The sequence below is a fragment of the Leptosomus discolor genome, chromosome 1 (genome assembly GCF_034619465.1).
Source record: "Leptosomus discolor isolate bLepDis1 chromosome 1, bLepDis1.hap2, whole genome shotgun sequence".
NCBI classification, from domain to species: domain Eukaryota; kingdom Metazoa; phylum Chordata; class Aves; order Leptosomiformes; family Leptosomidae; genus Leptosomus; species Leptosomus discolor.
Genome location: NC_141391.1, coordinates 101,062,052 through 101,350,409, shown reverse-complemented (window position 1 = coordinate 101,350,409; position 288,358 = coordinate 101,062,052). Strand labels below are relative to the sequence as shown.

Sequence of the window (288,358 nt, the reverse complement as noted above, 5' to 3'; positions counted from 1 at the left end):
CTGACATCTGTGTGACCTTGCTGTGACTAACATCTGAATCTGTCCCCTGTTTCTGACTTACCGACTAGGGTCTCTTTCACTACACAAATGGGACAAATAACTGAAAGTAGAAACTGTCAGTCCTGAATTCAGCACCCACTGATGTTACCATTCACTGGAGTGAGTCCCGGGCCAAGATTTTAATTCTAGGTGGTGTCAAATTATTCTCCCCTCACTGTTGACAACAATAAGATTTCAGTGGATGTGATAGCTAGGGTGAATGCCAGCTGACCTCAGCTGATGAGAAATTCAGAGAGGAGCAAATGAAAAGCATAATTTAGGCTAGCAGATGATTTTACTATAAGGTAGTATTAAGCAACATCAATCTTCAGCTCTTCTTGTTTGGTGATGTCTACCTGAGCTGAGGAAGGTATGCCAGCAACCAATAGTGCATGTTAACTCATGCCTCTGAACCCCTGTCACGCAGTCAGGACTCTTTCATTGCAACATCTTAGTTTTGACCCTTAATAGCACCCTATATTCAGCCAGGAGGATGGTCTGTCTACTGATATTTATCATATTGCTGGAAAAAGTCCAAATGCTTTTATGTGGGCAAAAGTCCTACTTGTTTCAGTGGAAGTTGAGCCAGGATAGGGAAAGCTGAGGAGGGCTTCAGGCTTTGCCCCGTTCTCATGAAGATCAAAAGGGATTATCTGTGGAATGGACAAAGTTTTACCACATACTGCAAACACCCTATCTAATTTTAATCAGACTGAATTTTGAAGTCAGGATATCCCTACACCTAGTAATTCTGTGTGCCATCAATATGTCTGATGGTGGGATCACACCAAATCCTATGTCTGAAGACGTCTAATTTGGGAGATTTGGGTTATGGTTTAGAGACAGTTTATAGTTTAAGTGTGTATCTCAATATACAGCAGTCTCTTTGTGCAAGTTTTTCCCATTCTTTGGCTCAAAAAATGTGTTTTATGTCGGAATGTAAAAGAGTTAGTGTCCTGGTTTGAGCTAGAACAGAACTAATTCTGTTCTCCGTGATTTTACTTTTTAGCTAAGTCTCTTCTAAGTAAAGATCAAAGATCCATCAGCTCCCAACAGTGCCAACAGCTGAGGTTTAGGAAAGAGAGTAAAAATAGGAAAAGCATATAGCATTGCTTTTCCAGAATACTGTCCCTGCAAGCTGATGATCACGGATTTCTTGACCCCGAAATGTTATTTGCTTCACCTTAACGACTTTTTCTTTCATTATTTTGTCCAATTACTTTTTGAACCCATGCAAGTGTTTAATATCAAGAGTCCTGTGGCAGAGAGGAAAGAACTCTTTTGTTTCTTGATGATTTGAACCTGTTATATCCTAGTTTCATTATATGCCACTTTCTTCCTATATTAGGATAGTCATTCCTTACTTAACATCTCTGTGATGCTCATGACCTTGTAATATGGATGCAACTGTGAGGACAATCCAAAACCATGGAGTTCAGATCTACATGATATCAGGAGATATAAAATTGTTTGACTTTTCATAGTGAAGCTGTGTTTCCACCAATTTCCATTTCCCCCCTTTTTCTACCTATGCAACCTGCAGTCCTCAGCATAATAAAACATAACAAGCAAGAGTTCTTGGCAAATGGAGGTAAGTTATTTAATGCCTGTTGAGAATCTGTCCCCATATGTTTAATAAATGCTTTCATTCAATAAATGTATACTCAGCTTTAAGAAACATGGAAAACTACAGGTTTTTTGCATCGAGTGCCAAGATAATAATAATCTGGCAAGTAAGCGTTTACTCAAAGTAGTAAAAGGCCAGTGAAGCCAAGACTCACTGTTACTACAATAATAATAATTATTTGCTGGTGACCATCAGTCTTCAGTGAAAATTTCAGGTGCCTGTGGTATTTTTCAATTTTTGCTAAGTGCCAGGTGACTCAGGGTCCAGCCCTGCTGCTCTTTCTCACACTGAGTTTTATCTGATTGCAAATTAGCCTCAAAAGACTTGAGTCAAAGCAGAAAACGACTCATGCTGAGGAACAGCAGCAGAATCTGATCCTGTGTTGCTGGTCTCTGAATGATTTTTGAGTAGCTGGCACCAAGGCTTTACATATATCTTTAAAATACTGGAGGTCTGGGTTTATTACCAAATGTTGTTTTAAAAAAGACGTATGTTATTTCTATTAGATTCTGTTTGTAAAAACTACTTATTCTTAGGCTGAATAGTGCAACTCCTGAAGAAAAAAAAAAAAAAAAAAAAAAAAAAAGACAAATTCAGACTTCTGGAATTGTGTAACTTCCACTGAGAAAATAACCCTGAAACCTCACCAGCCACATCTGTGTATATCACTATTCAATTATTACTGTTTTACTAGACTGCAAATTATTTTGCCTTACACATAGTGGTCCAGGGGAAAAAAAAAAAAGAAGAAGTCCTTATTGACAATCAGTGATACGGGGAAAAAGTTAAATCAGTAAAATGAAAAATTATTTGACAATAATTACAGTTGCAAGGCTTGCTTCTGGGCACACCATGAAAGCAATCTGAACTTAACAAACCTCTGTTATTATACCGCTCTATTTCAGCTGTAGAGCAATCCACTTTGATCCTGGGAGTACCAGATGCTGAAATCACTTTCTGGCAAAAAAATAGACTAAAAATATGCTAAAAGCAAAAACTCAAGAAGGATGTTGCTTGAGTAGATTTTCATGACCATGGAGCTCATTTGCAGAGAGGAATTGTAGAGAGAGGCACACCTGTGAGAGAGTAAACCAAACTTCTTCTTACTCCTGGCTGCCTTCAGGATGCAAACCCAAAGAGACACATACACAGAAAAAGTGTTATACTTGCTGTCGGTGTAAATCAGAGTAGATCAGCAAAATGGCACCATTTTTTAACTAGCTAAGCAAAATGAATCTGTGCTTGAGGATCAACAGATCAAAATTTAAGCAACGCTTGCATCATAGCAGGCTCCTTCACTCGTAAGTCATTGAGTGCCCGCTGAAATCAATGGGCTTCAGGGGCATCGGGCACTTTCTGGGTCCTAACGGAGAGGCCACTACACTAGGACCCCTCTTTCTTTCTCTCTCTAAGCAGATAAGAAAAATTACCACCAACTCAGCAGGAGCAAACAGCTTGGCAAAACCTGGGGACGGCTGAGACTTGGTTTTGCTTCCTAGCTGGGACCCCCTAGTCCCATATGCCGGGGAGCCAGTTGCAAATCCCTCCATTGCTGTCAGCAGCATAGGGGAGTTCTCACCCGCAGGAGTGGGCGCGGAGAATCTAGAGTGGGCTCACTGAGTGACATGCAATTTATAGCTCACTTCCAGGTCTTTGGGCAAGTGGCAATAGGTCAGTAAAAGCTTTTACCGTTGTTTGTTTGGGAATATAAAATCTTCAATCTTATTCATTTTAAAAATGATATTGTCAGGTGAGTAGAAATAGGTTTCGATAGCCGCTGTATGGAAAATGGCATACTGAATGGATGCTAGCTACTGTGTTGGTGGGGCCTCCCACCCTGCAGTGAAAAGGAAAGGCTGTGTAAGTCAGGCTGGGCACACTGGTGTATGAACACAAGGGTATGTACCTGCTCCCCCAGCCCAAGGAGCATTGAGACACATTTGCTATAAGGGACACTTTCGGTGCTCACCCAAGTGGTTGCAATAATATTTACTCGCTACCGGCCTACAGCCGATCCTTGACCTCGAAGAGATTTACAGAAGAAAGTAGATAGTAGGACCCATTTCATACAAAAGGAGAAATGGGGGTACAGGGATATTTGGTCACAGCGCAGATTGGGAGGAGTGCTTGGAACAGATTCCCACATTTCCCATTTCCTGCAAAGGAAACTTCTCCAGACAGAGCTGAGATCCCTTCTGAGGGCATGGATTTAAGACCAAATCTTCTTGGTCACACCCTAGCAGCAAGTCTTCAGGACAGGCTCCATGATGAGGTCTCAAATATAAGCAAAGTGAGCAAATATGAGGAAAGAAAGGCTTTGTGCTGTGACAGTGGCTGCCCGTTGCATTTTGAGACTGTGCGGCTGCGTCTTTTGCTATCTGGGAAGCCTACCAAAAGAGAATTACAGTAATTGAAAAATGTGGCCAGGAGAGCGAGCACTGGTCTTACAGGATAATTAAAAAGTAAATAAGGGTGCATACAGCATTTGCAAATTTTATGGACATTAAAAAAAGGCAAGAAACCCCCGCTCTTATGACCCATTCAATACAAGTCTTTCCAGCAAGAGCTCAGAATCGAGAATAACCAAGTTAATAATACTAGAACAAACACTTTCAAACTGCATTTTCTTCTAATACACACAACACAGATATGTACTAATCAACTACTCATTTCCATTTACTCTACATTACCTGTCTTTTCAGCATGGCAGGTCTTCTGAACCCAGAAAGGGATGTCATTTGAATCTCCAGCACGAGAGCTCAGCTGTAGGATATCAGTGTGTTGATGATGAGATTTTCCATATTTAGTATGGTCTGAGTGAAAGGCCTTACAAAGTACTCTGAAATGCCAGAAATAGGCTGGATTTCAAATCCGTCAGTACTGCCTTGCAGTGACCCTCAACTGTCTGAGTGATGATTGTTTCTGCAAGAGTTAATAACCATGTAAGGTTCATTTCAGAGAAAAACTGCCAACAACAACCTGCAATCCACAATTCGAAAAGCTGCTGAAACGTGCTGCATTATCAAGAATCCATAATATGCAACCTATAGGAGCTGGCAGGGCCTCAGCAGCAAGTAAGAGATCTATGCTGGCACTAGAAGAAAGCCAGCCGGTGGGAGAGACTCGGCCCAGAGAAACAGGTGCCTTTTCCAGAATGGGGCAATCTGACACCAGGGGCTCAGAGGTCTCACAATGAATAAGACTCAGGCAAAGTAGCTCCTGTGCCTCTTGATTTTCTCTTAGACTTTTAGTTGTGAAATTCTTCAGAGTTTCATCACCCTCCCCTTTGTTGTCTGTGTCAAACCATGAGCCAGGAGAACAAGACCCATGAGTCATGTGCCACCACTATCCCAGCAACCTTAGTCCCCCCTCTTTCCCATGCCCTGGCAACACTTTTCATAGCTGTCTGCAGTCTGAAGAAAGTTGAAAACCAGATACAAGGAACTATATTTGGGAGAATAACTGGGACAAAGCAATTGGTTGTAGCAAAAAGGGAGAAACCAACAGGCCTGCAGAAGCTGTGGTTTCATCTCTGTTGGAAGGACTGGCCCTCCTGCAGCTAAGACGGGCACCGACCTAAGGTTCCCATTGCTCATTCTGCTTCAGGAAACCAAAATAACAACAGGAACACCTAATTTAATCTGAAACTAGCCAGGAAATTTTGCCCCTCACATTTCGATGTGGAACTTGGCTGAGCAAACTAAGCTTTCATCACCTTCAAGTTAGACTATTGCAAGCAATACGTTCTCAAGCTGGAGTTAACCACAAAAAGGTACTCAGAACCCATAACGGGTTCATGAGACTTGTCTCCTGAGTCAGATATGCCAAAGAAAGCACTTCACACCAGTGCTCTGCACTCCCTCTGGACTCCTGGTCCAGTTAAACGACTGGCTTCAACGATCTTGTCTTTCAGCTGTAAAATCTTGAAATGGCCCAGGCATGGCTCACAGTCCATCTTTCTTCCTTCTTCCTCTTGCTATGACGAGTAGGGACAGCAGTTAACATGTTCCAAGGCATGTTAACTCTCTCCAAAAGAGATTTAGGAGCCTTCACCTTTTTACATTGCAGTGGCTTGAGCTCCTACATCTTTTGAACATTTTTGAAAATTTACATATGCAAGAAGTCTGGGAGTCTAAAGTGTACGGATCTTATATGCAGGGAAGAGGCGTTCTCAATTGCTGAGCCCAACTTCAAAAAGGAATGTGGTTTAATTAAAAGCAAGAACTTAGTATCCCGTCTCCCCGTGGTGTACTTGGCCTCAGAAACCAGGTGATAGGCACTTTCCCTGAGAAGAGATAAAGTAATTGAAACCTCCCCCATCCTTGTATAGCTCAGGCAAGATGACAGGTTGTTCATTAGATTCTCCCTGGAGCTGACTCACAGCCCCACTGTGGAGGGTTCAGTAGTTTACTTGGCTTCTCTGCATCATGCTGAGGAAAAAAACCCAAAAAGTACTTTGTATGTGGAAGTTTCCCAGAAAACAGGGGATAACTTTTTCCAAAACAGTTAATACTGTAGGAGATACATCCTTTCCATAATAGTTCATACCACAGGATTCAGCAGAAATATTCACAGCGTGCCTCTCACTCTATATTTAAACAGCAAATACTCCATAAAAGCTCCAGCACACACAGCAAATTCTATTCTGTTTTTCCTCAAATTCAAGCTTTTTTTTTTCCTGTTCAATTATCTGGAGATTCAACTGAACTCCACTGACTGTGGACAAACACATACAGACACACAACTCCTTGTACTGAGAAGTGTTGTAAAGAAAATAAAGTTTCTTGTAGGTGAGGATTGTAGAACTCAGATATGAAGTTGTCTTCTGATTTTACACTGTACCTTTCAAGAATTTTCTAAGAAGTTGTTTGGATCTAAGCAATTAATTTGTTCTGAGAGTCAAGTCTTCTCATCTTACTCGTGTGAATAGTCAAAGGGACCCACCCTGCAGTCCAAGAAAGCAGAGTTCTACTCTTTAATGCAAGCCCTGTGACTGATTGAACTGACCTGCCTTTCATACACTGCATGTTGTCATGTTCCACATTTGTCCTAAACCAAATTTGAAAAGTCCATTTGATAAACTCATTTTGATTCAACGAGGAGCAGACATAATTTCTTCTACCATATTTATTATTACTGATGAATACTTCCCTATACAAATAGCAAAGCGAGACTAGTACGGTAACATAGCAAAAGCTGGGACCTTCTGGGTTGGTTTCCCATCAGGGAGTGCTCACTGATGTTACAGAGGTGAGTAGGGTTGCCTTACAAGCAGTTGGCCCACATTCTGTTCCCAGCTGGTGGAAACTCATGGTATCTTTCTTGCAGTTTCTCTGTGACCGGTTTAGCTTTTGGGGAGGGGATGAGATAGTGATGGCAGAGGAACAAGGAGGTCAGCTGGTGACGCAGAACCTGAGTATTTTCTTTCTACAGCTTGTTTCATATAAGCTGCAAACTTCATTTTGGGACTAGAAATGGTTACAAAGAGATTATTGGCAATTCTGTTTTAGGAAATCCAGCCCAAACATCAAGTTAGGTCTCTGCAGTTCTGCCCAATATTCAACTCAAGAGACTGAGGCAAAAGGCATGACCCCTTGCTTTTTGAAAGAGCTCCCTCAAAGGACAACTACATCACAAAACTAACTGCAGCACTTTTCTTTAACGACAATGCATAGCTGGCACACTAAGACAAAGAACTTACAAAACTAAGAGAAACAGCAGCGTGTGATGAATTCTCCCGCAAAAATGTCCCTCCTGCGAGGATGGGCAGAATGTCCCTGATGAAAATGGGTGAAAATCCTGTTGCTTCATAATGACCGTCACTTTGAACGTAATGACCAGAAAGGATTATTACTGTTATAAGAAATGCCTCACTGCCAACAAAACAAAAATGTCAGGCTTAAGGCTGCAATAGGCACAGCACACCACTGCACGTGTCTAAGGACCATAGCACAAACTGGAGTTTGCTGGACACACATCAGTAGTGGGTAATAGAAGTTGTGTGTGTCAAGTGAGGTTCCAGCAGCAGCTTTTTATGTAGTCCATTCTTGATGAAGCCAATGGGAAAGGTACTGTTGCCTTCAGAGTCTAATTTTCTTGTTCAGAATAATTTTGGTAAGCTCCACTTCTCAACGACTGGTATTTGCATGGTGTCCAAAAACAATCCATTGGAAAGAGCACCAGGCGATTTTCTATGAGGCCTGCCTCTCTATCTGGCTTAATGGATAGTGAAAGGATAATGTTCCAGCTGAAGAACATTTAACATCATTCTGGGTTTTGTGTGACTAATAGCAATATTTTTTTGGTTGGTGAGTATTGCAAATGGAGGCTTTAAGCCAGTTCTCTATAATCAGCTTATTCTAGCAGCATGGTGCTGATAAGTAGTACTAATAAGGGAATCACTACAAGAATGATAAAACTCATAGCCTGGAACTGAATTCATGTCCCCAAACACTGTAAGTGGATCCTCCTATATAACAAGGGCTTTCACAAATCACCTTCTTCCTCCTGAGAAAAGGAGGAATATGAGAAACAACCTTAACTACCACCACTACTAAGCACACACTTCAATTTGCTTTCCAACAGCAAAGGATTTAAGGATCTTCCTTTTCTTTAGCACAAATTAATTATTGTCTCTTTTATCTTTAAGCAAACTTAGAATAGACCCAAGGAGAACTACAAAAATATTATACTGCAAAGGCAATATTGACATAATTTTTAAAGCTGTAAAAGTCAAGCAATATGGAATGAAGGTTGAAAAGCTGTCTTTACCTCATCAATCAGACACAGGGATTTATGGCAGCACCTACTGCCTGCAAAAGGATAGGTGGGGGATAATAGCTCTCACTCGGGCTCATGATGTGTTATATTTTGTGGGATGGGCACAAGCAGTGGTTTTGGGTTTGTTTCACCTTACTTTCTGCTGAGATTAACAATGAAAAGAATTAAAGTCTTCTGTGAAGGATGTAACTGGTTCAAGTCTTTTTTCTCTTGCACCCTTTATCCAGGTATATAGTCATAGCCAGTTAAACATTTTTGTTAGCATTATCTTTGTGAATAACATTAACTACACACATTTCATATCACATACATTGATTTTATGAGTGTGCATGAGTAAGTACACTGAAGAACAAATGTTCTGCTTCTTCAAAATTTAGTACAATCTTGAAAATTCGATACCAAACAGAAAACATCAAGTATAGCAGCAAGTGTTTTTAGCCCACGGCAAGAATTTCAATAGTTATACACTGCAGGAAGATTAGGTGCAGTATGGGAGACACCAGAAATGAAGTTCAAATGCTAACTTTGTTACAAACCTCATACCCTTCAAAGGTTTAGGGTCAAGGCTACAAGCAGGGAAAGAGAGGTGCCTGACCTGTTTGGGTTGCTGTGCTGGAGAGAAGAATCCCTGCTTCTGCCTCACTGGGAACTTAAATGCAGAAGCGAGTGGGAAGGAGCAGGTTGACACTTAGTCATTCTGTATTGGCGGGAGGGGGGGTTAGCAGAGGAAGAATGTAGCACATGTAAAAAAGTAATACCATTTACTTACTTCTCCTTGTAAGGGCTCTGATTAAAGCAGGAGTTGGGAAGTTCCCCAGTCTTTCAGCTGTGGCTGCCTTAACTGAGCGTAGCCAAGCTGCCTTGTAGCTGAGGTGAAAGTTCATGTGAATATAGTTTTGGTTCTCAGGTCCTTTTATGCTTGATGATATTTGCTTTCTGTTCTTCCCAGAAGAATCTGAAACAGAAAAGATTTTTCTCTGCTCTGCCGGGGGCAATTAAGCAAACTAAGTCCAAGGGTATTTTGGGGCAGGGGATTGTTAGTAACAACCTGTGGTACTTTTGAGTCTTAGGAAGCTGAGGGTGTTTTGAGTAACTGCCATATGAGTTGGCACCTATATTCAACATTCCTCTCTCTTTGAATGTCCTGTATGGCTCAAGGTGGGCTTATGTGAAGATGGATTTCTGCACCTCTCCTGACCCCCTGTCTCCCAGGATGGTCCCAAACTTTACATTATGGAGGACACCTGGCCCGTAATAGGGTGAGCTGCAAGTACTTGTATCTTAGTAGAAGTGGGCTGAAAAAACTTGCTTCCTGTGGAGCAGTGAGCATCCCTGTGGCGTCTCTGTTCTGTTTAGTAAATGCAGTTCTCCTGCTTCCTTTCTTACATTGGAAGCATTCAGAGGGACAGTTTTCTCTACCTAGATGCTTATTTTCAAAAAATGCTTAGGAATCCTGTATCTCAGAAGCTTCTGCTCTCTCAAGTCTGGTTGAAGTTGGCTGATAAATTCAAAATGATCATGGAGGAAGTGGTGCACAAGCAAAGAGATGTCATAACCCTCAGGGGAATAAACCTTCAGTGTGTATTTCAAATGTGGTCCCAGTTGCTCTGCTTTACTATATGGGAGAAATATCCGCCAGGCCATAGGCTTATACTGAACAATGATCTAACAGACAATGACTGTAATAGACAAATGCAGCCTTACTGATGACATCTGCTATTTCGGTAATATAATTATGTATGCGACATAGGAACTGAGATGCTGTTGTGTACTGACTTTCTTTAAGTATTGAGAACTTCTCTTGTGAACATAGTTCGGTTTTTACTTAAAAAAGAAATACAGCCTGAGTAGAGAGGAGAGGCATGGTGATCTCTCAGAGGCTTACCTTTGTATTGTGTTTACCTCTGGTATAAAATCGTTAACCTATTCTCTCCATCCCATGGCAGCATAATAGCAATATTAAAGCCAGTTTTACAGTTTTCATCCTGTATCTAAATCCTCCCTCATCCTGCTTGCTTCTTATATTAAACTGTTTGCCTGACCTTTTATACAGTATGCATTACTAGTCTCTAGCCCTGTCTCACAAGTAAACATCCCACACCTGCAAGTGGAATTTCATCTGGGCAGGAAAAATGGAAACTTCTCATGGAGAAGGGTTTGTGTGCATCTCGCTGTGCCACCACCACTCTGAGGTGCATTGCTACATGAATGCAAGCAGTGAGCTGTGCAATCTGCAGCAGCAAGATGTTATATTGAATAGATTGCACTGGCAGAGAGCTAGGAAGATAACAGGATGGAGTTCAGGTTACTGCATCAGCACCTCCCTCATGCAAAAATGTAGGCCACTGGATCTTAATAAGGTAGATGTCCCCGTTCCACTTTGCTGGCTTCTGTAATAACTGTAGAAAGGTAGGCAGCTTCTTTGTGGCTCGAGAGTGTGAATTTAATATCCTCAGTTCTTGAGTTCCCTTGCTAATTGCAGCTCACTTCATCACTGTGTATTGGAAAGGTAATTTTTACCCTAACAGTTAAATGAGAGTAGGAAAAACTATCACAAGAGGAGCACAAACCAAAACTGCAGAAGTAGCAGACTCCAAGCACCTGCTTATGTGCTCTGTGAATTAACAAGTTCTTGGGCTTTATTACAGGCTGGCTCTGTTTAGGTTAGTGCTTGGCAAAGATATGTTCAATATGTATTCAGGAGGAGTGTGTGAACCAGTTTTCTGGCTCCTTTCAAACAGTTTCTGCTAGTCAGAACTGTCTGCACATGTCCAAAAAAAGCTAAGAAGGCTCCATGGACCTTTGGCAACATATGATGTGAAGTGAACAAGAAAATGCTCTCCAAAACCTGAAGTTTATGCAGAAATAATGTAAATACTATGTGACAATTACTGCAAAATGAAACTTTGCACATCTGTGCATCTTTGGCCTGATTTTCATTTTGATGTAGAGGACAGTGTGCTTTCATCTTTTTTCTTCTTTAAAAAGTCTGAGCCTTTCACAGCTGGACCTAAAATTCAGTGTAAACTTCTGATGTTGACTTCTGCAGTCATGGAAGGGAAGCTGTTTAGAAGCAATCAGTAAGGTATCAAAAAATTTCATCTGCTAGTGCTATTTAGTTACAAACAACAGGAACAACGCCAAGCAGTTAAAACAGCCCTCTGTGTTCACAGCAGATTAGACTCTGTTTTTCCTTCGGTGAAAATAAAACATCCTAAAATATCTCTCTCCCCTTCCCTCCCTGAAGTCTCATACCTTCTAAAAACCTGATGTTGCCCCAACTTTTTTCCCACTCGTTAATAACTTGGGGGCAGAGGAATCTTCATTTGGAACAGTACTAAATAAACATATTGCTCTTATAAACTCAATTGGCACAGAAGCTGGAATTTTTTTAAAACCCTGACTGATCAAAGAAGTCCTGACAGATACATAGATTAAGCTGACACTTTTCATTCTACAAATAATCAGCTTTATATGCTCTGCTTAGGAAAACACGATAAGCAGGCTTTGTTATTCGTTCTCTCTTATCCGCGCGTTTAATAGGAAAGGCAAGAAGTGCCTGTTTTCCACCGCAGTGACTTACGCTCTCTGTACAGCTCTCTGACATCCCGGCAACTTGCCTCTACACGTTTCAGAAACATCAGCACAGAAGCTCGTGGTGATAAGCCCTGGAGGGCTACAAGCACTAAAGGGTAATACCATCACACACTTGATTAGAGCTGAGATGTACTGCGTCGTGAAGGGAAACTTTACACCCGCTGCTGGGAAGCCACAGGCAGTGAATGGCACGCTCACCCAGTAGGGATGTCCTGCTGTATGCTAAGTGAAGAGCTGACCCGCTGTCTGCATCAGCTGGTTTTCTACAGGACTCTCTGTTATCGTCTGACATGGATCACTAGGAGATACTGTGGAAGACAAGCCCAATAACTACCAGAGGGCTGTGCTCAAGGAGACCTTGAAAGCAGGAATTAGAAACACATCTTCCCCCATATAAACGCTGTAAGCAGATCCTTTGCTTAGGAGGAGTCTTGTGTCAGTAACCAGCTGGTAGTACATGACCCAAGCTGTCTAAATTTGTCATGGGAGGAGAGGTGTGAGAAAACAGAGAGCGCCTAACAGTTTGGTGGAGGATACAACACTGGAACAGGAGCATCGAGTTCAGCTGACTATTTACAGTCTCCTAGAGACAAGGAGCCCCTAAGTTTTGGAGTGGTGGCCACTGAGATGGAGACAACAGTGCAGCTGGGCATGACTTGTTATTATGGAGTCCCTTTTGTCTAATATATGTCATTAACTCCCTTTTTTAAGCTACAGCAGTACACTTTACAGCATGAGAGTTCAGCCTTCAGTGTCAGACCAGGATGGGTAATTGGTTTTCCTATGCTACTCCCCCTCAAATCCAACACCAGAGCCCCTGTTTTTCTGCAACATGAACTTGGAGGGGTGTAGCTAAACTAAGGAAGACAATCATATTAGGGGAGTATAACTGAAACTATTTTACCTCTATTTTTCCATGTCCCTTTCCCTTGCTACATTCCTCTACAGGGAGCCGTTTCCCTTTGCAGGAAGGTATGCTGGGTTAGCTATAGCCTTTGGAGTTGTCTTTTCCCTCTCAGACCCCAAAAGGGGACTTACTGAGTGCAGCTGGAAAGTAGATGGGAAGTGTGGCCAAAATAGAGCTGGGGCAAGGAAGAGAATCATCTCTGCTAATGCCAGAGCTGTTTCAGAAAGAGTACACCTTGGGCAAGTACAAATCTTCTCCAGACCCTCCATTTGTCTTGGTGTTCTGAGACCTGCATGTGATGGGGATGAACTGGGAGGAGGAGAAAGGCTGCATAAATAATTTGGTGGCATAGTGTAATCTTTCTCCTTTTGGGAGCTGCTTCTGCAGAAAACTGTGGTGAAGGTCAATCCCCCATCAGCACTTACAAAACACTGTGGGTATAGTAATGAATGTCCTTAAGGAATAAAGGCTTTCTTTTCTTCTAAGCTCTAGTTCTTAAGAATGGACTTTCAATGGGAGAAGACAAAATGGCCTGTGCTCTAGGATTGGACTTTGGTGAATGTAATAGCTCCCAACCCAAAAAGCGTTGGAAGGCTCCCAGGAGCTATGGTTCCTTGTAGACATGGTTACCACTTCCCATCTTGCAAAACACTTGATCTCCTCACAAAAAAGTGAAAATTACACTTTCCCTTTCCTTATAGAATACCTTGCAACTTCTGCTTTTCGGGGCTTGAAAGGCAAACCGGTGAGGACAGAAACACGATAAGAACCTAATCTGGCCTCAAAACCACGTGGCGTTGGGGATGGCTGCTCTCTTGTCAGACGGCAACACATTGCTGAGTGGGAGCAGCAAAGCCAAGTGTCTCAGCGCAGGCTTCCAGAGCGCTTTTCGGACATTTGCGGGATGGTTGAAAATGAGCGCCCTGGAAAATGCTCCTTTGTACTTTTTTGTTTTGTTTTAGTTTGGTTTTGGTTTTGATTGTTGCAGGCACAGAAGACACCCAAGCACTTTCTCAAATACCCACTAGATGTCAGTGTGCTCTGCCGGTTCAAATGCCCCCCCCCCACGCTCCCGCCGCAGAGCCCGCCCTCCGCCCCCGGCCCTGCCCGCACCCGGGGCGCCTGGGGCGCCGCTCCCCGCCGCCGGGGCCGGGGCCGGGGCCGGGCTGCGGGGCGCACCCCCCCAGGCAATGCCCCAGAGCTGAGCTCTCCCTCCGCGGAGCTCCACCGGTTTTCAAGGAAAGAGGCCTGGGCAGACGTTGTGTTATGGGTGCGTAAAGGCTCGGCGATGCCTTTGGCTGGTTGAGTCTCGTAGATGCGCGCTCCTTCCTGAAGAAAATGGGGTTGAAACGTTAAATTGCCTTGGGGACGTTGCAGACATCAGTATCTGAATTGGAAACTTGTTTACCGCCAGGCCGCATCGTCATGAAGCATTTATTAAATGACTTACCCAATATCCTTCTTGAATACGAGGCTGTAAATTGTCACTCTGTTCTGTGAATGCTGTCACCAGTAAAGCTCCCTGAGGAAGTGCCAAGTCTGCAAAAGGCAGGCCTTTGCATTAGCCAGTAAGCTCCCTATTCTTGCCTCCCTGGAAAGGTCATGGATGTTTCGGCCTGATGCCTTTGGTGCAAATCATTCCAAAGAGAGGAACCGGCCCAACATTGAATCCAGATGTGGATTCAGAGTCACCCGGCCTCTCCATCCGTGCTCACAGCTGTTGGAGCTTTCCTGATCCCATATTCTGGGCCTATCTCAATCGCAGACATGTCACTCTTGATTTATTTTTAAAAAAATAAAAAAATCCCACTGCCACTATATCATCAAGTCTTGGCAGATCTATGAAAATCTACTTGTTACACAGTTTCAAGGGACTGTCTCTTGCAAAGACTATTAATATTCCTGAGGTTTAATATTTAACAAAAAAATATGGAACAAACCATTGTAGCTGATGAGGCAAGAGAGAATGCCTCCTTTGGACGTATGATATACGTCCGAACTGTAAGTTTGGCAGAGCCTTCACAAAGCCTGAACAAGTAGGTCAGGTATTTCGACATTTATCTATTTTGTTTATTCTGTGATGGCTGTACAGGCCTAGCATATGAGTTTTTCTAAGGGAAGCACAGTGCTGTTCAATGTAAAGCGGATTAGGGGGTGTAAATTAAAACTGAAATGCAGCAGGGAACCCAGCAACAGCTCTTACTAGAGCAAGTCAGATATCTGCCCTATTGATATCATCATTACATAAAGCAATATTAGGAAAAATTTCTTAGCTGACTAGACTTAGTGAACTGTGCAAGAGTCTCCCCAAGGTGATGCACTAGGGCCCACTGCCTAACTCACTGAGTAGTGCAGCAGACAAATCACTAGCAAACTTGGGGAACAGTTCTGGGTTGGCAGAGGATGGATTGGATGATGCAACAGCCTTTTTTTGTATGTCTCTAGATTTGGAGGGAAAATCTTTCAGTTTCAGCAAACAGCAGAGGTATATGACCAACTGTTTCTAGAAACATACAATTTACTGTGCTCTGAAACACACAGAACATTAGGAAAGAATAATTTCTTAACATATCTTATTAAAACTTGTTCCTTCCATGAGGCATAGAAACCTTCTTCTGCCCATCATGACTGATATGTTAATTTTTTTGAACTCTGAAACCCTTTGTACCTGTGTGTTACTAGCCACAGCAATGCACAGTCATATTGCTCTACAATTAATACAATACAATACAGTAGTATTTCTTGTTCCTAGTGTTACTGTGGCATGATTTCCCTTTGGGGGTATTTTAATGCAGGGAAATCCTATGAACTATATAGGCTACAGATGTTGACTTACAGTGTCTGTGAAACAGCAGATATTGCAATAGTTATGATTAATTATAACAATAAATCATAATTGTTAGTAAGGTCAAGAATGGATGAAGTCAAGCAGGAGAAAACAGTAGTATTTTTCACTGTGTGAAAGTACTAATGCTTTTGTGACCCAAGGCAAATTGTCTGCTTGACTCACTAAACCCTGGTAAGTGGTGATAGCATTAAGACCCAAGCTCAGCTGATTTCTCATGAATTGCCCTTGGGTTGCTGCCAAAATGAAATTTTCTGCTTCTGAAAACCAATTCCAGCTATTGCCAAGAATGGATGTTAAAATGGAGAATGGAGGAATTTCACAGCCCTGTGGAAAGGCAAGTCAGCCAGGGGTGGGGCTGCTCAGGAGAGCTACTGGAGGAGAGAGGCTCTTCTAATGGCTGAAGCACAAATATGTGGATTCTGGGTTTGAAGAAATTTTATTTGAAACTCTTTGTCCTGCGTCTTTGGCTGGAAGACTTGCTAGAGGAAGTGTTCTCCTGGAGGAACACAGACATTGCATGGGAGCAGAACTCTCCGATCATACATTCAGTTCATTTGTTTTGAATCTTAATGATAGCCCAGGAAAGTGGAAATCAGCTGAAACCAAGTGGTTTGCAGTGGGATGTGTTGCCTGAGGACAGTAGCTGGGAGATGGCTATTCCTCCTCACCTGGGAGGCTTGTACCTTAGCTGAGGAGCTCCAGCGGAGTGCTGCCTGTACTGCTGTGCTGTCTGTGACGCTGTGCTGTCTGTGCCTGTGGAATTTGGGAAGGGAGAGGGTACATGCATACAGAAACAGCTGCTCTTAAAAATCTCTGAAGTAACCATTTATGGAAGAGATATACAATGTGTTGAATGCCATCAGCAGGGACGAAGTGAGAAATGGGGAGGATGTTACCCATAAGCCCTACTCATGTTCTCAGATGTCCATCCAGGATCTAACTCCCTGTAAGGAGCTAAAAGGTTTTTATTTCCCCCTGTCTTTTCCACCCTCTAATTTGGAGTAACTTACTTTAAAATGGACAGCTGATGCATCATGACTAACCTCCCCTTATGCTCTCCCTAAAATGCTTCATGGAACTACCATATTGTACTATCTCAGAAAGCACATTTGACAAGCCTTGTGCAGCACCCTACTTTAATCTGCTCTTGTCAACCACCATTTAAGTTAGTTTAAGAAGATTTGAAAAATCTTTGTTTAAGTGAATCCTAAGTGAAGAACCCTGACCTCTCACACATGTACACAAAAACGGGAGGGGTGTGCGTGTTTTGCTTGGGTTCTTTTAATGCAGTTATAAAGCAGGCAAGCTCAGTGAGATTTGTAGCACATACGTTTGAATCGCCAGTTAATGAGGAGCGGAAATAGCTGCATTCACTCTGAGACATTTCTCTTGCTTTAAAACAGCCAAATAATCTTCACAGATGTCTGTTGATTGACTCATACAATCCTTTTGGTTTTTCAACTAGCTTCAAGCATTATTTGCAAATAAGTTCTTAAATCACCTCTGACCTGCATTTGAGCAAGTTATTAATATATAGCTACTTTTACTTAGGTAAAAGGAAAGGGTCTTGTGAAATGGAAAACAAAAGGGAAAAATGTCATTCTGCTACCTGGGTGAATGAAATGATTTTTCTACAGTGCCAGCTAACGTGTGATTTTTGTATGTCCTTCTACATCACTGGTTTGTTGCAGACTTGCTCATCTTCCCAACCAAACGATACTTAATCTTTCATAGAACTCCTTTGGGGCATTGCTTATAGCTAAGCCCTTACTTTCCACATACATGTAATAAGCTCTGAACATTTTGTTACTAGACACATTTTGTTGCAAAAATGGATTTTTATAACATGCCATTTAGTGGCCTGTTACCACACCTGTCCTTGGCCATGCTGCATTGTCACAGTCATATGTGTGACAGCAGTCAAGCAGCTAGGCTGGTCAGATGCTTTGAATAAACTTTTAAAGCGGGAAATGTTGGGCTCTTCTAGGTTTCAAAGAAAGAAGAAGAAAACCTTACCTGTGTCTCCCCATGACATTTATTTATTTATTGGTGACAGAGATGGAGAACACAAATCTTGTGAAAGCAGAACTCTTCAATTAACATTTTCACAAAGGAAGTGAATGGCAGAGATACTTTTCCACCTGAGAAGTGCCAAAGTTGCTCTGATTCTGCAACCTCTTATTCTACCCTTACCTTTGCAGGACAAGGAACGCTGTCTTTGCAGTACATTCTTCTCCTTGCATGCGTTTTGTGTAAAGTGATTCCTTGTGTTTTGGGGGCTGGAAACATCATCAGAAGCAAGTGGGACAAGGCAGCTACTGGGTTCAGCAGCACTCAGTCCTGCAGAGGGTCCTGTGAGGCAGCTGCTGGGGAACACAGATGGTAGCTGCACGGCATCTGGGAGAGCGTGCAGTTGTCAGAAGGATGATCAGAAACTAGGAAAGCAGCACAAGGAGGTGGCTTTTCATTCAGAAGACTACTGGCATGGAGCATCTCGCTGACTTAATCTGCCTAGGGTGAGCCCATGTGCCCAGCCTTGTACACTTTGAGCATTTACTGCTTTGTGAGGTAAATATTGTTTGATATTACTTCTAGTTTTACCCTCCTGCACATGTTCTCCGTAGCCTCTTTTTCCTCAGAGAAAGGTTAGAGCTGCACATGGACATCTCCCCATCCAGTTTTCACATTGCCATTAGGTAAAACTCCTAAAATGGTTTCTTCACGTTTAGACTGTGTGCCATCATAGAGTGCCTGGCACTCTACTTAATCTAGTGGCCTGGCTGCACTGCACCATGGGTCTCCTTTGGCCAGGTTTTCTTCTTTTAGAAGTGGGATATGGGGCAGGCCGATGTATACCTTGCTTTCACCTAATTCTGGGTGGTGTAAAAGCTGGCCAAGGAGCTCCCTGGACTCAGAAGTTATGAGCAATCCCAAGTCCTGCAGCTGAGAAACAGCTTACGTGGCTCAGTTCAAAATCTGTTCTCAGCTCCATGACCTGCTTCCCTGTGCTTGTACAGTGCACCAACAATTTTCTCTAAGAGATCTTGTGTGAAAGAGATCCATTTCTTTGTCATAGCAACAGCCTGAAGTAAAGGACTTCAGCAAAAATGTTTCATTTTAAAGAAAAATCCATCTTCTTTTCCTAATAGGAGCAGAGCATCGATCTTAAAAGTTGACTTGGATGACAATATCTGAATGCTGGCTTTGCTATAGAACATAGTTTTTTTTCAAAATGGCACTTTGAAGACTATGGAGCAATATAATTTTCAGCTAAACGGAACAGTATGCTAATAACAACAATTATGAGTTCTGGGATGCAACATGGGTTTGTAGACTGTGGTTCCTATTTAGTCATGTGGTAACTGAGCCTCTGATTTCCTCCCCTCCACAGGAAGTGGCAAACTGACTCTTAGCTAACTATTAGCAAAATAGCTTTTCTATCAATGGGAGTTGCCTCAGGGTATCAAAACTATGAAGAAATCTGTAGGTGATCTTACATATTTATTTTAATAATTTAATCTCCTTGCGGGTTGTTTCAAAAGTAAAACTAAGAGTTTCTGGTTTACTTTCTGAATAGTACCCAGTCAATAAAGTATGTTATATTACCAGTACCAGAAGTCCATATGCCTTTTAAGGGTGTCAGTCCCTGTTAAGTACACAACCAGTCAAGTTCTATCACCCAGAAACACGAGAGAGTAAAGTTGGCACCAATCCTGATTTCAATTCTAAGAATTGCAGCACTATGCTCTTCTATATTACCCTAACTGATACCAATCTGGTTGCAGTTTATGATCAGGATTACACAGAAGTCTTCTCTGTGAGTAGTTTCTGAGGCAAAAATTAAGTTGTTGTTTGGGCTATTCTTAAGGGTTATTGAATAATTTTGAAATGTAGGGCCAGCTTTATCATCAGAGCAATCTTCCACAAAGGGATGTATGTGAAGGTGTAATTCTGTAATTATTGCATCGCTGTGTCTAAAATTGATAGTTACTTGTCCATTTGTATAGAAACTTGCCAGACCTATCAGTTTGTTATTGAGGACAAGCCTACATATCATGGCTAAAGATTGCTGAGGTTGAAGGAAGCAAGGGAACAAAAGTAGCTGCAGGATCAGTCCTGCTGACTAGCAGGGCCTAATGCCTGCTTTTGAGCAATCCATATGCCTATGGAGGAGGAGTCACAAAAAGAAAACACATCTTTGAGGTATAGCCAATAATCCTCACATTACATGCTGAAATCAAGCCTGTTTTATTGTGATCCTAATCTCAGTCCACCACTTCCACATCTAAACATTGTGTGCACATCTATATAGAGGACAGTTTCCTGCGCTGACCAAGGGCCAGCACTGCAGCAGATAAAGAGCATGAGCGTGCTTGAGCTGTATTAATCTATTACCTTCACTTTTTCTTTCTTCTTTTTTAGGCGCTTGAGTCTCAACCTAAGCAGCTATTCAGACTGCTGGCGTAGTTTGAAGGTTCCTCAGAGAGTTCCTCCTTTTACAAAGACCATATTACAAACATTAAATCTGTAATTATATACAAAATTAGATGCTGGGCACAAAGCCTATCTCTAAATCAAACTGGCGTGAGGCAGGGTGGTGTTACTGGAACAGGCTCAAAATCAAGTTATGAACCATGACTTGGCTCAAATTCTCTCCCTAGTCCTCAGTCATTAGGTTTGATATATACAGGAATTTTTCAAGGACACACTGGAATTTGCAATTTATTTTTGATCAAAATATCCATAAAATGGGATGGGAAAGTTTTGGCAATTCAGAGACAAGTCCTGTTATCATTGAGATTTCTTTAGGACCATAAATATAACTATTCCAATTGAATTAGCTAATAGTTGTTTTAGGAAATGTGAATTTGAACCTTCCTGGTAGATCAGACTGATACTAAATTAGGGTGCATCTACATTAGTGATGTCCTGTTCGTTGCCAATTACTATGCTTTGCTCACAGCACAGAGCAGTCTCTGAGTACACAAGCTGGTTTCCTTTATATTAAATGAAACCAGACAATATATTCCAGTGTTGCTCTTAATGCTTTCCAATTATTTCTACATATTCAATCCACAGGCTCAGACTAAAACTAACCTGAAGTAAAATCCCTTGAAGCATGTATCATCTGCTCATCTGATACTCAACACCATTTTTCACTCTATAAATCCACTCTTATCAGACCACATGCTCACTAATGCAGATGCAGCCTTAGATTTGAAGTTTGAGAGTTTAACAAAAATCTCTTGGAGAATATTTCTGAGAGATCCCAGATTCAGCAGTACAAAGCTCATGGCAATGGAACCGTATTCCTTTGTGAGCATTTTGCAATTTAAAAGCTGTCTTTAAAACACTTACACTTGGGCTGTGGCATTTGTTCTTAAAATTTGCTCAAGATTGAAGGAGGCAGATCAGGAGTTTGAGTGTGTGAATTTGCAAATTGTCTCTTTTGACTATTGTTAATGTATTACCACCTAATGATTTCTGCTTTGCCACTAGTGCCTGAGGAGCACAGCAGGATTTGGGTATGTAAACAAAGCTTAAAGACTTGGATAGATAGGATAAACGTCCAAAAATAAAGGCTGTGTTGTGCAAGTGGCCATATCTGAATATATAGACTTTTTATTACTGGAACTTCTGGTGTTCTTGGATCATCAGAATTTTAAAAGAGATAATTTGTAAAAACATAAAAAACCTGTTGTATTTTAGTGGATGAGGAAAGACAATGGGAGAGAGAAGCAGGGGAAGAAAGTGGACAAAAATGGTGCAAGTAAGCACTTGTGTCTTATGGTAAACTTGCTAAAGTGGGGCAAAATAAGAAGACCAGAAGCAAAAGCAACAACTGATTTTTTGTGTGTGTGTCTGAATACAAACAGAAATAGCACTCCTTGCTCTGTCCCCAGTTTTTGCTAGGAAATATTTGAGCTAGTTAGAGTCAAATCTAAGCATGGCACTGGGTACAGCAGCTTTCGGACAAATCAGTCAGTCAAGTCTTTCTGCACATGTGAATAGAGGTCATCTTGAGCTCTTACACATGTGACATTCCCTGGCTTATGAACTAAGCAAACTCAGTAAAAGAGTTCAGACATTCAGACCTTCACTTGATATCACCCAAAACTTTTGTGACCTCCCCATCCCATACTTAGCTATAGTCAAGCCATTTGCCAAGAATGTGCAAAGGGTGTTTCCTAAACACATTATTAGACCCTGATTAATACTTGTTCTATGGAGATACCACCTGCCTGCTGGCAACTGGCTTGTCTTGTGGGATGCTTCTGCATGTGTATGATGCTGCACGTGCTCAGGGTCCACGTTCAAAGCCTCATTTCTGCAGTTCCTCACTCCATTGTGCATGAGTCCTTAAACAGCAAACTGTGCTGCAGCACAAGCCTGGACGAAGTTTTCTCCTCCACTGAACTATACAAAACACAAGCCATTCCCAAACCATCTGTATATGCAGCTGGTATTGCTCTGAGTTTAAAAAAAAAAAAAAAAGTAAATTTAAAAAAAGTGATAAATTGCATGTCTACCAGAAGACCCACGTGCCTGAATACCATTGCTCTGCTAAACCAGGCTTTTAGGCTCTCTACTTGTGCCTTGCCTGCTCTCTCTCAAATTTTCCTCATGCATGTGTAACCAATCACCCACAGACTGTACAGAGTTGGGCTGTGTGTTTAAAGGACTTTCAGAATTTGCCTGCTCGTACCTTAAGTTACAGCAGCAGTTAAGAGTGCCTTAAGAGACAAGATGAGCACCCAACATGACTCACCAGAAGCTCTGCCGACCCTGGTTTTACCTGTTTCAGTAGGCAGTTAGGTGACATTGATAAAGTCTTGAACAACATCCTCAGCAGACAGGGATATAAAGCGATGGACAACTTTATTTTTATGTGCTATCACCACCATCAGGTGATCAATCAGTGTGTGCCACTTGCAATCAGGATAGCCTCAAATTTACTACCTGATTTGCCATTCACTGGAGTATTTTTAACCTTTTCATGTCAACATGTTCTGAAATAAATAGAGGCTGAATGCATGCTTCTGTCCAGGAGATGAGTCTTTTGTGAAAGTCTGTGGCTAATCACCATAAGGGGCTGCAAACCCAAATGTTTTCTCTGTGTAGGAGTAACAAGATGCCTTTAATTTGGCCAAGACTTGACTTCAATAACCTATCTGCTAAGGAAATTTGGTTCAAATTAAAAAAAAAAAAAAAGATACCTTTGTTTTTCCATGAGTTCTGTGATAACTTGTTAGGGTAACTCTGACAATTACTACTGTAATTTTGTAAAGCCGTGTTGTTCATCGCAGATGTGATAATGTCACAGAGTGGACCACCCCCTCGGCTTGTCAGCTTTAAAATACTGCTCCTGGAATAATGAAAAATTGCCAGCTTCTCAGTATGGCTTTTTGATTTATGGGCAGTTCCTCAGAGATTGATTAGTTGTTTTGTTTTGTTACCTGGAATGAATGATGAATATTTTAAAAAATACTTAATGTTGGATCCAGTGCAAATGAGATAATTTTACAGTGACTTGTTTAGTTGTTTCCAGAATAATTGGACATTATTACCTGCCCACCATGCGTGAACTATAGGTCTCTGGAGGGGCTAAATAGCTTCAGTTGATGTTTCCTTAATATTTCAATGTAGTTCATCTACAGTGTTCATACAGGAGCTTTTACCAGATGGTTAACCGGCCCTGTAATGACATTTCACATTTCCCGTCTATTACTCACCAATGGAAAATTATACAATTTGATTCGCTATTCAGTGTAACTTATGACTGACTCACTTGTGTACCTGTACTAAAGAATCATGGTCAAGTGTCCCAGTGAGATTAAATTGAAAGGGAGTTTGCTATTACCTTAAGTGGGATCGGTACTGACATCTACAATATTGAAGCAAATAACTTGCTCTCTTTTTCATGATTTAAGAACACAATGGGCTTTATAAGGCTTTTCCTGAGATGTTTGAGCGACTAAGACAGTTGGATATCTACCCCGAGAGTGATTTGTAAAAAATTAAGGAAGAATCCATTATGATATGAACCTACTTTTAAACCTCTGGCTCTGCAAGTGGAGGTGGGAGAAGGCACAGTAGTAGGTAACTGTGAGGCCATGAATAGCTGACCTTTGTTTCTGAAAAATGTACTGTTGGTTCAATTCCTAAACATCAAGGCACCTCTCTCCCCACTCCTTCGGCTTCCCTGACCAGGTCCGTGTTGTTTCAGCCACTGCAAGGCAGCCTCCTAGAAACTAAGATCTGCCTCAGGAGGGAGCACCACTGCTCCCTCCCGCAGAGGGGAGACACCACTGCTCTCTTGTCTCATGAACTGCTGGGAGACAGCCGGGAACAGAGGTCACCTCACCTTTCACAGAATCACAGAATCAGAGAATGTTAAGGGTTGGAAGGGACCTCGAAAGATCATCTAGTCCAGCAGCAGGGAGGTGAGCGCAACACATAATCCGAACATCTTTGTCTCCGCTGGGCAGCATTTAGGCAGGGTTTTTTTAATAGTTTATTTTTACTGGAGGGTATCGTTATGCTGCTCTTACAAATGGACCTTTTAGATACATGGTGTCCTTGTGTCTGACAGCCTACTGGTATTTCATTTGTCACCAGAGATCTTCAGCATGTATTGGGTAGCCGCTTTTGAGAAGACATTCAGAAAACTCTTGTTTCAAAACACAATCTTGCCTGTGTGATGTCAGATGTTGCACACCAGTATCGGAATCAGTAGGCAAACAAAAAGACTGTTTTCTATTTTTGCTAGCCTTGTGATTTTCCTTTGAATTTGCACTTGTCTATCTTCTTCCTTTTCTGTCTCTATACCATTTCCAGTTTCACCTTGTGTTCTCATCTCCAGCCTGTTCACGATAGTTGAAGGTGCCTACACCCTCGTTTTTTCTATACCAGTCTAGTTTTACAAAATCTTGTCTTTCCTATTTGACCTTCATTCCCTGTAAAAATGAAGAAAGATGCTGTTGCAGCAATCAGTAGCCTTTGATCTGTTGGTAACAGCTCTAATGACTGGCTAGTGGAAAGGAACCTGGGCTAGATCCCTGGGATCCCAGAGCCAAATCTCCCACAGCTACGAACAAGCATGAAATAGACTCTTGGTCTTGAGAGCCCAAAAAACTTATTGTAAGCCTCAAAATGCTCCTTAAGACCCTTTAGCAAGCTTTATATGTAAACGCAAGAGACCCGTAACAACTTCAGGTATTACTGAGTGTCCCAAGAAGCCAAGGGGGACATCACCAACTGCTTAAGACACTGCTTTAAGTGAAAATCTTCCATAATCTGAAGAAGTGGACCATGTATTGAGCTAGCGAGGGAGGGAACCCTACAGGAGGAAGCCTTCCTCATTTTCTGGAGCTTTCCCAAATTGCTGGGTTGTCTCAAGAGCTCTCAACCTTTTAGTAACCTGATCCTACAAAAACCTTTTGTTCTAGCATTTCTTCCCTGGCTAATGTCTTCTTTGCAATGCCTCTAATCGAAGTGCGGGTTCTTCTATCTTCTATCCAGTTTTCTTTCTTTGCTCGTTAACTGTTTGGCCTCTTAGAGTTTTCTTGACTTGAATCTTTGGATCTTGCTGAACAGCTATCTGTAGGAGTCTTTATCATAAATGTATATGCTGGGAAATCATTCTGTTATGGTGGCAAGGAAATGGGTGTGGGATGATTGCTGCCTACTATTTGAATTGTGCTGTTTTATTGTTTCCGTCTGTGTTATCTCCATCCCTGTCTTCTCCTTATAGGCTCTTTGAGCCATGACTACTTATTGTGTATTTTACCAAATGCCTTATTGGAGTCTCTAAGTGTTGCTGAACTCTGTTACAAAAATTTGAGATGGCAGAAAGAAAAGAAAGGAGAAGATCATATTTGGAGTTGCACCATGTTATTTTGATGTCAGAAAATTAAACTGAAAGACCCTTTTTCCACTTTTCTGTAAAAAAAAAAAAAAAAAAAGCAAGCTCATTTTTATTCTTAAAAGAGACTGCTTCTTTAGCTGGAAAGAATTTTTCCCCTCTCACTAGGAATATAAATAATTTGAGCAGAAGAGAACAGAGAAGCCACATTAATCAACTATGTATGGATATATTTTATTTCAAAATTATTTTCTTAAATCTAAAAAACATTCATGACTGTCTTATTCAAGTATAGTATTTTCATAATATAGTGGACATATATAAGTATTTATTTCTTTCCTTAGAGACTTGGGGTTTAAAACATTTTTCTTTTTAATATCCAAAATTCATGTAAGGTTTAGGATTTACTTAGGTTGAAGCCATAATTCTTAAAACGCTTATGCATATGCTTGACTTCAGGAATGTAAGTCTCTTTCAGTTCAATAGAACAACTTTGTCTAAGTTATATGCTTAAAGAAGATCAAAGCCTGAACCTAACTTTCCAAATAGAAGTTACAAACATCAGTTATAATGATCTAAACCATGAAAAAAAAAAAAAAATTTAAAAGCAACTGTAGTTTCAAACAAGTAAGACAGGATAAACTGTAGGTGAGAGGTGGAGCCCAGATCCGTGCTGGTCCTGTGAGTTATCCCTGCATGAAAACCAGCTTTTGCAGAAGTGAGAGGCAAAGTGGGGCAATGGAAACCAAGAAAGATGTCAGAGAATGGAAAAAAGCTGAGCTCGGTGAGGGTCAGAGTGTTTCCAACCCTTTCAAGTGAGTTTTAGGCTGTAAAAAGAGGTGGAGAACCACCGCTACACATGACACTCCTGACTACTAGCTCCTTTGCAAACCCAACTTGGCCATGCTCATAAAAGCTTCAGCAAAGATCTCGTTGTACCCACTGAGAAGTGTTGGTAAAAATATATTTTAACTTGAGAAGATTGCAAGGGCTTGATAGCCATCGTTCGGAGACTCACAGTGTCTTGGCTGTCTTTACCTGCTGTATGCTGTAGCTCCAAACAAAGCAGGACGGCTGTAAAGCCTCCTGTGTAGCTCTGCAGTGAGTGGGGGGGGAGGTTTCCAGAGGCACAGAAGGGGATGAAGCAGACAATTACTGTTGGACGCCCCTGGTAGAGAAGCATCCTTTCCTCTTTGTGTCGGTCAGAATTTTTTCCATCTGCCTTTTCCACAGTGACGGCACAGTGAGGTTATCAGAGAGTTCATGTGGCTGCTAAAGAAGTTTAGGCCTGATTTAAGGGAGGGGGGTGCTGGAAACTTTGAAAAAAATTAATTTCCTGTGGAAATATGTTTTGTGTCTTGGTGAAATACCAGGACCTGAACATGCTTCTGGTTTCAATAAAAATGTTTAGGGCTTGGTTTTTGTTTTTGTCAGTTGAAGAAAATTCAACCATCTCCACTACAAAGCATCTTCCCCATGTGAGAGAGCAGATGGAAAGTTTGGTTTCCCAGATGGTGTTCAGGGATTTTTCAGTAATGGATGGTCATTTTAACTGGTCTCCCGTGGAGATCTGAGCTGTACACAAAAGAGGGAAGGCAAGGCTCCAGAAGCAGCTACTGAGCACTGTGCGCAGTGGTGGAAATGAGGAGGCTCCAGAGAAACAGTCTGAAAGAAGAGTCACTGGATGCAGCTGAGGGACATAGGCAAAGGCTGGAGGAAGAGGAGTAGGGAGTACTTCCAAAATCATGCAGAAGCAGGAAGAATATCTGAAGGAGCAAAGATGAGACCACACAGACCCTCTGGGGTGCCAGTGACATCCTGGAGTAGTGGCACTCACCCAAAAAAGTGTTCTTATATTTGTCTTATTACTGTAGCATTTATCACTAACTCTGCTCACATATATTTTGGTCTGTGGGGAGAGAAGCCATTATTATAACATATCGTCAAAGCACAGCAGTAAATATTTTCTCTACAGCCTTTATAGTACACACAGAGCCTTGATATAGACTACGATAATGTGCAAATTTGCCATTTTCTTGCAGAGGGCTCCCTGGGATGGGCTTTTTGTCAACTTTTCCCCCACTGCTGCTGCCTCTAAATTGCATTTATTTAGGCACCCAAACTACTGAAACCATTTTTTTCCCTAAACATTTGCAATGCAGTATGGGTGGTAAAAGACTTTTAATGCTAGGGGACATGCAGTGTTGGACTCAATAGGAGTACTGATTTCTTAGTTCTTTATTAGCAACAACCAAATAAAACTTGATGAAAAATGTATTCAGTTTATTAGCTTTCCTCGTTCCCAAATGCCTATTAGCAATTTGCAATTACTTAACGCTTACTTGTTCTAATTTACTTAACAAATATTTTAGTGTTTCTTGCAGTCATGGGATTTCTTGAAGAATTTGCTGTAGACTTGCAGTACTTCATATTCAAAATTTGAAGTCTATAGAACAGTTGAGACTTAGCACATATTAATGTATATTCTGTGTTACATCACTAAGCAAGTGCAGCTTTTTCCGTTCGGGGTGGGGAATGAAGTCCTTGAAGATTCTGAAGGGTTTTTTTCCCTAATAAAGATTTTTTTTTCCTTTTTTTTTTTTTTTTAAGAATAAGTAGCAAAAAAACCTGAGTTAGGCATGTACTAACCTAGATTTAAAAATTAAAAGCACAAACTATTTCCTTTTACAACTTTCAGAGATTTAGTTACAAAAGTCACTGTAAGATCTATTGGCTAAAATCATGGAGTTTCAGCACATATGCAGGGAAAGAGAGAATGATAAGAGTAATCTCATTGTTTCTGGCTTGTCCCTGCCCTGGTTGAGATGCATAATTTTGAAATCGTATCTCAGCTATGCAAGTTATGGAACATCACCTACAGGGTGGAAGCTTGAACGTGCAAAGTAGATTTTCATCTGGTGTGATCTGTCATGGTGCCAGTAAAATAAATGAAGTTTTGACAGCCCGTATTAGCTGAGTTCAAGCTCCTATTTTGAGGTGTAAAATTTGGGAATGCCAAAGAACAGAATTCAGGAAGATGATGGAATCTATTTACAGCAACTTGTGGCAAATTCATCTGGGCTTAGGAATAGATGCTTTCTATTTTTAAATTGTGGTAGTACACGAAAAGCCGAACAAGCCAAAGTCCCTATTTCTACCCTGTATCTGTAGTTTCTCAACGAGGCAGCCTTTGCCTCAAAGAGTCTGCAGTCTAAATGTAAGACAAAAGGTGGGAAAGATACAGAGATGTAGTGAAGCACAGCAATTTCCCTCTTTTTTTTTTTTTGCAGCAGGTCAGCATCAACACCAAAACCGGAACCTGGCCTTTAGACTGCTGATGCACTCATGTGTCATGCTGTAGTCTAAGGTTGTGTACTGCCAAAGCCAGTTTCAAAGCCCATTGGGATACAAATGAAAAAATGCTTAGATAGTTGTATTTTAGATCCCTCGCCTCATTAAAATGGCATTATCTGGGTACATGAGGGAACAGAGAATCAAAATTATTTGCCTGAAAGATGATTTTGTTTTGCTTTATTACTACAGTGTTTAATAATTTTGAAAATACAGGTTAATGCATCGTGAACATGTTCAGGTCCTGAAGTGGTAGAATTGTGTTTTAAATGCTGCAAAATGTGAAAGATATATTTGGTGTTGAAATATGAATGGAGAAGAAAAATTTCTGACTTCCAGTCCTCAAAGTAGGGTGAGATAATTTTACTAATTTTGAGTTTCTTTCACTGAAAGTCTCACAACATCTTTGCCAGAGTCATTGATGTGACAATGTGTATTTGCTCTTCAGAGCCGTTTTGGTTTTCTCTCCTCATTGGCAAGATGAGAAAGAAATTCTTGAACACACACCCCCCCTTCTAAATAAATTGTAATTGTCTGAATAATCTCTTGTGGAATTTCTGTGTCAAAGCAGATCAGTAGTCCTCCTTGTCCATACTCATTCTAAGAGTGATCAGGGGCCAACAGCGTGAAGGAGTTGCAAAATATTCTAGGTCAAGCAGTTGATGTAATAACGGCTCCTTATTATTTAGACCTTGGCTTGTGTCCTGACATAGAAGGCTTTATGTACCTTTGAAAGTATGCAAGTCCTCACCAATGCACCTCTGACTATTTTTATTATTCGTGTAAATCACAGGTGGCATGCTGAATGGAAAAAAAAAATAAAAATGAGCGACTCTAAATGATAAATAAGTTTGAAACCGAAAAGCGGGTCAATGAATGAAAAGACTGCTGGCCCACGGCAGTGTAGGGACTGTTCCACAAGTCGCTGATTTTTTGGTGAAACGATGAAGTGTATCATTATGAGGGGAAGAAGCTGAAACAAGAATACAGGAAAGAAAGTGTTTTTTATAAAGTAAAAAGAATGTCAGGTAACTGTATTTTGACACTGTGTTTTATTATAGTAGAAATTATCCTATTATGTCAGTTCTTACAAAAGTACATCACTGTAATACCACTACTGTATTTATTATTAAAAGGAGCAGACCAATCAATGTGTTAAACAGCTGTTTTGATCATTTTCAAAAGTTCTTGAGTTTTTTTAATCCTAAAAAAGGGAAAGTGCTGCTGTCCTGAAAATATCTAAGATTCGCTAATGGTAAAAAATGGGATAAATGGTAAAGTTACTGCATTCATCAGTCAACCACCCCAAAACATTTGCAACTGATTATATATTTCAAAACTTGGCTGGGAGTCGTGAGGTTCCTTGTAAGCAACTTGCTGTATTGTGCCAAATGTAGGAAAACTAGAAGGTACTTCTGAAACATGTGCTGAGAAAAATACTTTATTGTTGTTGTTGTAATAATAGTAATAGTAATAATAATTAATAATAACAATAATAGGACAGAGTTATAGGAACAGGTTTCAGCTAGTAATAAGCCATCCAAGGAAGATTGCAAAGTAACAGAAACTAAGACCATAATAAAAATATCTCATATATGCATCATTTTCTATTTTATTGTCTATAAGTTGCTGTTAAACCATACTCAGGTTGTGTTGCTTCCTGCTCTTGCTGCAATATTTATCATGAGAATGAGGTGCCAGAACATGAAGGCTTGTTCTAGGAGAGACAATAGTCAGTCACGGTTTATTGCAAGAGACCACAAATGGTGGTCTTCAAGTTAAACACATTTTTCTTCCTCCTCTTTCCTTTTTGTGACTCATGTCTGGTATGTCTTGGCTTCTCAAAAAGGTTTGCTGCCCCACACATTGGACATCACTCATCCCTTTTCCCACTCTAATACACCTTCTTTCTCCTTCCTTCCCCTTGCTATTGCTCCTTGAAGAATGTCAGCCTCCCATCCAGACTTTGTACCATAAGCACCTTTTTCTTCCTGACAGTTGGTTATGCCCTGTTGCATTGCCACCAGCGATGGAAGGAGAAAGCTGGCCTTCTTGGACAGCAGCCCTGTGTGTATCTCACTGCAGCATTTCTTGGTCATTGGGATCTGGGATGTTGCTGTTTTCTGTCTGTTATTCTTCAATGGAGGAAACTATTAAATTACTGGTACATTTTAGGTTGCACCCTTCCTGTCCTAAGCTGTTAGCAAATTACGCTGCCATGTCTAGTCCAAGAGGGTGGGAATGAGCTTGGGACATACTCACAGTCACAGTCGTAAAGAATATTTCAAGTAATATGCACCAGATCATCTGTGCATTGGAAATATGTGGGATTTGCGTGTGCAGCTGTCTCCAGGTAGTTACGACTCAAATTTGTTACCCATGATGCAGACTTTTTTCATGTAATACTCCACATCAGATGCATTTTGTAAAACCCAAGGCAAGACTTTTTCTATTGCTGCCTTCTTTAAACAGATGTCGATAGATTGGTATTCTGACCCTGTGGTAATTTATTATCACTTTTTTGTTGTTTCGTTCCCCTCTGCTCAGGTACTCTTACTACATTCAAGGGCTGTCCAAACCCCTACTTGTTATCTCTTACTTCTGGTTCCAATCAAACCCCCATTACAGCCCATATAAGTATTTTCAGTAATATCAGAGTGCTTGGAATTGAGCCTCAATTGAAAGAGAGGCAGACATTAGTGAGCTAAAAACTATGTCAAATATTGGCTCATGGAAGTCACAGCGTTACTGCAAGAACAACACAGAAAGAACAGGTTTGTAGCTTTCAGCTCCTTAGCTTTTTGTGCTGCTGCAGTCGTGTCACCTGTTTTGTCTGGGTTTTTTTTAAATGTGTGTTTTACATTCCTCTCCATATTGGGCAGATAGTTTTACTTGAAACTTCACCGAATTGCCGTCATACCGTCATACCACTCTCATCTTATTTGGAGGAGCTAGTGTAAACAGCAGGCTGGAGACCTGGTGCGTAGTCCTTTTACACTACATAGTTTCTCCCACTGTACAGCTACAATCTGATGCCTATTTTTAGGCTAAGCCACTGGCCTGGCCTGGCCTTGAGGGAGGGAAGCTGCAGAGAAAAGAAATGCTTGGCACTTCAGACATACCCAGGCAGCTCAAGTCCAGGCAGACCTAGCTTGCTCATAACACGTGAACTGAACTTGTGTGCCACCTTTTGCATGGACCATGCAGGCTTGTTGCCTCACCATTAGCCATTAATAAGCAAAAACTTAACAGGTTCAAATGCAGCACAAGGCCGTCATCTACATTAAAATTAAAAACCGTAAACAAAAATAGTCTGGAAGGTAATGAAGATGACTCTGTTTCTGAGGAAAACTTTGCTCCTGCTTAGGCCCTACTGATATATCACAGATTTCTCCAGGTCCCTCCGTGCTAACTTCTGCAGTGTTCATTGAAATTAGTTTAAATCAATAGTTAAAATTGTGAGGACACCACAAGTCACATTGAAATGTGGAGAACATATTGGGCAATGTTACTTTTTAAAAAAAAATGACAAAGCAAAAACATGTCCAATTTCTAAAACCCATCCAAACTGAACTTAATTCCTGGATCAAGACATCTAGAAACTAATAACAAGTATCCTGTCTCTAAAAGAGCTCGGCTTAGACAATACGTAATACATGCTGTTGCATATGTTGAATAGCTTCCTAGTCTTGGTTGTTATGTCTTTAAGGCAGTTCAGCAGCAAAAATGCAGATAAATGCAATTTAATAGATGTCCCTATTGGCTAGAGCAAAGAGTAACAGAAACAGATGCTTCCAGATTTCTCATATGTATCCTGTGGAATTTTTTTCTTGTACTGCATCTTATAGGTACTGAACTTGAGGAACAGGATATGGAACATAAGGCTATCATTCTTACTAACATGATTACAAAAATCTTATTGTATTAGTAGCACTCCAGTTTTGCTTACAGAATGCTTAACTGAATTAGTAAGTTTTATTTTCATGTGAGATACTATAATTATTTAACTCTGTCATTTACTATGAAATTCTTATTGCTTTGTCACAGGAGTTTTATGATCATTTTTCTTAATGATAGGAGTTGCCTTTGCACCAAGGGAGGGGTTTTTTTTATTTAATCATGGTCTTAAGAGATTTGAAACTTCAGGGATTAATAAAGTATCCCCAAAATCATAAAGCAAATCACAGCATACCTAATCATTTCTCCTTTGAGACTGGTGCCAAACATTTTCTGTGGTGTTCCAGTGAAACTGGACACTTCCAGCCCAATGGCTAGTAAACTCAGCAAAGAAAAGAAAAGAGAGTGACTATGTGACCAAACTTTTATTTTCAGCGCATAGCTGGAATTTCAGCCTCTCTGCACAAGTACTTGCCATTACAATTTATTAGATGTTTTATGTAGCAGATTTTATTGAATGATTTAGGTAGTCTTGACTTGATCCTTTCCAAATGTGTTCAACAGTATTCTGCTACATGCGAAAGCATTTTTATATTCTCACTTTCATGTAACTAAATCTCTGAAATCTAGATAAAGTTACCCGCCTGCTGCATATACTGTTTTACTTTTAGAATTAATTTGGAAAGCCCTGTATGGCCTGGCCCCTGCAGCCCTTTCCAGAAGATTTAGGATTATAAATTAGATTGTCCGACGTGCATCGGCATTTCGAGCCGGAAGGTGTGTGTCTGCCAGCAGAAAGAAAAGGGGCACTGGAACCACCAAGCTGACTAAGAGCTATTAAGCTCCTGGGAGTGGGAAGTTTAGGATAAAAGGAAATGGAGAATATTAAAGATGCACGAACTACATTTTCCAGAGCATATCTTGATTCCATGGTGTATTGATCTGCAGTCTGCTGGATTTCATCAAATGTAATACCTCATCTTCAACACACTCACGGAAAAGGATGGGGGAGCAGGGGAGACAGACTGAAGTAGTTGCTTCCCACTAAACCCAGAGGGTGGCTCTGCTTCTGTAGTAAGTATGTATTACAAATATTTTGATTTGCATTCAGACATATCCATATTGCAACAGAATTTATAATTTTCGTTCTGAAGGAAAGGGAGAAGCTTTCTTCTCCTAAATCATCTTTTAACAATAATTTCCCTAGAAGAACAGTTTTCATGAGGCATAGAATCCCTTACGGCAAGCTGTACCTCTTTTGAGAGCCACCAGTGTCAGATCAATGGAGATGTAAAAAAAAAAAATGCTGCTTCAAAATACAGGAAAGGCAATTCATGTATTTTCAGGTGTTATGTATCCCTTACCTAATGGTAAGTCCCAAATCATAATGAAGTTAGGGTCAAGTTTTAACCCATACTTAGTTGGTTTGCTTTAAATTATTTTCTTCCCATTCACACATGTAAATTTGTTAACTTCATGCATGCATGTTGTAAATACACATATCTGCACATATTCTGCATGCCAATTTGAAATAATGTGACATTACTTAGTTACGTTTCCACAAATATTTAATACCTTTTTTTTTCTTCCTACCAAGTCTGACTTAAGCCTTAATTTTTAACTTTAACCAGGGCATCATTCTAATTTTCAGTATAATGGATGAAATTCCTCTTACTTGAAGTTGAATAATGTAAACAGTACCCATCAAAGAACTTCCTTGGGCATTAATAGTGCTGTCCATTTAGTTAGTAAATTTATAAGCAATGAGAAAATCATTCCTATAGATGAAGCCTGAGCTGAAGAGAAAAACAATTCCCATTCTGGTCTGGAAATCAGAATCTTCTCTCACAGATTTGACCAAGTGTCTTTGCAACCTGAAGGACACGTTTATTTATCGAACGTACATACCTTCTTACAAGGAAACCTGTTTATGTGTACGTAAGAGCCAAGGCAGACTGGAGACCTGTCTAGCCCTGTTTCCCACCTCTGTCAATGGCCACTAGCAGACACTCAGAAAGTGTGGTGCAGTGAGGTAAACCCAGAGGGACGCATAGCTGGGCTGTTCTCACAGCCTAAGGAAGTCTTCAGCTCAGAGACTTTTTGAGTCAAAGGTTTGTGCTTGATGAACTTCCCTTCCACTAACTCATCTAATAGATCTCTGAAACCATGTTAGTTTGCAAGCTCGCACAAGCATGTTTCACATGTAAAGAAATACCTCCTTTGTTGTGATTACAACCCTAGCTGGTTTTAACCTTTTTTATTGTATTAAAGTGCCAATCAATGTTCCGTATTCACTAGCTCCACATCACCTAGAATTTTATATATGGTTTATGTAGAGTTAACTTTTTTATTTTCTCCCCTTCTCTCCACTCCTCACTCATCAAAACTAAATTATGGTCATTCCTCATGTGGAGACTCTCCCATGTCATCTTGACCTTCTCCAAGCCACCTCTACTTCTGAAATATCTGCCTAGAAGTAGAGGCTAGAAATCAACACTCCTACCCCTGTAATCAAGATGCAGGTGCATTGTGGGTTTATCTAGAGATGTGGTATTCTGTCATTTTGTTCCTTTCCTGTACTACTGGCCTTTTGACCACTACTGAGCACTGAGCTGACTATCCATCAGAGCTCAGAAATCTTTTTCTTGAAAAGTCGTAGATAGTCTGAAAACTACCACTTTATATGCAAAACTTGCATGTGTTTTTTCCCAAGAGTATTACTTTACATTTCTTTGCATCAAATTTAATCAGCCATTTTATTGCCCAGTTACTCAATATAGTGAGGTCCTTCTGGAGCTTTGCAATTGACTTTGCTTGTTAATATCCTCAATAGTTTATCTTTGATGCTAATTTTGTCACCCGACTCTTCATCCCCTCTTTCAGATGTTTTCTGAAGAGCACAGGCCATATCACAGACATCAGACGAAATCCACACTTGACCTTCCTCCTCTGAAGAAAAAAGATAATTTCTTTTTTCTCTGTGTTCCTTACCTTTTCATCAGTAATGTAAACATGTCACGACCTCTCCTCCTGTCCCATAGCAATTTGATTTTCCCTAAAAATACTTGGGGAAAAATCTTGTTGAAAACCTTTTCAAAATCCAGGCAGTCTATAGCAACTGTATCTCCCTTGTCCACATTTATTGCCTCAGGTAATTCTAAGAGATCTGCAAGGGCACAACTTCTCACTACGAAAGCCAAAAGTCAGAAATCAGTTATCCATTTTATGATTTATACACGTCTCCACTATATTTTTTCTTTTGGTTTAATGTTTTGACACAAAGTTGATAGCACCTCCTATTTCTAACCAAAACTCTGCAGGACAATTTGTCATCTTCTATTTCTCACTGAAACTCCTAGTGTCTGTAAACTGAAGAAGAAATTTGAACTCCCTTCCACACAGACTCTGTTTCATATACCTCCGATATGAATTTACATGACCGATTGAAAACATTAGTCTTCCTTCTCTGTTAATGCTACACTGAGGTAGGTATGCGTTAAAATCAAAGGGGTGTTGGGCATATTTCTTTTTCCACTGGCTATATCTAGACCAGTAATCAAATATGTGTTGCTGAACCAGCCTTAAGAAGTTAAATTAGAATTTTATTTGTATTTGCTTCCATGAAGTTCCCTTCTCAGTTTAACATCTAAGCAGTAATGTGTCCAATATCCATACTTTTATGCTTCAGTTATTTTATCGTTTTTTATTGCGACATTGAATTCCTCCAGTTAGAACTGACCAAGTTCACTGTGCTGAAAGGGAACTTGGTAGGAGGTGAAGAAAGAAAGGAAAATGGGGAATTACTTTCCACAGCCAAAATTTGGTGGCCTGATTGATCAGTGCAACATTATGACTATGTGTAGTCTATTCTCCTTTAACTCCAGCAATGTTAGTGGCAATTAATTTCCCTTCAAAGATGGAAATTTTACAATGAGGGTTGTGAAACACTGGAACAGTTTGTCCAGAGAGGTGGTAGAAGCCCCATCCCTGGAAACTTTCAAGGCCCGGTTGAATGGGGCTCTGAGCAACCTGACCTAGATGAAGATGTCCCTGCTCATTGCAGGGGGGTTGGACTACATGACCTTTACAGGTCCCTTCCAACCCCAACTCTTCTACGATTGTAGTGCAAAACACAGGAGAAGAAAGTGTCCCTAGCTTAAGTTCAATTAGCAAAAAGAGAAAGCCAGAAAAGGGGCATGAGGAAGATAACATTTAACATGCAAGCAGTAGTCACGGGGTGATCAAAAAAATGCGTTTTGCAACCCAAATAAATTTTGTCTTTGTCAGGCATGCCTGTTTTGAGTTGAGTGCTCCTTGCTTCTTCTAATACATAGCTTATTGGCAATTAATCAGATTTCATGTAGGTCTGTTTATCATGGTGACTGGAAGATGGTGACCTTGCAAAACTGTTCGCGACTGATTAGCATTAACTTCTATGTAGACCTCTTGTGAGATGCACATTGCAGGTAGTCAACAGCAGAGCCCTGGGTAGAGGGGAGAAACAGCAAAGGGGTCACACCTGGAGTATCAAGGATCAGTAGAATGAAGCTCCTCAAAAATGGATTGAAGAATTGTAACTAGATTCAGTGGAAAGAGTGCAGGGGAGGAGTCTTTAAGCTGTAATGTGGTGTAACTTGTGTAACCTCAAGAAAATAGTGATTCATAAATGGCAGGATCATGGACCAAATCCAAGGGATGTTATTTAGCACCCAACCTTGCTTCCTTTGAAGTTGTGTTAAAACTTCTATTGAACAAAATCTCTGTACTTCTGCATTTTCTTACATTGCGCTCTCTCTGGTAGTAGACTATACCGTTTGATTCCAGTTGCTGCTTCAAAATATCCATGATAATATGCATTACTGCACTTTTTAAATGCCAACATTTTAAGAATCACAATTTATTAGTAAATATAGTTTTTATGGAAATAAATTTTGTGTGTCATTAAATTCTACCATGCTAAGCTGTTTTCTGTTTAAGCTCTTAGTGTATCACTGTGTACAATAATAACAACAAAAAGCAGGTTTGTATATCTCTGTTTTAGAGTTGTTCTTTCCAGTGAGTCTAGTTGACATGCTTAAGGAATAGTAATGCTACAGAAGGTGTTTTCATGATTCTAGTCTTAAAGTATATTGTTTGACTAGTGCTTCCTCTTCTGGAGCAATGAAATTTTCAATCTAAATGAAACAATCTTCTACCCAATTACATTATGCTCCTCTAGCAATTCCAGAGGGCATACAGAATAACATTAAAGGCCAAAGGATTTAATTCATAGAGCCAATTCTGGTAGGAATCAGCAGTAATCTGAAAATAGCTTTAGTTTCAATTTTTGATTGCTCTTCAGCCACAACACTTGACAAAACCACATTAAGCAAATGAAATATAAAAAAAAAACTTGTAAAGGCCTTGGATTTTGAATTTGTAGATAGTCATCACTAAGTTATTAAGGGGGACTTGAAACACAAGCATGCAAGCAAGATCTTAAAATTATATAATCTGCAATTCACAGGCCTTTCCAGGCATTTTGAGGATGGCAATAATTGTTAAAGCATCCTCAATGTTTTCTTGATTGATTTTTTAAAAAATCTTACACAAATATTTACAAGAAAAAAGTAGGATTTTTGTTATGTTTCATGTTTTGGCCCTATAAATACAGGTAATCACCTGAGTTAGAAGGAAGGATATTTCAACTTAAGCTGCGAGATCACACTTTCAAAACAAACTAGAGAATGTCCAGGACCCATTCTAGTGTGCTGTGGTACTCACTTCAAGTAACCAAGATAGGACTCTCAGTCTGTGCTGGTGGATGCTAAAGAAGTGAGCAAGCCTTTGGTGGGATAAAAATGGCCACTGTCTCCACAGACTTCTATCAGTGGGATGTTGTTTGCAAATATTTTCTCCACCTACGTCTATGCTGTTCTCTTCTTGCTCAACTCCTCCTTCATTTCACTAACAACATTTCTTATCAGCGTATTTCCAAAGCACTTTTTAATTGTTTGTGAGTGCTAGTACCTTCAATTTTCATTCATTTCAAGTTACTTGACTTCTAGAAGAAAATCTATGCTTTCATCTGTTTTGGAGCTCTGCCTTAAGGGATGCAATGTGAAAGGGGTAAATGTCAGGTTTATCAAAAACACCTCCCGTTTCAATTGAATTGAAAAGCATGCCAAATGTTTTCAGTATTTGTCTTGCAATAAATCTACGCATCATTCACTTTTACAATTTGGTTACATTTCAGTAAATTACACCTTTTTTGTGTGTTTTTGAACCTTTCCAGATCAGGTGTGGAAAGCTGAGGGCTTAAAGTGGATATGGCAGGGAGACATTTCTGAGAAAAGCTGTAACATTGTTTTCTTCAGGGCCATTGCTGCAACCTCATGTACTGTGTATTTTCTGCTAGAACTTGTATGCCAGGTCAGCATATTTATCTTCCTAGTTGTCCCATTCTATTTTATTTTGTTGTGGAAGGGATGAAAGAGAGAAAGCGAGAGTGAGAGAGCAGTTTAGAGGCTTCATTTTTCCTGTTATTGTAATGAAGTATTTAAACGAAGTGCTGGCCCTTTTGAGATACCATTTTCAGCAATATAAATACAAATGATCCTTGTGCCGAGTATAACCATTACAAAGAGCACTTTCAAATTATTATTTAAAATAAATGTGTAATCTTTTAATCATTCTGAAATTTATACATAAGAGTAGTTACTCTGGCATGAATGCAAGTTGGCCCTATCAAGGCATGCTATTAAAGCATTAATTAGCATAGCTGGAACACTGTTATGGATAGGTAGGGCTCCATAGCTTAACCCTACAAGAAATTTAAGCTATCTGCCATGAAACACTTTCCCAGTCTAGAATAAGACATTGCAATATGGTCTAATACACAGAGGAAAAGTTAGACTTTCCAGAAGCGAAAGCGGTAGTCTGAATGCTTCTCTTTAAACCAGTGGTAAATTTAACTTAACAGAAGCAGAGAAGAACCAACTCTGAGACAGCCTGATGGTTCTTCCTGTACTCTGTTGCCGGATTTGCACATAAGTCTGCTCTTCTGTTGCAATTAATGATTTCTCTGGCATGTGGAAAGTACTAAGAGCAAAGACTGTTTCAGGCTTTCTAAAAATAGCATTTACAGAGGGTATTGTTAACTCCCCAAGGAATCCACACCAGACTGTATCGCTGAAGTATAAGCAAAACATCATCTGCGTGACTGAAAAACAGAGATCACTTAGATGAGAACTTTCTTCTCTCCCAGATCATGGAAAAGGAGAGGACCTTCTATAACCCCAGCCATGCCTGGATCAAACTATCTGTGTTTATTTCTGTAGATTTCATCAGGTTCCTCCTCATGAGGATGAGATGGCCCCAGTTCTAACCTGATCCAGAAGGATCCTAAATCTGCTAAACTACTTGAATCACTAAACTGTGTCTTCATCTACTGAAACATTACAGAATTGCAAGCACAGATTTATTGGAGGCAGAGGCCTTCTTGAGTACTGGGTCTCTCTTCAATCCACCACTGCAGCAGCTCCTTCTCATATGATATGGGAAACCTGCTGAGCTTTGCTGTTCAGATGGCAGAGCATCTGCTCAAGCAGTTGCATACTGCCTTTCCAAACCATACACTTGAAGAAAGAATGAAGAAAAAAGTCTCTTTTCCTCTAGACCAGTCCTGTCCCAGTTCCCCATTGGAGTGATAGTGATGGACAATTATATGACTGTTAACAGCTCCCAAATCTGAAGCACTGATCTAGTCTACATCACACAAGCAGCATGTACAGGCCTTGGGTTTTTGCAGTGGTAGAACCTGAACTTGCTGAACTCTGCTCAGATCCTGCTGTGGAAGTTGGGAATATTTTCCATAGCTCTCAGCAGTGCTGTGAAACTAAGTATGTCAAAACTTTCCAAGCATCTTGCCTATTTCTTTAGACATCCAACATATGATGAGTGTAATTTTGTTATAAAACTCTGTCATTTGGCTAATATTAAAATATTTTCTCTCTCTATTGCTCAGCAACAATATCTTCTTTTTATCTGTTAGTATTCAGTGAAAAGAACCTTTAGCACTTACTGCTCCCAAAATACAGGATGTTTTGCTTTGTGCTACTAATGCAGTTTTATTGCTCCATTTCTTCTTGAATATTCTGCCCCTCATATGTATTGCAATGCGTACTGTCTTTCTGGTCAAGTTCATACTTTCTGTGAGATAGTTATTTGCATGAATATTAGATCTATCTTTGAAGAATTAATCTTAGTAGTTTCCCTCTGGCTTGATACTTGCTTTCATCACAATCTGGTTTTGCCTTCCAGGCAGGTAGTTCTTTACTTCCTTTCAATAGTTGAATTCATCCCCGTCTTTTCTCCTTTCTGAAGATTACCCATGTGTCAGCATGTTTGATACCTTATAAAGGCCGGATAGAGTAGATACAATAGGTTTCCTTTGTCTAGAAAATCAGTTATCAAAGAGTTTATAATGTCTGACATGATCTCCTGAATAAATCTCTGTCACATATTTTTATATCCTGTTGCGCTTTCCTTTTAAATATTCTTTTTTTTTCAGCATTTGTTCTCTTATGTGTTATTGAGATTAGACCAATAGACTCAAAGATGCCCTGGTCTGCCACCTCTTCTAAAATATATATGCCACTATTACAACCCCCTGTTTTTGTGCTCCTACTTCTTCCTTTGACAAAGTTGATAAGATTTCTTCTGCTGGAATGCAATTTCATTTTCAATGCCATGATCATTTCCATTTCTATAGTCACCTTCCCATGTAGCCTCTCATTATCAACAACAGCATATTTCACAGAAGATGAGGCAAGATATTCAAGTCTATCTGAATCTCAAATGAGTGATCTTTAATGCCTGACTTAGTCTCACCAAATGTGATTTTTTAAATAGATATTCTGGATTAATGTTTTTCTATTTGCTTGTTTTCCCCAAAAAAATTTACCTCAGCTTGACTCTTGGAAAATTTTCAGTATAATTACACTTTCCTGTTTAGAGCACAGTTCTCTTTTTTTTTCCCTGCTCTTTACTCCCCATTCTTGCAGCCATTTGCTTCTACTCTAATTTTCTAAAGCAATTTTTTTGTTTATCCATTTGGTCTGAGGATCTTCCTTAAGGACATTTTCACTTTTGCCAGTGTAGGCTTGGGCCACTTTTGTTGTATCTTTGATTTAAACAAATTTAAATACTCCTCCATACTGAAGTTCCAGAGGTCTTCAATCGAAGTGGCTTCATTAAATAGTCTCAGGCTAGTCGCTTTGAATCATTGATCTTTTAAGTAGCCAAGATCTCCATTATTTTCTTGAAGGTTTCTATCCTACATTTCAGTTTGCCTCCTTTTGTGGAACAAGAAGAATACAGAGTTTTGCCTCCATCTTGATGTCTCTCACCATGCACTCCCAGAACTGGATGTGCTTATCTTCTTCCAGGATGTGAAATCTTTTTTTCTGAAAGGCAACTACAGGCAACTTGACTTTGTTCCCAGCTAGTGGTTGAGACACTACTTCTGCAGGAGCCACAGGAATTTAATTTTTTCAGTTTACTTTCTTAGAGTGCTCGTCTCATCAGTTTGCACAGGGTTAGATTAAAAAAGAGGACTTTTCAAAGTTCTGCTTTTAACTTTATTTATAACAGAGTTAAGGTTTTAACCTGACAAACACTGGAGTAAAAAACCAAAAAGATGCAGACATTGGTGTAATGGAAATAATGATGCTTTGCAGCTCCCAGGAATCACTCCCTTAGTGCTGACAGGAAATATGTGCAAATTAAGAAATCTATGCATTGTACAATGTGTGATTTTTAACAACTGTTTCATAGCCAGCTTATGTACATGGGGAGAAAGGAAGTTTTGAATTGCATTTCATTTCACTTATTTATAGACAGATATATTTACATGTGCACACATATATAAGCAATGAGTGCTTGTGTGCATATCGTGATGCAAAACCCCCAAAGAGGTAGGTTTAGAGTGTCATCGGCATGCCTTTTCATACAAAGGGGAAAATCTGCAATTTAGAAACAAACCCCTGTCATAACAAAGTGTTTAATTTTAGTTACAGATCAAGCTTAAAATGTACGCAATCTAGGGCAAAGCCCATCTCTGAAGTGCACAGCCTGAGGTAAATTGATACATTCATTCCCAGTGCAGACTTCTTCTACACTGATTACTGGTCTCTACTAACAGTGTTTGCAAGACGGCTTATCTATTCTCCTCTTCTATAAGAGACACTGTTCAAAGAGCTTGAAACACAGCTGCCTCTTTACAGGCTTTACCTAGTTTTCAAAAGGCAGGGAATCACGTGGATGGGGGGTGGATGCCTCCGCAATAGAAAATCTAAATTAATCTTCATAGAAAATGGGGAGCCTTGTTTGGATCTATCAGAAAAGGAAAGCACTTGTAGGTGAAATCTTCTTAAGACCAAAGTGAAAACTTGGAGGGAACCCTGTGAAAATGCTGGGCTGCAAGGCTTCCTGGGCATTTCAAACAAAAGAAATTAGCTCTCTGGATAAAGGGTTCCTCGTTTAAATGTGAAAGTTTTCACCATGAAGAGGCAGTGCTATGCCGAAAGTCTGAACGGGCTGAGAGTTTAACACTGAGCCTCTCCGTCTGGCTCTGGCACAGACTCTCTTCTTCCTCACCTTTTCCTTCAGAGCAGGAGCTGTGACAGCAAATACACATTTGCTTCATCCTTCCAGGAAACCAAGCAGTGGACTTAGCTGTGCTCTACCCTCTGTAGGCAATATTTCAGTAGCTTCCCACTTCTGAATTATTATTTTGGCTAGCTGGCCGAAGACAAGACTGAAGAAGGTGTCAGAAAGACACTTTTTTCAGTGTTGCTCTGTCTCAGTCTTATTTCACTTGCCAGTGTGGGAAGGCTCTGCTGTGGCAGGAGAGAGGATCTGCCGGTGTCTGACACATTAGGATGTCTTGCAGGCCACCACTGGTCTAGGAAGCACAGAGCTGGTCCATCTGGCCCTGGCTAGTGCCTCCCTGTGCCCCAAGACAGGGAGCAGCAAGACACTGGAGTCGTAGCCAACAGGGATGACCAAAGGGGAGGTGTGAAAATTCAAGGTAACAAAAGTAGAAGGTGAGAAAGAGGATACTGCGAGAAGGGACAGCCTATTCATACAAACACATAACTCAAAGATGTAGTTTAGCGGAGACCAACAGCTTTTGGCTTCCATTTTAATGAACTTCCATGGGAAGAAATACTACTTTTCTTTTTGCAAGACTTGTGAGAGCACAGAGTTGTTCCCACACACATTGCTGTTGGTTTGCAGTCTGACCTCAGTTGCTCAAATGTATGTAAGAGAGGAGATCTTTCCCTTTTTCGTCTTTTTAGAGCTCTGCAAACCAAGGAGTTTTGGTATCTGAAGTGCTTGCAAGATAGAAAAAACTACTTGAACCAAAGTCACCACACGCTTTTTGTGCAAAACATACCAGAAACTTTCTGGTAATGTAAATCGGATGCTTTTGATTTGCCATCACTATGAATTTTTTCGTCAGCATGCTGGAGAAAGAAATATATAGTATGACGAAAGAGCACTGACTTCTGTCCCAGGCAGCACTGGATGTAAAATTCATTGGCTTTTCCAATCTGACCAATTCTTGCCCTTCCTGTTCTTGGGAAATCAGGCTTATGAAAGGTAACATCACACCGGACAATCTCATATAGCTGTTTCTCAGTTTAAAATGTTAACTCGCTTGTACTTGGAGATCTGGAGTGTAGGTGGAAAAAAGGGAGGTGATGTACCCACAAGCCTGTGATAAATCTATTACAACAGGGCTGTGGCTCGTCCTGCCACCTGCTATTTTGAAAGTGACTGATTTGCATATCTGGAATTACGTGTACTGGAGACATAGCTGTCTACATTTCTACTAAGTGAATAGTATATTAAGTATTCTTTTCTTCTGTCAAAACACTTTGTGCGTGTGTTTGTAGAAAAGCTAATCCCAAAATACGGGGTTTCCGTATGCAAAGCTCTACACTTGAGATAGTGACGCTTGCTTTCCAGAGTGCTGTTTTTCATTTCATAAAGTCTCTGGCAAGAAGGAAAACAGCAGCACTTACGATATGAGTGGGGACCACAGATTAGTGTGCAAGTTCCCCTGGGGATTTCCATGTTCCAGTTTTGCGCTTCGATAGGCCTTAGGCAGCAGAAATTGTATGCCTACATCAGTTAGATTCTGTTTCTTCTTGAATTATGTGCAATATATGCAACCCAACCCTCCTGTAAAAGACTTGCAACATGCAAGCCCACATAGCTGCCCATGCAAGGGAATTTGCTTTTACGAAGACTGACCCAATGTGTGAAATCATTAACTCCCCGGCATTAGTGGTGGGCCTTTGCCCTCACAGTTTAAGACTGAAAATTCCCAAGTGTTGATCCCAAGCACTCCTAAGCCCAGTGGATCCGGCTGCAAGAAAAGTAACTTCCCACCTCCAGATATATTTCATTTCCCCAAGCTTAATACAGTAAAATGCATCAGACGGAGATCTTGCTGTGTCTTTGGAAGCAAGACCACCCAGAGGCACCTCTGTGAAGTCACTCTGAGTGAATGTGATTTAGGCAGTTCAGTGCAAGGTAAATGATTCTGGCCTTTTTTTCCTTTTTTTTTTTTTTCCACTTTTTCTTAATCTCATCTTCCTTCCTCCCATTTCACAATTGTGAAAAAGTCCAGTTTGATTTAAAACTGCATTCCCACCCAATATTCTTCTTTGCACAAGGCAAAAGAGGAAAATATTTTAATTGCTCTCCATAGTTAGATTCACTTAGGTAGTGAATTAAAAAGCTTACAAGTATCAGTTTTGCGCACAGCTGCAGCCTTCGGTTTAAGTATCTGTTATTTAAAAATTATTCCATTAAAAAACCCCAAACTGTGCATTTATATCATCTACTTGTGAAGACCACTGGGAGGACTTGTGAGTCATTCGCCATGGAGATAGAAACAGCAGGGGAAGTGGACTGTTAACACTACGATCTCACCTCCTGTCAGATGAGGCTTAGCACAGAATAGGATGGGAGATTTGGATGAGGGTCTCTGAGTCTTGATCCTACGCCAAGGCAGGGCTCAGCTCAATTGCTTAAAGGCATGTTCCTGCAGACAGAGCCAGTACGTGTATTGCCATTGACTTCTACAGAAACACCGTTGGAAACTTCCCTCCATCCCTGCTTCCCTCACTTACCTGCTTTCTCTCTCTTTCTTTATGTCCCATCTTCTTCACTTTGTTTCTGGCCTTTGCAGAGTGTTCAGCAATCTGGCCAGGGTCTCTGCCAGTAGATTAGGGGCCAAACGCCTTTCCTCACTGAACTCAATAGAAATCTTTCTTATGATTGTAAAAACAACTTGCCTGAACATGAATTATTAGGCATGGGGGATTAGCAGTTGCATTAAATGTAAGTAATGATTACAGGTAAGAAGCAAAATAAATATTTTTATAAGCAAGATCTCTTCTGGAAAGATTTAAGAAAAACTAATTAAGATAAATGAATGATTAATTCAAGTACTTTTTCAGAAGACGAAAGAGATTATTACTTTCTCCTGCACAGAAATTCATTGAATGGAAAATTATCAAATACAGCGTTTACTGCGCAGAGTCCAGACAAATCACTGAATTCAGTGGCGCCCCTCCTGACTCTCATTTCCTACACAAGAGGAGAACTGGCCTGTGAGACTGGGGAAAGAAAAGATTCATAAATGGTGGAATGAAAGAAGAAAGGGAATAATTGTATTATTTTAACTCTGACACATCCCTCAACTACTTGGTCTCACAGCTCTTTCTCACAAGTAACTTTCTAAGTAACTTTTGCCCCATTCAATGCTCAGTTTCTCAGTTAACAGCTCCCTCTACGTGGACTAGAAGTGGACTGTGCAGGGCTTGGATCTGCCCCTACAGCCACATGGAGCATAAGGATTCATGGGGAAACCCATCATAAACCCCACAGCCCTCCAATCAGTCCTTTAGAGGGTGTCCTCTGTAAGGCTGCTCCCTTGGTCCCCTTCCATAACCCGACTTTCCTCATCATTGGAATCTTCCTTTAAAACTCACAGTACCCTTGGCTCCCCCGAAGGCTGTGGAAGTTGGCAAATCTGGTGCTGACCCTATTGGTATTGTTCTGCTGGAAAAATCCTACAGTATGCTTCTCCTGGGCCACAGCACCGTGTGGAGAGGCCAGGTTCTTCTTTGGCTTCATTTGATCCCAGGACACATCCTGTCCAGAAAGATAAAGGAGAGGTATCTGCGCTCTCAGGGAATGAGAGATATACTTCTGCATAGGATTTGCTGCCCTCTAACAGTTTGATCTTTGCCCTCACAAAGTTTCTGCTCTCCCACGAGGAGACGAAAGAGTAGAGGGCAGGATTTGCTGAAGCCCACATGGATTTTTTTTTTTTTCCCAAAAAGTCTGTCTTTAAATTAAAAGCTTCAAATGTTATTTTAAAATAGCTTAAAGCTTAAAAGTAGCTTTAAATATTATTTTCTTTTGTAAGTATGTATCTTTGGCTTCTTGTATTGCAATTACAGTATTTTGCTTTTGTTTTTGCAGAGTTCACATGCTTTTTCTTTTGGCTGAATAGCCCTAGCGAAGCACTTGGCAGCTATTAAGCACAAAGACATCGTGCTACTTTTGTATTCCCATCCATCACCTTCCTCCTCCCCCTCTCCCATCCGCATGTTTGTCTCCATCACCTGTCCCAACACTTTTGGGCCAGGAGCCCTTTGTCACAGACTGTCTATCAGCTCACATGTTTGCACAGGGCTGGAGGCAGCGGTACCCAGACCTGGGCGAGGCCTCTCGCACAATATAAATTGTGATCCACAGAGGAGACGTCTGTTTTTACAGCGAGCTAATCCTCACACATCCTCGTGTGGGGTAGTTACGGCTCTTGCCTTTCAGCAGGAAGGACCCTCTGAGCCCAGTGGTGCTGGCCCTGAAACCAGGGTACCTCCTGCTGGTAGGGTGCCGGCTGCAATGCCACCCCAGGGACAGTGTCCATCATGTTTGGTACTGTCATGTGCAATCCCCCCCCCCAATTTCCTCGAGTATAGGAAAATCATGTACGTAAACATATCCTCAGTGCTAGCGTGCTTCGGCTGGCTTCTGTGGTCAACGACAGCTCCATCACCAAGCTTTGAAGAGGGCAGCATGAGGATTTTGTAAAGCAGCAAGCAGTAACCTACCCCAAAACACCTCTAACCATAAACTCCAAGTTTTCTGCAGATGCTAAGTGTGTTCACACAGAACCCAAGTGTGTTCACAGGCCTAGGCTCAGCCCTACAGTGATTCTGATGGAGAGCTCGTACATGAGTTTCATTGTCCCAGACTGAGCGCAGTGTGGCCACGAGGCTCTGCTCACACTGAACACCGGTGGCCACTGATGCTCCCGGCAGATGTCAGGGCAGTTGCTGTAATAAAATCTGTAAGGGCAGGTACGTTCTGTGCTGTGACATTGAAGGTGAGTGCTGGAGAGGAGGGTTAAATACTTTCCGTAAGTAGCATCTCTTCGGTACCAGGAATGTGGCAGTTGGTGCTGTTATCTTGCACTTTCAAATGCTATAAAACGCTCATCTGTGGGTATATGTCAGATGTTGACAGTGTGCTGCCTGCATATGAGGAGATTCCATGCTGTAATTTTATTTTTCTTTTTCATGGATGAAAATGACATGGATGTTTCCCCAGCATACACATGGGAACTCTTCGCTCTGAGTCTTCTTTTAGACATGCAGAAAGCTGCACCTCCTCGTATCTCTCTTGTAGACTGGCAATCAAATTATACTTCACACCTACTTCAGCATTTGCAGCTCAAGGCAGTAAAGAAGCTGGTTACCTGGAAGAGTGCAATACATTTTTGAGGTATATGTAGGTTTTGAGCTACAATTGTTGTGACAGTTTGCTTTGTTGGGCTCCAGTTCAAGCAGGAGAGCGGCAGCCAGGAAATAGCAGGGCAGGGTGGGGGAGGCAGGGGCTGCAAGACGTTGAAACAGAGTCGGCAGTTCAAGCTCTGCACCTCACAGAAATCAACTGAGTTTCTTCCAAGCTGCTCACTGTGCTGTATCTATTTTGAAACTCTAATTTCGAAGGACAGTTTATATCAAAAACGCTCTGGCTGAATCTGTTCAGAAATTTCAGTGTGAAGCCACGGAACGACTATTCTTCCCAGGAATTTTCTTTGAGCAATTGTTGATTAAAACATGTGGATAACTTCTTATCATATTTGTTATACATGCCTGATGGTTTCCCTTACCTCTGTCATATTTCTGTCATGACACTTTCCAGATGATTGCCCACCTTTTCCCCCTCCTTCTCTCCTCTGTACCTGAAATTCTGTACCACATTTAAATTCACACTGGAAAAATCTTGCACATCATCTGTAGATGAAAAATTATGGTTTCAAATTTTAACTAAGAAATCATTTCCAGTAAATGTTTTTCCAGTGAAGTCAAGTTTCACCAAGTTATTTGCATGGGTATTTAAAGAAATTTCATAAAAAATAGAATTAAAATTAAAATATGCTGGTTTAGGCCCCAATTCAGCTGTGTGCTTAGGCACGTACTTAAACTCATCCATTAACACTTATTTGAGTGTTGAATAAATCCCCTGTGATATTTAAAGCTTGAAGTGTGTTTAAGTATTTTTATGATTTCAAATCCTAGTCCTCCTCGGTAGGAGGGAAAAAAAAGTATCCTATACATTAGATAAAAACATTTTTATTTTCTTTTTAAAAAGTACTAAAGAGGATTGATGCTTACAATATAGACAGCATTTTGGGGCAAACCAGACTGAAACACGTGGCAAGCTGTGCTCCCTGTAGCCTGTCCTGAAGGGACAAACCAGCAGCGCAGGGTGATGAATGCCTGTCGCTGAGTGGTGGGAACACTGTTGCTCTCTTTTTACATGGGCAGGCATGTGGTGTTGGAGGGAGAGATCAGCCGCTCTCTCCTTCCTCACTTCATGATGGAGGGCAAGTGGTGCTCTGCAGTCAACTCTGTGAGAGGACCTAAACATGGGGCAAAGCTCCCAGAAAGTAACAGAAATCACTGGAGGAGGTTCCTGCTGCTGAGGTCAGTCCTGCCAACATGCTGCACTGCAGACGCTGCACAGTCCCCCTCGCCTCTGCCTCAGACTCAGCCATTTGCTTCCAACTCGAGATAGACATACACTATGTAGATAGGCACCAGCCTAGCTACACTATTTCAAAGTCACAGTCCGCTTAACCTGATTTTCTCAGTGCTGACAAAGAAAAGGGAGGCTGAATTCAGCTGAACAGGTCATGCCAGCAAGAAACTTGCTTCACTGTTATTAAGCAGGACTTAAGCTGCACCCTCCTGCAGGAGCAGTCGAGCATTTGGGGCATCCTATAGCTGCCAACGTATTTTCACATCCTATTTTTTCTTCAGTTCTGATGGTAAAAAAGGGGACAATATGTACAATTCCACATGGTAATTGAAAATGAAGCAAAGTCTCTGGCTTTAATGCAAACTGCAGACAACATTGGACTCTTGGTAGCATCTCTTTGAAGAAGTGCTCTTTCAGCTCAGCTTTCAAACAAATATACAATGAGTGTTTGATGAGAGATGTAAAGACAAAAATTTAACATTTCAGTGCTTACTGAGAAGGGTGGAGAATTGTTTTTCTTAGACAAAAAACACATTAAACAAGAGCGCAGCATAACTCTGTTCCTCTTTTGGCCGCTACCTGAGTCCTGAAAGAACTCAGGCATAAACCAGATAAGACACTAAATATGACTCAGCTCATTCACACAAGCTGCAAAATAATCTTTGTTTATTTAAGGAAACTTTTCTAACAATAGCCCTACCTGCTTCAGCAGGCAAGTCTGACTGTTTGGTATTGCCAGGCTATAGAAAGTATTGTTTTAAATGCAGGATTTCCCCTCTTGATGATGTTTGAACAGGGGGTTTTGTGGCAACACCTCTACGCTTCTTTTATTGTTGTTGTTGTTGTTGTTATTTTAATATTAAATTTCTTTGGACTGTATGAGGCAAGCTAGTAAAAGCAGCAGAGCTCTAGGCTTGAAAATATTATCTCAGTATTACACTCAAAAAGTTCTAATAAAATATCTGAGGGAATGATCATTAGCCATCCCAGTATTCTTTCTGACAGTGCCCAGTACTGGGAATGTCAGGAACAGAACTAAACTCTGGGATATTTCACCTGGGAAAAAATGTACAACTGTGTACACAGGTGGAGCTGGACTCCCTTGTATTAAGGGGAGGAGGTGGAGAGGGAAGGAAAGGGTAGGTAGTGAAGAAGTTATTCGAGTCTGTTGGTGATGACTGGGCTGTTTAAATATGCAGGGGGATAAAGTGAAGACAGTTATTTTCCACATAAACATGCACGTGTGGTTGTCAGAGTCCCCAAAACATCAAACTGAAGAATGCTATAACCTTTACTATAGGGACTGTAGCAGTCAGTGTTCCCTTACTGGGGGACACTGTCTGTTTTGGTAGGTCCCCTGGTCCTCCCATAGTAAATGCTATCGGTAACAGCAACGCAATTGTGGAGGTTCATATTTTGAAGTCTATTGGTCATGTCCAGCTGTACTTCCCCTCCTCCCCACACATGTTGGTCTCATTGCTTCAGCTCAGCTCAGCTCAGCTCAGCTCCTCAGGTACACTGCTCCAAGGCTGAGCTCTGCTGGGCCCCATCCCTGGGACGCCCGGGCTTTGTTACTGCACCTCCAGGTGGATGCCACCCAGCTCAGGTCCAGCTGTCATCCCTGCATTATGTGAGGCATGTATTCACTGTGCAGCCACCATGAAGAACTGGATCAGCAAGAAAGGGGTTTCAGGCACTAGGAACCTAAGTTTGCCTTCTTGCTCATTTAGTCACCCTCTGCAGTTTTTGGAAAGCCACCAAGACATTTGGAGCCGTGTTGCTCTGTGTGAAGGTTGGAAGGAGGGTAGGAAAGCAGCTCTGATCTACGAATTACCTATTCTGTGGTAGCAAAGGTTGTGCATGTGCTCTATAAGAGGAAAAAGAGGTGGGCTAACTGGCCCAGATTCAATACAGATATGACTGAAATAAATCTAGTAGGCTGGAGGGAAGATGTTGAAGCAGGAGCAGATAGAGCATGCAAAATCCTGCTCCACTTGATAGCCAAATTACCATTGGGTTTAGCAGTTCTGAGGTTTCTTTCATGTTGTCTGCTGCTACTCTCTGGATTTCAGTCATTGTGAATTTTGAGAAAAAAACATGCTTAAATCCCCAAGCCACTTGTTTTGCATCAAATTTAACTCTTTCAGAGTTTTTCGTAATCTGTTTAGCCTGAACAGAACTCTACTAAATAAGAAAAACTGTATTTCTGCTTATGATGATAAACAAAGACGATAAACCCAATTAACTTTAAGACTGTTTTCAGGGCTAGCAATTGTGCAAACAGTGGTGGGTATAACATAGAAAACAGAAATGAATTCCCAGTAGCACTTCTTTTTACAACATCATTGTGGGCTTTGTTGACTTTAGACTGGCTTTTTTTCTGTGGATGCCATGGAATTTGAGATGACTTGAAACACTCAAATGAACACATTTAAATGTGTGTATTTATGGGTAAGGGAGGGGGATTCACACTTAAATCCTAAGTGCTGGAATTAGCTTCAACAAAGCCTGAGTGTGTTGACTTTCAAATGTATTCGGCTGACAGAGCAGAAATTTGTTGGCTAGCTTCGAGAGTTATCTATTTTTTTAATTATTTTTTTCCCCCTGGAGAACATCTTTGCCAGCTATCTCAGTTTAACAGAATAAGTGCAATATGTTTAAACACAGAATTTCAGCTACAGTGTGGTGGGGCAGTGGGGTTCCTCTGCCAGGCTTCATGTTCCATTTTCGGTGTAATTTGGTGAACCCTGGACTGTCTGTGCTCTTCTTGCTCTGCAAATGCAGAGTTCTCCATCTGCCCTCAGTCCTAAATCCTGCACTCAAGGGGGCTCTCACAGAGAGATTTTGTCAAATCCTGCCACAGAAATTTAAGATATTAGCCAGGGCCCCTTGGATGTTAGTGTTTACAAGACCCAGGAGGGACAGTCTTGCCATAACAGAGGTGCCAGAAGAGAGCAGAGTGCCCACACGCTGTGTTAGATCAGTGTGCCAGGCAGCCAACAGTGCAAGCACAACAGCAAACCCATTTCCTCTTCCACTTTTACTGAAGATGATAACCTGGGATGGAAAGGGGATTGACGGCTGGGGATGTCACCTGCAGCTGAAGTCTGAAAGTTCATCTGTTGGAACCAAAACTAAACTGCACGTTACAGGGGGCAACTCATGTGTTGTTAGAAGTCTCTTTAGGCTAGCTCCATTGGTCAGATTAATTGTATAGATTGCCACAGATTGAATCTGAAACTAACTTGGCAAATTGCCTCTTCTTTGCATGGTGTAAGGGAATAAACCTTTTTAATCACCTGGCCAAGCCTCTGCATCACCCGTTACAACTATTTGTACAGAACATATCGGCCCTGGCTCTTCTCTTTCCTATGGGTGGTGTAAACACCAGTGTTGCAACTGGATGCTGTGGCAGGGGAAGAACTGTGCTTGTAGGAAGAGTCCAGCTGGTGCTTGCAAGTCGGACAGCACAGCACTGCCTTGAGAGGATCAGGCTAGGGCTTCTCAGGAGGCTGCTCCATCATGCTGACATTTTTGTCTTCAGGGTATGAAAGAAAGACGGTTCTGCAAAGATCAATATGCCTAGCATCCTGCCTGGCAGATTTCCTACAGCCTCTTGCACTTGCTGGGGGAAAATAAAAATCTCAGCTGCACTTACCCCATCTTTCATGTGAATAAAAGCTACAACCTACGTCAAGTTTTGCTTTGCAGATACAGTATGTACTCTATCTATCTATTTATCTAGCTATATATGATTAAGATACTTGTACCTTAATTTAACCCCTTGTCTATCTCACTGTGAAATCTCTACCGAAACATGATGATTCACAGTGGTTTGATACACAGTGGGTGCAAATGACTGTTCGCAGGGGTTTGGTGCAGAATTCTTTTTCTATAACAGAAAAGGAACATATAATGCAAACATTGTGTGCCTGACATATTTTTATAACAGAGTACTAAGAAAATACTTGCTACCTGAAATATTTCTGTAAGTCACTGAAGCAAGCAATCCAACATGTGGGTTACATTACATTCAGAGCTGATCTTAGTTTTGTAACACGCACTAAACAGCAGCATGTAGGAGGCTCAGGTTTAATAAAACTAAAACTTTTGGTGGTGCATACAGCCAATAAAGATTTAAGCATGCTGGGCATGATCAGCATACTAATTGCTGCATTAATAAATCCTGAAGCCTGGGTTGTTTTGAAAGGCAAATAAAATTATTGTAGAAACCTTGAAGAGCATTTGCTTAGAAAAGTTAGCATATGCCTGTACTGAGATGTGAGTGAATGTAAAATATCAGTGATAATACTGATCAGATGTTTTTTCATGGTTTTCCTACCTCTAGTTCTGTGCAATCAGGACTATGCAATGTCTGATGTTAAATTGTTCTGCCTTAGTGTTTATTGAAAAAACATCACCAAAACAGATTATGTTTCTGTAACTACTAGCAATAATGAAGTTTCTTTCATTTTCACTACTGCATTGAATGAATCATGCTGTACAGATGAAGGTGTCCCAGAGAACAAAGCTGGACAGAGTTATCTATTCCATTACAACACTTCAGGCTGCAACCACAGGCAAAACGGAACATGAAAGCAATTGCACCAGCATAAAAATTGTCCCAGGTATCCGTTTCACAAAGCCAGAGTGCAGTATTTCCTGGGAGGCCAGGGAAACCGGAGGCTCCCGAGGTCTCTCCTTGTGCCGAAACATGACCACAACTGGGTCTGAACTGATGTGAAGTGGCACTTCGAGTGCCGTGGGCCAACATACAGCATCTTTTCCAGCTGTCAGCAGGAAGCTCTCTCCTCTCATCCCTGCTTCCCAGCAGCCCCTCAGCTCCTCACAGGACAGAAGTGCTGCCCACCTCGTGCAGAAACGGTCTGGGTATCAGCAGCAAGAGGTTTTCAGATTAGGAAGGACAAGCTTGTGAAGGTGAAAAGAAAGATTAAAAAATGAGCCCTGAGAGTTTACAGAAGTGGAAAGTACTTTGTGCATTTCCAGACCTAGTGACGGAAGAAAGATGCCTTTACTTGCAAAAGAATGTAAAGAAATTCTTTATTTTCACAGGGAGCTCACTTGCCTAGCGAAAAACGCACTCTACTGTTGCTTACTTCTTAAATAAAAATTGTTTATTAAAAAGTTTGGAATTTTTTTAATGAACTATAAGATTAATGAGCCGTGCTCAAACAGCAATGATTCCTGCCAGCTTGTGCATTAGTCAGCTATTAACATACTTCTTGGGTAATTTGAAGGCATTTTTTCATAGTGCATTGGAAATCACAAAAGACTCGTTGAACTCAACAGTATCCTTACTCCCAGGTAGCTTGCCTTACAGTCTGATGACTGTGGCTGTTCTAATACATGTTGACATTTTTCTCAGTGGCATCAGCACGGTTACTGGAGAAAATCAGCAGATACTGTAAGGGAAAAGGGCTTCCTTTTAGAGACACCTCGTTTTTAGCACAGCAGCCATCCTAAGTCTCTCCCTCTCTCTCTCTTGCTACTGTTACATGGACTGTAAGAACAGAGAGGTGAGTTCTGGAGGCAGAGAAGATGGTGGGGAAAAAAGAAAAGAAAATTATTCCAGCTCTTTCCTCATAAGCTCTTGCCTACCCAGTCTGATGCAGATAAGAAGCGTGTGTTAGAGCTGCGAGTTCTGAATCTCAAGCAGAGTGTTTCCAGCACGCAGAAGATACAAGCGCAGTACACGATACTCCCATTGGGAGAAAGTGATGAGCGAAATGTGTTTTGTTATTTCAGTGTCAAAAGGAATTCCCAGGCTGGAGAGCTGTGTTTTCCAGAAAAAATCAGGGGTGAAACATGAATGAACAAAAACTACATAGCAAGGCAGCTGTTTTGGCAAAGGTAGTTGAGACTTCTACCAAACAACCTTAATGAAGCAGGAAGCAGGGAAGTGAGATTATATCAAAAGACCTGGAACCAAGACTGTAGATACCAGACATGGTTCTCAAGTCTGCAGCAGGTTCTGTAGGCTACACAGGTCAAACTAACTTTTCTCTGCCTCAGATTTGCAGTTGTAGAGCAGGGGCAGTAAGAACACTGGCATTTGTTTTTTTCTAGTGTCTTTCATCTGCTTTGTTGGTTTCCCTCAAGAGAGTAACCATCTTCTACTAACCATTTCTACTGTGGCCAACAGCGTTGTGACCAGAAGTGCTGTGTCCTCAGCTACATCTGGTGGCCATTAATCTCTTTTACACTACATAACCTTTAATTTCAGATTGCATATGTATCAAGCTATATGCTTGAAGCATCTTGGGTCCTCAGTCAATGGCAGTAGTTCTTAGGGTGCTATTGTCTGTCAGTCTACGTACTAAAGTTCCTTTTTCTGTCGATGACCACATGATCTTTTTTTCCTTTTGAAGCAGCTGATGTAGGAGGCAGAGCTTTGCCTCCAACTCAGACCTCAAAGGCAAACCTTTCACACTCCCAAGTATAGATCCTATGGGAAATCTGTAGCTAAGGTACCGTTCACTCCTTTCTTCTGCCTGAGAGTCCAATGAAGAGATCCTCAGGCCACCACAGCAAAGGTTAAATGGGATTCACTCAAAGGACTGAAGAAATAGCCTTCTAAGGATGATGGTACCTCCCCACAAACCCCCACATGGGGACATTTTCCGTGGTGATTAACCAGACCTTGCTGCACTACAGAAAAATACCTCTTTCTCTGTAGAGATGCTCAAAGACTTAGAGCAAGAAGCACTATTCCCACCATAAGGATGGGAATACATGGTGTGTTACTGTACTGCCTGCACAGCAACTGCTGTGGATCCTTCAACGCATCAAATCTACAACCAGTTTCCAGTGCAGTCATGCCCTTATTGTTACTGATCCGTCTTCCCTTTTTGATACTTTCACAGGATCTATTAAATGAATCTCACTCCTTTTAAAATCTGGCTACCAGAGCCAGAGGAAAGTGTTCTACATGTGCAGCTATGTTCCCAAAACATGCTCTCACTCTCTTAGAAAATATTTCAGGTCTCCTGTGCTTCCCGAGCAGAATTCAGTCCTCCTCCTGTTGTAGCTTTGTGCCAAGAAGCTTAGCTGTTCTTTTAAAATTCCTCAAATAGGGATTGTTTAGTTTATAGTGCTTAATACCATGGCACTGCTTCCTGACTCTGGTTGCCACCATGCTGCTGCTGCTGCACACCGTTTGAGCTAGATTTGGCAAGTTTTTGGTAAACATAGGTTAAGGTTCAAGCAAGGATGAGTTAAATCATTACCTGGGGTGGAAACTCGAACAAAACAAGATAATAGCTGAGTTTCTGTTTTTCAAGTTTTGGGTTCATTTGAACCATCAACTCAAAACTGGATTACAAGATCATTTAGAAGCCATGTCTGCATTTGCAACACAAGCACTGGGTCGCACTCAGCCCAAGTGATGAGTGAATCCTAATAAATTCTGTTTATTCAGACCTCTAGACATTAGAGGTATGCTGGAAATCTATTTGCCTAGTGGGATTTACTGTCTGGCCATTCTGGAAATATCATGAGAACAGACTCTTTTATTGTATCTGGTTTATCACTCGTGATCTTACTCAAACCCAGAAATCCAAATTGCCCATCTGGAATGGCAGATAGCATTTTTAAGGCCTGCTAATCTCAAGTTTTTATTGTTTGGCATAAGTGTCTAGGTTCAGTCTTATTTTATTTGAGCTGGTAAAAAAAAAAAAAAAAAAAAAAAGAAGGGGAGCACAGAAATTACTCATGAGCACACCTATATACTGCACAGACCAAAAATCCCATCACGGCTTGCATGGCTCGGGGGAAGGTTCCAAAACATAAACCCACCTGGTCATACAGTGACTCTGACAGAAGTGGAAACATGCTCAGCAGGGTTTTTTAACTGCTTGTCGGCTTCATTAAGTATTGCACTACATGAGTGAGCAGCAAAAAATAGTAAGTGCTGATCGGTTAAAAAAATACACTGATTTAAAATAAAAAGATGTCTAGGCCACTCAATCTGCACTCTACAAAAACAACGTATTGCCAGTAACTGCCTTTAAATAAACTCTTTAAAAATATTAGTGGTAAAGTGATATACCAGATATAATACAGAATAGAAACATTTCACTTTTTGTATTTTTACTATTCTGTAGATGAGGCATCTAAAATTAACCATTCACCATAAATTCATACTTACTGACTGGTGACAACCAGCTTCCATTGGGATATTCAAAGTTGCTCCCATACTTAAGTGGGTGTTCTGTATCCCACAAGAATACATTCTCAAGGTATGAAAAGTAGAGATTTAAACAAACATATATTTTGGAGTGATTATAGAAAAACTAAGGAAGCATGCTGTATACAGGACTGCTTATAGCCCAGCAGTAATGACTAAATAAGAAATGATGATGACTCTTGAAACAAAACATGCACTTAAAATATCTCAAAACAGTACATTATACATCTTCAAGGGTTGATTTGCTGCTATTTGTAGTGACAAGCTAGCACAGTTGCTCTGTAGCGATGCCAATCCCAGCTGCAAGAGGTAAGAAATTCTAAATAATTAACAGGGAGAATATCAGCCTTAATAATCTGTCATGCTGGATTCAATATATAACTACGTTCCAATTGTGCAGTGTAGTCATCCCTGTGTAAATAGGGAGTCTCTGTACCCGATGTGTTCCTTTCTCAGTGAGAAAGATGAATTATGTGGCTCAGCCCTATTGGCAAGAAAACATACAGCCCCCACATGTCAGTAGAAGTATCCTCATCACCACTCATGTAAAATCTAATCCCCGCCTGTCATGACAGTCTCCAAAACGTGGAGTATTCTCTGAACCACAGCCAATTTTTTGATCATTCACTGTGTCAGGAACAGCAGTCGCTGTTCTCTGTGTGTGTGTGCATTATGCCTCAATATATAAATACACATACTTTTAATGCAGTTACTTTAAAACTGAGAGAGAGTGGAAATCAGTGGAAATCCTAAGCGATTTCTTTTGAGGGTTGATACTTGAAACTTTGAGTTTCATTCATGACAATATGGAAAGACTAGTGGTCTTGACATGCCTCTCTTTGGGGAATTTTTCACAGATGAACATTTTCCTTAGTCTTATTTCATAACGTGTGAGTGAAATACAGTACACAATAGATTGATAGGGCTGTTTTAAAGAAGTCTTTGTCAAAAATTCCTGCGTGCTTGACCTGTTTCTTCAGTAGTAAGTCCTACCAGAAAAGCAATCTGAATATACAGTGAGTAGGACAAATGTGGCTTGGCATAAGCAGCTGCAGGTCTGCAGACGTGTGCCATGACGGGAGGTGAGTGCTAGCTGAATTGCTGCTCCCCTGAAAAGGCACCTGTTGAAATAAAATACAGTTAGAGAGCAAAAGAGACTATGTTGCAGTGGCGATCCTTAGTAGCAATCTGGAGGCAAGACCACATACATGTCTGAGTGTGCACATGTGTTTAGCACATGAAAACAGGAATCATTTTCTTTCCACACACGCTGAGGGGGCAGTTGGGTTGCCCCATCAAGAGCCCAGGGCTGGGGCAGGAAAGGGTCCAAGGCAATACGTAGATTTGACAGAATCTGAATTACCCAAAAGCTACTGAATAAATGGGTGGGCTAGTGTATATAAAAGCAGTGTTTCAACACATTGATCTAGTTTCAAATTATTTGAACAGGCAAGCAAGCTTTTTCAAGAGATATTTGGTACCTCATGGAAACCTCAATGTGGTCATTTTGGCATCTCCTTTTCTGTTCATAGCTGGAAAACTTAGAGAGCCTGTGAAAAACCCACGCATGTGTGATGCACTTAGACAGTAGAGGGGTATATGATTTTATTCTTCTTTGCCTAATAAGTAGAGGATAGGTTTCTGAGGGTATGTGGTTGGTTGACCCTGGCTGCACGCCATGTGCCCACCAAGGCCACTCTACCACTCCCCCACCTCAGCTGGACAGGGGAGACAAAATATAATGAAAGGCTCATGGGTCGAGATAAGGACAGGGAGAGATCACTCACCAGTTACTGTCACAGGCAAAACAGACTTGATTCTGGAAAATTAGTTTAATTATTGCCAATCAAATCAGAGTAGGGCAATAAGAAATAAACCCAAATCTTAAACCACCTTCCCCCCATCCCTCCCTTCTTCCCAGGCTCAACTTCACTCTCAATTTCTCTACCTCCTCCCTCCCAAGTGGCACAGGGGGCAGGGAATGGGGGTTGCAGTCGCTTTGTCACACATTGTGTCTGCTGCTCCTTCCCCCTCAGAGGGAGGACTCCTCACACTCTTCCCTTGCTGCAGTGTGGGGTCCCTCCCATGGGAGACAGTCCTCCGTGACCTTCTCCAATGTGAGTCCTTCCTATGGGCTGCAGTTTTTCACAAACTGCTCCAGCGTGGGTCACCCACAAAGTCCTGCCAGGAAACCTGCTCCAGCACGGGCTTCTCACAAGGTCACAGACTCCTTTGGGCAGCCACATGCTCCAATGTGGGATCCTCCAGAGTCTGCAGTCAAACATCTACTCCACCATGGACCTCCATGGGCTGCAGGGGGACAGCGTGTCTCACCATGGTCACAGATTGCAGGGGAATCTCTGCTCTGGCACCTGGAGCACCTCCTCCCCCTTCTTCTTCCCTGACCTTGGTGTCTGCAGAGTCATTTCTCTCAAGTATTGTCACTTCTCTCTCTGCCTGCAATTGCTCTTACGCAGTACTATTTTTCCCTTTCTTAAGCCGTCTTGGAGCTGGTTGGCATTGGCTTTGTCAGACTTACAGGAAGCTTCTAGCAGCTTCTCACAGAAGCCACACCTGTAGGCACCCCCTGCAGGCCCCCACTGCTACCAAAACCTTGTCATGCAAACCCCGCTTAGGGTGATTCAGCACTGCTTAAAAGGAAGATTCTCCCGTCAGTTGCTTGCACTGAACATGAGTTTCATGGCTCTGTAATTATTGTGGATTCTGGTTTCACACCAGAACCACCTTTTCTTCATCCCCCACTGGCTGTGCATTAACACTGGATATTTCAAACTCACCAAAAGTTTCAGGAAAATAGATTACCTGGAATTAAGCAAGTACCACCTAGTAAAAAGGTGAAGCAGAATAAAAATAAGTGAGCACCAAACTGTGAATGCAAGTTTTTCACTTCTTTGTGTTAATCTTACTATTGATGAAAGACTGAGGCTGAAAAACCACACAGAGCCCATGGACCTTGCTTATCAGGGCAGACAGCAGAGGCAACAAATTGGGCACTGAAATGTGATTTGTGGGCAATACTTTTTGTGCAGATGGTCAGAAAATCAATGTTACCATGCCATTGCTGTTTGATAATCTCAATTGCTAAAACCACCCAGAAAAGCTGAATCTTGACAGCAGTTTGTTGTCCGTGGACTTTCACAATTTCTTTATGGAAAAGACTTTTAAGAACTTATTGTCAGGGACACCATTTATAACTCAAAACAACTTACTGTCATACCTGTTTATAGCCTTGTGTTTAGACCCACATTTACAATACACGAATTTACAATATATTTAGAGTACTTTATTCCATAAATTAAATATTTATTCACTTAGACAAGTAAAACTTTTTTAGAATCACAATGAATTGTTAGTATCAAAACAAGCTAGTCCCACAAACGGTGTGTCAAAACCTCTCCCTTGCCTAGTCTTAACCCACTCCAGGCCAACAATTTAATATATCACAAGGGAAGGGAAGGGAAGGGAAGGGAAGGGAAGGGAAGGGAAGGGAAGGGAAGGGAAGGGAAGGGAAGGGAAGGGAAGGGAAGGGAAGGGAAGGGAAGGGAAGGGAAGGGAAGGGAAGGGAAGGGAAGGGAAGGGAAGGGAAGGGAAGGGAAGGGAAGGGAAGGGAAGGGAAGGGAAGGGAAGGGAAGGGAAGGGAAGGGAAGGGAAGGGAAGGGAAGGGAAGGGAAGGGAAGGGAAGGGAAGGGAAGGGAAGGGAAGGGAAGGGAAGGGAAGGGAAGGGAAGGGAAGGGAAGGGAAGGGAAGGGAAGGGAAGGGAAGGGAAGGGAAGGGAAGGGAAGGGAAGGGAAGGGAAGGGAAGGGAAGGGAAGGGAAGGGAAGGGAAGGGAAGGGAAGGGAAGGGAAGGGAAGGGAAGGGAAGGGAAGGGAAGGGAAGGGAAGGGAAGGGAAGGGAAGGGAAGGGAAGGGAAGGGAAGGGAAGGGAAGGGAAGGGAAGCCCTCTTATGTAGGGCACATAATTTCTAATCCTTTTTCTGTCATACATGCTAACAATACACTTCATTGGTATGACCCATGGCTCAAGGCCTTCCTACTTGCATAAATGCAAGTACCAGCCACATACACATGGGAAACAGTGTAAAGAAGTATGTTTGAGTGAAGAAAGACAGGGAAAACTGTAGACATGTGTACATATGAGATTTCTCTTCCGTCTTTTATGAATGTATTATTTGGTGCTGCCAATAAAAGCTGCAGAGATGGCCTTCTTGGGCACCCTATGTGATAGATTTTCAGATATTGCTCTATTTTCCCTTATTGATCCAACTGGCAGAATTGCCTGAAAAACACCCGCTGGGAAGTCCATCTTTTCATGAAGGCAAAGGGGATGTGGGAGAAGGATTTGTAGTGATATTAATTGGACTTCTGCTCAAAATTTCTTGATCCTGGCTATCTGAGTTTAAGTGCCGAAGAGAGTAGTCTGGTTTCTGAAACAGATGAATGTGGAATTTTTATATGTACACATGAACTTGTGAACCAAACTTCACCTACCTCAGAGGGGAAAATTTTCTGAATACTGCTGCATTGTTTTTTAAGGGAAAGAAGCAGAAGATAGCCTCAAAACTGTATTTTAACTGCTGAAGTAGACAAGAAGTCAGATCTTGCAAATAGGAAATAATTACTTACACAAGTAATTGTTGTTTTAGTTTGAATGTCTGAGAGCTAATGTTTACTTTTCAAACAGGAGATTCTGATGATTGCAAGAGCACAAGAGAAATCTTCTGTAGGCTTCTGCATTTTCGAATCTACTGTATTTTTATAACTTCTTAACATAGTCATGAAGCGAAATTTATTTTGTACATTAATACTGGTTTTGCGTCTCAGTTTATCTTACAGTGAGTTTTTTCCAAATGAAAAACAGAGCATTAAAAAATTTGCCAATCAGTTGGTAAAGGTGACTAAAAGATCTTTTTTCTTTAAGTCAGGTTCTTACTGCTTCAATAAGCAGTTTTACTTCTATTATCCTCCTACTTTTAATCCTAAACAACATCTGAAAATGTGTTTATTCCCCTGGTGCGGTGAATATGCACACTTGGTGAATATGTATTGTCTAATAACTCTACACTGTCACCACCTGCTGACCCACAGATTGATCATGTGTTTTTTCCTTTCTTCTTCCTTCACTATGGGGACCTCATGAGTGTGATTTTAGTCACTTGGAGGAAAGTTCTCATTTTGCTTTGAATGTAGAGTTCTTCACTTTTCAAAAGTTGGTTTAAAATTCAGTAAAAGAACTACAGGCCCAGCCTAAAGCTGTGAGATATGCAGAACCAGTGCACTGATGCTAGGTAAATTGATCCTTTCCTGGGCAGCCCAAACGTCCCTGGCAGCGACCCTTGTATGTGTGGCTGGACAATCTCCAGGCAGCATAAAACATTGTGCTCAGGAACCTCCTGAGGAACTTGAGAGAGGCCAATGAGATGTTACAGCTTGAGAGGGACTTTGAGGAGATTTATCAATCGAGTTTGACGCTCTGCATCAGAGGAAAATGTTACAGTTTCGCAGATTGAGAATGACAAAGAAATACATTTATCCTTGGAAAAAAAAATCATTCTGCAATAAGGAGGTTCATAAGTGAGTGAAACAATGTAGTGGGTCAGGCTTTTGCAAGACCAGGCAACTTGTAAGATGAATAGGAAAGTAGGAAAGTTTTTAAGCGCAAAGAGTTGACACAGTGTCTGATTCATACAAGTGAAAACAGAAGAGGCAAACAAACTCCTGTGAAGACTAGAAATATGTAACATTATTATGAATTGACAGAGGTCTAGTGGCACTTATTAGTCAGTAAGGAGGAACAGTTCCAAAGCAGGACACAAATCAGCAATGCTTACAGAGTACTAATGCACATACTGCCATGAATCATACTTTTTCCAATAGTAAAAAAAGAAAAGTATATAAGCACTAATTGTGTTTTATATACTTTCAGTTCCTGATTTTTTTATTATTATTTCTTAAAATATCATTAAACAAACATGGTCTTTAATCCATCATAGCAAACCCCTGCATCTAACCTTAGTATAGCTGTTGCCATATGGGCTGTGCAAACATTAAAAAAAGAAAACATTAATTCTACGATAAGCAAAACAGGAAATTGGAGGTTGCTGATGATGAAACTGATATCCACCTGGTAATCTGAGCAATGAAGTCACTAAGCCTTTCCTGCACTATAAATTTGATTTCCTGGGATATATTTAATGTTTTTGTTAGATTTCTTGGATAGTATGCACTAGGTATTTTTCAGCTAAGAATCATCATCGTAATTTTGTTCAGTTCCCTCAAAATAAATGGTGTGTTAAAAGCTTAATGTGGGAGCAGAAAGCTAAAGCTTGCTCATATTATAGTGTCAGCATTTACTTACAACTGGGCCTGTTGTGCAGATAACATCTAAGTGATAAAAGGGGGATGGGGTTTAAGCAGTGCACGCTCTTTACAAAGGCTGCTTAGTAACCAACATCACATTGCCTCACTGGAAGCTTTATGTTTGTTCAGGCTATTTCATTAAAAAACAGCAAAGAGCCCTTCTGGAGGGTCGCAAGGAGGGAGACTGAGAGAGCGGTGGCCGGTGTGGTTGAAATGTAATTACAGCCCACCAAAGCCTTTCCTCAAAATGGAGAGAGCAAAAACGATTTAGGTATTTTTTGAGCTGCTGTTAATCCTTGAAACTGTAATAGCCATGTCTCTGATGCCCAAGCATAGGCCATTTGTTAATTATTTATTACGTACTAAAATGCAGTGGTCGCTGAGAGATGGATCATATCATCAGTCAATGCAACTACAAAGTGCTGTTGGTTTTAGTGAGCTTATAAACACAGTATCTGACTCAAATCTTCATAAACACTATTGGGCAATGTCCTGACACCTCTGCAGGCATTGTTTTAATGATCACATATTGATTGGCTAGCTTACAAATGGTATTTTTAGGAGACGGTTCACAATGGCTTCAGTCTAAATAGAAAATTGTAATTTGGAAGTCTTGTTCTTCTGCACATCTGAGAGCCTGAGATGGGACCCAGACTGTGGCCTGGGATTGTCCAAATTTACTACAGTGAAATGAGGCTGGGAATGATACCTGACATAGGGGATGCTTGCTGGGGAAATGTATCTGGAGGCAAATAAGAGCAGTAGGAGAAAGAAGCAGGCTGAGAGTTAATTACAATCATGAGTGTATTAGCAGTACAATGGACAAAGTTATTTCATAACAGAATTCATGTATTATATAAAAGTGAGTGTGTGAGTGTGTATAATTAATATTAATTAGTCAATCTCAAAGGATTGAGATTGACCTGGAGGTGAGTGTCCCCTGGATGTGTAGGTTATTCTCTTGTTCCAATAGGAAATGGACCTGCTAGAGGACAGGGCAGTGGAAAAGCAAAAGTCATGTGCCATAAAGACCATGGGACTCATCCCTATGACTCTCAAAGAGAAGCACAAGGTGATGCCAGTTGTTGCTCTAAGGAAGCAGGCAACAAAGATAGACACTAGTGGATCAAGCTTCGTATTCAAGGAGGTATGCTACGTGCAAAGAGCTCAAATCTGAAACAGTCGTACAGAAGTTGTGAAGTCTTCAGGCATCTCTATGGCAGCTCTGCCTCCCATTTTTCTGACCAGGAATGAGACACTACCAGGAGTGACCCTGAGCATGTCAGAATACTCCCAGGGCCCTGGGACTAAGGGATTAGGGGTTCAGGTGTTGCTCTCAGTATATCCCTCCAACTTCCCTGCCAGGAGCTGATATTTGTGTGTAGCTGCAGACATGACATTGTCAGGGGCCACCCCATCCTGTGTGATGATGTTGAGCATGGATGGAGTTAACATCATGAGAAAGGAGAAGAGCATCTTTGTATACCAATTTGTTACTTGAATGAAGAGATGTCTAAACTGGGACAAAAGAATGAAAGGAAACCTCTTAAGAAGTATGAATTCATTTGAGCAACAGAGCAGAAGGTGAGAGAGGTAATTATAAAATAAGAAAAGAACTGCTCTTACTAATGGATCTGCAGATCCATCCTAGCCTGCCAAATTAGGAAGGTCAAGCACCAACAATATCTGATGCAGAAAAACATAGGAAGGGAAGGATCGCGTGGGTCCCTGTCCTGCAGATGTCCAGTCTGAAAGAATACATGGAGCATTGATTCAATGCACCAACCTTAAGACATTAAACTCTACCCAAAACACTAAAAAATCTAGATCCTCTTGCCAAAACCTCACAGTTATTTCTGTGCCACAGGAAGAGGGCAGAAGAGGATCAAGCGTACTGCCTCTGACCCAGGACCCTGCAATAGCACAAAATGTCTCATAACTCCCAGGACATTATTCAAAAATGCTGCATGCTGTTGAGAGCAGAGGTGGTCCTGGATGATCTGATCTCTGAGAAGGAAATTCCTCTTCCATTCCTCTCAGTGAGGGTGCAAGTAGGGGGTGGTAGACATCAAGGGTGCTGCTTGCTACACGAGTAGCAACAAGAAGACCGCAGAACAGAATGGGAAAGCTGTTGACAGAGGTCATTAGGGAAGACCATTGATGTACTGGAAGACTGGAAAGGAGAAAATATAGTAGGGGCTCTTATGAGGCGCATGCAAAGTGTGTGTGTTGTACCTGGCCAGTAGTTGTCTGTGGTCACTAATGGCACAGGAGGCTGTACCGAGCCTGATTTTGCAGCAGTCTGCCCTGGGATCTGTTACTAGTCAGTGGTTTTGTTATTGACTTGAATAAGCAATGTGCTAATCACATTTGCAGATGACTCCAGTTTGGGAAGACCCGTAAATAGGGAAAGAATGAAACTGAATTCTACATGATGTCTACGAAACTGAGAAATAGCATTTAAAAATATTTAATTCAGTAAGAATGAGGGTGAAGTGCTGTGTAGGGGATGGTATAGACACAGGACAGGGAGCAAGGTTATAGATGGTAGCTTTGTAAGAACAGACCTAGTTGTTACAGTAGATCGTTAGATGAACCATGGTCCACTCTGCTAGGGGTGAAATACCATCCAGTGGCTAGACAGAGCAGAGCCTGCAGGGTAGGGGAGGTGATCTATCCTCTCTCCACCACAGGAATCAATTAGAAGGAATTCAGAAAACAGAAATGTCAATAACCAGAGTTAAAGAAAGCTGGGTCTGTGAAGAAAAATTTGAATGAACAGGAGAAAAAAACTGGAAATAATATCTAGGAAAAAACCTAGAAATAAACATAATAATGTTAAATATTTCAGAGCTTTAAAGTCCTTTATACAAGGCCTGCTAACATTAATAGGGATTGTTTTTTTCATTTCCAATTACTTTTTTTTTTTTAACTTAGATAAATTAGACCTATCTGATTGAGAGAGTTTCAAAAACTTTGAGATGAAGATTTTGATTCATCTCCTTTGAAAGTTCCTCAGAAGAGAATGAGATGTTTTCCAAACACATGCCCTTCACAAGAACCTGTAAAGCTGTGAGGGGAAATGAGATCTTACTCATATCTGTGCAGCTACAGTGAAGTCATCAGAATCCATTTGCATCAAAACTGAATCAAACCCACATGTCTCAAATGATATCTGAGTTGGGCCTTTAGGTTAGGTCTACGGAGGCACGTAGATGCACTTGTCTCCCCTGCCTCATGGCTCAGGTCCAGCCCTGGTTACATGCTTGACTCCCCTGTGTGCTGTCTGGGACTCGCTGCAGGCAGCATGCTGAGCAGGGAGACACACAAATCAGCGAGTGAAGAATTCTTTAAAGAGCAGCATGTCATGCATTTTGCATCTTTTGGAGGTTAGGCTCTTAACCCAGGCTCTTGTTCCTTTCAACAACGTAGCAAGAGGTCACTCTCCTCTTTTATCATACAGGCTAAAAAAGAGCAAGAGGTTGCGGTCGTCACAATAACCTTTTGTCCTCTAATTCAGCAGCTAAAGCACTTCTCAGGACACAGGTTGTTCAAGGCTCTCACAAGATGGTACCCTGGTGACAGAGCTAGTGGTGAGGCTGGGCACTCCTCTGTTTGCTGGGTCACACATGCACAAAAAGCCTTCAAGAGCCATTGTCTTAAGAAGGACCGTGATGTTCTAATCAGGTGCATGGGCTCTCACGTGGGAAGACAGAGATGGGGACTTAGCCCAGCTTTTAGGCTTGCTTATACATTATACATGACGTCTGTACTGGATAAAATTATTCAGTAGCTCCTAGGAAGGGCCTGAACCAAGCCTGCACAGCTCTGTGGGGATTGCAGTCATTTGCAGAAGAAGGGATTTAGGGGTCTCAAAGACTTTATGCACCTAAAAAACGATGTGTGGAGGAACTTTATGTTATCCAGTCTCTACGTGAACATGGACTGGGTCCTCACCTTTGGATGACACGGGTGATCCCGTTCAGTGCAAGAACTTCAATAGGAAAAAAAGAGTAAGAAATTTTCACAACACGTTCTGCTTTACCAAGCAAATTTTCAGCACTGTCCATGCATAAACTGCAAGACAATCTTTTCAGTCAAAACGGTAATTGAAAAAATACAGCTGTGTATAAAGTTATTCCTGATTGCTGATATTTATGAGGAACGAATTCCTGGCCAAAGTTTTGAAAAATAAAGAAAAAATAAGAGCCTATCAATGGGTTTGGGTGGCATCCATCCCTTTGCCACCTGCCCAATATACTGAAATGGCATTCATGACTTTCCTAGGAGTTTTGTTTTCAAGGCTTAGTCCTGTAAATGCTGTTTTATGTCATGAGGCACTGAGGCCGTCAGAGAGGCAAATAAATGTCATGTCTATTAGTGAGTGCCAACAGCAACTTGATTGCAACAAAGCCTCAGTTGTTGAATGTTTTTATTAATGTCAACATTATTAATTTTGCTCCTGGAATCCCAGAATCTCTTCTGTTTTGTTTATGCACATGCACATACACTATATATATAATGTATATAGAAAGCATGAAGAGAAGAAATCTGGAGTATTTCCCTCTGCAGTGTGATGGAGTTCAATTTACTCAACTGTCACATGACCAGCTTGCTTGTGAAGTTCTAGTACCCCTCATTTCTGAGCAGGATGCCTGTGAGAAGTTATCAAGAGATGAATGAATAGAGCATTTTCATAGAGTATTTAAACCAATAAATACGGGCAACTATAAAAGAGCTAATCTTGTTCAGAACAGGTAGAATATTCAAATTTTTTGTTCATTTTTAAATTTTTCTTCGTTTTCATTTTTCTCTTTTACAGGAAGTTTTCTTCATTATAAAGCATCGCAGAGTTCCACACTGGATGAGACAATTCTGAGTCTTCATCTAAATTTATTTTTTAGGAACTGTAAGTATTCTGGTCATCAAACTCCAGAGCTTCAATTCCATGTTTTGGGCATCCTCTGATGGTGCAGAAAGAGTGTACTGGATTTTTTTGCAGTTCCTGATCATAGATGTATATTTCTTATATTATAAACTGCAAACTGAAGTGTTAGAACATCATGAGCCACCTTCAAGGAGTTTATCATTAATGACACAAAACATTTGAGAGCATTTAGCTGCCATTGTGTGCTTGCAGCCTTTTTCTTTTGTAGTTTGATTAGAGTTTCCTCTCATGTTCAGAGCAATACCTCCTACTGAAATCAATGAATGCTTTCATTGTGAGTAAGGCAGGTCCACAGAGGAGCTTATCTAATAGCACAAGTTTCTTTTTGGCTGGTTTCATGATTTATGTGTCCGTATGTTCATACTTACACGGAAGACTTGCTGATGCGATTTTATGTGACCTACCCAGCTTTCTTCTATGTCTTGATGGAGAGACCCTACAGCCCTTTGCTGTGCCCAGCTTTATTGCAGTACTCTGGATTCTGTTGGACTGCTTCCATTAAAAAAGTCACGTCTGACTTTGTGTTCAAAGACTCATATTTGTTCATTAAAATGTTGCACTCTAGTCAATATTCTGTAAGCATGGCAGCCCAGCCAGGATTTTCCTGTAACCTATTGGCATTATGTTCAATAGCACAGTCTTGACAACAGATTTATTGCAATGTTTAACACTATGTCAGGAAACATCTCTCCTTTAGGTCAAAACCTGATCCATTTTAGTGCAATTAAATAGTACAGTCTAAAGGGCAAAATTCACCCTTAGACACCTTGTGCCTTTTTCTTGAGGCTCGGTAGAGTTTGTGCAGACACTTTCTTTCCTGTTCACATGGCTTACTGCCCATGTTTACTGTTGCACTCAATCATGTATAGACATGTCTGACTGCTCCTGACATCATGGGGTTTCTATACATTGTAGGAGGAAGTCATGGACACTTCTGCAATTGTATGACAACCAAACACACAACCCCATGATTAATATTTGGCTCTGTTTGGTTAAGATGAATGGCATCTTAAAAAGTTCCATCATGTACAGTAATCATTATAATCATGTGGACAGCCCCTTCCTTATCTTCTTTAGTCATGACTTTTGCCCTTTTTTCTTGATTGATAAGTGACAGCTTTGCATTCTGGACCTTGAAATATATATTTACAGTAGTCTAAGAAATTTGTCCTTAATCAAAGGAGGCTTGACTTGCCAGCACATCTTTAGAATATTATTGAGTAACTCATTAAAATGTTAATAGCTTCTGTCAGGATTTATTGATCCTGATGTCAGCTTTTCTCAGAATAAGAAATAAAGCTGATTTTTATCTTATCTTCAGACCATGCTGAGTGATCAGTACTTAAATAGAATAATGAGAAGTGCTTGAGTAGAATAATCAGCATCTAGCACATGCATCGGTTCTGAATACAGAGTCCTTCAGATATAGGTGTGTATTTTATGTGGTGTGTGACATAATATGTAATATAAGGAAAATTAAGAAGACACTTTATCTGGATGATTTTGACAAATAATTCTTTCTGCTAAAGCAAATAGAGGCAATATAATAGCATCAAATATTTTCTCTTCGATGAAAATAGATTTTTTTAAACAGCTTTGTAAAATGAAAGTATGAGTGCCCTTGTTGTTCATTGCCATCTTAAGTTAAATAAGGACCAAATTCTGTTCCACTGAATTTCTGCAAGACAGACATTTGATAGAGAATATTTTTTGCTATTTTCACATTGTTTTGGTTATATGTGGAACTGAACAAAAGACTGATTGACCTAGTGAAGGAGAGGGAGGGAAGGATATTTGTTTTTCAAAGGCAGCTGCTAATCTCAGAATCTTTCCCACCATGAGAAATGTTGTCCAACAAGAGTAAAACAGCAAATCCCATGCTGACCCTAGCAGAGGCGGGATTGTCAAGTGTCAAGACAAATGAAAGAAATAAGAGAGAAGAATCTGACTTTTATATTTTTCTTTAAAATTATTAAGTCAACCTTCATCAAGTCACTTCTTTTGAGTATGTCAACAAATATTTTACAGCATGTTCAGGACTTTTAACAGATGGGTACAATGTTGTGATACTTGGTGAATTCAAAAGGACCCTGAAGACAGTATATAGAAATCCGCCACTTCAAGGTTTCTTTAAGTAGCAGCCTACAAGGCAATCCCCTCTGAGCCTGGCATGTAAGAACCACTGTTTCCCTTGTAAATATGCTGTCACTTTGTACTTGGAAGGTGATAGGCATTTACTGGCAAAAGGATTGGGGCATTGCAAATGGGCTAAAAAGTTACCTGGCTGCATTTAAGCTGCAGTGTGGTCAGCCCGTCAAAAGGCTATATAGTATAAGTGTCTGCAACAAAAAAAGCTCAGCCTTCTGATACAAGAGATTCTTTTAAATCCCGTGCTCTTGTAACTCGGAATACAAAAAAGAAAAAAGGAGAAATAAGAAAACAAAAACAAAAACAAAAACAAAAACAAACAAACAAACAAACAAACAAACCACAAAACTCAAACCAGTAGGTTATTTAGTACTTTATTTATAAGATAAGGACAAAAGCAACAGCCAAGAGGGTGATGAACGCTGTAAAACTTAAAAAACCCCAATAATTCTAGATATCCTGAGAGAAGCTTCTTTCTAAATCAGAATGCCTTGCCTGGATATTAAGTAGAGTCTGCAGTCAAGGAGAATTTATAGGAGTTATAGTTATGAGTGATACTGTTATGGAATTCATCAACTTACCTTTTCATCAGATTAGTCAACATAATAGGACTATGAAATCTGGCAAAAGAGCCAGATGTCATCACATGCTTAGTGAATTTTAATCTGGCATTTACAGTATTTCAGAGTATAACATAAAACACCCTAAATGTTTCCTAGTTTATGTGACTTGCAGTTCTGATTTTCATTAACACTTTCTTGTGACAGTTGCCAATAAATCCTGGAGTTACTTGCATTCCATTGAAAGGACAAAGGCAACAGCTGTGAGGATGCAGACAACAAACATTACTTGGTATATGGTAAACAGCATGCACTTCTGAAAGCTGGCTGAATCCTTAATGTACTGTATTAATTGTTCGTGCATAAAGTACGATCTTAATAACATTTGTCCAGAGTGACACTTATGTATTAAGGTCTTCAATATGAAAACACTTAAGCTTATAAGTAATTTTACATTTATGTTTAATCCCGTTTGATATGCAATATAAAGTTGCTCATGTATGTAAGTGACTTTAGGATCAAGGTCAGGGTTTATAGAGGGATTTGAGATTCCTCAGGATAAAAATGCCATCTAAATGTAAAGATACTGTTTGTTAGGCATTAGTGTTTTACAGACAGTAAATTTAATGGGCCTGATTTTCATTTACCTTTACAGTCAGATGAGGGATCTATTTTGGAAAAGTCACCACTGTGGGGGAAGAAAAACAATAGCCAGGAAATTGCTAATGTTAATGTGATGTAAAGTCAAGCAACCATTTCAAATCTCGTTTAAACTTTGATTCAGGAAGGGACTGAAACATGCGCTTAATTTTAATCATGTCAGCAGTCCCAGCAGTCAGTGAGACCACTTAAAATTAGGCGTATTCTGCCTGCACAGAGGCCTCAGTCAACAGAGTACAAAATACATTACCATTTCTTGTCCGAATTGCCTGTGCCCACTTCTTAATGGATGGATGGTCTTCTCCCAAAACGCAATGACAGAATAGATATTTAATGGAGCAGAAAAACTTCTCTACTGAAGTGAGTGAAATGAGATGGTGAGATTTCACTGAGGGGAGAGAGAGTCTCATCCTTCAAGAGGTATGTATTTCAGTGAGACTAAGACAGAAGGTCAGGCAAAATCCCTAACATAGGTGCTCTGAGGACTCAAGCTTAGCACTCTTGAAGGCTCATACCAGGTACCTACACTCCTAACTTAACTGTCTAGGCTAAACACTGAAAGTAAGAGGGCATGAACGTTTTCCAGTTTTATCTGTATTCTGCTATCCCCCAGAGCAACATGTTGTGTCCTATCATACATCTGTGCCAGCAATGAATAATTGTATCAAACAATTCACCACAACTGTGCGAAGCCAAAGGCAGTTTCAGAACTGTCTTCCTTTCAATGGCACTATTCAAATTATCATTACCGTTCTTCATTTTAAGAATTAATCGTTCAAGGGACCCTCTTTGAATGTCTACTTAAAACAATATCCCCTTGTGTATTGAATTTAAAAATAGAGTGTACATACTCACTTTTTATAGCATGTATTTATAAATAAGACACGGTCACAGTCCATATTTTGCACTTTCATTCTTAAATGCTGTGTGATCTAGAATTTGAGGGGGTTTGTGGTTTTTTCACAAACACAGAGATCAGAAAGAGCCATTTATGCTGTTTCTAAAGTAATGATGTGCAACAATGTTCTGCATAATCATTCATATATGTATTTACATACATGTGTATGTGTAGAGATTTTTTTTATATTGTGAATATGTGCTTATCCTTCTCTCTTTAAAAAGGTTGCTCACAACAGAAAGGGCTTATGCAATTCTTCAAGCATATGCATTCTTTTGAAGAACACATTAAAATAAATTTGCTTCTGACTCTCAGGGACTTACAGAACTGTTAGTGTGTTTCAGGGTCTTTTTAAATTTTTTTTTGGCTCAAAATTGGCAAGATGTATTGATTTAGCTTTTATATATATATACATATAGTCCCGATAGGCAAATAGGTGTTTTATGTGATTATAGCTAAAAGAATGGACTGGGAAACAAGAGTGCTTTTTGAACTTTGTAAGCATCTTCCAGCATGATACAGGAAAATTTTATGGATTTTAAGATCGGAACAAATTATTACTATTTACTCTTCTGTTTCTCCCTGGATCGCCAGCAGAATCCATGCCACAGGATTCCATCCACATGACCTGTGTGTGTTTAGCCTTATGGGAGTGGTATGAAATTTGAAGAGCTAGAAATAAGTCTTGGGGCTTTTGAGTCTACACACCCAAGTCAATTTTAAAGCCCTCAAGTCACAGGAAATTTATCATATCCCTTAGTAAAAATTGTTTTATTCCTAGGTTGAACTGTACATCATGCAGCTGGATACCACGTGCCTTTGGTATGACAGAGAAGGAGCCTCCCTGGGATGACACTTTCTCACAGTCAATTTCCAGCAGAGACATAGGGAAACTAAGGGACTCTGGCAATTCAGTTATTATTCCTAGCCTTGTGTCTGCTGCATGTTTGTGATCCCTGCCTGATGCTTTTTTTCTCAATAAGGACTTTCAAAATCACAGGTAAAATCTCCTGTAGTTGTAGGAAACACATTCAATTGAAATTTAATGGGGCACAAAACATATCATGCACAAATGCAGGACTACGTTAGACCATATTATTTTCCGCTGTTCCCGGGCTTTCATGTAAAAGGTTCACTCTCTTAGTTCACAGTTCACAATAGCTTTTGAAAGATCTGCTTAGAAGCAGTTACAATTCTCTTCAGGACGTTACTGATGTAGGAGGTTGGTCCGGTGTCCTTACCAGCATTGCCAAGGTTTCTACCCCTGCCAGCTTCCAAGGTCAGGAAGGTCCATGGAAACAGATTGAAAAGCTCCACAGTTGAAATTCTAAAATAAATCTCTACCTTCAGATAGTAATTTACTTATGTTGATCTTTATGAGGATCTATATACAAATCTTACTCATATAAGGCGTAAGCAACAACTTGTGGCTTAAGCAACAACACAAAAAAATGTTGCTGATAAATATTCAGCTGACCATGGCATGGCCCATGCAGCTTGGTAATCATTCACTCCTTAAACTCAACTTCAGAGCCAACAAATAATTTTAAGAGAGATCTTAGAAATAGTTTACCAGTAAAGACCGTGAGCATTGAAATTTCATGGGACATAATTAGAGAGGTGAAAATATTCCACAATCAATATATTGCAAGGATATAATTTATTCCATCTCCTTTAGCTAAAATTTGATTCCCAAGATTCCACTTTCCATCTAATCCAGAAGGTTAGATTTTAAGTGTTTTCCCAGGAACACCACCACATCTAAAGGGGCAGCAAGAAAGAGACCTGCCTGGGGAGAACAAACTCCTTGATAAAAGAAGGGAGTTCTGTTTAGAGGGGGACATTTCCTAGGGTATTTGTGGGGTGAACATTTACACTGTAAAAATTGCTGGAAAAGCCTATGAAGCACAAATGGATCTGCTCTAGCAAAGATACTATAGCTGACTCAGAGTGCAGAGTGTCAGATGTTTCGTGTCCCTGAAAACACTTGAGTGTCTCAGACCAAATCACTGAGGCAGACCATTACTGATTCATTCATAATGGGATGCCCCATCCCTGGAAACATTCAAGGTCAGGTTGGACAGGGCTCTGAGCACCCTGATCTGGTTGAAGATGTCCCCGCTCACTGCACGGGGGGGTCAGACTAGATGGCCTTTAAAGGTCCCTTCCAACCCAAACTATTCTATGATTCTATGATGTATCACTAATAACAACACCACATGATCCATCCAAGCCACTCGTTCATATATGAGTAGTCTAATCATTTCTAACAGTGAGCAGTAATTTCTAAATGCATTTTTCTTCTCTTCTTGTTTCATAGATGAGGTGGGGATAAAGGCATGCTTCCTTGGATACTTACAGCAACCAAGCAGACAAGACTGACATTAGGAAAAGCCGATAGGTTTATTTTACCCGTATCCCATAAAAAGTGGTAATTGACATTTTAATGCATGACATGTTGCATTCCTTCATAACGCTACAGTAATTGAATACACATGAAACTGTAGTGCACTGGGTGACCCCGGAGTGTGCCACACACCTGGAAGCAGTGAAGTTCAATTAATGTGTCATTGCTACTAATAACAGCTACTAGTGAGAACCTCCAGTCAGTTGCTACACCAGAGAAAACAGTAATCCTTGTATTTAGACAGATAGTATACAGTAAACACCAAGGATCCATTGTTTACATGCAGAGCTGTTTTGGATCAACAGTTAAAATCTTATTCTCTTAGTAACTTGTTTTTTCACTGAATTGCAGAATTTAATTTAACTCTGCACTGCGTTGTCTAGCTTTGTGTGCAAAAATTTGCAGATACTAAAATAAAATCAGCTGAGAGCCATTAGTACACTAAATCAAATAGTACTGAGACAAAGGTTCCTGCAATAAAAACAGGACATAAATCACACACACAGAAAAAAAAAAAATAGTAAAATGGCCTTAAGAATTTTATTTAATCTGTCAAAACCCCAGAAATTTAGAGTTAAGAGTTGAAACTCCTTCCTTAACTTGCCTTATTGTAAAATCAGGTTATCAAAAGTCCTACATTAAGCATATGCATATATAGAAGTGCATACACAAACAGTCTGAATATTTTCTTCATTTAGATTACAAAAATAGAGGACATCAAAGCTGAAGGTGTACATCTGTGGTTGACCAGAACAGAGGCAAGCAGAGCTGAAATTCTCCTTTTTAATATTACAGCATCAGGTCTGATTTTGCTAAATAATAAACAAGGCTCTTGAGACAAGTTAAGTGTCCTAGGTGCTGAACCTGAAAAATTATTAAACCATTTAACCAAAAGCTCATAGGGAAGAAAAGATAGTTCCAGTATGGCCTGGTTCCACAACATCTCTGTCCTCGCTAGGATTACGGAGTAGGATATCGAGTTACAAACATGACATCATTTGAAAAACCCTCCACTGACTGAAAGCCATGTTAATACTGAAGACTATGATGTTGATTCATGAGGAGTTTAGCCTCTTCACAGGAACTCTGTTTGCAGTATCAGATCTGTACATTTTTACTGGTGTTGAGACAAATCTCAGAGGAGTTGTAGTTTCTGGTTGAGTAATCCCCAGAGATAAAACATCTTATTGAAAATGGGTTTGAACTTCTGCAGAGCTTCACTCCTCTTCTAGCAGCTATCATCACCACATCTATTTTATTTCTCCAATCATGCTGTTCTCTCATCTCAGATTTGGCTAAGATTTATCTGTCAGCTTTATCTCCGCCTAAATTCATTTCAGCTCTCTAGCTGATTCTCTGAGGCATTCATGATAAATAATATTTTCTGTGCTCTTCATTCTCCTATTTCCCCTCACTTTGCTTTTATATGTCTCAGTTTAAAGTCTGCTCTACTGACCTGCCTGAAATCCCAATATGTTTATGGAATTAGAGTACAAACTTCCTCAGCAACGGGTCTCTCATAGTCAGTAAAGCAATGAGTAGGCAGTTGGGAGAATATTTATCTCATATTAATTGCACAAATATTCAGCTCAGTTTAAGATCCCCTCTGGTTTTTTTGAACTATCTAGTCCATGCCGCCTGTGTTCAGAGGGTTAGAGACATCAGTGTAATCAATCCCACTGTGAGTATTTGCACTGTCCAATACTTGCAATCTATTCAGGGTAAACAGTTGTCTGCCAATCCTCACTGCAGGAAGGTTTCCCAAGGTATGCTAATAGCATGTCTCCAGCGCTGGAGAAACCCTGAAGTAGGGAAAGCTTGGGAAAAAAATACATACCAAAAAGGGAGTTCAAAAAGGAGGAAAGAAGAGAAAAGCACATCCAGAATTTGACTTTTATATTGGGCAGCAGGAGGTAAAGAAAGAAAAGTCTTTCTGAAACCATTCAAGTGGTCAAAGAAGTGTTTGGAGACAACAGTATGTACCAGTTGATGGAGGGAATCTGGTGTTTTCTTCTCTTGGAAAAGAAGTATATTGCATTTCTGGAAACACAACAAAATTCTACACAGGTTTGGAGGGAAGGAGAGGTGGAGAACAGGTGCCTTTCCTTTCATCGCAGCATGGTGTCCACCATTTGGGGGACTTAAGCCCAGGAATCTTATTTGGCCGAGGTTGGTTATATGGAGATGGTTATACAAGAACAGATGATCTCAAGAACATTTGGAAATTCCTAATAAGCAGCACCAGAAAATAGTGGAATAATTCCATATATTGCTCCATAGCAACATGAAAACAGATTTTTCTTGGTTTTTAGATAGGAAAATACCTAAAAAATTGCTTTGGAGACATAAAGCTAGGTGTTGCAGTTTCTCGTATATAATTCAAACCCTAGCGGCATTTCCAAACTCAGTGTTAGCTACCTAAACTGCTGTGGGATTGGGCTCTTCCAAAGCGAATGCATAGAATAGCTGAGCAGTGAGACATGTAAGCTAGCCACGGAGAGATGCTAAGGGAGTGGTCTGGTTATTACAGCCTTCTTCCTGCCTCAGACTTAGATAGCTATCTTCCTCATCATGAGGTTCCTTGACTGGGATTTTCTTCTAACCTTTTCATTTGGTTTTGTTATTTGTTTGTTTGACTTTGGATTCTTAAGAGAGAAAGCAAAAGCCTAAATTCCCAAGCCTGGGTGCAGAACACCAGTCTTCCTTATCTTCCTGCTGTACCACAGAGTGGTCCTGAATTCATGAAATAAGGGGAAGTTCAAACTCTTATCTCCATCTTTTCAACAACAGCAGGATATAAATGGGGCCGAGACTCACAGTTCCTCCTTTTCTCACTAGGCTGCTGAAGGAAAGGAAAGGAAAGGAAAGGAAAGGAAAGGAAAGGAAAGGAAAGGAAAGGAAAGGAAAGGAAAGGAAAGGAAAGGAAAGGAAAGGAAAGGAAAGGAAAGAGGAAAGGAAAGAGGAAAGGAAAGAGGAAAGGAAAGAGGAAAGGAAAGAGGAAAGGAAAGAGGAAAGGAAAGAGGAAAGGAAAGAGGAAAGGAAAGAGGAAAGGAAAGAGGAAAGGAAAGAGGAAAGGAAAGAGGAAAGGAAAGAGGAAAGGAAAGAGGAAAGGAAAGAGGAAAGGAAAGAGGAAAGGAAAGAGGAAAGGAAAGAGGAAAGGAAAGAGGAAAGGAAAGAGGAAAGGAAAGAGGAAAGGAAAGAGGAAAGGAAAGAGGAAAGGAAAGAGGAAAGGAAAGAGGAAAGGAAAGAGGAAAGGAAAGAGGAAAGGAAAGAGGAAAGGAAAGAGGAAAGGAAAGAGGAAAGGAAAGAGGAAAGGAAAGAGGAAAGGAAAGAGGAAAGGAAAGAGGAAAGGAAAGAGGAAAGGAAAGAGGAAAGGAAAGAGGAAAGGAAAGAGGAAAGGAAAGAGGAAAGGAAAGAGGAAAGGAAAGAGGAAAGGAAAGAGGAAAGGAAAGAGGAAAGGAAAGAGGAAAGGAAAGAGGAAAGGAAAGAGGAAAGGAAAGAGGAAAGGAAAGAGGAAAGGAAAGAGGAAAGGAAAGAGGAAAGGAAAGAGGAAAGGAAAGAGGAAAGGAAAGAGGAAAGGAAAGAGGAAAGGAAAGAGGAAAGGAAAGAGGAAAGGAAAGAGGAAAGGAAAGAGGAAAGGAAAGAGGAAAGGAAAGAGGAAAGGAAAGAGGAAAGGAAAGAGGAAAGGAAAGAGGAAAGGAAAGAGGAAAGGAAAGAGGAAAGGAAAGAGGAAAGGAAAGAGGAAAGGAAAGAGGAAAGGAAAGAGGAAAGGAAAGAGGAAAGGAAAGAGGAAAGGAAAGAGGAAAGGAAAGAGGAAAGGAAAGAGGAAAGGAAAGAGGAAAGGAAAGAGGAAAGGAAAGAGGAAAGGAAAGAGGAAAGGAAAGAGGAAAGGAAAGAGGAAAGGAAAGAGGAAAGGAAAGAGGAAAGGAAAGAGGAAAGGAAAGAGGAAAGGAAAGAGGAAAGGAAAGAGGAAAGGAAAGAGGAAAGGAAAGAGGAAAGGAAAGAGGAAAGGAAAGAGGAAAGGAAAGAGGAAAGGAAAGAGGAAAGGAAAGAGGAAAGGAAAGAGGAAAGGAAAGAGGAAAGGAAAGAGGAAAGGAAAGAGGAAAGGAAAGAGGAAAGGAAAGAGGAAAGGAAAGAGGAAAGGAAAGAGGAAAGGAAAGAGGAAAGGAAAGAGGAAAGGAAAGAGGAAAGGAAAGAGGAAAGGAAAGAGGAAAGGAAAGAGGAAAGGAAAGAGGAAAGGAAAGAGGAAAGGAAAGAGGAAAGGAAAGAGGAAAGGAAAGAGGAAAGGAAAGAGGAAAGGAAAGAGGAAAGGAAAGAGGAAAGGAAAGAGGAAAGGAAAGAGGAAAGGAAAGAGGAAAGGAAAGAGGAAAGGAAAGAGGAAAGGAAAGAGGAAAGGAAAGAGGAAAGGAAAGAGGAAAGGAAAGAGGAAAGGAAAGAGGAAAGGAAAGAGGAAAGGAAAGAGGAAAGGAAAGAGGAAAGGAAAAAGGAAAGGAAAAAGGAAAGGAAAAAGGAAAGGAAAGAATCCTAACCTACTCGGCAGGGCAGTTGGCTGGTAGAAAGGAGTCCTGCACTTCTTCCTATTCCAAAGATGTTTGATGCATTTGTGTGCGATGCCTGTTCCCAAATAATGTACATTTAAAACAAACAAACAAAAAATCCTTTGAAAAGACATCAAAGGTTTGTCCCTTTCTCAGTGAGTCTTGATTGGTCTATGCACAATGAAGTCAGTTCAGTAAGAGAGTACCCTACACACACACTCAAGTGGACAATGGTCTGATACTTTGAACATACTCTTCTTAGACAAGTGTATTGGATTTGTGTGGCCAGGTTTTAGTAGCAGGGGGGGGCTACAGGGGTGGCTTACAGGGTTGGAAGCTGCAAGAAGCTTCCCTTATGTCCGAAAAAGCCAATGCCAGCCAGCTCCAAGACAAACCCACCACTGGCCAAGGCCAAGCCTATCAGCAATGGTGGTAGCACCTCTGGGATAACATATTTAAGAAGGGGGGGGGCAGCAGTCAGAAGAGAGGAGTGAGAATACATGAGAGAAACAACCCTGCAGACACCAACGTCAGTGAAGAAGGAGAAGGAGGAGGTGCTCCAGGCTTCAGAGCAGAGATTCTGCTGCAATCTGTGGTGAAGAACATGGTGAGGCAGGCTGTCCACCTGCAGCCCATGGAGGACCCTGCAATGGAGCCCGTGACCCTGTGGGAAGCCTGTGCTGGAGCAGGTTTGCTGGCAGAACTTGTGACCCTGCAGGGGACCCATGCTGGAGCAGTCTGTTCCTAAAGGACTGCACCCCATGGAAAGGACCCACGCTGGGGCAGTTTGTGAAGAACTGCAGCCCATCAGAAGGACTCACACCAGAGAAGTTCATGGAGGACTGTCTCCCATGGGAGCTGGAGCAGGGTAAGAGTTTGAGCAGTCCTCTCTCTGAGAAGGAAGGAGCAGCAGAGACAATGTGTGATGAACAGACCACAACTACTATTCCCTGTCCCCCCGCGTCACTTGAGGCAGAGGAGGTAGAGAACTAAAAAGTAAAGTTAAGACTGGGAAGAAGGAAGGGGTGGGGGGAAGGTGTGTTAAGATTTAGTTTTTATTTCTCATTATCCTACTCTGATTTGATTGGTGATGAGTCAAATTAATTTTGCCCTGAGTAGAGTCTGTTTTGCCCATGACAGTAACCAGTGAGTGATCTCTCCCTGTCCTTAGCTCAACCTGTGAGCCTTTTTTTTTTGTTTTCTCTCCCCCGTCCAGCTGAGGAGGGGGAGTGATAGAGTGGTCTTGGTGGGTACCTGGCATCCAGCCAAGACCAGCCCACCACAACAAGAGGCCTGTGGTTGAATCCCTTTGGACAAAGGAGGGAATTGAGTCTGGATATTCATATCTGACTGATCTATGTTCTGCATAAAACAAGGACATCTACTCATGTTGATCATGGAGAAAAAGAAACTTTCAGTGGATTTTCACAGTGTGTTATTAATTGACTGTGTTGGACACAGGTTGGAGAAGCAAAGAAATATTTGCTTCCTAGGTCTATGTTAGGTACGATGCTAGCTCTGCCCTGCTGAGACTGAGGTGCTACTGGGGCTGTTTGGGAAGTTGAATGATGAAAATTGGGGTTTAGATATACCCATAATTAGCCAGCAACTGAACAGAAGTGCTCAGCATTCCCATTTTAGACTTCAGCATCTGCATTCTTCCTGAGTCCCTTTCTGGATCTGACCTTGAGCTCTGAAACTGAGAGCACATTCAAACGGCATCCAGTGACTGAAGTGTCTAATTCTTTGGTATTGGTGGGTCCTGAGGATCAAATTTCAGGATCAGTGTCTAAAGGTCAAACAGATCGTTTTAGAGGGCAGTATCTTCTGAGTATCTTTCTGATGTTAGCAGAGACTGTACTTAGGTCATCTTTGTTCTAGTTAAGGTCCAACATATCCCAAGTTCCCGTAATAAAAGCATGGAAACACTGATAATATGAACCCTGACAAAGGGAAGAAGGCATGTGAAGTTATAGCCAAAGCTGGAAACAATAGCGAGAAATAGCAGTAAGTTCCTATACTGGGAGTAGCTCCACCTTCATGATGCGTTTGCTGACTGACTAGCAGTTCACCTGCAAAACCTGCTGGTGTGAGTTTGTTGAGGCATGAGTTACCAATACAAGCAAATGCCTTGTGTGCCCATGCAGGTTGTTTTTTAAATATTTCAATGGAAAATGTAACTGCATTGTGGCAATTACTATCCTAATGGTGTAACTTTTCAGTCTTACTGCTACTGGGGATGCTCATGGTGATCAGAAGAAAACAGCTGTCTGGTTTTATATTGGAAAGATATGAGCAGAGGTGAGGAACATCTCTTGCATTCTGCCTCCAGTGGGATCAGCTCACGTGGGCTCCTTACACACTGGCAAAACCTTCACTCTGCAAGGATGAAGGCTGGGAGACTTGCAACCCATGTCAAACAAGACACTGTTCTCTGCTCTGCCCTTTGAACCAAAAGGGATCACATCCATTGAAAATAAACCACCAGTTCCCCAAAAGCTGAGCTTGTGAATCCTTGCTTTTCCCATGCCCTTGCTACACCATCCCAATCAGCTCAACCATACTAGCAAGGGAATAGAGCCCCTCTTCCCACTCTTCTCAATGCCTTTATGTGCCCTGCTGAAGCTGCACTGTTGTGAGTATTCCACATGTTTTAAGCTAGTGGCTTGGAGAGTCGGCTGATATATGTTCATTTGCAGGGCTGAGGTCTGAAGTTCACAAAAGCAACCTTCACTAGAACCACTTCTTCCCTTCTCCAGACCCTGTCCCTTGCAATAATGTCCCCGTGCCATGTGAATAGATTTTTCTCGACTTAAGTTTCTCTGCCGGTACATGGTAAAATCTCTATTTAGAAATAAGCTATTATATGTGTCACAAAGCATCCAATGGACAAATGCAAAAACACTGAATCAGGATGTTACAACAAATCAAAGGTAGAGTAGTAAATGAAAACATATACATTTGCTTATGAATGTGCTTAGAACATAGTAAAACATCACATAATTATGTATAAATAGCATTTTCCATTCATCATTTCTAAATCATGACTAAAGTATTTATAAACTTTACCATGAAGTATTACCAACTTTCTTCTGACAGCCACTATATAATATATTGAATGCCAAGCAGTATAAAACACCACCAAAAAACAGAGAGAAGTTTTTGCATCAGAATTCCTGTATTCCTCACAGGTCCATTACTCATCTCCACTAGATTAGTCACACTATTCATGTAAGATGAAGGCCACTGAGAAAACAAGTTCAAGTCACTGAACATAACTTTAAAAAAGTAAATAAAAATACTTACATTGACTGTCATAATGTTCAAAGGATTTCAAGCAGATACAGCAAAAATGCTCCACTGTGTTCTTTTCCTGCTAGGTTTTTCCTATTTCTTCAGCTTAGAAGCTTCCTCTCTGTGATTGATACATTCCCTCTCCTGTTCCCAAGGACAGCCTTCACCTTTTAAACTATCTCCTGTAGTTAAAAGAAAAACGATTTGCAGCTTATATTAGCAGAAGTAACGTTCGTTCATGAAAGTTTGGCCATCATAATTAATATCAATTATCTGAGTTTTATGAAAATACTTGCAGAAAATTCATCAAATTCCAGGTCCAGTTGGGAAAAAAAAAAAAAAAAAAACAACCTGAAGTTTGCCTTAACAAAATAACTTCATTCTCCTTAGAAAACTGAAATTGAAAACCTGACCCAAACATGACCATTTAGTGTTTTTAACTGAGGCATATTTTTTGCAAATGTCATCCATTTGGATCAGTCCATCAACTCTGACAGCTCCTGCAGTGTTGCATGCTTATATTATCACTGTATGTTATGTAAAGGCACTGTACATTATGTACAACATGTACCCTATTCTACATCATGTACAGAAAAAAATAAACAAACTTACTAGTTCTAAGGGAAAAAAAACCACCCTTATTTTATTTTTAAACAGCAGATATTTTTCTCAATAGTTAGCTCAAGGCACTTTTGACAAACTCTAAAAATGCTGTCTGAGTAACAAGAAAGTGTTGAGTTTTCCTTCCCTCCGCTCTGATTAGAAATGGGATCCACACCCCAGCTGGATATTTCCAGTTCATGCCCAGTAGAAACAATTTTCTGTCCGATTGCCAAATGTTGTCCCATGTGGCCAGCAAAGGTTGGACAATAGCAGTAATACAGCTTCAAGTAAAGAGCTGAAAACGATCCCCTGCAACCGGAGGCCTCGATTCTGCATAGTTTAATAATTCTAGCACCATGGTTTAACTTCCTTTTTCACTTTCAAGTATTCAGTGCAAATTAATCGTATTGTCAATGCTTACGTTTCCTACCTTACTTATTTGTAAGGACATGTTCAAGTGGCATACTAGAAGGTTGATCCTGCGGTCTATACTTAACTAGTAATCCTCATGCACACCCGTAACCCCATTGAATATCAATACAAGATTGTGGTGCCAGGGAAAGTTAAACAAATCCTGAGGAATCTGTTTTATTAGCATTTATAGGATTTGTGTGTGTGAGCGTGTGTGTGTATACATCCACACTTGGGAACAGTAGTTACAGGAAAAAAAATATAAGGGATTCCTCTGGGGACGATAAGCGCCGCTAGTTCTTGAGCTCATACCGATGCTGATGTTGCAGCCTGTAAATGTTAAAATAGCTGATGATATTTTCTTTCCTGAGGAACTTGGTGGTATTTCTCACAGTTAATACCTTAGCTAAGCACATCAGACAAAAGTTAAGACCCGCACAGTGCTTGGCCCCGCAGCCCCATTTTCCCCAGCCTGGACCCGTCTACTATTGCGTGTGTTATAGGAGCGTAGGAGACCCAGAAACGCAGGAAAACCGCACGAACGTGCTAGACCAAAGCCACGGCCCTGCAAAGGTGTCTGCCGCAAGAGCACACCGGGTGGCACCGGGACCACTGTCACGGACACGGGTGGACGGCAAGCCCCGCCGACTGCCTGCCCTTGCCTGGGCCCTTCTTCCCCGCCCCCGTCCCCACAGAAACACACCAGCGTTCGTGAACCGCGGCCGAAGCGCCCCTGGAAAGCCCCCACCGCCCGACCCTCGGTTCCCGGCCGGGGCCGCCGCCCGGCTCCTGCCGCCCGGGCGGGCCGGGGAGCGGGCGGGAGGAGCGGGCAGGGAGCGGGAGGGGAGCGGTGGCGGGGCTGCCCATCCCACCGCGCACCGGAGGGGGTCCCCGCCTGTGCCGGCACCCACCCCACCTGCAAACGCTGTTTGCGTCTCCTTCAGGATGACCAAAAAGAAAAAAAAAAAAAAAAAAGGCGTTAAACCCCATCGTTTTGAGTTTCTCGTTCGTCAGCGCCTTCCCCGGGATCTCGCGTCCTCACCTCGGCGGAAAATAAGCCCCTCGGGCTTGTGCCCAGCGCCAGGCGGACACGCGTGGGCTGCGCGCCCGGCAGCCGCCGCCGCACCCCTCCCTCCGCGGGGAAATGCCCCGCTGTCCCCCACCCCCGTACCCCCACCCACACACACCCCCCACAGACACCCACGCCGTGGGGCGCGCAAGGGCTCGGTCCCCCCGAGCAAGCCCCGATGCCTCCCGGCGCGCCGCAGCCGGGCAATACGTGACTGGCGGGGAAGGAGCTTGTTTGTGGTGTGGTGGGTGGTTTTTTTTTTTTCATCAGACGTTTTCCTCTTTATTTTCCGTTTTTTATTTAAACCCTTGGTGGTGGGGAAGGTGAAATATTCTGCTGCAATACAACTCACCTGAGAAAGAAACGCTCTCCGTTCATCTCCCACCCCCTGAAGAGTTTCCCCCTCGAACCAAGGGAAAACGTTGTTAAATAGCAGTGCTGTTTGCGTGTGCCCAATTTATGATTCAATAACAACGTATCAGTGAAAATATGATCGGAATATTTAAAAAATTGCTTGTTTTCTTTATTCTCCGTATTTATTTTCGTCCCTGGCGCGGAGTTTCTCATTAAAACGGACGGAGGGAAACCCTTCCCCGATGGTCCCTGCAGCCACCTCGGACTCACCGAGTTGAATATTGCGAATCCACCTCGATAGGTTTGGGCCACCCTTGCAGCAACGTCATATTTCTTTTTCTGTCGGGATTATGTTGCGAACATTCGTAAAACTGCCCTTTTCCAAACCACCATAATGTGTTAGAAACGTAGAGTGCTCCCCTCCCGCTTTCCTTTGAGACCCATCGCTCGTCCCTGTATGTTATTCACAGGACACAGAAATGTCCTGCACAGTTTTCTTCTCGGGGTTAGCGATCGCGGAGCTTATTATATTGGACCCACTAGGACCTGCCTTGAAGTACAGCTATTTTCCCGTACATATATATATATTTATATAATACTTTTTTCCCCGTATAATTTCTTTTTTTTTACCTCTGCTAATGTGTCCAGTTTCGGCGGCGGGCGGAGGTTTATTGAATTTTAAGAATTTCCCCTGAAGTTTCTTTTCGACTGCTGTTTTTTTCTAGATTAATTTTGGTTTGTTTTGCTCGGCGAAAAGTCCTAGCCGGAGCATGCTTCCGTAAAAAAAAAAAAAAAAAAAAAAAAAAAAATAGCAACGGCTTTAACTGCTGCCGTCCCCAAGCCTGCGCCAAGCGTCCCGGGGAGAGGGGTCCCCCTGCGAGGGGGTAAAATGGGTCACATCGCCCGGCTCCCCTCTGCAACCGTTTCGCTCAGGTTTCCTTGAGCTGGACGCCAGCTCTAGCCCAAATCCCACCCAGGATGGCGGGGCAGAGAGCCCGTTCGCGGTCCCCGAGGTCCTCCCTGCAAAAGCCGCTTTCCCCCAGACGCGCCAGCCAAGGGACGGGCGCGTTACCGGGTACCTGAACGGGGAGGGGGGCGGATTTGGGACGGGACGGGGCAAGAGGCCGTGCGGGCAGTGTCCGGGGCCCGTCGGGGCGTCGCTCCCCCCCTCCTTGCCCCATGTTTCAAGTAGCAGATGCAGAAGGTGCCTCAGCCTCCCTGCTCGCCATTCCCCGGGGGCGGCGAGGAAACCGGCTTGCGGTGCTGGCTCGGGAGGGGAGAGCCTGGGCGGCGGGGCCGGCGCGGGGGGTCGCGCAAGTCCCGCCCGCGGAGACGGGGCCTCCGCCGGCGGCGGGGAGGTTAAAGAGCGTGGCCTTTCCCTCGACAACGCCGGGCCGGGCCCTTTCTGCTGTAATAGGATAATTACAGGGGGGCGGGCGAGCTTAAGCAAATACACTCGCCCGCCGGCCAGGCCTCTCTCGGGGATTAATATTAAGGGCCGGTGCATTGTGTTTTGCAAAGGGGCGATCCCATCCCCCTCGGCGCTCTTCCCGTGTCCGCGGCTGTGAAGCTGCGTCTGGCCGGGCTCTACCCGCCGCTCTGCCCCGTCCCTCCTTTTCTTCGCCCCGAGGGTTTTCTCCTCGTTTCCTTAACGGCCGGCTGCAGCCCGGCTCCCCCCGCACGGCGGGGAGGCTGCTGGAGCCACGCGTGTCCGTGCGCAGCCGGCCGGCGGGACGGCTTTTTGCAAGGGGCGCTGGGCAGGGCCGGTTCCCCGTGGGCGTGGGTGTTTGTACGTGCGTATGTGTGTGTCCCCACGCCTGTGCCCCTGGCAGCAGCGCGGTCGTACCCTCAGAGAGCGAAGGGCTCCCGTCGAGTCGGGGCTGCGCCAAAGCCAGGCCGGGCTCGGCGCGGTCCTGGCCGAGCCGGGCTTAATCCTGTCGCTGGGGACATGGCGCTGGCGGGGATGGGGGGCCGCGGGCATCGCTCTTGTTTTAGCGGCCTCTGTGACAACCTCTGTAAAGGTGGTGCCGAGCCCTGCGGTTACAGCCCCTTGAGACCCCCGTCGCCCGGCTCTGCCCACACCGCCGTGCGTGGGGCCGCCACCGGCTCGCCACCGCCGGAAGGGAGGAGGCCCGGGGGGGTGTCGGTGCAGCCCGGGTGCTCGGGGAGATTCTTCCCCCCGCTCCCGGAGAGCAGTTTCGGCTGCTCCGGGGTTAAGCCCTGATGATGTGCGGCCCGCCGGGCAGCGGAGAGTCACGTCGGGGGCTGACGAGCGGCGGCTGCCGGTGCGGCACCGGCGGGGAGGGCACAGCGCCTGCCGCCTCCCCCGGAGCTCGCCCCCGCGCTTCCCCTTGCCCCGCAAGCAGCAGTGCGAGGGGCCACGTATAAACATATATGTGCGTGCGTTTGTCAATGTACTCATGGGCGCACGTGTGTATATACATACATACGCACCGTGTAGTGTACATGCAAAAAACACGTCATGTGTATGTGTGGTACAAATCTGTGCTATATACGCGTGTGCATGTGTATATGCGATACACACCCACGTGTGTATACGCAGGTACATTTTGCCCCTTTTACTCAGCGCCGAAGCAGCAGGGCGAAGTGCTCGGGTGACCTAACGGCGGTGCGGCGGGGCCGGTGCAGGAGGGTCCGCACCCGCCGCGGCCTCACGCGTGCCCGTGCCCCGGCCCCGCCGGCAGCCGGGAGGCGGCAGGGGGGGAAGGTACGAGGGGCCCCGCGGCGCTTCGGGGTCACGGCCAGTGCACCAAGCGAGTACGTGAGCGACGGCGGGTTACGGGGCAAAGGGGGCCGCGGGTCTCCGCCGGCGCTCCGTGGCCGCTTAGAGAGGCCGGGGGGAGCGGGCTCGGGCCGCCACAGCAAAGGGCCTCCGCCCCCGGCTCCCCCCGCCCCGGCCTCCCGTCCCATCGCAAGTGCTAATTGAGGCTCTCTTCTGGCTTCTCTGTATTTGGGTCCCTCGGAGGGCGCTGCGCGGGAGGACACGTCACGGATACATTATCCCCTCCCCTCTTGAGGCTCTCCTGGCTTTCTGCAGCCTTTGCTGAAGAATTAACCGAGGGGTCCACTTCAGAGCTCCTTCTGGCCCTGGGAAAAAAAAAAAAATAAAAAAAAAAAAAGGAAAGAAAAAAAGCGCGGAGATATCGGTGCTTTCAGGCGAGGAGCGTGGCGGCTAGGATTTCCGAGAGGAGGGGAATTTTACCTTCGATCCTTGCCGTATGGTGAGGGTCGCTGCTCCTTGCGGGAGGTGAATGTAGCAAACCTTCCCTTTGCCTTTGAAAGGCATGTCTATCCGAAAGAGCCACCGCTTCGCTCTTTAAATACGTGACAAATACAAAAAAAAATATTTTTTTTTAAAAAAAGAAACAATTTCTGATCTTGCAAATTATTTTTCTTTGAAAGGAGGGGGGGGGGGGGGGAATCCAATAAATAAATCCGACAAAATCAATCCCGCGCCTTTGCCAGCGCTCGGACTTGTTTGGAAAGAGACAACGCTGAAGTGGCACTGGTCCCGAGGAAAACGGATCCTTTAATTTGACTCCGCATGAGAACCACATTTGGAGCTGGGCGCAGCGGCCGGAGCGGCGGGAGCAGCCCCGCGGTCAGCGGCCCCCAGTGCCCGGAGCCCCGCCGCTAGCCCAGCCCAGCCCCGCCGCCACCGCCGCCCCGAAGGTCTCGGCGCCCCCCGCGCCCCGGCGCTGAAGCAGCCCCTCGGGGAGGGGGGAAAGCGTCTTTCTGCCGCAGGACCAGCCGCCGTCCGCCGAGAGCTGGCCGAGAGGGAAGCGTCTGAAGGAAATGCGAGCTTGTGATTTCGGAGCACTCCAGCCATCGGCTCCCTCCGTACCGGCTTTGACTTTCGTTTAGCAGGGGCTGCCTTGCCGGCTTGTCTCCTCGGCATCTCGGGCTCCGGGACCAGATCATATTGCACTTCGATAAACGAGCAGCACGGGTTTTCCTTTTCTTTCTTTTCTTTTCTTTTCTTTTCCTTTTTTTTTTTTTTTTTTTTTTTTTTAAGAGACAAAGTGTCCAAAAGTGGTTCAGCCTGCTTAGCCCAATGATTTATTGCGTGGACTCTATTTTTAATATTTTTCATTATTATTTTTGGACGGGGAAGGATTAAAAAGGAATCCTTCAGTGAAGGGAACCCGGTGATTTGCTCCCCGTTGAGGAGAAGATCTGATTCCAGCTGCGGGCAGAGGACCGTGGTTCGTGTAGGTTTTTCAGTCTCGGTTTCGAAGCGCTAGATATTGCAGGGTCAGAGCAGAACTGCCTTCTCCCGAGCGGCTTGTCTGTCGTGGTTGTGGCTCAGAGATCGCCTCCCCCCTCCTCGCACCATTTATGTTGGTGTTGTTTTTGTTTATTTGGTTTGGCTTTTTTTCCCTCCCCTTTTCCTCTTTTTTTCCTCCCCTTTTAATTTTTTTAAATTATTATTATTTGATTTGATTTGGGTGAACGCCCTCTCTCCCTTCTTTAAACGAAAATACTAACTCTGAAGCCGAAATCCATGCCCCCTGCAATTCGGAAGAATCGGGTCTAATATGCCAGTGTCATCTTCGCCTTGCAGTAGTCGCGATGAAGGAAAAATCCAAGAACGCGGCAAAGACTAGACGGGAAAAAGAAAATGGAGAATTCTACGAATTGGCCAAACTCCTGCCCCTGCCTTCGGCCATCACCTCCCAGCTGGACAAGGCGTCCATCATCCGCCTCACCACCAGCTACCTGAAAATGCGAGCCGTCTTCCCCGAAGGTAACCACCCCGGGGCTGCCCGGGGGGGGGGGGGGGGGGGGGGGGGGCGTCCGCCTCCCACCCGGCCGGCAGAGGAGGGACGGGGCAACACTGCGGCCCGAAACTGGCGTGGGGGGGGTGTGGGGACAAGACACGACGACGGGGGGGGACATACCCCAAGACGAGCCCACATCGCCTCTACGTCCCGGGAGGAAGGGAGGGTGCTTGTTCCTAGCACCGGTTGGCAAACGAGGGGCGAGCGAGGGAAAAGCCGCCGGGAGTGGAAAGGAGCCCCCTTGCCGGGGAAGGGGAGGCAGCGCTGCGGCTTGCCGCGGGGGTGGCGTGCGGAGGGCGGGCTGCACGTAGCAGCCCTGCTTCTTGTGAGGCCTAAACCCGAAAACATCTCGCCGCGGTAGCACGTAGGAAAACGAGACCCCCGGGAGCGGCTCCTGGGGGTACGGGCTGCGCGGGGACCCCTGCCGGGTGCTGCGCCGGGCTGGCGGCGGAGCGGGGACGGGAAGCCCGGCCGGCAGCTGGGGACGGAGGGACACGACAGAGCCGTCCCGTTAATTCCCCCCTTCTCCCCCCACCTCTTTTGCTGCCGGTTCAGATTCGGGGACAGTCCCGGGGGGAGCGGGCTCCGCTCGGCTCCGCCGTGCCCGGCATCCGCGACCCTGGGAGGCAGCCGCCCCGGCCCCGGGGGAGGCCCCACCGCACGGCGCTCCTGCCGGTGCCCAGGCACGGCCTCGGGGGAAAAAAAAATAGCGTGGGTATTATTATTATTTTGTTTTGGTTGGAGTTTTCTGGAGGTAGGGAAGCCGGCTAGGAAATAAAGCACGGCGGCTTCGCAACGAGGCCCTTCGCCTTATCCTGGGGCTGTGGAGAGCGGGGAGGGCCAGTCGGAGCCAAACCTGCCCCTGAGTGGGGCCGGGACCCCGCTGCCCCCCGGCCGGGGCCGTGTGGGGGCTGTGAGAGCAGCTCTGCCCGGAGACGGGCAGCCAGGAGGCCTGACGCCGCTTTCTCCTTTCCCTGGGGTTTGGTAAAAAAAAAAAAAAAACAAAAAAACCCAAAACAAAACAGAACAAAACAAAAAAACAACAAAAAAAACCACGGCCAGCCTCGCACCTACACCCTTCGGAGGGACGCGGGGTTGGGGCCGCTTTGGGCGAAGGGAGGCAGACGGCCGGTAGCCGTGGGGAGCCGTCGGCCGCCCGTCCTTTCCGTGCCGCCGCCGGGCTGATGGGAGGCGTGAAATGAAACGCTGGTTAGTGTCTGCGGGCAGCTAAATAAAGCCCAGCTCCCCCCTTTGTCATTTGTTTGTGCCTCTCCGGACGGGGCGGGTGAAGGAATTAGCAAATTCCGGAGTGGAAGGTCTGCTCTCCATCGCGGTTTCTAAGGAGCTTTATTAAAAGGCTGCGAATTAAAAACAAACAAACAAACAAACAAAAACTAAGGGGGGGGGGGGGGGAGGAACCCCCCACTCCTCACTCCCAAACCGAGAAAAGCTTACCGTGATGGCCATCTAATTCAGTGATTTCGAGAGCGAGTACGAGCCGCGCTATGGAAAGCCAGGGCTCCTTTAGCGTGCGCTCCCGAAGCACCCCGAGTTAGCAGAGCAAGGGGAAGAGAGGCGCTGCTCCGCTGCAATTTCCAGGCATTATCCTTCACCGGGAAATTTCCCGATGAGAAATAGAGCGTCGTAATTTCGGGGGGCCGCTCGCTGGCCCTGTCTGGGGAGCGCTTCCCCGAATGGCTTTGATTTAGGAGGGAAGAAAGGTGGCACTTTTCGAGATGCTGCTGGATGTGTCCCTTCTTTTCCGGCCCTACTGATCCTCAAGAGCAATAAGACGACCCCGAGAGCAGGTTTATACCCGCAGCTCGGGTGTGTTTTATGTGTCTGTCTTCCTTAAACAGGCCGGGCGTGCGCTTCTGCACACTCTGCTTATTAAGAGCAACGTTTAAACGCATACAGCGAATTCCTCATCTTTCATCGTCTTAAGTACGGATGGAAATACAGTTAAAAGCAAAGCTTTGCATCCAGGGGTGACAGGCCGGGAGAACAACCTCCTCTGGCCCTGAGACGATCGTTTAGTGCCTGGGAGGGTGGAGGGTAGAGGCGGGAGCCGGACAGAGGTGGCTGCGGGCAGTGCCCGCTTCCCCGCCGGCTGCAGCAGGGCGTTTGGTGCCGGGCGGGCGGGCACTGCCCGACGGCACACGGATCCGCATTACACGAACTCCCCTTTCCCTCGGGATTTGTCTGCGGAAGGAGGGGAGGAGGGGTCCATCCCTCCGTCCCTGTCCCGTGTGTGTATTGTCCCCCTAGCTAGTGGTTTCCAGTTGGCTTTACTGTGAGGGCAGTGGGGAAAGCCCAACAGCCCGAGAGGGCTGCCAGGCACGGCGTCTTAAATTCAGAGGCAGCAAGACCTGGAGAAAGCGCCCCTTGTATGGGGTGGACCCACGCCAGAGGTCCTGGGGCTTGAAATAGAGGTGGGCATGTAACAGGCCCTCTCGCCACTCTCCGGCCTCTGCTCCGCCGGGAGTCGCGCCCGAACCGCGATTCCAGCGCCCCGGGCCGCCCCGGCCGCCGTGGCCATCACCGTGGCATCACACCCGTAAGGCTCAAGGGAGTTTACTGCTTTTGGCCGGCGGTGGCGGGGGCTGGGAGGGGGGGGACACACACACGACAGGCCTGAGATTGCCTCCAGCATGCGTGCTAGGCCCGGGGTAGCTCCAGCCAGCGTGATCAGAAACGTTGTCCAGCTATAAAACTGGCTTCCAGCTCTGTCTAGACTGGAGGGGAAGAGAGAGAGGGCTATGCTTTTAAGAACTCCGGTGGATGGCTTCCCCCCGCCGGCTTTATTTTCAGAGCGAGCTGACACACAGTTTAGGCAAAGTTTGAGACCCTCATTGTGGTGTCAGGTCCCAGCGCTTCGACAGGGCTTGTAAGGGGGTTCAGACAGGTCTCTCCCTGCTCACCCCAGCCAGGATTTTCCCGAAGATGAACATTTTGTACTGAACTCACAGATCCCCCCGCGGAGGCGCCCGATCAGGCTCCAGAAGTGAGAGTGAAAGGAGATTTATATTCCCGCTCCTTTCTGCACCCGAAGTGCAAGCCCTGGAAGGCACAATTTCGTGCTGCGATATCACAGATTTTGCCATGCAGTTTCGCTCTGACCTTCAGATTAATGAATTAAAGTCCAGCAGACAGCAACCTAGAGCCTCCCCCGCGCTCCCGCTCTTCTCTTGTGTTTTGATTTTTTGCCAAGGCATTTATTACTGTAGAACAGAAATACACCACGGGACTTCTGTTTGACTGTCAGTATTGTTTTGTTGTTTTGTTTTGGTTTGTTTTTTTTTTTTTTTTCCTAAAAAATGAGCAGATGAAAGAAGGAGATGCGAAAATAAACTGCGATTCTCTGCTCCCCCCGTTATGGCAGACTGGTTAAATTGTGACACTTTCCCTCCCCTGTCTCCGAAACAGTTTTCAAAATTTACTATAAAACTGCACATTTATGAATGTTTAAACCGGATGGGAACGAGCCAATTAATGACTGACTCAAAAGATAATATGTGCTATACAAAATAATCTGGATAGAATGACTGAGCGGTAGATCTTGGACCTTTTCCTTATTCCGAGGCGCAGACAATAGACATTACTAGGACCATACGCAGTTTTAAACCTGGTCTTGAATGTATATTTTAAGAAAATCAAGGCGAATTGCAGCTGTTTCACCTAATTTTCGTACGCTCTCGGAACAGGTTAATTAATGAATTAAATAAATAAATAAAGCCCGAGCCGATGGCGTGATTAATCCCTTTTCGAATCCGTGCTTCTATTGTACTAACCACTAATAGTGTCATTAGATGTCTTACTAAAACAAAAGTGCCATTAGGGCTTCCCCGGAGCTGCTCGGCCATGCCCAGGCGGCGGGAGCCGGCAGCCGTGTGGTGCGGGGACGGGCGGCGGCGGAGGGGCGGGGGGGAGGGTGTCACTCCGGCTTCTACCGCCCTGTGGGGAGGGAGGGGGTCATTGCCGTGGTGGGCCTGTAAGGGCACTGGCCGGGACCTTGCTGTTTGTCCTGTGCCCGCTTTCGGGCCTGTAAGCACGACCTGGTGTTTCGGGCTTGCCGGGAAGAGCCGGGCTTGTGTTTGTCCGTGTGTCCTGCAGGGCGTTTTTGTTATGTTTTTGGTTGTTTGGGTTTTGTTGTTGTGGTTTTTTTTTTGTCTGGGGCTTGGCCTTTTCCCCCCCCCCCCCCCCCTTTTTTTTTTTTTTTTTCTTTAACTAAAGTCTTGATCTTCATGTCCGTCGCTAGCCTAGCCCTCGGCGCCTTTCCAGCCGGTGACTCCGAAACCCGCAGAGAGGAGGCGGGCGGCCCGGCACAGCCCTGCCGAAGTTTAGCTAACGCCGCCCTGCTCCTTCCCAAAGCGACCCCGGCGCGGGAGCCTCCCGCCCCGAGCAGAAGTTACCCCCTCCGGGGCCGGGCCGCTCCCGGCGGCTCCAGACCCATCCCGGCGCTTCAGACCCGCCTGTCAAGCGGTGCGACCCTCTGTGCCGTCGGGGCTGGATACCTCGTCCCGAGCTGCAGCCGGGGCTTAGGTCAAGGTGTGAGCTCTGCCCCTCTCCCCGCTGTGTCCCTCACCCCACGGGTTGACAGGTCGCCCCCTCCCCATCCAACCCTGGGCCTCACCAAAACGAGGGAGCCAAAGCTAGGCGGAGGGCAGGGGACTCCTCCGCCCCGTTGGCCCCGGCGGGTGCCTGGGCTGGCAGCTCGTCGCCCCCCCCCGGTCATTTCCCCGTTGCTCTCCCGGCCGAAGGAGGCACAACCGCGCTGGGGAAAAATCCCCCAGGAGAGAGGGCGCTGAAAATCCCAGCGCTTGTAGTTGACCCAGGTTCCGTGTGAAAGATGGCGATTGAATAACGCGGGGGGACCGTGCGCTTCGGGGAACAATGCAGTAGACACAAAGGAAATACTCCAAGTTACAGAGCAATCCGATACTTCACATAACACACCGCGAAGTAATTCTTTTAGCAGAATCCCAAGCAGAAAAGCTGCCGGGCTTTCAGATGCGTGTGTGTACGAATTATCTATTTGGAGAACAAAGGTGGGGGTTGTTCCCGAATATTTCTAGATCTTATTACAGTTTAACTCAGCCCCTCACTGGAAACTGGGAAATGGTACAAAGTGAATGCTGAGGTACTTTGAAAAACAGCCAGAGATGTCAAAAGGCGGGGGGGGGGGGGGGGGGGCGGGGGAATCGTGGCCGGGTTTGCCGAAGGGAGGGGGACGCCCTCGTCTGAGAACCCCCACGCCTTTCAGCAGCAAAAATAGCATGTACTGTGGGGTACCTGTGCAAAACCCCCTCTCTGTCCCTGGGACGCCGTTGTCGGAGCCGAACCTGTCGCCCGGTGCCCGAGGAGGGGCTGGCGGGCACAGTTGCGATTGGGGCCGGTCATTTCCCCCTTAGCTGTGCCCGTCCTGGCCTCCCAGCACGGTCCCTGTCCCGGTGGGGACGGGACCGGCGGTCGTTACAGATACAGGTGAATGGAGGGCAAACAAGGAGAGGTTCATCTCATCGGTGTTTGCCGACGGAGGGGTGCCAAGAAAGAGGAGGTTGCGCCTGGGACCGGCGAGTTACCCTCCCCGCAGGCAGCGCTTCGCCATGCCAGCCCCTGCCCGCCGGGGCGGGCTCTGCCGCTCAGCCCGGCTCCCTCCGGCTCTCCGGGCGTTACGCTACCGGCAGCACCCGGAGCCGCCCCAAGCCGCTGGCTGTAGGCGATTCCCTACCCTCTAGCGCGGCAAAGGGGCTGCGCTCGGGGGACAGGCCGCCCCCACGGGTGTCCGCAGCATTGTCAGGAAGGATGCGCCGATTGCTCGCTCGCCTGCCCGCTCGCAGGGAAATCGCTCTTTGGGCCAGCGTCTCAGGTAACTCGTGCTGCAATGGGGCGTATTTCAAACGTTTCCTTGGAAATGACCCGTCCGCCACCGCACCGGCTGCACAGCCGTGCCGGAGACCCGGCAACCTGCCCCGCCGGAGACCCTCTTCCCGGCCGGGGCCACCCCAGCACATTCCCACCGCCCTCAAGCGATGTAGGAAACGCTCGCTTTGTGTCGGCAGCTCTTTTGGCCTCGCTCCAGTCCAGTGAGTGAAAATGTGCGTTATTGACTGGCTGGGCAGGAGCAGCTCGGCGGAGTCTATTGCATCCATATGTTTACAGGGCGTACGCTGCGCCTCTGCAAATCTCTCGGAAGAGGAGTTAATGGGCGTTAGTCCTTTATCTGAACTTCAGGTTTTATTCGTTTCGTTTCCACCTTTAAAGCGATCCGATGGTGGATTAAACGATAAAATCATCGGCTTTAAAATAAGCTCAGACGAATGCCAGGCTGATCCACCAAACGCGTTTACGTTTGATGAGAGTTCGCAATTGCAACTCCCATTTAAAATTTCAAAGGGAACAAATCTGCGGAAGTGACTTTTTTAGTCCGGGTTAGGAAAGAACCTCAAAACCAGTGGAGATTTGGGGGACGCTGTGAAACCGTACCTGGCCAGCCGTGGTGGGCAGGACGGAGCAGATTGCCAGCACGGGCGCGGCAGAGACACGGGTTCGCTCTTGAAGAGTTTCTTCGTGAGTGGCTCAAAGAGTAAATCTGCTTCGTCCCTCGGAAAGTTAGGGCTCGTTTCAGGATGGTTTTTACCCCGTTATGCGTAACCCCCTTTGTAGGGTTCAATCCATTGTTTCGTGATTTGCAGTTAGTAAATCGAAATAAGGGAAAACTGCGCAGCACGAGGACTGACTCTGTCGTTTGCGTTTGTTACCGTTTCGGGAAGGAGACTGAAGGATGTCTCTGCGATCCTCGAACATTACGCCCCAGGGGAAGCAGCGTTTCAGCAGAAAGAACATTTTGACGGGTCCCTGGAAGTTTAGGAGCCTTCTCCAAACTGCGAGTTGGGAAATCGCGGTGGAAAAACGCGATTTTTCGTTTGGCTCTTCAAAGCAAATTTCCCAACGCGTGCCCAAGCACTCCTCTCCGCGAAGGGCAGGTGTCCTTCCCTACCCACGAGAAAGCGCAACCGCGCACCCTGCACTGCCGCGGCGCGGTTTGGAGATGGGCTGGGGCAGCCGGAGCGACCGACACGGGTTGGGGAGACAGACACCTCTTCTTGGGCGACCGACCTTGGGTGCTGCTACTGCCTTGCGACGGCGGAAAGGAGGCGCCAGGGCCGGCCAAGGGGGGTACCCTGTCTGGCGCTGGGAGCCGGAGGCTCCTTTGTGCTTGTCCGGCGGGAGAGAGGCGTGGGGGCAGGCTCCCAGTGGGAGATCCTGGCCGCCCCAAGGCTCCCATCGTTTCTAGAGCAGGGCTGCCTGCGCACACACGGATCCGGGAGGGCGTTTAGAAACGCGCTCCAGAGCTGGAGCTGATGGCAGGGCTTTCCGCCTGGGTGCCGACTCCTTCCCCCACCCGTAACGGAGCCGAGCGGGTGTCCCGCTGCAGCGGCCTTTGCCCCCGCCAGCTTGCGGCGGGGGGTTTCTTTGAAAGCTCCCGGTGGGTGACAGTGCAACGGAGGAAAGCGCTGCCCTCGGTTTCGTGGCCGCACATCAGTTTGCAGCGACAGCGAAGGCTGCCCAGGCTGAAAGGCGCCGGGCTGTGCATCCATCGCACGCGTGTGCGCCCAGGTACGACGCTACAGAGGGAACCCCCGGGGCCCCCGCCCGCAGTGAGCCAGGGCTCTTGTGGAGTCCGCGGCTCCGCGCCCCGGCCGCCAGCACCTCCGGGTTGCCAGCACGGAGCGTCCCCGCCCTTCACCCGCCACCGGCCGTTCTGCAGCGCTTCTCGGCTGCAGGGAAGCACGGACAGGAGCGCCCTTGAGGCTCCGTGGCTTCTCAGAAACGGTGCTGTAGCGCCGAGGGCTGTCCTTTCTCTCAAAAAAGGGGGCATTAAACGGATGCGGTCCCGTCCGTCACTTTCCTCCCCCCTCGATCTGTGCGCTCTTGGGGGCAAAGGCACGCTGCAAAAGCTTGCCATCGGGTGCCGACATGAGTCTTCGACTGGCACGAGTAGTGGTCTCAGCTCCACCAGGGAACTGGTGCAAGCCTTCTTTGCATGGAGGAAATGAAAAACAAAAAAAGAAACAAACAAACCCCAGGCCAGACACACACACACATCCCGCCCCAAGCGCCCCCAGCACAGCTCCACCTTTCGCTTTCACTAAGGCAGGCCCGGGCGCACGGGCTCCCCCAAGCCCGTCGGGCAGCGCTATGGCGGAGCGGCGGGGCCGGGTCGGGCCTGTCCGGTCAGCGGGGCCGGGGCTCGGCCGGGGCCTCGCTGACCGCAAGCAGGGGCAGGGGCAGGGGCAGGGGCAGGGGCAGGGGTAGGGAGGCGGCGGAACTGTGCGATCACGCCGGCAAATTGCCCGGTCCCGTCTGTGCTCAGGTGAAGATGCCGTCAGGGCAGTTTCTCCCCGACTAAGCTCCTCAGCCGGGACCCGCCTTGGCCAGCGTGCGGGTCGTCGGCAGCGGCACCCCCGTGCAAGCCTGGCTCCCGCCCAGCCCGCTGGCCGGCGGCAGGGGCGGAGGGCAGCGGGGATGAGGGCCGCGTCGGGCAGGTCGGCGGCCGGGTGTCAGGGGTGCTTCCCCGCGGGGAAGCACGCGTGGCCGGGGCAGTAATTGAAGACAGGCGAGCGTCTCTCATCTCCTTGTGCCTGCCGTGTGGGAACTCCCCCCCGGGCTGCGCCTGGCAAGGCGACTCGTCCCTCGGGTCCTCAGTGTGTGGCCGGTCTTCCCTCATCCCGCCCGCTGGGGAAAGCGGGGACGGGGACGGTGCTGCTGCCGGGACGGCACCGGCATGGCGGGCAAGGGAAAGGGGACGGGGCAGGCGCCTCCCTGGGGGAGCGATGGAGGGAGAAAGCGGGTCTACGGGGTTGCCCTCGCCGGGACCTCCAGAAAAAAAGAACAATTCCCTTCCCACACGTGTCTGTAGAAGGGACTGGACCTTTTCCTCCTCCCGACCCCCCACGCCGCAGCCTGGCCCGTTCCCCGCGGGAGAAGGGGGAAGAGCGGGCGGGTTGCGGGCAGAGCGTGTACCGCCGGGGAGACAGGGCGGGCCCGGCTCCCCTTCCCGCTCTAACCAGCTCCTTGGTTCCCTTGCAGGTCTGGGCGACGCCTGGGGACAGCCGAGCAGGATAGGGCCCTTGGATAACGTGGCCAAGGAACTCGGATCCCATTTGCTTCAGGTAGTGGACGCCTCCCCCCTCTCGTACGCGCTGCGCTTCGGAAGCCTGGTGTTGCGGTGCAATCGACCTCCCGCCTCTCCTCCTCCTCCTCTCCCCCGCACCGCCAGAGGAGCTTGGGTGAAGTCTTCCTCTTACTCACACCGGCCGGGAGGGGAGAAAAACCGAGGCACCAACCACTTCAATTATTGTTTTTTTTTGTTTGTTTTCGCCTTTGATACGAGTAGAAGCGACAGCTTACCACGGCACCGATGGGCTCTCTGTGCACGCAAAGCGTCTCCCAGCCGTGACGCCGATAACCAGACGCAGCCCCCGACGAGCGGCAGCGGGGAGCGCCTTTGGGCCGGAGGGGTGCCGGGCACCGGGGATGGTCCTTCTCCGCCGGTGGCTCGGGAGGGGAAACCTATCAGGGAGCGCAGGGCTGCCGAGGCGGGGGGTGGACATCTGGGTTAGATCTCCCGTGGGCGGTAGCACCTGAAAATACCGTTGTTCGCAATCTCCTTGATCTGCTCTGGAATTCCTCTGCGTTCCCCCCCTCGTAGGAGAGTTTAGGAAGTCGTAGCTGAGGCGTGTGTGCCAGCCGGAGGGGGAAAAAAAAATAATTACGTTTAGCTCCATTTTTTTATATGTGAACTTAATACAGCGAGGGTTTTTCTCTCCCCTGATTTTAAAGACCTAGTAAACCGTAATCGTTTAACGGCCGTTTTTATTGCGGGAGGTTAATTCCTGGTCACAGAGCTGGGGCTGTTTTAACTGCTCGCTCGGCTGGGGATAAAACCCTCAACGGCAGCCCTGTGCGGGGTCTGCGGCCGCCTGCCCCCGCCGGGTCGCCGGGAGGGCCCGCACGCCCGCCTGCCCCCGCCACAGCCGCTGCCGTTCGGGGCGAGCCCCGGCCGTTGCCCCCCACCCCCGCGGGGCCGTAGGGCCGTGCGCAGCCCCCCCCTGAGGCAGCTGCCGTTCCCGCCGCGCCCGCCGGGGGAGGCGGAGGGGCGGCGGGGCGGGCTGGCCGGGGAAGCCGTGCGAGGTGGTCCGGCGTCGGACGCACCGGGCACCGCTGAGTTATTCCTTCGTCACTGCAGCCCTGCAAAGTGTCACCCGTCCTCCTGAAGTGACAAGGGAGCGGCGCTGCCCGTCCGGGCGACCTGAAGCAGGCGTTACTGACCGCATATAGTAAATGGGAATCGATAAAGTTGAAAACGATCTCATGTGGAGGTATTTCCAGCCTGGAAAAATTTGTTCTCAGTAGCTGTGGTCCTGTCAGCTGCTTCAGGATCACTAGGAAGCACGTACCTAGCTGTATCACAAAAATCGTTCTTGTCACACTTGCCTCTCCTCCCTGTTGGCTATTTCACATTTTGCATGGCATTAAATGAACTTAAGTAACATTACATGTTCATCACCTGCAATACTCATTTTACAGCTCAGTTATTTCTGAATTATGAATGCTTAACACTTTAATAAACCCACATTTATGGCAAACTTTTTTTTTAAAGGGTTCTTTTAGACTGAAATCTTGCATGTGAAGTTTCACCTTCAATACACTTTTCTGCACAGGAAAGTTAGAGACCCACTGCACCACATAACACAGGGATGGAAGCATTGACACAGTTTCAGTTGTGATACTGGGCAGAGCAAGTGCAAGATGACAGTGTTTAAAAGCAAAATTATGGCTAAGGGTGCAATAATTTATTTCCCATCATAATACTTCTACAAAATTTAATTTATGTTCCAAAATAGAAAAAGAAGTAAAGGCAAAGAGTAATCTGGTTTCAATTATATGCTGTTGAATTGTTAGTAGGCCAGAGAATAATTTGGAATATTTTCTTACTTGGGCAGTACTGTAAGAGCATGAAGCATACAGGATTTTATTGCTTCTCTCCTGGTTCGGTAACTTAAAAGATGAATTAAAGTAGGTGATTGTTTTACCTGTGTACTGTAAAAATTACTTTTCTCTTCCAAATATTTTTTCCAATGATGTTCATATGTTGATCAAAGCTTCCTAAACTAGGGATAATGGATACTTTTTGGCTACTGCTATAAGATACTTTTGAAAAAATGCCTCAAATTTGGCACTGAAGAATTAAGGTGCCCCCAAACTGATAGTTTGTGTGTCCAAATCACGGCCAGTTTTGACCAACCTGTTTTGGCTATTTGCATCATATTATTTTTTTCTTGTATGAATGATATATGACTAAATTAAACTTCAGTTTTTACTCATACAAGAAGTATTTACCTTCCAGCCAACAAGAATTTGTAGGATTGGATCTCCAGTTTGAATGGCGTGTTACCATTAGTCGGGATTCACAGACCGTAGGGCTGGAGCTTAGTGAGCATAAGTATCTCTCTTCAAGTATGATCAAGTTTTGAGTGCTGATTTATCCTGCTTTCTTGTTCTAAGTTTGTGCAGCTTCATAGCAGACAGCCCTCTGTTCAGAAAGACATTATTAAAAATATAGTCAAAGAAATTTAAAGTATTGCTTATGGTATCATTAAATATATTGCAAATAGCGGTAAGCTGTGTCTGCCAATTATACCATAAAAAATGGCTTGCATAGTACTAGACTTTCCCCTAAGTACCACATAGCTCAGGATTTGTACTAAGTACTAAAATAACCAGAATCAACAGGAGAATGTTAACTTAAAGTGAAGCAGTAAAGCTAGCATCTGTAGGGGGAATGAATTGGATTTCACAATGTGTGTGTGTGTCATAGCGTTCGTAGGAACAGCACTAGATAGAGGTTTCTGTTCCTTAAATTTTGCTGCTATCTGCTGCTGCCGAAGTTGGAGAGCAATCTTCCGCCAAAAGACTTCAAAAATTGTCTTCACTGTAAATGGTTTAAACGGAGTGCTTGCTTTTTACCCTGTGTGTTTCTCTTTTTCAGACTTTGGATGGCTTTGTTTTTGTGGTAGCATCAGATGGCAAAATAATGTACATCTCAGAAACAGCATCCGTACATCTTGGCTTATCTCAGGTACGAGTGATTTATTTTGTCCATCTGTTAAATACAGATACTAGATTTGGAACCTAACACTGGTCTCTTGCCGTGTATATAATGTCGTTGGTTTTTAGGGGTATTCGAAGCTTCGACTTTGTTCTCTGACAAATGGCCTTACTTAAATATCCAAATTTCCTTTACTTACAACCACATCATGACTGTCTTTATATCTTTACTTGTTCATTGTATTTTACTCCTCATTACCTCTAAGAAGGGTAATAAATAATATGATATTGCAAATTGCAGATATATACAGAGCTTGAAACCCAAAACTCTTGCCTGTGTGGTAACACTATCCATCTGAAATAAAGTTTAGAATTCAAGTCTATATGTTTTAGATTGTGTAAGATATTGAGACTTGCTATGAAATAGAGAGGAAATCTGATGTGGAGCAAGAGTTTTATGGTAAATGTGCTTTAGGAAAAAAAGAAAAGGGGGGCAGATTTATGAGCGTTCACATGGAATTCAGGGTAGTTTTTTCTGAGTTTTTCCAGCTCAGTGGTCTTTTCAGTAAAGCGTTTTATATGGTTGTGATAGAACTCATAAAACTCAGTTTACTACTGTTCTGCACAAGAAGTATAAGGGTTTTTTATTGTTTTTTTTTCTTAGAAGGACATTTCTAATTTTTTGCCTTCTTGGGATAGGCACAAGGGCAAATAGCCTGGATTTATTGCAGAGCACAAGTTTCCATACCTTTGCGTGTAAATGTATTACACAAATTCATTGGTAGCACCTGACCTAAACCTTACCGAAGGCTGATAGAGAAACTCCTAATTAATTTCACTGGGCCCCAAATGAGACTTGCAAGAAACAGAAGTGTTTCTTCAGAACCAGTTGCAGCTCAAACACTTCTCAGAGTTAGATAAAGTGAAATAAAGACTTAATAGCAGAGGAAAGAAGAGTGAGGAATGAAGGTAAGAGAGCGCAGGATGTTCTGAAAATGCCTGGGGAACATGCCCTGTGGCTATTCCAATAAACAGAGAAGGGGCTGAGTTGTGCAGAATTTATGTGTACTTTAACATTGGTAGTAACTTATATTTTTGACTGGAAAACCATGAAGTTCTTTGGATGTGTGTTTGCAATACTGATATCAGAATTAGTAGCTGTGAGAAAAAACAGAACTCTAAATAGCTAGAAAAAGCAAGTATATAATCTCATAAACACCACTTCTAAATCCAAAGGCAAATACAAGCCCTATTTTTGTAATCTCTTTTAGAAAAATTAATTTTGAGAATCAATGTTCTGTGTGGAGACTTTTTTTTCTGCCAACTTTTAAAAATGTGTCCAGGGAATATTCTTAGTTCAAGCGGTTTGTTCACTTGAGTCTGTTACAGTATGGTTTAGTTGTTTCATAACATTTAATGCATGTTCAGATTACTTTAAATATTGCTTTGTTATAGAATAAACTTTCTTAGAGAATGGCTGTATTTTCTACTCTGATTCAACAGCCTTATTAAAAGTTGCTCTTGTCCAAACCTTTCAAAAAGATCCACCACGTTGCTGACTGCTTGAATAGAATCATTTAGTCAGTACAATTACGCCAAAGCACTGAGTGTTCCCATCTGTCCTTGCTGAAGTAGAGTCTCATTGTCCCGTGCTGCTTGCTGTTTGACAAGTACTAACTGATCTTCCAGGTTTTGTCCAGAAATGGTTTCTTTCTTTTCTTTCTTTCTGAGGAATATCGAGTCATCAGATCTTGTAGGTCTTGGTCATCCGGTGAAATTAAAGAACGAGGGGATCAGTAGGGCACTAAATAGACTTTACTGCGTTCAAGGAGAGGGGACTGAAAGTGTCACACAGGCTTTAGGCTTATTTAGCCCTCATGCCCTTACAGCCATCTGCACAGACTGAATTCCATGTGCATTGCACATGGAAATATCTATAAACCATTAGTGCAAGAGGTGCAGAGGAAAAGTAGAGGATTTGGTCATATTGCTTGTTGAAGTCAGCTTAATAAGCAAAATCACAAATATTACACTTTAGCAGAGATTTGTAAATGAATGGGCTGTATCCTTGAACTCCCCAGAAAGCTATAGATGAGAGAGGACAGAGGGACGTGAAATTTAAGGACATGTTTTAAACTCCCAAAACACTTAAGTGCTCCAGCAGTTTCACAGCATGCAGTTTTTTATTTATAAATACAAAACCCCAGCTAAATAAGACAGTGATTTTTTCCCCTCTTTCCTCCTGCCATTTCATCCGCTAGTCTGTTCTTGCTCTTTCTCAATGTTCTATTTTTGAAGGGACAGTTTTGCTTTAAGAAGTACAAGCATTAATACTAGGCTACTCCTGCATACTAGGATATTAATACATTAACACTAGGATATTCCTGTAAGCTTCCCAGGCCTCTAAATGAGTTCTTGTTCCTACTGCTCTGGAAATCACTGGGAGTTTTGCCACTGACATTAACAAGAATGAGATTGGTCTGTAGAAGCAAATTCTGCAAGTCTCCCTCACCAAGTCATAATCCCACACTATGTTTTCAACAAGTGCTCTTATAGAGCTCCAGCCAATACAAGCTGAGACCAGAGTGATGATGATTGTAGAAAATCTTTTAAAGTGTGCATAGAAAGGCCTTTTTATTAAATAATTTGACAATTAGCTAGTCCACACATTGATTTCCAGTTAAAGTGCGATTTGTTTAAAAATTTATATTTAAATTAAATAAAAAGTCCATTTAAAAATATTTTTCAGGATATGCTTGGAGACCTGCTACAGTAGTCTTTATCTTCTAGTTGATCCTGAATTTAACTTCAGCAGAAAGAAATCAGGGCTTCTGAATAACCTTGCACTGGCTGGTGTAGTTAAGATAGTTTAAAATTTAAAAACAACATTAAGGATTGTTTTTCAGCACTACTTCACTCACTTCTGTCTGCAGCGTCAGAGAATCAGAAACAATATTTCTGAAAAGGCTACATCTTCATTTGTAGACCTATCACTTAATTTGTGGCTTTGGATTTTGATCTGCCTTTTCTTTCAACCGTAGCAGTAAATACTGTAAATACTGATGGTTCGGACGTCCTCCTCCTCCATCTAATTTCAGTTGGCCTCAGACCAGTGTTGAACTGACTTGTACCAGCTGAAAGAGCCAATTCCTTGCCTCTTTTTTTCCATGGATTACAAATAAGTTCAAATTCCCCAAATATTTTTCCCCCTTAGAGTCCAAAGACACAGAATAGAGAGGAAAATCCTCATTGGAAACAATGGTGAAAGAATTTTTTTTTTAAAAAATTTTGAAAGTCTGGAGCTTATTCCAGCCATTTTCTGGGTCCATGAAGGAGCCAAGCTTATCTTTGACTTTTGATAAGTCTTGAAATATTTAACCACAAACATCTGAACTTTTCCAAGAGTTTATTTTACTTTCATCAAATAAGTATATGAAAAGCAAAATATATAATTATTTGCTCTAGAATCCATCTACTTAGTCCTCTGTGTTTATTATGAATCTTTTCTTGGCAGGAAAAAAATGTGCAGCTGAGTTACACATAAAAAACCTCTTAGTAGGAAACAGCGATATTTGGTAGTAAGCAGGTATTTACAGATATTAAAAAGCTGCACCGAGGAAGCAGGTTTAATAAGACTGAGGCATGGGATTTTAGAAAGGTTTATGAATTGAACCATATAATTTAGTTTTTTAAGTTTTCAGTGTTTCATTGTATGCTTTAAAACAGCGTGCATGCACTATGCATAGCAGGAGACTGTGGTCAGTTTAAAAATTATGTATACATATTTTGGTTATTTGACTCTTACATAGCCGCCATCTCTTTGCTGACGGCTTTATGTTTCCACTTGCATTTTTACAGTCAATTTTGGTTTCAGTGTTGTGTGTTCACCTCCCGCTGATTTTGCTGGGGTTGCAAATGCATACATCAGAGTAGAAAATATTCCTATGTGTATAAAGAGAAAAACTAGTTATTAGTTTGACAAAGCACTTTAGTTTTGAATTTTAGATAGCAGCCCTGGGATACAAATCACGTTTTGGATAAAACTGTGACCTTGGGTCCTGTCCTGTGAATCCTGCAAACAAACACATTTCTGTGAGTAGCCCTTTTGAAATAGGTAGTGACTTTTGAAAAAACAAGAGTAATCCGTGAGTTATACTTTGTAAGAGAGTAGGTGCATGCTGATGTGATTGTGATTATACTCGGTAATAGCAGAGATGGAACAAGATCTTTTAGGTTACTACAGTTGATCTTGCTAGTCAGGTTGGTCAGTGTTGTTTTTGTAAGGAAGTCTTTATATTGAAGGGAAAGATTGTTTGCACATGGTCACCCATGAATGAATTTCTTTTTTGAAGCTGTATTCTCTGATAAAATTGTTTTAATTTCAAAGGCAAAACATACTTTTCAGCCACATCACTACTAGCCAAAGATAAAGTAATAAGAATAGGGTCATAAGTGATACTCCTTTTGGTTTGGACACTGACCACAACTGTGCGTTTTTACAATGGTAATTTTTTTCATGTTCTGGTTTACTAAGCATTATAAGACAATGAAGCGCCCATCACCATAAGAATTATTAGAATTTTTTTAAAATTGGTTTTATGTGTCTGTAGGTGATTATGATATTTATGGAAATAGCTATGGACAGTTACAATATGTTTTCCCCCATGTAGTTAAAAACAAACAGAAGCATTGAGAAGCATGACTCAGTGAGATTGTATATTCTCCTTCCTCCCCCGCCACTAAAGCTTGACTATGGCATGTTACTATAACAAGTCCCCACCTGTTACAACCCTGAAAAGGAACAACCAGTGCTTTTTATGCAGAACTTTTAGAGAAAATTGTATAAATGAACAGCATAGATAATTCCCTTCCCTTCCCCCTTCTCTCTCTCTCTCTCTCTCTTTCTTTTCTTCCTCTCTTTCTCTCTCTTTTTTCATCTCTTTCTGCCTTCCTTTCTCTCTTTCTTTTCCTCTCTCTCCATCTCTCCTTTCCTTTTCTCTCTTTCTTTCTCTCCTTTTTTCATTATTCAGTGAAATTTTATTCTGGTTAGAATATCAAATCAGTGTTGGTGGGTTTGTTTTTGCAGGGAGGCGTTGCTGGAAAGAGGCAGTGGGGAATAGATGGCTAAAAAAGAAGTTAGTTTGCATAGTCTTGGGAAGAGACATTCCATGAATAATGCAGAAAATGGAATGATGAGAAACATTTTCGGAAAAAGATTGCTTTGTGGGGTAGACGACTTCATTTATTCCAAAGAAAAGGCAACTCACACATCTTAGCAAATCAGTAGGATTGGCTTGGAATAATAGGTTAAATTACTTCACCTCTCAGCTGTCTCTGATCTTGGGGGCCCAAGGCACATCAGGCCACACTGAACAATTGGGCAGCCTGACACTAATTTAAAACACAGGCTCAAAGTATTGGTTCACTCCTTAAATCAATTACTGCATCTATCTGGAGACTTTTGTTGGTGAGTTTCATACGTGGCAAATAGAGTTAGCAAAAAGGACATGCAGTTCACGCCGTCCATTTTTTTGTGCAACAGTTATCATAGGTACAACAGTGGGAAAGACAGAAATACGCTCTTGTGCGAGCAAAGTTCAAGTGAGAAGAAGGAATACACAGATATTTAAGACAGATCTAGCCTTTACTGCACATGTTTACTTAAAGCAGAGAAGGCTCAATCCAGTGCCCATGAAAATCTATGGAAGTCTGCCTTTTGAATTCATGGGCTGCTGTTCTGAGCCCTTCGCACTGCTGTGGATTGAGTGTGGTGGATCGTCTTTGAAAAGACACAAAGGAACTGCGTAGGTCTAGTGGTTTGGCTCTGAAGACTCTGCTGCCAGCTGAAGGCAGGTGACAGTTTCTAGGAAGCTGTAGAAACATCATTTTTTTAGATAACTGTCTTCTTGAAAGACGTTAATACAGTTCACAGAGATTTTATCCCATTTTGTGGCAATCTAACATTTCTACAGCTGCTCTAATTTCTCACTTCATTTGCCAGCTCTTTCTAATAGCAGCTCTTCTGGGTCCAGATCATCGCTAGAAATTCCCACAAAAGCCCCTATAATACTAGTTACTGCTGAAGAAGGAATTAATTCAGTTTAATGGGTATAATTTGGAACATGGTTTTGATACATTCAACTTCAGTTTTAAAAATGGCGTGTGGTTATGCAGATGTAGTGTTTGCAAGTTACTTAAGAGCACTTTTGGGATAGGAAAAAAAAGTAGCCAGCTGCACTGCTTCATGTGTTACATGTCTCTTCACAGGTGGAGCTTACTGGTAATAGCATTTATGAGTACATACATCCTTCCGATCACGATGAGATGACAGCTGTTCTCACTGCTCACCAACCTCTTCATCCTCACCTCTTACAAGGTACTTGTGTGATCTGTGAAAAAACTAAAAAAAAACCACCAAAAAAAGTAACAACCTTAGGATGGAACGTGACTCGTTCCTATTTATCTGATATGAAGCTTATGGACGTGAATGGAGGAGGAGCGTGATCTTGAAACTGTGACCCAGGATTTTGCTTTGTTGTAGCAAAGGCAATAAGGTATCCTAGATTAAACAATGCTTTTCATGCCATGGATTCCATGCAGTTTTAAACAGGTTTTTAGATTTTGCCCAGTGGCCATTTCATCTCTTGAATTTTTTTATCACTGCTGAGGTTGCAGGAATGTTGTAGTGGTCTAGCTGTGCACAGCTGCAGCTACGCGGTCTTAGTGGAGAAAAAAAAAGAACAATACATTAGGCAATTGGGAAGTAGGAGGACACTTTTAATGTTTTAAAAACAGCTGTTAAATTTGAAGCTTGGACAAAAAGCCAGACTTAATACCCTCCACCGTAGGAGGAGCAAAAATGGGTTTTGTAAACGACCAAGATTTAGAAACTCTCATGAAAAAAGTGATCTCTCCAGGAAAATAATATCCTCTTGCCTTGATACTGGATCACTGATTCACCAAGCCTCTCCACACATCCTGTTCAGGTGCTGCAGATGATTCACCCCCGCGCACCCATAAAGCATGATGCTAAGCTGGATGGAGTGTCAGGGAAGACAGCAGAACTCTTATTGATTATGTGAACGCCTGGATCAGACTGTCCACCCTGGCTGTGCTCAGCCACCACATATAAATATTAACGTGATCCTTTGTGTATTAAGTTGCTACTTCAGTGTTGTAACTACTATATAACTAAGAAAGATATGCTCATCTTTGCACTATCTTCTTCAGTAGCTTTTGTTTCCTTGGGGGCAATTCTTTGAAATTTAAAATATCTGACTCCATCATGTACAATGTGCTTTCACAAACATTTCATAGTTGCTTAACTAGTTGGAGCTCACATCCTGCTAGCTTTTACGTGCCTTCTTAAGGCACAGCTCCTAAAAGCTTAAGCTTTGGGTTTGCACAACAATTCTGTTTAGCATCTGGCATTTTTTTTCACAGTTCTGATGCCTGTGTGTTTTCTGTACTTGGTGATCTCACCACAGTCCTGACTGCTGCGATTCCATCAGCGCAGAGCCATGTACCCTCTGCATGCAGGGAAGTTTAATGTGCCTGGAAGCATATGTACTGCTCTGAGTGGTGTAAATGGAAGAGTTATCTTAGCCTCATCCTCTGCTCTTCCCCCCAAAACAAGCTTGTGTCCCGCTTGGTGTCTCGAAAAACAAATTCTTATTTTTCTTGGACTCTTCTAATTCTAATTGTTGCTTGACTATGCACAGTTTGCTCATTTCTCTGTCAGGGATTTTTTTTAACATGGACAATTTTTCAAAAACATTTTTTTCCTTTTTCCTCCCTTACTGATAAGCAAAGGGGATAACTCTGGCATAAATCCATGACTTTTCATGCAATTCTGCTTATTTCCAGAATTGGTAGTATGGCATTTTTATATCCACTGTCTTGCCAATGGCAATAACCTCCTAGTTTTGTAACAATATATCTTTTTAATTTGTTAGTTAGAGATTTTTTACAAATTGAAAGTCATGGACAACTAATTGGAATTAATCTCTGTGTCAAATGCAAATAAGTCCGTAGCTCTTCCTGTCTCTGTTTAGTATCATGACTCTGGTTTACTAGAAGCAGTGAGACAGCACACTAACACTGCAGTTCCAGAAGGGTTTTTTGGTTCAGAACTAGGTACTGCCTGTTTCTTGCTTACATTTGGATGTGTCTGGATGCTCATCCTTCCTGTTAACATTCTTTTTCTGAAACAATCAGGTGTCTCGTTTCAGATACTTATGGTCAAGTTCTTTATTTCCTAACAAATTCTCGTCCCTGTGAAGTGTAATTCTGTTCTGTTTGTGTTTGAAAAGACTTTACACACAATTGAAACTGTTAATCTCGGTTTACTTGCAGCTGTTTCAGTCTGAAATTCTGCTGATGGTATAATTAGCCCCAGATATATGCCTCATTCTCTGTAGCTTTCTTTACCCCATTCTACGTAGATGCTGTTTGTTATTAGCATCCAGGTCTGGTTTCTCAATAGTGCAAAGGTAAAGGAAAATCTACTTTGAAACATGATCCATTTACTTTGGAATGCGATCCATTTACATTTGTTTTGGTTCGTGTAAAATATTGTGTAGCAGAGAAAATTGACAAAACCCTCCAAAACCAGCATCTTATTTGGATTCCTAGGCTTGGAGAAGAAATAAAGGAGTTAAGCCGTGCTCTGGTTTGCGTAGGGACTATTTTATGCAAATCTTACTTCTGTGTGCCTCTTCCCCATACAATACATGGAGCAGGTGTATTAAAATATCCAAAATCCTTAGCTAAAACTTTCTAAAATTAACAGAATGATCAAATACTTACTTACATTTGTCTTCCCTGTTCCAGTAGTTCCCTTTTCTGCAGCGTATACATTTTATACAGGCATATCTTGAGGTATAACCCGAAACTACCTGGCTTACAGAAATCAGAGCAGGTTTCCTATTTTTCTTCAGTGAAGCCCTGAAACCTTTTAATAAATGACAGGAGTGAAGCAACTTCTGTCTGTATCTTAGTAGATAGCTTGAATATTTTAATAAAACATGGAGTTCTACAAATAACTTAGGACAGAGGGAAGTTGAGTGAAAGTGGCTTTATTTTCTAATAAAAAGGAAACACTTTTTAAAGAGCATTTTTTGTCATTTCAGTTTGATTTTATCTTTTAATCTTTTGAAGCATGTCTGAATCATCAAGTCACTGAGTCAAATAAAAACTTTCCTTTTATAACTTTATTACGTTACAGACCTCTCCAATCTGTGGTATTACTCAGGAGTAAAATCAATACTGCACTGCAGACACAGATGTTTATGACACAGATTTACAGCTTGGCTCATGTAAACTTTACTTGCTCAAGATGTGTTCTTCAGCTAATTCTCAGATATGTATATACATTTTTAGTTCAGTTGTTGTTTCAGCAGTTGTAGCTGGATAAAGACCTGTTATGACAGAAATAAAATCACAAATGTGAATATACATATCTATACTTTGTGGTATTATGTTACTGCTATTGAATAACCCTGAGTACAGATTATTTTTGACCTCCAGTTTTACGGTCTTTGTAAATTTTGATGCTATTCCTTTATTTATTTCTTTGTTTGCTTTTAATCTTCCTCATTGTCCTTCATTATTCTTTTCAAACCTTCACTTGTATTTCCAGTGCTTCATCAGTTACATAGAAGTATTTCTGAATGACCAAACAACACAAGAAAGGTAGAAGCCTTGCAGCTGTTGAGCTTTAGAAACCTTATTCGCATGAGTTTTATTTCTCAGGGAAATGCAAATTATTGCTCTCTGCATAAAATCAGACATAGTGTGGATTTCTTTATATCATGCTCACTGTCACATTGTTTTTCTTCAGATAACTCAGCCTGGTACTCAAAAAAATGATCTATTAGTTTAAAAGGCATAAGCCTTCTTAAATCCTAACTTCTTAATTTTTTTTAATTTTGCCCTGGACTTCCTAATATTTCAGGCACAACAAGGCACATCCTCAAACATAGAGGGTAGATACTTCGGTTTCTCTTAAGGGACAGCAAAAATTTTTGAATAAACACATGCTTCCAGAAGCTGAGACTTCATAGAAATATTAAATGCAAAAAAATTTGTGAAAATGGATGTTGGTGGACTAGCTGTTGTGTCATCACTCTTTAGATAAATCCAATGTGATGCTACAGCAAGTTATGGTAAGGAAAGGTTTGGGAGCAAGAAACTGGAAGGCAGCAACTCTGAGATGCATTTAAAGGTTATAAAGAACAAACAGCTTGGTGTGAGCTCCTCTTGTGAAGCTGTGGCAAAAAGAGGTGATGGAAAATCCTTGTGCCTATAAGCAGAGGAATAACGAACACAAATAGCAAGGATAAATAACTGTATTCTTTATAAAGTATTAGTGAAATGGGCACTGGATTTCTCTGTCTAATTCTGTTGTCCACTTTAAAAAAGAGTGGCAAGTTGGAGAAAGTACAGAAGAAAGCCACAAAAATGATTGAAGGACTGGAAAGGCTTATAATGAGAGATGAAAGAACACCATCTGTTTGGTTTATCAAAAAGAAGACTGGGAGGTGACTTGATTTCTGTGTATGCATACTTCCAAAGGAAGAAAATTCTGGGAACTAAAGGACTGTTTTAGAAGAAAAAACATATCAAGGACCAACGTCTGTGAACCAAAACCACAAAATCTCAAATTAGAATAATGCATGCATTTGTAACTAGGAGTTTGATTAACCACAGAAACAAAATACTGAGGGAAGCATTGGTTTCTTCCTCTTTTGATATCTTCAGATCAAGGCAGTATGCCTTTATAGAAGATACACTTTAGGCAAAAAGAAATTACTGAGCTCAGCACAGGAGTAACTGACTGAAGTTGCAGTGAACACGTTACACCTATGACCTAATGCTCCTTTCTGGCCTTTAAATTCTACAGGCTATGACTCAATGAAAGCCATAAGCCCCATGATCTGTGGAGGTTTCAGAGAATTCCAGGTTTAACTTACAAAGTCTTTAAGCTGCCTCTTTACTTGCATGACCAGGATTGAAAATGTAAAGTAGTATGTACTGATCCCTTGCTATGAAAGAAGCCAACAGCTGGACTCTCTTTCTGAGGGAAGCTAGGGTGGGGAAAAAGAATAATCTCTCTCACATACACATTAAAGGTAGGATATGCCTCAGCAAATCATCTTGTGTGAGTCTTCAGGCCAACTTTGCACTGGGTGTAACAAAATTAATCCATTATATTCAGCTGGGATAGGTTAGCAGAAAAAAAAAAGGGAAAAAAAAGAGAATAATTTGATATCTTTTCCAAATGATGTGTACTGGCTGTGCTCACATGTCAGATGACTTCACTGGCCCTTCACACTTTTCCAAATATTGCTTAATGTTTTTCTGGTCTGCAGCATTTTAGTGTGTTCTGGCTTAGTTTTGCACCTGTGAAGCCTTACACCTCAGTTTTGCACCCCTTATACCACCTGTATCTGTTGCATAGGCTGGTATCAGGATTCCTGCACCCCTACCCTAAGATATGCAACACTGAAACTAACAGAAATGTGGGAATTTTCTCATGGTATAGGGCTGAGAAGCTGACTTTGGATGTAGAGAAGTGGTTTTGGTGTATACTATCTTTCTTTGAGCACTTACAGCTCTGAAAGCTTTTCTTTTCTGTTTCTTCAAGTAGTGAAACTAACAAACTGGGTCCACTGAATGAGACTCTCCTGCTGGGGCAGAAGGTAGTCACACAGCAGGGCAGTGGGGCTCCAAAATGTGGGGATGATAAGGTAACAGTAGTTTCTGAATTTTGGAAGACTGCAAGGTTACGTTTATGACTGACTGTACAGACTCAGTGCATGCTGCATATTGCCTCTGCTTAGTGCAGGAGACCTAGTACGTTGTTGTTTTGGTGCCATGCAAAATTCTGCCTAGCCAACAATAGCTCCAGAACCTCAGGGAGGCACGTGAGGAGTTTGCTCCTTTCCTTGCCTCACATAGCATAAAACTAAGTGTCTGTCAGGCTAGTAAGTCTAAGCTGCTACAGCTGAGCAGCAAAGCATTTTGGTACTAGCATGGTGTGGGGTACAATGCTGGAGAGGTTTGTGAAGCGACGGTTACAAAGTGCCTTGTCCAGAGGCAACAAGCATTTTGAATGTGTTTGAAACAGTGGCTGGCTTTCAGGGACTGAGTGTTGAGGATTGCACCCGGATTATTGACTACACCCAGCTCTCCCTAGCACGCTCTTTAGAGGAAGCAACTTACTGACACAAGCTGGGATGTACGTACTACGATAAGTCAGGACCTTAAGCCCCCAGATAACGTTGCTGTCAAAAGTGTGTCTGTACCCACCATTTTTGTAGAAGGCTTTCTTTAACAGTTAGCAGCACAGACTGGTGGGCTTGTAGCAGGATGGTAACAATTCCTAGACCCTCTGGGAGTTTTTTGGAAGTGCTACACCTCCTGAACCATATCTATAAGAATAGAGAAGAAAATGTTTGTACGAAATATCAGGGTAGTGCAAGCTGGGTATGACTAGTCAGTCCATTTGTCATCATTGCACACAAGCAAGCAAGCGAAATAAGAGGCACTTGCACTGCAGGTTAGCCGAGGCAAGCAATTAAGCGATGCTGAAAGGGTTTCAGCATTGTGTGCTGCTCTTCCATGTGTGTATTTGGAGTCAGACATTGTGTGTCTTTTATTGGTTTCCTATACTTTTTCTGAGATTTTAATCCTTTAATATGTCTATAGCTTCCCAACTTCTGCTGACTTGCATACCAAGGCATAGTGTACTAAAAGCAGTTTATTAACATTTCCCAGAGCAGACAAAGAGAAAAAGGAATACTGTAGTTACTGTAGACATTCCAGTTGTCTGCTAAAAACTGGATAATTTTTATATGACTAGTTATAAGCTTAATGTAAGTTACACAAGGAATGTGGAATACATTGTGTCAGGCTTTCTTAACTCTGGTTGATGTGCTACGGTCACCGTTTCAGTCAGCTAAGAAGTAAATGCCAGTGCATACTTTCCCTCTTGAGGAAGAACATCTTCCCTCCATACATTTTGTTTGATATTAGAAGAAGGAAATAGAAAATTGTACATCTGGAAAGATTTTTTTTACACTAAGTTTTAAAGAATGTTTTTTAGTAGGACGTATGCAAAAGACCAATGTTGATAGGAATTTTTCTTTTAAGTAATCTAAAACCACCTTACAGGAGAACTGTTACTGAAAGATATTGGTTTAACATGACGATTCTGTTACCACTGTTTGTTAGTGTTATTTAAAACTTGAGAAACCTAGAAAATACTATTATTTTGGATGTACAAAAGTGGAAGAGAGGGCAGACCGCTGGCATCCCATTAAAAAATCTTTTATCATTGGTAATTACAGTAAAATATACCAAAGAGAGTAGAGTGTCTCAGACTGCAAAAGCTATTCTTTTCCTTTCTGCCTAGTGCCCTGCTGGGTTTCTTCTCTAAGAAAAGTTTGGAAGCATTGCTTAATAGGAGCAAAGGAAAATTTGGGCAAATGCTAGCAAATGGCTGAGTTTGGATGTACCCTGTGCAGCACTGACAGGATTCCGAATACTGTCAGGACACAGAACAAATTATCCAAATGGTGAGGAAATTTGGGCAGTTGATGCAAGGTTGGAACTCTAGGACAGAGATTAACAACAGAACTCATTGCTTTCCTACCACAGCAAGAGCAGTACTAGGGCAAACCAAGTCAGCCCACAAGCTCCAGTTTTCAACTTACATATGTGCATAGGGACTTGCGCTCTCTCTCTCTCCGTATAATTTGCAGTTTTGCCACTTAAGGCATTTATATTTTATCATTCAACTAGTCCACTCATTTGCTAAAAAGAAGATGGGTATTCTCAAATACTTAAGCCTATAAGCTGCATGTGTATATGTGAAGTGAAAGTATGCTTGACTGTTTTGTTTCTTTTCTCTTACTTGGAATCAGTTTTGACCACACGTACCAAGGAAGGACAGGGGAATGTTCTTTTCACACATCCCTTTGCATGTAGTATTTCACTTTGCAGAATAGTTTTAGTCACAACCTTGATTTTGCACTGTTCTTTCTCACATAGCAATAATAAAGATGAACAGTATGCACCAGGCTTACAGGTCTGACCCCTCATTTTCCACTAACTCATCTCCAGGCCTGCTTCTGGACTTGTCATGAGGAAAGGCCATCAAAGGCATTTGCAAGCCATTTCTCATGCTGGCCCTGTTGGTCAGTCCTGGATTCCCAGCTTCAAGGACTACCTTGAAACCATGTGTGCTATTACACAAGCATCTCTTTTGTATGCACCCTGCAGTGCTTTTAATTCGTTTTTGTTTTAGAAGTTGGTGTCACCCTCATTCAGAATTAAGGAATACAAGTTGTGGCATTTGCTCTCCTGTGTCTCACAAAAGCTATAGCCTTGTTATGCTCACAAGAGACTAGCCAAGATACTCGTATGCTCTTTTAGTCAGCAATGTGCTGTGTGGAACCCAGATGCTTTGCAGAGGACACAAGAATAAGAGTAGAACATGTGCATCTGTGTAGTATAGATGAGGTAAGATGAAAATAACGAACTGAAAAGGCAAAAGTATGCAGAGTGTTTGGGGGATCGGCAGTAAAGTGTTATCCAGACACGAACTTGTGGTATCTGTGTTTCCACCCTGTAAAACAGACCAGCAGGGACATGGAGCGCAGCTTATCACACATGTGTGCCTTGTCTCCAGAGGAATGCACTGGCCTGAGGCAGGTGTTTGCCTCTGCACAAGTTGGCCGGGAGGGAAGGTAGAAGCAGGTGACCACGTGCACAATGTTTTGGTCTAAATGTGCCTTTGAGAATAGTTTTCATCTCCTACACTGTAGCTGAAATTTGACATCTCACCCGAGCTGCCGTGTAGAGCGAACATGAATCATTATCTGTGTCAAGAGCTCCGAATTTTAGTGCTGCTTCGTATCTTTCACAGCGACAGATGAGACGTACATTCTTAAAAGAGCACACAGTGCAGCAGTGTGCAGTTTGCATGCTGATGTATATTAACTTACAAAGTGGTTCGGCAACAAAACAATGCCACATTTTGCTAACATGAAAACTTGTGAGCTTTGACAAAGAGATATAAAATAGTAGCTTTGCCTTAGAGAAAATAGAGGCATGAGAGGTGAAGCTGTGGAAAAAATATGATGATCTTTCTTCTCAGTCCACTGTGCAAACAGCATGGAAACCACAGAATTTTGTGACTCTTTTCTTTCAAAAGAGATGAAAGATGGAGTGGAAAGCAAAGATGGATTTCATAGTTGCACCCCTAGGGATGGACAGTTCTGGCTTCTATAAAGCTAACCATAATTTCCCAGAAATGCTTGGAGAATCCTGTTTGGCAGTCATGTGCTATATGAGTGAACAAATGCACAAATCCTTTAGCCAAAATCGCAAGACTCATTTTCTTTACCATGACATTTATTCTGTTTATAAGTGTAAGGAAATGCAAATCTGTAAAATGTAAACAGGCTATTTCATTCTTGACTAGTGCTTGCAGTCAAACTGTATTGCATGATATACTAAGCTAAGAAAAGAGAAGGGATTAACGGAGAAGGCGTGCTTTGTAGAAATCGTACTCAGTGCTGCGAGAAAGAAATACATCTATGTGTCTGTAGAGAGCAATGGTTTTCTATGTCCTCATTCACAGGTTGCTGCATCTCAGCTCCGTGAGGATGTTAACGTATGGATAAGTTTGGGCTGGGGTTTGAAAGAAGCCATTTACTCTCTGCCTCGTTTATAGCTTTTACTGGATCTACTCAACTACCTTGTAGCTGTGGTTCAGGGAGGGAACCTCTGTAAGATGACCAGGCAATATAGTAATATATTAGTAGAACAGAAAAACTTCTCTGAATCTAATAAGGGAAACATGGGATTTGGCTAAAAAATAAGCAGTGATGTGTTTGAAATGGACTTGCAGTGCCTCCCCCTGTAAAACTCGTTATAAATGATACCTCAATTTTATTAAAATACCTGCTAGTAGACATAATGAAAAATTCAGGATCTCAGTAACCTCAGCTACACTCTTCCAAAGATGAGCAGCAGAAATGATAGAGAAATCTGCTAAATATAGATAATCATGTTGATCAAAAAGAGTGTTTTACTTGCACCATTTTCATTTTCAACTATTACCAATCACCCAGTTGCGGAAAAATGGAAAACTGGGATTTCAGGGTAAAAACTGAGACTCTCACAGGTCATTCTAAAAAAGATTTCAGTAAAAGTTTGTGGAGCAGTGGGGAGAAGACAATCACTTTCAAATGTTAAGCATTGATACAGGGCAAACAAAATCAGAAATTTGCTATCATAAGTAAATCCAAGTTGTAACAAATATTGGAAGTGGCTTGAATAGAAAAATAGACTTGTGATCATGTTTCACATAACTGGATAAAGAAAAGCACTATGCCAAAAATGGGAGGGTAAACATTTAGAAAGAACCCTAAAGCTCTGATTTTCATTTCTAATTCCTGTAGTAGATAAATACAATGTCGGTAAGTTCTGGGAAATGCTAAAAGCTGTACCAAGATGATTGGTCTGCTTCCCAGGAAGCTATCATCAGAGATACTTAGCAATTTAGAAGTGGGGGTGGAGGTTTCTCTTTAGCTATGGCAGCTATTGAGACATTTTCTTGACTCATCTTCTGAAAAAATCTTGAACAGAAGGATGTACAAACTTTGAAAATTATTCAACTCATGAAAAGAAGGATCAATTTCCCAATTATTTTAAAATTATTTGGGAGAGGGAGAGAAGTCACATTCAGGTAGAGAGGGAAAATAGGTGCTGACATGGAAAGTAAAGGGGAAGACGGGAAAAGCAGCCCCATGCTGCAATATTTACACCCATAAAGGAAAACTGCATTAAACCCTTTCATAGCAATACACAGCTGTTTGTCAGAATTATAGATGGCTATGGCAAATGCTAGAGAAGGTGAAATTAAACAGAAATTTCCTCATATGTGGTGGACTTGCTGGAATAGTAGGTATTTGAAAGGTGCTGAGTAAGTGCTGAGTAAGAACTACAATGACAGCTGAGTAAGAGATACAATGACAGTGAAATTTAGCATGAGTTGCACCAACATTTGCCATCTCCATGTGGTGACTGCTCACCTTTTGAAACCTCAGGAGGCTGGGAGAGTAGTGCAGAAGGGATCTGGGAATGCTGGTTGATGCTAAGCTGAGTATAGCCCCGACAGCCAGGAGGGCAAACCCCATCCTGGGGTGCATCAAGCACGGCACAACCAGCTAGTCAAAAGAGATGATTATCTGGCTGTGCTCAGCGCTGGTGCGGCCTCACCCTGAGTGCTGTGGGCAGTGCTGGGCCCCACTGTGTAAGAAGGACATGAAGGTCCTTGAAGGTGCCCAGAGGAGGGCAACACAGCTGGTGAAGGGCTGCAAGGCACGTCCTGTGAGGGGCGGCTGAGGAATCTGGGATTGTCTGGTTTGGAGAGAAGGAGGCTGAGGGGTGACCCCATTGCCCTCTACAGCTTCCTGAGGAGGGGAAGGGGAGAGGGAGGTGCTGAGCTCTTCTCCCTGGGATCCAGTCATAGGATGCATAGGAATGGTTCAAAGCTGCACCAGGGGAGGTCTAGACTGGACGTCAGGAAGCATTTATTTACTGAGAGGGTGGCCAAACACTGGAACTGCCTTCCTAGAGAAGTGGTCGATGTCCCAAGCTGTCAGTGTTTAAGAGGCATTTGGACAGTGCCCTTAACAACATGGTTTAGCTTTTGGACAGCCCTGAAGTGGTCAGGCAGTTGGACTAGATGGTCATTGTAGGTCCCTGCCAACTGAAACAGTTTGTTCTGTTCTATTCTATTCTATTCTATTCTATTCTATTCTATTCTATTCTATTCTATTCTATTCTATTCTATTCTATTCTATTCTATTCTGCTTGTTGTCAGTTTTCCAGTTTTTCAGCTTGCTTCTGGAAGCTGTAGTCAACGGGGCAATACAATATATCATACCTCCGGCAGTGACAAATGCGAATTTACCTATGAGATTATTTTACTCCAATCTAAAATATCCCCGATAACACACTGTGTGAAGATACAGTAGTCTCAGCTCCAGGTGCTGTGAATGTGCAGTTGGAAAGTACAGTTTACCACAGGAGACATTGCTATGCTTAATGAAATCTCCTTTGTTTCTTGCAGCTCTAAAAATGCTGTTTGTAAATATATCAAATTACATCCGTACAAACACACACAGAGTACATGCACAGTGATTGCAGTTCTGGAACAGTGTTCTTTCAGCCATTACCACTAACAATAATATGAAGTACATCCTCATGCAGAGATATGGGGTTTCTTTTGTTAGAGATGAAAACATCTTCACACTGGATCTGCTTTTGTTACCTACTTTCCCTTTTCATAAAAGAAAAAAAAAAGCAAAACCAAAGCTGAGCAGTATGTAGATATCAATCTCCATAGGGTCTGAAAGGATTACATTTCTTCTGTGATACACACAGAAGACAAAATCTAACACAAATTGTTAATAGAGTTTTTTTCTCCGTGTGTTAACTCAGCTGGAATATCTCCGTACGACTTTCTGGCTTACTCAGTAGCATTGTGTTTCTCATCCTTCATTAGCTGATGTCTGCAACCTGTTGGTTTCATCTTTTCTTTATAACAAACATAGCTCATATACAGATTTTCAGCATTTTCTTAACAAAGGAAAGGTGTTAACATCACTTACAGTGATGCATTCCAGTAGTTAACATTTCAGAATGATGAAATACCGTGGTTAAACTTCAGTTACTAGATAGTGTTAATACTCTCTAATAATTAAGAAGGCTATTTTCCTTCGGTGTTGCTTATATTCTGGTTCAGTCATAACATTTTACTATTCATTATTCTCTCTCCTAAGTTTCATATATATATATATATATATATATATGTGTGCTTAATCCACAGTTCTCTCAATCTTTAACTAAAGAACTGGTAGCACTTGATTGGTTTCCTCTTTGTTTTAAACCTCTTTTACCTTCTTGGTAGCCTAAGATACTTTCTGTTATTTGTATGTGCTGTGCTTACATGTTTGCTTGAAAGAACACTAGTGATATCAATAATCACATTACTAGGTCTAGATGTTTTGTGTAGTTATATTTTTGCAGTTTTTCGAAAGTTAATTCAGATTGATAAAATCATAGAATCATAGAAATATTAGGCTAGAAGAGACCACTTAATTCTTAAGAATAATTGGTTATATTCACCTCTTACTTAAGCCTGGAGTGCTTATTTTACATATTCTGTTTTTCTGTCTTCCCTAATTTGAGACTTTTGCTACATCCCTGGACATCTCCACTCATTCTGCTTTTACAGCAGGTGTTGGCTATTTATGCTATATAAACTGCTTTATAACTGAGCTTTCGTGCCTACTATCTCCTCACAATTTTGTGATTAACCTCTGCAGCAGGACAGCATGCATTAGTAATCACTCTTCTCACAGCTCATATGATTTCTTCTATTTGAATATTCAGTGTCTCCCTCTTTGCTTGCTAAACCTTTAAGTACCTCATTTTCTTTCTGCATTCTCTTCATCAGAGCAGACCATCTTAACTGCATCAGGTACAGCCTGAATGTGATATTTTAAGTTTTGCATTATATCAATGGACATGTTAGCATCCAGTAGGATACCAGGGCTCTACATTTCCCAATCAGCTTTACAATTACAAATTTACTTTATTTCTTTTTTGCTTTGCTACCCCCTTCTGCTACTTTCAAGGGTATTGGGGAGTCACACTGGCAAAGGTATACATTAATATGGATACTAATTAAGGCTGTTCACAGTCTTGCACATGTAGGTTCTTTATGTGAGTGTTTTGGTCTTACTGCTCCTTTACGTTCTGCAGTCTCTTGATAAGGTCTGGAAGTGGTTTTATTCCCAGTAGGCGCGCACAAACACACATATATACATAGAGCTCACCAATGACAGATCAACATGGACAGCAGAACAGTGCTGTTACAGGTACCATTTACACACTAATAGCACTCACATAGGCATGAACAATATGAATGGCCTGGTCCTGCTTTTCCTTGCCAGTGAGTCTGTCTCAAAGCTTACTAGTAGATTTTGTATTCACCCACACACTCACAAGGATCTCTTTTGTGCTCTTTAGCTCCAATCCTGCAAACAAGATGTCAGACGCCCTGTGGCACCTGCACGTTATTTACTGGGCACCGTGACACAACCATTAGCCTTAACCAGCCATGCAACAATCCCGGCTGGCTGGTTAAAAGTGCTATGGCACACTGCATCCACCTGTGTTATGGGACACGCTGCACTACTGAATAACTGTGTTAACGGTTGTTTTGGCCCCAGACCATCCAGAATGGTCCAGCTCTCTTTGTTTCCTTTAGACACATTCTGCTTCCCCTCCCCCCCGCCCCCTCCCCCCCCCAAATGGCAACTCTCACAGCAACACTGGACTCCCACACAAACACAAATAATCCCTCATAATACACACAGGAGGAGGAACGTTTATCGTCATGTATACACTACTTTGGCCTTTTCAGGTAAAAAGGCACTATGTTACTCAGGGCCCAGATTCTGTTTGGCCACATGGACCATCTCTCCTTTTGCTTACTTAAGGCATCTTAATATCAGCTAGCTCAAGCCTCAAAACTGGAAGCTCCCAGATGAGTCCCCAGCTACCTCATGGGTAACCCTTCCCTCTTTAGATTGCAAGTGTGAGACATAACTGATTTAAGAGACTAGTGTTTGTTCGTTCAGCAACACAATAACTAGTAAAAATGTAATAATTCAATAATAAATAATTAATAAACACATCATTACTATATCATGGTTATATGATTTTGCACTTGATTACACACAATAACAAAGCTACCAATTGTTACTCTTCAGTCTCACAAATCACATGGGGCTACTATTGAATTACAATTCTATCACCCTTAGTACCAAGGTGCAACTCTATCGCTCTTTACTCGGTCCTCCTACAACACACAGCATGTCTTGAATTGTTTTAATCACCCGTCTTGTTTCCTAGAGAGCCTGTAGCTAGTTACGAGGACTGGTGTTCCAAAGGGACCTCTTGCTTACAATCTCCCATCATGAAATCAGGGAGACAAGACCTCTCTCTAAACAATGAAGTGATTACTGATTTTAAATAATAAAAGTACAGTCTGGGTACTATTCTGGTTTTATAGACACCTGAAGACCACACTGTGAGTCATAACCATTCCTGGTGGAATAGTGAAGTTAGAGCTAACTGAGTGTTTCTGTAGCAGTGCAGTAGTTTGCAGTAACATTTAAAAATGAAGGAAGAAGCAAATAGAAGGCTAACAAATAAGGTTCCTGGAAGGAGCTTGTTACTGAAACAGACTCTTGCAGGTCTTGTGGTAGGACAGTTGAGAAGTTTAAGGCATTGCTTCCAATTCCACTAATCTCTTTTTGTAGAAGAACTTAAGTCATTACAATTGCTAGCAACTCAGTTGGTGTCCGAAGACAGTCTTTGTACACTCATTATTCTGCGTTAATTATTTTTCTCCCTTGCCCCTGTGAAGGGAGAAAGTTACCTTTATTTTGTGTGCATAGGACCGCAGCAGAAAGAGAGCAAACACTAGTGTTAGGTCACACAGAAAGCCTGTATTGGAGCCATGAATTGCACTGATGTTCCCAGCTCCCAGATCCATTCTTTAGTTGTGAGATCATGCTTCAGCAATAGTAATCTGACTGTATGGCTTCCTCCCACCAAATTGCACACATTTGTATTTAAAACCCTATAGTAGATGTGCCAGTTCATTTAAGTGCCTGTTTTTCCCCATACGGATCTAATTTGCATTAGGAAGATAAATGGAAAATTCAAATACTCAGGAAGGCTGATACTAGTTGAGATGCACTACACACTGCATTTCTTTGCCCTCCTTGCTAAATCCTTTTTCTGTGGTTGTATCTTCAGACCTTTAAACTCAGAACTTTATATAGGGAGTTCATTGGTTTCCAGGTAGTGGTCTGAGGCTTAAACCACTGCAGGTGTGTGGCTAAGAGGTGTTAATTGGGTGATGGATGCACAAAAATTGGGACTACAACAACTCAACAGTTAATCAGAATAAAGCAAGACTCCAAACTGGTTACTGTGGACTTTGGATCAAACCTTATGGGGAGTTAGGAGGTAGTACACATTGCAACAAATCTGAAAACCCCTCTGCCTCTCTGATTTTTCCTATTCACAGATGTACCAAATGAGTTTTCTTTTCCTAATATAGTTGTGTTCTGCCAAACTGCAACTTTCAGTAATAAAAGTCAGAACTGTTAATGGTGTCTGAACTGTTGTTGAGAATAATTAATGTTAAAAACAATAGTAACTTGTTCTTAGCAGAAAATAACTGTGTACCTGAGCAATATTTAACTTAAAAACATTTCTGAAGGTTATCCATGAAGACATTTGTTTAAAAACCATATACCAAGGCGGTTTTGGAAGTCAGTGAAACAGGTAATAATATTGCATACAGAGGCCAGAAGTTCACCATTCTGGGCATGACTAGCTATGTACACTCAAATTATTACAACACCAATGAATTTTCGTGTTTCCCATTCTGCTATTAATTTGGAGAGTACCTTCATCTACCCACGCTTCAAAGGGCACATTTCCTTCCCTTTACCGATATGGACCAGTACCTAGCTGTTCAGAAACAGGGTGATTGCCTTGTGAAGGGTGGTAAAACAGAAATTTGGAGACTTAGTCATGCTGACTTGTCCAACTTTCACGTGGAATCCTAATATGAAGGTGAAATAAATCCTGAGGGCAGAGATTGAGTGGGAAAGTAGAACGACTGACTTCTATTGCTGCCTAAGGCTGAGACATAAATACATCTGTTAAGTCAGGAAAGGCAATGTTATGGACAGTTTTGAAATCTTCAGTAATAAACAAGCAGTGTGGTTTATGCTTTCAGAATACGAAATTGAGAGATCATTTTTCCTGAGAATGAAGTGTGTCCTAGCCAAGAGGAATGCAGGATTGACATGCAGTGGCTACAAGGTAATGTATATAATTTCCTCCCCCCCCCCCCCCCCCCATGTATTCAACAAATTACAAGTTCATTTATTTAGTTTTGTTTTATGTATGTGTGTCTGAAAGCAAAGTCTGTGATGGAAAGAATCAGAACAGATGCAAAAAATGCCAGTGCTGGTTGCAGATTCCCTTAGTAATGCAATTCTAGACTTTCTCACCGTGAGTTGGAGTTTGCTTTGTGGCACATTCTCACAGCCTGATCCCTGATCTTCCAGACTGGGGAGCTGGCTGGAGCACAGCCATGGAGGTGCAAGGAGAGCACACAGCTAGGTCTTACTGCCCTATGGAAGCGGAGGCAGTTGAGGCAGGAACCCAGACACAGGAACTTGGAAGTCTTCCCACATCCCTCTGCCTCAGTGTTACCATGCTCCGTCTGAGCAGCCACCCAGTTGTACAAGTCACCTCATTGGCCTGAGCAGGATTACCTCAACATTAATGAGACTGCAATGTTACCCTAAACAACCATACTATCAACTCACAGCTGAATTGTACTAAACCATCAAGTCTGTTTATAAATCTTATAATTTGTATTAATTTTCTACTTATTACATGAAATCAGAAGCCACAGCAGATGCTGAGATTCTGTAATAACACCTGTCATTCAGGTAGTTCTTATTTTCAGCTTTACAGTGTGCATTTGCTGCTTTGAGCTACACAGTATAATTCTATCACTTAAGCATCAGGAGAGAAGGGTACTTCGCATACGGTTTGGTGGAGATTCATTTTGCTTGAGTCGTACAAAAGCATGCAAGAGAAGCAGAGCCCTTTTAAGGAATGTCTTCTGGGTCCAGACATATATCTGTCTATTTACACTGCTATCTACCTGGTTAGACTGATAATTCTTCATTACATGGACCCCTGTTGGCTCAGCTGCTTCCAGCAAAAATGATTCTGTCCCAAAGCTGAATCTGAAATCAGGTAAAAGAGTAGAGCTTGTAGTGGTGGTATCTCTGTATGTTTGGGGTTTCCCCCCCCCCCCCATTTGTGACTGCTAATCAGAGGGATCACCTTCTTTCTTCTTTTGCTCACTATTAAAGGTTTACAAACATTTAAGGATGTATTAATCTAGAGAGATGTTGGTCTAAATTTATTCTCTTTGATGTCACTTAGAGTCAGGACTTAATAATTTTGAAAATATCACCTGATTAGTTGAAGTGCAGGAAAACCCCATGAACGGGAATTAATAAGATCTGCTGAGAGATCTTAAGTAAGTTTTGCTTGCTACTGTACTTTTTCTAAGCATACTAAACATTTGATGATTGGAGAGGAGGAAGAAAGGTTATACAGGAGGAGCCTGTTTAGTAGGTTGTTCAGGAGTACTAAATACAGTGGAAATTGTTTCCTTTCCATTGGACACAGTTAAAAGTCAAACAAATAGAGCAATTAAGCTGAAGGATGTGCAGTATGCCTGCTGTTTGGACTAGAAAATTGGCAGGAGCACAAATGATTTTTAAACACCAGCACTACATTGAATAAATCTTATGTTCTGGAATAGTCCCCAGGTTACAATATTACCTCCTCTTTAGCTGACGTGAATTTTTACAGTCTTAACGCTGAAGTTATCGCTCCTGCAATCAGGAATTGCATATGGGGATTCAGGAGTCTGCTCTCAAGACCCTGGGCTTGACCACTGGTCAAAAGAACATCTGAGCTTGACTAGAGAACTTGAAACTCATTTCTAATGCATTCACATATACAGCAGTTAATCTTTATCAATGTGATGTATTAATCTCCACTGGATTTTTAAAGTGCTTGTTTTTCATCAGAATAATAACTCATTACAATGTAAATGTTTATATGTACTTCTTTGTGTGTGTGTGTGTGTGTGTGTGAGTGAGAGAGAGAGAGAGAGAGAGAGAGAGAGAGAGAGAGAGAGAGAGAGAGATTTAAAAAAGCAACTTCCAGATTTTTTGATTAATGAACAGGAATTCTGACTGTAACTACCAGAAATCTGTATCAAAGAAAATTTAAAGTATTAACTAGAAAGCAGTCTAGGTAGTTCTCAAAGAGCATGTTATTAATCATGTTGGCAGTAAACACAAAAACTGCATTTGCTGTGTTTTAATCTCCATTTATAAATTAACTGCACTTCTGAAGCCTTAACAGACTATGCAGTATTAAAGTGTTACAAGGGTGTATTGCTTTATAACCTCATTGAAACTGGGTGGTCAGCTGACTTGCAGCCTCTTCCATTGCCATTAGATATTGAGTGTGTTTTCTTCTCATGCCAGGTGATCCATTGCAGTGGCTATTTGAAGATACGGCAGTATATGCTAGATATGTCTTTGTATGATTCCTGTTACCAAATCGTTGGACTGGTGGCTGTAGGTCAATCTTTACCTCCCAGTGCAATCACTGAGATCAAACTTCACAGTAACATGTTTATGTTCAGAGCAAGTTTGGACTTAAAATTAATATTCCTAGATTCCAGGTAAGCAGCTATTTCATTTCTAGCATAAAATGTTTTCAAAAAGTCAAGTGTTATCATAACTACAGTGGTTCCCAAATAGATCAAAATATCCATGGAAAAAATAAAGTGGTCCAAAATAGATCTGGAACACAAAGACCATGCGGGTCTTCAAAGCCCTTCAGGTAGCTTGTCTTGAATGCCAACATACATGAGCCTGTGCAATTTAACCTATAGTTACCTACAGTTTCAGAGAGTCAACTAAAGCTTCCTTGGTGTAAGAAGCAGTAATATGTTTTTACCTTAAAGGACATAAATTTGGACATACAAAACTAGCGAAAGGAACAAGGATGTACAATCACTCATAATTTAAAAAAAAAACCCAATGGAAACATGGAGGTCAAATGACTTGCTGGGGTCATCCAGAAAACTTTAGACAGAGCAGCAGGAAAACACAGTCTTCTGCACTTTAGGGTAATGACTTAACAATGAGACCAACCCTATTAGTGAGGTTGTTAGAATGAAAATTAATTCAGTTGGCTACTACATGAAAATACAGCCTTATCAAACAAAACTTGGGAAAACGGCTGTTGCTGAGGAAAGAGAATCCTGCCTCCACTCTCAGCTGATGTAGCTCACACACTAGCTAAGAAAAGAGTACAAAACCAGAACTGAAGGAATTGTGAAATGATTCATTCCTCTCTCTTTGAAACATGGTATCTTTTTATATACAATGGTACTTTGTACAGTGCAGTTCAGAATACCTTGAGGGGAAAGGCCCAATTCCCAGACAATATAATGGATTTGACTATTGACAAGATGATCGTTCTTCAAAAAATCCCTGCATGTGGAGCAGGATGTCACATACTCTGTCATTTCCCTGGCATGCTGGATTTGCAAGAAGCAGAAATGATATTCATGTGTAGCGGTGAAAAAGTTTGTATCCAAGACAGTGGGGAAGTTTCACATGGCAGGTCAACCATGCAAGAACACGCTCTTTCTCCACACTAGGTCAATGAGATAGTGGGCCATCAGCTGCTAAATTACAAAGAACTAATTGTTTCTGGAATGCTTTTTTTTTTTTTTTTTTGGCATGCTTTACTTAATGTAACAGCTACAAAGAAGCACAAGGGCTTTAGCAACATGTCTTTGCATGTGGTAAAAAGGAAATGATGTGCCTAAGAGGAACCGCCTGGAGACATCAGTGTCTTCAAAGGAGACAGTATAACCAGAGGTGTTGACAGGAGCACAGACAGAACCAGTACTGTAGCATAGCTGTGTTTACCAAAGAGCAGACGAGTGTGCTCCACACACTGGACAAACGGGTATTAGGCATTACTAAAGCCCTTTCCTCTCCCAGCTGAGCAAATCAAATTATAGTTGCTCAGAGTAGGGACATATTAGGAATAAGACAAAACTATTTTCAGGTTTGCTTCTGGTGTCCATACAAGCAAAAGCGTTGCTAGATCTTTAGAGGTAACAGTCACAGCAGACAGTATGAAAGCCATAAGAAGGAGCAGTTAAATAAGCCTGTCTAGATACTTGATAAAATGTAAAACATGCAAGAATTAATTTATCAAGGTCATTGGAAAAAGGAGATAGTTACTTTCCCTCCAAAGTGATTTGCTGCATCTGATTTTTGTGGTGCAGCCAAATCATTCACTGCTATGTGGTTTACAAAGGCTTTAAAGAAGTTTAGAGGGCAGAACTGATCATTGGGGCAAGCCCTGTTTCCTGCTATGTGCCCTGACACATGCAAAGAACAATCTTCAGAGCCTGGCTCCCTACAGTGGCTTATTGAGGTGCTGGTTTTGTGTTAAGGAAGTCAAGCAGCTGAGTTTATTTCCAGATTTAAAATTTTCAAAAGTTTGGGTGTCCTCATAACTGTTAATGATGGGGTTTTGGCCCATGGGAAGACCAGCTTCAAAGTGAGGCTGCACCTCCAGAAAAATTAACCCCTAGCTAAGGTTTGTGGTATTTTATTTGTTTTTGGATTAGCTGTTTCTGTACTCACCAATTAAGTGAGCAGGATGAAACTACCACCCTTGTTCTAATTGCACTGAAGTCAGAAGGAGCACTGAAACCTGAACAGGATCTTTCACCAGTATTTCACCATGCTTATAGGTTTAAGAGAGAATTTGGGCCCCTAGAATTGTATGCCAGGAGGGACAACGCACACTGCAGAGGAGAAACACAAGCATATATTCACACACTCTCCTGCAGAAAGAGAGCACATGTGCTCACTCCACATTGGCAGCCCCTGACTGAGGCAAAGGCATGCAAGAGTTTCCCAGATGAAGGCATAGCTAGGGGTGGTATGGATGTATTTGTACTTTATGTATAATAAATCAGACTGTAAAGGCTTTTTTGTTTGTTTGCTTTTCTGATTTCCTTCAGAAGAATCCCACCCCCTAACGCTCATTCCCAAGTAGAATATAAAGTCCCCAGTCTCTGTGGGGTCCACATGATTGCTTGGCATTAGGGTAAGAGTAAAGAAGATACAGTCACAAAAGAAAAAAATTGTTAATCAGTTTACATTATCTGCAACCCCCAATGACAGACATTACTTGAGACCCCCATATTCATTTCTCTGGATACTACTGTGTTATTCTCTGATATAGTGCATCCTCATAAGTGTTTGAATTCAGACCCGAAGCATCCTTTTGTAGTGAATGTCCCAACTGCCCCCACTCATTGCACTGCAGTCCATGTCATGAAGAAGCCTTAGGCATGTGAACTGGATTCCTTCTGGATGAATCCAAAGTGGAAGACAATGCCAAGAGCATATCTAAGGCACTCCAAATACTATAAACCTTTCAGTCCACAGGCCTAGACTACAGCTAGTCCCACGTAAAAGTCCCAAAATTAAAATATGCAGATGCATCTGCTGCTGCAGAAGTAGATACTCAGCAGTAATAATTTTACTCTACAGCTTGCCTGCTAATGGACTGTGTTGCTTGTTAACGTACACATGACTTTGTACGGTACCTTTGTTCTGCCTTTTTAGGTGAAGAAAGCCCAGGACAGCATAAAACACCCCCAGTAACACTAGGTAAACAAGCCACATTATGACTGAGTTGCACAATGTACTTTAAGGATTTTTGTTCTAAAGCAACAGTGCTAAATAAACAAAAGTCCATTTTCAACCATGAAGTTTGGCTGTACAGTGTAAGTCTGACCAGTGTAATCTGGTTCTTTAACATTTGCAGAGATCCTGCTGTTCCAAATTTGTTCCATTATTCTACTTCTCATCATGAGAGGATGTTTTTCTGAAGTCTAGCTTCAGCCTTGCTTTTCTTAGCTTGTGATCTTCATCGCTCCTTGTCTTTCCACATTCTCAGCTGGAATAAGTTCCTGCTTCTTTCTTCTGTTAGGCGTTAGCCTGAATTTATTTATAGAACACGATCAGAGCTTCTACGGATTAACACACGTGCTACACTTGTATGTTTGCAAAAGCAAATGAAAATGTGTCAGCAGTCCATAAGAGTAGTTTTATTGTTTCGTGAATGGCTCCCCAACTGGATCTTTGTGCAAAGGATCATACATGGCAGTGGCAAAAGCCCAGAATGGAAATAAATGAAATGACTCTTTTTCCTGCCTGTGTGTAAGTCTGGTCAGGGAATAGCTGCACCTTGCTTTGGCTGGGTTAGAGGGGTTTATTTCCTTATAAAGTTGAGGATTCTGTTTCCAAAACTAACATTTTGTCCTGCAGTTTTTAGGCACCCGATTTATTGGCACAATCAAATATTAGGTTAATGAAACTGAATATTCCTAGAGATTTTGCTTATTATGGAATCTTCCTCTTCCAGGGTGACTGAATTAACTGGATATGAGCCCCAAGATCTAATAGAAAAAACCCTCTACCACCATGTTCATGGCTGTGATGTGTTCCATTTGCGATATGCTCATCACCTGTGTAAGTAAAAAAAAAAAAGGTTAAACTGAAATTTTTTAAGTAGAGTGAGAAGTTTTGCAGACAACAAGCACGATGCTGGAAAGTAGAGAAAGCTTTCCAAACCTTGACTCGAGCTAAATTTTCAAGAGTGCTTGGCTATCACTTAAGGAAACCATTAGTTCTGCAAATAAGCTAGATACCCAATATGCTGTGCTTCTGAAAAAAAAAACAACCATCATAGCTGGCCACTTTTATCTTTCTACTTAAAGGATTTAGGCTCTTTTGAAAGTTTGGACTTGATTCTGGGTGTTGAACTCTTGAAGGAAAAAACCCCAGAAGAGCAAGTGAGTGAGTGAGAGGGGAAAATCTGAACTTTACTAGCCTCTGCTGTTAAAAGAAAAATTATGCAACAGCTCTTCATTCCTCCGAAATATGTTAGTAATAATCATCCCATGTTTGAAGTGAATGCAAACCCCAAAAAAATCCTTAGATGAATGTTCATTAATAGCATGTGGATGAGGTTTGGAGAATGGAGTGTCAGGAAAAAAAATTACACATTTAATAATTCCCCATCTGCCAACAGAGACACGAATCATATCTTCAAACATCTGGAGTTGGGAAGTAGCTCATTCAGTAGCACATTAATTTGAGAAGCAAATTGAGGGAATAGCTGAACTCTGGATTTGGCTCAGTCTGCCGCAGCCCATACGATGCAAAGATGACATCCAAAAACCAATGTCAGTGAATTTTTTTCCAGATTGCTCCTGTGGGCTGAAAGCAGCCAGAGTCAAATCCTTCTTTTAGGCTTCCTGAAGGAGAAAGTAATCAGTTCTTCATCTTAATAATATGTGCTGTTCATGAGTATCTGGAATATAAAGGAAGATGTAACTGTATTTGGCAAGTCAGTGCTGAAATTCCAAGTGCTGAATACTGTTGATGGCAGTGTGTGCTACACCTGGGAAAGCAGAAGCTGATCTTTACAGCATGTTCATATTTACTGAAGCACCATTGAACACTCTGGGCCATTGCAGACTGAAAACAAGAATGACCAGGGTACGTGGTATTCTCCTGTTGGGGGCATCCTCTTTGTAGTGTTAGCATCTGCAACTGGATGCGACTGCTGACTTGTACAAAATATTATTCGTTATTTTAACAAGGCTATTTGAAATACCTATGCCAACCAACAGAGAGATGATTCCATTATAGCCACCATCATCTCTGGAAAACAGTTTTCCATTTTAGAACAGAGTGATGGATAATTCTGTGTATGCGGTAGAAGACTTGTACATTGTGACAAGTACACTTGTACACATGACATTGTACATACAAAGGCTGTCAGTTTGATCAATGTATGACTGGATTTTCAAATAGAGAGATGCATCATATTTACAGAATTAACAACCCCCACCTCCTCCCATGAGAAAAAAACCCACCTCAACCAAACAGAATGACTAAAAGCAGTTGTCTAGATACTTTATCTGAATTACCAAGATTAAATTATTGTGAAGTTTAAAAATAGAAGAAAAAATGCAAGACATATGCATAGAAATTTATGAAAGTTTCAAAGCAAATAAATGCCAAGAAACAAAAAATAATGGCTAATGCTTGGGCAACAGTGGGAACAGTGTAAAATCATGGTCAGAATACCAAGTAACAGGAATTATTAAAACAGCTGTAAAGTGGACAAACTCCCTCTGGGGAGCACTGTTATAACTCCCCCACCATCCATCAGTAAATGGCTTAGGAACATGAACAGTAAAAGCCTGGCAAGTTTGACGTACCATTCTAGAAAGCAATTTGATGATTAAGTGTCATCTGATGAAGAAATCTGGAGAGAAACATCTTACACCTAATAAGGATATTAAGAAGAAAAAGAAAAGAAAGAAAAAGACAGCCCTAAGCTAGGGTAACCAATTGCTTTTTCAAAGAGGAAAAAAAATTCCCAAACTGAACATTTAAAGCAACTGAACTTTAAGTTAGGCAGCACAAAGGAAACAGTGAGGGGAACAAGTTAAAAGGGTTATAACAAGAACGTCAGACTATGAGGAAAATGTAGATGTGAATATTTGCCTAAGGTGTGCTGGCAGCAAACAACATTTCCTGTTTTAAACATTTGATTAGCTTGCAGCTATATGAAAAAGCTTTTGGCATTTAAACTAATATTATTTATTTCTATAGCACCATCAATATACACAGTGTTTGCTCTGCAACTGGGGAAATGTGGCCACACAAATAATAATCCCTGCCTAAGGAACTTGCATTCTAAAAGATGGGATAGAGAAGCTATTCCAGTACAGACAAAATACTCCTCTGTTCCAGTATAGAAAAAATATTTTTCTGGCCTCAGAGAAATCCCTTCATCTGTACCATCGTCTCTCTGTGAGGAGGACATGTTGTAACATCATTGCTCTTCCCACATAAACTTCTACAAGAGTCACATCTCTGTGCCTTAGTCAGGCAAGCCCCAGCCCAGCTGATGTCATCACCAAACTGTTCTGCCGCTTCCTGGCAGTCAACCTACGTATTTATAGAACCTGTCTTATAGCAGAGCACAGTTCACACTCTGTCCATGGCCTTGAGCCTACTTTTGCTCCCCCAGCAATCAAGCCTTGTGGCAGAGCTGCCGCTAGTTTTTAAGAGGGTAAAAGAACTGTAGAGTCTGCTAGGGCACCATTCATTGACCTCGCTGCTCCAGGGCTGGACTGATGACATGCCTGGTTGTGTGCGCCAGGGAAGCTAAAACAATAACTGCTGCGAGTGTGGAGCCAAGAAGTCCATCTCTCTTAGTGGTATCCTTAAGTGCAGGCTAGGAACTCCCAGCCACAGCCCGGTGAGCCTGCTGGAGCCTTTTAAAATAGCCATCTGTGACAGGCCAGAAGGACCAGCCCAGCCAGCCCAGTGCCTTTTTCAGCTTGCCTGCTAAACCAGGAAGGAACCACAACAGCGGAACACCCAGTTACAAATGGCACATCTAAGAGCCAAGGCTAAAGCCACCGAATCCTCCCCGTTTGATTGCAGCGGAGGCCACCAAGAAGTCTGAGCCTGCACAGATTGTTTTGGTAGTGGATTTACCTCACTCCCATTTCTGAGGTTTCCCAATCAGCATCAAACAGAGTAATTTAACACAGAGCCAAATGGAAATTGACCTCATTTACTGTATCAGAAGCGCTGCTACTGTCCCCTAGCCAAGGTCAGACTTTCCCCAGATTGCTAAAAATGCAGGAGACATGGAGTCCTCCTCCATCCCAGGAGAAATATCGGTTTATCCATATAATTAGGAAGGAAAGCTGAACACTGTAGCCCTCAGTGGTTTTCACATCTTTTAAAATACTGTCTTAACTGGAGAGCTAAAAGAGGGATTTCAAAAAAATCAGTGGGAGAGGAAGAAAGTCAAAACTAGTCCCAAAGCACATGGAAGAACTTTGCTATAGCTAGTGGTCCATTACAGCATTCATTTCTATTTTGGAAGACTGAGTAGCAAGGCATTTTGAATTCAAGGAAAACCTGACCATTAAAGTAGCATGAAGACTTAGTTCTGAAAAGCCTAGACCACATTGCAAAAAAATATCTGTTAGATGATCTAGGCCAAAATGTAAGCATAATTTCCTAGAACTGGACCATTTGGATTACAGAACACCAAGAAACGTACTGATTCCATGGCATATAGCTGATTATTAACAAATACTTTTAGAACAGACTTATTTTGGCATTGTTACACTGCATCTTTGAGTAATAGCTACAAGACCTTTACCTTGGAGCGATACATTGCACATTTTATATTTTGTAGATGTGTTTACATACTTACCCATGTATTCCTCATAATTTTCTTAAATATCTGTACATATGCGCACTTCCACTGCATAGACTATTCCCTGTAGAAAAGTAGGCATGAAAAAAGACACCAGCAAGCATGAGGCAAAAACCTGATATCTATGAGAGATGTGAAACTCTAAATAGCAGTGGCTTAGTGTCAGCAAGGATGGGATTTTAAATGTCCTGCAAGATGTTGTTGTTCATCTCATTGCTTTCTGAACAAATGGATACCCTATCCTGCAATGGAAGGAGAACTGACACTTCCAGGAAGACCTGTCTATAGCTGTTTTGTAAGAGCCTGATTTTCTTATGGAGATTAACTGGATTTGAAGAAAAGTTTCAATATGTTGCGATGTGTGTGGATGGATAGGAGAGTAAGCAGTCCAGAGAGGTGACCTATATGCTACAGACTTAGAGGACCTTTTAGCAAGAACAAGAACTCTTGCTCTTCTGTTAGGCTTACATTGGGCTATTCACATTATTCATATTATTGTGGTCTCTGATTACTATTGAAATTAAAACCTCCTACTCCCCCAAGCCACAAGTGAACAAAAAAAAGCCAACCCCAGTGATGACTGATAGCCATATAGTTAACGAGCAAACAGTAAACAACCCCCCAAAGATTATGCACTCTTCAGTTCCCAAGTCAATATTGGATGCCCTCTCTGTCAGAAAAATCTTCTATGAATATTAATTATAAGTCTATATATTTTCATTTCAAGTGATCATTTGCTCTACTAGAGTTGACTGAAAAAGAAAGCTGCTGTTCAATGTCCTTATTATGTATCTGCTTCTGCACCAAGCGTGTACAATGAGAGAACAATATTACAGTGAGCTTTGCTACTAAGTTCAGTCTAGTGCAAGCCCTACATTTGCAAGCAGTAATTCAACTTCTTAATCATGTATTATACAAAGGAATTGCCGCTATCGGTCATTTCCTTGGACATAGTTTGTGTAGCAAGCTCAGTCCCTTACTTCCTGATTTAAAACAAATAACTGATTGTACAGAAGAGTAAGAAGATGGAGTTTCCTAGAGGAATGCTCCAGGGTCACACAAGAGAAGAACTACCTTCGAAGGCTTGCGTTATCTTCTAGTGAATCATTAGATAAATGCCTGGCACTGAAACAGAAATATTTGTGGCTAGATTAAATATTTAGAGATGCTGCACCATTTCTACTATAGCATAGCCTTATGCCAAAACACCTTTGTTCACAGAGACTCTAAACTGGTGTATAAAGGATTACATTTCTAGTGAAATCTATCAGATAACTGATTCACCTCTCTGCCCTTGTCTTTATTTGTGTGCTTAAGAATCAAATTGCATTTTAATTTTACCCTTTTAAATCAACCTTCAAAATTATAGAGGAAAAAGCATCATAGCATAAAGTACATTGCAAAATACACAAGAACTTATCAAGCTCTGAATTACAAAAGTGCTTCCAAATATACTGGAAAAATTCAAGCTAGTTATGTCTGCCTCAAAAATATTTTTGCTGCCTTGAACTTTTCTTTTTCAGTTAGAAGATTAGAAGCAGTAAGTGTTTTTGCAGAATGTAACCATAAGAGAGGAGGTTAAACTGGAAAAGAAGGAAGACAAACCTTAATAGTTTGCAACATAGTCTTTGCAAACAATAATGTGATCTTGTGAAACTATGTAAAGGATCAGGACAGATACCTTAAAGTCTGGTGGGAGAAGGAGAAGGTTTAAGGGAGGGGAATGAGGAAAAAAAGCCCCTGTCTTGCAAAGAAATCTCTCCAGGAAGTGGTCACAAGTCCAAGCAATGTGAAATGCTTTTTTTTTATTGTATTCACAGTGCTGGTGAAAGGCCAAGTCACAACCAAGTACTACCGACTACTGTCCAAGCATGGAGGCTGGGTTTGGGTACAGAGCTACGCTACTATTGTGCATAACAGCCGTTCATCACGGCCTCACTGCATAGTGAGTGTCAATTATGTCCTTACGTAAGTCAAAATACTTTGTACCATTATGAGTTACCAGTAATTGATTCATTTTGTATGTTATCAGTAATTGATTCATTACTAATTGAACCCTTTAAGTTTGCTGTACTTGTGTCTTCCAGTATCACTCTGTGCTTGCATGTTCCAGCCACTTTTCTCTCCTCATATCCTCCCCCTTTTAGTTACATTGAGCTAAAAAGAGCTTGTAGTCCTGATGACTACCTTGTGCACCATATGCTTGAATGCAATACAGCTTGTAATCGTTTGTGTTAGACCTGCACCCCAGTTCTGTAATTGGCATCAGAACTGCGCTGGGGCTGTAAAGACACAGTGAATGCTACTGCTACTCAGAGGCAGTCACAGTGTCAATTTGGGAGACAGAGACATTGTAGGAAGTGTTACCACTTTCAGGGACTTCAGGGACAAGTGAATCACTGAGGATTCCCTCACTTGCCTTGGGTTAAACAGATACTCAAGGCAAAACTACAGTCTCACAATGGCAAGTAGCTCCCACTGAGCCGGTGAAATGTACAGCAGTTTGGACCTGCAGTTTATAATTTCTAATTCAATTCATGAAGTGACATTCCTATCTTGATATAAACCTGAGAGAGACAGAAATCTAAATTGAATAAGAGGGATAAGTAACAGCGAAACAGACTGTGACTGAAGAGACCATCTGTAGGGGAAAAGAAAAAAGAAAAAAAAGGGATAGTGGGCACCCCTTGTGCTGAATAATGTAAAAATGCAGGGAACTATACAATCTTTTATTTTGTCTAGACTGGTCCATTTCTTACCCGGCTTGAAAGTAAGATGTGTTTGCATGATGCGTGTGGTAGGATCATGTTTGTTTGCATATTAAAATATTGTCGCTGATACCTGACTATGGGGAGTTAAAGTGTATGAGTTGAGAAACCACAGGGTGTTATCTTAAACTACTTGAAGTAGGTACTCAGCCCTAGACACATTGGCTAAGGCTGCCCTCATTCCTGTACAGATCTGAGAACTACCAGCATGAGGGAAAGATCCAGCCCTGCTTGAGTCCCATGAGTTGAGGCAAGTGATTTGAGTAAAAACGAGGACACTGTGCCAGGGATATAACAGCATGTTCTTGACTTGAATTTACTCTCAAGTTATGCACCATCAAAAGGTGATGGAAATGAGTTATAGATAGAAATTGAGAATTAGGGTTTTTTCCTAGTTATCATTTAAAAAATATGCTCCACTGTTGCTACTGAGAAAACCAGGGAGGAACATTTAATCATCAGAACTGTATCAATCAATGTTTCAAAATATGATCCACATTCTGTTCTTGATGTGGTTTTTAGCCTCTTTTGTAAAAAAATCTGCCCCTGTCTGTGGAGCAGATAAGACTGCACAGAACAGAGCAGAAATCAGAGACTAGACACTGCCAGAAAAACAGCATTGCAGCTCCTGTGGTCCAGTTACAAGCACATCACACTGACAAGAGAGGAACATCACTCCTTTTCATAGAATCATCATAGAATCATAGCATAGTTTGGGTTGGAAGGGACCTTAAAAGACCATCTTGTTCCAACCCCCCTGCCATGGGCAGGGACACCTCCCACCAGACCAGGTTGCTCCAAGCCCCATCCAGCCTGGCCTTGAACACTGCCAGGGAGGGGGCAGCCACAGCTTCTCTGGCCAACCTCTTCCAGTGCCTCACCACCCTCACAGGAAAGAATTTCTTCCTTACATCTAATCTAAATCTCCCCTCTTTCAGTCTCAAACCGTTACCCCTTGTCCTATCTCTACCCTCCCTGACCAAGAGTCCCTCCCCACCTTTCCTGCAGGCCCCCTTTAAGCACTGGAAGGCCGCTATAAGGTCTCCCCGGAGCCTCCCCTTCTCCGGGCTGAACAACCCCAACTCTCTCAGCCTGTCCTCACAGGGGAGGTGCTCCAGCACCCTGGTCATCTTTGTGGCCCTCCTCTGGACCCGCTCGAGCAGATCCGTGCCTGTCTTGTATTGAGGGCCCCAGAGCTGGACACAGCACTGCAGGTGGGGTCGCATGAGAGCAGGGCAGAGGGGGAGAATCACCTCCCTCGACCTGCTGGCCACACTGCTTTTGATGCAGCCCAGGATGTGATTGGCTTTCCGGGCTGTGAGCACACACTGCTGGCTCATAGTCAGTTTTTCATCCACCAGCACCCCGAAGTCCTTCTCTTCAGGGCTGCTCTTGATCCACTCATCTCCCAGCCTCTATCTGTGCTCAGGATTGCCTCAATCCAGGTGCAGGACCTTGCACTTGGGCTGGTTGAACCTCATGAGGTTTGCATAGGCCCACCTCTCCAGCCTGTGAAAGTCCCTCTGAATGGCCTCTCTTTTCTCCAGAGCGTCAACCACACCACCAGCTTGGTGTTAGCAAACTTGCTGAGGGTGCACTCAATCCCACTGTCCACGTCACTGACAAAGATGTTATACAGCACCAGTCCCAATACTGACCCCTGAGGAACGCCACTCGTCACTGGTCTCCACTTGGACATTGAGCTGTTGACCACACCACTTTGAGCGCAACCATCTAGCCAATTCCTGATCCACTGAGTGGTCCATCTGTCAAATCTATGTCTCTCCAGTTTAAAGACAAGGATGTTGTGCAGGACAGTGTCACTGCTTCGCATAAGTCCAGGTAGATGATGTCAGTTGCTCTTCCCTTATCCACCAACGCTGTAACCCCATAGTAGAAGGCCACCAAAATTGTCAGGCATGATTTGCCCTCAGTGAAGCCATGTTGGCTGTCACAAATCACCTCCTTATTTTCCATGTGCCCTAGCATAGTTTCCAGGAGGATCCTCTCCATGATCTTGCTGGGCACAGAGGTGAGACTGACTGGCCTGTAGTTCCCTGAGTCTTCCTTTTTTCCCTTTTTAAAAATGGGGGGTATATTCCCCCTTTTCCAGTCAGTGGGAATTTCACCAGACTTCCATAACTTGTCAAATATGGTGGATAGTGGCTCAGCCACTTCATCCACTAGTTCCCTCAGGACCCATGGGTGCATCTCATCAGGTCCCATGGACTTGTGCACGTTCAGGTTCCTTAGATGGTCTCAAACCTGATCCTCTCCTACAGTGGGTGATTCTTCATTCAGGCCAGTCCCTGCCTTTGTCTTCTGTGTCCGGGGCAGTGTGGCTGGACCACTTGCCAGTGAAGCCTGAGGCAAAAAAGTCAGCTGAGTATCTCAGCCTTCTCCATGTCCCAGGTAACCAGGTCTCCTGTTTCCTTCTGGAGAGGGCCCACATTTTCCCTAGTCTTCCTTTTATCACAGACATACCTATAGAAGCTTTTCTTGTTGTTCTTGATGTGCCTGGTCAGATTTAATTCTATCTGTGCTTTGGTTTTCCTATCCTGATCCCTGGCTTCTTGGACAATTTCTCTGTATTCCTCCCAGGCTACCTGTCCTTGCTTCCACCCTTTGTAGGCTTCCTTTTTTTGTTTGAGTTTCTACAGGATCTTCTTGTTCATCCATGCAGGCCTCCTGGCATTTTGCCTGACTTGCTTTTCATTGGGCTCTTCCTGAGCTTGGAGGAGGTGATCCTTGAATATTGATCAGCTTTCTTGGGCCCCTCGTCCCTTCAGGACTGTATCACATGGTACTTTGCCCAAGCAGTTCCCTGAAGAGGCCAAAGTCTGCTCTCCTGAAGTCCAGGCTAGCGAGCTTGCTGTGTGCCTTCCTCACCGCCCTCAGCGTCTTGAACTCCACCATCTCATGGTCACTGCATCAAAGGCTGCCCTTGAGCTTTACATTCCCCACCAGCACTGTCTTGTTGGTGAGAACAAGGTCCAGCATAGCTCTTCCCCATGCCCTCCAGCTGGTCATTGACACAGAGGGTGACACCCTTTCCTCATCTCATCTGCTTGTCCTTCCTTTCCTTGGGGCTAATTGTGAGAGCCAGGGCAGAGACCAATTCCTGATTGAGAAGGAGACAGATGAATTGATCTGTGTCTTTCTATCAGCTGACATGGCTGTGATTCCAAACTTCACGGTGCCACAGATGGCTGAGAAGTTGGCACAGCTTAGGTTCAGAGAGTGGGGACACTTAGTACAAAGATGTTAACGTGGAATGTGATAGACTTGTGTGGGGATGGGGTCAGACCACAAAATTCACTGCCTGCTGACATCCCCAGACTCACACTTCAGACTCAGTGAAAATCTTGGAAGAACAAAAATGAAAACATTGTGAAAGCTAACATGTATTTTCAAAGGAGCTATTTTGGATTTGTGCAGTATGTTTGAGTGTGTAATTTATTGGACTGTTCTTTTGCAGAGATATTGAGTATAAGGAACTTCAATTGTCACTGGACCAGGTTACCATTTCTAAGTCACAGTTTTCATGCAGAAACTCAGTATCTACCTCGCAGGAAACAAGGAAAATAGTAAAACCCAAAAGTAATAAAATGAAGGCAAAACTCAGAACAACGCCTTACCCACAGCAGGTAACTTTTTCAGCAATATTTACTAAACAATTATTGTTGTAGAGTGCTTGGGACAGGATAGAGACCATCCAGAACTGAACTTATTGTAAAACTGGCTATAGTATGTTCTGCTGCAGGAGCTCCCTTATAGACTGGAATACAATTAGACCTTCTTGTCCTTGGGGTGGACAGCATAAGTTGTACAAACTAACTCTGGCAAGTGATGCAAACACAAGAACTTTTGGATATGGAGTATGTAAAGTACTTCAAAACCAATATGTTTTCTTGGTAAAAAGAAGAAAAACACGTACTAAGAATAACTGTTGTGAAAATTTGTACTAGAGCAGAATGCGTCACATTCACTGTTGATAGGCAGAGTCTTTAATGTCACGTAGGTATTAGCAGTTTCCTTATGCTGGAGAATGCGTCATAAGAATGGATCCTAGCAAACAAAGCATTGGAGTGGGATTTGGAATAGCTCTCACTGTCACTGGGTGAGCTAGAACCAGACATGAAAGGAAACTACGGAGATTGTCCATAGAACTGAGTCAGTGAGGCTGACACCCACTGTGAGACATTCTGAGACTTTGCAATGAATATTGCTGGAAGGGGCTGCTATTAAAACAGCAGTGAATACAGCTAGCACAGATGCTGCATTCGAAACAGCGAGAGGCCAAAAAGAATTTGGAACCTGGAGAGGAGAGTGGGAGAGAGTGGGAAGAGAAAATCATTGTGATAGAAGCTGAAGCAAAGGACAGATCTTGTCTTCTTACTGTTCTAAAGCTTGACATGCCAACATATGCAAAATCACATTCATGGTCTGCTACTACAGTGATCAGTGACTTCCAGTGCTTTGCAACAGACTTCTGCCCTCTGGTATTTACAGCTGCCTACAAGTACTAGCTAAAATCCAACTGGCAAAATTATCCAATAAACCCTTAACATTACGATGACAAAATAGTTTTTTGTTCCCATGTTAAGCGAAGGTAAAGAGATCATGAAGACAAGCAACTTTAAATGCACTGGTAAGCCAGTCCCTTTAGCCAGTGAGATCGCAGCTCAAGGAGGCCCAGCTCTGGGCGCCTGTATGATAAGTTATGCGGTTTCATATAAAAGTTAGTCATTTAACTCTCTTCCCCTCCCTTTTTTTTTTTCTTTCCCCCAGCAATACAGCTCATTCCAAACAGACAAACTGGAATGCAGCCAGGTGGGAAACTGGCGATCCAGCCCTGCAGTGAACGCTGCCACCATTCAAGAACAAAACTTCCATTCAGAAAACAGTGAACTTTTATATGCCCCGTCATATAGCTTGCCTTTCTCCTACCATTATGGACACTTCCCTGTAGATTCTCATGTCTTCAGTAGCAAAAAGCAAATGCTGCCTTCAAAGTTTGGGCAGTCTCAAGGAGCACCTTGTGAAGTGGCTCGATTTTTCTTGAGTACGCTGCAGACAAACGGAGAATGCCAGTGGCATTATGCTAACTCCTTGGTACCCAACAGCCAGTCACCATCCAAAAATCTTCCCGATCAGCCAGTGAACATCATCCGACATAATCTTGCACAGAGTTACGAAGGTGGGTGTCACTTTAAAAAAAGAAAAAAAGAAAAGCAAATCTGTGGGGTGTCTGGGAAAGATTTGTAATTGCCATTTGAAAACAGGAATTACAAGGTGTTTAAGAAACACAGAAAATAAGAAACAGTGACGTGTAACAACCACTATATTCATAGCATTTACGTGTTCACCCCTCTTCCCACTACCATCGGCACTTGATTAGGAATATTATCAAAGCATCAGTTGCAAAAATGTATTCACCAGAGTCACTTTTAGAACAGGGTAGAGATACCATCTCCTTTAATACTGGCATGGTTTACCTTCATGTTTTGTACTGTATCAGAGGTATTTAGTGGCATTGCTCAGGTAAGTCATTGCTGAAGTCAGAAACAAATGTACTTCAGCTCAGAAATTAAAATAAATGTGATCTATCTCCATAAAAACTGAAGGTTGTCCTTTCTGAGTATGAAGCCATTCTGAATGCTTTACTTTACAGCTACTACAGTGAATGAGTAAACGAAATGCACTGTCTTCTGCTTTATCTGAAAATGTCTTCAGTGCTCCTCCCCGATCAACTGCATTATCTCTCTATACAGATGGTCGGCTCAAATACTTTGAAGGAAGCACTGAAGACATTGACTTCTCTGAGGTGGCAATCTCTAAGAAATAACATTGCAAAGTTGTAAAGTAACTAAATGTAAACAAGATACAAGATACACTAATCCTTAGATCTCACGTACATGACGTCTATCTCATACACCATTTTGACTAGTTAAAAATTGCTGATGAGGACTGCCTGGTTGACCTACTGCTATAAAGTTAGATGGAAATGCTCTTTTATTCCAGCTTCATTGAGGATGGGATGGAGGAATCAGTAGTGGAAATTCAAAATAAAAAATCTAGAAAAGATAGGCTCAAGATTCTCGAGCACCAGAAACAAGCATTTATTCATTTAGGGACGTGACATTAGACATCCTAGATTTGAAGGGAACAGCTGCAGATGTTAAAAGCTGAGCTTGCTACATCAGACTGAAGATGGTATCAGACATTGCCAGAAAAGCCCAGTGAGCATAGCAGCAGACAAGCAATTTACCATCGGTCAGTTGACACGGGCAGATAACTCCTAGTAAATATATTAAGTCAGAAGGACTCCACAGGAATACTGTTAAATACGTTAGGACAAAAAAAAAATCCCAACAAAAAAACTGCAAGCAACTGCTGGTATTTTTCAATTTCATCATGCATGCATACCTTCACCATTTCCTCATGAACAGGTAAATGGAGCTGTGACACCAGCAGGTCTTACTTCTGGTTCTACTTCTACTCGAGATTTTGTTGTTTAAATTGGAATATGTGGGTTCTCTTCTGTGCACAGATGTATTTTAATAGATGTTTAGCTATTGGGCATTTGATGAAAACTGACTCGGTACAATGAATTCTCTGCAAAAGCCCTTAGAATTGTACTGTTTAGGAAGGAAAAAAAGAATATGGTCAAACTCAGACCTGGTCAGAGATCATTGCTTGAATTCACACACACTGTTGTAAGAGGGGAAAGAAAAATGGAGCCTCCACTGCAAAGAGGATTTACATCTATTTGTTGCAGAGTTTGTTTCCCCCTGAGTTAGAATTAGCCCTGCTGTACTTTTGCTGAGGCTGGTGGCAGAAGAGAAATCGAAACCTTTGGAAGCGACTTTTTGCTTTGAATTGAAAGGGGTGTCTGATCTTCCTTACATTGTCAACTGCTGCTTTTTCCAGCAGTTCACTGAAAAACTGACAGCCAGTAAGCTTCAAAGCAGAGAGAATCTGCTTAGCGTCGTTATCTTCAATCCAAAGGCAATGCCAAATATGACATCTGGCAACCGGGTTGGATGCAAGGGCTATTCCACATCACATCCATAGAAGCATCTGCCAAAAATGCCGTAGGCCAGAAACATTTTCTCTATGGAAAATAGCTTCTTTTGGAGAGATCAGAGATTTTAAGATGATCATGCCAAGCCATCAAAGCTCTGGAAAAGCACGTAGCAGATAAAACTGCCCGCCAATCAGATGCTGCTGCCTCAGAATCTGGTTTTGAAGCTTCTTACACTTTTTTCCAGCTGGCCTAGTCATCAGAAAAGAAACTCACTTCAGAGGAGGCAACCATATTCTTAGCCAGGGAAGTTTCCTTTGTACACTTGAAGGGACACATTGCTACTGTGGGTACCACAGTATCCACTTCTCATTAAGTTATGCTGTTGGCCAGTCTGTACTATCTGTGTGAAGCTTAGTGTCACTAATCACGCCAAAACCCAGGAAAGCGTGACCTGAGCAGTACAGCAGCTCTGCTTGTGGGTCTTCAGAAAACCTCAGAGTGACTGAGTAACTGCTCCTCTTCACCGAAGGCCCTCTTGTACAAATGATTAGGAAACACACTGAAACATCATGGGCTACATGTCGACATTCAAATGTTGGCATATCATCTTGTCAAAACATACAGTAACTGTTAGGAGTACGCTCTTCTGAGACTAGTGTAGATCAGAAAGCCCAAGAAAAATTATGCAAGACAAAGCATGGATGAAGAGGGCTTCAGCTGTGTCTAAAAACAAAGTTTTTTCACAGACAGGATGCAAAACTCTGCTGATAAGGACTGCGTACCTTTTGCATGAAGATCAGTGCTGAGTACCCGTCTTTCTTTGCTTTAACCTGGTTCCAAGATGCCTTTCTTTCATTTTTACTGACATAGATGGGGCAATGACCGAATAAGGAGCAGCTCTACCTAATAATGTCTTGGTACAAAAAGGCATGTCTGTGAATGAAATACCTTTTCTGCAAGTATCTTTCCCCTTTGAGCATCATCTGGTCTTTGATTGCACTATTTAAAGGTGAGGAGGGAATGCTCCTCGCTGCAGCACTATGTTTGACAGAGGAAAGATCGCTCTAGTATACTGTAACTACGACTAGACATGATCTGTTTTAAACAAAGACCACTACCTGCTAAAGTAGCCTTCCTGTTCCCACTTGGATGGTTGGATGCTGAAAACTGCAGGTGATGGGGCTCTTATTGCCAGGTTTTCCCCCAACTTGCCAGAGCTGCACCCTGTGTGCCAGCAGGAAAGCAGAGGTACTTGGCAAGAACTGATGTGATGACTGCAGGACCGAGCTCACTGTTGCAGCTGTAGGCTGCTATGAGTGGAGGCAGTGTAAGTATAAAGGGTCTTCTAGGAAGCTGCTGTCAGTCTGGTATGATGCACAACCTTAGACGTGCGGTGTATCTACCTCACTCGGCAGGGCTGAGTTGCTCTGGCAGAAGAGTGGTCTGGAAAGCATCCCAAATTAATGTACTGACTTCAACGACTGTAAAGCGTTTTCAGTGCTGGAGAAGCGCAGAACACATGGGACCCCCGTGCACCTGCTGAGGCAGGTACGCTGGCAACTGCCCACAGGCGGGGGGGAAGCAATCCTTCCACAGTGATACAAAGCAGCCGGTCAGCTTTCTACTAAGTTCTGTATGAAAAACTCCCCAGGAGGGGTCTGTCCTCGGGCATCCTTGGGTTTTTGTCTGCAAAGGAAGACAAAAGCAGATTTAAGACTAGCTCCAGCAACTTCTGAATGTGAGCAGACAAAAACGACTGTGCTCTGTTGCAGCTCAGACATGACTTGCTTAACTGTCTGGTCTAACTCCATGAACGTGCTGACAACTTTAATGGAAGCCTGCAAACAATTAACCAGACGCTTACCTTCTTCCTCAAAAAAAGAGAGGAAAACCACGTTTGAGAAACAGGATAGAACAAAATGGATAATATCCTGTAAATCTCCCAAGTATGCGAATTACTCCTTGGTACCAAGAAGGCAGCCATCAGCCCAGCAGAATTTGAGATTACAAAAATGAAGATAAGAAGACAGGGAGCAACTGGTTGCTGTGGTGCTTCAGCTTCTGACAAGTGTGGGCTCTAAAACCCAAAAAGGACAGTCTTTTTTTCAGAGATTAGGGTATAGCCATAAAGTAACAACACTCCATGCTGCAGTAAAAGTACAAACCCATCACTCCTATGGGTGTCTCAAGTGGGAAAACCACTAAAACCAGTACAGCAGATTAGTTAAACCATATTAGTTTTATGTCAGTAGCTCTCAGCATGTATACTTATTTCACAGTAAAAATGCCAAACGTGGAGTTAAAATTACAGTAGCATAATTACACTGGTAAATTTTCCAAGTTATACTCAGGCATGTGGCTGAATCCCTGTTCTGATTTGTGATCTAAGAGGGCCATTTTTCATCAGCTGATGAGAATTCGGTTTCCTTAGGACTGCATACACTTCTTGGTACAAAATATATACATGGAAATTAAAAAGAATAGCTGGAAAGGTGGTTGTTTCTAGGAGGGTGGTGGGTTGGTCAAGATGAAATTGGATCCAGATTCCTGTTTAAATTCTGGTGTTAATTATGTGGTGCAACTCCCTCTGAAATTAATGAAGCTCTGTATATAAAAAAAAAAAAGGTACAATTGAGCTATTTCTGCTTCCTCTGTTATACATGGAGGCTTTGCCAGTCTACTGCAGCACAGGGAATATTTAATTATTAGCAGGTACAGTTACGTCAGCAACCGCTACAGGGGAACTCCAAAACTTTTAAGATGTTGAATAAATTTTTTAGAAAAACAGAAAATCCCTTTTACAAAAGGCATTTAGGTGCCCAGGGCTTTCAGTGAGCATAACACAAAATAGAGTTTAGGTTTAATTTGAGAAATTTGCTAAGTGCCTCATTTAACCTTTAACATGAAACCTTCAAATGTGCCTTGGAGGAGTAGTATAACTGCCAAACTGTTCATACAAGACAGGGCAAAAAAATTAGTACTCACCTAATTTTAGCCATACTGTATAGGAGTAAGCCAGTGGCTTTTTCTCCTATCATTTGTAGATGAGAGCGTACAAAAAGGAAAAGCTGTGTAAGCCAAGCAGAAAATGATAAAACCAACTCAAATTGTTTCAAGAGTTCAGCTACCGTGCAGAAACTTAAGAGAAAACTAAGAGCACTCAATATATTCTAGAGGAAAAGGCTGAAGAGAAATCCTAGGCTCATACTCTCTTGAAAATTTAAGAATCTGTCTTCTGATTTTCCATGCATTCTCAGTTTAGCACTCCCACATTCAAATGTTCCCAGTGTATGCTGTAAATTGCACTTATATTACACATTCAACTTCATTACATGCTTCCTTAAAAGCAGAGACACAGCATTACTCAAGAAGTATTTATGTTGCTTTTCAATAGATGTTTTTAATATCTGATGCTAGTTTTTCAAAGAGAAAAAGCAAAGCCTTTAATGTGACATAATCTAGCTATTACGTACATCACAAACAGAGAACACAAATCAGATACTAACACGTCAGTACCTAGTAATACACACTGTTCTTTCCTTACAAGAGCAGGTGTCCAATACACTTCCACAGTGACAAGAAGAATAGTTTACCCTGTTTTACCCTGATCATTGAATCTTTGACACGTAACAAAAGTTATCCATCCTTTGGTAAACTGATAAATCTCTGACAAGAGCTTATTTAAGGTCAAGGTTTTTAATAGCAGGTCACATTTCCAAACATTTATTTCGTTTAATTTCTGTGATTGAACAATATTAATAATGACAGTGATTTACAATTATTCAGTCAAAACACCAGGCATTTCATGTGGAAAACCTTTTCAGAATTGTTCAACACCGTTGGCCCTTCTGAATGGGTTGGAGGTTTTTTTTTTAACTTTTCAGCACTGTCTTAAAGAGACTTACCCAAAGCCACAGAGGGAAATGCGAACGTCTCTGATGTCTCCACTGGGACTCGGATCTGTCCCAAACCAAATGAGTATTAAAGTTCAGCCATAAAAAGTGTTAGAGTCTAACTGTTACAGGAGCTCATTGTCAGTAATTAACATGTTTTCTCTTTCCTGCAAGTGCCCATACCAAACAGAAGATACAGCCAGGACGCTCTATCTGACAGCTTTACAAGCTGCACAGCACCCGTGCCAGGCAGCCGATACAAAGAAGAGATTTATGATTCCGGCATCACGAAACCCAACAAAATAGAAGCGAGGATTCAGCCACCTCACCACCTCATTAAAGAAGAAAACAAGTTAGCTTTTAACAGAGACCTACAAGAAAAAATGAGCATTAATGAAAGTTCTTTTTCAAACTCAATAGCTAACTCGTTGCTGCCCAAATCAGAATGTTTCCAGTCTAAAGCTATAGGACAGTTAAGTCATCTCCTGCCAATGCCCTCAGTATATGAGCAAACAAGAAGGATTTGTATGAAAGAACCCAAATATGGGCATATTAGTCACCACGATACAAATCTAGCTGAACTGGACAGTGATGAGAGAATGACTGTAAAGCTTGATCATGGCTCTGAAAATGAACGCGTGATGGACGTGAGACCCTCTGGACAAGTTCCATTTGTGCTTCTAAATTATCACCATGTTTTAGCCAAACATGGAACATTTCAAACTTCATCGTGTACAGCGACAGGACACGTAGGAGAAAATTATGGATACAATTCCGAGGAAGTAAATACATTTATTTACAAAAACCAAAGCCCCTCATCAGCTTCTTCTCCAGAAACCCACAAGGAATCTGCACTACCCCACTATATTGGAACTTCTGTAATAATAGCCAATGGAAGGTGACGTTAATAGAGGAGTAGTTACATTTAATTAAGACATCAAACGGTAATGATTTGCAAAAAGCATGAGAAAACATGGTTACATTTACTGAGCATAGCTGAAGGTCAATGAGGGACAGACTCGTGTGTTCCTGGCAAGCCATGTGCAATGGTACCTTCAAGGTCAGGAAAAAACCCTACATCTAGCTTCCGTGCTTCGTTGTCACAGATTAAGCTCTGGTGCCAGTGAGAAGACATGTCACAGATCTTATTTTTGTTATTTTATAGTGTGCAACAAAATGAAATGATAGGTGTTATATGCAGAGATTTATATGAAGAACGTCTTTTTCCTTAACCCCTCCTTCTCAAAATACATTCAAGATTTTTTTTTTATCATTATCATAAACTATACACTCTAGTTTAGGTATTTTGACAAACTGCGTGAAACCTTACATCATCTCTCCACCCACGCGTTAAGCACCCTGACAAATGAACTTTGTTTAAAGAGTGGTGATTTTTAGTATCCGTAATACAGCTGTACTAACTAAACAGAACCCAGTTTGGAAAAAGCTTATTTATTCATTATCCAGAAGTTTTTCAACTAAATAAATCAAATCTAACTTTGATTTATTTGACATAGATTTCAGTGTTCTGAGACTGCTACCACCACCATTTATCTTGACAAGGAACAATACGACAAATTAATACGTACAAAGATACATATTAAAGGGTTACAGGTCTTGTCATGGCAAATTGGGACAAATCACATAGCAGGAACTAAAGGTGATTCCCCATAATATGCTGCAATAGCAAAAAGAAACTTTTAAAACATGTGTTTCAGTGAGTATTCCGGGAGAAGGCTGTGCACATTTTCAAAACAGCTAGTCAAAAATACATCTTAATAATAGCACAAGAAATGTTTTCTTTATAGTCAAGGGAATAATGAACATTTATGCTTTATTTTAAACTTACCAGTAGACTTCTGAAGTTCAGCTTTTAACATATTGAACTTCCTTAAGCATAAATCTCATTGTCAACACAAAGGTAAGATTAATATCTGACTGATTCGTGCACTTCACAAATAACGCCAGTGGACAAGCCCAATGTGGAAAGTCAAAAGTTGCTGCACGACCACAAACCCCAAAGTTGCACTTGAAGCAAAGCAGAGTCCGAGGCCATCGGGGCTTGGAGGGGCACACTTAGCGCACATCTCCGTCTGCGCTCACAAACTGCAGCAAGCAAAACGCGTACAGCCCGCAGCCACGCTTCGTCCAGCCTACGGGGAATGGGTTTCCCCCCCTTTTTGCTTCTTTGTAACGTTTACAAACAGGAGACGCGCGGACCCGTGCGTGTTTAACTAACAGCCAGCCCACTTGGTTTGTCAACCGCTTCCCCAAACACCGTGTGCCCTTGATAAAACAAGGAACGCCTCCCTGAACAATGGCTGCAAACACCAGCACCGCAGGTTGCTGTAGATCCACGTCAGCCACACTTCGCTGTATCTCCTAGCCCAATCCAAGGCTAATTTACACCTTAAAAACCTTTCTCTCTCTTATCAGACTCTCTCTAAAGAGACCTGTGCTGAAGAAAATGCTTACCTGGCTTGTGCAGTACGGAACAACACTTGCTCACGGATTGCACCTTGTCAGATAGAAAAGTAATGAAGTACACACTCCTAAACATGTTCTCCCATCTTTTATACGCAGCAATGATATTCAGTCACCTCCTTGTATGTGTGAATAGTCATTGCTATGAGTACACAAAAATAACTTTCAGAACATGTTTGAAAACAATTTTCAGTATTTTTGTTGCTTCCTATTAAAAAGTTAAGAGAGAAGGCTCCATTATGAAGTCAAATTGATGCTCACTTTGGAAGCCCACAGTTGTCTTTTTCATTTGCTAAAAAAGCGTGAAAAATATCTTACATGATAAATATAACTAAAACCACCTTCTCAGCCACTACCAGAATACTGACTTAAAAACCCCAAGCACAGTCAAACCAGCATGTTCGTTCACTCAGTATCACTGCGCCCCTTGGTTTGTCTAACACCAGACAAGTCAGCAAGCCTGCAGAAAGGTCATCAGTGAGCATCACTGTCCTTCTGATGCCATAAATTGAAGCCACGAGACACAAGTTGGTTTTACAGTGGCTTTGGTCAACAGGTCTCCCAGCCAGTGTTACTAATAAACGGGCCCAGCTCCTCTAAAGATACAATTCTGCTAAGACTCGTGTGTTAATTTTGTTAAATTAAACCCGTGCCCTATAAAGGAGCAACTGACGTTGTTTGCATCATTAAAAAGAAACCTGATGCACAACCCTCACACCACACTTTCCTCCGTACCTCATTAGTGGCGTTGCTGCGCACAAAGTCCATCTGGCGTATTTTTTCTGCTCTTGTAAGTACTTCTCACTATAAAAACATGTTTTCGGGAATGTACAAATTAGGCTTCGGTTAAAAAAATGCCATTGATATTTTTCAGTAAAAGACCACAAAATATTTTTCCAGCGTCTACCTTGTTATTCACACTTCCAGGCTTTATTCAGTGAGCCTGAGCAGAGGAGGTGTTCCATCATTCTCCCACAGATGTTTTACAGGATGTGATATTCAGGTACGTGAACTTTCCCTGCCAGGCAATAACGAATCAATTCTGCATCCACGTATGATAATACAGGGTAGGCTCAGAAACTACCCCTGATTAAAAAAGCAAATGTGTGAAACGCTTTTCCTGCCATTCCAAAATAGCAACAGCAATTGCATGTTCACATCTGGAACGTGACTGAATTATACCGAGAGAAAAATATGACTTTTAGTCAGTTAAATTAAGTCAGTTAAACTGTGGTTCTGTGAAACACAGATGTCCGCAGCACACGCGTCCTGCAGGACGTGGCACAGCCATTGACAGTGGCGACGGTTTTAATAATTGGAAAAAATTATGTCACAGAAATGGAGTGTGAATTGGAATATATTATGAAAAATAACCTCATTTCTCTCTACTGTACTTGTCTGAGCCACTACAGATACCTTTGCCGTGCGACTTGACAGGATTTTAACTCTTATGGGAGCTCAGACTGAGCAAGTGAATGATGTGGAGAGTGAGAGAGGGGATATTTTACCAAAATGTAAAGTTGGAAATGTTAATCCCACACCAAGGTCTCAAAGTTTCTTTCCTATTAATAACAGAAACACCGCAACGTAAATAAAGTGATAAGGGAATAGACACCTCTCCAGGTCGCAGCAGTCCTGTAAGCTGAACGAGGGTATTGAAGTAATTTAATGAAATTAAGCACATTGGACAGTAAGGGTAAGATTGGAGAATGTATCGCTGAGACAAAATGCAAGTGAATGGGAAACCTGCCAGAATACCTGTATTTCTCTAAAAAAATCACAAAATACGACAAGTATTTTTTTCAACATTTCAGTCATGCTTCAAAAACAACACAGAGAAAATGTTATTATTCAATTTTTCCCCTGAACATTAGATTTTGCTTTTTTTATATGATGCAGATAAAAGCTATTTGGCAAATGTAGGTGAAAAAGCACGCAAACCAAACAACCTATTAGTGCTCAGAATTATATATGTATTCCCTCAAAATGTAAAGCATTTTTGCTTATTTATTATGTAAAACAAAACTGTTAAAATGTTAATAAAATCCTGTAGCCAAAGAAAAAAGTGAGCTGGATTTCTTTTTTTACTACAAAACACAGGATTTCACAGAGAATAACGTTGCATATTTGAAAATTTATTTTCATTGTAATATATTTGACAGTTAATGTACTATAAAATACAAGGATTTTTTAAAAATTTATTGTATTTTAGCCATGTTGCATTTTAAAGGGAGACTCTTGGAGAACTGGAAATAACACAGAATCACTAATGAATCGCGCGAATGCAAGACGCTCGCACACGACATCAGTTTACAATTCCTCCCTGCAGTTCTTTTTTCTCAGCTGTGTGTTACACGACCGCAGCCTGCGGCACGCCAGCAGTTTTTGACCTCTGTTCTTTCCTCAGTCCAGATTTAATTTCTTTGGTGTCTGATCAGTGCGGTGCGGCACTGCAGTAACTTACGCATGCAAATGCTTTCATCAAACCAGTTACCCCCAGGAATCAGCTCTTGGCGGCACAAACCTCCTTCATGACAGGTATTAAGCTGTACTTCAATTTATTTTTTTCTATAGAGCTACTGTGTATTCCAAAGTAGCGGCAGAGAGTATTTTTTTTAGACTGCTGATGCCTTGTAGCTGAATCAGAAAAAGTAAAGAAATAAAAAAAATTGTTGTACAACGAAGCAGCAGCAACAAATTAAATGCTTTAATATTATTTCTAGGTAATAGCCCTTGAAGTAGACTGTATTTGTTGGATAGATTTAAAAAAAATGCTCTGAAGTCTTATAAAACCTTTTACTAGAAGTGAGATGTACTGCTCGAACTCTTAAACGGCAAGTACATTATTACTTTTTCAAATCTTTGGAAACAGCATTGGTGCCGACTGGACACAACCCATTTACTCCTCCTGAACGCAGACACGTGCCAATGCCCCCAGCCTGCTCGGCAGAAGTTTTCCTATCAATAAACAATCTCTACAAATATTTTCACAATGTGTAATGAGAAATGGTACAACGGAGTCCTGGAGGAAAAAAATGAAGTCACAGAAATATAGACACTGTAATAAACGTTTTTAGAAAGCACTTCATCAAGAAAATAGTTTAAGATATGACATCAGCCTCACAATGAAAGAGGTGTTTTACTAATCGAGACAGTTGAATGAAACAAAACATTACTGCTGGATCTGGAGTTGTCTCATTCTCTCCGTACCAGGGAGAGTCTCCCGAGACACTCTACACCACATCTGTCTGCCCTACATAAGGAACAATAACAACAACGATTTTCATACAAAAATGTTGTGGCTTTCTGGGTGTGCCAAGCCGGGCACAAACAGAGTACGGCTGCTGGCTGCGCCCCCCACCTGCCTTCAGGTGAGGGTGGGGCAGGAGGTTCGCGGGCGTTCTCGACGGGAACGGCGGCCAGTCGGAAGGACCTGATGCAGCTGCTCGTTATGCAACGGCAATTTCCTTTGTGATGTTCTTTTGTTCTCCTGAAGGAAGGGTCAGGTTTCTAACCAAATGCTTCATCCAACTCAGGGCTGCTTCCTCAGAACAGGCCACTAAAGAGCAGAGGCAAAGCGGTTCGCTCCCACGGCACCCACCTATGCTCCGACACCTCCACCCTTGGTCAGCTCTCATTTGCTGAAAGGAAGTTCAACGCTCAGTTTCTTTCCAACGCAAAAAAAAAAATAATTCAGAATAATCTTGCAACTCAAAGTGAGAACAGAACAGGCTTTTCATTAAGAAGGTTATGAAGAAATCCAAAAGCAACAACAGCAACCAGGAAATATTGCAGCATTTAACTATCAAAAAATCCATCTGCCTGCTGCTCAGACGCTGTGGTAGTGTCGCTGAGTGAAGGTCTGCAGGTCCATTCTGCCCTTCACACAGGAACATGTTTTACCATTCCCCCCCAACACTCTGTTACAGTATTGCCCCCACCGAAGGGACAGCACATATTAAAGAAGCAATTCAAGTCAAAACCTGATGCGTGACTTGGTCGTTAACAGGAATCTCTCCAGGCACTCAGCAGTCTATCTGGAATACGAGCGAAATCAAGGTGCTTCCTACAGGCACACCCTACAGCACCAACAGAGACAGTGTTTTAGCTACAAATGTCGGATTGAGCTACAGATCTAAACTTTTGTAAAACTCTGTGGTTGGAAAAACAGTCCCAGAGCTCTGCTTTCCACAGCTGACCTGCAGCAGCATGCGCTGCCCATTGGCTGCCTGAAGGAAAAGGTAGAAAAGAAGTGAAGCTGCACGAGGACGATGAGAGTGTGCATATGAACGCACACGTATATTTTTATACAAGAATATATAAATGGTTTCTTCTTTTTATTTGAACTTTATTAACTCAGACTCAAGTTTCATTTGACTATAATATGCATCAATATTTGATTCTGAAATAAAGGTTGTTGCCAAAAATTAACAGTCCAAAGCAGTTTTGAAAGCATCTGGTGGGAAAAAGCAAAAACGGGTGTTCATGTGTATCATTTTAACTGTGCCAATTAACAGCTGTCTACACTCCACTGTTCTATGAAATATGGGTCTGGACTCTCACACGATGCGGATCATGGGGGAAAACAAAACAGCAGGGTATGGACAACTGGGCACACAGACAAATCTACTGTGATATGGAGCATAAAATACTAAATGTAATAGGGACAACTTAATTTCTAGCACTTGCTGCCAAACCACCTAAACCCTAATATGTGAGGATTACTCTAAATTACCATTACAGACTAGTTTCCTTGTTTTAAGACTTCTTGGCTTTGTAACTGAAACAATCTACTACCATGTTCAGATTGTTTATGAGGTGAACTTTAACCTAAAAACCCCATTTCTGGCTAGTAGACAGAAGTCCTTTGTGAAAACCAATTTGACTAATCCACCTTCAGTAGGGACAAGGTAACATAATAAGCAGTGCTGCCTACTTGAGGAAATGAAGCTGGCCACGTCACACCTATGACAAACTTTTCATCTGCAGAGAACTGTTTCAAGTGCTGTGGTGGCCAAGCCTCCTGGTGCAAATTCGCCTTGCCCGAGAGAAAAACCCAACAAGCCACCACCGCGCGGAAGCTCCCGCGTGCCTGCCTCACGGTGCCCTCCAGTCATGACCGACCTGTCACACCTTACCTGGAACTGTGCAGCCAGCCCCCAGAGCAAGTACTTTCAGGTCAGCAGATGTTAAACCTCTTACTTCTAATGGTTAGTAGCAAAACCAGATGCCCTGCTTTGGGAAAGGGGGTGACCACAGAAACAAAGGAAGAGCATTTGGATGCAGGTTAACTGCATGTTTTCTCCTCTTCACTGTAGTGGTTGTTTACGGCAGGGATTTTACGAGCTGGGCACTTTATTTATTTGCTTAACTTCACTGCTATTACAATAGAATTACTGTTAAATTCTAAACTACTTAGGAATTCCCTCTCCTGACATGGAACACTACAATAACCTGGTAAAGAAGATTGCAACTAGGTGATACGCTACTCCAGTGGGCTATTCTCAAGGGGCCTAAAGCCTCTTGGAAGACTATAATTCAAAGGAGATATGAGATGATTTACTTGGATCCAACTGACTAAGAAGAGCAGAGAAAAAATAACTTCGATAACCAACCACAGTTCTCAAGTGCTGATGGAAAACTGCCCAAAAACTCGAGGCAGCCACGAGAGAGTTGCAAACCTGAGACCAAAGCACAGGATGGTAAACTGTTGTACAGGCCCATGTGGAGGAGAACCAGATCAGCAAGCTCTACGCTTAGACCTGAATTTAAACACAGTGGTAACCCCAGTAATGCAGAAACACATGATGAGCTCTTCCAGCTGTTTCCACTGCGGACAATGCACAAACCAGAATTTAGTTTAAAAAACCATAGTGAAAAGGTAAATATTGTATTGCGTTGTGCTAAAGTACAATAAAAACAGAGACACCAAAAGGAAATATTTAGCCACTTCAGTTTCTCAAATACAGCGCGTAAATGAAGAGAAAGTTCTGTTTGTTGCAAAGTATTCCTTTGCAATCAGGCTCCTTTTAAAGAATAGATGCTTACAAAGAATGGCAACATAGATGTGTTTTGAAGTTAATACAAAAGAATAAAGGCCTTCAGCAATAAGATAACTACCTCTTCCTAACTATATCAAAGAACAAAGTTAACAGAAAATCAGAAGAAAAGAAAATCAAGCTATCAACTACCCTTCCCACCTTTAAGCAAATTTAGCTGCTTGGTGCCAAATACTAAAGAGCCTCCCTTTGCGCTGTGAGCCCTGAGGACTATTGATGCTTTGGGACTATGAGGTTTCTCAGCATGTCAAAAGAATTGCCGTCTGGGTGCACAGACTCTACACCCTTGCCTTCTTCGTGAACTTGAAGGAATCCATAATCATCTATCCCGACTATCCATGCCATCGGGCCCTCCTCATCGTGGAGACGGACTTGCTTGCCACTGCAAATAAAGAGAACCGGACGGTTAGGAATCGATTGGTGGGCACTACACAAACAATAAAAAATAGCTTAGAGGACTAATGTCTTGCAGAATATTTTTATTTTCCATTTCAATGGTTCTTTACAGAGAATGACTTTCAGTAGCATTTTCTACCTGCTTTAATTTCTTTCTCTGGAATTAACAGAGTTGGAGTTTATCCAAACAGTCTATTTTTTTTATAAAAGACGTAAGTACAGCAGCTTCATCACTAGCTAAACAAATCATTCCCAATTCCCTTTGTTTTGAGACGATACATGTAAAATACCCAGAAACATTCTTTGTCTCATGCTAGTCCAGCCATTTTTCTATGTGCTATTTTTATTCTCCCTTAAAAAATTATATCCTACTTGGGAGTATATTCTAATTAAGTGACTAGTATTAAAGGCAATCTAGTAGAAAAGTACAAAAAGCCAAAATATCTATGAGTTCTTTCCAACTCTCTTAAAAGTAAGTTTGAGAAGAACATTATACTTACCTGTGTATCCAGTACTTGTAGTAACGGGGAAGGACTCCGTTGGGCCCTTTCTCCTGAAAAATATCAATAAGCCTCTCCAGCACAGTTACAGTTCTTGCAATAAGACAGTCTGCAGCCAAAGGCTTCAGCTTTGTCCCCTCTTTCTTATTAAACTTTGCGATGAGATCATTGATGCATATGGTGGGGTTGCTGTTGTTCACATTAAATCCAAAGCCTGGAGAAGACAAATCAAAAGAAGAGAACAGGATCTGTAAATATAAACACTTTCTTACCGCCAGAAGGTCTGTACTTTATTCAACTGCTTGATACAATTATCTCTAAGGATGTTTCCAGCAGCTGTTTTCCTTCAGTCTCTGACACCTTTGACTCTTCCTACTTGTGTAATTACAAACCTCAGTCCAGATTTTACTTCTTCCTTGCTCTTAAAATGCTTCCTCAGAATTGTAGAAGCAAATCCAGTGCAGTCTTTCAACAACACACCATGCTGTCCATGAGGGTTAGGAAGACAGTAAGTGGTAACTTGCATGTTGGGTACAATAACATCAAAGTGAGAAATTCTCTTCCTACTTGGAAGCCGACAGGTCATTAGCTAACTGAGATTAAACCATCGATCATACTCTAAGATGGAGTTTTCTCCTTCAGTCTAAAATTCAGTTAAGAGACCTTTCTGTTTACTACAGTTAGCTGATTGCATTTTCTGAAAATTAAGCTTTTTCACTCAGCTGATACGCCTTGTTTGGCTTGCTCCAAAAAGCCCCAAAGATTTACCTTTGCCGTGTAAGACTCCAGTTTGCTTAATCTATCTTACCACAGCATATCCTTTAGAAGCCTCAAGTCTCTCACTGAGATTTCTCCAGCTAGAATAACGTTGGCAGAATGCCTTTCTTATTTGAATATGGCTCTTGGGGCCTTTTTTGCAGCCTGCTGAAACAGGCTTTGAGGGATGTAAAGAAATATATTGTATTACCTGTTTATTTTTTCTCCTAATAATGTGGATTTTTCTTTCCTCAGACATTTGGGATAAGACCCCTGTCTGTCAGTCAGGTTTAGACATGATACACCTCCATCTGCAAGAAGGTCTAGATGCACTGTTTTGTAAATTTGCTATTAATGAGACTATTCCTATACGGAAGCAATTCATATTAACTATGAGAAGAAGGATCTCTTCAGTGAAAAGGAGTTTTTGACTTTTAACTAGTCAGAGAATGCATGCAAAGAAAGCCACAGTGGTACCAGTACCGATATATCGATCCTATGGGAATGAGGCAAAATGTATTATCGGAAAGAGACAAAGGAAAACGAACTGGAAAACATAACGTGCCATGCCAGCAAACCCCAACTCAGCCGTCTACACCCAAATACAGGATCGGCGAAGACAGAGTGACCGTGGCCGTTAAGCCGTGACTGGTACTGTCAGGGTGCATAACAGGGCCTTGGAGTCCAGCTGCAGGCTCAGCGCACTCAGGCTTGTAGGTCTGGAAATCACTACTCAGCAATCCAAAAATTGAAAGAGATACAAGAGACATACTGAGATGACGAGCTCAGCCGAGGCAGGAGCATCTGGGGATAAACGAGGTGACAAAAATGTAGGCAGCTAATTTGAAAAATGTTAGGTGCTTGAGACTCTTGGGGCATCTCTGCATTGCCCATGTGTGAAGAGCGAAAACTGAACATTTAGCACTGATCTCGCAGTGTGCTGATGTGGCTAACACATCTTCCAGTTCTAGAGCTAGCCCAGCCCTCCAGTATCTGCGTGCATGGTTCGGACACGCCTTAGCTGCACACAGAGGCAGACAGAGCTTTTGCAGGTCAAGCACGTTGGCTGTCCCTTGCATTCCACTCGTGTTTGGCTACCTACGTCTGTTCTGAGTCTGGCCCTTACATTAATAAAGTATATTCTTCTGCAGAACTCTTCTTCCAAAAGTATTGCAACCATTGAACGCTTAAAAAAAAAAAAAAAATTCAAACTCGCATGTTTAGAAGTATGAAAAATGAACTGCGTCATCTGTGAGGCCTTGAGCACACGGGATGGGTGAAAAGGCAGGTTTGTCTTTCACCTTATTCTTCTGAGGTACTTCTCAGAGCAGTGAAGCCATGTAGATGATTTTTGATTTTGATCATTACCCTCATACATGGGATACAGTAGAAAGCGGATGAAGCATCTGGCTTACCTTTCCTGTTGTGGACGTTTATCTCATTGCTATCACTAACACAAGAAGTTAGATGTCATGAGTCACCCCTACCACCCTCAGTGACATACATCACTGACACGATGGAAAAGATCCTTGAACTAGTATGTGGGAGGTGAGATTCAATCTTAGAAGCTTGCAAGTGAAAGAAAGTTGATGAAAATGTACACCTTTGTATGTACCTCAGACCCATCACCACCAAGATGACTCCTGTGGACATCAGAGAGAAGGCATACAGAAAGTTTGCATTTCAATTTGAATGTTTTGATGTTTCGGGTGAGAAACACAAGGCCCAAAATAAATATATGGTGTGCAAAGAGATATTTGACAAGATGAACTATTTTTGGAGCCATTTTTGCTTTTCTTGTGTTAACAGGCTCTGGAAAAACACACGGAAGCAGTAAATGGTGGACGGAGCACTGAGAGAGTTCTTAAGTGTCTCGGTGCAACTTCTATTCTGTACATGAAGATTATTTACAAAATGAGTATATAGCAATTGAACAGAAAATTTAATGGCTGGGCTCATTTCACAGAAGGAGGTGATGACTACTTCAACTGGTTTGCTTGTTCGCACCTTAAAATTTACATCACCTTGACAGAAACGATATCATGCCCACACTATCTTCACAAAATTATGTTACTTACCTACTGTGCTACATTCAAATATAAACCAAATCTTATGATCTTCTTCTTTAATCTTTTAGACTTGCTAAAGAACTTCCATTTATTTTTTTAGACAGAGTAGAGATAATTATTTTTGGTACCTGAACTCAGAGATCTGCTGGCAGTTTGCTACGCATGCCTGACAGATCTGTGCTGCTGCTGGTTAGGGGAAAAATTTTCCTTACAAATAGCAGGATGATTAGCAGCCTTGAAATGATAAAAACATCTCAATACTTATTTTTGCACCTAAATGCCTTCCCCTGTTACAGCACTATGACTTGCTGGAAAATACATGTGCAGCCTTCCTGAGATTGGCTGTGTTACCTTTTTGGAACCAGCTTTCCGGGTAGACTGTTTGTCTTGACAACGAACAGACTGTCATCCTTTGCTTCCTAATCCAGCCTTCCCAACTAACTTGCCAATTTTATTTTTTGAGAGAACTGAATAAAGTGATTAATTAATCAAGTCATTACTTCAGTGCTGCTTCGCCAGCAATTTCCCAGTTTCTAGTAAGGTTATCAACAAAAACAAATTACGAACAAATTTTGAAACTATGAACATTACTGTGTGTACTCAGCCCTTTTTCTCCTGTTCTAAAAAGTATGTTCTTTATTTAACTATTTGTCATGTTGCAAAAAAAAAGAAAATTGGAAAAAATAGATACATTTTTCAGTATATTCTACTAGTTTTGCAATAGATCAAGGAGGACATTTTTCCTCTCTCCTGTAATGCTCTTTCTTTGAACTCCACTACATCAGCCCAGATGCTTGCACTCATGTTTTCCTTGTCAAGCATATGGAATTATTAAAAAGAATGAAAACATTTACTTTTTGTGCTTCCTCTTGATTTAATATTGTGCTTTATTTCCTTATGCCTGCTGTCATTATTTGTTCTTGTCCTTATCATTTGAACTCATAAAGACATTAATAACAAATTTCTTCAGAAAAAAAAATACAGAAAAGCTTGAAAATAGACATTTACCAATAAGTATATGAAATGTTGTTTCAATAAGTGTAGAGGTTACCAGAACTCCACCAAGCTTAATAAGATCGCTGTAGTAAATATCATTTGGCCATTTTACTCGCAGATCAATATCCTAAAGAAACAAAAACATACATTTAGAAATACTTTGCTCTTCAATACTCTCTATAAGAATATGGCTCATTCACAACTCTGTATTTCATATTTCCTGCACCTCTTTGCCACACCAAACATGATACTGTCAATTGCTCTTCAGAATGAGAACCTATATAAGTGCTCCACAAGCATTACCGAAAAAGCCATAGCAACATGGTTACAAGGTTTACTAAGGAGGTTGGCAGCTGTCAGAGACAAGTTTCTATTTATTAACTCCCCCCCCCCCCCCCCGGCAATTACGGCAGATAATAAAGGCTCCGACCAAAGGGCAGACTAAAGATACCAGAGAATTTCAGTCTTGAAATTGTGAGGTTTTATAGAACTCATGTCCTTCATCCACGACTGCCTATTAAAGATTCAAAAGATCTATTCAAGAAAGATGCAAACTGTGGCAGCCACTGCAGCTCACCGCTGATAAACAACCAAGGTAAGCCCAGAATAACATCAACACTGTATTTGAGGATCCTTGCAGAAACCAGACAAAGAGACAACGACATCTTGAATTTCAGAAAGGAAATTTAGCAGACAGGAGAAATTCCAGTTCACAACTATGTAAATACTTCAGTAACGTCCTAAATATATTCACGCTTTCGGCAGCTACGCTCGAGCAACACCATGGAGCTGGAAACACAAACTGTGCTGTGTGACACCGTTCCAGCGCAATAGAGAAGTTTTTGTTGAAACCACAGAACTGAACTGAACTTTGCACCGGCTACTTAAACACAAAAAGAAAGCAAATGTGCTTCCTGTAGTTTGAAAAACTGCATATGACTGTATCCCCAGAGGCAAATTATGGGAGGTGCTCCAGGACTACAAGAGTCGCATTCCCTCCTATTGTAGATTATGAAATCCCTTTACAGGATGTGTGAAAACTGCACCTGGGCCCATGTCTACTTTCCTGGCAGATTTAAAGGCCAGAGAGGAGTCCATTACACGTACATTGACAGGAAATACTACCTGATTTTGCTATCAAAGCATTCTAAGAGAGAGTATCACCAATTTATATTCATTATGGAGAACAACTTGACTCTTTGCACTGGGAAAAGATTTACAGAAGACTCTTGAGACACGTGAAGTATGACTCAGTTAAACTGTATTATCTGCGTTAAGAGATCTTCTAAAGAGCTATTCAGTAGACCTTACTTAAGGAAAACTTACACTTGTACAACCCCAGACACTACCTCTGCAACTGAAGGGACAGCAAGCATGAAGAACGACCAAGTCAGCTGGGTATTCTCATGACATAAACTACACAGCAGAGATTTTGCCACAAAATAGAGTGACAAGGTACTGCGTAACTATCCGCGTGTCAAAGAAATGATGGGTGCCACAAAATATCCTGGAATTGGAGCATGTTCTTATCTTCCCTTACTAGAGAGAGATGTCTGCCGTTCTCAGAATGGAAGAGCAAAGCATTCTCCTTTTAGCATAAGGCCCATTTGCACCTGCAGCACTAACATCTGACAGTAAAACTTCCAGAGTTCGAAGCTGAAAAACTGAGCAGTCATATTTTCTCCATGAGGACCTAGAACAAAGGCCTCAGTTGCTGCCTGTTTAGCATAGTCAACATTTGTGGCAACCCTAAAAATGATGACTGGCTGATAACTGAGACACAGGTATTTCAGATTTTTGAATGGAAATCCTGAAATGGACCTTGAGCATGGCGAGCTGTCGACATTACAGTGTGTTAAAGTATTACTAAGATTCTGACATATCTTCACAGAGGTATGGAAATTTGGAGGAGAGAATGAAACCTCATCTATAGATTAGCCCACTGTTTGCAGCTACTGCAGTTTGCATGGCATGGGTGTTCAGCTGATATAAAGAAAAGCCCTGCATTACCTCAGTCTAAAGGGGAAATTTAAGCATTCTGTTTCCGATAAATCTTTGAATTTCCTTGCTTTAACATATTTTAGAGCAGACCCTTAACACTGGTTTCGCCCATTGTCTAGGGTGGATGTACTATCAAAGAGATTCAGTAGCTTTGTCTTGGTCCTGGCAAGCTACGTATTGGACACGTGCTATGTCCAGTACATGTATTATTGATATATACTATTTTTATATTAATATTTAGTACTTCAGTCACCTTTTTCCTCTTGAACAGAATAAAATAAAAAATGCCACAGTATACCAGCGTAAGTGTACAGAAGCAAACCCACCTCCATTCATAAATTAACTCCTTCCCCAGTCAAGACTCATATTTTATAAAACTAACTCTTGTCCCTTCTATTTTAAATGGTTAAATTATTCACTCTAGCCAAGTATTTTATATTGTAAATTTTAGCCTGAAGCGTTTTGTTTTTATAGTCAAGTTATGAAGCACTGAAGTTAGAAGGTTTTAATAGAAAGGCTGACAGACCCTAAACTACAGCAAAGCTACTGGGTGCCACTATAATAAAGTTCATGTGTAAATGTGTATAAGTCATTGATTTTCTGTAATATAGGAAACATATGCTTTAGTTAACTACTTCTGTAAAATACCAAGGTTTTATAGTTAGCAAATATTAGGAAATGGTAACATTAAAAAGGAGATATATGAGGTGATGAAGAAGACTGGTTCTTCATTTTAATACTGATGACAGGACACTTGATTCCCTCTTGAGAGTAATACTCCTAAGTTCTTGCTTTAGAAATCAGTTTTCAACCTTAAACAAGGGTTGGAAAAATCCTTTAAAAGGGATAAAGTGACCACTGAAACATCACCAACAAAAAAGAGCAGAAAAGGATTTGTCAGTTTTATTCTTTTTTCCCTCCTCCCTCTTCCCTGGCTCCTTCAAAATCAAAACAAATTAACTCAATTGTTAGACAAACAAAACTGACATTTTCTTTACTGCTGAAGATTGAGTCTTAAGTTTCATAAGATCATGAGTGAAATGAGTGTAGTATACCTAATCAGCTCAGTAAAAGACAGTATTCATCATATGTATACTAGGTTTCTTAAAACATAAATAATCAAGCGTGTATGAAAGCTAAGTTTACCACTACATTAGTGCTGAAGAACTGTATTATGCATTCAGTCATTCTACACATAGAAGTAGACATAGTCAAAACCTGAATTTCATGAAAATGGAAACAGGAGTTTTGAGATAAATTAGAATGACACACCTCATATCCTGGTATTGATCTAACTGACTCTACCACTGCCAAGGACACCAGGTGTTGAATAAAAGGAATTCTCTGGCCCAGGTTGGAATGTAGAGGAATGGCGATATGTAAAGTTGATAGTGCACAGCCCATGGGACTGAGCCAAGCGTTTCCACCACGACCTGGGGAGGGAGAGAAGAAAAAGTTAACTTCAACTCAAAAAAAATATATTTATAAAAAAGATCACTTTGTCAATGTAGACAATAACAAAACAGAAAGATTCAATAGTATCCATCCAAGAATCTACCGTAAGTCCTGTAATAGTTTCCAAACTAATTTTGAAAGAAAACCAGTTAAAGTACAAAGCTTTTTCTGTAAAAAACCAGCAGGTTGTTTAATGTGCATGCTGCTACTCAGTTTCCTAGAATGCCCTAAATGACTTGCTTCCAGGATTTTCCTGGTCTCTGGTAACGTACACATTTTTAAAAAAAAAAAATAAAAAAATCTTCCTTTGTTCAAGCGAAGAACCACTTGTGAAGATGCTCTGTGTGCATCTAGAAATCCATCCACATTGTGAATCAACTTGACACAAGCCGGATCTGTACCAAAAGCCAGGTAACGATCTTCACGTAGATCTGTGCTCAGAAGAGCTTATTAGGCCAGGCCACTGTGCTCTTCTAATAAAACAAAATATGTCTTTTAAATCAGTGCTAGTACCTTCCTGGGAAAGAGTCAGAACTCGCTTATATTTGTCTGCAAAAGATTGAGAAAGCCCACATGACAGTTCAGGCAGGTCCTGCAGCCTCAAGAAACCCCTATCTTAGGCAAGTCAAGACCCAGTCTTGTTCCAGTTAAGTCAAAAAAGGAGTTCTGATTTGGAAGTCTGACTTGTATTATACTAAATGTAGTGACGGCAGTTTCCATGACTTGGGAGACTTTTTGGCAGAAACTAGAAGACCACTAAATCATTTCTGCAAAAGTCACCAAACATCCTGAAAATGTTTACTTTGGTCTCTATTAACTTAGGTTTTGAGTTTGAATGCACAGTTCAAGTGGGAGGAGAAGAGAACACAATTATTCTATAGGTTATATTATCAAAAATAGTCATAATGTGCCTCATAAAGGCACCTAGGTGACATTATAATGTTCTATTTCATATGTTTAATACACATTATTAGCAATAGAAGGAAACTTACTCACCTTTCCCTTGTGTTTGTCGAACAGCAATCGCTATTAAACCCATCTCCTCAGGCAATTCGAACATTAACCTGCCAATTAGTAAAAAAAAAACCCCATTCTTATCAGCTGAAACACTAAGCTACATTCATGAAAATCTAGGCTTAAATATCAGGTAATATTTTATGTTAACATTGCACTACTATTTATCCATTTTCAGTTAACATTCATTCTTGACCAAAAAGCATTATAATATTAAAAAAAGTTAACTGAAAAATGGTAATGCAAAACATTACTGTATCTGTTACGCTGGAAAAAGTTACAGCCATAGTTCATTTAAGGTGCCTTCTGATAACATACGTTTTGTATTTCTTCACGCTTTCTTGAAGCGCTTATTTTTTGCGTGTCACTATCTTCAGTAAGTGACAACTAGCAATTCTAGACATTTGTTTCTACTTACAGCAAATTTTTGTTCATACTAGAGAATACAAGAGCAGCAGTTTCTGATTATTTAGAAAACCAATATGGTGGCAATAAAGCAGTTTAAAAGATACACTATCCCCTGAGAACTAATTATGATTTAACTACAGTAAATAAATCTACACCTTCTGAGAACTCTAGAGAACACTGGCTTATTTTAGGCTTGTGTTCTGCTTTTAAAATAGTTTCACTTAAAAGAATACTAACTTTCCTCTGGGAATAAGTAGAAAGTGCACTTTAACACCACCAAATGAGTCAATGCTTGACTTAAAAAAAGAAGAAAAAAAACCCCTGCTGTGAGAACTTCGTTCAAGCCACTTTAAAACAGATCTCAACTGTACTACGATCCTCCTCCATTTCACATTTTCAGGAAGCGTTATTTAACAGATAAAACAGATATTCAGGATGTTGCCAGCAAGGTAAACCCAGAAAGTGATGTATAGCCTACAAGGCTACTTCTAATATGAGCACAAATATGACGTTGTTCATTCGTATAAAAGCAATCTTGTCTTGGAGATAAGGGCAGTCCAAATCAGCAAAAAGGACCGTTCAAAATTATTTCCTCTGAATTTCAGATACGTATGAAAGGTGTTTCAAGTTCTGCAGTCAAGCAGGCATCCATGGGCAGCCAGGACCAGCTGCAAGCAGAAGTGTCCCCTGCCGCCCACAGACACATCTGTAGGCAGGCGACAAGCTAAGGAACTATCCATCCCTCCTGCTTCGCAGGTTGAAAAGCAGGGCTTCAGTAACTCTTGGGGCCGCATCGGTAGCAAAATGCAAGCAGGATCCCCAAGGTTTCAGAATATCTTTCAAATGGCTGACTTGCCTTCATGACGATCAAAGTGGGAGGTTATTGGGGGGCCCAAGCAGAGTCTGGACCACAAATGCCTTCACAAATTAGAAATACTTGAACCCAAACTGACAGAAGCCGTAACAGGCTCCACGATGTTTTCCCACATTACTCCTGAGTCAGTGAGACATTGTTGAAGAGCGATATCCAGAAGATCTCTTTGCCCGTCCCCTTCCAGTTCACGTGAAATACAGCTCAATAATTCTTTCCTTTGAATTCTATGGATTACACACCGAGACCAGGCTCACCTATCTACCAACAAGCTTTAATTTAAAAAATATACCTCTTCTTATGCTGGGACCTGGAGGAAAATCCTCCATAGCTCAAAAGGCTTCAGCCCTGTCTTCTGGGAACAGCATGATTTCAGTTACAACACCAAGTTCATGGTTTTGCAACATGAAAATCTAATTTAAATTTGGAAGCACAGTTAGGAAGAGATTACAGGCTTTGTCGAAATATACTGATTTCTGTTACTCAGTTATTCACGTATTTGTTTTTAAATAGGCAAAAAAAGTCAATGTGTTGCCATGATGGGAGGAAAACAATGAGAGCAGGAAAAAAAGTTAATTATGAATCCAAAACACAGGCTTCTAGAACAAAGAGATATGATTAACAGAACATATGAATGTAGCTATTAGAGGCTTGGCAGCAGGTAACAACATATTAAATGCAGAGACCGAGTTTGTACTTTTAAAGGCCATGAAGAAATTCTTTAACGGACACAACATGGGGAAGTTGTTAATACCCAGACTGATACAGCAAGAGACAGATAGATTTATTTTTACTACTTCCTGAGATTGTGCTGGAATTACCACGAAGCCTATGATAATAAAAAACCCCACACAACCGCCCCTCCAAACTTCAGAGCTTTGTGAACTGTTTGTGCTTGTCAGTTTTTTTCTGGGAGAAACAACTTGGATTTTCCTTACCAGAAAGAGTAACTGTACGTGCACTTTTTTACATAGTGACTTCCCTTCTTTTCTTTCAACTTAATCAGTTGCAGATTTAACAATTTCATTTTTCTGCAGAGTGACTTAATGACACTGCTCACCACATTTCCCCCCTGAAATTTTTTCCTTCAAGAAATTCTCTGTTCTTTTTTGTGCTCTTTAACTGACTTGCTCTACACGTTAAGTCAAAAGACCACACTGAGATAGGAAAGTAGGGAAACATGAAACATCTGAAGACAAATTTACCCATCAGGAAGAATATCAGATGGCACCTACATGACTGTAGAAGATGATACTAGAATTTTATGTAAATTTTTCTTTTTTGCTTTGAACATTTTTGTGGTATTTTCCAAAACGTGAGCAAGGCACTTTTGGTATTGAAGAATATTAAACCAGCTGAAATATTAAGAGAGAGATTCTAGTGCATTTTTTAATACAAATCCCCTCCCCATGCCCTGTGGTGCATACTGTGAATGCTGTCAAGAGTAATAAACAATAATTAATTACTTTATAGAAATTTCAAGTCTAAGGAGGACTCTGTCTTCATGGCTAGTCAACACAATGACTTTTCTTCCTATGTTAACATAAAATGGGAACTGAAACCACAAAAAATGTTTGAATAATGTTAATGGCCTGACAACTATAAATTTCATTGATGTTGTGGGTTTAAGGTTGAAACTCTCATTAATGCATCCTGCTGTGTTACAGTATTGCAGAGGTATTACAACAGGCAGCATTACATTCCAGATGTTGAAATTCCTGCACACAAGGGTAAGTTATGAACAGATTTCTCCCTTCACTTCAAGTTCCTTGTCTGAAAATCTCACTCTCAAATAGCTTGCTTATAGAGTATTATAAAAGCAACATAAAAAACCCTGTCAGTTTTTAGTCAGATGGAAAGGAACATGCCTTTTGACCAGTTTCTTGTATTATTTTGGACAAAAAGGTGCCCTGAATACTTGCATTACTACTTTATATCCACTGTTTCTGTCTGTTATGTCCAATTTGAAAATGAGCAGTGTGCCTACTAATATTTTTCCTGAACTCTCCTCCGTTGCCCTCCATCTCCTTTTCACAGCCCTCAACTGCATGATGCTGTGTCTTGATTCCAAGCTCTGTGTGCTGAATGACCTGCCAGAGGGCGTGCTGGCCAAGCAGAACAGGTAACTCTTGAGTCCACGCTGCAGACCCCTTGCTGGTAGCACTAATCTGGGTCTCTCTTTCTCTCCTACCTGGAAGCCTGTTTTCATGAGAACATGAACACCTGAAGGAGCTCAAAGATAGGGATGTCTTCCGTAAAACAGGCAATAGACTGACTGAGAGCTGCTGGGTCATGGTCAGAGGAGAAGCCACCAAGAATGACACCATGGTGGAAGTCTGATACAGACCACCTATTCAGAAGGAGGAAGTGGAAAAAGTATTTTTGAGCAACTTGAGGACATCTGCAGATCACAGATCCTGATTCCTATGGGAGACTTCCATCTCCTGCTATTTACTAAAAGGCAAACAAAGTGGGAAGCAAGGAACTCAGCTGATTGTTGGGGATGCTAGGGATAAGCTCTTAACACAAATATCAGTTGATTGACTAGAGTGATTGACTCGATCTGCTACAATGGAGAGCTGACTGGGGAGGTGGTAATCTGTGGCAGCTTTGGCCATAGCAACCATGATCCAGTGCTGTTCAGGATCCTTAGAGGAAGGAGGAAGGCAGGTAACAGAGTGCAAACCCTGGATTTCACAAGAGCAGAATTCAGTTCATTCAGGGACCTGATAGATGGGATCTTATGAGAGGCAGCTCGGAAGGGCAAGAAAGCTCAACAGCCCTGGTCTTTAAAGACAACCTCCCACAGAAAAAATAATGGTCCATCACAATACTGAGGAAAATAAGTAGATGAACAAGAAGTCTGGTTTGGCTAAAAAGAGAATTCATGACTGTAAAAAGAACGTACAAAACAGATGGAAGCAAGGAGAAATGCCGCAAAGAAGAAATGCAGAAACATTGTCCAGACAAGCAAGGATGACGTTAGGAAAGCTGAAGCTCAGATATAGTAGAGATTGGCAAGAACATGTCAACAAAAGCTTCTACTGCTACGCGATAAGAATAAACAAGGAAAATCCGGGCTCGTAGCTGACTGAGGCAAAAGCACAGCAGACACATATAAGGCTGAGTTACTCAATGCATTCTTTGCCCTGGTCTTCACCAACAAGGTCTGCCAGGCCTTTACACACACACACACAGACAGACAGACAGCATTCAAGAAGAAGAGAAAATACCAACAGAGGAAAGGATTGATCTCATGAATCTCTTGAGAAATCTTGACTCATAGAAGTCCATGAGAGCAGATGGGATACATCTGAGAGTGCTGAGAGAGCCAGCTGATGGCACATCAATGCAGTTTTCTATCATCATGGTCATGGAGGTCAAGGGAAGTCCCAGCTGAATGGAGAAGGGCAAATGTTGCAACCATCTTCAAGATGGTCTTTTACAGCACCCTTCTGTCCAAGTTTGGCCATTGTGGCCTAGATGGATGCACTACTGGAGAAGCAAAAAGTGCCTGGATTCTGGGATTGAAAAGTAATGGTTTGTACTCTACCCATAGGATGGGCAAAACTGCAGCTCCTCAAGGGTTTATCCTGAGACCTATCCTATTTAATATCTTAATATCTTTACCAATGACCTATAGGAGGAAAGGGCATGCACATCAGTCATGTGAGTAACACTGGACTATGAGGATAACTAAGCACTAGAATAGGATGCTGAGAGATGCTGTGGAGTATTTCTGTGTGCTGGTTTTGGCTAGGATAGAGTTAATTTTCTTCATAGTAGCTAGTATGGGACTATGTTTTGAATTTGTGCTGGAAAAAGTGTTGATAATATAGAGATGTTTTCATTATTGCTGAGCAGCCCTTACACGGAGTCAAGGTCTTTTCTGCTTCTCACCCCACCCCACCAGCGAGTAGGCTGGGGGGGACACAGCTGGGACAGCTGACCCCAACTGACCAAAGAGATATTCCATACCATATGATGTCATGATCAGTATATAAAGCTGGGGGAAGAAGAAGAAGGCGGGGGAGATGTTCAGCGTGATGGCGTTTTGCCTTCCCAAGTGACTGTTGCATGTGATGGGGCCCTGCCTTCCTGGAAATGGCTGAACAGCTGCCTGCCCATGGGAAGTCACAAATGAATTCCTTGTTTTGCTTTGCTTGCGTGCACAGCTTTTGCTTTACCTATTAAACTGTCTTTATCTCAACCTACCAGTTTTCTCACTTTTACTCTTCCGATCCTCTCCCCCATGCTGCAGTCGGAAAAGTGAGCGAGCGGCTGGGTGGTGCTCAGTTGCCAGTTGGAGTTAAACCATGACATTCTGTCCCTGGAGGTTTTCGAGATCTGACTTGAAAAAGCCCTGGGGCAAGCTGGTCTGAATTGACTGTTGACCCTGCTTAAAAGGAGGAGGTTAGACTAGAGACCTTCAGGGATCCCTCCCCATCTGAGTGATTCTTTGACTCCAGAAAATGTACAGAAACTTGGTATCTCTGGTGTTCCTAGCTGCCTTTTAAGTTAGGTTGAAATCAGTCAGAATCTATCCATTAGCTACTAATTACTAAATTAGCAATTTAGCCCAAAGGCTGTACACTGGAATCCCCTATTCCAAGTAGGATCCTAGATTAAAGTAATTTTCACACTCTCTTACTAGCATAAATATTTAATTTTATCCATTTTCCGCTTTCCATGCAGTATTTTATACACAACCAGATGCAACATGTAGGCTCCCAAAAGATGGACTCCCATGGTTGAGATAGGTAGAAGAACACCTAAACCCTAATCCTACTGAGGCTTATTTAAATTTAAATGATAGGAATCTTACCGCTTTGCACTGTTACAGCTTTGCCTATATCCAGCAGGCAAAACACGTGCCAGAATACACTATTACATGAATGCACTCTTCTGTTCTATTGCAAAAATTCATAGCTTCTTTCACTTTATAGTGGGTTTCCCTATAGCAATATTAGTACAGAAAGGACCATTTAGTGTCAAACTCTCTTTGAACTCCCTTGATACATTAAAGTCCTACATCAGCGAGAAAAAGAGTTAAGGGATTACAACATCCCAGACTTGTGGAAAACTAAAAAAGTACTGGAATCTCAGACTGCTAGTTTCTTGTACCCTACTTCAATAAATACTACAAAAAGAAGATTGCCCTACATTAGTTGTGACATTTTCAGCAAGGAATAATCTATTGGTACTATGAATGATATAGGTTAGCAACTTTAACATATTTTGGCTAGCTGGTTAATCTTTGAGAGCAGGGCACTAATAACAATATAGTTTCAACAAACTGCAGTATATAGGAAGACTGTAAGCAGGGCAAAGTCATGTGAGTTATTTTTCAGCTGGATCAATGCTCTAATCTGGCTCACCATAAATGAACACTGCTGTTGGCAAAAGGGAAGCAGCAACAGTAAAAGAGGCCAGTGGATAGCAGGGAAGACTAAACCACCTCTTTCTTACCACCCATGTACTTATGCTTAATTTAAACTACTGTATTATGGCCTCAGAATAGTGCACGCTTTGCTTGTGGAATTGCTTTGAGAGTCAGGCGTGCTGAACAGGCAGGGTAAAACTCTACCATTAAATGCTCATTTTTTCTGCTCACTGCATTTTTCAGCTGGTAATTTTCTTGTCTCTCTATTTTTATACCAGATATTTTATAATTAGTCCTTTGTATATGTTTATAGGCTTTTCCTCTTAAAAAAAGAAAAAGAGAATTTTAAAACGCAGTACCATACAGTCGAAGGTGTCAGGAAACATACCCAAATAAGAAAGGACTCCAAAAAATTGGTTTGCCAACAAAATGCCAGTAAAATTTGAAACCTGGGTTCAGACACACTGGTAATGTTCCAAAACTGAAAACTTAAAGAACTTCTTTATTCAGTAAATCAGCTTCTCTGTGAATATCATCAAGACCACAAAGTTACAGTAAAGGAGGGAGTTTCCAAGGGAGATGTGAGGAGAGTTTAGGAGTTGAAGTTGTTTCAATTTTTAATTTGAAAAGCAAAAACCTCTACTGTTTCGAACAATTTATTTAATTTTTTTTTCTATAATAAGTAATCTTTTAAATTCATCAGCTTTCTTTATCTGAAAAAGCTACCTGAAGCATACTGAAACGTTAACATAGGACAAATGGAAATGAAATAGATTTCATTGAAAAAATGAACTACAGTGCCAAGACTTAAGAAATAGAATAGTTACTGGAATGCAGTGAAACATATTTACCTTCACATGTTAAGAAAAGAATCTTCAGAGTGGAATAAAAAGTTATAAACATGTTGATCAAACCCAGATCTAACCACTCTTGTTCAACGTAAAGCACAGTACGGATGCTATAAAAAATTTAAAACATACAGATCAATGCAGCCTGTAGTGATGTCACTTTTAACAGTAATTTCATCACACTTCATTAGATTCACAAGCTCGAGAAGTGGGTCCATGTGAACGTCATGAGGTTCAACAGGGCCAAGTGCAAGGTCCTGCAACTGGATCGGGGCAATCCCCGGTATCAGTACAGGCTGGGGGATGAAGGGATAGAGAGCAGCCCTGCAGAGAAGGACTTCGGGGTGCTGGTGGATGAAAAACTGACTATGAGCCAGCAGTGTGCACTCACAGCCCAGAAAGCCAATCACATCCTGGGCTGCATCAAAAGCAGTGTGGCCAGCAGGTCGAGGGAAGGCATTCTCCCCACCTGCAGTGCTGTGTCCAGCTCTGGGGCCCCCAGCACAAGACAGACACAAATCTGCTCGAGCGGGTCCAGAGGAGGGCCACAAAGATGACCAGGGGACTGGAGCACCTCCCCTGTGAGAACAGGCTGAGAGAGTTGGGGTTGTTCAGCCCGGAGAAGGGGAGGCTCCGGGGAGGCCTTATAGCGGCCTTCCAGTGCTTAAAGGGGGCCTGCAGGGAAGGTGGGGAGGGACTCTTGGTCAGGGAGGGTAGTGACAGGATGAGGGGTAACAGTTTCAAACTGAAAGAGGGGAGATTTGGATTAGATATTGGGAAGAAATTCTGTTCTGTGAGGGTGGTGAGGCACTGGAAGAGGTTGCCCAGAGAAGCTGTGGCTGCCCCCTCCTTGGCAGTGTTCAAGGCCAGGCTGGATGGGGCTTGGAGCAACCTGGTCTGGTGGGAGGTGTCCCTGCCCATGGCAGGGGGGTTGGAACGAGATGGTCTTTTAAGGTCCCTTCCAACCCAAACCATTCTGTGACTCTATAAGAGTGTACAAGTTTCATCACTGTCTGAGAGGAAACCTTAAAGTAATCCCATACAGTACAGCGAGAAACAACAGCATTTCAGTAAGGTGGCAAATCTATTTTAAATCAGCATTGGATTCACTAACGTATAGTGTGAGGCATTGCAAGCATTAGGATCTTAAAAGTAACCCATCATGATTCCGAATTCATACAATATTACTTAGTCACCTCTCAGACAAAACAGCAAACAGAGAACTCTTTGCATATGCAGCAATTTTAACTTGATATACTGGCTGATTTCTAGTTTGGGTAATTACATTTCCTTATGAAAATTTCTTTGCAATTTACTAAGACAGCACTTAATTTCCCATCTTAAATGATACAGGGTATTAAACAGTTGCCATGTTTCACCACAGAAGTGATGAAGTTATTCCCAAGTAGCCACTCAAACAGTCAGGGTTAATGTAGAACAAAAGACAGTGGATATTATCGCATAAATTGAAGTGAGCATGAAAAACAATTCTATGTGAGCAGAAACTAGCTGCCCTCCCCAGATCCTTCACAGAAGTTTCCATTGCAAACTGGGAAAAATTAAGACATTTCAACTCAAAACCGTCCATTCCTTGCTAAGTACTGTAGAAGACTTAAAAAATTAGCAATAACACTTACTTTCCTTATATTAATAATTTTTCCTTTATGCTTTTACTATTGAAAGTTTCATCAAAACCACTCATAATCACAGAAGTAATTTATAGTTAACAGAATACTCTAAAAGCCTTTGAAATTTCTTCTGTGATGTGCTTTTGTTTCTTTTATTTTATGCCTGCAACATATATCGTGCTCCAAATTTAGGTCCCGGTGGTTTATGATAGTGGTAATGTGGTTGTCGCTATAAACCTAAGAATGTAGTAAATTTCTAGTCTTCCTAATCCAATGCTAACTGAAAAATATTTTTTTTTTCCTCCTCTTTCTAAAGGTACGCTCAGTAGTTTTCCTACACTAAAACAAGAGGTAGCATATTTTTACATTTTTTGACATTTCTTGTGGTCTATAGATTAAACTTTACCTTTGGGGGACCTGTCAGTTAGTTAAACATTCTTTCTGAAAAATATTTTTAACATGAAAAACAGTTAACTAAAATTTCACAGAAATTTCTTTGTTACCACTCTTTTCCTTGGCCAAAAGCATCTGAGTTTCAGTTTTTAAATTTCCGTGTGCCTCTCTCACCATGTAATTTAAAAACATAAACAGAATTTCTTGTAAGTTCTAAATGCTTGTTCATATTCTTATTTCTATGATATGGGCTACACTGTACAATCTATGTTACAAGCATTGTCATGAAGATGGTAATTTGATGTGTTACTTGGCATTAAATAAAATCTTCATAATTTTGCCCAGGTGTTACAATTATTATAAAAAACCCATGGCTTCACAAACTGGCAGGTAAAGCACAATTATTTTACTTGTGTGTCTTTTTTTCCATTAAGCACTGTGAAATACAAAATATTTGAAAAAAGTATTACTAACATGTTTTTGTGGTGCAAAAGCAATCAAAACCACTGTATTCCTGTGTCAATAAGCCCAGCATTTAATAGCAAAACTTCCACAGACAAAAATGTCAGTTTTCTTCTACTTCTCTATTAAAAAAAAAATCTGTAAGTGTAGCATTTAGAAATTTCTCAAGTATAACGTAAGAGATTAATGCAAAAGGATAAATTTAACACGAACCTGTGAAAAAAGGCCTTTTTTTGTTTAAAGAAAAAGTATTTTGGTAAGAGCCTTTTAAAATAATTCTTAGAAAATGGCAATTCAGCTCTAAAATTTTAGTTATCATCTGAAATACTTGGTTTAGCAAGTAAAGTTAGAATATTTTTTTAAAAGGTATTATTAAACTTGATTAGATATTTTCCATATACATATTTTTTCATAGAAAATACAGATTCAGAAAAGTCACTGTTCTCTAAGAGAAGAAGGAATTAATGTGTTCGAAACAATGTCATTTGGGGTATTTTCAGCCTAGTCAAACATGTAAGTTGCTTCAAATATATGGAACAGCTGAAGTTTTGAATGGCTAAACTTTGAAATGTATTGACCTATGGTACCGCAACCAGGCTTTCACATGCCTCAGTTTCCCCCTGAAGCCTCAGGTACCATTAAGGAGCCACATTTGCCATCCAGCTTGTGGTTGCTCTTTGTTAAGCCAGGCAACGCTTCACAGGGGATGCACTTTTGGACGAGCAGCCTGGCCTACAACCAGGGCTGCAACATGGGCTATCCTAACTAGCACTTTCACAAGGCATAAAAGTCCTATATGCACTTCTAATTCATTGTTGAGCTGACTTGAAATGAAGCATTGAGCTGCGTTATAAATCCTGAACATTACACTTCAACATCCCTAAATAGAATTTCCCTGCAATTTCTTGTTCTCTGTGTGAAGAAAGAACTGACGATACTTCAGTTTTTTTCTGATTTCAAGTTGCAGATCATGTTAGAGATTGCAATCCAAAAAAATTATTGGGTGGTTTTTTTTTTTTTTTATGGGGAATAAAAAAAGGCAATAAACACAATAGCTGAACTCAGTTGGCTCTGTATTCACGCATCTAATAATTAAAACACAAAAATGCTCTCATCAAGTACTGGAGTCTTATACTAGTTGCTCCCTCACAGTGCCAACAGAAACCACAAGATTTCTAAATTCAGTATTAAAGCATACAGCACTTTTCTCATGCAAGAGCCAACATCTAAAAACATACAAATAAAGAACAGAAAAGTTCTGTTTCCAAATATGTTGTTAAATATTTTTAAAACCTCTACTATTAGACTGTGCCAACTTGAAGGCAGACTCCAATAGTTAATTTCATGGGTGATTAAGAATGGTTTTAAAAATAAGGAAGTTACTTTATGCTGGCCACAGCATCCTCTGTAGACTCCAGAAACAGTCATCATAATGTAGATTTTAACCACAGAGTCAACACAAAATGCAGCTGATATTCAAATCCCATAACAGTGGATTCTCTTTGTCAGGGTGGGTAGGAGAAAACCCAAAGGTCCCCATGTAGCCTCGTTACTTCAAATCCTTCAAATGCAAGAAAAGCAGTAGCTTCCTACTTCTGTAAAGTTCAAAGGAATGCCCAGTTTAAGACAATAAAACATGTACAAATACCTCTTATCATGAGAGGTGGATGAAAGGCTAAAGCCCTGAACTGGAGAGAGCTGACATCCAAGTGGGGACGGCTGCACAACCATCCTGAATCACATATCCAGATCACGCCTGCTGTTTAAGCAGCAATTGCTAGGGGGCAAGAAACCACATAGGTCTCCAGGTAAATCTATATTTGGATCTTGGTATCTTGCCACTTTGCTGAGCAATGACCACTGACATTCGTACATAGCGGATGATGAAGTCTGAATATACCAAATATTGTCAAAGAAAAAAATCCCTTTCATTCTTCCATTACCTTAGTAAACTCAGGGATTACTTGCAAATACTGACAAATAAAACATGTCAAATTCTGTGTATCACTACAAACAGTATTTCAACTGTCTCGTATGAAAACCAAAGAAAACTGCAGGATGGCTCACCCCCGGCCATTTCTCCCTCTCCCACATCTCTGCTACAGCGTTATAGTATCTCAAGAGACAGGATCTGGTCACAAGCCCTGTTGTCCATTACTGGCGCTCAGTGGATGTGTTTGACGACACGCCATTCTCGCATTTGCTCATCAGATATGTAATCAGTACTTAGAGAGTAACAGTTGAAATCTGTCATAAATAATTTCTGAGCTTCCTGACAGACCTCTGGGTCGTCTTCACCTAATTTTTTGTGTGCATTCTTTAGCTGAAGAGTGAAAGCAAAACACAGGCGTAGAAAGAAACTTTCTCATCCAGCTTTACTGATATATTTCTACAAAATAGGTGTTCAGTAGACCCTGACACTTGAATGTTGTGTTGAGTTGTACTAAAGCTTAGTCAGATGTGAAGCCTTAGCAGAGATGTTCTGGTCTAGTAAGTGAATGAGCAGAACCACTCGGATCACATGCAATAGAAGCAAGCATCAAAGAGAAGGAGGAAGACTTGGAGGATTAGTTATGTGATACTATGACTCTTAGCAGTATTTAACAGTAAGCAAGTTGAACTTGTGAGACAGACATGTTGGTATTTTATTTTAAATGAAACAGTAAGGTTTCATCCAAGGTTAGGGTGATCTGTAGTAAAAAAATTCCTTTGGCTCTGGAGAAGGAGAAAAATGGACTGGGAAGAATGTCTTAAGTGGGAAGTAGCAGCACAGACATATATATGGTACTATACAAAACCACTCAGAAATAGTTGGAAATTAATAAAATGAATAAATATGTGGAAGAAAAAAAATCAGCAGTTAGCACATGTGTGCAAAGTAAAAATTCACCCCACCAGCAGAAGGCTGTCTCCCCGTACCCAGACTTGTAATCACGGCAAAATGAGTCACAGCTGCACAGAAGGAAGCTGAAACACTGCTCTAACAACGCGTCAATGCTGACAGCTACAGCATAAGTCTAAGATACCACTTTACACCACAGTCACAGAGGGTTGGAAGGAACCTCAAGTGCTACTTAAGTCTTTATCTCTTCCTCTTCTCTGTCTGGTATAACTTACTCTAGGCAATTCATAAAAACTTACAATGATGGAGAAATGACAGTTTACCTAAGCAAACTACCTTTCTTTAGCAATTTTAAAGGAAAAATTACTGCATCTGCATTAAAACGTTATCCCACACCCACTGAAAATGGAGAAATGCTTATTCATTTTCTTCCCATAAGGGACTACTGCCTTGAGTAAAGGTTTCTTTACACCAGTCTTGTCTTCTTCTGATGAAGGAAACATAGTTCTTTTATATCCCATTCTCCCCATCTAAGGAGTCATGTTTCCTAGATCCTGAACTATTCCCTTTTCTCCACTTTGTATTGTGCCCAGCAAATCCACACCTCTTGAAGCCCACTGCTGAAAACTCAACCAATAACTCCAGTTAAGCACTCTCAGTGTTGAGTAGAACTGGAAGGATTATTCTGCACATTTTACGCGTAGCACATTTTTAAGCACTTTCATATGAATTTCAGTCTCAGTCCTCACCTCCTTTGTTACAACAGTAAGACCTATTTAACCTATGTTCAATTGCCAACTCAAACTTCCAGAATCTCACTTGAAAACTGATATCCAACCACCCTATCTTCATTTAATGATTTGCATCTGATTATTACTCTGTCACACTTACCCATAAAGAGCTGCCTCATGTTTATTTCAGGCCGTTTTTTGATTTGTGAATATTGTTTAGCATTTGAAACCTTCCTTCCTACAACCTTATAGCTCTTCCCTACACAGTTCAGCTTTTGATAAGCATACCCTCAATTCTGTCATCCAAATTATTAATCAAAGTGACTGAGTCGTCTGAAGCATCAGCAGATATGAAGCCTCAGCAGTGTGGCCTAGTAAGTGAATCAGCAGAACCACTAAGTCACATGCAGCATAAATAAGTACGAACACTGCTTAAGTGAAATCAGAAGAGCACAAGGAATCTTCTCAAATGCGAACATCTGATAATGAAAATATGAGCTGAAGCTCCAAGCAGGGAGATCAATAACTGTAATCTTCAACAACCATTCAGATGCCATCTACTTTGCCCAAAGCAGACTAAACTAACCCATGGCTAAGAAAGGAACAACTACAATTACAGCAGAAATGGAAAAAAGCAAGTCAATGAAATAAGTCTTTGTGCTACAGTTGAAACAGAAGCCTTAGCTGTAGCATCTTAAATTCCTTTACTCCAAGAAAAAGTAAAAAGCAATGGCATAACTGGTATATTGGCCCAGATAAAGCTATTCTAGGGAACTACTTTTCACTGTCTCCTGGTGCTAATGCTAAACCTACCATTCCTAGGTGAAGCATTTGGATTTTGGGAAAAGTCAGAGCTATCTCCCAAGCCCAAGAAGCTGTAATGCAACAGGCAACCCTATTCCATAAACAATCACACATTTTGGATAAAACAAGATCCAACAGGTCACAACCCGCTTTATGAGCTGGAAGATCTGTGGTAACGCACACTCCATACGGGTCCTAGTTTTAAGAAGGGTATTTAAACACTTCAGCTGTGATACTAAGGAGTTATGCATCTGAAAGGAGAAAGATCACTGAAGAAAAAATTATTACCTTTCCCTTTCTCCAGTAACAGAATTTTTACAAAAAACTCTTCACAGAATTAATAAAAGTTGCAGTTGTAAATGTCAAGTGTTTGCAGCTGTCTGTCTCCTCCACCTTTCACAATATATTTAGTGTTGAATATAACTGAGAAAGAATAAGGTGAGGAAATACTTTTCCTTTCAGGTGTTTTTTTAAAAAGTGGCTTTTTCAACAAGTACTCCATAAATAATTTCGACTTTTCAACCATGGACATAAGGCTAACAGAGCAGAACACTATTCCTATCCATCCACAATAAACCTGTAAAATTCATCTTCCTATCACCCTTGTTTTCTTTTATGGGATAACTTCCCTATTGCAGCAAATATAAGCTCCTTGTGTTCACTTTTGAGACCCTTTTCACTACCATTCAATTTAACATCCCATAGTCATCCTGTCCCTGTAGGTCTTTCTCTCATTCACCATATATAAGCTCTGGGTCAGGAACCATCATTTTGTGTTTGTATAACTTCTAGCCTCTGAGCCATCACTAGGGTGGCTCAAATGATTCAACAGGAGAAATTAAAGTGAGGCTGAAGTTTACATACTGTAGGTTGACAAGGCCAAGTACAGGTAAAATACAAGGCTCAGACAGCGGTGACGCCTCTTTTATCTTGCAGTCCATCCACCATGGGGAAATGATTCTCTCTCACATACAAAACTCCCACTAATATTAGCAGAATAGACAGAAAGAACTGACTTTTGAGACCAGTAAATGAATCGACTATCACCCAACATAAGGGTTCTTACCATGAACATGTTCATATCATAAACACACAGGTTTTCGGGAATTCTAGGAGCATTTCCCATGTATAAAGACTAAACCGTTTCAGGTATCGAGTTGCAGAAGTGTTACATTAATTCCACGGCCATACATCAGAACGTAAGCAAAGCCCGAAGTTTACTAACAGGCAAGATATATGCTAAGTGCTCAACTCAGGCAGAATACTTTTACACATCAGATACTCTTATGCAGCAAGAAATGGAACACTTTCCAAAATCAAATGCAGACGCGATCAAATAGACCTCTGTCAATACGCAGGGCAGAACCTAATTCTCCGGTGGGGATTTTTTGTTCTACATATCCTGAAAGCTGAGACACGCAGCGACGCAAGCCAAATACAACAAAACAAACTGAAAGTACCAGGCACATATTTACAGTCTCACACTACTTCTCAGTGGTTTAGCAACAAGAAAAGATTAAAAGATGGTATATTTTTTAATATACCAAAATCTTTGCTTCTAACGCAGCAACTGAATACATGGATATTGTCAAGTTACATTTGCTTATTGCCTATTAGTGTATTTTTATTTTTAAATAAATAATGTACGTGACTATCCATTTTTAAAAGCTGCTACAAAAATTTTTAATAGCAAAAAAATTCTTCCCTCAAGTTACATATTTCAAGCGATAAAATTTGTATTAGCTATTGCATTATCAGATAAAGCAAGGTGGCTTCCAAAATCATTAAATGAATTGTCGAGTTCTCAATTTTAAATGCTTTTTTTTTAAACTCTACTATCAAAAAAATTTTTGGAAAGTTAACATAAAATACACCTTTGAATATTTATCACACTCTACCACTCCTCTGACATGAACATTTATTTTTGTTATTGAAGAGTTCCTATAACTGAATTTGCTTGTATTCATTAGCTTTTAGGATACTTCTACAAAGAAAAGATGACTGAATTTTAGAAAGGAGATCATAAAATATAAAATGTGACAGCAGAAGAATGCTTTGTTTATCTGTCCATTAAGCAAAACTCTGTAACTATAACTTAAGTAGTTCTTTCCAGGTGGAACAGACACCACGAAGAGTAAGTCCAAACAATGCTTGTAATATCCTGTAAGTGTACATAAACACACAAAAATTAACTCATTCTAGCAACTGAAAAAAAAATGTTTGCAGTCAAAATTACGTTAGTCCCTCAGCCCCCCTTTTGTTGCCAGTGCACATGCACAGCAATAAAATCCCACAGGCCTTCTCTAGTGAAAAAAAAAATTGATAATCCAGTTAAACAGCATTCACTTTAAATTGAAGGACTTGAAAGAAGTGATACATAATTATAGATCTGCCTTTCCATAGGAATGTCAAGTTATCTGCATGGCTGACTAACATCTCCGGACTATATTTTGATGGTTTTGGTTGTCCTGCAAGTTAGTGAAAACATTATCTGCAAGGCAGTTTGCCATGAGGCCTCATGAAATGCAGCTGTTCGCATGGCTGCCTTTTTCCCAGACAAACTGGGATTAAGTTTCTGTTGCCACAAAAGCTCTGCAGTCCTGACGAGCATTCTTCTACGCCAGTGTGAAGGCTATGTATTGGGCTATCATAGGAGGATGGCACGGGCATGGCAGAGTTCAGTTTAGACATCACTGACATAAGCAAAGAAAATATCATTTTTAATTTTTTTTTTTTTTTTTAACCACAGAAATGAAACAAGAAGTTGAACAGGATAAACTCTCAGTATCAGTCCGTACTTGAGAAGAAAAACTTTATGTCACTCAAAGTGGGGGGGAAATAACACTGAAATTTTGATCAAAGTCCCCCTCTTCTAGTAGTTTTGAATAGTCAAGATTGCATGCAAGGAATGGTTAAAACTTTGTTTCAATCTACTATTATTACGTAAAATCAATTTGATTTGTCTAGACAGTCACTACTTGCTATTCAATCCTACTTTGACAGTATGGGATCTTCCCATAAGCATTTTTTTCATGTATGCCTTTGTAGGATCCAAAGCAAAATCATAATTTTTGTGTTTCTGCTTCCCCATGTTAGTATGCACTTAATCACTATTTATTTACAGTGTTTCTAAGAGATTTTGGACAGCTAAATGATAACTATTGGCAAAGCATTTCAAAAACCACAGATGGATGATGCTATAAAAGCACAAAAAGCATACTAGCGCCGTTTCTGAAAAATGATACAGTTAGTGACTTAGATACATTGGGCACTACTGTTCTTCCACTCTGTGTTATTATTCTGTCTAAGTAACGTTATGAAGAGCTTTGCACGTTCAAAGTCCCTCATTTGGAGCACCTTGAAGGATGTGCTTTGTTCGGGCTCTGAACTTCTGACTGCACAGGCAGTGAAGGCCTGCGCGTACAACTTCTAATCCCACAGATGACACAGATCAGCAAGCGTATTTCTAAAAATCAGAGACAATAGCACAACAGTCTGAGCTGTAACTACCATGTTTATCCCACGTGCCATGGCTGGGGATGAAAGCACCTGGGTGTCAGAGAAACAAATCAAACAGTGGATGTGCAAACAACTGCAAAATTATTATAGGAAAAAGTTTTATCTAAAACCTCTTATTCTCCCATAACCACAGGCATCAGGTGCCAGAAATATGGCACTGGTGCACGCATTCAAATATGCTGTGCCTTTGTGTTAGAGTGCAACGAATGCCTGACAGCAGATCTAACCATAAACTCATCTGCTGCTACGCGTTGGAAAGCACTGTTGAAACGGCTTCAGGGCACTCACAACTACCATGTCTAGTTCTAGGCCTCTGTATAGCAGTCACCTGGACTTTCATTTTCCATCCTTCTACCGAATGTCAAGGCCAACTAATATTTCACGAGCCATGCAACAGATGCCCAGTAAGATTGATTACAGCAAACCAGCTTAAACTAAACTATACATTAAATATTATACAAGCACAAAAGAAATTACTGACTTTGTCATGCCTTCCCACCTTTAAGTGTATATGGTCTTTGGTAGCTAACCAAAGTTCAGTCATTTTCTTCAAGCTGAAAAATTAAACCAGTGAACTTTCATGACACTTTTTCCTTTCTTAAATACGCATTTGATGCTCATCAAATCAAGTTCAAAAGAATGGTTTTGACGACTTCTGCTTTTAACGACACAAACAAGATCAAGTACATCTGCAACCACCCAAGATATTTCAAGTGCCTTCCAAGACACACAACCCAGTCCCAATACATTGATGTAAAAACCAGGTACAGTCACTGCAAAAAATGCTTAAACATCACCCCAGTCTGTGAAACTACAGACACAACTGAACAGAGGTTCATCTCTGTGCAGAGCTATAAGATACTTATAGGTCTTGAAGTTTTAATTATTCGTGAATCATGGGCACAATAAAGTGCAAATACCCTTTGAAGTCATTACTGTTAACTGCATTGCAATATGCCAATATTTTATTTTTATTCTATGAAACAACTGATCCATGATATTATAGAATAGTAATATTAGGTGCCTGGCTAAACGCCAACTGTGCAATTAATTTCTGCCTATCTAAAATTCCAGTGCAGTTGCATTTAGCAACGGTAAGGGCATCTTCCATCCTGAAGGTTTGCTTGGCTCCAGCTCTGCCTAAGATGTACCCTCCTTCATTTTAGAAATGTAGGCATCTCGCTTTATTTAAGAGAATAAATTGAGAAATTTGCACATTCAACACTTTAGTTCTTAAAGGTACGTTTTTTTGGTGTGTATTTAAAAATATGCACACACTGGAATTCAGAAAGTGGGAAACATCATACTTCTACTCATTAGATGAAATCACCTCAGCCACAAACTACAGCAGCTGTTTGTCAGCAAAATGCGGTATTACCTTGCTCTTCACAGCATGGAATTTGGAAAATAATTTCTGACAGAAAACTGCAAGAGAAGTTCAGGCAGAAAGTAAATTACCCTCTCTCAGTTATGAAGGAGACCTCATTATGCAACTCATTATACAGTAAAATTGGTCTCTGCCTCAAAGAGACTACAGTTTAAGATGAGAAGACAGAACAAGAATAAGATGATTGGCAACAACACTGATGAGTATTAATATTTTTCTGAAAGACCTCAAGGCTAGAAGAGACTTCCCAAGACCCTGAGAGGAAAAAGCAGTCAAAACCTCAACATTGTGTCCGATCTGAATACTCAAAATATTACATGTACATTTAGGCTCACAAGATGCACTTTAAAAATACTTTTTTTCCCCTTCTCCTTTCCTTTTTTGGTAGACTGGCTAAACCATACAGCATTTACCATAATTGAGAAAACTATACTGCCTCAGGGATTGATACGTGCTTTTTCTTGCCACCTTCCACTGAATCTAGGCTTCAGTTTGTGGGCTTGACTTCTGAAATCTGGTCTTTCACTAAGAATTATTACCCTAATCTAACTGTCCTAGCTTACAATGACAGTTATGAAAAGAGAGCAAACAAAATGCACATAATTATTGTAAGACTTACATAGATGCAACTAGGGTAAAAGTAGGACTTAAATTTAAAGATTTACAAAATTTCTTAGTTGAGCAGTGAAATTACTTATTTTCAGTTCTACGTACATCTTCCCATCCTTGTCTTTCAGAATTTGAACTTATAAAAACATACCATTAGACAAAATGGCAACTGGAGGGGAAAAATAAACCCCAGAAGATAATAACTGGCATCCTACAAATAAGAGCTGACTGGCTTCACGAAGAGCCCAGCATTCACACTTCCCACAAAGGTAGCAGACATCGTTGTCTCAAGTCCTCACTCAGCACATATATCGGACTCTTCTGAGCTGTACAAAGCCGTCAGAACGATGTATGCATCGTGATAAACATACGTGTACAGAACCATTAATGCAACATCTTCGCTTCCACAGTAAGACAAAGACTTCCAACATGTTTTTCCTCTATGAAAATGGATGGTCTCTTTTTGCCATCACACAGCATTAATGCAAGAGCCTTAACAGCGAGCCACCTTTTGTAATTAGACACCTTGTCAGTAGTGATGGCATATACACAGTTATTTGTTTCTATTTTAAGAGCACGGGCACCTATAAACCTTGCTGAAAAAGAAACACTGAATAACGCATCCCAGCACACATCTAATCTATTTAATCTCACAAATAATTAAAAAGTAAAAAGAAAAGTCTTTACTCTCTGAATGCTATGGATTCAATCCTATGTACACACTTAAAATGACAGGTTGCATTTATTTACATTCACACAATATTTTTTTATAGAAGTCATTCTTGCTTTTAGCGATACTAAAGGTCTTATTTTCAACAGATGTAAATTAGATTTTAAAAGACTACAAAAATGGTACATACACTAAAATCTACTTCATCTACAGTATAAGGAGCCTCTCTGGGCCAGGTTTTTCCCACCAAAGCAAAAATCTCATAGAAGGGGCTTGTGGCAATCACCTGTCTTTTCTTCCTCAAAGAGAGAGACTCTTTTGTTCATATTATAATTTCACTTCTTTCTGAATGTAACCAACTTTTAAAAAAGCTGTTTCTGATACAGTTAAGACTTACAATAGTAAATATATACAACTATGTGCACTGGAAATATATTAAAAGGTTCTTTTAATTAAAGCTATTCATAAAGTAATTGGATGATCGCTAAGGCAGGCAGCTGTCCTAAACTCCACAGCTTCGAAACTCCAAGGCTTTAATGAAAAAAAAAAAAAAAAAAAAAAGCCCCTACAAGCATAATGGCCCTTTTCATTTCACCTGCACATAACACTGCTATGTTGTAACACACGGTATCGTGTATGGTATATACATCAATCTGAGGAGTTAATCTAGGAGAGTAATCAAGCAATGCAAGCACTGAAACAACTTTTTCTTACGTAGGTAGAAAACAGCGGTCAGACAGCTACAGTTTTGTAAGGTAACTATTTTAGCAATAGTGAGCAGCAACACTGGAGAAATTACTTAGTTCATCTCAGACCAGGTACTCATTTTAGTCCCAAATGTTACTGTAAACAGCAACCATTTATACCTTCAAAGAATCAGAAGAGATCTCCCAGAAAGCCAAAAAAATTGGTTCCATTTTATTTGTATGCCTACACCCCTATGCGTGCATGTACAGTTCTTGCAAATATAAAAATAAAAATGGAATCATGCTTTTTAAACTCTGAAATACGTATTAAATAAGAACTCCGTATTTTCAGTTCATTGTTCCCATACAGCAATACATCCCCTTGGTATTAATTCTCTTAAATTCCCATCATCGTTAAACCACAAAAATATACAGTTAATCTGCTGACATTTCACTTATTAGTTGCTTCACATCCTACTGAGGTTAAATTTTCACCAAAATCTTTCCTATCTTTAAGTTTAAATAAATTGTACTACCATGTCTTGCAAGGAATGTTTTCATTAATTACTTCAACAATTATCTCAATTATTCAAAATAGGGAATTTTGAGAAATAAAGAAATACTACTATTCTTTAGGAAAAAAATTAATCTCTACACTATTAAGCGTGCTCCATATCAAATCAGGCCCAGCAAATGATTAGTTAATTTCTTTTACCTTGGTGGTTTACAGCATCCTCCCATGTTATAACAATCAAAAGCTTTCTGGGATATTTTCTTCCCATGTTCAAAATTCCTTATATATTTGAAGTAAAAAGAAGGGAGGGTTGTTGAAATGAGTATAGAACTGCAATGTCTTACGCAAACTTATTAACAAGTTTTCTGCACACATATAGGAACAGTAGTTACAGTTTCAGTTTCCTCCTTCCCCGATTTTCCTATTAATCATCTGCAACTTTTATACCTGCTGAACATCACCTTAACTTTGCATCTTTTGCAACTGACTGGAATTGTACTATTAGATTAGCAAGATACTTTTCCATATAAGCAGTATAAAGAGCTCTGTAATTAAAAACCTGACACTTTCACTTTAAGATGGGGCCTCAGCTTTTTATTTCCCTTTTTCATTGGCAATGAGCATTCACCAATACAGTATCATATATGCCAGTTTTCAGTTTCTGAAACTAAGATGGAAAAGAAGTGAAAGCATAAAAACTCAAAAATGCCCCCCCCCCCCTCGCAACAGGTATTAATCAAAATCCTTCCAGTGGAAGAGGACCATCAACTGAAATAATCAATATAAATGAAAAGATATAGATTCCTGGGATCTGGCTCAGGTGTAACTTTGTTTGTTTGTTTGCTTGTTTTATTTATTTTTATTTCAACTACTGATTGCCACTGAAAAGGGCAAACAAGCAGTTTTACTGGTTCAAATGGTAAGTTTTCTTGAAACTTTATAGTTACTGATATTCTGGCATTTGCTGCACTGTGTTTTCAAAAATTTTGTCTATTTAATGGACCTCTTTACTTGGAGTTGCTCATACAGCAACAAACTATTTACTTTGGGCTCCTTGTTCATGTCCTATTTATCCTCATTCTACAAAATACTTCACTACATGTGTAGACATCTAGCATTTGTAATTCATATACAACAATTAGTAAGTCAAGAATTTGACTTTTGAAGGAATTCATCAGCTAGCACTTTACATCCTGAGCTCTACATTACAGCTAATGGCCTCCAAGGCAGCCACACCGCCTCTGAGAAACTTGCCTCCAACAACTCAGAGATGTGCATTATACATCACTAGTGGTGAAGCGTTCAAATATCACAAGATGAGAGCAAAGAATGAATTGCAAAGCGTCGCTGGCCTCCACTTGTATTTTTGTAGACTAGTACATCTTCTATAACATAACTAGAGCCCAGGGCAACCCCTCTCAGACCAGAATTAAGCCATAGAAAGCCTATGAACTTTCATATTCTTCAGTACTATAATGAAAAATATGTTTCCCTCAAAAACCACAGAGCATTCTATACAGAAGAAATCCCTACATCCTTCAAAAAAACCCAACAAACAACCTCACTCTGCTGATGGCAGTTTTCAAGAACAGATCATGCCTTGCCTTCCTTGCTTCTAGGAACCAAGTACATGTTTAAAAAAACCCTAAACATTTGGGATCGGTTCTTGGGTGCTTTTTAGGCTGGCAGTGCATCAGGAAGGAACATGACCTCCTCTGTTCTGTGGCAGGTTAAGCAGTCTGATTGAACATTGCTGCTAATTAAGAGCTCTCGTTGTTTGGCAGGACCACCAGAGTACCTTCTGCACTTGTTCATGACAACAGCACCTCTTTCAGAAATTAACTCTTGATGAGTGCAGACAGGGGGCCCAGCTGGTTCTCCCAAATCCTCCAACTATATAAATGAAGCGTAACAAGAACACCGGTGACTACCGAGGGAAGAAAGGCTATTCGTGACCTCTTTTTTAAAAACAGAGTATACTTTTACATTGACTTAATTTTCTGCATTGGGGGTAGGATAATGCAGCTGGGAACTGTGTGAACAGAACTAAAAATCACAGGAGGTGATGGTGAATAATTCTGTAAGAAATATTTTATTAGGCAAGCTAAAATATAACGTTGTTCACAGAGCTTTCAAAATCAATAAATATTCAGTAATCAGGCTACAAAAAGAGTTTCACAACAAAAGCCGAAGATGAAAAAGGAAAAGGTTTTGTGAAAAAAAGCATGTTATTAAACCTGATCTGATACTTCACTTCTAAATCTTTAGGATGCATTCACAAGCGCGGCTTTGTAATATTCAAAAGGAACGTTCCACAAGTATAGATTTGCACAGGTTATCCTGTAAAATACGTAGAGAGCTAAGCCCTCCACAAAATACAGCCCACTCCCATTTGATGTTCATATTGTAGCACATAGCGTCAACTGACAAATTACTGGCATCACTGCTGACATCTGTGCAGGTTCGCATGATTTTGCCTGTCTGAAGAGGTGTTCCCGGAAGACTTGGCATGAAACACACCAGAAGAGCAATGGCAGGAAGCTCGCCATTCTCTCTGCTGTACTTACCCTGCGTGGGATTTCAGACTTCAGGGCAGCTTGCTTAACGCTGCGTCCAAATCAAATTGATAAGGTGTAAGTCTACAGATTGACTTCAGGTAAAACAGGAATGGATACCGAGCTGATAATTAAGTAGCAGAAGTACTGTCCATTAATATACTAAGATGCCACAGTCACAAAACAGTGATTTTTGTGTTCCTTTGTTTTGTTTCAGAATCTGATCTTTGTACAAAGGTCCTATGCTTCTGGCAGCCTTAACCTGGTTGTTAAGAGTTGAAGCTTACGGAGGTGCAAGAATAACTATGACTATTTTTAAATATTTATATCAGTATGGCCATTTATATTACGCAGCAATTAGAAATAATTTCATACAGAAATAATTACATACGCAAAGTACTTGACTGCACCCTTCTGTGCTAGACACTATCAATCAGATACAACAAAAGATGTGAAAAGCTACGAACATTGGAAACTATAATTTCTCAGTTTAAAAAATGCATTTTAAAACAATTGGGTCCTTCTATTTCTCTTCTCTGACCCACCCTTTGGTTATATCTTGTATGAAGCCTTAATTTCAAGGTAGCTGATATTGGAAAAATCTAAGTGGGCTATATATATGTGCTCACTTCAAAAAAAAGAAGTGAGAATATAATAAGAACAGTAAGCAAATGTTTTCATAAAGTGCCTAAGGAAAGACATCTTTACAGGTGCTTCACTGTCATGAAAAATACCATCAGAAACAAATACTTGGACACATATATATGAGATGTGAAGTGCACATGTTTTGTGTAACTGAAAAGTTTGTAATATACATCCTTATGTAATTATTATTTGTTGTTTTTTTCCTTCTGATATGATTTCTACTTCAAAAAAGTAACCGAATACTCAACCTAAACTAAGATTAAGGATGCCTCAGTGGTCAGCATACTTGGAGAACATTCAGATTAATCACATTTTAGCAGTGGTAAGATGCTACTGCAAACCTCATACTATGGTATTGTGCATTTTTTAAGCCGCCTCAGCTTTTGAAACCTGCAAATATATACTTCAGTCTAAAAATCAAAACACCAGCCATAACAGGTCCATAGGTTAGTCGGAAAAACATGACACAAAAGTCCAAATAGCAAGTAAGTACCCCCATAGCTATTTTTTCTGAATCTGAGTATCAGTGAAATGTACAGAGTTGGTACCAACATAATTTCTTTTCCTTGTATGTTGCTAAAAAAATAGGAGAGAACTGACTCTCTTTTTCTAATTGCATAGTTTCAACAATCTCCTTCCATCTTTTTCAAAATTTTTCTTATGCATTGAACTGAGCATTGTGGAGCCACAGAAGGATGGCTGGAGGGCAAACAGCAAGTACCTATGAAATCAGTTGAATCAGAAAGGAAAAACATGAGCCATTGTTAACAGCTGCATCTATGGCAGAGGTGTACAGAAGCACAGGAAGTTTTCACTGACCATTTACAGCTGTGAAAGCACTAAGAATGGAAGCAGTCTATGGTGGCCATCTTTCAGTACCAGGTTTTCCACTGGATTGAGTAAGTGCTCTCTCTCACGTTCATATCCCAAACTAAACTCTAACAGACAACGTTTGAGGGCAGCAACAGAAGATGGCATGGAAGATTTTTACCTTAATTTCTCAATAAACCTCCTTAGTTTATAGGACAGATAGTAATTATTATTAAAGTCCTGAGTAACTATAGTTTAAGGCTGCACATAAACCACATTTTAACAAGTAACTTCCATTCATACCCTTTCCACTTTTCCACCACAGCTTTAAGAAACGTTTCTTGTTCCTTACAACTCCCGTTCTGTCAAACGATCTCTCCACTTTTTCTGGGTGAGGGCAAAGGGGGAAGGGAAAGCTGCATACTGAACCTCAGGCCTTCAGTTAGGAGCATAATTATGCGTTGTAGTGGGCTTCAGATTTCCTCAAACAAGCCCTTTTTCCAAAATCACCCATCGGTAAGTGCTCAAAGGCAACACAGCCCCAATTAAAGGTATCTAAGCAATCTGTTAGTTTTGGGAAGGTGATTCAGGTCTCCCCATACAACCAGTAATTCCTTTTGTGATGGGAAACAGCTGCATCTAGGCTAAAAGAAGGTATATTCCACAACCTGGAACTGTTAGAAGAAAGAACGGACTTAAAATAAGATTTCTGAACAAATATAAGAGGTAGTGAAAGGAAAAATTCAGAATCTGGCTAGAGTGGCAGACATGGAAAGTACAGCCCAGAGCTTGAGAAGGGGATTGAAAAATGCTTCTTATTCCAAAAAGCATTCAACATAAAACTAAGGAACTCCATAGCACGCCATATGTTGGAGCATTGTACTGTACTTGGCACATACACTACTTTACACCGTCAAAATGCCATGTAAAGTAATAATTACAGCCTCAGTTAGTTCATCAATGAATTTCTACCAGAATGGACGGCCTACAAAACAAATGAAAAACCAATGGCTCTTAATAGCAAGTGGGCAAATTTATGTCAATAACTGCACACATACTTTCAAAATTATCTCGCTAAAATTTAGGGAGATTTTTTTCTTGAATAATCTATTAGGAAAAAAATAAAAGAAAATCTGAGGGAAAATTTTCACACTAAATCTTGTTGCACGGTGGCAACATTGTAGTTAAAGGATCAGGTTCCAGTCTGACTGATGAAAGGTTCATTTCTTCTGGAGGGAGAAACTTTAATTCCCTCCCACATCAGAAAGACCTTGAGGTAGCATTTCATCTTCACCTTTCACGCAAACATCCATCAAGAGCTACGCTAAACTGTGTTACAGGATGGAAAATAATTCTTTCAAACCTGGCCATAATACCTGGAGTCAACAACATAAGAAAGATGATGCTGTGTCACAGAAAAGCTTCAGCTACGTTGGCATCCCAGCGACAATGACCCAAAGAACGGCCTGTGTAGAATAATGACCAGATCAAGCACAAAGCCACACCTTTCCAGGATAGCCTCCCTGCTTTTAACAATTTGCAGCTCAGACATCCTGAGCCAAAGGCAGTACCTTTCCATATAACAATCCTCAACAGATTTCTTTTCTGTGAACTCTTCTGTGCAGTGATTTTATTTGCATTAAGGAATTACTTTTATGTCTTTACATACTGTCATTGGAAAAGGTAACTTTATATGCACACATTGCTCATTACATCTTTCATTTCTTGTCTGAAGCTGGTTTCTGTCACACACTGACAGTCCATTTCTCTTAAGTCACGCTCCTAAATTTTCTCAAAACATTTAGCTGGGAGATGTGATACACAATTCTTAAATCACTGAGAAGTCAAACAGAAAAATTAAATGGCTTTATTCTGTAGACAGAGGAAGTGACTCAACCTTGGAGAAGACGCCTATCAACAGCTGGTGTCCTTGCAGGCAATCACAGTACAGGCTAATCTCAGAAGACCAGTGGTGGTGCCCAAAATCCCGCTTTATGAATAAGAATTTTTTCTTACGATAACTTGCTGTTATTATAAATAGTGTCATTGTTTTATTCAATTATGTTTACCTAAAGAGATTTTAAGTTGCCAAAGAAAAAGAGAGTTAAAGATGGAATAAATTAAGTTGAGAGAAAGCTGCTCAACAGCCAACACCACAGCCGCTTAGTACCCTTCATTTGCAGGCTGATGGCAGCCATCACCCAAGCACAGGGAGTGATACAGGATCAAGGGGGCCAACGCTAAGAAGTTCAAGAACAGATGGTCTACCAAGAGATATACCTTTCTTTGCATGCTGTACCTAACTTAAATGCTTAGGCCATCACAGCTAAGAACTGTAACAATATTACAAATTATTGTTCTATACTATTCTTAATTTCTCTTCCACACACATTGGTTTTCTTCAGGCTAAGTCACTTCTCTTCATACTGTATGTATATCCCTGGAGATGTCATCACGGTCAACATGTAGCCAATCAGCTTCTGCAATCTTCCTCCAGTCTGAATCCATCCAACCTAACCACTGTACCATTTTCTGAACAACCCCAAGTTTGTTTCCATCTTTTTCCACTCATAAGCATTCAGACTGTACATGCTCCAGGTGCATTTTCACTAGAAAGGCAGAGACCGGGAAAATGACAGATCAGCAAAGACTGAATCACTCTTATTTCACAATTTACTCCTCCAAAAAATGAGAGAACCGTATCTCCACAATGTCCTGTCAAGGTCTACACACAGCAACAGCAATGCATTTCTTCTTTGACAAAATTACTCAACCATATTTCCTTGTTATGACAACTCTTCCCTTAGCATAACACAAAACAAATAGCCATACTAGGTTGAAATGTCCCACGCTTTTCACGGCATTTTCAGGGAGTCAGTCCAGACCAGTATTTTCTATTTAAAGAGTTTTCTTTACTTTTTTCTCAAATGAATCCACAAGTGTATTTTCTAGAACAATGTATTCAATAAATATTCACACTACTGACTTCAATGCTGGTCAATATTGCTGAAGCTTCCTGTAAATACAATGAATATTTAAAAACAAAACCACTCAGTTGTGGGTTTTGGCTTGTCAGCCTCAATTTTTATCCTTCACTTCATGTCACTGAGCACTATATGAGAGATAAAGGACAGAAAAAGCCCTTAACTCAGAAGACTGCTTAGCTCTACTTAACGTTTCTGTTTGCTTTTTTAAAGCTTGCTTTTGGTTTATACAAACAAACGAAGATTCAATATTACTAGATTCCCAAAATAAAAAACGAAGTCCCTAAACCTTTTCAAAAATGCGACATACTAGGTGACTTTATAATTCATTCTACATCTTACCATGTGCCAGCAGTCCTGCCATCACAAATGATCTAACCATCCTGCCATCACTGTTCTCTGTATTTATGCAGGTGTATATAAATATAAATTCCAGTAAGATGTGTTCAATGAATTATAACACCAAGTATCACCCTAAGAGCTGCCCAAAAACTACTGCTGCGTATTTACAAGTTACATTTTAGTGTAAAAACCTTTTATAGTGAGTTTCACAGCCAACACCCCATAGCTTCTATTGAAGTACAGCTCAAAACAATTTCTTAAACAAAAAAAATTTGTTCCTTTCTCCGAAAAAAGTATACAACATCAAAGCATGAATAAGATTTATCTTCCTACTTGCAGACGAGGTATTTTTATTTTCGAACTCAAATGGAATACTCCAGTTAAAAAGGGCATTTGAAAGTTTTCTGATCTGCACTGCTAGCCTTCTGATAGAGTCTGCTACTGAAATGAAGTGATAGCAAAATTAATTTTTGACATATTAATGTTTATTTAATTGTATTTTCTAAGGGTTGGATGATAACATTAGATTGCCCAATTTCACATGGTGATCTCTCACGCTATCAAAGTTAAGGATTTTGCATAAGAAATCGACTACAATATTCTCATGCAAAACAAGTTTTGGAGCCCATTGTTATTTTAACAAAGAAACACAATCTTAAACTCATAGTAGACTTACATGTACTTGTAGAGAATCACCTTTAAATGATAAATAATAATATGCAAGTCAGGAAAAAAAGGAGAATTTATTTATTGTGTTCTTTCTTCCTTCATTTTTGTACAGACAGATTCTTAATTCAAAAACTCTCAAAAATCAGGTCTTAATAAGTCATTTCCATTAGTGTCCCTGAATGCACTATTTGCTGCTCGAGCTTTCACTCATATTTTTGGAAGTATCATACCATGGATTTTGCTAGCACTTCTACGTAGAAAGAACATACTTAGTTTGGAGCAACACTAAAAACGAAGCATGAGACAATACCATGACTGACTTTCAGCACTATACCTTTTATATATTGACACAAGTTCCCCATTTAATATTGCAAGACCTTTACTGCTACAGTTTTGATGCAAAACTTGTTATTCTCAAATAACACTGAAAAAAGTTAGATGTTTTGGGTTGATAACTCCACTTCAATTTTTTTTTTATTTTTTTTATTTTTTTTTTACAAATACTAATTTAGAATGTTCTTTCACAGAACACTATTTATATTTATAAACAACGAGAGCTTTGTCAGATCTGAATTACAGTCCTAACTTTATCATTAACATTTTGTGCCATTTTGGGATTGGCACAGCGTTCAACAGACTCCAGTGGCCGAACTCTGTGTTTTACAGGCTAACCCTCACTCTGCCTGCACTCAGACCTGCAGTTGTCAACCTCTGCAAAACAAGTTATGTATTAATTGTGGACTTTTTATTATGTGAAACGCTAAACTGGAAAAATAATTCTCGATGATAAACGCCATTTTCTAGATTAGTGTCCTATGCTACAGAAATGTAAAGACAAAGGCTTTGATTCCCCACTATAAACACTTCACCTAAGGGTTGGCCTTACCTATTTTGTCAATACATGAGCTACAGCAGGATCTTTGTTATTCTACATGCTCCTCAGTTATCAATGGGCTTTCTGTTAACAATGACTCAGAAAACTAGCCAATAAATTAGTCTCTAAAAATTACATATAAAGATGATGATCTGAAATTATTTTAAATCTAAACTTACTTTTTCTCTTTATATTAAGCTATTACTGAGTTAAGCAGCTTACACTTTCAGACCAAATATTATCAGGTCAATATGGACACTACATTCACTCCTGACAGCCCAAACCTCTACGTACAACTTATACACATACATAGTTGGAATCATAAGGTTCTGCATAAGGCAAGTTTTCTGAAAGGAAACCATCAAATAACAGATCTTTCTTGGATAAAAGAAGCACTGGTACAGCCCATAAATCACGAAAGAAAAATAAAGCATCAGTTTATACTGAAGCTAGAAAAGGCCCACAGATTCAGTGCCAAATCTGAACCATGGTGTGTATATCATTGTACATACTCACAACGACTAAACTGATTTGGCCTATTTGGTGGGGACGGGTACAAGGACCTTTAATCATCTCTCACTTTAAGAAAAAGATGTATGTGGATGAAGCTCAATTCACTACAACCGGAAAAAATTAAATAAAAAGAAAAAAAAAGAGAAACCAAAATTGGAGCACATCTGAACTCCATAAAAGACTTCATTACTCTTTTGGGGCGCAATGCAGTCAAATTTAGATATTTATAGGCTTTTGGGGACAAATTTTACCTGAAACAGTTTGAACTCTTGCAAACCAAATGTGAATCCAAATTTTTTTCTTGTAAAACAGTTATATGTACATTGCAGTCATGAAAGTAAAAGTAGAAAAGGTGAAAATACAAACTGTAAAATTTTTAATTTCCTGGTATTTTTAATTATGGTGGTTTAATGAATCTACAAATCAAAAGTGAATTATAATTAAAACTTCTCTTGCATTTTAATACAAAACAGACATTATTTATTTTAAAGCTAATTCACACAGTAAATAACAATCCAGTTTTGTACCTGATGATTGTTCGAATTCATACAAATATACTATGTTGTTAAATACCAAAAGCTATTACCACCTTATCAGAGACATTCGCTTTCAAATTAAAAGAATAATTTCAGCAAGTTGCAGCTGCAATTCAGTTACACTTTCTCAATATTTGTGCTACTTTCTTTTACTAGATGTCTTTATCCTGCTCTTGCTACAACACTTTACCATTCGAGTTCCCTGCTCTTTTGCGTGACTCCAAATAAAAAATACTATTTACCCATAACAGTCAAACACCAGCATATCCCACAATGAAGGGTATTTCCCATGTATATTTATTTGCAGCTTTAGCAACTCTGAAAATTCTATAAACATGCAGTCAAATAAGAGAAAAAATAAGTACAAGACAACAAATTATGTTAAGCTGTGTTCCTGATTGCTCTTACTATGCACTTACATTGGTGGTTAAAAGAAGATGGGAATTTTTTGTTATACCACACGTTTTCAAAGTATAGTTGTGCCATTTGCAAGCTGCAATTGGTTAATGAAGCTAAATTTAATTAGCTCAACTTCCTTGCAGATCCCATCAAACGCCACTATTTGATGTATTCTGTAAGATGACCAAGTCTCCTACAGCTGGCTAAGTGTCACAATGAAAAGGCATCTATACTTATTTCTGGGAACTGAAATGAGCTGTTTTAAGTGGAGCTTTTCTTCCATTTTCTGAGGCTGCACTGCTCTGACCTTCCCAAAATCAATCCTGTGCGGATTAACATGTAAAGCAGTGTCGAATTAATTTCAGAAAGCGAATATGAGATCAGCCTGGGATCATACAAAACATCTAACTCCTAAATACACTAATGCTTCCAGCCGCTCAATGAGAAGCTGTCAATAAAAAGAGGGAGGGGGTAGTTAGAAGGATTTGAAGCGTGGAGCAATCTATCAGGCTAGTTAGAGCTTTGCCTACTTCTGTGGCATGGCTAATGCATTCCTCTAGAAGTTAATCCTATTTCTAAAGACCCTCCCGTGAGGAGCACATAGGCCGTGCCGAATGAGAACTAAAATGCATTAAAATTCTCAACAACGTCACCAAAAGGCACACCAGTAGATTCTGAGAGTTGACAATAAAATGGTTCATTAAAAGTGCAAGGTCTTAAAGAACCAACTTCTGTTACAATATCTCGGATAGAAAACATTCAGTGCATCTTTTCTGATGCACCTGCAAACAGCATCATCTCTTGAAAACTGCTAAAAATTCAAATAAATAAACTTTTATTAATGCTACCACTGTAAACAGAAATTGTCAGTTTCCATGACAACGCAAATCCACTACAAAAGAGGACAGTCAAGCCTCCTTTAAGCAAATATTTATGTAAAAATCTTACTTACTATGTTACAGCGATACAGCATATGCAAATATGTTTAGGTATGTTTGCTTGTACTTCAAAAAGAAATAAATTATCAAGTTACTACCTGGGTAGGTGGTGCTTCTCATACACCAACGCTGAGTTTTACAAATGCCAATAAAATTGTCAAATGCATGTTAGACAATTGATACATTAGACAATTTTCAGAATTTTTAACTGAATGCTGTATCCAAGTCAGCAATTTAAGCATCCACAAGCAATAAAGCAAGGAAACCTCTGAACAGGCTAAATATCGTCTGGATACCTTCTGTTCTGTGGCCAGCAACATCAAGAGTCTGAAAGGTCTCTATAGAATCCCTATTTATCAGTAAAGACAGAATAAAAGATGACGATGACCAAGAGAAAATAGATATAGTTCATATTATGACGCAAATTTTCTTCGTAATTATGAGAGGGTAGTGGAACCAGGTTACCTGAATATAGCTGATATTAGTCTTTACAAAAAAAAAACCAAATCCATTTCCAGATGAAGAGGGTACCAAAAGGCAATACAAACTTGTTTACTATCGCTGTCTTGAGGCTGAAGTGTGATTGGCAGAATCAAAAAGCAAATCTTTTGCCTTCTGTACACCTAGAATCTTTGCGTGTTTTCAGCATGTAAAATATAACAGAAGTAGGTTACGAAGTGTGCAGTAGTGTCACCAAAACTTGGATTAGGCAGGTATCTTGACAAAAACCACACTATGCTTAAAACATTGTAGAAAACTGCATTAAAAACATACATTTTCTACCATTTTCTACTCCTCAAAGTTTAGAAAGTGAAACACATGCCCATCACTCCTAATTAAAGACTACATCTCACATAAAACTTATCACTAATAGTGAACTATACTTCACAGAATATTTCTTGATTATCAGATCATAGAATAAATCTTACGATAAGAAACGTCCCATTTCATTTGTAACCTGATAAAATCCGATAGAGGATAAATGAAGAAAAACCAACAGAGCTGAGCATCAGTTCCACAAACCGTTTCTGATCCTCTCATCATACATATACACTGCCTAGCACAGTGATTAAAATGTGCTGTGATTTTGCTAGCACAACCAAGCAAGAGTTCAACTGCCTTCAATTCAGAAAAGGAATGGAATTCAGTTTTTCAGGCCAAAAGACTCTGGCAAAAAGAATTTTATGACTGCTTGAGATCATACTTCATCTAGCTGTTTTTTAGTCAACACTATTCATTAAAATGCCTTGCCGACATCTACATGTAAACAAACTCAGAATATAATGTGCAAGACAAGTGAGCAATTCAGCAGCGAGCAATTCTCACTCTAAGCAGAGGGAAAGGATTTGTACCACCACATTTTGCTAAGCCGCCACACAACTAACTTTCGGTTGGGTCTGCTTTTGTGATATAATCCCGCAATCAGCACACAAGCACCATCTTGAAGATGCTTTAAGAGAAGATGGAAAATCCAAACTAATATTTTCCGCTATTTCTGACTACCACAAACTGACCTACTTAAAGAGGAAAAAAAAAAAAAAAAAAAAGAAGTTTTAATGGATTTTTTTTTTTTCCCCTCAACAAAAACGATGTCCATTTAGTCATTCAAAAAGGGAACCGAAGGGCTAGTGAAAGATTGCAATGTTGACATTAAAATGTTTCACACTCTAAAATCACAGGAAAAGAAGCAAACACATAGTTTCCACAATACAATGGACTGGCATAAGTTTGCCTAAACATAATGGGATGAAGTCTCTGCTCACAGAAATAACGGAATTATGACAAACAGCTACAAAAAAAGGCCATTAAGAGCAATAAAGTAAAAAGTGAAAACTAAATTGAAAGTTAATTTAGTACTCAGTATTGCAATTAAAAACTAAAGACTGACTTTTCAGTGAGAATCCTATAGCTCAATAGCTCCTGACACACCCACCCACCCAAAAAGTAAGGTAACGGCTTTCTCATATTATGCAGAGCAACAGAACTTTAAAAAGTTATAGAAGTGACACAATGTTGGTAATTTTTAACAATTCTATTACAGAACCATAAAGACAATTTAGTGAAGGCAAGATAAACAATATACTGTAATTCCACTTCAACTCATCACTCTTTGTGCCACAGGTATTTTTGTGGCACTATTTATGTTCCCGTAGGTTTATAATTATTTATGAAGTAACTTAATGTGTCTCAGTCTTCCAGAATTTCCAGATTCCATCCTTAATATTTTGTTAGAACAATTCCAACATGATATTATTGACCAAAAATAGATGGAAGCAATGAATGTAACTAATTTGTACAGCACAGTAAACATGCATTGGTTTTACTTAAAATATTCCTAAAAAAGGAAGTTAGTAAGAATGTGGCCCTGCAAAACTTTTCATATAGATTTCTTTCCACAAAAGATACAAAGCCTGAAACTAACACTTTATGAGATGTATTTGTGAATATTGTGAGAAAACCTGCACAAATCTGTATAAAGAAAAGATGTAACAGTTTTCTTCAGGACAGCACTGAAGCTGCAGAATACAACTCCTACCATGAAACAAAGCTTAAGTGAGAAGATCGTAACTGAAGATTAGGAGTCTTTTATTCTCTAGCTTGAAGTAAAGAGAAAGAAAATGGAACAGAAACTATAGCTGCTAATAAAATACTCTTTATACTGAGCTTGATTTTTTTTAAGGGAGAGGCAAAGAAATAGGAAGGAGAACAGTATTTTGAATCTTACGTATTAATAAGATGGGAGTTCCATCATGCACTTGTGTTAAGTCTGATATCACACCAAAACTAAGCCATGTCCTTGGAAAGGCAGCTCATGGGAAATTACCTCATTTTCTCTTACCCTAAAAGTCAAATACAACACATAAAAATGTTCCTGCAGTTACAGAATATAACTTGTTGTGCTGCAGAAAAGTCAGTGATTTTGTAGAACTGGACTGAAAATCAGATTTTGAAGGGAATGTTACTGCTGCTGGGAACCCGACAGTGCTTCCAGTTGCTAAACTGACAATGTATTTTTATGTCCTAAATGTAAAATTAGGGATCGAAATTAAATTCCAATAGGAATGAAAAGGTTATGCTGCTATTGTGTAAGTAAAGGATACACTGACCAGCAATAGATAGTGGGTCTAGACGATACTGCCCACAATAATCCACCATGGAAAAAGTTATATATACACACACAGAAAGACTCTCATCTTTTACAGCAAATGTTTTTCAGGTAACGTTGTTGTCAAACAAAATTGATATATACGTAGATGTAGGAAACCCAACAAAACTTTTTTTTTTACCTTTCTATTATTTCAAGGAAATTTAAGTCTATACTTAAAAAGTACGTAGACAAAGGCAATATCATAATTTTCAATACTCATCTTTTTGCTTGCCTGCCATTTTGCACTTACTTTCCCATACTAGAATATCAATTATTATCAGGTTACGAAGATAAGCCAGTTATAGGAAATAAACTACTATTATCACCGTAAAGAAGAGGGTCATCACATCCTAGAAAGGCTAAGTTATTGAACTGCATTTGGTAAAAGCATGCTCACAATTACAAAAGATATCAGATCAGACCATATCAAGGCGCTTTGTTTATGCCATGCCTAGCAGAAATGTTACTGATTTCTCTTGCATTTTGATAGCTGCATACCAGAGCCTGCTCACATGTAAACCTGAAAGCTCTCCAAAGGGCAGTATAACCAGTCCAGACTCTGAACACCTTCCTGCAGTGCTCTTCCATAACCAGCTCCAAAAATCTCTCAAAGGCAGAAGCCTTGGTGCTTATCCCTCGGATAGCCCTAAGCACAGCACTGATACTTAACAGAACGACAGGTTCTATGCAAAACATGCAGCAGCAATATGCAGCTGCCAACACACACAGCCATTTGTGCATTCACACTGCGTCAGCAAAAGTTATCCTACTGTCTTTAGTGACCAAAACCTGCCCAGGCAGTTATTAGCCACCATGCCTCTTACACAGCATAGGCATGTTAGAATGCACATAAACGTATTGACGCACCTAAGTGGATGAATTGTAGAAGATACCAAGCATCTGAGCCACTTACATGCCTAAAAGAAGGCACTCACTTAAGCATTTCAGTGTACGGGAACAGTTTCAAGCGTGCTTTTATTATAATAAAGGCAAGGGAATGTCATAATTCTTTCTGTTTAGTGTTCTTCAGCTCAAATCTAGTATCAAAATACTAACATTGTCTAAATGCTCATTTTATGGTCGACAGCAAACACAGCATGGGAAGATCTGCTTAGACTTTTATTCTAAGTCATTTCAAGACAGACAGATGTTCAACAAGATCCAGAAAATGCTGCTTGATGGATTGCAAAGCATTTCTCTAAGTGGATTAAAAGACTACAAGAGTCAAGATGTTTCTATTTGTGCTCCACACAATTATGCTCTTTAAAGAGACTGTGTTAAAACTGTTACCATGGTGTCTATATTCTAAGGTTACATGTTGACAAGTATGTCATTAAAAAAAACAGCAAACACTTCACTGAAAATCTGCTCCTGATCACCAGAGTTTAACTGTTTTAGAGAGATTGTTCTGACCGTGTGTTTAGCACATTCAATTCTTACATGCTTTAAACAACAATCATCAAAGGCTTTTTTTCCACATGATAGCATAAACCATATTAAAATGGTACCAGATTTTTACTGCTCGGCCATGCTGGTTTTTAATAATGGAGTACCAACAAGCAGCTTTATCTAACAAAATGTATCCAATGCATCCGGAGCCTGAAACTTTGACTGACTTAAATCCATTCTGCAATTCCAGCTCTTACAACAAAGCAAAATCCTGTCTGGTTTAGCACCCAATCCTGTAAACCAGCTAACTCTTCCAAGGGGACAACAATGAGTTTATACCTGCAGAGGCTTCAGCAGCTAAAGTGTGCTCTGCATGCACCTCAGTCCTGTCAAAGCTGCCCATGAAGTCTCATTGCTCTTTGTTATATGCTGAAGACTACAACAGATCAAAGGACAAAACAGATCTGGGCAAACCCTCTGTCCACACAGCACTGCTTAAGCCAAGAGAGGAGTCTACAAGTGAACCAGGGCCCAGTGAAGGCTTCCCCTTAACTCTGAAAGCCCAGCGTGTGCTCAAGCTAGCATGCTGACAAAGGATGCTGTTTGTTTCCTTGACTCAACAGGCATTCAATTCACCTGCTAAATCAAGTGAAAATGCAATAGAACTACCTTGCCTGTACTAGGATGCTTGCCCTCCGTCAGCAAACTTAACTTACGGTTAAGTTTTCAGCAATAACAATAGCAATGACGATAGTGGACTTTGCTGTGGCTTTAATGTTCATCTGCTAGAGAGATTTTCTGTTCAACACATTAAAAGTGGGTAAAGAAACAATTTATATTATTTTATTTAATTCTATAAAATACTGTGTTTCACTTAAGGGAATTAGTGCCTTAAGCAATAAACAGAAGTATGCAATAAATAGCATATGTGGGATCTACTAACCTAAGTGCTTGACTCTCCCATTTAAATAATCCCCTTTTATAGTTCTAGATTCAAAAGTTTATATATAAATGATTGCTAAGAAAGTTTATTTATTTTAAAAATATAAAAGAGAGATTAAAATAGACTGTGGATCTAATAGCATGTGCTGCCGCTGAGGATTCAGTGGTGATGCTGGTCTAACTTTTGATCCCCTGAAAGTTCATTTTCCCATCCTCAGAAAAATTACTGGTAGTATGATAGTGTCACCAGATTAATTGCCAGATAAAGCAGGAACCTGTTTGAAGCTCCTGAACAATCTATTTCTAGCTTATGTGGACAAGGCAGCTTAAAGGACTTCCTAACTTACCCTCTCTCTCCTTTTCTGTGTTGCTACAATATATTCTGCTGTGCAGATGATTTGCTGCCTGGCTGCTTCATTCAGCAGGTCAGGCTGAGCTAAAGTGGATGGATGTTTTTATCTTTCTCCCACCTCCTTCCAGCATCGTTCTGGAACAGAAAAACTGCCCAAAGATCAGCCAATAATAAATCATGGAGTTTGGGTTTGGTAAGCCTTTACCCTGGAGGAGAGACAGGTGAACGCCATCTTTTCTCCCTGTTATTTCCAACCCACTCTCCAAACAGACCAAGAAACTGGTGCCTCTAGTCAACTGTGGATGAAGCCAGTAATCTTGTAGTGGACACTGGCTGTAAGAGGTCCCATAAGTCACCACTAAGCCTGCTGTTTATCCCATGTGTCAGTGTTTCTCACCCACTGTCCCAGCTAAGTAAGACCAAGACAGTGCACAAGAAGGGATACAAAAATCTACGATCATTTTGTCCTGTATTACATTTAATACCATCCGGACGTAGCTAGCAACTCACATTAGAACATTACAGAATTGCAGCAATGGCTTACAGTAATCAGGACAATACCTACCTCCTTGATTAAAATGGGAGTAAATTTTCAGTCCTAAACATTAAATATTTTACTATCTTTCCCATACCTTGTGTATCTCTCTGTATAAAATGTAATACATGACATTCTGTTATACGTCTAACAACTCTTACGTCAAACATAAATTCTTAGCTAAGAGCAACAACTTCAATTACATGCAGAAAATGAATTGTTTGCTTTATCTCCCTTTCTTTCCATAAACGCCTTAATGGATAAAAAGTATTTTTCTGGACCCCCCAAAAAATCAAATGAGCAGGGATTATACCAACAAACATCAATATTAATTCAAAAATGGATTAACAATTAAAGATTTGAAGTACATTAGCATTGATCTCCAGCATGAAATAGTTGTGATCAATAAGCTAATCTGTAAATTTGATTAATTGAGTAAATCCTGTTTACCAAAGTATTCTATAAGCATAATTTACAAATACAAGAAGATGAAAATCCTGCTTTTACTAAAAAAAAAAACCAAACAAAAAAACCCCCAAAAAACCCCAAAAAACTATCCTATCTGTGTTGTGACAGATTTTCTCATTCAAGAATGTATTCCTACAGAGATATTGAAACTTCCCTGGTGTAGTGCTGACAAGATACAAATCAAGAAATGTCCTCCCAGTACTAGAAAAATGGGACTGACACACCATGGGCTTGGCCAGTGAAATAAGAAATACCTAACAGGGCAATAACCTCTTCTGGTTTGGTTTTATTCTGTTTTGTTTTCCCCCTAAGAGCTTGTTCATATACAAAGATGTACTGCTTTACAACTGTTCTGCTAGACAGGAAAGGGAAATAAGAAAAAATAGTGGAAATACATCCTCAGACCTATACAACTATATTTATTCTAGGAATTGTATCAATACAACTACATTGGTTGAAAAAAATAAATCATATCTCTGACAGACAGGTTTTAAATAGTACAGAACTGTTTAGACCAAACCTTAGTATTGAATGTGAGACTTTAAACTGAGTAGGTAAGCACTGCTAATTGACAATAATTGAAGCATGAAAATGACAGGCAGTAAGATACGGTATTTAACTTTAAAAAAAAAAAGGAGATTTAATTGAGAATAAAGTAGACTTTTTTTCTAGTTGTAGGTAACAACATTTTACTGAGATGTTAGGAGGCATACAAACTTTCACTTTTATCTGCAATTCTAAGTTTTGTGATGGGTCAAGTTGAAATGGTTGCACTTCAAAACTTATGAAATAATAGCAGTAGTGAAGACAGATAAATGAATGGCACTGATGTAAGGAAATTTAGGACAACTCAATGCACTTCACATGGAAATGCAGAATTCTTTCCAATTCTTTTTTTCTCTTCTTAACCCCAGAGAAAACACCGTTTCATTTTTCTACACAATTATTGCTACAAACCTCTAATTAATGGAGCTGATGGGCCTTGAGATACAACAGGTCCTACATTATCAAAATCCAGAAAAAAAAAAACCCAACCAAAACTGTCATGACATTTGAGAACCTCATACATAGTGAAAAACAAAGACATAGAAAAAAAGATCCTTTAGCATTCACTTCATGAAAAGAAACCAGTTCTGATATCAAAACTTAACACAAACTGACACAAATAAATTCAACACTCAGACAGCTAAATACTTATTCATCCAGCTTTAACTCAACTTAAAGGCCCTCTAAAAGACAGCTGAAGTCTATAAAAATTAGGCCCATGCCAGCAATCACCTGTAGTAAGGGAAGTCCCTTAGACCACCACATCTGTAAGAGACCAGTAGGTTTTTGTTGTAGTTTGTCCCCAGAAGAATGAACCTCTGAAGTGTATCAGTCAGCCTGGTAACACCACACTTCCCTGAACACTCTGTGTTCTCTCTGTCACGGTAGGTAACACTGGCTATGTGTAAATAGCAAGTCGTGCAACATGGTATGAGCAGACCTGCAGAGCAGAACAGCTAGTGACGATGCAATATCTGCACTATAAAAGGGTCGGAGGGTGGATTCTGCAGTAACTCCAGCCTGCTTCCACGGACTGAATGCCAGTGACCGGTTGAAACATACTAGTTGCACCTCTGGAGCACACTTTCTGGTTACGTTTAACCTGAAAAGAATCCAGTTCATGCTATGAGAACATTGGAACGCGAACCAACATGCAGCAAGTGAGGATAATTGTGTTTCTTTCAGAAGCTCGTTCCTGATCTAAATGGGTAACACAGATGCACTCGCTGCCTTCCCAAGGCACAGCTCTTTCAAATCAAGACTCCATTTGCTCATGAAATCAGCAAGCGGAGGGAAACCAGATTTTATACAGAATTCTTCTGACCAGTTCAAAGTTTTTAGCTGTATGTACCACAGTTTACAATATCTCCCCAAATAAACTGTCAACTATAAGAGGTTAAATGTTAAAAAGTTCAGGTATCATTAAAAATGTAGAAACAACCGTATCTTCCTTTAGTCCCTTAGAGAGTATCATTTCCACAATATGATTTTTAGAACTGCTATATTATTATAACAACTAAGCATGAATATAGCACCGTGTTTACTGAATTTTTTTACATGCAATTTTGCAAACGTTTCACCAAATTTGGGGTTAATTTTTAAAGATGTACAAAAAAGCCTCATGTCTGGCACATTCAATTTCAAATGGAATTCAATAACTGAGTTTTAGAGTTTTCTCAAAGATTTGTAATAGAAACTGGAATTGAATCTTACCTTAGCTAATGAGTGCTGTTATAACTTTCTGAAACAATCTCCCCAAATCTCTGACAGAATATAAGATATTTTAAAGCCCCATTTTTCCTCCCAGCAAAACTAGAACATATGAGAATAACTAAGAATTAGTAAGATCAACAAAGGTCAGAACTAAAGAAATGAATGGTAATTTTTACACATTGAAAGAGCTGTTTTCTCACAGAAGTGTAATTTTAGAGAAATTTGCAAGTCAACTGCAATCATGAACATTTTGTCAAACTATATAATGAATGCTACTGTTTTCCATACAGCCCACATGAAACCATGAAACTCTATACATTCAGTCAGACTTTCTATTCTGTACACTCAAAATTGCTGGTTATTCCCTCCACGGCTTTTTTTTTTTTCTTTTTCTTTTTTTTTTTTCTTTTTTTTTTTTTTTTTAAGAAAAGCAGCATATAAACTTTTTTTAAAAAAAAGGTTAGGTTATCACCTAAAAAACCAAAAGCTATCTTTAGCCACAACACATTTGCACGGCTTATTGATGTACTTTACCATCTCCCAACTTTTGAAAATAGCATCTCACCTTGTATGTTTGCCTTTGCAGGAAAAGAAAGTTGAGGTTATTAGTTCATGCCACCTCATTTGATGTATTCGTAAATCTATAAAAGAAAACTGATTGCAATGGCACTTGAGCCCCTCTTCATCTCAAAAAGCTTCATAATAAAAAAATGTTCGTGAAGAATACATACATGTTTTCTCCAAGTAACTGATCTGTTTTCCATACGCAGCCCAGCTAGATGCCTTCACCAAGATGTACTACAGTGTTACCAACACCTCTGATTTTATAAGAAGCCTTGCAATATTTTTTTTAAACTTCAATACCTCAGAATAAAACTAACGTGTCCAGTGCTCAACAAATTGCCTACGAGACAAATAAGAACAGGAATAGCTTTAAAGCTGTCCTAACCTTATTCTGCTCTGGTTTTGTTTTGTTTTGCTTTCAGGGTTTTTTTCTGGCTGCTCCTTATTGCCAAAATTCCTAAGTGAAGTCATGAATTGTACAAGTATAGCTGAAGATTGGCTATGAAGGTAATTTTTTTCCTTTTAGAAGCACAAGGAAAGAACTGACCCAGGACTACCAGGCCTGCCCAGGAATGCAGCAACATCACACGTTACCTAAGCAAGTGCTGAAATGACAGAGAAGAGGAAAGACAGCAAAACACAAAGGGAGAAAGAGAAAACTGCCATTATCCCAAAATGAAGTGGTTTAATAATATGTACATCACTACAGCAGCTCATATCAGAAACTGAAGAACAGTTAGTACAGTACAATGTGTACTCAAAATCTACAGTCAGAATATATTTAGCGCTTGTTAATTGTAGGCTGAACACTGCCATTACTTTAAGATAAACAGATAGGACAACTGGTTCAATTACAAAACTGTAAAACCTGATTGTGGTTGCTGCACAATACCTCTTTGTGAATAAATGTCACTATCATTCATTAGACAAAACTTTGATAGATAAGGGAAGGCCAACATGGTTGCAATGCCCAGCTCCCCAACAGTGTCCACTCTTTTACCTTATACCCACTCCCACAGGGAGCCGAGTATTGAGATTTGGTACGGGAAATATTTATCCTCAGTAACACTGCTATTGTGAAGGAAACTTGTACACAGTTTGTCTAAAAAAAAAAACCAACAAAAAAACCTATCAGACTGTCCTACATTATTTCAGATTTGACAGGTTCCTATTTCTGTTATTTTTCTGGCAAAAACTCTATTTTTGAACCTTAAAACAGTTCTACACTTTTTACACACTCAGTAGTTTTAGAACACTCAAACCTGCATCCACTGTTTTTTTTCTTAAAACAAGAAACGTATTACATGCACCTTCAGTGTCGACAGAAACTAGAGGTGGGATAAAAAAAATGTAATGGCCCTGGTGGAATCTTTAGTGACCTACATGATGTTCACAGATGTTCTCACTGTTTCTCCAGGCTGTACAATGAGCTGTCTGAGAGCATATATCATTTCAGATGACTTCTCTGTAATCTAAAAAATAAAGCTTAAATATGAAAAAAAGTCTGATTCTCATTCAGGTTTAATGGAGGAAAAGTTGAATGGATGCATGTTTCATGTAAAGGATAACTACGGGATTTTATGTATCTGTTCAAATCAAGAAAAAATGTGCAATTTTTGAATTACAATCTGGTACATATATGGAGTGTGATCACTTATTGACAGTGTTTATCAAATGAATTTAATATTCACAGACACACTATATTACCTTAAAAGAAAAAAAAAGGAAGAGGAATTTACTCCAGGAATGTATTCCTTTGATATTAGCACAGCACAAGCTTCCATTTATTGATTGTATCTGTGCAAGGAAACAATTAAACAAGGAGACATTTGATAAATCTTAGTGGAATTCTAAAGAATATTTCTGTGTGTTGTTCATTGTTTTAAAATCTGATGATCTTTACAGAAGACTGACATCTAGAATGAGTTCCATTACAAAGTCACAGGTGCCAAGGACACTCAAATGAATGAGAAATATCAACTGCAAAACATTTTCCCAATAATTCCTATGAGTAAGTCTGAATTTACCGAGGACTTAGCCTCCTACACCCCCCGGGTACATCCATACATCCTCCCCCCTTAAAGGCTACATCTAAAAGCTAAGAAGCACTATGTAAACACCACACTGAATTCAAACTTGGCAAAAAATCTTTGGGGTTTTCAAAATATAAATCTTTTTAGTCTTATTTTAGGTATAAGAATGTTTTTACTTGAGAATTTTGATCAAGTTTAGATTAGCCTACTTCAAAACAGAAGGCTGACAAAACCAAGCAAGTAAAAAGTGAAGCTTTTTCCAATGAAACAATGAAAAAATTGTTTTAAAAGCTGAACTGCACATATCATTTACCCATAGAGTACTAACACTATTGCTTATTTTGAAAATGTATTTTAATTAGAAAGGAGAGACTTTGGAAATGACTTAAGAGTAGTATACATACAGTTCCTCCATTTCATAACTCTAAGCATCAATGAAAGGATCTTTACCACATAAAAAAAGAATGGTTTGCAAAAGTGCCCCTGTGTATCAGCTGGTTTTCATAACGATGTTCTCTATTTTTACATTTGTCTATATAAACAATGGAACAAATGTCTCTCTTGTGATAAGTCAAATATGTTTCTTTTTTGGCATCTTGAGAGAAAACCTGTTTCATTACTATCCGCATGATTTCAGGTCCACATAAAGAATAGGAAATAAGCTGGTTTACATTTCATGCTTGGAAGGAACATGGGACTTGAGAGATTATTCATGTTCTTTAAAAAAGTAACAGTACATCTGCATAGTCATTACAGAAACTGAACTTAGAATATTTTCTTGTGGAAAATGAGCTTTTGTAAAAAACATCACACTGGAACATTCTTGAGAATGGTGTTGCCAGCAGAAGATAAGTAAAACATTCTTGTACTCTTGTCTTAATTTGTTATGCTAACAAAGACTACAAGGAAGATGTAAAAATTTCCTTTAATTCTTTTTTTTCCAATCGAGAAACTCATAACACAAGTTGAAAAGTAAAGGACTACCATTAATGGCAGCCCTGTGTATTTCCTTGGATGGAAAAGGCAACAGACCCAGACTTTTTCTATGTCTGGCAGAACTCACCATGTATTGTGGGACTGTGAGCCCCAGATCTCTCTCTAACTGTATCTGTCTAAAACGCCTCCCTCTACTAATCTTGCTGCTCCTTATAATTAAAAAAACCCCATGGTCACAATAATACTTCTTGGTAATACAGCTTCCATATGAATAAGACTATGCCTCAGTAAGTTTGAGGATGTTGACCTAAGCATTAATTTAACATACAGGTAAGCTAGCAAAATACAGAGACTTGGACGCGTCTCTGTAATAACGTAGTCCTGCACCTCAAATTAGATTTCACAATTCAACCGTAGCACCATCAGGTGATGTGACACTTCGTAAGTATCCCCCTTTCTAAAATTCCTCCCTCCCTCTCAGGAAGGGAGAGTTCACAGCGCTATATAGCCTGTACCTATGGTATTGTCCAAATGATGCAGCTAAAATCCATTCTATTTAGACAAGCTCCAACTGATGCACAATGCAGTCTTCGTTACACAGGTATGAAAAGACATGTTGTAGAAAGCTCCTGTACTTTGTAAAGGCTAGCAGCTGCTTTGGGAGCTAGCAGAACACTTCCAAAAAGAGTCTTCTCTTTGGAAAAGGGGTTATTCCTCTGTCAGTGACTTATCTCCAACGAGATCCACATGGAAACAACTGGAGTGGAAACTTTACTGGCAGCTTTGCACAGCTCTCCCCCAGTTGCATTTTCCATATTACATTTTATAAAGTAGGAGTTAAAGAATAACTTTCAAATTGTAGGTTATTTAAAAAAATGAAGCCATGAGAGCTATGAAGGCTGGCAACCAACACAAGGTTAAAGCTGAACCTTTACCCTTGCAGACTGTCATAACAATTTCTTTGAAAGGAGTGCTATATAAACTGAACAAGCAGACAGGTTTTTGTGTTCTCACATAAATGGAAACTATGTCATATAAAAGAACTTTAATGGGCAAATGACACTGGCTTTTTTTGCAGTGGAGTTTAAGATTTTCTTCCTTTCATTTTTCCTTTTTTCCACTTGAAACACACATTCTATCATGCATATGAGCAGCACAAATGGACAAATGCTATCAAAAGTTTCAGCTGCACACAGTATTTCACATTCTGTTTTTTTCACCATCCACTGCATTTTGTCTAGTGTTACTGGATGTATTGGTACTGTACTGCATTTTTTAAGACTTCACAGGGAAAAACTATTACATTACTCTGCATTTGGTGGGAAAACTTTCCTCTTTACAGAAGAAATGTTTTAGAATTTATTAAAACAAAAGTGCCAATAAGATTTTACTTTAAAACCCAAGGGAGAAATACGATCATCTGCACCAATAAGAAAAAGATGCATGCACTAGGTGCTCTACTAATTACAACTGCTTTGGTGGGCAATATCATTGGTGAAACAGATGTTAGAGACCTATTAACAAAAGTTTTTCAAACATCTGCTTACAATTTTAAGGCAATTGTAAATACAGCACAGAAGGTCAATTGGGCTCATTAAGGTCTATGTGCAAATCTACTGCTGCAGGTTTCTTTTTAGCTAATACTGACTTTTTTTAACACAGGAAATAGAGTTTAATAGCAACTTGTGTCAATTTTGATTGTGATTTCATACAACAACAAACAACAATCGCATGCCCTACGCTTCACCAAATAACCCATTTTCCTTCCTCTTTTTCCTCTCTACCTACAGCACACTGCCGTGGTTCTATGAGGTGAAGCACAAGGTAAAGGAAAGGTTATAAATTGGGCAATTATATGGAAATGATTGATTTTACTTTTAAACACCAATTATGAATCTTATTAGGAAATCTTCATTTGTTGGACCAAAGACAAATGAGTTTTGATTACAACACAAGGTTATGATATGCAAATTATTCTCAACAACTGCAGTCATTAGGCCCTTTAAGTATTCGAACAAGAACACAGATGTTCAGGAGGTCTAAAACATTTTATTGATTGGAAATACTCTTCATCAGTCTTCCTCAAACTGGAACAACACAGCAACACTGTTTTCTGACAAACTGCTCAAGAAATAATCCCCTGACCATAGTTGCAGCAACAGTGGTAAGGAGCTGCAGTGTTTGCGTTGCAGCTATTAATTAGCACTCCAAAATTCAGGAACACTAACCTGCACAGGCATTCCCATGCTCGGTTCTTCAAGACGACATCCAGTGAACAGGCTATCTTGAGCTAAAGCTTGAAGTAGCCAGGTGACTTTGCACTAAACCAGATCTGCAATAGTTGGACATTCTGTGAAAAGGACCCAATTGTGAGTAGCAACCTGCAGCTGAAAGGCTTCCTGAACCAATTCAGTCACGTTCCCAAGAACCCGTTTTCCACCTGGAACTGTATCAGTTATACACAGAAAAAAACTCTTTGTAATACACAAACCTTAAAGATTTTAACATAGAGAAGACGTTTTTGAAAAGGAGGAAAAATGCTGTGATGTAGAGATCAGCCACTACTGAAATCACAGTCTGCACCCTCATAATAAAGTCCATAAATTTGATGGCAAGCGCTGACCTACTAAAAAGCAAAATTAATTATTTTGTAAAAACATTTATAAGCAATTTAAAAAGACAATTCTATTACGACCTGTTATAATTCACCACAGGAAAATTAATGATTCTACAGTAAAATTGCATTTGAAAGCTTCTGAATTTTGTGGCTTGCACCAAACGTGAAGAAGGTTCCACTTCAAGTACTTTGCTGCACATTTTACAGCAAAACCAGCTTAGGAAATAAACACTAAACAGCACCTTCTACTATCAGTAGTAGTACACAGTTGAAATTATTAAAAATAAATTAAGTATAATATAGATGAAAGTGTAAAATTTGTAAAAGTTCTTTATATCTGCAACCTTGAAGCTGTGCTCGTATAGATCTGAAAAAGTAATATGAGTCCTTCTTGTCCAAACAACAGCTAAATCTGAAAGCAAACATTAGAGCTTTCAGAAAACATTCCCATCAATAAAGACTTGTCTTTACTCAGCTTGGCCCAATATTGCCTGCTTTAAAAACTTATCACCCTATCCATCTTCTCTGTGACTTAGTAGAAAGGATATTTTCAATGTCTTAAAAAATTTTTTCCAAGCCATTTTTCCTTCATCTAACATTTAGAAGAGTCTAAATGGACTGTGGATTTCTTTATTTCTTGTAGAGGAAGTGGGTAGCTTAATTTTGCAGGGCTGAGGAATCTGGAGATTACCACTGATAATCTGTAAACTAAGCTTTTTGATTCCTGTGTTTTCAATCTTCAAGTCAAATTTATCTGAGCAGAACGTCATTAATGATATACTTGAGACTGAGTAGGTAACATAATTAACATTATTCTTTGTTTTTAAAAATCCACAACTCCATTGTGGTAATTCCAGAGACTCCAGGTACCTTTCATACTAAAAGGGAAAAGTTTAGTGACATAAATGACCCCATCTCCAACCTTCCCCTCAGAAAACAAACCATTTAAAAAATTACTTTGATTCATGGTGCAAAGCTAATTTTACTGGCCTAACCTGCTTTTAGTGAACTGGTCGGGATATTTTTCTTGCCTGAGGAAGTGAGGAAGAGAGAGAAGAGAGGGAAAGGAATAACATTTCTTAATGAAAACAGAACTAGGGGCACTTAGAAGAGAAAAAAAGCTATCGTTACTACTTCCAGCAACTTTTTAAATTCCCATTTCAATACTGATCCAACTTCACCTATACAACTTAAAATGGTATGCCAAAGAAGGTAAAATCCTTATATTTTACTAGCAGTTAAATGAAAAATGTGTCCCTTCATTATACCGCTTATATTTGTTGGATATTATTCAGGACCACTTAATTAAAAAAAAGCATATACTTCCAAATCAAATCCCAGAAATCCCAAAGAAACTGGTGTGGGAAATGCAAGGATCTAACTAGGAAAAAAAACAGCACAAAGGTAACACTGATGATGAAAGGATTTGCTTTAGCTGAGGAGGACATAAAAGATGAAGTTCTACAAAGACCATTAAGTATTCACCAGCTCACTGCAAATTACACTAAACACTTGGTAAAGAAACATTTGGCAGATGTCAGCAATATATAAGCCAAACGTGTTCCTTACATTGAAGGATAATGTAACTACAGAGAGGGTTTGTTTTGGAACGATTTCTACAGCACAAAAATAATCTGGCCTCGTCTCATGGCAAGGCTGGATTTACCAAGGAAGAAACAAGAGAGAACCATGACTATTTATGTGACATATCCACATTTCTGCCATTTAGATACTTCCTATCAATCCTGAAATAAGATATTAGACAAACCTGGATAATAAAACATTTAGTTTTAAAAAATATTGCCATAGAGCTTTAAAAACTCAAATATTTATGTAACCTTTTGCTTTAACAAGTATAGTATATACACTACTGCATACACACAACTACTCTCTAAAGTTACAATCTTCCATATTTAGGATTTTGCTATTCCACTATTACCTTTTGCAGATTTGAAACTACATTCCTAAGTGTGATTTACAAAGTTAAAGCAGAACCTAAACCCAGTGAAGTCTGTGGGATTTTCTTCTCCTCTCAATCTCCAAATATAAGATTTTGCAGAAGTGCACAGGTTCACCCCCCCCAATTATCAGAAAGGTCGACTTGAACATTTAATGTTAAAATTAATGTACTGTTAGGTTCCACTTTAGGAATACTATGCTTAAAGACAAGGCAGAAAGGAAGGCATCTGTTTATAATTAGGAAAGATATCCTTGGCACAACTGACCAGGCTGTCAGTAAATATCACTGCTAGGTAGAGCTTTTAGATTTCTTTTGCCACATACGAATTTCCTAGAATCAAGTCACATCCTTACAGCTGATGCAGTCAGTGCTCCAAGACTTCATGTGCACAGCAAGCTAAAAGCAGCAACTGAGATTCATGTGGGATTCCCATACTTGCTTTCACCAGCGAGCTCAATCAAGTATTTGTAAATACTAAGAAGGGCAGCACAGCACAATACTCAAGCTAACGGAGGTTAGGAATACAGGCTCAACCAGGTACAATAGTGTTGCATGTGCTGGTTTGAAACTAGTTCGAAGAATCTATACAACCTTCGTATCCCAACTGATTTCACCGTACACCTTCCTTATGCCAGATAAAGCATTCCTTCATGTTGGTATTTTGACTAGGAAAGTTAGAAAGAATCTTTTTATTTGTTCTTCATATACATGTTTGAAATCTTTAGTTCTTTTTTTTTCCTTCCCTTTCTCTCCTCTAATGTCAGCAGGGCATCATTTGCATCAGAACACATTTAGCATGAACTAAATCAACAGATTTTAAAATAGAGGGTCCACCATAAGCGAATAATACAGATTTACACTGCTTTGAATTTTTTAAATAAAGTCAATTTTAAAAATTTTATCTGCTACAGTCACATACACCTACAGTTTCATGCATCTTACTGAGACATTTAATGAAAATACTATTGACTTTTATCATCATAACACTGTTAGCTTAAAATAGCATGGCTCTAATCCCAGTAAAAGAAATCATCTTGACAGCTCTGGTCTGTTTATTGCATGGTTGCAACAGTGGCAGCATCTTGAATAAAACTTCACAACTATGAGTTATCTGGAACTAATGTTAAGTAAGGCAAATTCCTGTTGTCATATACAATCCCTTGCACCAACTCACAAAGACAAGAGATGCAAACAGCAGCTAAAACTACAGTGCTTGAACTATCACATACATATGCAAATGCTGGAGAAAATAATCAGGCTTTCCCACACACATACACAACACATACAGTCCCTCATCTTCCTGTCCCCTGTAGAGCACAGAGCCCTTCACTCTCACCTCAGATGTCTGTTCAAGTTCTAGTTCAAGCTTCCCGAACAAACTCACCCAAGAACAAGGTAACTGAGTTCTCATCAGCTGAAATTTTCACTCTTGCTGAGGCTGCCTAAAATCAAGCAGGTGAAAGTCTCTGCAGCTTATCAATTGGACTCCCAACCAGGAATACAGACACTTTCAGAAGCTCATGCAAAGACGAGCTGTTCAAACAACTGAATTGAAATTACAGCCCACAAACCTGCACTGGGAAAGAACCAGCAAGTGGACATAACACCTTCCAAACAGAAGACAACCTTCTCCTCAGAAACACACTTAATTTAAGATCATGAAAACAGAGTTTTAACTATTTACACCAGTCTGAACTGGGAGTGCAGCTAGCTGTTCATTACGCCTCTTGAAATGGCTGATGTTCTATTATCTTAGGGCAGATAAATTTCTCAGAATTAGCTCTTCTCATACATAACTTCATCAATGTCATTTCTGTGTACGTACCCATAAAAATGCATGCTGGTTGTATCTGACAGAAGACTTTTCTGCTCAGTTAGCTGCATTTTCCCAGAGAATTAGACAGGACGTTTCTCTGACAATCTACAATTTTTCACTGGGCAGTACTTCCAAATGGTGGCCCTTGTCTGTGACATTCATTCCTAAAAAGGACACACAGCATTCACATCACAGTAAATGAGCAAGAGCTGTCACACATCAACCTTTAAATTATCTATCAGGAGTAGCAGTGCCTGAAAAGGAAATATTGCATCCCTAGCAAAACAAACCAACGAACCACCCACATGAACCAGCACTTACACGACGCAATGCAAACGAAATAGTGGTCTATAGTCATCCAGTCACCTAACCACAGTAAGGAAATATTGTTTCCTCCGAGGAATTCTCTCTCAAGGTCTCTGTTTAAGCACTTCATACTTCCATAATTCTGTCATAAGTACTTGGCAGAAGCTGTAATACAAACATAATGAATGGCAACCCTTACCAGATTACAAACTATAGTCTCTGAAACTTGGGCCTCCAGAGACATCTTATTTTATATAGCTGTTTCGTATGTGTAGAGATGTATCCAAGTGGAGCTGGAAGCTACACTTGCCAGAAGTACAGTAGCAGTTGACTATATTCCTAATTCTAGGCATCACTGCTATTTGGGCACGTTTCAGGGGATGTTGTGACAAGGTACAAAAATTTCAGGCAGCATTTCACAATGCTCAGAGAGTTTCCTGGAAGATCTGCTGCCCTTTCCCTCAGTAGTATGTCCAAGGTGTTGTCTGGCCTGACTTGATGCATGAGGGATTTGGGGAATAATTTCTGACCAGAGTATTAAAGCTGATGAAACCAGACCTACTGATGTTCTACATTTAAAAAGCTACTTGCAATGACCAAAGACACATATAGGATACTTTAAGAAAGCTTCATTTATTGCTTGCAATACCATGCAGAAAGACCGCAGGAACAGTTCCAGCAGCAGCAGTTTTCTGCAGCAGTGCTGCAGAATTAAATTAGAACCTGTTACCAGAAAACCCACTTCAATTAGGTGGGGAGCAGGTCAAAGGGTACAATTTGTATTCCTAGCTGGGCTTCCAAGGCTTTCTTCTTCCTCATGCTTCTGTTGTGCATCACACAAATATTTCATTTACATCAACGGTGCCACTATCCTTTTGTAGTTGCTTAAGTGCAACTAATCAGAAGTCTCCTACGTTACGAACCGAAAATCACCTCTTTTACATCCTCTCTGTGCTTTTTTATAGAATCCACGCTACTGTAGGTCTAGAAAGTACATATCATACCATGTCCTACTAAGAAAAAATAAATATAACCCATTTGTCACCATCTGCAAAGCTCCTCCCTTCACATTCACATAAACTTCTGGTTTCCATAGGGACTGCATCTGTTACTTACATCATTCCCGTTGAACACGTGCAGCATAACAACATAAATACAATTTAGAAAGATGCTTACATTCAAATGCAAAAGGATGTACACCTTTTCATCTCTGTGATATGACAGTATGCAAGATATCACTTTTTTTCCCCCAAACATTTATGTCAGGCTTATTTTGCAACTTTTATCCAACATCCTATAATACACATACAGCAACAAAACCTCCCATAGAGAAGGCAACTCATCTGATATCACTTAGAATCTGATAAGAAAATTTAATTTTAGTTATTTTTTAGCTCATTTTGAAAATGATACCTAACAATCCAAATCCTCCTAAGTGCTGAAATGAAATGTTATTTTAGTAATTCTGCAAATTATGTTCTGTCAACACTACAAGAAAGAGCTCCCACAAAAATGTTTCAATTCTAGCCTATCATAAACCTTGCAAACCGAAGATACATGGAGTTACGAAAACTAAAGGATGGGGAACAAATTACGTTTTGTTTTTCTTAAATATGTTATAATCCAACTTTACTGGAAAGTTGTAATTTGTCCCTGAAAGCACACAGCACAATAGTCACATGTTAAAAAGGGCTGGGGAAGACCCGTGAGAAGTATTCTAGCTAGTTTCCAGAACAGGACTAAAGCTGCTCAAATCTCAAGCATAAAATAATCAGAGTACAAATTTTTTTATCAACTTATTTATACAAATGTATGAAAGGGATGCCTTAAAACATCACAAAACTACTTCATAAGATGATATTTTGTCCTATCAAAGACTAGAAGTAGATAACTTTCAGAAGCCTTCACATGCTTACGTTACCAAAGCTCACAGCTGCAAATACAATTCATATACTCAAGTGTACATGAGTACATTCTAAACCGAAACTCTTGTACCAGGTGTATTTGTTAAAAAAATAATATCTACAAAACAAAAAAATAAATGTATTTAGAGGGCTAGTGCTTTTTTGTTCTGGAAGCAAAATTATGAAGCACATGGAGAAGAAAGAAGTTACTCAAGAAAACCCAAGCAGGACTGTTAAATTCTCACATTAGGACAGGTAAAATTATACTTTCAGTTAGAGCCTGTAGTCTCGACTTGTCAATTCAGTGCCTGCTGAAAACAACTGTAGATTTAAAGAAAAAAACAAAGTTGGAAAATGGCACAAATATGACAGGTAAATTTAAGTCCCTCTCCCGTACCAAGTTCTACTTTGTAGGTATCCTTAAAAACCATTCACCGCCTCAACAAAAAGTTAGGTAACTTGCCATCCAAGTAAAAATATGGAGCAAGTCAGACTTGAAGCAGCAGCAGGAATTCTGCAGAGAAAATATTATACCGAGAACTTTACGGCCAGTACTATTTCTGGCCTTAATGTATGAGTCTACTTCCATGCAGAACTGTTGTACCACCTCAAAAAGAAGGTTTAAATTATGATATGCAGTTATATGGGGCAAAAAAAATAAGTAAGGGGCAAGACAAGGGGATTCTAATTTCAGAAAGAAACAAAAAAATGCAAAGCCAACTAGATTGATCACAGTCAAAAAAAAGAAGCTGCCCTCCAAGAAGGACAGGATAAGGGCCTCTTGTTAGAAGACTGGATCACTTGTGCCATTTACTTATACAAGCTACGCAAGACTGACAAACAGTAGACTCGACTCCTGAATGATCAAAAGGACATGGATATAGTAAAGAGCAAAAGAAAACATAAGCCTATCAGTTCTTGCAGGTAGCGACAAAATTTTAAGTTGACAGAGATGAACAAGCAGATGGGAATTTATTTTCCACTATAGATCGTTGTCACCAATTACAGCCTGGCAGAAAAGAAGCAGTACAGAGAAGAGGAGAAATTTAAGGAGAGAAACAGGTTCTAGTCAGTAGATGTTGACAAAAGACTGAAACAGCCACACACTGATGATTATGGATTGGCTGAATCTGAAGGAGAAAAATCTGTAGTAGAAGCAAATAAGGTATTCTGAGAATTTCTTGATTCTGCTTGAAGCACAAAACCTTAATGGGAGCATCTGCCATACAGCTGGTGCTTTAAAAAAGATGTAGGTAAAATCAGAGTGGACATAAAACTAGCTTTCTGAAACCAAATCCAACTCAGGTTACTGGCAAATGATGCAGACACCACACATATCCCAGTAACACGAATATCAGTGTTTCAAAACCACCCTCCAGGATGTGTTCACACAGAAAAAACCTACATGTAAATGTAACTAATGCTAGGAAGACCTAATGCACTATGTAATATGGTCCAGTGCAGAAATCTATGCAGAAATGGCATACACACCAATAATCACCTACTTAGGAAAAACCACATCTAGGGATCATATTCCTACCCTCCTTGTAATGAGGTGGGTATGAGCCACTGCATAAGATGGAGAGATGGTTAGTGTATTTTGAAACCTGAAAACCAGAACGAAGCACCTCAGATTTACTAGAACACATAAAACTGAAAACACAGACTAGGCAAATACTTCTGCCTTACAGCTTGTTCCCTTGATGATATTAATATCACACAATAAAAAAAGACCTTTATAAATACTGAAATACATGACAGATTGAAAACAAAACAATCCAAGTTTGTGGTTTGTTTTTTTTTTTTAATCAAAGGACAGTTTGTAATATACAACATTCAGAATTTAGCTTTTATAATTGTTACGTGGTTGAGGCTTGTAAAGACATTCACAACATGATTATTTGGAATTCGGTGTTTAATGATTCTGATAATTACAGGAAAAACACATCCTAGTTTACTGAAGAGCCATTCATTCATGTCACCTAGCATTGTACGGGATGTGACTGCTAGCTGGCTCCACTGCCAGCTAGAATGGGCGAGCAGTCCCCACAGGCTAGCCTGCAAGGCTGCCTGGCATCTTTTCCGTGAAGTTCAGCATAGGGTGCCTGGAGCATTGTTGTAAAAAACCACCCCAACTTTCTCTTCAAGCAAATAAATATGCGAAGTCTCCTACGCCAGCATCCATTAGCTAATGTACAAAATAAGCACCTACACAAAATGTTCAGCTGAATTATCTCACAGTACAAGGGAAAGTGAAAAACAAATTATAGCATAGTTTGATTTTTGGTGTTATTTTTTTGTATTTTATTTAACTCTGATCTAGTACTTTGTAATCTGCATTTAGCTTAGGCTTTCCTTGTATAGTTACCACTACTGTAAAAAAACCTTCCCCATTTCCAAGACGGTTTTGCTAGGTACTAGATAAACACAGCTGCACACCTAGCCAAGTAATTAAGAGAACCTGGTTCCAGATCCAGTAAAGGCAACCTCCACTTCTACATTTCTTGTTTTAACACCATTTAAAGATTTTTTTAATTTTTTTTTTTTAATGAACTGAGTAAAGTGTGTTTTCACAGTACGGGAAGAATTCTGCTGAGGATTTTAATTGAAAAGTTATAGTCCTCCATCACTAGAAAGCCTCCCTGACATGAGTTAGAGAACAGTTAAATAAAAGGAAAATTTACACTCAAAATCTTGAAAAATCTAGGGTTACTACACTTTATGAGCCATGTCTAATTTGTATGTGGCACATCTGGTATAATAGATATGATATACAAGTAGGCAAATATTTGAAGTAATAAGTGTTTCCCAGTGTTAAAATAAACAGCACTTCTGATTTTTGCTCAGTAATTTTTCCTCAGTGAAAGAAGCAGGGAAGGAAGGGTACTTATCTACTTACCTACTGTTACACTCTACCACTTACGAATTATCACTCACTCACTAAGATTTTTGGTTTCAAATCCAAGTAGAAAGCATTCTATTTAACTCTGTTCATGTTCACAATATTTCACTGCTTAACTTGGCAAAACATCAAAACAGAACATTTTCACCCCTCTTAACCTCTCCTGTTGGCCACCAGTTTATTAAGTGAATGCTTCATAGCAAATAACCGTTTTCCCTCTAAACCAATATAACTCTGTTGTCATGAACACCCTGTATTACAACATCAGCCAACCAGAGAATATTCATTCCTTCTTCACAGGTAAAGGGCAACAGTTTCTGTCCAGGTGTTCCCCGGTTTCTAGTCAAATATAATGTGTCAATGACTAATGTCAATGACCACTGAACGCTGAAACCTCCAAATAGTTCATTAGAAGAAAAACAGGTTACCCAGGTAGAACCCTACTGTTTCGATTATCTGCACTCCCAAAACCACCTACCATACTTTCTATGTCCATGTCATGTTGAAATAAAAACCAGAAGAGTCTGGAACAGTAACAGATCCCCAGCAAGGAGCTAATGATGACTAGCAGGCATTCTCCCAGAATGAATTATGTTATACCTGCTTATTGATCAACCTGGACTTTATAAAAAAGAACTTTTCAATTTTACTCCAAGTTTACTTATTATTCTCTTTTCCTTCCACCCTCCTCCCCAAAATCTGACTGGCTTGTATCTAAAAATCTTCAGAACAAATGGTTTCTCTGTTCCCTTTACTAGCTGGTTTCAACTGAATTCTGGTTTGAATTTTGTGGTGACTTTTGCACAATAGTATCAATTAGCACTAAGTATTCAATGTGTTACAGCTGTCCTTGCAGATGTCACAAAAAGACATTTATGTCTATCTGTTCTTGTCTACTCCTATTTCTGCCTAAAACACTAAAAAAAAAAAAAAATAATTGTTATTTCTGCAAACCATAGCTGAAAACAGTTCAATTTTACGAGTTCATTCTTTCCTTCTGGTTTTATCTTTTTTGGACTATTTATGTTCTTAGCTAAAGAGAAGGTGGAATTGTGCTGAATTTCATATCCAATATTACTGTTTAGTCATACTGTGAAAACAGTCAGAAGTTTTAATCCATTTTCTAGTGTAAAAAACAGGTTTTAGGAAGAACAAGCAGATGAAAATAACAGAGAAGGTAGAGAAGGCTGTATGCAAATTCCTGATGACAAACACCAGAAATACGGGTAATTTACACATTTCAACCCAGTTGACACAGAAAAAGGGAAGGGAAGATTTAGAATATTTCTCATTCTTTTTAAAGTATTTAATTATTACAACTTACTTGTTCCAAAACGTGTTCAGAACTGCAGGATTTAAAGCAGAACAATGAAGAGTTTTAAGACAACAAAATACAGGAAAAGCTAAATCCAACACAGTTTATCAAAATAAGTTTTTTTCCAGCATATACCAGGTCAAGATCTGAATTCCTGAAATAAGACTGATTTCTCTTAATTTTTTATTTTTTTTTTTTACTTACCCGCCAGCAACTATCAGAATTATTTCAACACAAAATTACATTTAAAAAAAAAAAGACAAGTTCTGCAATTTCTAGTTTTAGTAATTGCCACTGATTAATTAAATTGTAAGAAGTTATAACTTATCCATCTCAAACATGAAATTGAACCAAAAACTAAAAAATAAGGAAAAAAAAATTACTGATAACCGCAAAATACTGGAAATGTGTGAGGAAACAGCTGGGAACAGAAATAAACATAAGCAGAAATCCTCTTTTTATTGTCCCCAAAATATAAGCATGAATTTACAATCCTTGATTATAACAGAGGTTAAGAAATAGAAAAAATTTGCCTAGAAGATTTTTAATATGGTTGTATACCTGAAGTTATAACTGCTTAGATAAATTACTAGATCAAATTAAGACCACTTCATAATACCATTTATGGTGCCGTGAAGGCCATGTTTGGCTGTTAAGCAAAATAGTTCATCACCTTGAGCCATGAGAAGGGTTAAAAAACTCCTCAGGAATGTGGCATGCAGTGAAATACCTATGACAATATATTTTGTAATCAATTTCCAGCTCTGTGGCTACAGCACATGGCTCCATGGAAATCTGACTTAATCATACAAACTTCAATTCCTAGGGACAAGATTAGCATAGGCAGTTATATCCACTGCAAAGGTGATATTCTATGCCTGAATGTAGTTTTCTAGGCTGGATGTTTCCACGCAGCAGGCATTTCAACCAGCTACATCAAGAATCTTTAATTGTTGTTACTTCTTAAAAGCAAGAAGCATCTCGGGATAAAGATTCTTTCCTACTTGAGGCTTTATAGCACGCTGGTACCATGGCGTTCAAGGGCATCTTCCATCTATTTTTTCTGTCAGCACACTGTCAGTATTCTGATAGAGAAAACATTCCCCAGAAGAAGAAATCTGCACTTAGTTCCTAAGAAAACTACGTAAATGTAACAACTGAATGGTGGCAGAACGCTGATGCTAAGATAGAAACAGAATGACCAGCTTACAAATAAGCTGGAGTCACAGCACTCTACTGACTTTCCAACACCTTCCCATTAAAAATACCCAAGCCACTCACAGCTGCTTTTCAAAAACCTTGGCAAAAGGTGACTATTCCACTTTTCTTATTTCAAATGGAGAGATAAATTGTGATGGAAAATATTACACATTCCACAGGCATCGATCCTTGCTAACCTGACATGGTCTACTAACTTAAAATTACTCTCTATTGCACGAATTCTGCATGACATTAACTACCATACAAGATTTTAAATCTGCATTAAAGCAGGTGGCCACTAGCAATTTCTTTTATATCTCACATCTGGTATCCTACTCCATACAAAGTATACATGTTATCTTTTGCTAATAAATCAAGACTTGAGTGAGAACTCTTTATCTAATTTCCAGTCTTGAAACTTAAAAGCTGTAAAATAGTATTCTTTCTCTTTTTTCCCTGCATCTGCAAACAGTATTTTAAACTACTTTCTTCTTTCAGGGAAGCCTGATAGGTGGCGTATTGAGATAATACAAGTATTCTTCTGTATTACTTCATAAACACATGATCTTAACAAAACTTCTGTTTCAGAAGCCAGTAGCATAAACAGAGCTTATTGGAGGAAAAAAGGTTAAAAAAAAACCACCAGGAAAATAGATTTTTTTCTTTCTCCTAGGGCTGGGATGAGCGTATATATTCCACAAGGAAAGGAAATGCTTTTTGGTACAATATCAGTACTTCATCAAAGAGTTATATCCAATGCCAGTAATAAACAGTTCTAAAACAGCTTGTAAGCCTGTTTCATACCCCTGACACCTGCACTTAGATCAGTATACCAAACAACTACTTGTTCTGAGGGCATCAAATCCTGGTTTACTCCAGTGAAGAGCGAAATATTCTTTTTAGCCACTAAAGCATTATCTGCATGTTATTCCTTCAGTGTTCATAAATCTCAGTTTCACTGCCACAGTCATTGCACAACACACATCCATAAAAGGGAGCTGGTTGTGTAGCAACTAGTTTGCAAGACCAAATTAGTTTCTCCTTTAGCTATACCAGAAAATAAAATCTTATGTTTAAACAGAGCAACTGATTATACAGGTGAAATATTTTAGCTGAAAGATGATGCAGCAGTATAAAAATACATTGTTCTCTTTCACCAAGCCCACAGCCCATCTAGAGTCTACCAGCAAGTTTCAGGGGCTTAGAAATGGGTGAATGAAATTCCATTTTGAAATTTTAACTGCCTATCCAAGAATTTCAATAAAGATAATAAATTAATGGATGGAAAGCATCACAGTTAGGTGGAATGAATTCTGAAGCTTTTCTACTGCCACGTAACATGCAGTTTAATGAATTACACGATATCCAAAAAGTACAGTGTAATATGTTGTAAGTCACATTTTTAAAAGCATGAAATACAAGCAACTTGTCGGATTCTGATTAGGTATTAAAAAATTACCATGATGGTAGGAAAGATTAAAAGGATGACTGAAAACAAACAAACAAAGCAAGACATCGTAATTTGCAGATTCAGTTACGACTGTAAGTAAAATTACTATTTAGCCTCAACAAAATAAAGTGCTGCCCTTTCCTCATACTCCTCAATTTTCAAACAAAAAAAATGAAAAGTGGAATCACCATATGCTTAAGTGGAGTTATTACCAGTCTTTATGACTAGAAGAAATGAAACTCAAACACTACATAAATTATCTTTCAGTAGACAATTTGATATTTGAAAAATGGAGTGTTGGGCTCTTGATCAATAATTGGTTTGCTAAGCGCTCTGACAACATGTAGATTTTTCCTCAGTACTTCAGTCTTCTTACATCCCACTTATTTTACCTTAAGCTTAGCATCTTTGCTGAAGAAATATTCAGTAAGTACAGAAAGGGTTCGTTTCTCTTGAATGTCATAGTTTTATTTCCTCTTTCCTGTGTCTCAGCCTCCATCTCCCTACTTTTTTTCTCTCTCCTTTTCTTTCTCTAAAGTATGCCTCTTCATCTTCCTCTGTCAATGAACATTGATGATTCATTCAAACACAGATCAAATGGAAAAATCTCTATAGGGCAGTTTATAGATGTATTCCGCAGCTGCTTAATGTAATATGTCATAAAAGCTTTGTGCTTGCAAAGAATCCTTTAATATACTTTTGGGTTTTTTTACGTAAGATAATACCATCAGTAAAAATAGTGTCAGTTCAAGTTTACAAAAAACATTTGGAAGTTCATCCACGGTTAACAGTTAAGCAACACGAAAACAAGAACAATGCCAGTGAATTCTTTTGAAAGCAACATGAGGTACAGCATTTTATAGCAATCCTGGGGATCACAAAACTGCAGTGGGGGAACTTTGTCTTTTTTTTTTTTTTTTTTTTTTTTTTTTTCTTTTTCTTTTACACACTATTCTACAGGCCATGACATTTTAGGCTAAATGATATGAGGTGCGATAAATGCAAGCCTTCGTTTGAATACAAACAGATTCTTGAAATATTTTAACTAGGAGTATAAGTGAAAATAAATTAGGCCAATGGGATTTAGGTAAAGAACTCAGATTCTGTGGGATTTTCTTAGTTTACTGCTTAAGTTTGAAATTACACAAGCTTTGACAGGTTTTGGGCTCTGGAAACAATCAGGGAATTATTCTGAAATTAAATCAGTATCTTCTGACTGGCAGCATAAGAACAAACAAAAATCAGTGTATTTATTCTTAACAACACCGGAACAGGTGCTGTCTAAACCTCCCTAAACAGCCCTGCCATAACTTTGTTAGCTCCTACCTTAGCTCCCATACTGTCGTAAATCCAACCTCTTTTTCTTCTTTTTTCTAACAAGGGAAAAGAGATGGAGACGTGCAAAATGGAAACTGAAAGCCATGATCTAACTTTGAGTTTCTAAGAAATCTGATTATGCTCTTCTTTCTGTGTAGTCAGAATGAGAAACTGGCACCTCCAGAGATTAATTCAGACTTTGTGTGACTCCACTTAGTCGTAGTTCAGCGTTCAGATCTTTATTGTAGTTTCAAACAAAAGCAGTTAAAATCAAAACCTAGCACACAGCATGTTTGTCTCCATGGCTGACAACAGTGATTCTCCCTACCAGCTGCCTAAAATGATCAGACAAAAATTACTCTGTAGACATAATTCCAAGGCTGAGGTAGGCCCTATGCATCACTTAAAGCAAGTGTAATGGCCAGAAGAGTTACCAAGGCAATGCATACTGGGCTCCACTTCTTCAGAACTCCCATTTTCTGAAAAACTGCTTGCAACTTGCATGTGCTGAATATCTCCAGCACATATCCTTCATAGGTCAAGTATAAGAAACATATGCAGAGCTTAACCAAGCGGATTCTTTACTAATTCCTAAAATGGGGCTTCCTCAGCCACGCTTAATGTGGGCAACCCGTCAATCAAACACATTAAGTCACTTAGGTACCTAACTGCTCTTCTGTTTTATCTGAACACAACATCTTCAATTTATTCTTTTACTAGTCTGACGATTATAACAATTACATTAAAAAGATATAGGGGAGAAATGCAGATCCATGACTTGTCCAAGCCCCAAGCTACTCAATGAGGTTAATCAGTGAGGCGGGGAGGTTGTTTCATCTGACCACATTATCAACGTATCTAGTTTTGTTATGCCTTGCCCTCTCCTTGTTAAGTCAATGGGTCATGACTGGTCTTCGAATTTTGTAACATTATTATAAGCACAAGACTTCATTAGAGGCTATATTCTGGTCTGAACTCAGAGTGGTGGCAATAAGGTGGCATGTTTTGCAGTGCACAGAGAGCTATTTGACAAACACAGGGATAGCCCTACCCGATACGTGTTCACATTGCCAGTACAGAACTGACACTGTTATACTTAACAATATGCTACAAAACGATGACTGAAAAAGCAGGAAAATCTCTTTCTCAATGAGATATAAATATTAAGCCTTAAGTGCTTCTGGACAGTTTAACCTTAAGCAACATTTCTTTTTACTAAATAAAAGTTAAAATCCAAAAGGCAGAACTGACAGTCATAGAGTTAGCAAATGAAAAGCAATAAAATATATGTAATCATTTGTAATTAATATTAGAAATATATGTAACAATGCATTATATAGAATGGTATATTGTATTCTATTACATATATTGTATACTTTTTCAAGTTAATCCTCTTCAAAAAACTGTGATGATTTGTAACTTCAGCATTCAATTTTTTCATCTTAATATGAAAAGTCTATTTTTAAATGTGTGCATGAAAACAGCACCATGTAAAACAAAACAGTAAAATGTTGTTAAAACTGTTCCATTTCCATTCTTTAGCTCTTGTTTTAACTGTGCAGTCTTACAGGGTTTCCTCTCATATTTAACGAATGATGAGTGCTCCAAGGCTATATATGTGTATTCATATGACAATGCAAATTGTTCAGGAACTTCCAGCAGCAGGGTAATACAATATACTATAAGAGTTCAATGTGGGTTAATTGCTCTGCAAAACGGGTATCTTTTTTTTATGACTCAATCCCCTTTGGGAATGCCAAACCTCCCCCTGCACTGACAGAAACAGTGCAAGCGGGGGGCCCACTTCATTAACGGGAACAAAATCTACTAATTTTACATAACAAAAAAATAAAGAGGAACATATTTTGCCTTCAATCCCATGAAAAATCAGACACACAAGGTGCGTGACAAGAAAATAGGGACCTGATTGTTTAGTGCCCTCAAGAACTGTTCACAACAGGTGGAAAGAAAGGCACGGAAAATTGACGCAAAGGACATGACAAATCCCAATACAGAAATCTTTCAGCAAGCATGTAATGAAAAATGGTATTACAGAGAAGAGTCTGGGAATGGCACAGAACCAAATCAGTGCCAAAAACTTCCGAATTCCTCCCTTTCTACAGGCGAGGAAGGGAACAGACTGTTGGCTGTATTACAAAAATTCCTGCATGATGTTTTGTTATCAGGCTGAAGGACAGCTTTCTGGCTGAAGCAAAACACTACCAATAAATTAATGGAAGAATAAAGTATGAAATATTCTACATTTAAAAATAAATTAGCAAAAATTACTGTTGAAATTAACTCGATTTGATTTAAGGGAAACAAACATTCTGTTATTTGAGCTAACCTTATCACCAAAGAAAGGCAAAAATATTGAACAGAAAAAAACCCTTGAGGAAAAGAAGCACAGAAACAGCAATTCCAATGCACTAACTTTCTTCTTTTGAGAATAAAAAGCCCTTCAAGCCTATAAATTAAAAAAAAAAAAATTAAAAAATGGAAGCTTAAAAGTTAGTAACTCCAAGGACATAAAGAACAAAGGAAGATGGTACTATAATCAAGGCTAAGTTAAATTAGAAGGATGTAGATTAAAAATATAAAATGCCTTAAAGAGCAGGTCTATCGTCACTAGTTTCTAACTAGATTTTGGGCTAGACATTCATCAAGCAAAGCATTCCTACGCCACACTACAGTTTAGCAGACAAACGAAACCAAGGGATCTAAGCTTTTAAAAGCAATATGAACTACTGTGAAAGCTCTCTGCACAAAGAAGTACTCATTATCCAAACTTATAAAATATTTTTGGTTGTGTACCTGCAGAAAAGGTTATGTATGAAATGCATACATCACTTAAATGCATCTGACATTTATCAGCATGCATTTTTTAAACATCCAACAGCAATGCCTATTTCCTGAAAGGTGTTCTTCCTGTCCACCATGGTATTTTTCAGCTCTCCAACACACATTCTTGAGGGAGAAGGGTGTAGGGGGTTAACTTTTGCAAGCTGCTAATGTTGGTGATAGAATATTTATTTATAGCAGACTATTAATGCACTAGGATAGTCTCACCATGCTAAAAGACAAAGATTACTCTTTGAAGACTTTGTACTCCAACAACCCATACATCTTCAAGAGAGGAAACCAGAAGGTCAGTGACGCACCTTGCAGTTAGTTTTGACTATTACAGCAAAATGGCTTCCTCCACCCATCCACCACTGAGCCTAGATTACAAGACTTGGCTAGCTAAAATAAGATTAAAAGTAGTAATCAATTTTCATAGCTTTTAAGAAAATGGTTGATAAGTTGAGCCAATAGTTGTAAGAAGAACAATTCTGGCTTGTAGTCCTAGTGGAATTCTGAAGCAAGTATCAGAGAGAGGAGGCTTTAAACAGGTACACCTGATGATGGAATGAAAACAAGCACTGTGACTGTATGGCATATTTCGCAAAGGCTACGTTAATGCCAAGTTTCTATCTTCAAATGACACTTCAACCCACTCCCCACAACTTACCTGATGACATGATGAGAGAACACTGAGGTGCACGGAATGACTAAACATGAGGCCACTGTGTTTACATACCGTAAAACATCACACAGATTTAAAAAAAAAATAAAAAATCACTAAGCACAAAATACAGTTTGTCAATCCCAACTTGTTTGCTTGTGCCTCTGAAGTGCCATTCCAATCTCCTTCATCTATACCCTGCTCTTACTTTTCACTAACTCATACCTGCATTAGCAGCATGCGTATTTGAAGACAACTAAAACAAGTATTTTAAAATAAAGTGAGTCCTAATGTTCATTTTTCAAAATACGAGCTGTAGTACAACTTTTAAAAATTCAACAATATGAATGTAGAAAAGCATAAAGCAAGCTAAAAGGGCACCAATGATGTAAAGGATTTTCTTTTTCAAAGCCTTTAGCTGTTTGGAAATTATTCTAAGCTGATATTTTATTTAAATATCCTATTCAGCAACTGTGAAAGCAACTTCATCCCACATTTCATTTCAACTAAAATTCACCATTTTTGTGTCAAACTCTTCCTAACAATGGTACTTTGTGCTTCTTAAATATTGGGGAAAAGGGATCCACAATGGCATTTCATATACAATGTATCACATGCTGGCTTAATCATGTGTAAATCAAACCTTCTGCCAACTAAAACAGGATATAAGGTGCCAGTAAAGAATAAAACTGAAATGTATATCTAATTAATGTATGTTTTAATTAAATGCTTGTGAAATCATTCCAGCCAATTACAGTGTGCTAGAAATATTTCTATATCAATCTCAAGTCTTTTGAGTCTAATAAGTCTGTCGCTACAATGTAACACTTGTATCAATATACCAGATGCATCCTCAAAAATAATGGTTGTATCTTAAATCATGCAATCCCAGGCATGCTCTGAGGAGAGGAGACAGAGAAAGCGGAACTGCTTCTGGCAAGGTTAACCTGTTCAAGTGGCATTAGGATAAATATCTTTGAAGACAAAGTTTCTGAAATTAAACTTACAGAAAGAATTTCCTTTTAGAGAAAAAAAACAAGGGAGCTTGTAATCTTTGGTAAGGATTTAAAATTTTAGTTTAAGAAATAAAAAAGGAAATGCTTTTAAAAATAGCCTCAAACGATTCAAATAAAGCTTTTAAAATGAAATTATAAAAGCATTATTGATCATTTAAATCTATGTGACATTTAGACAGATCTTTATTTTGCAATTAGACCAATGCCATTCAATTTTAGATACCCACAGGTGAATTCACACTTCGTTTCTTACCTTACGACACATAAACGCATGCCACTGATAATACAGTGTGTATGTTAATATGAAAACCACCAAGACCTGCCATCTGGAGAGCTAATGAACAATCAAGGGATCCCAAATTAAGGTACAGAATTTTCCCTTAGAATCTTTAGGACAACACTGTCAAGTTCAATCTATTCACTTAGCCTCCAGAATCAATTTTTCAAACTTTATGACAGGTCTAATAGTTTCCACCTGTTTCTCTTGTTTGACTTTTGACTGGCACATTACCAGCCAGGGTGGAAATGCAGACAAAGACCCCTATTAGGCTCCGGCTGTTTCTCTACTGTGAGGTTGCTCAGCCATTAAATTAGTTCCAGCCCACTTTCTCCTTCCATGTCTTAATTTTGGGGGGTATGAAGGTTTGGGGAAGTAGAAAGGAAGTGAGATAAAAGTTTGACATTCAGTTCGTGGGAAAGGTAGAAGAAAATCTAAAATGATGGAAGTTAAATGCTAAATTTATTTATTATTTACTAACTAAATTTACTACTAATCACACTAATTAAGTTCTTGAGGTGTCTGTGTCATATCTTCAATCATCACAAATCTGGCAAAATTTGAAAGACCCTAAGAGAGTCTATCATGCAACAAGTGTTTATTGCAATATATGATTACGTAAATTTGATACTGCATTTTTTTTCTGGGAATCACGAATGATCAATAGGTACCTATTTTTGGTTCAAGCAAAGACAATTTTTTTTCCTGAGATGTGTTTTCCTTTCATTCAGAATTGGCAATTAGAAAAAAGCGTCATACGCATATCTTAACAAATTCATATAGGTTCATTTGGAAGTACCTTAAAAACCTGACAACTTTTTTCTTCAATAAAAATTACCTAATAGGTATTTGCATCAATGTCTAGTGATTTATGAAATACTGTCATCTCTGAAGTCTGAAGATACCTTGCAGAATTGAAAAATCACATGGACTACATAATTCTATTATCCATGACAACAAACTATTTACAACACCATCAACCATAATACTTAAGACAAATATTTTAACTTATTAAAATAAAGGTCTTTCTGTATGATAAATGTAATTGTTCAAATTGTAATTTGACTAAGATCATCTTCCCAGTATAAGGTACTTAGAGCCAGGACTTCTAGTTTACATCTTATCTGAAAACTGACTACTCAAGCTGCATCACGACGGGGAAAATCTTGAAGACCTACATCTGTAAACACTTCATTACATTTGGACTACTTAATGTAAAAAAGCAACCTGAGTGCTGACCACTCTGCTGGTACAATACTTTAAAGATAACAGAGTAAAGGTTCAGAGTTATGGAAAAACCAAGACCACTCCTCTTAGCTCCCTTGCCTTTCTTGAGAATACATAAATTGGCCAGACATGATTCTATTTAGCTTGTGATATCTAAATAAATTCACAAACCTCTGAATTATATACTTCATCTTACTGAGATGTGTGAATAATGTTACTGAGAACCACCACCAAATACAACTGTCAGAGAAGAAAGGTCTTGACCTATTAAATTATCACTTTGTCGGTTTCTTCACAGTACTTCTGTTTTCAATCCAGTGGGCTGAACATGCTGTGAATACTAAAATCTAAGCAGCAAATGCTACAACTAACTGCTTCTATAGAATAACTCTATTCTTTGTGGCCTCCTATCGAACTAGCATGTCTGTCTATGTCCAGAAGCCATTGAAAACTCAGTTGCAGGACAAGGATGTAGATCTGGGGTAATGGGAGCAGCAAAATTAGATGGCAGTATTTTTTTTAATGTGTATGCACATGAGTACATACGCACATACAGAGAGAATAGTTTGGAATTAAAAGAAATTTGTATTTGATTTCAACTTTCTCTAAATGGCAATATTTTAGAAGAAATTATAATTTGTCAATTCTATCACAGTGTCAACTGTAAGACTACAAACTGATTTACTTTAATACTGTCATAACACATCCTCATTCACAGAATTTGTGTGCATATATTCTAAAACAAAACACCTTTATTACTTGCAAGAAGGCATATTCTGTAACATTTAGGCTCTCTAGCTGAGAACTAAAGCTATAATTGCTAGTTAACTAATCACTTACAATAATATTCAAGACGATTTAACTGATGATGTTGATTAAAGAAAAAATCCCCCCCAAATTCCTGAGGTTATTTTCAACAGTAAAATTAATCTGCAATTTCTGCAGATAAATTAACACTGATACTCAAAAGTAGCTGCCAAGAAAAGTTATAGCTGCAGGTAGAGACACACATAGAATAATCTGTCCTGAAAAGCAACAACTTCCCAAAGACAGTTTTTTCCATCAGACTGTTTCATGAAACATAACAGTATAGTCTTTGTACATAGACTCCAACCTAAGATTTAGTAACTGTGATTTTCGTATCGCTTAATCTTATTCAAAACTCTAATGAACTACCTTGGCAAAGGTATCCCACTACTCTTTCATAAGGGTCATCTATGTGATGATGAAGGAATGTCTAGCACAATCCTAACCAATGTTTAAAAAACCCAAACAAACTAAGGAGTATTTTAGTGAAATACTCAGAAAAAGGAATGAGAGAAAACAGTAATGTTAAAATTAAGGCCCCAATCTATTTGGTATTACTCATGTCAAATAACTTGCCTAGAAAATAACTTGTACTAGAAAACACATCTAATCTCTAAAATATTCATATTCAATACCTGAAACTTTCTTATGATGATGTCCATGCTTTGCAAGAGGAATAATGATTAAACTCCACTGTCAAGTAAAAAGTTGTCACATTCAGCCCTTTAGGGCTTAGTGGTTTATACATTAATATTCTGTGAACACAAAGATCTCTATTTTGTGTCCTATCTAGAAGATAATCAGCTTGTTTTTTTTTTTACTTTGGCTAGCTTGCAGGCAACAAATCAACCACAGGAAAAAAAGTTTCTTTCTTGTGTGTTACTATAAATGTGAATTCCAGATCAGAAAGCTGAGTCAGCATGGTCTTGATCACTATCTTACCCATCTAGAAGATTCATTGTTGTTGTGGTAACTTCACTAAAAAGAAGAATCTTTCCAAGCTTCTTTGTTTGAAGATTCTGTTGATATGTCTCCAGGCTGAAATGTTCTGATGAGAAGCTTCCCATCTCAGTGATGACTGGCACTAGAGATGGAGTTACCTCCATTTTTGATTCACTGGATGAAACAAATTTAAGAGACACCTTGCTGGATGCTCTTACTCCTGCAGCATCTACATTCCCCTCGAGCCATTTCAGAAAAGCAAGATGGATTTCCTGTGGGCAAGGAAAACAAAATAAGGCATAGAAATACAGACCACATCATGTGAAGACATACAAACATTCTTCTGAGAATATTTTTATCCAAGCAATCATCTTCTACTTCAAAATAGGAAAATTAACTCAATTTCCTCTTCAAAGATCAACTTCTGCTGCTTGTTTTAGTCCAGCCTGGCCTGACTACTTGGTACTGTCTTCCCAGTCTTGAGACCATGCTCCTTTGCAGATTAATTAGCCTTAATCTTTCCCTATAACAGGGTTTGTAGTGGTTCCCCTAGACACTGAATCATGGAGTGCACTCATTCGTCTGTATAACAGGTTTTTCAAAGTTTCTTTTCCTGCCATCACTAAGACTCGATCTGAAGGATAAAGCAGCAGCTAAGAAAAACATTTACCGATTTCTCAGCAGAATACCTGCTAAAAGCACTCATACCTTCAGTTAACGGAAGTTTGCTATTACCTTAAACATAGACAAAAGTGGCTGTTAATTAGATAGCTAGAAGAGAAGCATGTAACTGAAGAATGCGCACAACTAAGAACATTCTGCTAGCGCACAAAATGCAGTTGTATGTATGCTCTGTTGTCCTTGTCCCAGTCAATGGCATAGCTAGCGCGCATTTCTCTGCAAGAGATTTTAAATGTGAAATACGCATGTATGAACATATATAATTTTACATATCTATACACCAAACCTTTGTTCTTTCTCTCCTTTATTTTAGGTTATTTAGAACTAAATTTTTTCAATGTGAAACGAAGAGATTAATTACTGGGATTATGTCACTGTCTGGTGACACCCTTAAACAACTGTTACACATTCATAGAAATCTTTCTGGAGATACCCAATTCTGTTTTGAGAGATTTGATAACAAACATTTGCCATTTCTTCAGAAGCCTTAAGTTAACAACCCATGAATACAGATGCTGGGACTTCTTTTTGCTAAGTGTGTACCTTAAATTTCGAAGTGCTCTCCTAGAGTTCAAGTGGTCTTTTATATGATATCTGACATCACAAAAATAGTGGTTTCTACTCCACTGAAAATAATGCACTAACGATTCTCGCCCTCAAATTTTTAGGAGGAAGACATTTAACTTTTAAATTAAAAAAACTTCTAAGCAAATCTTCTAACCAAATACAAGCCCCTCCTTCCCATTTCTGGGAACCAGAATACAAGTATTTCTCACATGAGTGCTGAAGACAGGCCTAAGCTCTCTTGCCCTTGAACAAGATGTCTCTGAACTCCAGCCCAACTCTTTAAAACCCACAAACTTCAATAAAGAGCAAACTTCCTATAAATAGTTATCTAACCAAGGAATTACTACTATTTTCCAAGTCCCATTGTTGTATCTTAAGAATGAATGACAAAAGTGGTTCTGTTCCTAACACCTTTCTACAGATTTTCCATCCTCAGAAACTACACATTCTCGAGTTTCACACAGACACTGCCTCTGGTGTGACGTTCTTTGTATGCTGAATGTCAGCAGACGTACTGGTTTGCAGCCCTGTAGTCTGGGTAGGAGAGCGTAACATGAAGAAAAGAACAGTCTCTTTCCAAATGCAATCAGGCACCAGCTTCTAAGCATCAGGACGAGCTAAGAGTGACTCAGTAGCTAAACTGTAGTTACAGAGAAATTAATTCTCATTTCTTGGTTTTCTAAAGCTCCATCTGAACTCTTTCCATCTAGCTTCTTGGACGAAATATGCTTTAGATATTTTCTTCCCCTCCTTTTTTTTATATGCATCATAAATGATGATGTGGCATTAAAGGTTTTATGAGCATTTCTTTGACTTGATCTGCATGAAGCACTTGTATCTTCACTTAGTGTAATATCATAGCTTTGACAGACTGCTGCTAAATCCTTTACACACTATTCTACTTGTTTTACACACACACAGAGTAATTTATTAACTGTAACTGACATTTAGAAAAATTATAACTTTCAGTTCTTGTGAGGGAGTATATAGAAAAACTGTGCTTAATCAGAAAGTGCATTTTCCTATTGCTTTCCAAACACAAACTTTCACTTAGCATAATTGAGCATGCAATTCCCAGACACAAAACCATAATTTTAACTCACATAAGGACGTGTTTACAGACTTACAGAAACAGATAGTAAGTTAAAAAAAAAAAAAGTGCTTGAAGTATTATTACATTCTAAACAAACAATGCAAGTGCTTGATGCCATGCATCAGAAAGTCTGATGTACTTTTGTCACAACATACTTTCTAAAAAGACTGAAATAGCATATATTTACATGTGATGTTACATTATCACAAATAGGCCACACAATTCCTACCATCTATATCCTCGAGTACATTCTTTCAGGTGATTTTTTCCCCATAGTTTTTAGGTTTGCTTCTTGATTTCATTTTCTTGTTTCTAACACATACTGAACCATTTAAGAATTGTTACACTTGTATAATTATGAAGCTAATTTTCCCCATAATGTACACACATTTATTGAGCTGATCAAAAATATAAACATGAGTAACACATAATCAAGAAGAGCATTTGACTTTTAAAAATTTCTAAAAAATAAGTTTTTACATTTTTAATAAAGTGAAGTTTCAAGTGCTGTCCAAACACACACTAGAAAAATTAATTTTCACTGTAAGAACCTTCTTCACACGAAGTTACAGAAACACGGATGCTGAACCAATGCATTCTGGTGCCCACAATTATACTGGCACACAGAGAAGTACATTTTTCTATAATGAAATAAACATATATAAGAAGTCAGCGTTAACCTCTGCTTCAACTCCATTTAAAAGAAATATAATCACACCAGAACCTGAACCGTGCAATTTGGTGCTAAGTTCAAGATTCAGCTTTGAATTCCAAACCTATCCCCAGCTGCGTCTGTCGTTCTGCAGCAACCTCTGGTGGCCACTTCAATGAAAAGTGTTGGTTCAGGAGCTGTCTGGCCTTCCACACCTTTGGGACCAGACCAGGCGTGTCAAGCAAGGCACCCAACACAACACGGTAAGGGAATACCCAAACTCCTGGCCACTGCTTACCCTGACCGTTATCAAAATCCTAAAACATGCAGGTACAAGCTTTAAATGAGTACGCAATAAAAAAAGCTGTAGCTGTTACATATTTAGGCACTGACAACAATTATCCGCAGCTACTTACACATACAATCATACTAAAATCTATATTACACATGTTATCAGTAACCTACTTTGTAAATATAACTACACTTGCTTTAGGGTGGCACAAATATATTCTGAAATGGTTATTCACCATTATTGCATTGGTTTTGGATAGGACAACTGAAGTCAAGCCAAATTTAATTTCCTATAAAACTGTTAATTTTTCAAATCACATTTGATATGTACATTCTCTAAAGCAAAGGCATTGCCTCCTTTCTCAAAGAATGAAATTTGACATGTCAATCAAACAACTTGGCAACAAGAGAGCCAATTAGCTTTTCGCAGTTAAAATTATCAACCACAAATGTAATATTTATAACAAGAAAAATTTTCTACCCATATTTTAAATGGTAGAAGCATAATATATTTTCAATGCATTGTAGAAAACAATTATCAAAGCAGAAAAGCACTACACCAACAGGAATTACTACTACTAGTACTTCTCACTAACAAATCCTCCCCCAGTACTCCAAAGCACAACTTAAATCCTCCCAGACAAAAGCATAGAGAGACATGAAGTTTCAAAGCAATGACAGACTCACCAGTCTGGTACCCAGGGACAAACAGATCAACCAGCAGAATCTGGATTGTCAGACTGAAAGTGTCACTGAATGAAAAGTTGTTTTGAGCAGGTAGAGAGATAGAGTGGATGTAAATCATAGAAACAGAGTTAAGCTGCTCCGTACCCTCAGCTCCTCCACTATGGAGCAACAAAGGTTTATTAGCAGTCACTCTAGCAAGGCCTGGAGGTCTGACATTGCACATTGTTGAATTAAAGTTTAAATGGTAATTGTAATGTAAAGAAGGAAGAGTAAAAGCTGTATTTTGTTTATGATTTAACATCTGTTTTCTATGATTTTGAAAGTTTGGTCAGGTGTGCAAAGAAACTGGTACATAGCGGAAGTTTTCTTTTGCTGTTTAAAATTCTTTTTATTTTTGCAATCATTAGTTTCACTTTTCCCTAATGCTTACTTAGCGGTTGAGATTGAACAAAAAGGAGAAAGGAGGGAGACATAAGAGACAAAAACCAGCTGCATATGAACCCTTCTCTGTTGTAGTATAAAATAACAGAAAATTACAGCTCCTGATGGAGAAGATTTTAATTACACCCGGGCTCTATCAACGAATACGACTTACACACAAAGCACATAAACTTTCAGTTATAATAGTTGAAAATAATCCCAAATCCAAGACTTTATTCTGACATTCTATTTATACATACAGAATTTTAATGTATTTTCTTATTTTTATATGCATGTTCTTACACATACAGATATATGCAAGTATCTCTCTCATTTGGTGCATTTGGGAGCTGCTCTTTTCTACCAAATTCTGTGATGATAGGTCTTAAACTCTGTATCAATGGAATTCTTTGTTAAGACAAAATTCAGTCACAGTCTAAATTCATTTGGTTTCTATTAAAAACACAGAGGTGAAACTAAATGAAAGCTAAAAATATAATGTCACAAACCAAACAAACATTATACATCAGTCATCTCTCTCCTTTCTTGGGAGGAAAAATGAGACAATTTTAACTACTGATGCTCTATCCAATGACTCAATATTGTGACCATAATATAATACTCGTATTTTAGCTGTTGCTTGTTGAGTAAGTGAGGCCAAGTATTCACTTTCTGGATACGTATCTAGAACATGATTTAATCACTTTTCTCCTTCCTTGGCATAAAATGTAACCATTTTCAATGAACTACCTCTATTTTTGCTTCACTATACTTAAAAAAAAAAATTGCAGTTGATGCAATTATTGATCATTATCAGCTGACGTACTGATTAAATCACATATGCATATATGGTCATTAACTGCAAACAAGTGAAGATTACACAGGCATGAAGTACTAGTCTTTTAAAGGAATGCATGAATAGCCCATTTGGAGCATAAACACATTTACAGACATCACACCTTCAATATGGCTGACCTACCTTTTTTTTTTTTATGAATTGGCTGTTTTCAAATGAGTATTGTTCAGTTCAGATATGTTCTCAAATGTATATATTTCATATGAATTCTGTAATAGCACTGATAGAAAAGAACGTATTTTAATAAAGAGTGCATGGCATTTGGAATCCAATTCCAACTTTAGAAAACAAAAATACACACACGCATATATATGTACACAAAAAAAAAATATATCCTCCTTGTATCACACAGCTTTGCTCAACAGCCCTACAAGTTAAAGGTGTTAAATCAGTCACTGGAGAGCTTCCATAGCATCTCTTGAATCCAACAGAAACAAACTGAAGTCCAACGTGGTAGTAAGAAGTAGGCTGGTGCCAGCAAAAAACACATCTACAGTGGCAACTCCAGCCCCGAATACTAGTGACTTAGGAGGCCAGCAGCAGGAAAAGTCAGCTATTAGCACAAGAGAACAAGGTTTTGGCAGGCATTTCTAACTAATGAGGCACACAAAATGCTTTTCTGATGCTGCCTGTGTTTTTATTTCCTGTAATAATGCCATACTTCAAGATCTGAAGCAGATGACAGTTTCATAACACAACCATAGCCCCATTTTAAAATCACGTTGATACTTAGTCAATATAGAAAAATGCCAAAAATAAATAAATATTAAATGGCACTAAAAAGCCTTACTGAAAATATACAGAAGATGCAGAAAAAACATGAAGTTACATACTATCCTTATTGCTTTCAAACCCTAGCATGCATATACTACCTTTTCCTGAGGCTTTGTAAAACATTTTACAAATACTAAGTTTAGTACCACAGTCATTCATTAAAAGGCATTATTTTCTTTTACAAGGGGGCAGAACTCCATACAATGTGCTTCACTTTATGAAAAGACTGAAGAAAGAAGGAAAAAACCCCAAAACTTGGTAGATCAGATGAGGAAAGTAGATAATCTCTTGGCAATCACAGCCTTGACAGAGGAACTGGAAGAAGATGGAAGAATAGGCCTGCTGTAGCCTCTTCCATAGAAACACTCACAAAGATGGGACAAAAGTTGCTCTTCCCTCCCAAGGAAAACAATACTGGCAATTAAGTTGTAGCGGCCATCAGTCATAGCTGAACACAGGACTTAGGAAAGCTGTAGATAGCAGATGTATTATTTGTGTTTGTGTGTCAAAGCCAGTGTTTCTAACCAGACAACCAGGTTAAGAGACTTTATTAGACAGTCATAATAATTATTTCAATACTGTTCCAATACCATTAATATGTAATAACATTTTCAAACTATACATCAGTGCCTGGACTCCTGAGCAGTTGCCCTTTTAGGCAAGCGTAAGCTTGAAGACTGATTTTGTAACAACTGAAATAAAAAGAATAAACAGAAATGTAAAAACACAAAGGCTGTTTACAACACATTCAAGATCTGATTTGAAATATATAAACTACTCTAATTCATTTTCAGAAAGCATATATGAAGCTTTTCTCTTAAAATTGTTCAAGGAAATAGATAAAAATCGAGCAACTCTGTTTCCCTCCACAGCCCCACTGGCTGATTTTAATCAATCTTCAGATTACTTAAGAGTATTTCCATTCATTTTGCATATTTTATTAATAAGACGACACATCCTAGCCAAGGTCATTCCTGTAGGCCAAGTCAGGGGAGAATCCGTACATCTTACTCTATTCAGTATACAGAGAGCCACTATTTTCATGACTGGTGTTTTAGGCCATAGTACAAAAATTTTAGGAGGAGAGAAATCCCCAGTTCTCCACTCCCTCCTCTCCCCATCCCCCAAATAACTTCATAAAGATTTTATTGTAGTACAACTGAGGTGCATTCTCATTTCATGTTCTCATGAACTTCTGCAGTTACTTGGCTGATATTTGCTATGCATTCTCAGGATACTACATAACTAGGAAATCTGTTTCAGTTTATTAATAATCTTTTTATATTTCTTAAACCCAAATAGGGTGCAAAACATGAGTTGATTGCATAAAATAGGGAAGGGCATTTAGAAAGATAGCAGGGTTTGGTAACTTTTTAAATTCACAACCAACTGGATTTTTAGTAGTCTCTAGTGGTTTGGGTAGTTACTTTAGTCTGCGATATACTTTCTCAAGACAGGCAGAAAAAGTTAATCATTTCTGAAAGATCAGTTCCTTATTTTTATCTCCCCACTTCAGTGTGTTTTTAAAAACAAGTATTACATTACATAAGCAGTTACAGAGTGCATTATCTCAGCAGTATGGGACATAGAAACAGTCACATATAGAAGTGGGTCCATTTTGCCAACTGGCACGTGGAATACCTAGTCCAAAAAAAGGGAAAGATTTTTAACAAAGTGTTGCAAGGTATCCTTACCCTTTTTATTGCAGTTACATTTCTTTGACCATGAAGCATCTTACATTTCAACCCATTCCCAGTCTATGTGTCCAACAACTGCTCATAAATCTGTGCCTAAATTTGAATTCAAAATTAAATTTAGCTTTAAAAAGCACTGTATGCAAGCATAAAATTAATTTATCCAATGTGCAGCAGCCCATTCTAAACACAGGCTGCAGGGCCCAGGTCAGAATTCACTGACTAATGAGAAATATATCAGATGTTACCTTCTGTAGAGAAAAGAATGCTGACAAGAAGGTTAAAAATAAGACAAAAAGAAATCAACTAGCAACGAAAACGAAAAATGGTCTTAATGTCAAGTTTTTTTCTATCAGCATCTCTGTTATTTTTAGCACAGTGTTACGCTTAGGTATTAGGTTGCTAGAAGGCACATGCCATCATTCAGTCATGCAAAACAAATACAGGAAATGAGGCAATCGCATTTTTTCTTTATTGTTATATGTAAAAAAAGTATAAAAAATCCTTAAAAGGCTGGAACAATTAAAAAAAAAAAAGTAAGTGAATGCGTACTGCCCTAAGCAGACAAAATATGTGTTTTGATTTCTTAGTTTCGGTAAAGTACTATTATTTACGGTCCCTGACCACGTACCAGCCTTCGCAGCCGCAGGACAAGGCCAGCTGCAGAAGGCCCCACTGCCCTGTCCCCAACGCCAACCGGAGCTGAGTGGAGGAACAAGGAGGACAGCAGAGCAATGCTGTAAGGTGCATCCTGGCTTTTGCTTTTCTTACTCAGCTGCGACAGAACAGTCTGGAAGCAATCTTCCCAGCAGCTGCTCTCATCAACAAACTGTTTATTGTAAGAAAGTGGCTGGGTCAAAGGCTAAACGTCATCCAGAACTGAAAGCGTATCTTTAAAAAAAACCTGAAGCCATCCATGCATATGAAAAAAGCACATTACATATGAAAGAGAATCATATTCCATTCTGAAAGGCCAAAAATCTGCTTAAACAAAAGCTTCTCAATTTGATGAAGCATTGTTTTATAACATTGCACTAATTTACTGTGGCTTGTGCTGATTTTGAGACCTGGGCAAGGTTTCTAATAAAGGAAAGTTATTTACAATTCAATCTGTGTTTCGTGGTGAAAAAAAATACGAGTTGTATTAAAAAACACTCTTAAATATTTTATTAACATATATTAACACAAAGTTAGCTCCATAGTCACATACAACGACAAAAATACAAAACCTTTTTGTATGTCCTCTAATACATTAGAAATGCACCATCAATGTGTTACATAAGTTGAAAAAAAAAGTTTAGGCTCAGTATTAGTTTTAGCAGAAAAAAAAAAATTGCAGTTTTATGATGCAGGTAGCAGAGTAAGATGTCGTACTAAATGCATGTGTATTAAATCCTTTGCAAGCACTTGCTAAGTCAGTTTCAAACCTTATTTGAAAACTTTTGAATGCAACAGCCTGTATTCAGATGTCAAAACCTCTTCCAGAATTCCCAGCTCTGTAAGAATCACTAAAGGACTGAACTCAATCAGGTTTTAAACCAAGCATACTCTAAAAAGTTGTAATCGCATGCTACCATATAACTACATTTAAGCATGTGAACACACATAGACGAACACATACACACATACAAAAAGAAAGGAACAGAGAATGTATGCATCAAAACCCTCTCATATTTAGCATAATTTAGTAACATCCATAATAAAGTTTTAGTTTAAACTAAAAGATACTAAAAACTACAGGACAAAATCTCATTTAGTAGTTTGTAGCTCAATCTTAGAAATTAAACAGTATGTGACCACCTATGGAAAGTAAACTGGTATAACATAGCACAGTAATTGGGGTATGTTTGCTGCAACAGACTATAAAGCGGACTTTGAGGGTCAATGAGAACAAGGTCTACCTTTGACATAACATCACTACATAACACTTCACGAAAATGAGCATTGCAATGAAAGGGCTGATAAATCAGAGGACTAGTAGGTGTTGATTTATCCTACCAGAAAAAGGTGTGATAAATTACGGTTTGACCATTTAATTCTTCATGACACCTACTTTGTAACAAAACTGTTGTTATTTTTTTGACAAAAAGCGTACAGTAAATTGAGCATACGTGCAACTGCACTAAAAATAAGTATAGGGAAACCAGGCAGAAGGGAAAAGACGTTCCATTTTTGCACTAAAATCTGAACATTATGCATATTTAAGTGGTTTTTTTTTAAAAAAAAAAAAATCAAAGTCATGTTTAGAAGAATAAATTAAGATATAAATCTAACCCTAAATGCTGTACAGGTTTATTTTAAGTTACTCTCAAAAGTTTTTCTGTATTGACTAGAAAAAAAAAATACAGAAGAATTTTGTTCTCAGCTAATAGGGCAATAAATTAGATGCAATATATTCAGCCGGTAAAACTGGCTCTGTTAAACAGCTATCACATAATAGTATTTTTATTTGGTACCAAGACATGGTTTGTTTTTTGTTTGGTTTTATTTTTAAACTGAGGATAAAATTGTTTGTTGAAAATCTTGGAATTATTAGTAGCATGAGTTAAGTAAGTAAAACCTATGAAAATATTTTTTCTTAGCACTGATAATACACAATTTCTAGTTTAAGATTTTCCATCAGGTTTGTTTTGCCTTTCAACAGGTTTATGTACATAAAATGTGAGTGAATTTAGTGTTCATGAATATGAAATAGTAGAACAGGAGACAAAGATTCTCCTCTTAGCACTGCAAATATGCATTAAACTCAAATGACAAGATTTCAGCTGTACTTCCTTTTTGCCTCTCCTGAGCAAAAACTCCCAATTCTGTCACACTGTACAGGTTTTTGAGCTAAAGAAATGTCTGTGAAATATTAGGGTGAAACCACAACACATTTTCACATGTACTCCAACTCAGAGATTACAATACAGTTATGTCCCTGAAGTTGCACAGCTAATGTTCAACGTGTATCATATATTTCGTAATCCTTTCTAAGACATATTAAGGTTGACATAACAGCTATAACTTAAAAAAAAAAATATACTGAAAGAAACATCTTAGAAAGGAAGAATTTCTTGGAAATTACATGCTATAACGGCAAGAACATGCTTGGTACGTTATTCATCGTATATCTACTCTGAAGATAAAACCCAGTATTAAGATAATAACTACTAACTGTTGCTGTAACTAAGATCCAATCAAGGATCCAAAAAACACATTAGCATGGCAGCATGGGATCATTAAAAAAAAAGTAAACCAATACTTTTTATTTAGTGGAGTCTATCAAAGAAGTTAAGCTTTATGCTTTGAAAAGACATCATATACATAAACAGCAATGTAAAATTTAGATATCAAATCCAGAATTCTGAAGGATGCCTCAATAATACTCAGTTTATCATAAATTAATGAATTTTTCTTACAAAACAGGGGGGGAAATACAGTATTCACACCCATGTATTATAATGCTAGGTTGTAAAAGTGATACAAACTACATTTACAGTTATCCTAGCCGCATGTTTTCTAACACACTGCAATTCTTCTCTCCCTTTTTCAGCCCTTTCAGATTTAACACCTATTTTCTTCTGCTGGGCTTGAAACCGTGTTCATAACAAAAGGGACAAAAATTTTTCCTCAGAGGAAAAAACCAAGAAGATAGTAAGGCAAATCATACGCTACACCTTCCTGTAGCTGTAAGGGTCCTGATACACAGGCAGCTTCAAGAAACAACTTCAGAGCCAATCTCCTTAGAAAGCAGCCACCTGAAAGCCTTTCTGCAATTGTCAGGGATAAATGGGGGAAAAAAAAACCAACCCAAAAACCACCCACCAAATTTAATTTGTCCTTTAAAGGTGGACATACAACATACTTAACCCTCACAGGGATAAGGCCGAACATTTATCTAGACAAACGCTTTAGCTACTCCAGGGCTGAGTTCACTTTAGTCAAGTCATACACATCACTAGCTTCTACTCCAAAATACCATGTCTGGCACACAGACCTTACAGTACTGCAGGCAATGCAGCAGGAGTCAAAGCTCATGACGGAAATTCAGGGGTTTAGGAGCGACTTTGGCAAACAAGGCACTCAAAGAAGCAAACAAAAACAGACTCGAGACTGAGGCAATGTATGAGAAGTGGCCAACAGAAGCAAATATAGGCAGTCAGGAGCATTTTTGACAATGGCACATTCTTTATTCTGAAGGACTTTGGATTCTCTTGACTTGTGTCTGAGGACAACCACCTGTTTCTGTGCTTAGGGATATTTATGCTCCAGTACTGTGAAAGAGTTGAGGGAAGATCCAATCTGTCAAACAAAATTTTGCAATATTCATTAATGCAATTGGTAACACTTCATGTAGAAAGCAGCCCAAAGAGAACTCATTTAACTACAATGCTCAGAAACATGCTCTTGCATTGTTTTAAGACTCAACTGAATAGCACACCTGAAAAAGAAGACTGCTTCACTTTTTAGACTTTTTCCATTAAAATTTCATATTAACCCAGATAAGGAGATGTCTTGGGGCGCAGTGCTCCGGAGGGGACAACAATACACAACCTTAGGGAAATACTTGTTGAAAACCATGTAAACAGTAAATGCTTGCTGCATATGGACACTAATGTAGTCTATTGCAAAGGTTAGGGACTACAGCACAAGCCTCAAACTTCTGACAGGGTATAAAAGCTTTTAAGTGGAGTAACAGTAGAGCTTAATATAATTTTTCATTCCAGCTCAGCAGCCAGTGAGTGAAAGGGGATTCTGGCTCCCAAGGCATGGGGCTGCATTGAGCATTTCCTAGCTCCCGACTAAACACAGAAAGCAGTAGAATTGAAACTTTTGAACCCTGTTGTAATACTAAAGAAAAATAGCCAAGGTTGGTCAAGAGAGTGTTACAGAAGTGAGGACTAAGACTACAACATCCTATGCAGACTACACTTCTAAAGTCAAAAACCTGTCCAGAATGAAGCAAAAGCTTTGAAAGACTGAAATCTAGCTCTGCACATATTGACTCCAAAGATGAACTTTTAACTGACTAAATATGAACCACTTTTGCGGTTTTGAAGGCCCTTAACTGATAGTCCCAAACCAGAGAGTTAACTTCTAAAAACAAATTGTCTGAAGTGAAAAAGTTTTAGGGATTACTTCAATCAGTACTAAAATGCAAAAAAAAAAAAAAAAGAAAAAAGTTTAAAATACAGTTCCAAAGTAGTTCCACACGAACAAATGAACTCACGCTACAGACAAACTTTGTATACTGAGTCTGTGACACCTAATGATTAATTTATCCTTGGTTAAATAGGGACAATTTGGGTCTCTTTCTTGAACGTAATAGCTGAGGAAAGAGGAGACTGAGAGCAAAGCAATTATTATTTAATTTTGAGTTTAAAATTTAATGTGTACTTTCAGTTTCCCAAGCTAGTGTTATTACATAAAATCAAGAACATGACAGTGGCTGCGAAAGTAACATTCTACCAGTAAATTATCATATGCTTCCAAGAGGAAGAGATATCCTTGAACAGATGTAGAAATATTGCAATAAGGATAGCAATAATTGTAGTGAGGTTCATTGCAGTTCAAAAATGTCTAATTTGCTGTTCCTGGACTGCTAATTGGAGACCATCATTAGAGTGGATAGCGTAGAAGAAAGCTTGAAATTCTTTAGAGAAGACTGAAGTCCACTCCCATCTCCAAAAAGAAATTATTGCTGCAGAGATAACAAAAGCATATCCTTATCATTGCTAGTTATTCACACGTACCACTGGACTGAAATACCAAAATAAATATTGCTGCTTCCCAGATGTTGCCTATGGCTAACAGGTAGAAGAAAAAGCTTCCCATAATTGCAAGAGCTGATGAACTTCTCTTTCAAATAATAAAATAACTAACGCTTAGCAGGAAGGGGCAACTGTCATCAAAAGCTGCTGCTGCTCAAACAATATGAATACAAGGACAAAGCAGCAGCCGTATCAATATAGTACTCCCCTTTAAATCCATACCTTTTCTCCAACAGTGGCCAGCAGCTGATGCGTGAAAGAACACAGCAAGCATAAGGTAACTACCTCCTCTTCTAGCAACCTACACCATAAAGATTTGTGAACCAAAGAGCCTCACAGCTCCAATGAAGTATTCTCCCATGAAAGTCAACTAATCTTTTGAACTCGGTTCAAAACATTCCTGACAGCAGCTACGCTCTTTTAAAACAATGACAGAAGGATTCTAAAGACACAAGTACAACTTTAAATGTTTTCAGATATTTCTAACAAAACCTCACGAATTCAAACAAGCAGCTCAAATACTTATGGTAATTTGCAGCTCATACTGCTTATGGTAACTTTGGGAAAGTGTCCCTCTCTCTCTAGGGAGCAAAAAATAAGAATAGAGATTTGCTTTCAGCAACTGTATTTTCTTATCCATCAGCTAATACAATGTACAAATATACCAACCTGTAAAACACAGTCAAAAAATGGAAAACTAATTAGATAATTTTTATCTCTGCATCTGCTGTTCCTGTCAGGTAGCTGGGGTACATGAACTAATCATAATACCAACATTTCCATTTTAGAAAGAAAAGTGTATCTTCCACACTATAAAAATGCATGGATAATTGCTTATTTAATGTAATGCGTTCTAAAGTCAAAAAATGCCATATATATTGTTTTTATTTAAATCTTGATGATTATGCATCAAAACACATTATCTTTCCTTACCTTTCAAAAGAATTTCAGAAATACCTCCTGGTATTAATTTTTGTCAATTTTGACTACATGGAAATGCCGAGACATGCTCCCACAAAACAGTTCTCTCCATCTTAAAATTCAGAGGATTTTAAGATGTTTTTCAATTCCTAAAATTTGTCTTTACACAATAGGTAGAGAGCATGCAGGCACAGTTCTTTAAAGCAGAGGAGATGGTGATATGCTTTCTCCACCTGAATATTGCTCTGCCTTTCAAATAATTTTTATAATGAGAACAATGTAACTTTTTCTCCAAAGTTATGACCTACTTCATCAGTTGAAAGGCAAAAGAAACTACAATTTCTTTGTTGCAAGTGCAACATCAAAAAAGATGTGACAAACAGAAAAAAGGAAACATACGCACACTATTCAGTAATACGCATTCTGTCCATGAATCCCCTTCACATTGGGATCTCAGCAAATAGAAATCACCTTATCTTTATTTAGAGTCTCTCTCCAAAGTTGTTAAAATGGGGCATTCTCTTTAAAGTAAGTCTATATCGAAGAGCAAGAAGCTGAGCAAAAATCTTGAAGCAGGTTGTTTGTCCAAAGAATGTTTTGAGACTCAGCAGCCTGTGTAACCACTTCAAAAGACTTAAGTTATCAAATGATCTACTGTTCTGTCTTAGTTCTCACCATGTGCAAAAATTGTAAATTTATTATGGTCACTACTACTCTTAAAACTGCAGTAGAGATTCTTATTGGTGTTGAAACAAGCAGGGACAGACTGTACTAGTCTCCTCAATACCGATCCTGCTAAGGCTTAGCTTTAAGAATTATTTTAATTATACATTTATTCATTTTTTACAAATTAAGAAAAATATTTTTATATATTTTCTGAGATAGTACTTAAAATATTTCTTAAAGAAGTTCAACAGTACAATTTAGTATATGCTTGAGAAACAATACACGCTAGAGAAAAGTGATTCTCAATAAAACAAGCTGTAAAAATCAAATCTTGTCCCATATCTTACATCCTAGTGAAATGATCAGTCTCAAGTAGCACAGATTTTACAGCAAAAATTATTAGATATGCATTATAACAACTAGCAGCTGTAGGGAATGCTACAAAATGCAGCAATACAAGTTATCTTCTATATAGTCAAGTCTTGCTCCTTACCTCTGTCTCTTCAGCTGTTGCCCCATTCCCCTCTCTCCACCTCCCACGCAGTGTCTGTCTTCTCTTTCATCTGGTATCAAACTAGATCCACTAACTCTTCCTCCTGAGGTTTTTCTCTCTCAAAAAAGTTCTTACCCTCATCAGTCAAGGAGCATGCTCCAATTTACACACTAGATGAATAACTCCCATCTCGACCTTTCTCAGGGCTGGAGCTCTTCTCCAGCACCACTCATCTTCTCTGGGCCTGTGTCACTTTCAGAATTTCTACTATATCATGCATTTATTAAGGAAGGGGTAAAGAAAGAAGACTTGACTTAATGTCCGAAACTTGAGGCTGCCAATATGGCTATATACATATTAACATGCATATACACATACCCACAGACCTGTACAAGTCTGTATATATAGTTATACACAAACATAGTGCAATATTTAAGTACTGAACTTCATCACTGTTGTAGATCCTCTAGTGTTTGCACAGGGAAATGCTGGCAGAGATAAAACAGTGACCAGCTGAAATTCTTAAAATTAAATCATGCAATCCTGTGAAGCACAGCCCTGTATAATCTAACTGTGAGAATACAGGTTGCCCTGATGGACGTGGCTACACAGCACTTTTACAGAGGATACTGTTACTGGCAGAAGAAAAATACAGATGAAAACAGACAGAACAAGATTTACTCTGATTTTTTTTTTCTTCTGAGAGAAGAAAAAACCCCTTGCTTCAATATTCATGTAAATCCTATGCAATTAATGTCACCACTACAATTGCCAAATAACTGAGTACAGTGATTTCCTAAACTCGAACACGTTCCACTTGTTGCGAAGACCGACTACAACCCAAATAAAAGATTTCACATAAAAGTTGTAGTAGAAACTACAGCAAACTTTCTGATTTAAGCTAACAGCTGTTCTTTAATCAGCTTTTCACTGTAAGAACTGCATAATGTCAGCCAGATAGTCACATGCCAAATTCCATTCCCACTGCACCTGGAATTTCAGGATGTCTTCAACATGTCAGAAACCCCAAATCATTTCTTAAAATGAACTGTCAAATGGTAAACAGAACAGAATGTGTAAGTCAGCCTTTTCCCTATCAACTGCTGACACAAGTCATACTTGATAATTTTTTTTGCAGTCTTTGTCTTCTTTAACAACAAACTCTGATTTAAAAGACATCTCAGGTTTTCAATGTTAACTCTAACTAAACTCTCACCTTAATTTTCGAGAATAAATTCAGCCTGACAAGCTTAAATAGTAAGCTTCGTATTGTGGACAATTTTTTTCTTGTAACTGAATTGTCAGAGAATTGTTGAGTCAAACAAATGTATTCGGAAGACATCAAGGTGGTAAATGCACTGTTTCAAAAACAGCTAGAGTTTGCAGTTTTATCTTATTTGAAGGGCAATATAAGGAAACACTTCTATTTCCTCTTGATAATATATTTTTATTCAACTTTCCCCTCTAATTAAAATATATAGTCTTATATAATCTAGCTATAATTTTTTAAAAGTAAAGATATAAAAGAAGCACTAATTAAATTGTTAGATAACCATTATAATGATCTCTCATTGTGGAAATGTATCGTCATTTCTGAGCAATGGTAACATGATAGCATCTCACAGGACTCCAGCTGATGCCAAGCCTGTTCTCATTTTCCCAGTCTCACTTACATAAATTAGCTACAGGCTCCACTGACAGTCAGAGAAGCTCAAGTTTTTTATGTTTGGAAATACTCCACTTTTGTCAGATCTTTACCAGTGAGGTCATAGTACACGTACCGATGCCAAATTGCCACGGATCTCCAGAGCGTTTGTCACAAGTTATGGATTCTTGCTATCTAAAATCACCCATCTGCTCAAAGGCAGTACCCTGAACCCTGAGTCCAAAACGTTTATCGGTTACAACTTTTGAGTACGGAAACAAAATCCGAGACCAGTCACTTTAATTACAGCCTTCACATTAAGACAGAATGTGTGCCTGTGTTGGACACAGAGCCAACATGGATTTGGATTAGTCTGCCACTGTGGATTTTACTTTTTTAATTTAGATTCCTATTACAAACTCTGCTATAAACTGGAACTAAGAAAACTCAGCCTCACACACTGGCTAGCAACGGTCTATGTGGAGTGACCTATATTCAAGAAAGGGTACTCAACCCTAATGCTATTCTCTATCATTTCAGGAGTGAGAATTTAGCAGAAGACAGGAACATCAAGCTCACAAACGTTTTAAATATATATTACATAAGCCATTCTGAAAGGATAATAAAATTTTCAGTTCTCTACAGTTCAGAAAGAACATGCCTACTGAAGAAAGTGGTTGTGAATATCATGCACATTGACTTCAAGCAAGCCTTGAAACATGATAGAATACACTCCAATGAGTGGCACTTTGGTCAGATGCCAGCACATAACAATTTCATATCAGAGTTAGCTCTACAATAAGATTAAATGCTACTCAGTACAAAAGGCATTAACTTTTAGTTCTCCCAGCAGCACAAAGACCCTTTTTATGGAGATCGCTGTAAACAATACATTTTCTTTCATTCCTCAAAGCTTCCTGCATTTTCCAAATGACCAAAACCATTTATTGAATCAATACATAGGCAAAAAGTTGTTTACAAACCATAATGCAACACGAGTATGCTATTCATTATTATGTGCCTACAAATGTGATTCATTTTAACATAAACAGCATGCTTGCTGCTATTATGCAAGAAGAAAAACACGTTTTTAACTAGAGAAGTGTAAAATAAAGGGAACGTTTGCCAGACTTCTCTTTCCCCCTCGCCTGAATATATGGTAAATATTGCCTGAAGATAAACAACAGAAAACCAAAAAGTAGCTTTAGCAATCACCTGGAATTACTTGATTCCACATTTGGAGAACCGGTCATCTCCCATCAAGATTTCTTAATCGAAAACGTTTTACTGCATTTTGACACTACATGCCATCAATTCCTGTGGAATTTTAAATGCCGTTTTAAAATTGAGGAAATATTATACAGTGCGGTCGCTGCAAACCTGCAAAGTTTTAATGCAAATCTATATACAACACACTCCGCACAGAATGTTTTCCATCCCTTGCTGATTTTTCCCTTTACTGTGCCTCTAAAGCCAGCTCACAGGTGACCCCTGGTGGTAAGACGCCTTCCCTCACCACAGGAGCTGTGTAAAAAGCCACCGCTGCATCCAGCTTTTGAGAGCAACAGAGGTTCCCGGTGATTTTAATGTAATGCCAACACTGTTCTAGCCCAGCTGGGCAGGGACGCTGATCAGTACTGGAGTCCCACAGTGCTGGTGAATGCACTGAGAATATCTGCAGCATGCCAGCCTTTCTTCAATAAACAGCTCCTGGGAGAAGTCTGAAGAAACCTTTACAAGTGGACAAATTAAGAAATAATTTAGCCTTCTAATACGGAAGCCAGCATGAACAATGCTCAACTGTCAGTCTGATCCTGAGCCTGGACTACTGAGTTAGCAATCAGGCAAACAATCTCTATTGAACACTTTAATTTTGTCTCAAAAGTTAGTAAAAAAACCTTTTATAGTTTCATAGTCATTTTGCACTATAAGACTGTTTAAAAAAAAAAAAAAGCAGCCTCTGAGCAGAGCGCCAGAAACACCTAGTGTCCTGTAACTGCAACAGCCCTCATCGTTTTTTTCTCCATGCCTTCTACACACCATCACTATTACTATTTCCAGTAGAGAATCATAGAATAGTTTGGGTTGGCAGATACCTTTAAAGGTCATCTAGTCCAACCCCCCCTGCAGTGAGCAGGGACACCTGGTTGCACACCTTCTCTCTCCCTCCTTTTCTCAACAGGGACAGCTAAATGCTTCTCAGCAGCACAGGCAAAAGGGGTTTTTTTAAGAACAAAACAATTTTTCAAGGCAAGATGCCAATTTAATGATCCTCACTGATCCAAGCAAGCTCTTTGTGTCTGAAGAGAGCCCAAAAAAAGACATTCTTTTAAGCCTCTGGAAAAGGAGGACTGCTCCTGTTTCTAGGCAGTGAGACCAGCAAGGCTCCAGTCAACAGCAGAAACCTGAAAATTCAGAAAGCATCCCCTTTTCCTGAGCTCCCTTTTTTTTGGGGGGTGTTGGGGAGGTGTTATGAGAGGAAGGAGCCAGTTAAATATAGCATTGCTGCTCTTTCTGTGAGAACATGTGCTGCTTCCCTTGTCATGCTCTCATCATCTCTTTCAGCTCTGGGGCAGAACATAGGTGCCAGGCAACAGCTCTACAGTTATCTGTTACTGTTCACATCATTGCAGCGCCCCACAAGGTCACCTGTGCAGTTATATATAGAGCTGGTACCACTCCACATCTACCAAGCTCCCATACCTCAGCCCCCCCATGACACCTCTTTCCTCCCTCCACAGCCACACGCTCACTAGCTCCTGCCTCTTTACTCCCGCTTGCCCTGCCAGCTGGGAAGGGAGCAAAGAGGGTGGGTGTTTTCATCAGAGCAGTGTTTAGGCAGACGGGCAGTCCTACGAGCATCTCTTTATTGCCAGGCAAGACTGATGGGCTACCTTGGCATATAATTAGCTTTGAAAAACATCATTCCCTGGACGGTATGTTATAAAATTTGCTATAGAACCTCAGCTTCTTTTAAGCTTTTACTGCTACCAAATAGTTGGAACCCCCAAATTTAAAAATTTTACTGAAGAACTGGCAGATCCATTATGAACTCACACTAATAAAGGTACGCAGAATAATAGAAGGATGAGGAGAAAGAAGAAACATGCGTGAAAATATACGGTATTTGTTCCACCTCCGTCTACTACACCACTGTACGACAAGTTTTACAAAACTTCACTGAGGTGCAAGAGGAAACACCACTGAGAAACAAGAACCAGTATCCTTGCTCCCTTCTGTAGATTCCATTCTCTTCCCCTTTCTACCCACCCTCACACATGCTGCACATACTTTCAAGTCCCACAGTTCATCCTCTCTCTGTATGCTAGACCAGGTAAAGACAGAAAACAGAGGACCATCCCTGCTCCTCAGTTACTCTACTACGTTACCACAGATTAAGAGACTACCCAGTCCTTGGTAAACCACAGTAGCTGACTATAATTATTCTCTTAGCCCTTCAGACGTGTGAAGTAAAAACACATCATTTCAAATCTCGACAATTTATTCCGCCATGCCACCGAGTTCTCTCCTGTTATGCCCAGCACTACAACAGAGCTGGTGCCCAAAAAGCACTATGCAGCCTAAGCACTTAGACACTGGCCTTTCTCCACACTGAACCTGCAAGAGGATTTAGCTGGCACAATTCTCACCTCTGGAAGTGGGCACAAACCAGGAATCTGCAGGGGTTCACACCTCAGTCAGGGTGGCATTAGCTCTCAGAAGAATCGTTACCATGACAAAATAACCGAAACTTATTGTATAAGGAAATAAAGACTGTGTAAAATACATTTAAGTTAGGCAGCATAGTGTAATCTTACATGTCAGCTATTACATTTAAGTTTGTATTGTGAAACAGAGGAAACTTACAGAAACCACCTATGCTGCTTGGAAACCCCTTCCCTATCCCATCTTGATTCGAGTATCAAGAATTCCAATTAGTAGAAGTAGGTAGAAATAACCAATTATTACCTTAGAGTAGGAATATTGATAAGGTTATATTAATAAGGTTATATAACTGAGAGAAGCAATAATTGCAAAGGTTAAATTTAACAGCAAGAATAGTATGCATTTTTATGTAAAACATGGTATGTAACCATGGATAGATGGATAGACAACAAAAAAGGATATAAAGGATGACTGATGTAATGCAAAATTGAACACATTTGGCAAAGTAATCCCCCACGTTCCCAGCGCTGAATAAAGAAGTATCTACTTATCCACATCAAATTGGTGCTGATAAGTTCTGTTTTCATCTTGTTTGGTGACAGAATGGCTTTCTGCTTTCCTCTAACCAAGAGAACACTGAACTGTCAAAGCAGGAGATAGTCCCTATGCACCCTTATTATCTTGAGTACTGATGGAGGGGGGAAAAAAAAAAAAAGCAGCTACAGGCTGTCAAACAACCATTCCCTCTTAAAGGGCCATTCCTTTCAGAACCACACTTAAACACCAGCAAACAGTAGGGACTATTGCTACAATCCAGACATTGATACAAAGAGCTTTTCATTGAATGACAACACCACTGAAAAAGTTTTGGTTTATGAGGGGTGTGAGCCCTCTGGGTTTGCAAGTTTTGTTACAAAGAAACAAAAGTTAATTTGAGGAGGAGACGTGGAAGAATACAAACCAAACAAAAGGAAACTTGCACACACACACACACACACACACACACACACACGACTCAAAGCCTTGCAAGCCAAATACTTTCGAGTTTATTATGGAAAATCACCAAACACATTGAGTTAAGTTACAAATATTTTGTAATCAACAGTAATTTGTTATCAGTCCTTGGGTTAAGTTTTACAGATAAATTCTTCAGAAAGCTACTTAAAAGAAAAAGCACACTACCTGTCAGAACACAAATAGTTTGCCAAATGCACTGCATTGCCTAACCAGACTAGTAGAAACACAGCTTTTAACAGCAAAAAGAGTTCCACACATGGCATACATTAAATCCATTTCCCAAAAAGAATAAGCTGTTCCAGCAAATACACGTTTTTACTGGTGCAGATGCATTTACATTGCTGTAGCTACTTTTTTTTTTTTTTTTCCCCTGAAGCAACTTTGCCATAAAAGACATTTTCATTCCTAGTCAAACTGGCAAAGTTTTCAAGTACACACAAAAGATTTCTGGCAACAATGCACTGTTCGTTTGAAATAATACATAGAACATGATAACAAAAGTAAAAATGTTAGACACAAACTACTTGTCAGTGATCAACAGAATCCTTTCAGATCTCTCACGTGGTGTGCTTTTCACTCAACATTTTCCTCTGCTCTCGAGTTACTTCTGAGCTAGAACAAAGAGCAAATTTTCTTTCTGGAATAAATACTTCCAAAGGGCTCTTGCTTTTTTGTCCTAAAGGCTAAAAAGGCAGGGACCATGCTTACGCTTTGAAGATGGCAGAAGAAAATAAGCAAGTCTCCTATCTTGTAGATTTGACATTTCTGGTTCACTTTTAACATGAAAACTTGGATAGCAATAAAAATAAGGCTTTGGTGTTTCGGTTTAACTATTTAGCACTGGAAATTTTTAAAAAACACTGAAGTTTCACAGTTGAATCTCAAGTTCTACAATACATATTAATAACCATGGAAATATTTCAGAAATAATTGTCTCAAAACGTACCCTGAAATCTAGGTTCATTATAGCGTTAGCTGAGAGTTCAAATTTCCCATCCTCAAAGAAAGATTTATTCAGGATAAAGTAACTTCATACTCTCTCTGCTGACATAATGGACTTGGAATTTAAAAACGGCCGATGCCATCGTAGAATCAAAACTGCAGCTCAAGACATGTAAATTTGGTCCAACTGAATCCTGACTGTGCTCCAGCAAATAATACACAAAGCTGTCTTCGCACTGCATTACCCTTGTGAGAGCAGCATTCTGTACCTCAAAAAGTGTCCTTTAGAGGAAAATTTGAAATTCAAGAGGTACGTTCAATTGTACTTTTTGATTATTCTTTCTGCCTCCAATAAACAAGAGTTAAACCCCCCAACTTCAAGCTTCAGCCAATATGCTTGTATTGACTGCTTGTTATTTTGGAAGAACGTACTGTTTAAGAGACAGTTACTAGCTGAGCCGAAGTAATGAAGACTCACTACATTTCATCATTTGGCCACCATCCATTTGGAAGATACTGAAAAAAAGTGACTGAGGAGTTAGTAGTCAAGTTTAAGAGGATTCATATCAGCAAATGTGTGAGTGTAATACACTTCCTAATGGAAATAAGTGCTATTCTGACAATCTCATTCTTCAAGCAGTGAATTCTTGTTTTGAAACCTAGAAGATGTCATGCTGAAACTTATGGCAATAAAATACAATCCTAGCATTTATGTCTGAAAAATTATCCTTTAAGACAGCAATGCAAAAGAGTAAATATTTGAGCGTTTAAAGGCAAAGCTGCAGAAAAAATCAGATCTCTATGCTTGAAGCTGCCACTGAACATATGGGTGCCAGACAACTGGCTTACAGTGATCACCATTTGTTTCAACACTTTGAGTTCACCCTGCATCACAGTGACACAGAATTTTCTTTTTACAGCAATGTACAAGTCTAAAATTTGCTTAAGTGCTTTATACCAGTTCAAAGAAAGAGGGAAAGAAAAAAGTGCTGTGTTTCACTATCAATACCTGTCTCTAAAATTAGATTTAACACCAACAAGCTGTGCAGATTTAACTGAACTTTTAACCAGCAAGTAACCTGCCTTTCATACTGTATTGCTCCTGGTTCAAACACTGCCTTCATTGTTGTTGCAGCACTGTATCAACATAATATGGGGTTTTCCCAGTTAACTGTCTATCTGAAGCAAACCATGCTTGTAAGCCTTAGTGCAAAAAGTCTTGCAATGAAAGAGTTGCCTCAAGTGCTCTTACTTCCCAGGCCTCCCACCTTATACTCTATTTACAAGAAAGGAGATCAGAAACAAAAAGTACACAGCAATCATTCAACAGCAATGAGCACTAGCTGAGGATTGACTAGCGTAATCCTACGTGGTGAGACCTAGACCTCTTAAGAGATATGGACATGATCATCGATTATTTGGATATTAGAGTTTTTATTCGAAGTCGAAGCCATAATACTACCAAAATTTCAATCTCAGACTGGTAGAGCCTGTGGACACTTTAAGAAAAAGCCAGGTGAACGAAAAACACAGAAGAAAGAAAGTAGAAAAACAAACCTCAGAGTAAAACTGAAAATCCCCAAGATATGGGAATCCATCACAGCAGTAACATTATCTGTGAACTGGAATACACACAAAAATATAATACATCATATTTGCTAGTCTGACACTTCAATCTGAAATTTTAACTTTCTACTGACAAGCAACCTAAATATTGTTACCCTGACAGTGGTAATAAAGTGATCTAATTTCTGTTGTTCAGAAAGATACTCAACAGCTAACATGACATTCAGTGCTTACTTAGTACAGCCTCCAACTCACCCGATCTCCAACTTGAATATAGCACAGCTAGAAATCTCTGCCTGTTTTAGAACAATATCAGCAGCACAAGTCTAGTCTGGCTAAGCCACACACAGTCAATTATACCGCTTTTTTAAAAGCTTGACCATCCCATTCCTAATGTATTTTTCTTGAGTGATAAAATTTAATTGTGTAATTTTCAAAATTACTGTCAAGGTTTAAAGATTTCTTCCTAAGTCTCCTACATTCAACCCTAAACTAAAATTTTCTTTTCATATGCCAAAGGCAAAAAGTGCATTACAAAGTTCATAACTCTTCATGAAATAACAACATCTGCCTTTCTAAGTCTTTTTTTCAAAGAAAAGGACACTACATTCAAATTTAATTATGTGCAAGTTAATTATAATTATACTCTTGCTTATTTTCATATATCAAACTAGCCCACAGTTTCTATTATATATAAATTTTTTAAAAATAGATAACATATGAAATCCTGGATTCTTAAAGTCAAAACCCAACTCTTCTCCCCAGAATTAGCTGCCGTTTTTTTGGTTTTTTGGGGGGGGTTTTGTGGGGTTTTTTGGTGGGTTTTTTGTTTTTTTTGTTTTTTGGGTTTTTTTAAGGAATTAAAGACATTCTCTCTCCAAATTCTGAAGTTACACTGATTTTTGGTAAGCTAATGCCAGTTCTGCTCATATTTTATTGGCCTTTTTTTAATCTATGTAGTAAGACTGTGATTTTAAGATATATGATAACCACACAAACTGGAAACTAAAACTTCAAAACATGAATCTTAAGGAGAAACAAACAAACAAAAAGTTTCCAATCCACCCCTCAGAAGCAGCTAAAAATTACATTGCAAAAGGCACCGTCAAAGACCCTGAGAGTAGACGGGAAGATGTGAAAGTCTTAATAATCAGATTTATACCAACCAGCATAATAGATTTGATGGGATTAGTAACAGCATCACAACAACGATGCAAAGAGACACAGATTGTTCAGGAACCACAGGCAGAAGAAAAGACAAGAGAAGCTATTTATTCATATAATAAAGTTGAGAAAGTTTTTATTTGATGTCCACAAGGTAGTACAAAATACATCTGATTAAAGTTCTGAAGCGATAAAGGAGGAAAGAGGGTGGGGAAAAGAAACCAAGGACATGACACAGAACAGGGTACAGCTCTACTGTAAACCAAACCTTACAGATCAGAAAGAAAAAACTAACCAAACTAGCACTTTAAATTTAAAGACTTTTAAAGCAACCAAAAAACCCCAACCTACATTTTCTTCTTAATGGAGTAGAAAATGCAGAGCAAAATCAATTATTATTTCTTCCACATTAGCAAAACGAGCTTGTAGTTTCTCAAATTAACTAGAAAAATCTGACAAGGTTAGGTCTCCCAGCAGTTTTTAAAACATACTGGTACAGATGCAACCTCCAATTTGGGGGTGAGGAATCATTAGTGAACTGACAGCTCTTAAAAACAAGAAGAGCATTTACCATTCTTCCAGTTTTGGAACCGTTAACAGGACATTGAGCTTGCTTGATCGTTACTTGACTCCTTATGACATTTCTATTACAGGGAAGCATACCAAAATCATCCACAAGTCACTTGCTGTTAGTAAGCATTACTTGGACAATCTCTGAGGGAAGGAATATACTGCCCAATACATCCCCAGTGACCTGTACTGGACAAGCTCTCCATATAAATAGTGACGAAAGAAGAAGGAAGTTCGAGCTTCCAAGACAGTTTCCTCCATTTCCAGTACTACTGACTCACTCTGATCTTGAACAAGTTTAAGTATGTCCTCAAATTATTCACGTGTCAGGTACATTTCTGGTATGTCTTTCCTCTCTAGGAAAGCAAGACCACCTATGTAGAACAAGATGTATGAATAAAAATAAAAAACTTTCTGGAAAGTGAACTGTTACATACTCCTTATTTATTTTCATATGTTATGTCCTCATTATTAACTGTAGTTTTTACACACAAGTTGCAGCTTCCTCTCACACAATATTCTGGAAGCATGCCACGGCTAAAGCGAAAGACAGTAAAGCAATGACTGCACATACCAGCACAGAAAAACTACTATTTAAAAAACCAAAACACAACACAACAACTGTGGAAAAACAACACTTAAAGTTTATACCAAAGTTAGTTTTTTAACTATACAGCATATATTGGAAAAATATCTTTAATAGATGACCTGCAACCCTGTAATATGCCACTAGATGGCAAGTTTGGACAGAAATTAGCCAATTTCAACCAGACAAAGGGCATGGCTGACCTGATCTACTGTTGGCAACAGCCCTGCTTCAAGCAGAAGGCCGAATAGAAGCACTTCCAACAGTATTTTCACCATTGTCAAGTGGAGATGGATCTGGCAGTTCGGCACACATGAAAGAGCAATCATTCAAGGGGAATAAAAATAAGCTCTCTGCATTTTGCCTAATTTTGATCAATCATGCAATCCAAGTTGCTATAGGAGAGCATTACTTAACACACCAGTAGAAAGTTTTGGCAGTACCTTCAGAGACACAGAAAACAACTGCAGATTTGAATTTACAGATACACTTATTAATAGTATTTTAGTCAGTTAGTCTGGATCTGCTACTGACTTGCCTGCCATCCTATGAAGTCACATATCACATATTCTCAATCTGTAAATTGTACCATGCTTATCATACCCACCTTCTGGATTAATGAACAGTGTTTTGAAAGTACAATCTAAATGTAAAATATCATCCAAGTTATTTAAAAACATTCAGCTGCAATATGTTGCTTTGTTCACTGATTGACCCTGTAGCCAAAAAAGAATGTTGTATATGATACTGCTGGAAACAGGCATCCAAGTAGGAGCTTCTATAGTTGTGTTCCCCTAAAGATAACATAAGGGTGCTAATAAAAGGGTGGTACAGAAAAGGACCAGGACTCAGACAAGCTGATTGTGAGGAAAAACTTTACTCTGAGAGTGACAGAGCACTGGAACAGGCTGCCCAGGGAGGTTGTGGAGTCTCCTTCCCTGGAGATATTCAAAACGCACCTGGACGCGTTCCTGTGTGACCTGCTGTAGGTGAACCTGCTTTAGCAGGGGGGGTTGGACTAGATGATCTCTAGAGGTGCCTTCCAACCCCCACCATTCCGTAGTTCTGTGAGAAGCTGTGGCTGCCCCCTCCCTGGCAGTGTTCAAGGCCAGGCTGGATGGGGCTTGGAGCAACCTGGTCTGGTGGAAGGTGTCCCTGCCCATGGCAGGGGGGTCAGAATGAGATGGTCTTTAAGGTCCCTTACAGCCCAAACCACGCTGTGATTCTATGCTAAGAGCAAGTAGTCACAGCACTACTTGGAAACAACAACCTCAAAGAGCCTGAGTACAATACGGTTCTCACATAACTGAAGTAATGTTTAAAAAAAAAAAAATTATAATTACTGCTTTATATGTTCTTCACAATTCTTCACAGCAATGTCTCCAATTGAGAACTCCAGAACAGTCAGCTGACTATTTGAATTACAAGAAGCCATTCTATTTCCAGGAAATATTACAACATCCTCAGGAATAAAGCTCTTCATTGAGCTTCATCTACCCAAGTCTTTCAGTTTTGGTCTCTACACCATTCTCTATAATTTAGGTTTGAACTTTTGCTGCCAGACTATACCAATTTCTACTCCATTTTAAAAGTAAAACAAATCCTGTCTTTTAAATCAGTTCTTTCTGTAGCTTACCATAGCCTTGTGTTTTGATACTGCAGAAACATGCAAGTAAACATAAACAGAAATATAGCAAATATAGTTGAAAAGTTAACCTTGCACAATCTCCCCATGGTTAAATTCAAAACTACTATTATCAGGTAATAAAATAGTGGCAGAGTAGAAATTAAACTTTTTACTTACCTGTAATACATATGTAAACATCTCCAAACAAAAATACCACATAAAAAACAAGGTGTATTTAAGTGAACACTGAATTTTTCTTGTAGGGTAAATCTCAAACAACCAAAATGTAAGCAGAAGCCTTACCTCATCCGAAGAGAAAAGGTAAATAGGTGTCAATGTAGGAGTTTCACTTAATTCACAACTCAGGCCAAGTGATACTAGGATCTCCTTGAGAACTTCATATCGCTTGGTATTGCTTCTCTTAAGCAAATTAAAATCCTCTTCAGTTAGGACATTCATAGAATTGATATCCAGTTCCAAATGTGCCTGGGAAGATATGTGCAAAGGGAATAAAAAAAACCCCCAATTTTATTGGTATTACACATTTTAGTGTGGCAGAGAGAGATAAGCACAACAGTTGCAAAAGCAGCTTTGTCCTGACTGTGGTTGCTGAACTATCCAGTCTCACTAGTGCAATTTAAAAGCTTCTCATGTCTTCATCATATCTATACAAGTAGGGCTTTATTATCCTAATAAACTAGGGAATACCCATATATTTATAGTTTCCAATTCAGGGATCACAGTTGCCAGTACACTACAGTTTTTCTGAAATCTACACAAAATGTCCCTTCTGTTCTTCTCCTGGACAAGTTGTTCAAACTTGTATGTACCAACTGAAAACTTCTCCTGCTTTTCACATCTGCTAGCAACCTAGAACCAAACAGCGATATTAGTCGTATTCTGGCTCGTACAAGAGTAGAATTGCATTAAAATTGGAAGCGCTTTAACAGAGGTTGCACAAGATATGTAGAACTCAGGCTGAGTAAATCCTTACTGTGTCACATGAATTATGCTGCAATCAGTGCAGATAAAGAAATGCTTCTGTCTGAAAAAGAACTAAGAATCTCAGAATACCACCTTGTAAAAGAATCACTTCTCAGGGCTGAAGCAGATGCTTAGAAGTAGAAATGAAATGCAGAAGCAAAAAAACCCAAATCCCTTCTACACCTCCTTTTTGGTTTGTGTTTTGGGTTTTGTGTTTGGTGGGGTTTTGTGATTCATGATTTTTTTGTTAGTTTGTTTTTTAAATAAGCGCTCAAAGATATTTAGAAGCCTTTGTACCCTACTTTATGCATATTTGTTCAATGAATATCACAAGCTATTATCTTTGTTCATTTCTCCAATTTTGCACATTTTAACGATGTTCTTAATCTTTCCTGTATGATCTACTTCACTGAATTTCAAGGAAATATGCTGAAATGAGTTGGAGGGGAAACAGAAGAACACAGAAAAAAGGGAAACAAGAAGTCTGTGACAGAATATTTAATGGCTGATGTCATTGCCAGATCCCTGAAGAGAAAACAATAAGGCTTTTCAAATCCAGACTGGAAGTCATTTAAAAATTATAAAATGACACACTAATCCTTTTAATCTGATTTTTGAAGCTATACTGTAACGCCCTTTTTCTGGGGAAAACCTCTGCAGTATTAAGTTTTACTACAGCAGAAGGGTCAATTTAAACGGTACAGCAAAGCAGGTTTTACCATGGAACTTGCAGAAACGGATAGCAACAGTAGCTAATCAATTTTCTAGTGCAAGCATACAGCACACGGGTGGCAAAGCTTCCTACAGAAAGCTAGAAACGTGCTACTATGTACAACAGTTTCCAAAAAGCTGGTAGATTTAATCTGATAAACTGATAAGAGACAAAAACACTTCTAAGAAACCTGATGAATATTTCTGAATTGCGTAATTGCTAGAAAAGTGTATGCTACCTGATACGTAAGCAGCTAAATTTGAGTGCTCTGGGCTCCTGAGAAAGTTCTTCTGTAACTAAAATATTGGTAAAATTAGGTCCTAGAATCTTTCACAAAGTTTGTTCTCCATTATATTCCTCATCTACTTAGATACTGGTAACTAAACCTTCCTCTGCTTTTCTCAATGTCCTGCTTGAAAGCAAAGACAGAGTAAGGGAAGTGATATAATTGCAAACAGCCATGCTAAAAATAAAATGTTTACTTCTGCTCCTACTGAGGCTAACTCAAAACATGAAAGTTGCCTTCAGGCTCACTTTAAAAGTTTTACTACGAAATAGTTGATATCTTTCTAGGTTTAATAGCACAGGTTATGCACCCAGGCAGATGCATAGTTCTGGGGCACAGACTTAGTGTCTAAATTTAACAGTAACTCTTATGAGCCTTTCCATCACCTAAGCTTTAGCCAGATATCCGTGAATATTTAAATAATCACTGAACAACATTTACCTTTAATACAGCCATGGAAGCTTCCTCACTCATTATCCAGGAAGACAGAGAGTAACAATAACAAAAAAGATCATGAACACGTGAACTTATCGGTCATCCAACTCCTAGAGGGGGTGTGGGTTTTGTTTGGTTGTTGGGGTTTTTTAGCAGAGATCACAACACCATAACACTGGAAAGGTACCTATTTGTTGGGATATTATTTGGAATTAATAAGATTTTGGCTCATTCTAGACTCCCCCAGTCCTGTCTCCCAGGTGTTCTGAGCTATTTGTTAGGTGCAGAATGTTAAACAGTTAGAAGTTTAAAGCCTGAAGGAAGACTTGGGAAACAAAAAAGGAAGCTTCCAGCAGATTAGATTCTCTGCCCCTCCAAAAAAAACCCAAACAAAACCAAAACAACACAACAAAAACTTAGTAGCATATATTACTGACTGAAAACATGTCGGTTTAGGAAACAAAACCCAAAGTTTTTAATAGTAAATAGAAAGAAAACATATCCCAGTTGAATAAATGTGGTTTGTTTGGGTTTTCACATGACAGAACAGGAAAGCCAACACCATGAAACTAACACCCATCTAGAAATTAGCCTTAATCACCACACTGCTAAAGAAACCTTCAAATGGTTTGCTTCATTCACAACACAAAGATACAAACAGAATATAACTAAGAAAACAGTAGCAATACCAGAAAAAAAAAAAAAAAAAAAAAAAAAAAAAAAAAAAGAACCAACAGACCTAAATCAACAATGGCATTTCCGTACAGTCAAAGACTAACCTTTATGGTGTAGTAACTTGCTCAAGCAAGAACTGTACAACAGTGTTCCCGGACATGGCATGCAACAAGTAATAGAGGCTGGGACTCTCTCATTCACTAGTCAGACTTCTAGAAGTGCTGGCTGACTTAACCTTAAACCTTAAGGAGACCTCTTGCAAGTTTCTCGCAAGGTTTATTTTACATCCTCTCCTTACTCTCCACTTCACCACAGTTCATATTTTTGTAACGATGTCTTTTTTTATCTTGTCAGTATAAGCTTTCAACCCGAGTCCACCAACGACTCAGCTCTTCCTGTTCCCACCTCCCAAAATCTGCAAAATGCACAGTTATATCACTGCAGAACTTCTAGCAGGCAGAAAAGGATAGCTCTGCTCTTGAAGATGGTTGCTTACTATGTGAATCTCCTCTACCACCCACTGTGATCTTGCATGGTCTACAGCACTGATATCCTCTCCCATTCTTTAGGCTTCCTGAGGATCAAGTGAAAACCACGCTGCATTCAGAGTCCTTGCACACTCACAGAAACATCCACCTATACCTCCTCTTGACAAGAATTCCCAAGAGCACACAAAAGGACCAAGTGAACTTTTTTTAGCATACCACAACATCGTGAAGCAATGAGCAAAATAATTCTCAGTATACACAGTACCTGAGAAAGAACGGCTTCTCCTCCACTATCTCCATAGGTCAGATGAACAATAACTGCATCTTTATCAGCATTATTTAATCGACTCAATGTCTTCACTTTGCTGGTATCTGCCTTCATCACTTCCTCAAAAACACGGCCACTGAGCAAGAGATTTAACTTAATTTCAGTGCTGTCCATTTTAGAGACCACTAATTCATGAACAGTCTTCTTCAGTTTGTTTTTTCTCTTTATTTGTATGCCATTAAATGTAAAAGATGAAGAAAAACCTAGAATCTTTCCACCTTTAGATAAAAACTTCATAAACTGTTTGTGGTTCTCCTCAGAAATAGGTTGCTCTGTGGCAATGATCAACAGCAGTGAATTATCAACCCATGGATCTTTCAGAACTTGTTCCTCATGCAGCTGGTAGATGGTGTAGCTGTCTACATCAATGCATTCCTGAAGGATTGATTTTACCTGCTCAAATTCCACTTTTGCAGTTTCAGAGCCAAGATAAATCAATACATTAGGGGGCTTTCCAGCAAGGTTTACTCTCTTTATTCCTCTTGCTAGACAGTCATCACTCTTCTCTTCCAGTTTACTATTGCAATCCTCAGAAAGCTCTGGAATATTTTCTGCAGAGGCAAATCTGACCGATTCAATAGTACTGTTTTCAAGTTGCAGGCATTCATGACAGCTGGAAAGATGCAAGTGATGATGTTCTTCAGCACCCGGCTCTTTGTCGGACCGACCCTTGGATTCATCTTCATGCCCACTTTCTTTGTCTAGCTTGGATTTCTCCTCTTCACCTTGTCCTGCAGGCTCAGCTACTCCTACTCCTGATTTAACAGTAGTCCCAAATGTAGCAGCAAGAGTTGTTTCATCCATTTGTGTACTGCTTACACTTCGCTCTTTTACAGATGGTGCCACCTGTGCCAACTCCTTTAGAACAGATTCTTGTATATGGACAGCTGGAAGAGTTAAAGAATAAGAAAAAGGGGTTATAAAAATATATATTAAAAGAGCTATGACTAGTATCACTACCACAGCAGGAATTAGATTTAATTTCAGTATCATCTATAATAGCAAGAATTTCACTTGTTCGACACACCAAATCCTAACCCTCCCCTGAGAACATTAACAAGTTTGCACTCATAATACAAGTCACTCTGATGGCTCTTTTGTTTCAGGAAAGTCTGACTGAGAGCACAAAACTCAGCATTTACAGGGCACATTTAAACTAACATTTATTGTGCATGTAAAAATATTTGCACAGAAGTAAAACACGACCACTACTGTACACAGAATCACAATGCAGATGTGTTCTTAACGGAACAATAGTCTATGGGTGGGAAGACAAGGAAGTTCTCATAAATGGATCACCCTGTCGGCTTGTTATTTTGCCTGTCCCTCTGTCCCCAGCAAAGGGCAAAATGAAGGAAGGGAAGTACCTTTGGAAAAATACTTGTCTCTTGAGGAGGACAGGGTGGAAAATTGCTTGCTGCTATTTTGAAATAAGCTCATAAAGCGATGATATTGGGTAAGATGCAGATATTGGACCATGTCTCTTGCATTGCTGAAGGCTGCAGATGAAAGTTGGGCACAAGCAAAAGGGAGTAAAAAAAAATCTGAACTGCTTTCAGTCTGCAGAAAGGAAGACATACCCACCCATAGCAAGACTTCAGAGCTAACAGTCCAAGGGAAAACTAGCAAACAGAAAGAATTGTTAAACCTTCCCCTTTCTCCCCCCAGAAAGAATGGAAATACAAAGATAAAATCTCTCTGGCAAAGACAAGAGAGAAAAGAAGGACAAAGATTATTATTGTCATCATGAAACTTGCAGAGCAAACTAAGTAAGAAAGAAGAGAGAAAAAATACTTTTCAGAGAGTAGGTTTTTTTCAGCTGCTGAGCCACAAAAACAGTTCAAATCAAAGTCTGCAAAATTTTACTGAATCTCCCTCCACTCCCACAAGGCCAGATAAACTTACTATGTTCTTGTTTCCAATTTCTCAAAGAAATTCAGTGAGAGACGATTAACAAAATAGTCAACTGGCACACAATACACCAGATCCAAGTTCAATCACTCTCTTCGCTTAACAACACGTGCACTCCCTTGAAACTACATCCCCTTTGCCTAGTTCGGAACAGAAATCTGAAGCAACATTTTTTTCACTTCCCAGGAGAATTTCACAGCTACCAGCCTATATGCTATTCCATCAACAGACTCCATCAGCCTGTTCTCCTGGCGCCGTTCTAGCATGCACACAGTACCTGAAGCAAAATGAGCCAGAAAACATGCTGAAAGGTAAATGACTGGGGCACTCTCTCTGCTTCCATCCCCTCCGTGCCTGAATATTTTTGCAGAACAGCACCAAGAGGCAGTTTCACAACAGATACATGTGTGAGCATATATTCCTACTCTCTCGCACCCTAGCTAGCTGTTCTCAGTTTTGTCATTGCCTGACTTCTGCCAATGCACTATGATCTACCTAAAAAACCACAATCAAGCAAACAAAAAAACCCACAACCAAACATAAAAAACCCAACCCCTTTTTTTTTGTGGGGGATGAGGAAGAGAACTTTTTCTTTTTAGCCCAAATAATTTTATTATTCTATGTAACCCACAGTTTTATCAACACAGCTGAGAAGACACAACCAGGCAAGAAGAAATGAGACTGTTGCTGAATAAAAACAAAACAAGACAAAAACAACAAAAAACCCACCAACCGTGTGGTGCTACCCCCTGAAAGCCTACTACTCTACAATACCCTGCAGACTGCATATTATGGCACTTTTAGAACAGTACTGGAAAAAAGTAGTTCAAATCTCATGCACCCAAGGGAGGTGAAGCTCACACAACAATTCTATTTAAGAATGGTGTTCCAAGCGCAAACATGGCTACTTCCTTCTCCTTTCCGTGGAATTAAACATAAACTCCATCCCTGCGTTAGCTAAAACTATTAAACTAATGAGGACACAACAGCTCATAGTTTTGCTATCATTAAAATCACCCCTTAGAGACATAAACCACCCCCCCAAAAATGCAGAACTCATTTAGCAATGATACCACCCTCCTTTCCCTTGTTACGCCTCTCCCTGTTTAGAAAGCATCTGTGAGCTTTTCTCTGTGATCTAAAGGATCAAGATACTCAAGTTACAGCAATTGCTCTCAACCTATGTTTAGCTTTGCATACACTTCTATTTCAAATCTGAAAAAAAAGAGAACATTTGCCTAAAACCTCCTGTACTTTTTTTTTTTTCAAATAGATCAGTAAATCTAACAGCTAAGACAGAAACAGTATTTTCTAACTTCACCTTTGTGACATTTATACATTCATGCATTTGCAAAAGGTTAAACAACATCTTGGATGCTTGGAGATCTCACCATACTAACGTTAATTATTGGCAGTGGCTTATGAGGCATTAAAGACAAAAGGGTGTTTTCTTGAAAAAATCTTTTGATCCATTTTTCTGTTATTTCTGTTGTTGAGTTTGTAAAGAGAGAAACCCACTCAAAAAGCAGTCTAACTTTTCAAGGATCTCTATATTTGACAGTATTCAGTATAAAATACAGTAGTGCTCCAGAGCGACCAATTGCCTAGGATGACAACAGGAGAAAAACATTGTGCCAAAATAAAAGCATAGTTTTTTACGTAGATATAAAACTATATGCACAGTCCTAAAATAACCATGAAACAAATATGTTCTACCATTAAAAACAACTTGCGAAGATACTTACAAACAATCTTGTGTGGCACCATTCCGTTATCCATTTGAAGCCTGTCTTCCATGAATGCTATTCCAAGGTTACTGAAATTATCTACACTGGCTTCAGCAATTAACTTATAAGGCTCACCAGGTTTATAAGCCAACGGTGAGCAATAGTCTGACCACTTCACAATCTAGAATAAAGCATATGCATGTTTTTCAGTTTGAAAAGGTTACAGAAAAATATCAAAATACCAACAGTATTATGAGTCTGCAAGACAAACTGCAAATAAAAATTGCCCTTCCTTCCCGAGGGATTCTGCTCTTAAAAAGCAGCACAACAGTAGGCAGAGCTAACAGAAGGACATTATCAAACCAAAACGGCACAACTGCCGAACCCCAGAATGGGAAGTAATTTTAAAGAAAGTACTCAAAAAAAAAAAAAAAGTGTCACTACCAGGATTAGAGAGTACTAAACTGGCAGAATCACTTTCGAGGCTTGTTTCTGTGATGCCTGATGTGTTTAAAACAACTACTACACTTAATAGTATTATGAGACAATAAATCTCAACTACAGAAGGCTTTCAGTTGACAGTTCCTTTCACATAGAAGCACTCCCTTCATGACTACAAAGGTCAATGTATGAGACTGAATACAACCAGAAGAACGTACTGAGGAAGAGTCAGGTAGCAAGCAATACCCGCTACAATATTCAGTCCTGAGAGAGGTAAACAAAGCAACATCCACACTAAGTGCTGAAAGCAAACTGGGAGTAGGAATACATCTTTCCCAAAGACAAAGGCTATAAATGCTTCAAGTAACACATAAAACGGAAGGAGAGCATTATCACATTCTATAAGTAAAATCCTGTTTGTATTATTTCCAAGACAGGGCTTTCAGCACAAATTCTAAAAAGAATGCTGATAAAAAGAGCAAAAGTAATCTACTAGAGTTTAACAAAATAACACACTATCAGAAGCATTAACTAAACATGGAAGATTCAAGCTGCTTATCAACATCAAAAATTCCGTTCTCCAGAAAAAAAGCATTCTGAAAGTGACACACTTGGGTTTGTTTTCTTCAAGGAGGCTTGTTAAACCCAAACTACACTGCTGTACCATCTTGGAGAACAACTTTTAAGTTTAACTATAAAAGCCCTAAGTAAAGGAAAAAAGAGTTTTGGTTTTCCTCTGAAAGGTGAGCACATTAACAAAGACTACAAATCTGTCTGCTGACTCATAACTGAAAATGACCCCTTTTAAACCTTATGTTGATAAAATAACAGTACGTAACAAAATAATCGTCAGACAATTTACAAACACAGTGATTTAAGAGTCAATACTGAAAGCAAGAGGGGAGTAAGGCACCCAATTCCAGTAAAAACCGTGTGAATGATACCACAGCCTTTATTCTTTATAGGACACACAAACCAGTTGTTCTCCTGTGAAGGCATTTTTAGAGACAATAAAGCACTACTTGTTTTCATGACCTAAAAAAAAAAAAAAAGTAGCCTTCACCACGAAATATGGTCCAAATACTGGCAAACAAAGCACAGCTCCCACACAGCAACTCCAGCACTTTGATGCTGTCATCACCAAACCACTTTCATGAAGTTCACCCTTCTATCACTACACACAAGACGTAACACACCGATTAAATACAGTAAGGAAAAACATTTCTTTTGAATGCACAAAAGAGGGTGAGCTCTTGGATGTTATACTTGTTCACGATTTTATTAGACCATCAGCTAAATTTACCTTTTTATGTCCTGCAGTTAAGTGGTTTACATAATATCCAAAAGAATTTATTTCCAACCTTAGACTTTACAGTATTTCCCAAGGGAACAAGAAGAAAGAAGAAACTGAGATTTCATACAACCTTAATGGTTGTGTCTCCTAAGTCACTCTCAGAGATGGTTTCTGACTAGCATAACCCAAAATGAGACCATCCAGTCCATTGGATGGCCTTTGGGTACCTAACAAGAAAACTGACTGGGTATCTTCTAATACATCACCTGTACTAGCCCTTAGCGAGCAAACTCAGTTTCAAAAAGAGAAAAATATAGCAGTGTGTGGGCAGTGTGTTGGTGTTTACCACAAGGTCCTTTAAACTCCAACTCTGTAACACAAAGCAAGTTAACAGCTTCAAACCAGTCCCACCAGAACACACGGCTGGTGAGAGCCAGCCCTCACCACAGAGGTATCACTCAGGTCCTGAACTCCTGGACATAGTAACCTCTCACTAGTAAAAGCATCAACAGTGAGTTTCTACCTCCAGGACCTTCTGAAAGGTCATCTCCACGACCGTACCACAAAGAAATAACATCTCTGAAGTTACAGGATATATTTCTGGGCACACTAGTACTGACCAGTTCTGAAGGAGAACAAAGTCTCCTTCTGGAAGATGGCTATACCAGACCCTGATGGATTTGAATCACTGTAGTTGGAGCACCAGTCAGACTTCACCCCACTGCCACTGGGGAAGTCTGTGACCAAGTCATCCAGAATTGCCCCAGCCAGCTGCCTTGCACGATGACCTGGAGAACACCATCACTTTGCAGACGGAAGGTATTCCCAACTGTGCCTAGTCTATTAGTACAACATCCACAGCTGGAAGGGAAGTCTCCAATTGTAGTCATAAGGTGTAAAACTCTAAGAGCCTGTTGCTAACCATTGGCAATTCACGATCACCGGTGACAAATGTGGCAGATACATTTATGATACAGGATACCAGCTTCCTTCTCTATTTTCGTCAGCATATGACTCTGGGCTACTCTCTATGGTGGAAGGTAAGAGACTGACACCATATTTAGATATCCTTTCTCACACAGAGACCAGGTACAAGCAGGTAACACCCACACGTCACACGGAAATTGTGAGTAGGATATATTGATGCTCTCAAAGTTTTTTTTCATGGCATCAAGTAAAACATTAGACATGCTAACAAGCAAAAAGTAGTTACTGGTGTCAGCACAAATAAAGTCAATACACCTAAGACTCTCACAAAGTAAGGCTGTTGCCAAGACATATGACTTGTAATCCTGCTCATGCAACAATCCGTTTGCGTCACAACATAACAAAAATCCTCAGAGAGTATTTTCAAACAGGCCAAACTTTCCTGCCACGCACGACTAGAAACCTTTATCAAAATTCTGCCAGAATACAAAATTAAAGGCTAGCTCTTAGTAAGAGATGAGAGATTATTTATACCCCTGCTTTCTGTGTCCACCTCAGTTTCAACAGAAACCAGTCACAGATCACTATAGCCCTACAAGAATGGCTTTTCTGTCTAGAAATTATCATAAGGCACAGAAGCAATCTGTTCTTACAGCCCCTGTCTATGTCAACAGCTGGCTGCTAGAGGTAGCAGAATTAAAAGCACTTCGCTAGAAGTGACATGTACACAGAAGAAGAAATAAACAAAATAACCCAGCAGTCCTTTTTCTCTTTAGCTTTAGTGTTTTGCCTGGACTATCACTTTTGAGCTTGACAAATCAAATTAATTATTAATGTATACCTAAGAATGCAGACATTTTCCATTCTAAAGAAAAGGCAAACAAAACCAACATGATTAAAAAACTCCACTCAACAATAAACCACAAAAGAACAACAATCTAGAGCTTCAAATCAGATGTTTTTGTGGACTTCTCTGCTACCAAAAAAAAAAAAAAAAAAGTAAAGTTTTAAAAAAAATCTCCCTCAGCCTTCCAAGTTGGCCCAGCACTCCCCAGGTGCACTCTGAGACTACTTAGAAAACACAGCAGATATCCTACCCAGTTTACCTCCTAGAAGTAGGGCCACCTGGATGGATTCCAGAGTCTTACATGAAAGGCAACAAAAACATTCACAAACCAGCTAATGTGGCTCCTTCCTGTGTGCTCCAAGGAAACATAAGGCCAGTGGAAGCAGGGTCGGAACACTTCAGCCGAAGAGGTCTCAGTTCTCAACAAGCTTTCGGTGCCTTCAGTCCTCACACTCTGAGCTTCATGGACATAATGATTTTGCCTGATGCAGCACGTCACCTAGACATCACTCCTCTAGATGGCATATACCAGCACACTCCAAAAGCATGCTCTGTTCTAGAACTGACAGGCCAAGGGTGAAGGTGCTAAGGATCTGACCACAGGCACCAATCTGGAACTGGGAATGGGCACAATCTGTTCTCCTGTTCCTGCACTCAGGTTAGATAAGAATATTTACCAACCACTCTGCTCTCAATGTTCACCCCAGAAGAGGACTCCTGGATCATCTCCCAGAACAAGCGGCCTGGGAAATATATGTTCCTCATCCAGGGAAACGGACAGGCTGCAAGCACCTGTGCATGTGACAGGGTTCCCTTAACTCCAAAAAGGAGCTTGAGACCTGATGCCAAAAAGCAAGGATGACAGATGGCCCTTTAGAGGGCTAAGCAGGGGCCATTCAGGAAGATACCTTGTCCAGTGCCCCCAGGTGGAGATGGCAGCTTGTGACGTAGGCTGTCTGATGGAGGGGCTCTGTCGATTTTATGGTACCCCAGTGACCCAGCCAGAGGTTTTATTATTGCCTACCCAGTGATAACCCAGCATGTGCATCTTTCCAGTAGGCAATGAGGTCCATTCTATCCTCTTCACTACGGAGAGCACACAGCACACACAACAACTGACTGCCCAAGCAAGGAACCATGACAACCTGCGCCACTTTGATTTCTCCTCCCTGCAAGGTAAGTTTATCTTTTGCTTTGGGTTACAGCCTTTCTCCCCCTTCAGACCTGCATCCAAGCTGAGACGTCTAGGCAGCAAGCATTCCTCATGTGAGGATAAAGTCATAAAACCAACAAAATTTAGGGGAGACACATTATCTCAAGTCCTTAGTAAGTTTTGATAAGGTCTGGATACTATTTTTATGCATAATCTGTTTAGAGATGCTATGATTCAGTAATTCAAGTTTTAGAACATCATCTTTTAAATCCACATCTTTGCACTTCCGATACAGTAGTGGAGAAGACACTTTTCAGATTTCTAAGCATCTAGGACACGAACATTTTCTAAGCATGCTTGCCATAAGGATTTCAGAACTAGTTTAATTTATACCTTTGGATGCCTCAATAACATTTTGTAAGTATCATGCATTAAAAAGCAAACACAATTTATAAAATACCAACCAAGAAGTATTGGCATTCTCCCACTGCATTTTACAGAAAAGCAAAGAGATTAAAAGATTGATTTGGGCCTTACTTCTGCAGATTGACAAAATTATCCAAATGTGTAATACTTTAATTTCTAATTACAAATCACAATGAAAGGAAGCTTCCAAAAGAGAAGGCAATTACAATTTTTCACAATCACTTGGCTGGAGGCTTGTAGAGCTTTTCAGAAATCTTAACATCTTAAATCTTGCTCTGTATAATCTTACTGAGGGCATTTGTTTCAGCTAGTGTCAGAGACAGGATACTGAGCTAAATGGCCTTCCGAGCTGCCTTAGTACGACAACTTTCAAATACTTTTTTACCTATTCAGTGTATCTAACCATACATGCCTTATCCAAAGTCACAATGGAATTCTGCACTTCCCATCCACAGCCAGAGAAGTGTGCTACTAAAAAAATCCCAATAAAATGTCTATGGGTCTATTTGAAGCATAAGACAGAACTAGAGTATTAACAGTGATTCACCTTAATGCAGAGAGTACCTTTTTATTCCAAATAACATTATAAACACACAAAAATCTATCTGCCATTGATTTTTTTCCTTCAAGTGTTTTAGGTTTATACACACCAAATGATCCATCTGTACCACTTTCTATGCAAGAAACAAAGAGAACTACTTACCTCTTCTGAGGAACCAGGCACTTTCTGCAAATTATCTGTCTGAGCTGAAATGCTTTCTGTCACAAAAGCTATATGTTCTGCTTTAAGTAACTTATCAGGATAAATAAAAGGAGAAATGAGAAGCAGACTCCATCTGCTGAAGTCGTCAAGAAACTGAAAGAGACAAGAAAGAAAAATAAAGTCTGTATAGCAAGCACCTGATTTAATAATTCATTTTTAAGTTATGCTCAGCCTAAATTCAAATTTGACCCTTCAGCCTTACATGAAGGTCTCTACCATTCCACACGCCCCATGGGGGGGAAGGGCACGAAGGCCTGAACCGTTAAGCAGGAACATATCAAAAGTAAAACTAAAAGCGACAACCAAGCTTGTAAAGCAATTCAGACTCCAGCTTTCAGCTTTACAGGAAGAGTGCACAAGTGAGCGGGCCACAAGACCACTGTGCCATTGGCACTGAGACTGCTGTGGGCCGTTTGCCACTGGCAATGCCCCCCATTCAACCCGATCCTCCTCTCCCATTCACACTGCAGTTCACCCCGCCTCTTCCTTCCTTTCCTCTTCTCCCCTGACTAGACAAACCCATGGCCCTTCTGCCTCAGGTGTAGCAGCTGCAGGGCACCACCGTCTGCTACTTGGCAGGGACTGAGAAAGCAGTCACAACACACAACCCGCCTGGTCAGTCACTACGGCCCCTCTAACTGGATAGCAGTCCAGGTAGCATTCATTCTGGCTAGGTAACAATCCTCCAGGTAACATAGTCCTACTGATAAGTCATACACGCTGTCTCTACACCCATCTGCCAAAAGACCAGCCATCCTGTGAGCCACAAGTGGCCCAAGAACTATATACTGATTTTTAGACCTAATTTACAAAGTTTCAGGACTTCATTTGTAAAGCAAGTCATATAAAGGCAGCTGTATTTTGTGGGCATGTATAACCCTAGGACAAATTCTTTAAAAAGTGATTTGAAAAATCTTTTAAAAATTATTTGAAATAAAAGGAGACGGTACTTTAAAAAAAAAAAAACAAAACCCACAGAGTCCTCATGCATTTGCACCAAAATTACTCATTCAGTATGTACCCCTAAGTTTAGAATTAAGTAACTCATTCAGAATAAATTCACCCATAAGGTAGCCTATCCATTTATCAGACCACTGGACAAACGTTTCCTTCATTGAATTATAAAAATAGTTCTCTCTTGTGTCCACACAAAGGAACAAATAAAGTTCAAAAGCTGGAATCAGTAGACCAAATAACAGTTTTACGAACCTCAAAGCTTCTCAATACATGATTTGTTCCCATACTATATTATATCAACTTGCATGTAGATATTGAACTTAATTTTTCTGCTGTATTTTAAAAGTGACAAACATCAGAAATAGATATTTTGCTACTACCGTACTAGAAACACATGCTTTGCACACCCTCAGAAATTTTACGTGGAAACACAAGAGAATTTCCCTATAGCACACTAAATGTGTATGTCCCTCCATGCACAATATTAAGTCTATGGGGATAGCTTGCCAATCCAACCAGCTTCTCTGAGCACAGAAGCCGCAAGGGCTTCTTTCCACATTGCTACCTTCCACAAGGAAGTGAACTGAACTCATGAAGCTCTACATTACCTTAATCATCCAATTTGATTAAAGATCAAACAAAAAACTTTACAGCTTACCATTTACGATTTGCTGGTATCTTATCTTAAGGAAGTTACTGATAACAGTCCAGAAGCAGTTATACCTACTTAAAAAGGCAAAGCAGCTCAGCTAGCTTCCTAGAAGCCAAAGCAGCAAGCTGGTTAACCTTTTTCTTTTCACAGTGTTCAGAGACAACGTAGAGAGCTCCACAGTGATGCTGCCTCTATCTTTAACACAGCCAGGTCAGAGCCCTTGTGTGGCACACTGCCGAGATGCAGCGTGGCAGACACATCTTCCACAGCGATTCCCAGAGTCAAATGCAACCAGTAACTTTCAGTACGTATTTTTAAAAGACAAATATACTTCGAACAACAGTGTTGACTTTATGTCAAATTTCAAGCCAAACTACAGTTCCCTAGAGGGCTTCCCAGCTCCCAACAAACACAAATAAACTGACAAGCTTATAAAACCAGTCTGCATGAATAGCACTGCAGACAGAAAAAAAAAAAGATGTGCTTACTGGCCAGGGACCAAGGGGAAGCTATTTCAGAAATGAGGAGAAGCGGAGCAAAGAACAGCACAAACTAGTTTAAGTATGATTTACAACACAATAATCCAGGCCAGTTGAGGCAGAACTCCTCTGAACACATGGACAACTATATGGTTTTAAGAATTTTATCGAAATGTGAATTAAGTTTTTAACTTTCCTGCGAGAGATTCTGAGATCATCACCATTGCTTTAAAGTATGAAATAATCTGGACATTAGATAGCAAAAAGGCTATTTTTTTTAAACAAACTTCATTAGCATTTGTGATCTTATTTTCACTGCACTGAAAACATCCTCTTTACCCACCAAATTTATGAAAAGCTTTTCTGCTTCTTGAAGAGTAGCACCTAGCCAACGACACATTTCATAAATATATTTCAGTAACACCCATTTAAGTAAAAAGTGTAACAACTGAAATCATTTCCACAAACACGCATATAAACATCAGCAAAAAGGAGAGATCAGGAAGATCCTTACCCACAGGAGTTCTGCTATTTAGTGACAAACTTAGACAAATCCAACATTCATTTAACCAATTCAGATGCTTTGGGGTGAGTGCCAGAGGACTTGCACTTCTAAACCTGAAGGTCAGAAGCAAGCTTACTTCCAGTTTTACTTCATGCAAAGGAAAGTGAAACTTGTTCAGGCACAGTATTTTTCCACCGTCATGGGCTATTCCAGCCTCACCCCACCCTCCTCTCTCACTGCCCATTTGCAAGAAATTTGCATCTGATTTTTCACAGATCGTGGTTTTCATGCCATTTTCCTGACTTGAAACAACGTTTTGTACCGGGAGAAGCATTCTCTGTAACCAAAAGCTCCATTCAGACTCCATTACAGATCCAGCTGTGTCTCAAATCTCTTGACACAAACCTTGAATGCACAAACACACCGTGTATTTTTAGACTACAGCCTTATACGTGCGGAAAGGACGTTAAATAAAAATTACGGTAATACTATCAAGTGCTCCCAGCCAAGTGCCACAGCTGTACTTCCAAAGCCGCACCTTACGCACACAGACAGTAAACCCCTCTCCTCAGCACCCTCCCTCAGCCGACGAGCTACAGCAGCGAACGGAGCTCGCTACAACCGCCCTCAGATCTTCCACCAAGGCAACCCCCCGGCTCGCAGCCAGCCTTACCCGTGACGCGCAGGGCTGGCACAGGCCTGCGGACCCACACGAGTTAATTCTTTCGATCGCCAGTCCCCCGCCCGCCACTCACCACCTCGCTGTCACACGCCCCAACAGAAGGCGCAGCCCCAAGCCCCGCAACCGCCGCTACTCTGTCCCTCCGGGCCCCGCCACCGCAGCCCCCGCCCCTCCCGCCGCGGGAGGCGCGCACCCGGGACCCCTGGGAGAAGCGGCGGGGGGGGGGTGGCGGCGCCGCGCAGCTCCGCCGGCACCCGGCGGGGAAGGCGGCTGGCCGTTACCACGGTAACATGGGAGGCCGCTCCCCGCCACGGCTCCTTCCCCGCCTCCCAGGCCTCAGCCCCGCGGCGGCTCGAGGGCGGTACCTGCGTCTCGTCCGTGAAAAACACTTTGTTCCCTATCCTGAGGCAGACTCGCTCCTCGGGCGGCACCTGCCTGCGCGGCTGCCGAGCCGGGGCCGCCGGGTTGCCGGCGCAGCAGCAGAAGGTGAAGGAGCAGCGGGAGCGGTGGAGGCGGCGCACCGTGCGGCGGATGAGCGCGGCCGGGTAAGGCCCCCAGCGCGCCCATAGGTAGAGGTAGCAGAGCGTGATCAGCATGGCGCGCGCGCCCCCCGCCCCGCCCCGCCCCGCCCCGCCCCTCCCCGCCACGCCACGCCCTTCCCCGCCGCCAGCCCGGCCTCCCAACGGCCAGCAGCGGCCGCGGGGGGGGGGGGGGGGGGGGGTGCGGGAGCGCCCCCGCCACGCCACGCCCGCCACGCCTCCCGTTACGCCACGCCATGCCTCCCCGCCCCGCCCCGCCTGCACCGGAGAGAAAGGGGCGAGCCGGTTGAGCAAGCCGGCGGGCCGCTCTGATTGGCTGGCGGCCTCGCGCCCTCGGCACCCCGCCCCGTGCCGGGGCTCGGCGTTCGGATCAGGCCGCGGCGCCGGCGGTGGCCGCTGTCGCGGAGGAGCGCGCGGTGCTGCGCCTATAGAAAATTCCGCTCTGAAACCGCGTGTCAAGGAAATAAAAACAACCCCTAAAAAGGCCCTGCCTGGGGAGTTGTCTCTTTGCGCCGTGTTAGCTGTCCCCGGGCTCGGAGCGGCCCGTGTCCGTCCTCCCGGCCCCGGGTGCCGCGACCCGGCTCCTCAGGGACTCGGGGCGGGGGGGGACGGGGCGGACGCTTCTGCGCTCCAAAGCCAACGCTGGCCTGATGGGCAACGGTGCTGGGGGAGCGCAACGGCTCAGTCTCGCGGTCAGGGGTTGCGGGGAGCTGCCCTTCGGCTCTGTAAGTCGCGCACGGTGCCAGCTACGGGGTGGGTGCGATGCAGGGAGACCAGTTCGCTGTCCCGTCAGCTGCACTGGACTCTGCCGCTCTGCGTCACGTAGAAGTATATACCCGGTAGGTAAAACACGGAGAGCCAAAGTACCCGTTGCTTGTTTCCGTGCAGCAACAGGGAAGGATCTCCCTCCAAAATGGCTCCATGCTGCCAGCTGACCCTATTCTGGGGTCCGTGGTATCCTAGAGGAGCAGTATCCCCTCCGCCACAGAACCAGACGAAGACACCAGTCTGCGGGTCCCACACCTATTCCAGCGTAGCCTCCGGAGGGCAAAGTGGGCACAAGTGGATGCATTTGATTTCAGCCGATTCGTCGGATTCACTGAACAAGAAAGATGAAGTCGGGGCTCGGCGGGGCTGGTCGTTGAAGCTGGAGTGAAGAACAGCCTGTCAGGGAGTAGAACTGTAGGGTTTGCGTGTGCCACGTGGGCTGCAAACACCACGTGCCGCTACAGAAGATGCAACAGAGGTAACAAGGTATCCTTTACTCCTCTGGTACTTCTATGCATGGAAGTTATTAAATAATTTCTATATTTTATGAGGAAGGTCGTCACAACCTTGAGCTCTGTGAAGAGAACACATATCTCAGTTGGATCCTAGCAGATATTTAGTAAGTGAGGGAAAAGAGAAGGGAAAAAAAAAAAGGCAAGTGGAAAAATGCAAGAAGGCTAGAAGAAAGAAACAGACACCAACATTAAAGTTGCAGCTGAGTGACAACCGTTTCCTGAACAGGGCGTGAAGCCACATTGTTTTTTACTATTCTGAACTCAAGGCCTTGTATGCCCTTGGAAATTTACTAAAATAGGTGTTCTAAAAGAACAATTTCCTAAATGGATCTCCAGCGACAATGTGCTGGCACGGTAGGTAAACAAGGAACAAATTGGTCCTGCACATTTTGGAGTGGGCATCAATGTGAAAAAACCACTACCAGTGCTATGACAGACATTTTTACTTCTTTAGATCTTCACTCACAGCAGAAGCAGATCCAAAACAGTAGGAATCGCTGACATCATTTTTATTTCCACAGTGCACGGCAGAAACAGGTGACAGTTTCAGTCGGAGGGTCAAACAATTTAAATTCTCCTTCTCCATCTCCAGCTTAAGAAATACCAGCCTTGTGCTGCTGCTACATCCTGTGCATAATCGACGGAGAGAGGAACAAAGTCTCCAATGCTCCTAACTTGGCATTATACACTGTTCCTTTGTGTGACTTTATCTTATGCAGGAAGCCAAAATACTTACCCAGGCACATCAAAAGAAAGGAAACAAGCAAAGTATACAACCTCAAAAGAAAGCTCTCAGCTTTGGAATTCACTTTCTCTGCAAGAGTTCAACAGCACACGCATTGCTGACCTTCAGAGCACACCACCAAACACCACTGTTTATATAACCTTTGCACGATGAGGAACGTGCTTTGCTTAATCCTGTAGTGGCATTGAATGCAGGCAACTATATTATGATCCTTTTTTTTTAAGGGTCCTTTACCCTGTAAAAGTTTACGAGTAAATGAGAAAACAGAATCAAAGCTTTATGATGCAAGGGAATCTAAAGAAGAACCATATACAGGCAAAACCAGTCACCATTTTAAGACAAGTTTCCATGTATGTTGGCCCATTCTCAGCTAGAATAATTTGAAGCCATAAAGTTGCCGTAGGTTTTCTAGTTTCTATTGTGATGTAGCTTAGACTTAATCATGACAAGTTCTGATTAAAAAGTTACGAATCTCACATCGGGAAACATTCTTTTTTATTATTATTGTGAAGCCAACACCTTCTATGCACCAGGAAATTTACTAAAACAGGTGTTCTAAAATAACGATGTCGATCAGTTCCTCCTTACAGGAGGGTGGAAGGAAGCCTTGGAAAGAAACCGTGAGTAATACTAGCCCTCAGGCTTCCCAGAACACTTGGGGTTTCATCACAGAGAAAAAATTAGAGAAAGATGTTACAAGATGCTGAACAAGCACGCACACACACATATGAAATTGTTTAAAGAGAATTTGAAAAACCCTGGAGAAAGTGGATAGGCTAAATTTTGAATTTCTGCCTGCAAGCTTGGAGAATCTCTCCCCAATGGGAGAGAAAGGCCAGCTTCAGCCTAGGGGGGATAAATCTCCCTTAGCTCTTCAAACAGCCCGCGTGGGAAGGCTCCCGAAGGAGGCCGCTCAGACCAGGGAGCCAACCGTACCGTGTAACCTCAGCGTAGAAGAGTGGCTCTTTTTGACTTTAAAGGAATATTACGACTGGCCTTGAGTGCTTTGTGAACGGCTCGTTTTCTTCCTCCCTATGTTCCCTAAAAGCTTTTCCAACAACTTCTCCTTGAGGAGCTTTGCATTCTATTGGTGGCTACGAATGCCTGTGGCGTGTTGTTTAATACCAGCTATTATTCAAAACTATAAATGCTGTTTCCTTGACTATACTGATTTATACTGAACCCTCTTTATTCTTGCAAATGCACAAATGCTCTCATGAGAAAACAGTAAAACAGCTTTCCCACAAAGATAAAAAACCTCTTCCAATTAACACAAAATAATTATCTTATGGCTCATCTCTCTGTAAGAATCAAGTCTGTCAAAGCTATTCTCAGGTAGTGTCAGAAGCCTGAAAAATACTCCTGGCTTCTGGGGAAAATGGATGAGCAAACTGTAACAGAATCAGAGTTTCCTGATTCTGTGAAGTCGTTCTTCACCCAATACAGCACCTCGTATTAAAATTAAGTATATTGCAAAAAGTAATACAGTTCTTAAATTTAGGCAGCTATATCTGGCCTAACTGCTGCCTTTTTTTTTTTTTTAGACACTAGAGATCGTACACTGTTACAGCTGCTTGTGTTTTAGTGGAACAAACCATTTTCCACAGACCTGCAACCTGCTTTTAGCTAATGATTTCCATGAAAATACCAGTTAAAGTTGTGTGCTTTGATTAATTAGTACAATAATGTAATAGTAACTTACATTTTTTTCTACGGTGTTACATGTAATTATATCAGATTACATTGTAGCTTCATTAACAGAATTATATTTTCAATAATTTTGTAATAAATTTGGTCTTGCAGGGCTTTATCAACAGATGTAATTGAGGGTAACTTTGCATCTTCCAGAGAGCTATATGTTAGTACTTTAAGCTTTAGTGCTGCACTAATATCCATGTTGGCGGATTCTACCCAGAGGTATAAATCGATTATCCTCACATGCGGATCTGATTGCAGGATCAGGACCATAGACATCAGCTGTGTAACGCACAAACTTCCCTTTCAAATATCAAGGTAAATTAGGTTCAAATAAAACTAAGCTGATGAAATTATATATGTGTATTTAAGACTGTAATTCAGCAAGACACTTAATTACAATTTAGGTTACTTCAAAAGTTTGACATTTTTTCTCAGGACCCATGCTGCTGTTTAACATATATTTTGTTATTTGAATATTATTCACTGTATTCTTCATTCTTATAATTGTACTGATTTTGATACATAAATGTTTAAAGTGATTGAGACTATGCATGTATTATCTTTGAGATATGGTATTATTTAATTAGTTACAACTTTACAAATATCACACAGTATTTAAACATGGGAGGGAGTAGAGGTAGGCTGTAAGTTCACTATTACATATTGTTAGGGCTTCCCAGAACAGCATTTAATGGCTTTGACCTTTGAGTTTAAAATGTGTCTGTTTGTCACAGCAAGAAGGGATGTTTGAAAGAACAGGAAAAATTTATGTAAGAATCGGACCTCAACGAATCGAATCCCAGATTCTGTTACTGAAGACTACTTGGAAAACATCATAACCTGCTATTACTTTCAGCAGCCTTAGGAGTGCCAAGTAGCTAACACTACCGTACAACTTGCGTCAATAG

The 288,358-nt window shown here is 40.4% G+C and overlaps 2 protein-coding genes across 2 annotated transcripts; one reads left to right on the top strand and one right to left on the bottom strand.

The window, feature by feature from the left end:
- Positions 1–89,237: 89,237 nt before the first annotated feature.
- SIM2 (SIM bHLH transcription factor 2) lies at positions 89,238–151,147 on the top strand. The gene is made up of 12 exons (XM_086482293.1): positions 89,238–89,295; positions 91,089–91,271; positions 100,399–100,481; positions 103,361–103,450; positions 109,687–109,795; positions 126,326–126,411; positions 128,676–128,875; positions 132,661–132,767; positions 138,375–138,522; positions 142,801–142,969; positions 144,114–144,522; positions 150,420–151,147. The coding sequence occupies exons 2-12, from the start codon at positions 91,097–91,099 to the stop codon at positions 151,145–151,147; spliced, it is 2,304 nt and encodes a 767-aa protein (XP_086338419.1). The 5' UTR covers positions 89,238–89,295; positions 91,089–91,096.
- Positions 151,148–158,919: 7,772 nt separating this feature from the next.
- Positions 158,920–283,781, bottom strand: HLCS (holocarboxylase synthetase). The gene is made up of 11 exons (XM_086482280.1): positions 283,551–283,781; positions 279,851–280,003; positions 274,078–274,240; positions 270,359–271,308; positions 266,817–266,999; positions 238,183–238,454; positions 167,958–168,025; positions 166,779–166,939; positions 163,518–163,632; positions 159,685–159,898; positions 158,920–159,170 (listed from the first exon to the last, which is right to left on the bottom strand). The coding sequence occupies exons 1-11, from the start codon at positions 283,779–283,781 to the stop codon at positions 158,999–159,001; spliced, it is 2,682 nt and encodes an 893-aa protein (XP_086338406.1). The 3' UTR covers positions 158,920–158,998.
- Between the last annotated feature and the right edge of the window lie 4,577 nt (positions 283,782–288,358).

What these genes read in the sequence shown, in the direction of transcription:
- HLCS (XM_086482280.1), bottom strand. Translation starts at nt 283,781, where the DNA reads ATGCTGATCACGCTCTGCTACCTCTACCTATGGGCGCGCTGGGGGCCT. An exon ending in GAGAAGCCGTTCTTTCTCAG is followed by an intron (nt 267,000 to 270,358) that starts GTACTGTGTATA and finishes ATATCTTCCCAG; the next exon opens with GCACATTTGGAACTGGATAT. An exon ending in TACAAGTACTGGATACACAG is followed by an intron (nt 159,171 to 159,684) that starts GTAAGTATAATG and finishes CTTTATTTGCAG; the next exon opens with TGGCAAGCAAGTCCGTCTCC.
- SIM2 (XM_086482293.1), top strand. Translation starts at nt 91,097, where the DNA reads ATGAAGGAAAAATCCAAGAACGCGGCAAAGACTAGACGGGAAAAAGAA. An exon ending in GCGATATGCTCATCACCTGT is followed by an intron (nt 132,768 to 138,374) that starts GTAAGTAAAAAA and finishes TTGTATTCACAG; the next exon opens with TGCTGGTGAAAGGCCAAGTC. An exon ending in CAACGCCTTACCCACAGCAG is followed by an intron (nt 142,970 to 144,113) that starts GTAACTTTTTCA and finishes TCTTTCCCCCAG; the next exon opens with CAATACAGCTCATTCCAAAC.